This window comes from Drosophila arizonae, chromosome 2 (assembly GCF_054131065.1).
Source record: "Drosophila arizonae isolate 15081-1271.41 chromosome 2, UAZ_ARI_1.0, whole genome shotgun sequence".
Classification (NCBI taxonomy): domain Eukaryota; kingdom Metazoa; phylum Arthropoda; class Insecta; order Diptera; family Drosophilidae; genus Drosophila; species Drosophila arizonae.
The window spans coordinates 25715617-25920889 of record NC_142922.1 but is presented as its reverse complement, the minus strand read 5'-3'; the positions used below and the strand labels follow the sequence as shown (position 1 = coordinate 25920889).

General features: G+C 39.1%; 18 protein-coding genes and 2 long non-coding RNA genes across 24 annotated transcripts; 13 read left to right on the top strand and 7 right to left on the bottom strand.

Annotated features, from left to right (window-relative positions):
• Positions 1 to 11852: 11852 nt before the first annotated feature.
• Dfd (homeotic protein deformed) lies at positions 11853 to 25898 on the top strand. The gene is made up of 5 exons (XM_018000605.2): positions 11853 to 13267; positions 14386 to 14477; positions 14539 to 14713; positions 23491 to 23876; positions 24889 to 25898. Exons 1-5 carry the CDS (start codon positions 12499 to 12501, stop codon positions 25234 to 25236), a joined length of 1770 nt encoding a protein of 589 aa, XP_017856094.1. The 5' UTR covers positions 11853 to 12498; the 3' UTR covers positions 25237 to 25898.
• A 26518-nt stretch (positions 25899 to 52416) lies between these two features.
• On the bottom strand, positions 52417 to 53929 carry Ama (Amalgam). Its single transcript, XM_018000606.2, has one exon. The coding sequence runs from the start codon at positions 53698 to 53700 to the stop codon at positions 52717 to 52719; it is 984 nt and encodes a 327-aa protein (XP_017856095.1). The 5' UTR covers positions 53701 to 53929; the 3' UTR covers positions 52417 to 52716.
• A 2744-nt stretch (positions 53930 to 56673) lies between these two features.
• On the top strand, positions 56674 to 60101 carry bcd (bicoid). The gene is made up of 4 exons (XM_018001130.2): positions 56674 to 57042; positions 57128 to 57203; positions 57688 to 58775; positions 58828 to 60101. Exons 1-4 carry the CDS (start codon positions 56878 to 56880, stop codon positions 59146 to 59148), a joined length of 1650 nt encoding a protein of 549 aa, XP_017856619.1. The 5' UTR covers positions 56674 to 56877; the 3' UTR covers positions 59149 to 60101.
• Positions 60102 to 62284: 2183 nt separating this feature from the next.
• On the top strand, positions 62285 to 64017 carry zen (zerknullt). The gene is made up of 2 exons (XM_018001916.2): positions 62285 to 62743; positions 62814 to 64017. The coding sequence occupies exons 1-2, from the start codon at positions 62663 to 62665 to the stop codon at positions 63741 to 63743; spliced, it is 1011 nt and encodes a 336-aa protein (XP_017857405.1). The 5' UTR covers positions 62285 to 62662; the 3' UTR covers positions 63744 to 64017.
• Positions 64018 to 71160: 7143 nt separating this feature from the next.
• LOC108617908 (tetratricopeptide repeat protein 12) lies at positions 71161 to 72281 on the top strand. The gene is made up of 4 exons (XM_018013812.2): positions 71161 to 71439; positions 71498 to 71692; positions 71757 to 71879; positions 71940 to 72281. The coding sequence occupies exons 1-4, from the start codon at positions 71336 to 71338 to the stop codon at positions 72154 to 72156; spliced, it is 639 nt and encodes a 212-aa protein (XP_017869301.1). The 5' UTR covers positions 71161 to 71335; the 3' UTR covers positions 72157 to 72281.
• A 1921-nt stretch (positions 72282 to 74202) lies between these two features.
• zen2 (zerknullt-related) lies at positions 74203 to 75849 on the bottom strand. Its single transcript, XM_018001833.2, has 2 exons — positions 75387 to 75849; positions 74203 to 75317 (listed from the first exon to the last, which is right to left on the bottom strand). Exons 1-2 carry the CDS (start codon positions 75477 to 75479, stop codon positions 74484 to 74486), a joined length of 927 nt encoding a protein of 308 aa, XP_017857322.2. The 5' UTR covers positions 75480 to 75849; the 3' UTR covers positions 74203 to 74483.
• Positions 75850 to 77884: 2035 nt separating this feature from the next.
• On the top strand, positions 77885 to 119106 carry pb (homeobox proposcipedia). 3 transcript variants are annotated; one of them, XM_089465580.1, is made up of 9 exons: positions 77885 to 79013; positions 79947 to 80538; positions 94834 to 94848; positions 113363 to 113520; positions 113863 to 113953; positions 115985 to 116116; positions 116181 to 116356; positions 116424 to 117187; positions 117867 to 119106. In XM_089465580.1, the coding sequence occupies exons 2-9, from the start codon at positions 80049 to 80051 to the stop codon at positions 118342 to 118344; spliced, it is 2304 nt and encodes a 767-aa protein (XP_089321706.1). In that variant the 5' UTR covers positions 77885 to 79013; positions 79947 to 80048; the 3' UTR covers positions 118345 to 119106. The 3 variants fall into 3 exon arrangements, with proteins under 3 accessions (XP_089321706.1, XP_017874514.1, XP_017874515.1); XM_018019025.2 differs by having other exon boundaries at positions 113863 to 113977; XM_018019026.2 differs by having other exon boundaries at positions 77886 to 79013; positions 113378 to 113520; positions 113863 to 113977.
• LOC149270629 (uncharacterized) lies at positions 84768 to 87739 on the bottom strand. The gene is made up of 4 exons (XR_016269461.1): positions 86330 to 87739; positions 86023 to 86193; positions 85344 to 85943; positions 84768 to 85248 (listed from the first exon to the last, which is right to left on the bottom strand). It is a non-coding gene; the product is annotated as an uncharacterized LOC149270629 (long non-coding RNA).
• A 1268-nt stretch (positions 119107 to 120374) lies between the features above and the next one.
• Xrp1 (transcription factor Xrp1) lies at positions 120375 to 133300 on the top strand. 2 transcript variants are annotated; one of them, XM_089463041.1, is made up of 5 exons: positions 120375 to 121329; positions 125178 to 125267; positions 126195 to 127080; positions 131287 to 132011; positions 132076 to 133300. In XM_089463041.1, exons 3-5 carry the CDS (start codon positions 126390 to 126392, stop codon positions 132652 to 132654), a joined length of 1995 nt encoding a protein of 664 aa, XP_089319167.1. In that variant the 5' UTR covers positions 120375 to 121329; positions 125178 to 125267; positions 126195 to 126389; the 3' UTR covers positions 132655 to 133300. The 2 variants fall into 2 exon arrangements, with proteins under 2 accessions (XP_089319167.1, XP_017874516.1); XM_018019027.2 differs by lacking the exon at positions 120375 to 121329 and adding an exon at positions 123436 to 123887.
• A 200-nt stretch (positions 133301 to 133500) lies between these two features.
• Mpc1 (mitochondrial pyruvate carrier) lies at positions 133501 to 134785 on the bottom strand. The gene is made up of 3 exons (XM_018019031.2): positions 134550 to 134785; positions 134272 to 134471; positions 133501 to 134012 (listed from the first exon to the last, which is right to left on the bottom strand). Exons 2-3 carry the CDS (start codon positions 134438 to 134440, stop codon positions 133855 to 133857), a joined length of 327 nt encoding a protein of 108 aa, XP_017874520.2. The 5' UTR covers positions 134441 to 134471; positions 134550 to 134785; the 3' UTR covers positions 133501 to 133854.
• Positions 134786 to 135453: 668 nt separating this feature from the next.
• Positions 135454 to 135881, top strand: LOC108621616 (uncharacterized). Its single transcript, XM_018019033.2, has one exon. The coding sequence runs from the start codon at positions 135489 to 135491 to the stop codon at positions 135780 to 135782; it is 294 nt and encodes a 97-aa protein (XP_017874522.1). The 5' UTR covers positions 135454 to 135488; the 3' UTR covers positions 135783 to 135881.
• On the bottom strand, positions 135800 to 138268 carry Skp2 (S-phase kinase-associated protein 2). Its single transcript, XM_018019028.2, has 5 exons — positions 138093 to 138268; positions 136874 to 137831; positions 136408 to 136813; positions 136183 to 136342; positions 135800 to 136108 (listed from the first exon to the last, which is right to left on the bottom strand). Exons 1-5 carry the CDS (start codon positions 138149 to 138151, stop codon positions 135922 to 135924), a joined length of 1770 nt encoding a protein of 589 aa, XP_017874517.1. The 5' UTR covers positions 138152 to 138268; the 3' UTR covers positions 135800 to 135921.
• A 35-nt stretch (positions 138269 to 138303) lies between these two features.
• On the top strand, positions 138304 to 139975 carry LOC108621614 (uncharacterized). Its single transcript, XM_018019030.2, has 3 exons — positions 138304 to 138543; positions 138728 to 138954; positions 139015 to 139975. Exons 1-3 carry the CDS (start codon positions 138458 to 138460, stop codon positions 139473 to 139475), a joined length of 774 nt encoding a protein of 257 aa, XP_017874519.1. The 5' UTR covers positions 138304 to 138457; the 3' UTR covers positions 139476 to 139975.
• Positions 139976 to 145003: 5028 nt separating this feature from the next.
• On the bottom strand, positions 145004 to 147622 carry hkb (zinc finger transcription factor huckebein). The gene is made up of 2 exons (XM_018019029.2): positions 145928 to 147622; positions 145004 to 145853 (listed from the first exon to the last, which is right to left on the bottom strand). The coding sequence occupies exons 1-2, from the start codon at positions 146565 to 146567 to the stop codon at positions 145615 to 145617; spliced, it is 879 nt and encodes a 292-aa protein (XP_017874518.1). The 5' UTR covers positions 146568 to 147622; the 3' UTR covers positions 145004 to 145614.
• A 3737-nt stretch (positions 147623 to 151359) lies between these two features.
• On the top strand, positions 151360 to 154612 carry Cyp9f2 (Cytochrome P450 9f2). Its single transcript, XM_018000624.2, has 4 exons — positions 151360 to 151903; positions 153042 to 153558; positions 153627 to 154284; positions 154351 to 154612. Exons 1-4 carry the CDS (start codon positions 151701 to 151703, stop codon positions 154515 to 154517), a joined length of 1545 nt encoding a protein of 514 aa, XP_017856113.1. The 5' UTR covers positions 151360 to 151700; the 3' UTR covers positions 154518 to 154612.
• Positions 154613 to 159583: 4971 nt separating this feature from the next.
• Positions 159584 to 161859, bottom strand: LOC149270628 (uncharacterized). Its single transcript, XR_016268522.1, has 2 exons — positions 161726 to 161859; positions 159584 to 160658 (listed from the first exon to the last, which is right to left on the bottom strand). It is a non-coding gene; the product is annotated as an uncharacterized LOC149270628 (long non-coding RNA).
• A 307-nt stretch (positions 161860 to 162166) lies between these two features.
• LOC108608636 (putative sodium/potassium/calcium exchanger CG1090) lies at positions 162167 to 173947 on the top strand. Its single transcript, XM_018000102.2, has 7 exons — positions 162167 to 162308; positions 167279 to 167488; positions 167550 to 167796; positions 167851 to 168140; positions 168681 to 169665; positions 169826 to 170014; positions 170075 to 173947. Exons 1-7 carry the CDS (start codon positions 162306 to 162308, stop codon positions 170083 to 170085), a joined length of 1935 nt encoding a protein of 644 aa, XP_017855591.1. The 5' UTR covers positions 162167 to 162305; the 3' UTR covers positions 170086 to 173947.
• A 1071-nt stretch (positions 173948 to 175018) lies between these two features.
• Positions 175019 to 177396, top strand: Sfxn1-3 (Sideroflexin-1-3). Of its 2 annotated transcripts, none has more exons than XM_089461925.1 (6): positions 175019 to 175234; positions 175867 to 176244; positions 176416 to 176533; positions 176602 to 176763; positions 176835 to 176962; positions 177025 to 177396. In XM_089461925.1, exons 2-6 carry the CDS (start codon positions 175932 to 175934, stop codon positions 177267 to 177269), a joined length of 966 nt encoding a protein of 321 aa, XP_089318051.1. In that variant the 5' UTR covers positions 175019 to 175234; positions 175867 to 175931; the 3' UTR covers positions 177270 to 177396. The 2 variants fall into 2 exon arrangements, with proteins under 2 accessions (XP_089318051.1, XP_017855593.1); XM_018000104.2 differs by lacking the exon at positions 175019 to 175234 and adding an exon at positions 175241 to 175390.
• A 418-nt stretch (positions 177397 to 177814) lies between these two features.
• On the top strand, positions 177815 to 179447 carry LOC108608637 (uncharacterized). Its single transcript, XM_018000103.2, has 3 exons — positions 177815 to 178131; positions 178193 to 179137; positions 179205 to 179447. The coding sequence occupies exons 1-3, from the start codon at positions 178056 to 178058 to the stop codon at positions 179234 to 179236; spliced, it is 1053 nt and encodes a 350-aa protein (XP_017855592.1). The 5' UTR covers positions 177815 to 178055; the 3' UTR covers positions 179237 to 179447.
• A 1330-nt stretch (positions 179448 to 180777) lies between these two features.
• amon (prohormone processing protease amontillado) lies at positions 180778 to 200514 on the top strand. The gene is made up of 12 exons (XM_018000101.2): positions 180778 to 181500; positions 193923 to 194030; positions 194604 to 194874; positions 194944 to 194981; positions 196928 to 197004; positions 197578 to 197666; positions 198182 to 198357; positions 198436 to 198749; positions 198822 to 199055; positions 199130 to 199294; positions 199352 to 199469; positions 199536 to 200514. Exons 1-12 carry the CDS (start codon positions 181255 to 181257, stop codon positions 199695 to 199697), a joined length of 1998 nt encoding a protein of 665 aa, XP_017855590.1. The 5' UTR covers positions 180778 to 181254; the 3' UTR covers positions 199698 to 200514.
• The last annotated feature ends 4759 nt before the right edge of the window (positions 200515 to 205273 follow it).

The window sequence follows — 205273 nt, the reverse complement described above, 5'->3', positions numbered from 1 at the left end:
ATATTGTTAAGATATTCTAAAAAATATATACTTTACATATTACGTATGTATATTTCCTTCTTATATCATACTACACCATTTCATAATATAACTCAAGAAATTAGCTAATGGCATGCGGAGGTGCGCATGCAAAATGGCAGTCAATTTGGTCAAACTGGCTGCTGACAATGGATTGGCATGGAAACTCGGCGAGGCATTGTTTTCTCTTGAAAACTTATTTTACGTAAAACTCGACTAGGTCGGCTGTGTGTGTGCGAGTGTGCGTGTGTGTGTGTGTGTGTGTGGTGATGTGCGGTGCCTGCTGGCGCAGAAATGGAATAGAGGCGCTGGAGACGAGGCGGATTATGTGCCCAAGTGTAACTAAAGAGAATAAGGGCGAAAATCAACGAATCATTAATCAATCCTTTCATGATGTGACGCGGTGCGTGTCCTTTTATGTGTCAAAAAAAGAAAGAAAGAAAAACCCCGAGCGAAAATGTGGGGAAAACGAAAACATGCTCGCACTCACACTTTCCAAAGAAAGCGAAAAGCAGCATAAAAATAAAAACAAAAATGCAGATAAAGAAAAAAATAAAATAAAATAAGAAGAAAAGTATCTTTTTGCAAGAGTTTGACAGACAGAGCGACAGATACGCTGGGAGAAGGAGAGGGAGAGAGAGGAAGTGAGGGCAGAGCAGACGAGGGATAAAAGTGGATGAACTGGCATGGGGGTTGAGCCGCGTGGCAGACAGAAAATGGCGACAATATTTGCTGTAGGATGCGCCTGTTTACATTTTGAGGCCGCGTTGATTAGCTGAGTGCGCGTGCAGCTCCCAGAGCCCCACGGCCTCTCCTGGCCCACCCACTCCCACTCCAGCAAGCACTCAAAACCCCAAACAGCATCTCGGCCACACGCAGGCGACAGCGCGGGCGGTCGATAAGAAATGGAATTATGCTAAGGAGAGAGAGCAAGAGAGAGAGTGAGTAGAGAGAGAGAGAGATTGAGAGAGAGGGTAATCGAGGGGCAAAACGTGGCCTGTCAACTTGCTGTCTGTCAACTTGGTGGCTTAAGGTGGTTCAGCGGTGGCAGCCCAGGCGAGCATGAGTTATGGTGTTTACGCTGGCTAAGCAGATGCAACTACTCCCCCCACTACGCTGCGCGCTGCAGCTCACATATCGCTGGCAGCGCGCTTATCGCAGTGCTCAGCGTCTGTCCAGGAAAGTCTTTCTTCAGCGTCTCGCACGCACATCACGTGGCCCAGAGATAGAAAAGTGACAGTTGCCGGAACACAAGAAATTGTAAATCCCAAATCTAAACTCGGGCTCAGCCAGCCCACGGATACGCAGAGATGCAGGCGCATAGGCACTGCAACGGCCGGACAAACGCAGTCAGAGACAGGGACAGAGACAGGGACAGGGACTGAGACGTAGACGTAGACCTACACCAATGCGTGAATATGGAGCAGATCATTAATTATGCGCCAGACGAGAAGACAACGGGCCGGTCCAGTCAACCAGGCCAGGCCAGTCAGCCAGTCAGCCGACAAAATAAGAGAAGAAAAACAAAAATACATGGCATGCATTTTTGAGACCGATTTATCTGACAGTTTCGTATTGAAAAGTTTTTGCTCTTCCTGTGGATTTCTTGAAAAGTGAAAGAAATGCTGCTCTCGCTCTCTCACGTTTCTTCGTTTACTTTGATTCCCTCGAACTGATCATTAGTTATCTTCGCTCCCATATGTAAAGGCATGTATGTATATATAATATACATGCAGACAAGCCAACACCTCCCAACGTGAGCTCAATTGACAGAAAGAGTCGCAATTCGATTTGGTATTAGGCCTCTGCTTTATCTATTTTTTTTGGTAATTGTAACAATTTTCTATAATTGAGCTGTAGCATTGAAGAGTTTCATTTACAGTTGAGTTCACTTTGATGGGATTTGATTGTCTCGCATTCGCCTTACGCTTTGCCTTTTAGTTGAGCTGTTAAAGCGATCCAGATGTTTTAGTGAACTGAAAAGTATCATAGACTATGGATTGATAGATTCAATATAGTTGATATACATTTTGTTAATATAGGAATGATATTTTCAATCTATTCAAATATATATTGAATTTTACTTACAAATAAAATGTAAAGACGAATTTAATATTAACTTGATTCAGTTGTTCGTAAATCAAAAAATAACTAGCATAAAAAAAATAGTTTTTAAACAACAAAAATATTTTAAAATATTAAATATGTAATATTTGAAATATTTCTAAAAAGCTATAAGCTCTTATATGTAGAGCTATATAAGTGCAATAGCATTTTAGACATTAAAAAAAAAAAAAAATCAACATGTAGCTTAACATTTTAATATAATATTAAATACTAAAGCATTTGAACATTTCTACAATATTTCTTAATAACTATGTTATATTAATAAAAATAATAATAATATAATGCTGACTACTTAAATACCGAATAAACAATGATTTACAATTCATATGAAAATTAATAATTTATTTATTTATTTACTTCAGATCAAATATTCAGACGGTTCTCTGAAATATCTCTAAACTTCATATACTTATTATTTTTATTTTTTATTTTATTCATTTATTTATTTTTTTAATTTGCATCGGTCTTATACTAAACAATAAGCAAATCTTTAAATAATAACTATCAATAACCGGATGGTTTGAACTCCAACGAGATCAATCCATATATTTACATATTTACATATTAATAACTAAGCCCACTCTCTAGTACTTATTATTAACAAAGTTTTCGAAATTAATAATAAAGTCTAAGAAATTTGATATGGAAGTACGAATGAAAAGAACATAAAATATCATATTCCAGAGTAAAATTAGAATTACAAATGTCTAGTAGTAGGGAGCATATGCACGACATCCGATATCCGGTATCCGATATCCATTATGCTATGCTTTCTATATTTAATGATAGATAGACGAGCTTGACACTTTGTGAATTCTCATTAGTTGATAGCTTTGCTCCGGTTATATAAGGTATTTTTGCTCAAGTCAACAGGTGATAGTTAAGAGTCGTACAACTAGAAACAACAAAAACAACAAGAAGACAAAAAGGAATAACAAAACCCCCGAGTTAATTTGTGTGTCTGTCTAGTCTCGAATCCATTTAGTTGGCTTAGACAATGAATCATCAGGTGCAAAACTCAAATGAAAAACTTGCGAATCATGGCAAATGCTCAAGTTCGTGACTTGTCAAAGCGCGCAAGTGCTATTAGATTTTCGATTCATTAGGCGAATTGTGAACTGCAACATCTACAACTCGAATCGCATCATTATGACAGCAGCGAGCACCAACTTAATTGATCAATTGCGTTGCCTAATGATAATTGCAGGGAAGCTCAAAGCAAAGCAACGGCTTATGCAACCGATAGTCGAGTCGAGTGGGGGCTGTAACAGAAAACTGAACTTGGAACCTGGACTCGATGCCAGGAATACAGAGTGCGTGAGCGAGAGAGTGAGAGAGGTGTCACCTTGCACACTTGCAGTCAATTAAAAAGGCATTTATTAGCCAGAGCCACTGCACAAAGCTGTTAACAAAGCCATTTGGCCAAAATGGAAACGGTCTCGTTCTGCTGCGCCCAAAAGGTAGGTGTCTAGGTCCCAGATGTGATGCGAGAGCCTCTTCGACTTGTTGTTGGCTACGAAAAGCTATAATTGATGGTAGGTTCAGGACACACACACACACACACAGTCGCACACCCATGTGTGTGTGGACAGCATGGAGCCCATATGCAACTCGATTTGGTCTCTGTGCTCTAACTGCTCTCCGTTGTTGTTCGATTTCACGCATGGAACTCAGTCGGCGGCCAGTCGGTCTGGCTGTCCGTCCAAATCCAGAGGCCCACTCACAGTCGCAGTCGCAGTCGCAGTCGCAGTCACAGTTTTTTAGTTCCCAGTTTCGAGTTCCTCCCGGGCTATACATAGTATATTCGAATTGAATTTTGGCGCTGGCTTCATTAATCATTATTTCAATCATGATCACGAAACAAATGTGCTCTTGGTGCTGATGGTTGTTGTTGTTGTTGTTGCAGTTGTTGTCGTTGTTGTTGTTGGCAACGTTCTTGTTGGCTTTGTTTTGCGTCTTGTGAAATGTTGTGTCGAAGCGTATCGATACTCTTGCCCCGCCCCTTGCCCATGCCGGACCCGGTCTGTAGCAGACTCAGCCGGCGTTGGCGATGGCGATGCGCTTCAAAGATTGATAATCTCTTGGATATCTTTAAATTTAATTAGTCACATTCATAACAGACCGCCAGCAAGCTATATGCCCGCTACTCGCTGCTCGCTGCTCGATGCTGGATGCTGGATGCTCGATGCTGGGTGCGGGCCGCGCCGTATCCGATGCCATCCCAAATTACATGTTACAACAAACTGTGCGTCGCTCTTGGCCATCTCCGTCTCCATCTCCATCTCCATATCCATCTGTTCCTTTTCCACATGGCCCGACATGTTCCATCTCTCTCTTGCATTGCCTGGGTTGGCTGTGGCTTTAGCTTCGGCTGCGGCTCGTTACAAGCGCTGTGCAATATACTCTTTCAGTGAGTTAGGGTATCATGATACGAGTACTACTTGAATATTAGAATAATTCGAAATGTTCTAATATTACATTATAAATTGACATAAACTCTTCTATAATAATGAAAATCAACACAAACTAAAATAGTCCATTAGTTTATGGTTTTTATTTATTTTAGTATTATTATATATATATTTTTTGTCTACATAAAATATTCAAGTATCGCTGAATTTTGTGTTTTTTTTTTTTTGGCTTATGTATAAATTTCTTAGTTATGTTAAATATACCGTTTTGATATATACCTCGTTGAAAATATAATTTCTCCATCCATATTTTAACATTTACATTTTTTTTTTGGTTCTATGACTATTACAAATTTTACTTGCGTTTAAAGTTGCCAAAAAAATAAAGAAACAGAAACTTAATATGTTATCTATAATGATCATTAATTAATACAATAGTCCTCAACACAGTTATGGAATTTGTTTCTTCAGAGAATCGATTATAATTTCATATTATTAAACCTATGTTTGGTATTAAGAAATATTTATGATCTGGCTTTTATCCTTTACCATTTATTGTTTTATAATTTCTTGTAAGCATATATATAATTTCTCCATATATTAGTTATCTATTATTTCTTACTATTTATACTAATTTATATAATTTTTATTCCAATTATTCTTATATATCTTTCTATAAATATATATTTTCCTTTCCTTTTCTTTGTAAGTGTATCTATCATTCGTGTTAATATTAATAATATTTATGAATTTTCGAGGTTTGTTGTAAAACTGGTAAGAAAACTTGTTGTTTTTATTTTTTTTTTGTTTTTTTGTTTTTCTTGTTTTTTTTTTTTTTTTTTTTGTGGATGGCAAGTGGAGCTCCCGAGCCACGCACATGTGTGAGAAAGTTGATTCTGTGGGCATTCCAATGCGGCTCTTGTTGTTGTTGTTGTTACCGTTTATGTTACGTTTAGGTTCAGTTTTAGAGGCCCTTCAATGAAAAATCGACTAATTATGATTGACATAGACGTAATTGGAAATTTGAGCAGAGCTTTGGGCCGATTGGCATCAACATTGGCGCAGAGAGAGAAAGAGAGAAACAAAGAGAGAAAGAAAGACAGTGAGACAGACGAGCGGTCGGCATCGGCGGTCTTCAAAAGTTTCACTAAATTAAAGGGTTAGCTTAAATACCTTACCTAACTTTCTTTGATGGATAAGCGCAAGAGGCGTGGGGCACTCAGATTCTCCCCAAGCGTCAATCTCGACTGAGGTTACATTTGGTGTGAAAATTTGAAAGAAAGTTTCATCAAATCAAATAGGTTTTTAAACTCTGAGAGCCAAGGCAGATTTTATTTTCATAATATGAATAAGAAACTTCTTAGGTGTATTAATAAATATTAGGGTATTATTAGAAGACAAAATGATGTTATTTGTGGATAAGTCAGGGGAAAACAGCGGAAATGTTGTACATTAGGAAGAAGTTCTTTAATTTCCATAGCAGACTACAAAGGTTTATGTATAATTGATGCACTTGAAGTATGTGGAATTGTAAACATTTAAAAGTATACATACATAAGATATTCTTTTAATGTATTCGATATTTGAAACATTCATTTCCAAACTCTTGCTCTCCTTAATAAATAAAATGAAAATGTTAATACATATTTAGTATATGTATGTATTTCATTTCATTACTGAGTCACAAAAATATATTCAAAGGTCCATGGAAATACCTTAGCCACAAAGCAGATTTTTTTTTTATTCAAAGCCTGTGAAATTTTTGGTAGTTCGTTGCGTTCGCAGGCAAAAAAAAAAGAAAAAGAAGGTAAACTGCGGCCATCATTAAACATAATTTTAACAGTTTTCCTAAATTTCGGCTAATGTGAGGCAATTACGAACCCATCTTTCAAAACGCGCGCGCATTTAACATTTAACCAATTGGCGGCAAAGGCAATCGTATCGTCGTAGTCGATGTCGAAGAGGTCCAAAAACGAAGCATTTTGGCCCCGAGCCAAGTTGTTGGTCCATATGTGCAGCCGCAGCCTTCATTATGGCCTGTGCAGGGGCTAAAATGAAATCAATCAGAGATAATCTGTCATGGATAATGGGTACCTGTGCCATGTCCCCATCCAGTCGCGGTTCCCTCTCGCCTCCCTCCCTCCACTCCGCTCCGCTCCGCTCCACCGCTGGCCATTTAAGCTGTTCGTGTAATTATTTTAAACAGCCGCAGTGTAAATTTTGGTTAAACACTCTTCTCGCTCCCAATTGGGGTCTCAGTCGAATCTCTATACATGTGACTTGTAAATGTATCTGTAGCTGAGTCTGAGTCTGAGTCTGAGTCTGGGTCGCCGATTTGAGCATAATATGACAGCAAACAGTTGAGACAGTTGATAAATGGACAAGCGTTTCTCCCAATGGCATCCAAATGAGATACACACACACACACACACACACACACACATGGAGACACGCTTAATTGGCCCTCACACATGTCGTCCACAAAATGGACGATCCGTTAGTCGAGCACTTGTCCAATTTGCCAACTTTCAAATCATGTTCGAATCCTCAATTTAAAGCCCATAAAAGTCACATTTCGAGCTTTAATTGCGTTGCCAGTGATTGACGCAAGCTGCACAGTCAATCATTAATCACTCAATCAATCATTGCAATGCCTCCTGTTCCGTCTCCTGCCCAGCCATAAGCTCATCGCCTAGCACTGGGTAGCTGACTGCGATAAGGCCTATCCAGCTAATCAGCATTCGGTTCCCACACTTGTCGCCGCTCTCAATCTCACTTGTCAACATGTCGTTAAACCAATTTACATGCTAAGCAGAGCACGGGGAGTGCGGACTTTCAACTGAAGCCAGTCGAGCTTTACAATCAATAAATACTTTTATAAATTCCTGAGCAGGCACTGCTTGTGACTTCCTTTTCATCATAACTATGCGAATTAATATGATTTGTTGAAAACTGATTTGGGAATGCGTTTCTCGAGAGTCTATGGAATACTTATGATTATTGTTTTGCATTCCGATTTAAGTGAATATTTTACATCGTGCTCAAATTATTTTGAAGCATCATTTTAAGTTAGTTTAAATTCTGTGCTCAAAGCACCACTTGAAGTCATAAGAGATATCTTTAGTGAATCGCATTGTTAGTAGAATTTCTAATAGGAATAATAATACTTATAATCTTTTCTAGCTCTTGAAACTAATGTTTCTTTGAGTTCGTAGAAGATATGGCACAAAATGATTCTAAATCTAATTATAAATAAAGCTGAACATGATTTAAAAGAGCTCTGACACAATCATGTTGATTGAAATAAATTCGATTTTGAGCTTAAACTTTAAAACTATAATCTATTCTGTTCATATTCACTTTTATATTTTATTACTAAAATTATATAATATTTATTTTTGGATTTTTCTCATATATTGCTGATGCAAAAAAAAAAAAAAAAAAAAAAAAAAAAAAAAAAAAAATGCTTATATGTACTTATATATACAATTTATTCTGCTTTTCTATAAACTCACCACTATATTCAATAAAGTTTACATATATCATAATCGAAATTAAAAAGCAAACTGTGTATATAAAAGAAGTCAGTATATAAGAAGAATGTAAATGGATTTATGTAGATAAAACTCATATACATAACGATGCCATACAATGTAGCAGGAAACAGTTCTCAGGTTGCTTAATTTGATATAAAAATCTATTTGATGGGTAGCTTAAAGGAGAAAGGGATAGACTGAAAGAAAGAGAGAAAGAAAGAGAGAGAGAGCTAGAGCGAGAGGAGATGAAAAAGACAATAAAGAAGAAGAGCAATACGAGTGAGCAAACGAATGCGAATGCGACCCAAGTCGAACTGCGCCACACGACAGGGCACACATAATGTGGCTCGCATAGAACCATTAATCACATTTGCCTTGTGCAGCAAGTGAACTTCCTTTGCCGCCTGACAGTCGCAACTGATTGCTGGCTCTGAATTGGGATTTGGAACTCAAATGCTGTGCAAACAGCCACAGCGGCCACAGCACCCACTGCCGTCGCCCTTCCCCCACCTCAGCCACGACTCATGCCAGACACAAAGCTCTTTCGGTGAGCCACCCCGTCCGCCTTTCAGCGCTCTTTCGATTTGGGCAGCCAGCCCCATAAAGGAAATTCAGTGGAGCAGCCACTAATGCGGTTACTCCTTGAAAACATCAAAAGCAGCTCCACATCACATATCACATGAGAATAGACGCACTTAAGGCTGTATCAACCCAAAGAGTTCTTGAATTCCTTTTAACTTTCGCACAAATTTGCATAAATGTTGACAAGTTTTAAGAGACCTGAGCTAATGCTTTCTCATGATGTGGGGGATATAAGCTTAAGTATTAAGTAAGAAGTGTTAATCCCAGGGGATATTTATTATAATAGATAGCCATTTGCTATCTCAATATATTAGCAAAATTGGGCTCGAATTGGATAGCAACTATTTTATAAGATAAAGTATTATAATATAGTTTTTATATAACCATAGAGCTCTTAACCAACTAAAGGCTTAGATGTGTTACTTAATGCTCTTGCATTACGAGATTAGCTAGCTAGCTAGCTAGTTAGATTCTCAATATATTACCAATATTTGTATATAAATTATTTTATAAGATAAATTATTATAATATAGTTTTTATATAACCATAGAGCTCTTTACCAACTTTACCAACTAAAGGTATTACTTAATGCTCTTGCATTACAAGATTAGCTTAAGAAACAAATTTCACTTCCAATTTCGAAAATGTCGCACAAAGAGCTTTTGTACTACGAAATAATATCTAGAAAAATTAACGACTTATGAAATTGATAAATGTAGAGTTTTTCTTAAATATCGACAAAAAATATTAAAAAAAAGAATATCTTTAATAAATATGCAAAATGGAATATTGAATATCGAAAGTCCGATACTGGCACATTATAATACCTCATATTCGAGTATTAATAAAAACCTTATACCTTGATATCCCATTTTCAATGGGTCAAGGATATAAAAACCGTAAATATAGCTAGTAAATATGCAAAATTAATTAACGGGTATCGAGAGTCGTGCACTCGTATATTTTAATATTTCATATTGAATCTTAAAAAAAGCCTTAAATATCGCTAATAAATATGCATAATGGAAAATCGGATATCAAAAATCTATATATAAAGCGACTTAATAGTAACTTGCGAAGGGTATTCCAATAGTTATCCATTTTATCTTTTTGCTTTCAGTAATTTTAAAGGGAAAATAAATTTAAATTTCACAGCGAGTTGAGTTTATTTTGTATTTCTTTCCATTGCTCCATTAGTTATATAATTGTTTGTTCACACAGGCAACATATCAAAGTAAATTTCCATTACATTCAATATAATTTTTAAATATGTCAATTGACCAACATTAGTTGTTCAAAAATGTTAATTGTTAACAACTGTATATCAGTTGTGGGACATTCATTCAGTAAGCTAATAAATTTAGAGTTGTATGCGCTTAATGGTCCTAATTAACTTTTGATAGCCACCATCAAATTCGAATCAGTTGGAAGTCGATTAATTAGTAGTCACCCACCCACGCTCACACACATATATACTAACACACAGACAGGTTGGGCATAGCACGTGTGCTACTCTGGAGTGGGTTCAATTATTCGGCAATTAGACGATCCAAACACTCACCCACATTTATACACGGGCATTTGTACATATATAGTGGGCACATGGCAGAAGTGTGACTCACATATTCGGATTATGGAAGAATAGAGAATCTCAGTGGATTAAATATGTTGAAGATGCGCCTGTTGTTGAACGATAGAGTCTAAATATTTAGGTGTAAGAATATTAAAGCGTTTAATGTTCGACCTTCTTTATGTGCATTATACAACAATCATTCTATCGATTTTTCATGTGTGTGACCGCCTCATTTGAATATTTGCCAGTCATGCTCATCATTTCATCAACATTTTCAGCAACAATACAAATCACGGTAGTAATGATAACAACAAATACAACAACAGCCGCTGCAGCAGCACTAATAAACAACAACAGCATCCTCCTGCCTCCCCCACTCACTCACTCAGAGACTAGCCACAATAAAAATGAAACATTGCGCCAAGTGCGGTGATATTCATTCAACATTCAATGGCAATGGAAATATTGCAAGTCAGCCCGGGCCTATCGAGCTCTATGTGTGTGTGATTGGACTGGTGTATATGTTTTTAAGTAGAGCCTCTCGAATCGGAATCGAAATCGGTAGCCAAAAGACGAGCAATTCATATCAACACCTCGTAAACAGTCCCGTCCATCGCATTGCCGCGATCGATACGACTGTAGTTCGCAGACAAAACAGTCTCGGGTTGCATCCGTTTTTGGTCTATGGAAAATAAATGGTCTGGTCTGCCATATTCACATGCGGGATCGATGAAAGGCACAGTGAAAAGTGGGCGGTGCTTGCTGGCCACGCACGCTGTGAGATGGCGAGGGCAGTTTTTCGGTTTTTGAGCGTGCGCCATGACCGAAGACTACAAAAGCAACATTCATACTCACGCTCACGCTCGCACTCATACTATTCACACTCACAAGCGCTCACACAACAGCAGACTGTGTTTTCTGGTTGTGGCATCAACAGTAAACACTCGACTCTAATAAAGAGTGCACGTCGTTAAATAACAGTAGACTCCAATGATTACAGATACATATATAAAATCATTAATTGACATTAACTGTGGATACTAAATCTTTTATTAAATCATTAAATAACAAAACTTAATTTATTAAAAAATAAAACAGAATCTTTACGGGAATATAAGAATTATCTGCTTATAATCATTTTCAAAATATATATAATTTTATTTATTTATTTAGAATTTTATTTATTTAGTTATTTTTATTTTATTATTTTTTTTTTTTAAATCCAATTATATATGTAAATATGTGCCTTAATTGAAGTTTGATATAAATGACTTGTCTGTCTATATAATGTATCTGTTGTTTCAAATTAAAATATTTATTTGATATTTGATCCATTGCTGGGCTGAAATATATACATTTTTTTAATTTATCATGGCATACCCAATATTATAGCCATGCCTGTAGAGCTCGCACGGCAAGCATCAGCATCGTCGAATGGGTGTGACTAAACGTCGTGTCATCTCGCTTGCACTTTATTATTCTCCACTCTACCAACTAGTACGACGCTCGGTGGTTGAAAATGGCGTGCAGACATGGCTACGAAGTTCTCACTGCGTGTGGGCTGTCCTTTGGCCACTATTGTTGTTGTTCGTATTGAAACAAAAACAAAAACCAGTAAATCGAGTTTCGAAACTCGTCGACGTCATCGCTGCCTGTCAATGGCAATGGCGATTTGCACGCTGTGTTTCGGTAAGAGAGACAGAGAGAGAGGGAGAGAGAGAGAGTGAGCGAGTGCTTAAATGAGGAGAGAGAGAGAGAGAGAGGCGAAAAGCAGTTAAAGCGAACGTGGACAAGGAAAACAGAAAACAGGTTCGCTCGCGCTCAGAGCGTTCGTTCGTATTCATAACAAAAGAACGGCTCGAATTGAACGGTTCGCTTTCGCACTCGTGAATCGGACGATTCGTTTTTTTTCGGTATTTTTGAATGTTTTCTGAACGCCGCTGAAAAATTGTTTGGAATTTTTATTATTTACGACGCCGCTTGGTTTCTACGTTTTTTACGCGCCGGTTGCGCGACTTTCGCGCTGTGTTCAATAAACAGAGCCCTCGTATTAAAGCAATGCTGGCCACACACCAAATATCGTGATCACACACAAATAAAAATAAATGCAAAAATTGAAAAAGGGCAAAGAGTGCAACAGAAATTGAGTGCCAATAAGTGAATATTCAAGTGAAATATGAGCTCAACGACTAGCTGAGCTGAGTCTAGCCAGAGTTTAAGTTTTATCCACGATACAAACACAGAAACTACAATGAGCTCATTCCTCATGGGCTATCCACATGCGCCACATCATGTCCAGAGCCCCATGTCCATGGGCAATGGACTAGAACCGAAGTTCCCGCCGGTTGCCGATGACTATCATCACTACAATGGCCACTACTCCATGACCGCCTCGACGGGTCACATGGGTGGCGTTGGCGTCGGTGTTGGTGTCGGCGGTGGTGGTGGTGGTGTCGGTGGTGGGGGCGTTGGGCTTAGTGGCGGCGGCCCTGGTATGTCTGGGCACCCGCACGCTACGCATCCGGCGGAAATGGTCAATGATTATATGGCCGCCGCAGCGCATCACCACAACCATAACCCGCTCCCGCACTCGCACCATCACAGCAACAGCGCGCTCTCTGGCCACCATCACCAGAACACGGGCTACACCACAAACTATGCCACAACGCCGCCCACGCATCATCCGCATTCGCATCCGCACCAGAGTCTGGGCTATTATGGCCACCATGCCGCGGCGGCGGCCGCTGCAGCCGTGCACCACGCACCCGAGTATATATCGGCCGGAGTGGTGCACTCTGAAGCCGGTTACGGGCCGCCGCCGTCGGTAAACGTGCCAAACAGCAACAGTGCAAACGGCTCGAATGGATACTACGGCGGCTACTATGGCACCACAAACGGCAGCGTGGGCAGCACCCACTCCCAAGGTCATTCGCCCCTCTCCTCTCAGATGATGGACCTGCCACTGCAATGCTCCTCAACGGAGCCACCAACGAACACCTCGCTGGGTCTGCAAGAACTAGGTGAGTCTATTTGCATTTAAGTTGAAATTTACCAAAGAATTTCATCTAGAATAAATGAAAAAGCTATTATTCATATAAAAGACAAACTGCTTTTTTTAATTCACTAGTTAATTTTTAAACTACCACATACATAATATTGCTTATGTTTTATAATTTATATATATTAAAATATACAATATACAAAATTATTGAAGCTTCACAATTATATTATTATTTTGGTGTTATTAACTCAAAAAAATATTTGGATATATGTCGGAAAAATGTAGATCATTAAAGTAGTATAAATTGAAGTTTTTTCATAAATGAATAAATATATCAGAAGCTATCTTTGTTAGACTTAAATCAATTATTAACAACAGCTGTAACTTCCTGAGAAAAATGATATATAGAGCACTTATTTATATAGATCAAAGGTATATAGATATTTATATATTAAACAAAATAAATATAAGCAATGGGTTGAGGGTATAAGAATAGAAACAGCTCATGACATAAAATATATATATATATAATAGGATAAAATAGTAAATTAACCTAATGATATTTTTGTAGCTCTAGATTATTTGTTTAAAAAATTGCCGTAGTATAATATATATATATATATATATAAAATATTATACTACGGCAATGTTTTAAACAAATAATCTAGCACTACAAAAATATCATTAAGTTAATTTACTATTTTATCCAATATTTTTTATTCAAATTATTTCTTTAGTATTTAGTTTAATGAACCAAATAGAAAATTGTAGCCACACAGCGACAATCAGTGTATGATTCAATATTTAAAATCGAATTTATCTATTTTACCTAATCAACGCTAAATTTGTCCACAAGTTTGTAAATAAAACAAAGCTTTCTATAAATTCCACACATTTCATAAAACATCTTGCCTAGTTATATCTATATAAAACAATAACTTATAATAGCATAATTCTTAAATATATTTGTACTATATGCTAGAAATTATAAACTTTTGAAATGAAATCAGAATCTTTATTTTCAACATCAGTTTTTTTTAACAATAGATAATTTAGTTTTTTAGACAAGTTTCCAATACTCTAATTCTGTTTAAACAATGAGTTCGATGTTCAATAATTTCCAAACTCTGTCAACAGGTTTAAAGCTAGAGAAGCGACTCGAAGAAGCCGCGCCCACTGGTCAGCAACTGCAGGAAGTGCTACACTGTGATGATATGGGATCGGAAAATGTAATTGAAAACGGAAATAGTTTAACCAAGTGAATAGACTAATGTGCTTTGATTTGTGCAGGATATGTCGGAAGAGGATCGCCTGATGCTCGATCGATCCCCAGACGAGTTGGCGTCCAACGACAACGATGATGATCTGGGTGATTCAGACAGCGAAGACGATCTGATGGCGGAGACAACCGACGGGGAGCGCATCATTTATCCCTGGATGAAGAAGATTCACGTAGCAGGCGTTGGTAAGTCGAGCTCCCACCATCGCAATCCCAATCCCAATACCTAAAGATGCACCCATCACAGACAACGTGCCCCATTTTCGTATGCTAATTAAATTACTTAGCTGCCAACACCCACATGATCCACTGACAGACTTTGTAATGCTCGAATGCTCGACTTTGGCAAAATTAAAATGAAAACTAAAAGACCCCAAAAACGAAAAAAAAACCAACTCTGTGCGCTCATTAATCAAAATCAAGAATGGCGCGCCTTCTGCTGAGGGCAAAAATGTATATGGCGAGTGACATATTCATACTATAGGATTCATAATATACAATATACGTACATATGTATCTATGTTTCTGTATGCAACTGCCAGTCGACTAAATAAGGCCTCTTTGGTGCTCTTTCAACACATGAAGTGTCTTTAAGTGGATTCGTCAATGTTTTCTTGTATGGGTAACAATTGGGCGGATGAAATGAGTTTTTGCCTAGCTGAAAACTGATTTAAGACCTAATTAGTGCACAGCAAAAGCTTCTGTATATGAAATGAAAATTTTCGGATTACATTTATAAACTTTTAACAATAATGAAGTGATTCCTCGAATTATCTTTTCTTATTTTTAACGAACTTTTAATTTATTATCAAATATTTTTGGAGAAGTGATTCTTTGACCTAAAAATATAATTTGTTGAAAACGTTAGTATTGAAAGCTGAATCATGAGCGGTCCGTAAATGATGAAGTTGAAAAGAGTAGAGTTTTTATAGTGAATATCTTAGAGACAATCTCGAAAATTTATCGTACTCAGAATAATGAAGTTTACATATATCAGAATTGTATATAATTGTATTATATATTTATGGATTAAATTTAAATTTAAATATTATATTGAAACTTTGAGTGTAAACATTAAGGTATTAAAAGTAAGCCTGCATTTCTTCTTGTTTTAACAATACATATTCACGAAATGAATTTTAAATGGTTTGAATGATGATGATTTGCACCTTTTACTCTTTTTACTCTCTTTTTTTTTATAAATACTTAAGCTTTTGCTCATTTGCTTTTAAAGCATAATCATAATTCAGATTGATTTAAGAACTCAAAAATGCTAGCCCATTTCCAATATACATTTATTAAAGACCTTGTGCACAGGCTTCACTGTACCATGTATGTTGATAAATATCCAATACATACAAATACCTACAATTTTTCTACCACACACATAACATTCATACCGACTTTTATTCTAATTACATATTTCAAAGCCCGTTCGATATCGTTTCTCAAATTTTCACACACCAAACAACGATTCGAATGTGGGCTGCAGAAACAGGTTTCCATTCACTGATCGATGAACGAATGAACTTGGCTACCAACATCCATATGGCAATACGCACACATAGAGAGAAACACATACATATGCATACATGTTAATACATGCCTGTGTGTGTGTATATTTCTGTATGTGTGCGGTCGAATTCGAATGTCAGCTTCGATAGATAATTACCATTAATTGTCGCGCCGGTACATTAACGCGCCTAAAACCAAATTCATTGAGCCATGTGTTGAGTTCCATTATCAAAACGCGTCGCAACGTTTGTCAGCGCTTATTGTTTTAATTCTTCTAGAGGAAATTGGCTACCGCATATCGAACTGTATTGGGCCCTGGGGCAATGTCAGTCGAACAGCTGACAATTGGCTGACAGGCTCAGGTGGCGACTGCATAAACACAATCATAATCATCCACGTAATCATCATGCAGGTCGTGTTCGGGCCGGGCTCTCGGCCTCAGCTGATGGATGACTTTTTAATTAGTATTATACTTGTTTAGTTGAAGCGACTATGCAGCTAGACCGAGAGCTAGGCGCTGCACTCCAATTAAACACAACCTTGACCCTAATGGGCAATTATAACATTAGGTTTCGCCACGCGCTTCAAAACTCACTCCAGAGACAATCTCGACACCGACTCAACTCGACTCGAGGGGATTAGCTATGCTGATGAGCATCAAATCGAAGTAGTTCGGCAGGCAGGCAGGCAGACAGTCAAACGAACGGACGGACGGGCGGACGCTTGAGAGATCGCTCAGGGGCAAACGTAAAACTCCGACTGAGTGACGGATGGTCCGTGTCATTTGATGTTAATGTTGTGACATTTATCATGAGCGCACGACTACGAAAACAAGACGAAACTTGATTATCGCCAGTGCATCATCTCTCGTTATGCGGAATGTGGCTGTCCCCAGCCCCAGCCCCAGCCCCAGTCGCAGTCGCAGTTGTAGTGGCAGTCGCAGTACCAGGTTCTCAGGCAACAGTACCAATCCGTTTGCCTGTTGAGCTGCTGCTCCGCTGTTGCTGCTGTTGTTGTTGTTGTTGTTGTTGTTGTTCTCAGCTCTTTTACAAATGACTTACACTCGGTTAGCGCTTGCCTAGACCCAAAATACATATAGCTACACGGCTTGGCGTGCGTATCAGGTGGCGTGTGGTCCGAGAACTGCGCCCATCCAATTTGTTTAATACGCCTTTCGGTCACAACAACAACAACAAATACAGCCAAAGGCACAACAATAATAACAGCTAGAAGCAGCACTATAATTTGCGAAAGTTGAAGTATTTAAGAAAACATTTGACATTCCTACACTTTGCTTAATAGTTGCAAAGTGTTGACAATTTTTCTGAAGGTGTAGAAAACATTCATGTTAAATTATAGCATGAGGCTATAATAAACGATTAAGAAACTGCTTATAAATATTTCTAGTATACAATATATAATTCGTAGTAGATAATAATCTTTCTTAATTTTCTGCTAATTATTATTGTCAATAAGTTGATAAATTTCAGTATTTATTATTATTTTATTATAGCTATTATTTTTCTCAATATTAGATAAATATTATATTTAATACGAGCCCCACAATTATATTATTTTTAGTATATACTTTAATATTTTACTAAACATATTTTACCTTCGCCTTATTCAAGAATCGAGAATGAACTGCATAATAAATTATGCTAATCAAATGAATGCACTCGTGTACTCATAAAAGCACTCACTTATATCTATGAGCATAAGTAGCATGAATATGCGATGCACATTGATTTTATGCACGAGAGCTCAGCTAATACGTCGAGTGCTGAGATGATCGCCGCCTTCACGTTCCACATAAAAACATTCAATAACAGCAGCAAGCTAGTATTCAAGCACACACACACACACACACACGCAGATAGTCGCTCTCGCATTCGCACTAGTATTCATATTTATGCTCATAGTAAAACAAGCACACTGGAAACGTGGCCAGCCTTGTAACTGAATTTCAATGGCAAGTCCACGATTAAGTTTCCAATATGCCGCAGAGGCCAGACCAGGCTCACGGCTCACTGCTGGCAGTCACAGTTACCCGATGACTTGCGAAAAACCTTATCAGCATCTCTCACCTCCGTTGAGGCGGCGAAAAAAAGTGCAAGCCCATACCCAGACCCAGACCCAGACCCAGACTCAGACTCAGATTCAGACTCAGGCCGAGATGCTGTAAACTCAATTCAGCACTGAAACTGAGCAGCCTTTGCGAAATGCTACCCAGAGACCAGACCTGACCAGGCCAGACCAGTCCCCCAGCGCGGCGGCCCAAGCCCAGGGCATGACAATGATGAAAATGACGCAGTAAAAATTAAGAAGTTCGCCTTTTATGACAGATGAGGCACGAACAGCTGAAGCTGCCTCGCCATCTGGATGTGCACAGCGTATGGGCATACGTATGTATTCCCTCCAATCTGCGACTGTATCAATATCTGTATTTGTATCTGCACATGTCCAATTTCTGTTTGTATCTGCTCGAGAACAAAGCGTAATTAGCGTCCCAATGCAAAAACAACAAAATTCACAAAAATGTGAATGGAGCCGAGCATTGGCAGAGTATTCGCAGTTGGCTCCCAGCCCAACTCCCTGCGGCTTGCGCTCAATTTGCGCCAATAAAACTCTAGAGCTCGCAACTTGCGTGGAATTATATTGAAATTGGCATTAATTAGCGATGCTTTTATTGGTCCGACTCGCCAGACCAGAATAATTCCATTCTGCAGCAGTCAAACGTTTGGGTATTTTTTTCTCTCTGAGTTTTATATTTCTCTTCTTTTTTCTCGAAACGTTTCTTCAAGGTCGCGTCTATTGTTAAAGTCTTTAAAGTCGTGAGCTTCTTAACTTGTTACTGTTTGTCTTTCGGCTTTTGGTCAGAGCATTGTTGTTTTTTCCCCCTTTTTTCACTTTTGGTTTATTTGCAACTCCAAAAATATCTTTTAAAATGGATTTAAGACAAGTGCTAGATTCAGTTTCTTTGAAAAGCCCGTTTTTTGCTCATTAGCTTCGCTTCTGGTTGTGCCTCCATGGAAAGTGAAAATCAATTGTGAACGCACTGCGATTGTTGTTGCCCATACAAAACAAAACAATAACAACTGCCATAGTGAACTGTAGAGTCGAGTCTAAAGGCCAGCTATTTACTATTTGCTAACTTGGCTAACTAAACAGAATATATATTCTAATTTATATTATATTTAAGAAATAGTTAATTTTTTTATATTCATTAAAGTATTCTATGACTATAAAAACAATCTCTATTTATATTAATAACAATTTTTTTTTTAATCTCAAAAATCCTTAAGAATTGCTAAAGTAAATTCAGTAAAATTTCCTTCGATTAAAGTCCTTTTTATTAATATATTAATATAATATAATATAATATATACCATAATGAAAGTATTTTTTACAATTGCTTCAAAATTCGATAAATCTATTGCACATTTCTTAAAAAAATACAACAAAATAAAAACATGTAGACAGTAATAATATTCCTATAATAATGAAATATTTAACATTTAATATGAGCTCTAAAAATATTCAATGTATTACTAAATTCAATTTATTAGAGAGATTTAAGCAGTTTTATATTCTCCTGGTATCCGCTTCATAGCTTGTTTAAAAATTTAAAATCTTAGTATCGCATTGCTGGCTTATTAATCAACAACTTTTGTTTCGGTTGACATCAATCATTTTGGTGTCTTCCCTGCAATTTGTTGCTGTTGTCGTTGTTGTTGTTATTGTTTGGCAGTCGCGTTTGATTGAGTGCCTTCTAGCATTGGGATTCATTTGGAAATCTCGCAATTAACATATTGTCTTTAGTCTATTTTTGGAGTACAGTAAAAAACATAATGTATTAACTGAACAATTCGAGTTGTGTTGCAGTCTCCCAGCCACAAGTTCAATTGCTTTGGGTGCTTCACTTTGTATCTATATGGCATATACATCTGTGTGAGTGTGTGTGCAATTGTTTTGTAAGTACATGAGATTTGTGTTACGCATTAGTGTGTGTGTGTGTTTGTGTGCGTGTGTGTGTAAGTAGCATGAGCTCATGTTTATTTTTATTTGCCTGCCACAAATTGCAAGTCACTTGACAAGCTGCTGATGCAGCTCCCGCTGTTGTTGAAATGCTGATGTTGACTTGCCTTTTTCCATGAGCTCATGAAGCACACACACTAATACAAAATAAAAACCTTACCCACACACCAGCTGCCGACAACATCAGTATTCAACTTTAAGAGAAAAAATCCAAACCTGAAACAGAATTTAGCTTAGAATTTAAGTGAATGCTGGTCAACGTGTCGTATGCGCAATGGTTGGCGCTTGAGGTTTGCACCCGCCTGCAGCTGTGCATTTATTAGGGCGGCACTGAGCGTTGAAAAAATATAATTGTTTGCCATTTGTTAAAGCCCATGTACAATAAGAGTTTTCACATAGTTTCTAATAAATATAGCGCCGGCTGAGATGAGATTTTTGGGTCTCAGAAACGGGTTTGGCACTCGCTTTGATGAATGAGCAGTCGAATCAAAGTTGACAGACGTAAAAATTATTTTGTGCTTGGCACGAGTCAAATTTCTCGATCGCAGGTCGTGGCCCGGCCACACTTCCAAAATATTTACACACTCTCGCCGCACTGGGGCAATTAATCAACTACTAGGGAGCAGTTGGCCGCCGCTACGCGAGGACTGCGCATGAATGAAAGTGGAGCTAAAGCCCGGAAGTCCTCGGATGACCGCACCTCAAAGGCAGCGATCAGTTTAGTGGATTAAGCCGATATGGAGCAGATCGCTGGGCGGGGTCGAGCCAGAGCTGGCTCTGTGGCTGAGACACAATTGTAGCCGCCACCGACACAGCAGATTATGATTATTAAGTAACGTCTGACATAGTTTTCAGCCTCGATATGTTCTCTTTATTCATATTTATATCTTTAATTTTTTTTTTTTTTTTTTTGTGTATGGAACTAACGTCCCGTGTCTGTGTATGAATGAAACTGTAGAGTCACAAATGCATGATAAATCATGCGATGGTACAAACATGCCGACAGCCGTGCATGAGCCAGGGCCAATTATAACCTTCACATGAGTGACATGGAGAGAGGAGATAGTAAAAGAGAGAGTGAGAGAGATAGAGAGAGTTAACCTACCTACGCACTAATATGCTTAGGCAATGCCGCCAATTCCCCAGAGAGCGCCAATTTTCCCAAAAAAAAAAAAACTCTAGAAACATGCAGCTCGCTCTTTAGCAGTTTCACGCTATGTTCCTGCAGTGCCCTGTTTGCTCCGCTCCCCTCCTGCTTGGCCGCTTGTGCAATCTTGATTTCCTTGGCCTTGTATGATTTGGCGTTTTCATAAATTGGCTGCCAGGCAATTGCAATTGGCACTCTTTTGGCTGCAGTGACTCGACGCTTTTGCAGCCGGCGAGACTTTGACTCGAGCTTGGAACTCACCCGGCCGCAACTCGAAGGCCGCTTCCTGGACTCTCCGCGCTCTCTCATACCCCCTCTCTCACCCCCGCCGCCCCCTCCACACTTGGCCAGTTCGTTGAAATGTTGAAATGAAATGATACGCACTTATTAAAAACGAATTAACGCAGCATGCTGCCAACGCTGACGTCGACGTCGACATCTACGCCGACGCAGCAGCTGACGTTGCGTTGTTTTGCGGCCATTGCTTTGGCTGGTTTCGTTTTCATTGTTCTTCTTCCTTGTCTCCTTGTCCGTTCGCACTGCCTCTGTCCTTTGGGCTTTGTAATTGATATTGTTTAATTTTTATGTTTTTGTTGAGGTATTGTGCGCTGTTGTTATTGTTATTGCTTTTTTTTTATAACTTTATCAAATCAATAGCTCATTTATGAATTTGTGTGTAGTCTGTAAAGATGCCTTGACGAATCGTAAAGGAATTCTGAAAGAATTTGTGATTATGGTAAGGAGGGAGCCGTAGTGAAGTAGTAATATTTTATTTGACAAGAATTGAAATTCAAATGCGATTATAATTGTTTTTGAATATATTAGCATAAAATTCGTCTGTTGGATTTAATGGGATTTTGTGATTTAGACTTATTTTTATAAAAATTGTAAGGATGTTGTTAATAAATATATATATATCACTTTAAAACCCGTAAATAATATTTTAATATGGTCTTAGACGAATAAAGATAAGAACCAAATTTCAGTTTAGCTTCTGCTTAAAAGATTTTGGATATCAAATAGATAATGTTTGTTAGAGTGATATTGATTTGAAACAACAAATTTCGGATTATTGCCAAGACTTTTTGAGAAATCTATTATAATTATGTTCTAGAAGCTTGAATTAAAAATAGATGTTATTGAAAAAGAAATGTGATTAACCTTTTTAATGCCAGAACAATGATAGAGAAGTCTATTCTTATAAAAGTACTCACAAAGCTTGTCAACAGCTCTGTAAGGGCAAGCTTTTTAGCACAGTCTCGAGAGATGGTGGGGAGAGAAGGGGAGCGAAACCCTTGCCCGTCCGTCCCATTTCATTTCCCCCTGCAGCTGTCAGCAGCCAACAGTGCACGACATCATTAATCTAGCGACTGAGGAACGGCAGCGCAGCAGCAGTTGGGATTGAAATATTTATATCAAATCGAAAGCTGTCTGTCACAGTGCAATGAAATTTTTATAAATTACAACTTGATGTGCGCCGGATATGATTGGTCAAGGCAGGACCCAGCAGCAGGGCAGCCATAGCGATAGAAACATCAACTCCAAGCCCCAAGCCCCAAACTTCTCGATGGTATTGCGAACTGGCCAAATTGAAATTGATGGAGCGAATATAAATTTGATGGGCTGTCCGTTGGCTCTGTTTGATGGAGTCGTAGGCCCGAAACGAATCGAGTGCGGCGGGGCAGCAGGTGTAGCGCATAAAAAACGGAACAGGAAAAGGATAAAGCGAGGGCAGCTGCGGCGAGAAATGTTGTTTTAGCGCTCGAGGAAAAACTAAATGCGAACGTTGCGCGCTGTTGTCCTTTTTCCCGAGTAGCGGCCGCGCCGTTCGATAGGCGGACAGCCGGACAGACGGACTGGCAGTTGTTTTACTTGATTTTGATTAATTATCCTGGACTGGCGCTGTGCGAGTGCAGCTCTTTCATCTACCCGCTGTCACTGCTGCTGCTGCTTCTTCTTCTTCCTCAACATCTACAACATCTACCCTTCGCGTCTCAAGGTGTTGTCAAAAGTTTTTGGCGCGCTTTTTAGGGTTGTCAACTTATCTGGCGAGATTTATTGAGCCGCCCGCTTGCTGCTTATTATGAAACTAAATTTGAAGTGTATTAATTGTGGCACGTTGCGACTTAATCGGCATGCCACTGCCCTTCAGTTGCTGCCCCAACCCCAGTCCCCTGTTATTGCGACTGCCCCTCCTCTAATTCTCAATCATTAATTATGCATCTCTTCATGCTCTCGCGCACTCTTTTCTTATGTTTTGCAGCGAATGGCTCATATCAGCCAGGCATGGAGCCGAAACGCCAACGCACCGCCTACACACGCCACCAGATACTCGAGCTCGAGAAGGAGTTCCATTACAATCGCTACCTGACCCGACGGCGGCGCATCGAAATTGCGCACACGCTGGTGCTGTCGGAGCGCCAGATCAAGATCTGGTTCCAGAACCGCCGCATGAAGTGGAAAAAGGACAACAAGCTGCCCAACACCAAGAATGTGCGCAAGAAAACGGTCGATGCCAATGGCAATCCAACACCGGTAGCCAAGAAGCCCACAAAGCGCGCCACTGCCAAGAAGCAGGCCCAACAGCAACAGCAACAACAACAGCAACAGCCACCCCAACAACAACAACAAACGCCGGTGATGAATGAGGTGAGTTGAATGCGCTGCATAACAATCAGCGGCGTAGGCACTTAAGGCACGAATGACACCAGCTGAAACTTGCATTTGCAATATGAGATTAATCCACAAGGAAAATTGTAAAATTGAAGCTCTTAAAAATTGCAGTATGGTTAATTCAAACCTATCAATACGGAGGTCATTCGAGAAAATGACACAGCGAGAGTGAAGGAGCGAGAGAGTTAAAGAGAGAGAGGAAATATATAGAGGGAAAGAGCGAGAGGAAGAGAAAGAGAGACAGATAGATTTAGAGAGCAAAAGAAAGGGTGCGAGTGCGCATGCGAGAGGGAAAGAGCGAAAGAGAGAGAGAGAGAGAGAGGTAGAAAGAGAACCCAAAAAACACAGAGCGTTAGACAGAGAGAGAGAGAGAGACAAAGAGGGAGAAAAAAATATGAGATGGATAGAGATAAAGAAAGAAGTCTGGAGATATTATATCAAATATGTTAACAATAGAAAACTTGATTGGAATTAAATTAATTGTGCTGAGTAAATGCTCTCAATCCACTCACTTCAATCACGGGCAGCTTCATGTATTATATTCTAAGGATTTTATATTCAAGCTTTCAAATACTATACTATCAGTACATCCGCTTCAACAAACTTGTGAATTCAGATTTAACTCAACAAATAATCCCAAGATTCATAAAATTTAGTATCCTGGACTCATGCCAGTTATCTTAGGGAAAATATATGTATGTTTATTGGATATGTTATATGTCATATGTCATTCTATCAGTTTTTAGCATATATTAAAGAGCCAATATACAAGTTTATTCTACTTTTTGATTGAAATATCGTGGAAAGAGGGAGTTAGTTAATAGAGAGGAGTTCCAGCTCAGCAGCTCTTATGCAGCACGTCAAAACGCTTCGCTGATCCGCAGTTGCTTGAGTCTGCGTAGCTATGCTATTTAGGCATTGTAAACTAATAAACTACTATTTTTACTTTTTTACTTATCCTCATTACTTCTCTTTCATTTAATTATAGTGCTTACGCTCTGATAGTCTTGAGAGCATTGGAGATGTCAGTTCCTCGCTGGGCAATACGCCGTATATACCCGCTGCCACGGACTCGGTGAATCTGACGTCCTGCGGCAATGGCAACGGCAATGACAATGGCTATGTTGGATCTCAGCAGCATCAAGTGCATCTCAACAGCAATAACAACAACAATAACAACAACAACAATAACAATAACAGCAGCAACCTCAACAACAACAACAATCAAATGCATGCAGGTCTGCACAGCCACCATCAACAGCAGCAACAGCAATCCGATCTCATGAACAATCTGCAGCAGCACATCAAACAGGATTACGATCTGACGGCGCTTTAGGAGATCCTTGGTGCGCCCACAGTTCAGCTAGTACATTGAGTCCTTTAGTTTGAATCCTTTAGTTAGCCCCGCAATACTTTCTGGCACCAACTTCTTTAAATTTTAAGTCGTAATCATCTTGCAATCCCCCATTTTTGTACACCCGTCGAATCATCGACCGGGAAAATTCGGAGTATACAGTGAAAGAAAAGTATATCTAGTTAGTTAGTTAAGCACCAAACCAACGACCACTGGGCCACAGCTTTGGCGCTACCCAATCCTAGCCGACCTTGGCAGGAATACCCCCTGTAAATTAGCGGTACTTAATTAGAGGTACATTTTGTATAAAGCATAGCAAATTAACTGTAAGCGAAAGCCCAATTTGTCATAGTTGTAAGAGGAAAGAAATATATGAGTAAATGTATAATTATCATTATTATTATTACATAATTATTATTATTATTCTAATTATTATTATTATTACTATTATTATTATTATTATATCCAACTAGTTGCATCTGTTGTGCGTAGATATTAATATAAGTTCGAACGTATATTTTATGGATACAACCAACAAACAAACAGACAGACAAACAGAGAAACAAACATGCATAAGTATATAAATATACCTAGACAATATGAAAACCAAATAAACCGAACAAATTTTACTTGGAATTTACAAATGTATGTGTGTGTGTTCTTTTTTTCAGGGTAAGAGATACAGACTATTTAAAAATATTTTTTAAAATAGGTTATTGAAGTCAGGGTCCCCTAAAGATTTTCTTTTTCTAGATAATTTCAATAACTACAGTAGAATCTGGTTATAACGACGGTACCTTGAGCGAAGACGCTAAAACCATATATTGCTCATATAGGTTTGTCTGGAGCCCAGAATTTTCGTCACAATAACCGTACGGACGCCTTAAGCGGAGTCGTTATAATTGGATTCTACTGTATTTATTAAGTTTTGCATAAAAAATTGAATATAGATTTTCTAAAACTTTGTGTAGACGTCAAACAGGAAGTTCTGTTGAAGCGTGGAGCGAGCTTTAAAGATTTACAGCAGAGGATGCTCGCTGAACATTTGAGCTTAACGCTGATTCATCGTTCATTGTCATCTAATTAGGACAAATTTAAACATCATGGAATCGCGCTGCTGGGCATGGGCGCTGCCAGACGGACAGACATCCTGTTGGCGGCCTTTGTTGCGCTGCCCAGGAGAATTCAGCAAGCCTTTGTTGCCCATCAGCGTCGCTCATGTGGAATGGCAGAGGGGTTCGAGCTGTGGGGAGTGGCGAGACTTAAGGCTGGGGAATTGGGGCTCAGACTCAATGAGGCACGAGATGCGCTGGCAGCGATAGTTGGCAAATGCTAACAAGAGTACTTATTTAAACATCGATTCGCAATGATTGATCACAGCCCATTGGCACCTGTTGGCTTCTGGAAATATGTTAAACAAGGCATCATCTTTCAAAGTGGCAGCAGAGCAAACTCTGCCTGACTGCTAGAGCGAGATCGAGAGTGTCAAAAACTGGTCTTGGCCAGCGCTGCGTCTGCGTCATATGCAACTTCCCTGAAAACGGAGCTGGGCTCCTATTGCAAATTGTCGGTGCTCAGTGAGGCAGACATCGCGTTGACAGTGTGCCCACAAAGCCAAAAGGTAAACAGCACACATGTGACAAGCTGGACCCGAGTTCGAGTGCGAGTCCCAGTCTTAGCCTGGCCAGAAGCTCGCCACAATCAATCTCCCTCGCCTGACAGTGGATTGTCTTGCAGGAACATGGAAACACTCTTAGCGCTTAATTTATCATTGCAAAATGATCTACGCGCATTCAGCTCTTAGCCAACAACTCCAGTCCAAGCTCGAGAGTCCAGTCCTGCCCCGCATTGCCCTGGGCAGGGGCGCAACTGAACTGAACTGAAAATTGTGCGCACTCGCCGAACGCGATAAAAAAGGATTAAGACCTACTTACGGCGACGGCAACTGCGACTGCCGACCGGAACGGGGAGCGAAAGAGGGTGGAAATTAGCAGCTCGAAATGATTACGAGAGCAGCAGCACGTGTTAAGGAAGCAACGCGACCCTAGAGACGAGCAAACTGTCACGAAGCTCCCCTTACCCTAATTAGCGGCAACGGTAGCCCCGCTTGTCACTACCTTTCGACTGCGTCGGCCACTGCAGTGAGGAGGAGCCACCCTGAACCAGTATCGACTTGATCTTCAAATCATGTAGATCGAGTGTTATAACATTACTTGTAAGATAGCATACATGGAAGAAATTAATAAAAAGAAAAAATTAAGAAAATAACCAAATAATGTTACTATGTATTTTTTTGTTTAACTAATTAATTTAGTAAGTAATTTTATTTCAAATACAAAAGCTTACAGTACTAATTTATAAAATTTGGATTGAAATGAATTATTAAAATAGAAAAAAATAATTCTGTAAAAAAAAAAACATTAAAAAAAAATCAAAATACAATTAACTACTAATTTCTTGATATTTCTCATTATCATAGGTAGAGCATATTGACCTTGTATACGTTCTTAGTAAAAGTAAGGATCTAGGACATTTCTTCGACAGATAGATAGTTAGAGTTTTAATTAACAATTTTAGTAATTTAAATTTAGTATACGATGCACAAAAGTTGGTGATACTTTTAGGAATAGATTAATTCTATTAAGATAAAATCCATTTTAAATAAAACAATTAAAAAATATTAATGAAAAGATAACTCTACATAATGTACTCTATCAAGGTAATTCTTTTATCATTAATTAATTCCGGTGAGTATTCAGCATTGCATTTGTTTTATCACATGAAGTGAATGTAAATAAAAAACCTTAAGTTGTATGCAGCAAACCCTTGTTTAGTGGAATTCCCTAGCAAAATGATTCTTTACAAAACATTCTTTAAAAATTCTATTCTATTCATCATTTTGAAATGACTTTTGACTCTGTGATTTAGCCGACTGAGACGCAGACCGTAACCGCCCTATTTGAAGTCGGCGTTTTGGGCATGCCTAAAGGCCGTGCTTTAATCCCGTCTCATCCTCTTTCATCCCGGCTAATCCCAACAGAAGTCACCGGACATGGCGCGGCCCACGGAGCTGCAGTCAACCCTTTTGTCCGGCGAGAAACAAAGAAAACAATTAACCCGTCTACTGTTGCTAATTTCAGAGGTGCCTCAGGTTGACTTTACTGGACGGCACTTTGCATATGCAGCAGAGGCACAGCGAAACGCCCCCGACACGCCCACGCGCCCGACTCTGCGGCGATGGCGGCACCAGCAAAGGCTGTGCACCCAAAGGGCTTCAGCTGAAGTCGCAGTCGAGCTGCCAGGATTGCCGCACGCTGAGCGCCGCACGCCGTCCATTTCCCTACTCCTTTCCATCGGCCATGTTTGACTGCTTTGGCTTTGACTTTGCTGATGCACTTCCCTTTGTTGCCGCTCGGCTACCGTTTTGCACGGCCCAGTTTTTCCAGGGAATTGCATTGGGCAGCGTTTACCTGCTAATTAGCTGGCGATATTAATGGCAAGCACACACACAGACACACATAGCTCTGATGTTTGTCAAAACACTCGCCAGCAATCAATTCTCATTAGGCATGAATTGGAAACAAATTTACTCGGCCCACGGCATAAATCAAAGTGCAGCCAAGGCCAACGCCTCGGCTCTCGAGCTGTGCTCTCAGCTCTGTGCCCACTTTCAATTGTGCCAACAATGCGGACTCTCAAGTGTGGCCGCAGGAATCAATCAAGGCTCATCACTCACAGCCACTCGAAAAGCATCGACAAGCCCTTCGAGTCCGAAGTTCTCGCGTGTGCATGTGCATGTGTGAGTGTGTGTGCGTGTGTTGTTTTAATTAATGTGTGGCCATTTATTAAATTGGCAGTTTAGTCTTGACGTCACTTTTGGCCAGTGTTGGTTGAGAGAGAGAGAGAGAAAGAGAGAGAGTGGGTCTCTTGCTTGCGGTTAGCCATTTATATACTTGGCTCCCTCTTGCCCCTGTCTCAGCTCCCTTTATCCATGTGTGTGTCTGTGTGTGTGTGTGTGAGTGCGTGCGTGCGGCCGATCAGCCTAATTTGTAACCATTAACCGAGGTATTATGTTTGGTCAGGCGAATGCATGCTGTTACCCATGTTATGAGGCATGGATGCTTGCAAGGATGGCTGCATGGATGGTTGGATGGATGGATAGATGGATGGAGGACAGCACTGATTTCTGTCTATTAAAATCCATTTAAACAAATGGCCGTTCCTTTGTGCTTCTCAAGTGCCCGCACATCGAGCCAAGTGTGAAAAGTTAGAAATCATTTAAGTCTATTTGCAGGTGCATCTCGCTCGTTATAATTAATGATCGCTGAGCTCTTCTCTAAAGTATTGTAGAATTATTTATTTATTATACATCGATTGTCGAAACAACTCTCTATATATTCACATATACATATATATTTACTATTTTGACTAAAACTTCGATTTAATTAAAAGGCATAGACAAAAATGGAATGAAATATAGAGACTCTTTTGTCTCGTGTTGTTCAGAAAATTTCTTCCAACACTTTATTAATATCACTATATCATAAATGACGATTTCTTATGCCTCGTATACATACAATATGCAAGCATATTTAAATATTTGTAGTCAAATTATTTGCTAAGTAACACTTTAGAACTTTTCAAGAGACTAACTTCAGTTATATTCTACTGATTGTTGAATAATATAACAATTTGTTAACATATCAGAATTATAGATAACCATTTCAAAATAGTTCTAAATTTCAAATGATCTCTCTGAAAAATCAATCATAATTGATATAGATTTATCCTGGCAATAAGTTTCCAACGAATTATTGTTTTTTTGGCAAAAGTTTAAATAGCAATAGAAAATAAAATAAATATATAAATTATTTTAACTTTTATCAGTTATAGATTTTCCGATAATCTGAAATCTGATATTAACAGTTGCATTCACAAGTTTGCAGTCGTATTAGAAACCGTTCTTTGGCCTCACATAAAATATGAAATAGATGAGTCTATGAAAATATTCATTGGCATTCCTGATAGCCAGAGATGGGGAATTTCGCATTTCTAGTTCAGCTGCTGTTCATTGGGAGCTGACTGCATTGCATTTTCTTTGATTATTGTCGCGAATTCCAGCTTGATGCCAGTACGCGGACCAACAGCTCCGCCTGCAGCTTCTCCAGCATTTGGTTTGAGTTCGCCACGGGAATTGCGCGTCTCTGTGTTTGCGCGACTGTGTGTGTGTGTGTGTGTGCGTGTGTGTGTAGATGGATAGATGTGTACATGTGTGTGTAATGAGAAGTATATGCAGTAATTGACATTCGATCATTAATCAAAGTGCACAATGCAGACATTTCGTTTCGAATTGTATTTAGTTTTGTATTCGTGTTCGTTGCCTTTTTTTTTCGATTGCGATTTTAGCTCAGCCGCCGAGCTGCCCGCTGCGCCAGCGCAAGCAAAGAGCCTCAGACTGCTCCGACTCTGATACGGGCCGGCGTAAGCCGCCATGTTCCCGATGCAGACAAGGGCTGGACATTAACAAATTTTGTTGCAATTGCGAACAAGTGGAACGGCCTTCAACACCTACGCGACGGCGGGTCGCTTGCCGGGAAGGTGAACTCAAGGGGCTTCTGGCTGCCACCACTGCTCACAGTGCTCGCAGCACTACTTCTCTTCAGCTGCGCATCATGGCCGCCCGTCCGTCTGTCCGTCAGTCCGCCTGGCGCTACTGAGTGCTTTGTTCTTTGGCTGACAGCTCTTGACATGGTGCGTCAGTTGTCCGGGCTGAAGAGCTCGCAAATCCTCATATATGATATAAATGTGTGCTATGTTTCAGTTACTCACCCACCCTCTCTGTCTCTCTCCGTCTCTCTCACTCACTCTCTGTGAACCACCCCGGGTCGTGGCACACGAGCAGTGAAAGTTCTCCATGCGTGCAAAGGGCCAAGATGAAAGTAGCAATTTCTTCCATTTGCAATACATTTTCCCCATTTCCACCCACCCCAAGGCATGTATATGTATATATGTATGTGTGTGTGTCTGTCTCTGACAGTCGCATTTTGATGAAATTTTATTCTGTTCACATACCCGTCAATGTCATTTCTGCCGCTCGCTTAGTCCTACTGCTCTCCGTTTTTTATGCCATGTCCTTTTGTTGATTATTTCGTTGACGTGCCTCAAAAGAAAAAGAAGGAGAAATAACAGAAAAATAAAAAGAAACGAAAAACAAACACATTTTTCTTTCTTCTCATTTTTTTTTTTTTTTTTTTTTTTTTTTTTTTTTTGTGGACAAAAGCGCGTTAGATGATTTGTGGTGCAAGTCCAAGTAAAGTTCGTCAAGAATAAATACGATTCACAGTTAAACATTGTTCAACACTCTCTCAAAAGTGGTTTGGGCAAATGCATGTCTGCATAATAAGAAATAAATAAATATAAAGACTTTTGTATAAAGACTTTGTATATGAGAAATTTATTGTAGTTTATGTACATACATAAAAACCAAAACATATAAACCAAGTCACATCGATTCTAATTTTAGTTAGAAACATAGTTATGATTTTCACTAAATTTAAGTATATTTAAATTTAAGTATACTTGCCTAAATTAACACGAAATTAATATTTCTAAAACTGTTTATATTCAATATCCCAATAAATGGACATAATTCAAATATAATTTCCACTATGTTATACATCTCGAACAATTAAATCATAATTTTTTTCTCAGTACCACCATATTTGTAATTGTGTTAATTTACTGTTCGTTTCTGTTAGTACAAATTAGTACAAATAGATTCCACTATTTCATAGCCGCCCTCTAGCGGCGGGTAGCATGTGCGTCCTGTTTCTCAAACACATATTTGGTTGAAGTCTATGCTTATAGACTGAATATCTTCTCTCTCGCTTCTGTTTGAACAGGATGACAATAATATGCCTAGTTGAGAAACTCACCTATTGGTTGATGTCATTGCTGATGTAACATGCATTTTATCGATAGACTAAAATGCTGTAAAATTTAAAACGAGTTTTGGAACTAAAAGTCCAAAATATACGTCGCTTTACCAAAATGTAACATATCCACACCTACTCAGAGAACAGTCATCTTTTGAGATGAGCTTTAATATAATATACAATAATTAGCCTTATCAAGCATATACATATATATTCTGGAACAGCGTAATGAGGTAATCCGATTTAACTACGCATAGTTTGCCTATGTATTTGTTTGTATGTCTAACTGTATTTCTCTCTATCCGTTATCTCTCAGTCTAACTGCCTACTAAAAGCAACGGAACTACATATGCAGCAGTAGTTTATTAAGTAAAACGAAACTAGAATGCTTTGAGCAGAAGAGAGTTCTCTCATTTGAGTGCGACTTAGGCCTTGAGTGAAAGTTGCCCTATATAAAGGGCAACAGGTGCAGCATTTCTTCAGTCGTCCAGGCCTAGTGGGGGTCAGTCGTGGAGTGCAGTAGAGTGAAGATAAGTGTGTGTACATATTTAATGATCGTTCAGCTAAGCATTAAAGACTTAGAGGAAATACTGATAGAAAATACTAAGAGGAAATACTAAGAGGAAATACTAAGAGGAAATAATAAGAGGAACTACTAAGCGGAGCTACTAAGAGGAAATACTTATTGGAAATACTTAAAGGAAATACTATGATAAAGGAAATAGATAAAATACTATGAGGAAACACCTAGGGGAAATACTAAGTGAAAATATTTGTAGGAAATACTAAGAAGATAAACATAGAAGAATGGCTTAGAGTATATACTTTATAAATACTTTTTTCTGCTTACACAAAAAACAGCATACATCTCATGCATTAGGTTGGAGCATGGGCTTACTTTATGAACTAATAGTTTATTTGTTTTTTTTTTTTTTTTTTTTTTTTTTTGGATCAGATAATAGTAAAATGCCTGACTTAATTTTGATTTATATGTTATTCATTTATTTCTCGAAAACTGATCTACGTAATTTGTATTAAAACTGTTTTACATTTCGAGGTATGACATAAAGTATTTTGTTTTTATTTTTCAATTCAAAAGTTCAAATGTGGATTATTTATAGCTGAGATTACGAAATCCTACATTTTGTTATATCTTATCCAATTTATTAATTGCAATTGAATTTAATTTGGTGAATCTCCCCGGCAAAATTGTGAAATTGATCGTGAATTAACAATTCAATTTGTTGGAAATGATTGATTCTGTTTCGCGTCAATTTATTTGTCTTGGCACTGACCTTAACAATTAGCAAGGGAAGAGTAGAAGGAGGGGAGTGAAGAGTGGAGAGTGCGGAGTGAACGTGCGGGGGAGGAGAGTGGAAGATGCCATTCAGTTTATGTTAATCCAATAAATATTATTCGTCTGATGTGCTGCACAGTGGGCAATCAATTTTGTTTGGAAAACAATTTGTATTTGTTGTTTGCCGGTTATCGCAATCGTCGTGGCGCGTCCTCGTCCTCGTCCTCGTCTTGGCTCTGGTTCTGCTCCTGGCCTTGGTCCTGCTGCCGTTTGTCGGGCTTCTGTTGCCAGGACAGCGTGCAACAAATTTAAAAGCTCAATTTGTCCATTTATGTCAACTTGTCACGCGAAGTAAAATAAAACGAATTAATAAAATGTGCCCGGGGGCAAGGACTTGGGCAGGAGACAACAGGAAAGGATATGGAGCAACGGGAAGGCGCAACTAAACGCGTAAAATATATTCAGCAATTGTTGCCGCTGCTGCGGCTGTCGCTGTTGGCTCTGTTGTTGTTGTTGTTGCTGCTGTTGCTGTTACTGTTGCTGTTGCCACAGATACAAAGATACTTTAGTGGCAAGATACGGATACACCATCATTCATCGCTTATGCTTCGCCACATCCGTTCGTCCTGTCCTACAGTTTCTATTGCTCCCACTTGCCCCGCCTCCGTGCTCCGCGTCCTTGTTGGCGGCGTCGTTGCAAACAAATGGCAAAAACTGTCGCTCATTCGCATAAATCCTGACGAATGATTTCAACGCGCGGCCAAAACAGTGCCACGAGCAGCAGAAGGGAGGAGGCAGGAGGCAGGAGGCGGAAGGCACATGGAGGCAATGAGGAATGTAGTATGAATGAGGGCGTGCCAGAGGGAGAGTGTGTGTGTGTGTGTGTGTGTGAGGGGCGCACAACAAAAGCAATTATATGTGCGAATCATTTTACGAGCGGAGCGAGCGGAAAAAGAAAAGCAGAAAACAGACAACAGGAACTGCGCTGCGCTGAGCTGTGCTGTGCTGCGGCGACTGCTGCTGGCATCCTTTACCGGCAGAGAGGCGCTCCCCTCCTTCTAAGAAATAAAAAATAGCTGTGAGTAGAAGTAAAACAAAGGCCACTGCAGCAGCAGCAGCAACAACAGCAGCAGCAGCAACAACAGCAGCAGCAGCAACAACAGCAGCAGCAGCAGCAGAAGTAGCAGCAGTCAACAAACAAGCGACGACAAGCAACAGCAATTCAAATGACAAAGAAATTGCCAACTCAATGAAAGGGACAGCAGCCCCACCCACTTGGCCACCATTCCCCACCACTGCCAATATGCCGCACACTGAAGCACAGCACCACATCACCACTCTGGTGCCCCGCCATAAAATCAGCAGTAGAGAAAAACGCGCACGACCAAAATCAAACGATTGTCAATGCGAAAATAAATCGCATTCCTTCGTTTCAGCTGCGTGGCATGGGAAATACCAAGAGCCCCGACTTCAGCTTCTCTTTCCGCTTGCCTATAATCCGATGGCCCGCCTTCTCGGTCCCAAGTCCCCAATGACGACAGCTGCCATAAAAAGTTTAGTTCGGCATCGTTTGATAAAACGTGCGCCAATTTTTTATCCCAGCATTCAGACTGAGCAGAGCTTCACGTAAGTTGAAGCGAACCGAGCCAAAATCGAACTCAATTTGCACTTTGCTGAGCTATTAAATTGATCAAGAAATATTTGAAGATATTATTAAAAATCGAATCAGGTACAATATATCAACTCACTTGAAGAAGAGCGGCTGGAAGACCAAAACTGTCGACTGAAAGAGAAGCGTATATACTTTTAAGGAGTCAAGGATAATGCAAATAGATGCAACAAGAAAAAGGCGAGTATATTATATTTTGATTTCAATTATTTTTATTCGGATATTGGATGCATAAATAAATCTAATATTGTTTACATTTTGTATTTTATTAAATCTTGTAATTTATTTCATTTCATACTATTCATTTAATAGAAATACTTTTAGGCTAATCTAATGAGTCTTATAATTTCAATCACCTTGCCTTTCTCAAGCTAACAGTATGATACATGGTATACCTAATTAGCTAAGCTCTTTTTTAAAAATAATATTTAATATTGGTAATATTTATATATATTTTTCATATTTTAATTATACACTTAAGCAATATTATTTAGATATATTGAAAAAATGGAATGCAGAAAAAATAATTTTATATAATTTTCAATGGGGTCAAATTAAAGTTGGTCACAGCTATTAATAAAAACACATATTATAAATGTCAATAAATATTTTTGCAGCTTATTTTCTAGCTTGCCCACAAATCAGAGTTTAATGCACATTAAATAATGGGAAAAAAAGCCAATAGCTATCTCGAACAGAATCACGCCAGAAGTGCCAAGCTTTATTTTTGTGCATTTAATGATAAATTTACATATAATTTATGAATCAGATCAACATCATAAATTCCCCAAAGTGAATTCATAATAAAGTGTTTGGCCAGAGACAAATGTGGAATACTAATGATCTGCCTCGTAAAGGCCAACAGAAGATACCGATTTCGCTGGCCTGTTTTATATTTTGTTTTCTTATATTATTTGCTTTTTCTGTTATTCTCAGTTCTTTTCTTTTTGCGAACGGGGCAGTAGACATCAAATTTGCCATTTGAGTAACATATTTTTTATCTGGGCGCAGACAAGTTGAGGCTGCTGCATGCGGCGTATACTTAATGTCAGGCATAAAGAAACACAAACACACAAAGACAGTGAACGAAAGAGAGAATGAGAATGAGAATGAGAGCAAGATATAAACGTCATCATAACAGGCCTGAAGCCTCCGGCAGCAACAGCCAACGGCCTTCCAAATCGTTATTTATGTATGGGAACGTGCCAAGCCGCTTTTTGTTTCGTTTCGCATACCTTAGAGCCTTAACCTGAGCCTCGACAGCCTCCCAGCAAGGATGTGCCCCAGCTTGCTTTCGTTTACCAGCTGATTCGCGTCTGCAGACAACGACAGCCATTGCTTTGCTGCCCAGGATTCACATTGAGCTCTGTTTATGTACGTTGCCTCCCGTTGTTGTTGTTGTTGTTGTTGCTGTTGTTTCTGTTGACTGTTGTGATTTTCGCCAGATTTCCTCAAAGCCATTGTTGTTTGTTTTCGTGCACCTTGTTGTTGTTTTCTTGCACTTTACTTTGCCTGGCGCCAAGTAGCCCACACACACACACACACACACACTCTCTCTCTCTCTCTCTCTCTCTCTCACTTCCTTCCTTTCTCTTTCGCCTGGAGCTGTTCGTTAAGTGACGCCAACTTCTACGTGAGCCTGAATTATTAATACACGTTAAAAGGCACCGCCAATTGTTGACGCCTGGACAAGCCATCGTCTAGTTTCTACTTTTGCTCCTGCTCTTTCCCTTGCTCCCTTGCTGGTTGCTCTGTTCCTTCCCACCTTCACCTGCATCATAGTTGAGTTGATGTTTTATGTGCTAAGTAGTTGGTAAGTCACCTGCGACAAGTTGGATGCAAACATATTTTCCTGCCCTCCTCCGGCTCTGTGTCTCATTCCTGAGCTAAACTCAAGCTGAAGCAGACGCATAAAATACAGCTGAAAGTCTTAAATATTATAGAGAGCTTATAGAATACTGTTGGTATAATTAAATCATAATTTAGAAGGAGAAAATTTCTCCTCAAACTCACTTTATATGCTAAACTGATAGAATAATAATTAGTGGCATACGTTATCTGAACTTATTCTGTTTTTCTTCAAGCTATTTTCTATCAATAATATATAATATAAAATATATAATAATCAAAACATAATAATTATACTATTAATAAAATGTTTATATAATATTGAGCTGTAGAATCGTGTTAAAATTGTTTTTTATTTTTAATATTTATAAAATATGGTTTTATATAATATTTATATAATATTTATATATAATTTTTTAAATATTATTAATTTATCTTCTAATATTTTCATTTTTTTCCTTATATGTACTTCCCTTAAATACGAGGATGTATGTATGTATATATCCTTTTCAGCTAGCTCATACTTTAAAAATTTTTAAAAATATATTTTCGCTTATGCATAAACTTAAAATATTTGTGCTTGTTTCTTATCAGAGTTAAAAAGTTTAAAAATTAACTTAGGTAACCCTAACAGAGTTAGTTTGTATGTCTTAAGCTTTGTCTCAAGACAAAGAAGGATGTCTGCCATGTAAGCAATACAAATTTTGTATGTAAATTGTAAACATATTACGAGACCTTGTAAAATTTACTTTTTAGTCACTTTAAGCAAGTTTAATCACTTTACACGTTTTATTTGCGATTCGCGTATTCATTAAGCTGAGTTTGAGTTGTTTCTTTCTACCCTGTGAGATACCTGTAGAGACGAGCTTCTGATAATTGACAATGGCATTCGCATGCGCTATAAACAAAAGCCCGGAACTACAGGGTAGGTCACGGGAGCGTTTCTGTTTAGCACTGACCACAAAGTACTTGTATTTTTTATTACCTTGCTTTAAGGACCTAAGACAAAGTAATCTGGTAAATGTCGAGGAATGCAATATCGCAGCCATTCATTGAAACCAAATTTCGGTTTTGGTTTCTTGTTTTTTCGTGCTTCTGGGAAGTTTATAAATGCCACGCACCTTGCGGCTTGGCTGGGCACAGAAAAACAGCAGCAACATCGGAATCAGCCTCAGCAGCAGCAGCAACTGTAGATAGAACAATAACAAGTGCCATAAATACAGGGCAAAGTTTTTGCAGTCCGTATCTGCCTAGAGCGCTGAAAATTTTCCAGAAGTAAAATAACAATTTGAGAAACAAGGCAAACAAAAACGCATCGAATACTTGACGCCAAACTTTGCCCATTGCCAAACGAAATTGCGACAAGCGAGCAGATGTCCTGCTGGGCAGCATAGAATCCTGCCCCTGCCGAAAGTATCCCTTCACCTGAGTAACCAACATACCTTTGCTTCTGCTTCTGCTTCTGCTCCTGCCATCGCCTGCTCTGTCCGTTCGCATCGCATTTAATATTAAAATTGTGTGCATCCTTAACGCAGCCACAGGAAATGGCTGCTCGACTGCTGCTGGCTCTGCTCCTGGAATATCCGTAATGCTTCTAAGCTGCAAATACGTAATGCCACAACATAATACTTAATATAATACTTATTTGCACTCGGCCCAACAAATTGCATTCACAAATGTGCAATTAAATCAGAATGAACTTGTAATTTATATATGTGCCCAACCCAACTATCGGCATTCGCTCGAAACGTTTTGCTAGTTTGCCAGCCATTCGCATCTGTATTCACATCCACATCCGCATCCGCATCCACAGCCGTATCCGTGTCCGTGTCCGTACACGAGCTCACATCTGTCCGCATCCGTGTCCTTGCCACATGCTGCGTCCAGCTGCATTTTAGTTTTCATTATAATCTGTAATTTACAGCAGAACTGTGTTTATTTATGACGCTCGCAAATGTGCGTAATGAGATTTTCTTTACACAACGCTCAACTAGATAAATACACAAACTAACAAACAAACAGCCTCATTATCAATTCACAAATTAATAATTTTGCCAACTTCATGGTTTATATATGCAATTTATAGTCTTTGTGCTTAAAAGCTAACCAATTTCATGTTTGAATCAGCTCTGGCATGCATATCCTGGGGCTATGACAGAATAATGCTTTAATTTAAATTCTTCTCATTCAACTATTTAATTATCACAAATTAAGCTTGGGATAATTTATAATTGGTTCACTAATATAATAAAATGCCTATATCTATATATAGAATAATCGTAGTATGGGAGTAATTTTCCGTAAACCTAAAAGTATGCTACAATATTTTGCTACAATTTATTTGTAATATCTGTATTCTAATTCTGATTCTCATTCTAAATAAAATTCTTTTTTGATCAGCAGACATTTTCTAATTAAAAATAATGTGGACTGTCTAAAATTCTAGGCTCTTTAGATTTTCTAATCGACTCAATAATTAAATCGCTACAAAGATCAACTAATGCTAACAAGTTGATGTGAAACTAAACGCTACCTAGAGATCTTGAGATTTCCACAGTCCATAAACTGGCGTCATTAGCACCAGGCGAGGACTAAAATGAAAATTAAATTAACATACTGTTTATATACTATATAATAGAATAGAATAAGAAAAGTTTAAATGTGAGGCATACATATACATGGTATACGTATACATATACACTGACATACACGCCTACTCAAACACAATTGAATATAAAAACATTATTTCAGCATACTCAATTAGCATATACTATATATTACGACTAAATAATAGAATATATTTAATAATTTATTACCAAGCAGCAATATTTTGTACTTAAGCCACTTGTTCAAAAGCTCTTAAATTTATTCACTAATATATAAATATAATTTTTTGTGCAATAAACCTACTTTGCCTACATTCTCTTTGTAAAACTAGCCCTTAAAGTTTTATATATTCCATGTAACATTACATAGAGAACTTATCATAAGCTAACTTGATTTATTCATAATATTTGCTATTAGTTAGCTATTAATATATTTACTTAATATATTTATCTATTTATTTATATGTATTTACCACCTTACTTGCAAATTCCTCCACCTCCTTGTCCACACATCTCTTCACAGCTTCAGTTTGGCCTTTTAGCAGTTTGTCCACAGTCGTACAGCTTTGGGCTGACCATCGATTTAAAAGATTATTTCCACACGAGCATCCAATTTATTCCTTCGTTATGTATAATGACTGGCTTTAAATGAAAAACATTAAGTTCCTCAGATATATATAGGTATAATTTTAATTTCAGCCTGGCAACTTTGGCTGCCTTTATGCAGCCGGCAAGCTCTGCATTCATAATAATTTGTATAAACTTAATTGGATCCTTTATCTGTGCAGGTATGTGACTGTCATACTGATGCTGCTGCTGCTGCTGCAGTTGCTGCTGCTGTTGCAATTCGCTTCCGGCTCACGAGTCCGGAGACTCTTTTTGGCCGAGTGCTGGGCGAGCACATAAATTGGGCAAGTCATGTGGACAAGGATAAGAAAATGGAACAGTGCAGCAGTTGGGCAGGAATTCGCATTTTGTGCGCTGCCGTAAAGTTTAATTAAATTAGTCCAGCGATTTATCATGGCTTGGCAATCGCTTAAAAAGCTCAGACGCAAAACGAGGCGAATGCTTAAAAGTCAGCCAGTTGCCGTGTCCTGGCCCATGTACTGGCCCGTGTTGCAGCCTTGTCGAGGAATTAAAAGGTCTGCCAGCCACAGTTTTTCTGCCAGCTCTCGTTCGGACTGCGCCGGCCAGAAGGTCAGTCGCTGTGAGTTATGGGGGCCAGAGGCATGGCCGGCTGCCACAGGACTTGGCCACGTACCCTAATGGGCTGCATAAAACGCCAGGCGGCGGGAGGGCCAACGGCGGGAGCGCCATGCTGCCAAAATCTAAATGAAAGGCCAGTCGAGTAAAATTGCAAAAATTATTTTAGCCTTTTTTCTTTGGAGCTCTACCTCTGCCTCTCCCTCTCTCTCTTTCCGCCTCTGCTTTTAAGCCAAAAAGGCCTGCTCGTCATTTGTTTTCAATTTGTGCTGAGCATTCCATTTGAAATTTTCTGCCACGCCCACAACAGTGCGCCAGTAGCTGAAGTGCGAAGATGGGGGATTGGGGAAATCTAGTTGGCTTCCGCACGCTCATATTTTCACTTAGCCAGCGCTGGCGAAATGGCTTCATCGGGAGTGGAAGACGACTGTAAAAGACGCCATGAAACTCACGCCTGGAGCCTTTTGGCTAAGAGGACCACGCGGAGCGATTCACACGGAGCTAGATGCGCCGGATGCACAAGTAATTTTCAGCTGCCACAGCCGCTCGCTGTGCCATGTCCTGGCTGAGAGTTTTTGAAGCATTTTTATGTTGCCTGTTAAACTAACTGAATGCGAGAGTGGGTATGTGTGTGTGTGTGTGTGTGTGCGCATAAATTCAGAGTGGCCATGGCCAACTTTATTTTATCCGCTGCTGCTGCTGTCGCAGCGTGTTGCACATAAATTTGCTTTAAATTAAACAAGCATAATTGCGTGGCCGTCTGAATGCAGTTTCAGGCAACACACACACACACACGCACAGACACACAGATACAGATGCAGATACAGCTATAGATACAGATGCAGCAGCTGCAGCTGCGCTCGTTGCACTCACATACTCAATTATGAATTAGCATTCATTCAAAGTGTAATTAAAGTCCCAAAGCCCCGTCTAACTGCCCACCAAGCGACCAGATAATGCCAGCCCCAATACAGAGATGGCCAGCCCCATCGCTTGATTCACCCATTAGCCATATCTATAAGTGTATCTGGGGGGCACTTCTGCTGCATTTCTCACTGAATTTATGTAAATGGCCCCAGCGAATATCCACTGCGAGCTGCGAGCTGCGAGCATAGCAGGCGAGCTACATTAATGCAAACGACACATTCGAAGTGCATTAAAGAATTAATTAGTTGCAATACTATATGCGAGTGCATAAAAATTCAGCATGGCAACTGCATACAAGTTCCCACAGATCGAATAAGGCAGATCCACTGATTGAGCTGTTGCTAGATGTGCAGCAATAAGAGATGAATCTCTGAATTGTATATCCACAAATCTCTCTTGAATTCAGCTGCAAGCGGCAACTGGACGAAGAACTTAATTCATGATTCTATAAGTCTAACTCATTACTTATATGAATTGTTTTTTATGTCAACTTAATTCATGATTCTATAAGTCTAACTCTTTACTTATATGAATTGTTTTTTATGTCAACTTTAATATTGGCCTATACTAAACATCAATACGAATTTTATTTCCTGTAATCTTTGAGAGTTTTAAGAATAAATATTTTTTATTTTGAGAGTATATGAATAAAAAAAAATATTATATAATTCTCATTAATACATCTATATTATACAGCTTGAAAAGTAGACCATAAATGAATAACAATTTATTTCTTGAGTCAAGCCAGTCGCTTTGGACGTCCCCCATAAGACCTAGCATCAAAGCTCGACTCATGCCGAAATTTGGTTAGGTATATGCAGTGCTATGAATAGTAAAAACGAACAATTGTAAATTGTATAAAAAATTGTAATAGAAGAGTAAATGACATACTGGGAAATGAACCAATAGAATATTATTAAAATAAATGGCATACTGGGAAATCAACGAATAGCTAGCTAGAAATCTAATCCTAAACAATCAAGCAATAGTCTAAGCCTCCGATAACTTGATATTTGGACTTGCTTTGTAATACCCCAAACTCTTATTCAAACTAAAACATCAATCATTGGACTGTTCAATTTCTTCTGCTAAAACAGCTCAGCTTCTATTGACCCCTATTGTTCAAAGGATCGCCTTCTGAGGCACAGCTTCCCTTAAAACTGATAAAGCTATAATACATAGTTATGCCGTGCTCTACGTATAATTGGGGGCGTCAATCTGAGAACGACTTGTTCGGGCTTAAATAACTAGCATGATTCGAGCGTTATATTGAGCTATCAATAAAGTGGCTCAAAGAGCGGCGTGTAGGCGCTGCCACGCCCACCAGACAAGTTAAGTGCAATGCATACAGAGAGACGGAGAGAGAAAGAGAAAGAGAGAGAGAGTGTGTGTGTGTGTGTGTGTGTGTGTGTGTGAGAGAGAGAGTGAGTAGGATGCGGCAGCTCGCCGGGTGAAATAAAATAAAATGAACGCAAATTATATGCAAATTGTATGCTCCGGCCTGTGGGGTTTAGCGGAACGACTAGGACGACAAGAAGCAAAAGTGGAAAGTCCAGACACACCTCTAGCCCCATGTCCAGGCAGACAGCCAGCCAGCCAGGCAGCCAGCCACATCGGCATTAGCATCAGACACAAACATAAATACACAAACATAAAAACAGACGCAGACAGCTCTACCTACTCCCACGCAACTCCCACTCCCAACTCCCGTGGCTCGTGCTTCGTACTTTAAGGACTGGCGCAGCAATACGCAATTGCAGATGCGACGACGAGGCCGGCGATTGCGCCAGTATATTTATATGTACGGGTGCACAGGAGCAAGGTTTAGATTGGGATTGAGATGGGGACTGAAACTGGGAGGGAGATGAGGTTGGAGATGGAGATGGAGATGGAGATTGGCATTGGCCGCCCACGCACACAGCATTGGCAACGTTTTAATGTGGCCCAGCACATGGCCATGAATCTGCTGGCATGATGCGGGCTAACCATGAGCCAAGTGGCATTTCGCTCTACGCAGCACGCAGGACACAAGGACATGGCGCACTTTGATGTTGATAGATACAGCAGCAGCAGCAGTAGCAGCAGCTCCTGCTCAAGCTCTTACTCCTGCTCCTGCTCCAGTTCTAGCGCAACCTTGCGCAGTGATAAAGAAGAGCGTGCGATGCATGTTATAATGAAACTCTTAAAGCAAATGATGTCCTCGCCATTTCAACCCACTTTGGGTGCTGCGCGGGCTTATGCACGCGCATAAGGATATTACAGGGACATTCATTACACAGCAGATTTCGCTAGATTTTCGGTAGATAAATTGCATATCATTTGGCATCGGATTTTTGCTTCTGGCTTCCGAAAACTAAAAGCTGTAAGCTGTAAGCTAAAAGCTGAATCTATGCTTCGCTCGGCTATGCAGCAAATTTTGATCATAATGGACATTTATTTGATTTATGTTCCCCAGGAAATTGTCGGACACGTTGAAAAACATGCTCCACATTTAATTTAGCTAAGTGCGAACCCAGTCACTGCCTCCAGATGGAGTTCTATAGTTACTTTGAGGCTTCTTACTTATCAATTTATATTATATTCGAAGTATATGGTTAGCCAAAAACCTACATACGTACACATGTGTAACAGACATGGATATAGATATATATACATGTATAATATATGTAAGCACAAAGACATAGATTTACTTTATAAGCATATATACAATACGATCAACATTTAATAAAAAAGTTGAGCTAAAGTGTTACATGTAAGACTAGCCTAAGTGTGTGACTCGAGACTCGATAATTCGTACCCCGTTAAATCAAAAATCGCGATAATTCGAAAAAATTCCCCTTGAAAGAAATACATTTCTCAATAATTAAAATATCAGTGTAAATCGAAAAAAACGGACAGCCTTTCCGTTTAGAACTACCAGGAATCTACTGTATATCTCAACTGAGCGATTTTTAAGAATATTTGTTTTTGAAAGTATTGGAAAGTTCAATACTCCTTAGTAACATTTGATTTGGGCTTTGCCATACAAATGTAAGCAAACACAAATACAAATGTATAATACAGATATACAACATATGCATATATACGAACAAAAATAATATAAGATTGCTAAAAAAAAATTACCTATAGGCAAAGCAAGATAAACCTGTGAATCAAATTTATAATTTTGTGATGATTTTTTAAATATTATTATTTGTGATATTATTGGGTATCAAGAAATCCGTATTTATAATTTATTATATATTAAATAAAAAATGCATAAGATTTGTTATAGTAATCATTTCGAGAATTCGAATAGTTATCTCAATTGCATATATATATATTTTTGTTAATAGATCAGTTACCTTAAATTGCACATATTTTAGGAAAATCTTAGAAGTTCTTCCCTTATCAAATTCACCATTTCAGCGAGAAACTAGTCAAAACTACAACCGGGCAACTGCTAAAATTTATCAACTTCGCTCATGTGACTTTCAAACAAATTCGTAGCTCATTAAGAGCCCATTTCAAAAGGGAATTTTTCCCCATTTTTTTGTTCGTGGCTGTGAAAATCTTTCAAATGTCAAGTGAGTGGTAAATTGTACTTAACGCAAATGTTGTAAGTAGCTCATTCATATTTGTGTTTATTTGTTAAATGTTTCGTACGAAATGCTTCTTCGCCTTTTCACTTCCTTTGGCTGGCAAGCCGAAGTCCTTCTGCATCCTGCGTCCTTCGTCCGTCGTTCGTCGTTCTGGCCAAACGCAATGCGCAGTACACAAAAATGGCGGTTGCACAAAACTTCCGCCACGAAACAACAACAACAACAACAACAGCAACAGCAACAACAACTACAAAGAGAAGTAAAGAAATGGGCAGCACCGCAGCATGAAGCTGGAGTCCCGCAACCGAAACCAACTTCCGCTGCACGTCAGTAAGAGGCGTGGCGTGGCGGGGCGTGGCAGCAGGCGTGGGCGGCAGTGGGGCTCTTTGTAGGTTGCGGCTGTTAAAATAAAATGCGCACAGTGCGAAACTCTTAACATGCAAATGTGTTGGCAACGCGGCATTTGCACTGCCGTACATCCCTCCCTCCCCCTCCACAAAATTTTATGTCTTTTTTAATTTGACGCAAAACGAAAAAATCATGTAATGGGGAAAGGGGAAGGGAAGGGAAAGTTGGAATGGGAAGAGGACGCGGAGCGAGCGAACGTGATATCGAGGCGTGCAATGCAGATAAGTGCGTCCCAGCTGCGCTGACGATTGCCACGCCCACTGGCCGTCAAGGAAAAGTTTTAATTTGAGTTGGTTACAGTTGGAAAATCGCAGCCATCGCAGCCATCCAAACCAGCCCAACCAGCCCCGCCTACAGCGAACGCATCTGCATTTTAATTGCAAATGGAAACAGTTATCTAAATTGGTTAAAATATTAAAACAATACACGACGCAGCTTTTTTATCCCTGACCAAATTGCGACTGCCGGGTATTGGCCAAAAATGTTGGCGCCACATGTGGCCCAGCAAAAAGAGCCAAACCAAAGAAAACAAAAAACATTGCAAACATTTATAAAAAAAAAACTCTATATATCTCTCTGACTGTGTGTGTGTGTTTGTGGCTGACTAATAGATACGCTGTAGCAAGCGCCAGTGTCTCATAAATCTATTTGGCCAACACGCATTTGCATAGAAACGAAATAGTTTCCCTTGTATTTATTCATTTTGCTTGTAGCCTGGCATTTAGTTTGATTCTATTTCAGTTTTTGGATAAAGCTTGTTCCACAATCTAGATTTGCAGCGTTAGCTTATGACTGCATATTAATCTCAGGAACAGGTGCTCAAAGAGAGAAGCGTTGAATGGGACTGTAGCAGCACTGAAGAAGCGTTTCTGACTATAATCATATATTACTTTAAGCTAACGAACTAAACTAAATAATTATATTATTTCATTCTGCGAGCTATAATGGAAGCAAGAAATTCGCAAAATAAAATTCTGTTATGATTCGAAATTTATTCAGAATCCAAGTAATTAAATTAAATTAAATTTGTACCGACTTCAAGCGAAGACTTAAGTTATTCTGCATTTATATTAAGTTAGGTTTAAGCACATATATATAAAATACAAGGCACATTATATATCTCAGCTAAAATTGAAGACCAAGTTGATTCGCACAAAACATTTGACTTTTTTATTTTTGGTACATAGATTCTAAAAAATATTTTATACTTTAATCAAGCTGCTAGAATATGTCAGTGCTCCTAGGATTGCCATATATGAGCCAAATACTTTACATTCACTCCTATTATATCTTCAGCAATAATAAATAGCTCAACTAATTTGTCTTGTTTTGCAGGTCAATCGATTCATAAAAATAAAATTTAAATTCTCTGCAATTTATATAATTAATAAGTTCGTCTGAAGGCAAACATTTGTTACCCAATCTTATATAATTCCCATTTCGTATCCTTATACCCTTTGCGTACCTATAAATTTTTTTAAATTTTCATTCCCATTCTTTAGTTTGTTCTGGCTCTTTTTCGCTGTAGCTGAAAAATGCATTGCGAATTCTTGGTGGGTTGCCAAAAATGTTCCATTCGCGTGCGCATTCACATTTCTGTTCGAGTGCATTCAGAGTCGCATTTCATGTCCAACTGCTGCAAATGGCAGCGCAACGCCCCTTTAAGATTTCAGAGTCAGCTGCTGAGGCAGCCGCAGATGCCTGGCCAAGCGCCTGGATAAAGTTCTCGTTTTAATGAAAGAGACAAGTTCTGCATGCAAATCACAATTTGCTGTTCATGTTATGCGAGAGCTGCTGCTTGTTGTCTTTGTTAGCCAATCGCCAAGGCAATTAGTTAAATTTATTATTTGAGCGGGCACCGCAACCGCAGCAGAGCAGCAGCAGCAGTAGGCGACCAAGTCCAAAATTCAAAACCAAATTCAAACCCAACCAGAAATCCCAGCCAGAAGCCATGTGTCAGCGGCAAAGCAGCTTCCATTTGTCTCCAAGCGCTGGGATTAATGACAAGCAGCGAGCCGAGCGACCCACGAGACATCTTTAACTTGCTAGGACATGCATGAAAATTGTCATCCGACCATCCAACCCTAAGCCCCACACTCCACCCGTACCCATTCGCCAACCCCAGCGCAGCTTCGTAAATATTTGGCTTTAAGCATAAGCGTGCCGCAGCGGCCCAGGCTAATTCCATTTTATGCTTTTCGCATAAAATAAAATATTTAAATTATTATTTATTGATGCACTTTTTCATGCAACGCAATTTGTTTGGTAATTTCATTTTTTCTCTCAGTTTTGCAACGCTTTTTAACGGAACTTTTCATTTGGCGCTCTCTATATACGTGTGTGTGTTTGTGTGTGTGTGTGTCGGATGCTGGCGAATGCATTCATCTATAAATTGCGCATCATAAATCAAAGGCGAGACTTCAATTAATGCTCCACTAGCCCCATCGATAATTCATTACTAATTTATCTTCTTAAACACAAACAGATATCTACATTAATTACAATGCAATTACTTATACCCACGCACCGTTATGCATACATACATACATACATACATATATATATATATATATATATGACCATAATTAGCTACAATTCGGAATGTGTGCAAGTGGGTGGTGGGCATGACAATTAACATTTACATATGCTACTTATCAAATGCCAAAGAAAAGAGCGCAAAATATATGAAACTTAATTCTATGCTAAAAGTCAATAAGAAGGGGAAACACTAGCAATTAAAATGCTAGACCTTAAGCACTTTTGAGTAATAGTTTAGCTGACTAGAATCTAGTTAGCTGAACAGTTAGTTGCTCAAATGTTAAATCCCTCAATTACTCGGACAATTAAACAACGGGAATCGTAGTTCGTAATCTCTTTTGATAATTAATAGCTGTGACATTCAATGCTATAAGAGCATAATAATAGTAATAATTATGCAAAAGAGTTAATTAAAATGAACTACGAAGAATAATAGTTCCAAAAAAAATTAATTGTGTGGATTAATATTAAAATTTATAATATATATGCTTTAATAATATTGTATAAATTATATATTTTGTGTTTTACTTTAAAAACTATAATCTTAATTTTATAAAAATCTACAAATTGATTAATATATAATTATATATATAATTATAACTTAATATTAATATTCGTAATGATAATTATTATCATTAATTTTTAAAACTAAAAGCAATGAATAATAATATTATTTAAAATAAAACTTTCAAATTGAATTAAAATACATTTCAATTGGAATATATCCCATTGAATAAAAAAAAAAGTCGAGCATTAAAAAATATTTGAGCGAAAATAATAATAATAAAAGCTGTCAAATGTAATAAAAATAAAATTTTAATATTAGTCACAAAATATGATATTTTTTTATTTTAATCATTTTAATTTAAGTACATATCAGATATTTATTAACTTAAATTCGGTGGATATTTTAAATAAACATTTATATAAAAATAATTATAATAAAAGTAAAGCTAATAATTATATATTAATTTACTTATCACTTATATTAAAGTAAAGCATCCAACAAAAATTTGTAAGTTAATAAAAAAAAGCTTATCAATGTAGATTAGTTTATTAGATCATAACTCATAACTAGAAAACAGTACATAGAAGCATCATGCTAAATTTAATCTTAATAAATTATTCACAGCTTGTGATAACTAAATGGAATTTTAAATTTCTACTAAGCTATAAGATATTAATGTAACTACAATTTATTAGATGAAAATTCACTTGAAGCTCTTTATCAGATTGTCTTGAATAATGTAGTTACTAGATATTTGTGATTGTAAACCAAATATGAGCTTAATCATTATTTAATATCTTTGGGCACTCTTTCCTTGAGTTAGGTTAAATAGCTATAGATTCCAATCAAGTGTAAAAAGCGCATTTAAAACTGCGTGCGTTTTTCAAGCTGTTTAACTTGATCACTCGCTCAAGCAATGCGCACTCAAGTATTTTTATTGGCACTCAAGTTTTGGAAATGGCTTTCTTTTCGTTGTCTCCTTTTTGTTGAACGTCTTTAAACGAGCTACTCACCCAATGAAGTTGATCCATTTGGTTGCAGGACGTTGTCGGATTTTATTGTGATGACATCTTGGTGGCAACTGCAGCTGACAACGGGAGTCGGACATCGGACATCGGCCATCGAGCATTGAGCATTGAGCATTGAGCAGCGGACAGTGGGCAGTGGTGAGCGGGCATCGTAAAAGTCAAAAACACGCCTTTTGTTTACAACTAGAAATGGGCGCCCATAGACGCTGGGCAGTCGCTGCGTTGCTGGGTATTAACACAGGCACATCGTAAAAGGCGAGAGCACAATGTAAAAACAAAGCCCGGAGTCGTGGACAGCACAATGGGCAACGATAAGTTTGGCGCGGCACACACGGCAGCTGCAGCTGCCGCGCCAGGTCCAAGTCGAATGAACCTGCATGTGGAGGCGTGCGAGCCGTAACCAAAGCAACGCGTTTCGTTCCGGGCTGGAAGACCGTTTGGATTACGTTCCACGTTCGCCCAAGTGGAAGCCAGAGAGCGCGCTCAGCATCCCAAAAAGGTAAACAACGAGACGAGATGCGCAAGCGCCTGAACACTGAACGCTGGACAGGCTGCACTGCTCCCAGTTGAGCTACAGTTGAATCGAGAGCTGAGAGCAGGCATCGCCTGCGGCTGCAGCACATACGGGTTTCACTTTTGCCATTTTCTACGGCGGGGTTGAAAGCTAAAACTACCCCCAGAACGAGAGAAATCACGAGGCAGCGAGAGAGTGAGCGAGAGAGAGGGGGCGAAGGAGGGAGGGAGAGAGTGCAAATGATGCTAAACTCTGGTTTCACTTGCGTTCCAATCGACTTTTTGCGGATGGTTGGACAAAAAATCAATAACGCCGACATCCATGTTGGCCAGCCACCTCCTCCCTCTCCCTCTCCCGCTCCCAGAGACTAGGCAGACAATGAAATGATGAAGCCGACGGCGTCAACGCTTGTAACAGCGCACGTGTTGTCTCTGTTCCTGTGTCCTGTGTCCAGGCAGCCAGCCAGTTCCGAATCCCTGCTCCAACTCCAACTGGGGTGCATGTGCGTATGCATTTGTGTGTAGGTGTGTGTGTGTGTTGTTAATGGCAACAACACCAATTACAATATAGACAGACATTTAGTGTAGGATTGCATTTAGGAATTGCTCCCGCTGCTGCTGCTGCTGCTGCGACCCCAAAGGATAATACACATGTGCAAAAAATGACTATGAAAAATGTTGTCTAAATGTATTTAGCAACGAGTTTCTAATGGAAACAATTAAGTCATTAGCAAGTGTTGATTTTCATGACTGGCCACGAGAGGCAACCAGAGGCTGCCAGAGGCTGCGAGGCGGGAAGGCGAGTGGCTGGTAAACTAATGCGCCCGCTCATAATGGAGTTGGCATCCACAGAGACATCGCTCATGTGGTTAACTGTCCGCCGCATGGCACCCTCATGGGCCACGTGCTTAGTAGGCAACATATAGTATGTATGTACGTATATATGTATATACATACATATATACTACTATGGTATATATTATATTTATTCTTATGGCTTTTGGCAAGTTTTTGGGCCAAAAAGGCGGCAACAGAGACGACGACGACGACGACTCTTTGGGTCTGGCTTTACAAATGCCTCGCATTTTTCTCAATTACAATGAACAACTCACTTGTGTGAGTGTGTGTGCGTTTGGGTATCAAGAGGTGAACTAAAGTCCATTTTTAACCATGATTGAAGAGTTAAATGTTGTGGCAGTTTGAACAGCTCCAGTCAGCTCAACATAAATGCCAACTCTCGTGTCCGCCTCTATGTCTGTCCCTCTCTCTCTCTCTCTCTCTCTCACTCTCTCTCGCTCTCTCCTACATGTTGATGTACTTAGTAGTTTGAGCGTAGTTAGAAATTTTAGTTATTATTTAAATTAATTACAACTGATATGCCCTCACAAGTGTCCGAATAACGGTAAGACGATAAAATATATTTAAATAAAATATATAAATATTATTATAGATATCTGGGCTAAAAGCTTTTCATCCCCTAAAAGTAATCTGGCTTCCTATTCTCATAATATATCAGTTCATTCTGTTTCCTCCAATTGATCAATTATTGTCTAAATAAATTCCTCGTTTTGCCCAAAAAAGATTCATAAGAAGTGTAGCTCTCGATCATCTAGATTATATAGATCAATCAGTCCATTGTAAATCCTTTAACTTAAAACATATAATATATAAATTATTAAAGTCTATAATCTTATCTCCACTCTCCTTCTCAATTAATCAACCATATTCAAGAGTTATTCCTTATCTACCATATCAAGTATTACAAACACCTTTTTCAACAAATATGATTTTCAATTTTCAAAGAACCATTATGAAACCACATAGACAAATAAATAAATACAAACACCTTTTTCAACAAATATGATTTTCAATTTTCAAAGAACCATTATGAAACCACATAGACAAATAAATACGTGATAACAGTCTAAGTCTATACTTAATCTCAACTCCCTTCAATATCGAAGTGCAAGCTCGCTTATCTTTACGACAACAGAGCAAACATCCCTCCAAGACAGGCGACACGACGATATAGAAATAAGAAACAACAACAACAAGTGAGCGCATAATCTCGATTCGAACAGGAAAGAAGTACATATATGTGTTTATATATATTATTTATGAATTTATGTTTATTTGTATGTGGAAGCGCGACCCAGGCCTGAGAGGCAGATAGGCAGCGAGTTCTCAAGGCACAAACATTCAAACGGAATCAGAGTTAATTGAAAGAATCATTAATAATACGACTGGAAGCTCTTGCCAGACAATTACGTATATATACTCTATATGCATGTGTATATCGTATATAAGACATAATACCAAACAATTGCCGAAAAAATTAAAGTAGCAATTCAAGTCTTTTGTGTGCGTGTATGCGTGTGTGTGTGGGAATCTCCGGATGGACCTACGACGCGGGCATGGGCACGACGACCTGGAAGAGATGCAGTCGGGCATCGGCATGGCCCAGCTTGTTGGTGGCATTGCAGTAGAAGTCGCCGTAGTCCTCCTCGGAGACGCTGTCAATGCGGAGCACCGAGGTGGTGGTCTCCGACGAGGAGGCGGTGTTGGAGATCTCGTAGTTCCGGCTGGACTGCAGCTGTACGCCCTTCCTGAACCACACCACAGTCGGTGCCGGGTAGCCCTGAACGCTGCACTCCAAGTTCGCCGTGTGGTAGAGCATCTGCGCCACCTTGGGCCGGTGCACGGCTATCTGAGGCCGGAACTCCACCTCGACGCGGATCAAGCGCTTGTCCGGTTGACCCTCTCCATTTTGGGCAATGCAAAAGTAGCCCCCGCGATCCATACGATTCACCTCCTTTATCCTGAGTGTGGGCTCGTTCAGCACATGGCCACCGCCGGGCAATAAGGCGTGTTGCTCGCGTGCCCACGAAATGGTGGGCTTGGGGAAGCCATCGGCATGGCAGGTCACCTCTAGGTTCTGTCCCTCAGTCACCGTAGTGCTCTTGGGCGTTGACTCAGCGATAACGGCCGGCGTTTTGATTAGCAAATTGAGCTTCTTCGTTACCTTTGCAGTCGACGAGACGATCACCTGGCACTCGTACGGACCTTTATCGTTCGCCTCGATCTGGCGTATGCGAAAGCTGTAGACGGCGCTATCCTGGTCGGGATTCTCGTGCACGGTGATATTGTAGCGCTGATCCGGCAGGCTGAGCATATTGCGCATGCTGAGCACCACGGCCGAGTTGGGCTCCGACTTGGCCCAGCTGACGGTCATTTGGCCCACGTGCTCCACGGTGCAGTTGAACTCAACGGTGTCGCCCACCCGGGCCACCACATCCGGACTGATGTGGCTGATAACTGGCTGAGCGCTTGCGTCGGCCCACAAGATGCACCACAGCCATGCGAATAGATAAAAGCGGTTCAGCATTTCGGCTGCTGATAATGTGCCAAAAGGTTCGATTTGCTCGAGAGTTCAATGCGCTGCTTGCCGATTGCCGATTGCCGATTGCTGACTGCGCCGTCGTTGTGTAACAGTTGTTTGCTTCACGTTCGCCGAGCGACTGACTCGTCTTCGGCTCGGGCTTCGGCTGCGAGCTCTGAGCGCCGCTCAAAACTGCAGGCGCTGCCTGCGTCAATGTCGACGTCAGCGGTTGACGTTGACGTTGACGTTGACCGATCGCTTGTTATTGTTATCTCCGCTTAAAGAACACACCAAATCGCAGCAAGAGCTCTCGATCCTATCTCCGCTTTGCTTTTATTTACTTTCACGCTATGTTTTCGTTGTTATGCTTGCATGTATGTGTTGGTGCATATTTGTTGTGTTTATTAGCTGAGTTGTTGTTATTGCTGGGCAGCTCACTTATCAATGACTTTAACTTTGCCTCTGCACTCTTCACCATAAATTGATTTGTTTTGCTCGACTGCTGGCGGCAGCGACGTCGACAGCGTCGACAGCGACGTCAGCGGCAACGGCGAAAACGAAAACGAAAACGTGCCGAAATCGCCTCGAAGAATCGCGGTTCGCGAGCAACTGGATAAAACTGACGGCAAATTTTGAATTTGTGACGCCATTTGCCCCTGAAAAACGTTTAGAAGTTCGTGGAAAGGTGCTGCACGCACGCACACAAACACAAACACACACACAGACACACACACACGCATACGCTTATATGATGATTTATGACATGGCGCAGGGAACAAAGGAAGCGACATGCTGGCAGCGGCAACGACAGAGCCAGCAACAACAACGTCGTCTGCTGGAAAGACCTTTCGCCCGTGGAAATGCCAATGCTAGGTCGCGATCCTGCATGGCCACCATATGCATGCCATCTCTTTTGCGCTGACGCTGCTGGCCATGCTCAAGAGCAGAGGCGCGTGCGTGAAAACAAGTTTGAAAAGGGGGTGGAAACGCAGTGACTGTCGAAAATTTTGCATGAATATCCTTAACTTATTTCTGAATTTCTGTGTATTAATACGGATGACTCTAAGGCAATGAATAAATGTTGCTTTTTCATAATCATTTACATTTGCATAAATATAAATTATTACTAGAATTTGAATATTGTATACTATTCAAAAAATACAATGATAAACTATTAATCATTTTGTGTAACTTGTAAAGTCTATAGATTAACCTTTCAAGCATTCAAGCAATCCAGCCATTAGCCATATTTGTGTAGGGATTTCTAATATCTATTTTATTTTAATCCAAAATATACTATAATAGCCACGTCTGTGGGATTTTCTATCAGACGTAAAATAACTAAATTGATTTTTTTTTTTTTTTCATAAACTGTAAAATATTTTGTAATATTCTTCCGGTAGAGTTTTGCCAATATTTTACAGATTTCGCAGTTCAAATAAAACTGTTGAAGCATTTGCAAGTATGATAATTCCGAGAGAGATAGTTCGCTCCTCTGGCCACAGCAAATTAAATCAGACCTTAAAACGTGACTGTGACTTCTGTCGAAATGCGGCGGATGTGGCAAAGGCGGCAACGAAGGCGGAATACGACTCAGAATCCGATTCACAGTCAGAGTCGGAGGCGGAGTCAGAGTCAGAGGCAGCGTCAGCGTCAGCTTCAGAGTCTGTGGCAGGGAGCAGATGAAAGTGCATCCTTTGCTCTCGGTGCACATTTGAATCAGATAATTGTAAATTGTGTAAAATAATAAATTTCAAGTTAACTATCTGTGGACCGCATAGGGCGCTTCTATTCATTTCCATTGCTGCGTATGAGTTTCCCGCCAGTTTCCACTGTTTTCCCGCTGTTTCCCTCTAACAGTTGTTGCTGCCGTTGCACTTGCAGTCTGCAGTTCTGCAGTCCTGCAGTTCGCATCATCATCGATGCTCGTTCTGCTATGCAGCGACTGGACATGGTTTTTCTATATGAGTACATATATATAGACACATATATTGAATTTATGTGCATGTATGTACATACATATGTATGTGTGTGTGTGCGTATATTTGTGCACTGGAACGGCTGGCTGTGTGCACGTTCACGGATCTGAAACAGAAAATGTCAAATTTTGTAATTTATTACCCGAATCCTGTTTCTGTCAGTGAATCTTTTGGGTGTCTCGATTCGGTAGGGGTCGAGGCTTTGCCATAGTCCTTTGTCCACATATTGCGTGTGAATTTGTGGCCCAGTGTGCGAGTGTGAATGTGTGTGTGTGTGTGTGTGTGTGTGTTGTGCCTGTTTTGTTTGCTTTTGGCTGGCTGCCTGGCTGAACTGTGAATTGACTCTGGCTGCCAGTTGACACAACAGCAACAGCAACAACAATAACAACAGCAACAGACAGCTTTTCCCATGCAAAGTCAACATGAACAATGATCGGGTACATATGTATATATATGTATATGTATATTAGGTTAACGGTACTTTGTACATTTCAGAGCTGCCCCATAAACTATTGCCAATTTGACAATTTTATCACTTTCAACTGAACATCGACTAAAATTGTAAACACAAATGAACATATACATGTCAAAAATAAGGAACCAATTTAAAATTACTGCATATTGGCTAATAAAAACAAATGCCCTAAATCAAACGAAACATATTTTTCTTAAATAAATCAGTTTGACCTAAAGCTAAAATTTAAATACTTATTTATTATGTAACACTTTATACTTGCAAGATTTGTATACAACAAAATTAAAAACTTTAATTATGCTATATATATAAAATTAAAAGTTCCATTTAAATGACTTTTAAATACTTGCGCCATTTACAGCTTACATATAAGCGCCATCTACCTGCTACAAGATACACTAGCGGCAACTCCTATCTGGCAGCACTAAATTTTGCAAAGCGACACCTAGTGTTTGCCTCTTATTTCATTCGCAGCACATCGTTGCCACTAGCTATTTAAAACTATATGGCAACATTTCGCGTATTCTGTTTTGAATTGTTCTTTCGCTCGAAATAACGGCAGTTAGCGGATGCGATGTAATGAAAGAAAAATGTGGGAATAATAAATTAGCGATTTTCAAATGTAACCGGTTACAATTCACATGCAAATGAAAAGTTAATTGAATTCATTCGAAGTGAAACGCGCCAAAAGAATACAAAAAACTACTTTGAGTGCTGGGTGGAAGGAAAATGGCGCAACCGCCGCCGGATCAAAATTTTTACCATCACACTTTGCCGCATCCGCACCCACACACACACCCACACCCGCACCCTCATCCACATCCGCACTCTCACTCACATTCGCAGCATCCACAGCTGCAGTTGCCGCCACAGTTTCGCAATCCATTCGACTTAGTAAGTTTACAGTGCAACTACAACTGCAACTGCAACAACAACAACAACACCTGCAACAACAACATTTCTTATCTTCTAATCCAAGCTGTTCGATGAACGCACGGGCGCCATCAACTACAACTACATACGTCCCTATTTGCCGAATCAAATGACCAAGCCAGGCAAGTACACACATACATGCAAACAAATATATTTATTTATATAAAATGCTTATATTATCATCATTATCCTAAGCCAAAAACTAAAAAAAAAATGTTAATACGATTCAATATGTTGGATTTATTGACACAGAAAACTCTCAGTATGTATGTATGTATGTATGTATTTAGCTAACATATGTATGTATGTTACTGACATATGTATGCATGTAACTAACATATAAATAACAGATGCATGTATGTAATTAATATATTTATGTATTTAGTTAACATATTTGTGAAGAAACTAAGTGAAATGCTGCAGCATTAAGATATTGTAAATTCGACTAAACTTAAAAAATGTGTGTATATAATATAATACAAAAAAGATACCATTTATAAAAGTGCAAAATTAACCTACGAATTTCATATTTTTTATCAAAATACATTTTTTAACTTTGAAAATATTATTCAACTGCTTTTTCCCCGTCTCTATCCCCACACACAGATGAGTTGTCCGACTCGTTGGTTATGCGACGACCTCGTCGCACTCGCACCACATTCACCAGCTCGCAGATAGCGGAGCTGGAACAGCACTTTCTGCAGGGACGCTATCTAACCGCCCCCCGTCTGGCAGATTTGTCGGCCAAGCTGGCGTTGGGCACAGCCCAAGTGAAGATTTGGTTCAAGAATCGCCGACGTCGTCATAAGATCCAATCGGACCAGCACAAGGATCAGTCCTACGATGGCATGCCGCTCTCTCCATCCATGCCCAATGTACCACAAAAAGGAGCCGATCCAGATCCACCGAGTCTGCAGGCATTAACCCTGAGTGGTGGCGCTGCCACACCCAATGCTCTAACGCCGTCGCCCACGCCGTCGACGCCCACAGCGCAGCTCGTTGAGCATTACAGCGAGTCCTTTGGCGCCTACTACAATTACAACCAGCAACAGCAGCCGCGTCATGTGGCGCAGTTGCACGGCGGACAGCATGGCGGGCAGTATGGAGTCTCGTCAGCGTCAAGTGCAACTGCTCAATTCTTTCAGCACGGCAATCTTCATACACAGCAGCAGCAGCTCCACCAGCATCCCCAGCAACTGCATCATCATCACTTGATTGCCCAGCAACAGCAACAACAACAGCAGCAGCAGCAACAACAACAGCAACAGCACCAACAACAGCAGCATCAGCAGCAACAATATCACCATTTCGATTTTCAACAGAAATCAGGAAATGCCTGTCGAGTGCCCTTGATCAAGTGCGAGAACGAGGAAGAGTACAACTACAATGGATCGTATTATATGCGAACGACGCAAACGTCGGCGCTGGCTATGTCCGGCAGTAGCAGCAGTGGCAGCGGCAGCGGCAGTGGTAGCATGCCGGCCGTCGAGTCGGGCGTGACGTCTGCCATGTCGCCCGGCTCCGAGGTCTACGAGCCATTAACACCAAAGAACGATGAAAGTCACAGTTTGTGTGGCGTTGGTCCGGCTGGCGGCGGCGTCAGCGTTGGCGGCCCATCTGCCATACCTGTCGGCGCCGCCGATGTCAATGACGACATGGACAATGGACCAAATAAGAAGACGACGACGCTACAAGTAAGTATATATAAATCGTTCTCGTTCAGCCTAACAACTCTGACTTAAATAGAACTTGGAGCCACTCAAGACCACCAGCAATGTGGTCGCAGACAAATCCTGTGACAATGGCAGCGATGTCCTGGCCGCCGGACTACTCACTGTGGCACGCAACACTCTGATCGGGTGTGGCAGCAACGGCAGCAGCGCCTTTGGCAAGTTCGGCAAACTAACAGCTCCACTGGCTACGCAGACGCCGCCGCCTCCGAATGCTGCATTGGAGGCCATGCACGAGGCAAATCAATATCAATGCACGATGGATACGATAATGCAAGCGTATAATCCGCATCGTAACGCTGGAGGCAACACGCAGTTCGCCTACTGCTTCAATTAAGAGCAAACTCAATAATAGCATCTAGAATACTTTTATATATTATACAAATTGTAAAAACACAAATTTGAATGTTTGTGGTGTTTCTATAGCTTTAGAGGATACACGTTAATTCCTGATTGTACAAAGACTTACTGATTTGTAGATACCTGTAGTATTTTAAGCTAACTAACATTGTTTTAAATGCATTTAGCTTAGTTAAGTTATAGCTGTTAATGCATCTTCAATTCGTCAATACTTTATTGGAAGCTTCCTTTGCAAAATGTTCCTTTATCTCGTGTTCGTCTGGCAGGGCCTTTCCAAAAGCCCAGCAATGCCCATCCAGATCTACTTGAGATAATATGGGCTTAATTGAAGGTTTTGCAGATGAAGCTTCCACAAAAAATTGCCAAGTAGAGTTCGAATTTATTTTTATAACTTTGATCAAGTGGCATGGCTAACAAAAACTGTACTGATCTAAATGAAAAATGTTTCTCTTGCTGATAATCGCAGGGCCGTCTGTAATAATTCGGCCTGCCATTATCATCCAAAGATCGAACGTTTAAACAATAATAATTCATCAGAATATTTTCAAATCTCACTATGCCACAGTTTTCATGTGACAATCAAACATTCTACACGTGAGAATTGTTAACAAATTGTTAAAAATTACATGAAAAACATCGATCACGGTTATTAAAGCCAAACCTAGAATTTACTTGGAAATTTTTTAGATTCATGATGAATTGAAAATGTATTGAAGAATGTAAGCAGCTGCGGTTTGAATGGTGCACTATTGAGCAGATATTTTAAGCCTTAACTTTATGTTTAACTGTTAAAACATAGAACATTTTGGAATATATATTTAATATTCAACTCAATGGCTCTCCTATAGTACATTTTGAATTATACATTTTATATTCAACTGAATGGCTCTCACTATTAATTTCTGAATAAATTTTATTAACCAAGCAAAATTATGTTTCAAAGATATTACGATAAAAGAACTGAACTAATTCTTTCTTTGATAGTAAATATATTTAATATTTTCAGATACCATACCAGAGAGAGTTAGGCCAAAAAAAAGTATATAACCGTTATTTAGAAATGGCTAAAAATTATAAATTTAAATTTATAGAAATATAAAATTTATAATATTATTAGGAATATAGAAAATAGTTTAATAATTAAGGAAAAATCTCACAAAATAGTTCTGACAGAATTATTTGGAGGACTACATATATACATATCCTACTTCACAATTTGAGCCAGATTTAAAAACCATTTATATCAATTTAATAACTTGTGAAAATCAAATTGTTTTGATTTATTTCATACTTAATTTTCGAATTTAAAAAAATGGTTTTATGTATATATATTATAAGTAATATACACAATCTTACTATATATGTATTTACTTAAACATCGTCTTGTAAATATGCAAGTAGGCAAATTTGACACGTTCAAAAACATTGCGATGAAAGAAAACTGTAGCTGGTTTTCCCGAAAATCTTATGAATTTAAAAAGAGAATCTTTTATGAGGCACAGGCACATGTGTGCAATAAAATCCGATCCGCGAATATTCTACGAATCGCGCATAATAAAATTCGCGCTTAATTTAAGTCCACAACGACCAGGTGCCTCCGTTTACCTCTACCTGCCCTGAACTACTTAGGTAGGCTGGCTCCCGGCCGGGTGTGCTCGACTCGCTGGCTCCGAGGCGCCGTGCTTGAGGACGCGAACGTAGACTCGGCTCTTGCCAAGCAGGCAACTTGTTGCAGCATATTTCTTTGATATAAAATATGGAAAATCCAACATTTGCATGAAAGAATGAAACATGGGTTTCTCCCATATGCAATTTTATTGACTCGTTCCCTAATCATTTGTTGTTAACTGGAGGAACCAGAAAGGGGGCGCGCATAATGACAGATTATTGTATGATTGGTATTGACTCAGAAGGAAAACTTATTATAAATAAAAAATAATATGCTATATTTCTCAACTAAAGCGATATTAATAAAATCTTCAAATATACTTATATGTATATCCTTTAGAATAAATAAAATTAATTGATAAGCGGACCTAAATAAATAATGGTACATTATCTCTTATATGTATTATTATTATATAAATACCTATTAAACATGGAACTCATTATTATTATTTGTTTTTGTATACTAGAAAATAAATGTTTCTATTTAGTTGAAATTAATTACAATATGAATTATAAAATATTCTTGAGAAATGTCCATGTATTTGTGTTTCTCATTTTAATATTTTATGTATTATTTTATCGATTTTTTTTTGTTTTAATTCCAAATTATTTATTATGAAAGTAAAGATAGCTATTATTTTTTACTGGAAATATACATCTCCAAGTATACATGTAGAGATATTTTAGCTCATATTATATTAATATGCATGTTCATTTAAAAGGTTTATTTTGACAGACAATTATATTTAATTTCACAATAACGAGACAGAAGCCACATCTTAGGGAGGATATTCTTAGGAATACAATTACCTATGTAAACGTACGCATATGTATGTATATGATCACGTGTCTCGTCTATGCAAAACTGTACAGAAAATATGTGTTATGACTTTGCCTTTGTTCTGGAATATTTTTAGCGTATTCTCAGAAACAGCAAATCCCATAGCGCCAGCCATAAAGTTTTGCGAACGCGTTGAATTCGCATGTGATGGCCGTAGAGACGGCGACAGGGGCAGGGACTGAGACCAGACACAGACTAAGGCAGAGCTATATAGAGAGAGACAGAGAGAAAGCGAGAGAGAGGGAGGACAGACAGTGACAGAGATAGCAGAGGGCAGGTTGTATTGTGAGTGTGACACACAAATAAAGTCATAAACTGTTAAATCAAGCATAAAACCCTCGAATATCCTTTCGCGCAGCGCTGCTTTCATTGCATTACGCAGGATAATTGTGGACGAGGCTAGCGACCAAAAGCCGCGTCGCACAGAATGCCGAGCGCCGAATATCGAATGTCGTATGTCGCCGCATGTCCTTGGGATTCACTTTCGTGGACGTCTCGTCCAAACAGGTGCTACAAGTTGAACAACAGATCAGATCATCATCAACTATGGCCAGCCGACAGTCTAGCTATTGGCCAGCCAGCTTTATAGGCCTACAGGGCTACCTGGGCAGCCAGATTCGGTTAGATCTGAACGGGAACAAACTCACGTAACGTCAAATCCCAGGCTAGCCGGATTTCGATCAAAACAAGCCTCTAGATTGGCCCTGGACTTGGAATTGGCTAGTCTGGCCGGTGCCAGACGCACATTCCGCAGTCACCAAGACAGAGACAGCGACTGCTATAGGCGGGCAGTCGGACAGTCGAGCAGTCGGGTCGGCCGGCAGCGTCAACCATATACAAAAGGATTTATGGCCCGTGCGCGAGTTTAGGCAAATTTTGGCAAGCCCACCGACTGGCTACCTAGCCGACCTATATATTGCGCGAGTGCAGTCGGCCAGGACATCACTAGCAATTTGAACAGCCAAGCAGCAGCACACGCAAGATGTCATCCGTCATGCATTACTACCCAGTGCACCAGCCCAAGATGAACGCCTATTCAGCGCCCGCGGTCAAGTACAGCAATGTAAGGAGGAAGCAACTCCTAAGCCAAACTACAGGTTGACTAATCTCTCTGCTCTCTCCCTCAACATTAGCTCCTGTATGGCCACCATCACAGCACGCAGCCAGTGACAATGCAGCAACTGCAGCCAGCTCCAGTCGTGCATACAATGCCCACCTACCAGCCGCCCACGACGCTGCCTCAGTCTGTGGGAGAGCAGCCCGGTCAGCAGCTCTCGTCCGACGAGAATATGCCGCTGCAGCCGGCGCAGGAGCAGCGCGTCAAGCTGAAGCGATCGCGCACCGCCTTCACCAGTGTCCAGCTGGTGGAGCTGGAAAACGAGTTCAAGAGCAACATGTATCTGTATAGGACGCGCCGCATCGAGATCGCGCAACGGCTGTCGCTGTGCGAGCGGCAGGTGAAGATCTGGTTCCAGAATCGTCGCATGAAGTTCAAGAAGGACATTCAGGGCCATCGGCAGCGCGATGCCAAGCCCAATGCCAAGCTGTCGCAGCCACAAACGGAGCAGAGTGCTCATCGCGGCATTGTGCAGCGTCTCATGTCCTACTCCCAAGATCCAAGTGCTGAGAAACGGTCAGCGAACTTGACTCCGCCCGGTATTCCGGCCACGCTGCCAAATCCCGTACAGAACTACTACGCGCCGGCAAAGCCCAAGCCCCAAACAGTGGCCAGTGGCACATCTGACCTCAGCGAAATTCTGGAACATCTTGCCCAGACGACAACGACAACGACGCCCGCTTCGAATGCGCCAGCTACGAGCTCAGTCTCCAGCGGACACTATTCCTACAATGTGGACCTGGTACTGCAGAGCATCAAGCAGGATCTGGAAGCAGCGGCGCAGGCATGGTCCATATCCAATCCATCACAGAGTAGACAGCATTCCAACGAATCCCATGTCAACTCCTCGATCTCCATGAATCTGTCATGGGGCGAGCCCGTGGCCAAGTCCAGAAAATTGAGCGTCTCCCACATGAATCCCTGCACATACGATTATCACAATTGATGCGATATTTGATAATGTAAAATTGATAATTGATATTTGATAGGTTTTATTTTATTTTTATTTTTATTTTTTTCTGTTAAGTAATCGTCCCTGGTAAGATAACGCCCTCGCCGACGCAAAAGGCCCAACTCAGTGAAACATTTAAGTACAGTCAACAATTAAGAAGCTTCTACTACTAAGTAACCCAAAGAAAGTTTTAAAATTATTATAGAAATAATATTAGTAATAACAAATAATGATAATAATATTATTAATAATAAAGCAAGCATTGCAACAAAAACTATTTCTTTTGATTCAATAGATATTTTTTTACTAAAAATTTATTTATTTAATTATTTATTTTCTGTGTACATTTTCTACAGAATCGCCCAATATTTAAAATGTTTCATATTTTTGATCTCTAATATTTTCATACAATTTTTTTCATATCTTTTAGCTTTAGATATTTTCAGTATCCCTAAAACAAACTGTTTTGTTTTTCTGAAAATTTTAATACAATTTTAGATCAATATGATTGTCCTTTTTAACAATGAATCAGTAAACTTAATTTAAGCAAACAAGTTATATGATAGATCAGTTTTTGAGATTATTATTATTTTATATAAGACCTTTTAACACCTTTCCAGATAATGATAAACAGAATTATTTATTTTCAGTAGGTTTTCTATATATATTGTGATACAAACAAAAGTTATCACTTAAAGCGAGAACTTTATTCTATATTAACCCTTAAACAGACTTGTTTTCCCCAAGAGAGTCTCATTTTTGAAATGGAGCTGCAGCATATCCATCATTCCTAATGTCAAAGCGTTTAAATGAGCAAAGAGTTCATTTTTGTGGCATACTTAAACAGTGGAAAAAGCCGATCCACTGGCCACGCCCGCCGCACTGGGCAGGCTTTTCACTTTTGCATTTAATGTCCTCTTGCGGCTTGAGGGTCAAGTCGAGGAATTCCAGAGGCAACGGCAGAGCCAAATGCTGGCTCGTCTGACCATCTATTAAGGCAAGAGCAAAGTGTCAACCGCATTTGCCTTAAACGCAAGCCGAGGCTCAGGCCCAGTGGTCATCTTGAACAATTTGCCATAGAGAGAGAGAGAGAGTGCGGATGGGTCTACGGAGAGGTACGAAGTGCTACGATTTGATTTATGGATATTTAACCGCACGCATTACTAGTACTCGTGTCGAGTTGTTGGGACACTTGTTTTTGGGCGACATCTTTGTGGAAATACGACTCGACTGCTGTTGCTGTTGCTGTTGCCGTTGCTGCTGCTGCGGATGCTGGTCTAAGGAATGTCCTCGAGAAGAGGCACAAACACACACATGCCACAAAACACGCTTAGTTACTCCGGCTTGAAGTGACTTTTGGGGTTTGGCCTGGGGTTGGGTCTGGGCCGTGGCAAATCGCTTCCCCTGGGAGTAGGAAATTCGTCAGTGCGTAAATAGTGCCAAGGCGCTGGCCCAACAAAAAGGGGTGGGACCTTGGAATTTTCATGCGCATTGTTGACATTTGCGAGCATGTGTCAGACGCGTTTGCGGTAGCCACAGGCAATGGCAAGTCCTTGACATCACATGTCCTTCGCCTTGCTCTCACACACACACACCCAACCACACATTTCACTGCCATAATGAATATAGATGTGATTTCGGCTTGGAGGCGTACTGGGGCGTGGCTAATCGTCTGGCCAGTTGAACGCTGCTAATCAAAGCCGCATAAAACGCCAGCTGCAATTACGCGAAATACCATTGTAATAAACATGTCCAACAGATTGTTTCAATTGTCGTTTCCCTATGCCTTATGCCATCCCTATCCATCCATTCCGCAACTCAATCATTCCCAACTCAGCGAGGCACTTGCTCCACTTTAACTGTAAGCAAAATATTGTCATTTTATTGGATTGCGGTCGCTGATGAGCTGCCTCAAGATGGCAGGCAGCTGAGGCAGATGAGGTCCTGCCTCTGCCTTGGCCTGGTCATAACAATAAATTCCGAACCGCAATCGCTGACTCGAACAGCCCTGCCACGCCCCCATCCCTTCAGTACCAAATGGTTTCTTGTTAATTAAATTAAATATTCACTCGGCTTCTGCAATTGGAGCTGTAGCTTCAGCTGTAGCTGTAGCTAGTGCAAGGCCCGCCAGAGCAGCCGCGACAATTTCTAATTAGATTGAATCTATAATTTTTATGGCTAATCGCAGCGCGCGTTTTCAGCTCTGAATTTTGAATTTGCGGCTTTCGTGGCTCTTGCCAATTATTTCTTAAACACTTCGCCAAACAGCCACAAAGCTAGAAAATGTATTTTGTGTGCTAATTAAACGGGCTCTTGGCTAACCACGATTCGCCGCTGCCTCATAAATTAATTGAAATTGCAAGCGAAAGAGTGGAAATATTTGTGTAGGAATTTTCTGCCAACAGAATTTTATAGTGAGCTAAAAAGTTTACCATTAGCATATATATAATATTTTCCTTGTTTTGTTTTTAATGTAAACTTAAAACAAAATTATATATAATATAATCAAAACCTAAATATTATTTATTTTTAATTGACTGTAATCATTAACCTAAAAAAAAAACTCTCTGAGCTATTATTATAATTGTAAAATTTTTGTATATGCTTGAAAAAGTGTCAATATATGAATCTATAACATTTTTGTTGATCTCTATCTATATAAATTTGTTGTTGTTGTAAATTGAGTCAATAAACTGCAAGGCTTCAATGGAGCTCTCTTGATCTAAAGATTTAACTAATAATACCCTGTTTTTATAGACATATATACATACATATATCCCAAATTTTTGCGTATATTTATTACATTCATATATTTATTTAATTTATTTAAATCCAGACAAAGTCTTCTTAATAGTTTCGACATAATTATAACTTTCATATTCCTAATTACATTCTATTTTATTATAAATTAATTGTAGTTGTTGTTTCAAGAGAACTTTGCTTCATGCAATAAATTGAATTTAAATCAATTGACTTGAATAAATATAAAACATGACATAACATAAAAATCGTATGGTTGAGACACACAGCCACAAAACATTTTTCATTCAAGTTTTGTATTTGCATATTCTAAATATGATTTAGGTTTAAGTCACATTGTATATACCGCTGATAATATTTATATTTATCTACATACTTATAATTTGATGATTTATAGATTCATTAACACCTTGAATTCATTAAGATATTCTTAAGTTATTAATGATCAAAGCTAACCGAAACTCTAGACAGAAAATCTAGATTTGAGCTGCTAAATGAATTCGTTTTGTTTGCCACGTGGGCAATACTTTAATATCGTATCTCTATAAAATAATAATTCATTCAGGTAATTTCAGCATGTACCTCAAATTTGAAATGGGATTTAACTTGCTCCTAGTTCACTGAGCCCACTCTCTGCTTTTAGCATTTGTTACGCTATTCGGCTGCTTTCAGTATTTTTGGCACGTTTAAACGTTATGACATTTCACAGACGTGTTAGTCCCTCAACGCTGCCAATATGGCAACACCTGTCGTATAAACAGGCCAAATGTATGCCCCGCTCCCAGTTAACCAAAAAAACAAAAATATATGAAAGTTTTTTCAGCTCACAAAATTTGCACATGGCAATGGAAGCGAATGGCGAATGGCAGGGGATGCGAGTGTGTAGGCAGACCCAAGTTGCATGGTTAGCCTCAGCCTCAGCTACAGACTCAGCCTCTGCCCTGCTTGCCACGCCGTGAAAAATAGTGGGCAAGGCCTTTCCATATGTCTCTGTGCGAAGAAGAATCAAGTGGGCTCAACTGCTGTTGCTCTGTATTCCACGGCAGGAATTGCGAGTGAAAAAAATCACTTTAACATTTGAATGCCAATTGCGCACCTTTGGTCCTTCTGCACAGGATTGTCGCTGCCACACACCGCATCCGCACATCCTGTGCGCAATACAACGGTAATATTCTTTGTTGTACCCAACATAGCTTGAATCATGGGCCAAAGTCGTGAGGCTGTTGCCAGCATCTGTTGCTGCTCGCATTTCGGACTTTGCTCGGGGGGCTAAAACAATGTGCGACAAAATTTGAATATTTGATTATTTCCTCAAAATACGCACGCGCTTCTATATACCAAATAGCAACTGATTGCAGAGGCCCTATAGATAATATATTTAAATATAATGTAAATTTAAACGATTGTAACATTTGAATATTTATGATTGAAATGTTGAGGCTCTCCGACTACAAAGTTGATTGCTTTGTGCACTCATAACCAAGGCTACAAGTAGAGCTTGAAACAAATCGGTTTGATAGATAGTGTGAATCGAACCTTGAACTGTTTTAGGTAAAACAAGCAGCAGCTGAGTTTTCATTTTTATTTATTTAGTGTATATTTATATTTATTAAAATTAAGTAAAATGCCTTTTCCCTAAAATTATTTGGTATTAAATTATATTAGATGTATATATTATATTTTAGTATATAATATATACTAACTATATATATTTATAACTTATTTTATAATAATTATAGTAAAAATTTATAAAAAATACAAATAATAAAAAAAATTATAATAAAAATGAATAAATTCTCTATTCGAGTTAAAAATGTTTAAATCAGTATATATTTCTATTTATGAAAATTAAGTAAAATGCCCTTTCCTTAAAATTATTTGGTATTAAATTATATCAGATGTTATATTGATATATAAAAGAACTATATAATACTTTAGTATATAACGTATACTAAATATATATCATTTTAACTTATTTTATAATTCCCTTACGGTTTCGAAGATGAAAACAACTTTTAGCTATAATCCTCCCCTTTTTATACCCTGAACCCATTGAAAATGGGAAATCAGGGTATAATGGTTTTGTGAAAAGTATGTAACAGGCAGAAGGAATCATCGCAGACCCCATAAAGTATATATATTCTTGATCAGGACGACGAGCTGAGTCGATATAGCCCTGTCCGTCTGTCCGTCCGTCCGTCCGTCCGTCCGTCCGTCCGTATGAGCAAAAGGATCTCAGAAGATATAAGAGCTAGAGAGCTGAAATTTGGCAAGCATACTCGTGTATACCATAGGCAGTACAAGTTTGCTTTATTTTTTCGATAACTCATCCGATAACTTTTTTATCGAGAATAATCGAAAAATCGACAATGTTTTTTCAGCTTATTTTGAACACTTTTAGACCTGGAGACTTCAAATTTGCGTTGTATATAAAGTTAATGGATACAAAGATTTTGTAATTTACAGATTTTGGATACCACGCCCCCTTCGCCCCCAATTTGTAAAAAACGCATTTCAAGTACTAGAGACTTGTGCTTTGAAATGTACACACATTTAAGCCATATGATTACGCTCTAAAAGTTTCATTAAGATCGTATGTCTACAAAAGAAATTATTCAACAAATAAATTCTCGTTATATTGCCCACACTGCAGTGCAGCCCAAGCGCAGCCGCTGCTAGCTGCGCAGTTTGCAAAGCGCGTGCTTATACGTGCATGTGTATGTATGTGTGCATAAAAGAAGTCCAGAATGATTAGAATATCAGTTTGGAGGGTTCAGGGTATCTCCTAGTCGAGCAGTCTCGACTGGAGCCTTCTTACTTGTTATGTATTGAATAAATTAATTTAACTAAAAATTCTTAAAGGTGTTTAGCATAATAGGCAGTTTTACTCAACTTTTATCAATTCATGCACCACATCTTCAACTTTAATTAACATAAAAATATAATAATAATTGTATAATAATATTCAAGTGTCATCAGAATGAAAGGCGTTGATTCTAATAAATCATTCTTGTCAAGTCACATTCAGCAGCTACTTTTTGCTGCATGCCACAATGGGATGCACACAGTTGTTGACCTCCCAATAAGGATATCTATAACTTTATACACATATGCACATATATGTGTATATATATAAGGATGTGCCGTCTCAGTTGGCATATTTATGAGCCAATGGCCGGTATATTTTTCATGATGTAAAACCCACAATTAAATTACATGAAATCCATTCGTAACAATTACGCCGAATGGCAATCTATGCTGATGACGCCGGAACGCTCGTCATATTGACACACACACACATACACTCACACACACGACGACAACAACAGCAGCTGAATGCAGGGAAGAAAAAAGGAAAACAACTTTTGAGCATTTTGCCTAAACGCAATTCGTATAAAAATGCGATGCGTCATGTGAGCCATTTGGTCGGTCTGCAGGTCTGCTGGTTAGCGCGGCCAAAGGGGTTGCACGGAGGGATGTGCCGCAATGGTGCCACAACCAGTTCACCGGCTCGCTTTGAGCTGCAATTATTTATTCCTGCATGTTGCCACTTGCGTGAACGGAACGAGCAAACGGCCACAGTCGAACTTTGCAACGAGCGTCGCTGGCGCTTAAGCATGTCCATGTCCGGCCTGCCAGCCAAGCCAAAGCCAGAGCAAGAGAAAGAGCCATGCTCAACCTCAACTCCATCTCCGTCTCCATCTGCATAGCCATCGCCATCGCCATTGCTGTTGCTGTTGCTGTTGCGCTCCTAAATGCTATGTGCACACGAGACACATATCCGCCGCCAGCTCTCAAAGTGCCAACACACAGGACGAGGTAATGTCGGCCGACATGCACAACCAGAGCCAGAGCCAGAGCCAGGCCAGAGCCAGTTCCAGTTGCAGTTTCCATTGCCATGAAAGTGCATGACTGCAAGTTTGTTTGGGTCTTTGGCTTGGCGTTCAGATTGCGGCTCTATTATTAGATGCCATTATGTTTTATAGTCTATAATTGATCCTCTGAGCTTGGCATGCGTGCATTTCTTTATCTTACAAATTGTCTGAGATTAAATGAAAAGTAATATGGACACATTGTACAATCCACTTAAATGCTACGGAGCATATGGTAAAAACCTTTCGCAGATAGTCGCCATCTCGGTTAATATAGCGAAATCGCTTTAGACAATCTAATGAAATATTAATACAAGTACTAGTACTTTCGAGCAAGTCTTTAAGGGCATGTCTTACATTTAAGCTGTCAGTTAGACCTCCCAAAAGCTGACGATTCTCTCGAAATTAGTCAAGAAACTACTGAATGTCATCTAATTTAATTATTTATTTATTGCGCGATTTATCACAATAATGAATGCTAGTCTAGTGCAAAAATTCAGATATTCATATAAAGGAAAAAGAGAAAAAAAAGCTTTATATAGACTCTTGATTTTCACTATTGTTTCAGTATTTGAAAAATATAGTAATGTATTTGTACATGTATTTACATGTATATTTATAATACTAAATACAAGTAATTTGAAAACTAGATTCAAACTTGATTAATAATAATTGGGTAGAAAAGAATCTTAAATATTTTACTTGGTAGATTATATTTAAAATTGTTGTCAAATTTAAATTAACTTTTAGATATACTCCGATATACAAATATACCCATATTTATTTATACTTGCGTGTTGCTAAGCACTCAATGGGTATCCATGGCGCGCGATTGCCGTGGTTGCCATGCCATGGCTCCTTTTCTGATTGTTCTCTCAACAAACAATTCAAATGTGAACGCAAATATTTACGAAAATTATCTTTAATATTAAATAAATTATAAGTTGTTTAAATATGTATTCACTGGAACATCCACAAATGGACGAGAGTTTTCTGAAACTCGATTCAACCGTGGACGATGTTATGAATTTGCTGCGAAGTATTATGAAGCCAACTGAGTAAATTACCCAACTCTAAGAGTGTTAAAAATTAAACTTTAATAAACTAATTTTATAGAACGGAACCTTCAACTGAGCCAGAAGAGTCCTGCGTTACGGATGACAATTTCATGGTCACTGTGAGGCAAAATCCGGGAAATGCCCCAATTAAGGACAAGGATCGCTTTACATTTATGAGACAGGTGGAGGTGGACCAGGCAGAGCGCACCAAAGCACGACTGGAACGAGAGAGAGTTGCACAGATATTTAGAAAGTATAAAATATATTAAAAGAAAACACTATGTAAAATATTTTAAACATCGAAATTCCTTTTTTAGGCTTGGTAACGCCGACTATCGCCAAGGTAACTACGAGAATGCTGTGCGCATGTACAGTCAGGCCCTTGAGAATATTAAGGATAGTCCCGTATTGTACATAAATCGTTCTCTGAGCTATATCAAGTAAGTAAATTCATATCTTCTAAGACAATCTCATATAAATCTCTATTGAACTTACCATAGACTGTCGCAATTCAAGCGCGCCATCATCGACTGCGACTTCGTGTTGAATAAGCTGGATGAGAAGAATATGCGAGCTTGGCTCTATCGCGCCATGGCCTACAAAGGCCTCAACGACGAGGCCAGCTACGAGAACTGCATTAAATATGTGCGCAAATATCATTCTAAGCAATTGGAGTTTATAGACTCATTTATTGAAAAAATGAACAACATGCAGTGATTATTGACATCAAATAAATAGAATAATTATTGATAGTTTATACAAAATTATATATATTTTTTAAGGTATATATATTTATAGAAAATCAAATATCTACATGAAATCCTGGAATTAAAAAATTGAAATTGTGCTCAACATATTTAAATATAATATTATATATAATATGAATTTAAATAAGTATTAGAGTATGTGAAATACTCGAATACTCTAAATTACATTTCGGCAAGTCCTGACATTATTTATTATTAAAGAGTCTAGACGTTTACGTTTGAGTTTGACAAGTTCGGATTGATATTAATATTAATTTTATTGTTTGCAGAAACCTCTTACATTTACAGCCTTATATGTTAGCTGTGTGCATTGGCCATATTTAAAAGTTTATTTGAAGTTTCGAGCCGCAAATAGAAACCGAAAACCCGCGAGCGAGGTAAATGCTAACTCAAGTGTTGTTTACATATGACATCAGGAATTTTCATGTTGGTGTCAACGTTGTCAGTGTCTGACTGCAGAGGGGAGCTGTGGAAGCGTGAACCGGCGAATAACTCTTTCGATTCTAATGCCATTCAATGGCAACTTGCAACCCCCGCCCCATGGCCCACAGCCCATTCTCACCCCGTTAAGGCAAACAATTCGATGGCAGTAATCAATCTTCCTCCACACTGTGCGAGCTGACAGCTCCGTGGTGTAGAGTCAAATTGCGATCTTTGTTTGTCCCGGTCTCGGTCCCGGTCCCGGTCCCGGCCAGAATCGAGTGCACAGGCCCCCCAAGTACCCATGCGTCACACAGGCTGGGGGAGGGAGAGAGAGAGAGAGAGAGTGGGTGGTGGAGGCTCGCTTGTTCCTGTTCCATTTATGCGTGTCAAAGGTTGCGCCAGAGGGCGACAGATTGAAGCGAGGCGAAGGCAGCCGACACAAATGTTGTACTTGTCACGGTTGTTGCGGTAGTTGCATCTTTTGCTTCAAGTCCCACAAGAGCGAAAGAGAGTGAGCGACAGAAAGAGAGGGAGAGAGTTGGGGTACATACATGTGACAGGCTAGCTAAAATCTCACATGATAAATAGTCAATAAATACTTTTATATCTATATAAGCACTAAATATATATATAATATATATGTGTGTACATATGTATGTCTGTGTGTGTGTCGCTGCAAATGAGTCGTAAAATTTTTTCTATTCTTGTTTGATTTAATTGATTTCACTTGTCATTTAACCTTTTGACTAAATACTAAACAAAAGAGTTCATAATTAACGCGATTATTGCGGCCATGGATATCGTATGGCAACTAGATAGCTAATAGTTATACGAATAGTTCATTCATCAATAGAAAATGTTATTTATATAGAATCATGCGAGAATCAATCAATTCTTAATTGCGATTCTAATGTCATGAAATATTTGAAGCCAATATCGACCAAGAGTTACTAAATTTATTAAATATGGACTTCAGAGTTTTGGCTAGAGTTATATATGTATATATACATACAATTATGCATGTATAGACATATGTATATACTTATACACCAATGCAAAACTTTTCTAATCAATATTGGCAAAGTTTATCGATAATGAAATGCAATGCATTAATGTTATTGAAATAATAAAACTAATATCTGCCACAACAGCTGCTGATGAAATATTGTCCACAAAACAATCTGCTTCAAAGCGGAAGCAATATTCAAACTGAAGACACACTCACTCACATACACACACGCACACACAAACATACACGCATACTTCTTACGTAAATGTGAGTGCGTTTTCTTTGCCGTTCGAGCAAAATTTCAATATGTGGAAATTACATTATGATATGATGACACCGATTTATCTAAGTGAACAGCCGGCAAAAGGGCGGATGTGAAACAACATTTGGCTACGATTTGTAATACAATTGAGGCTTGTAGCAAATTTACTTTTGGCAAAATATTTTAAAATATATATAAGAAATATGTAAACAGGCCTCAATATATATTTTGAAATATCTAAATTGTTATCAATAAGTCCAAAAACAGTTTCTTTGACAAATATAATAAATTACAAAAAATAAAAATATTCATATATATTTTACTTCTATTTATTTCTTAAAATAAAAATCAAAATATCGTTAAATTTTAATATTTGGTAATTTAAATAGTTTAGATATATAGTCAACAATTTTATTTAATATTATTAAATAATATATATATTTTTAAAGCGTTAAATAGAACATACAATTAAATTATAAATAAGTTTAAAATATCGATATATGATTATTTGTTTAACATAATATTAATTCAAATTTTTTTACGTTAAATAGGAAAATAAATTATTAAAAATTAATTTTAATCATTAATCATTCAATAAATGTTGTAGAAAGTCAAAATCAACCTCAAAAGATTCATAAGAAGCTTCAGATATCGTTGGAGAGCTCGAACTGGAAGCCCAGTCAAGTTGTTGGGCGCCAATTGGAGCAGAATTTAATTGATCGAAATTGTGGAAGGATTCAAGTGATTCAAAGGAATCATATGAGGCGGTGGATGAACAGGCAGATGTAGTCATCGAGCTAGCCGAATTCCAAGCCGCTTGCTGATCTGTCGTCGTAGCACTTATGAACTGATCGATAGGTGGAATATATTGTGTTTCTTTCAGATCTCCACTACCTTGCCATAAGTCGGCGCTGGGCCAATCATTTTGCCACATGCTCAGATCAGTCAGACCAGGAGTTGGAAGTCGATCAGGAAACTGATCTACATTAAAATCGAATTGTTGCTCCATGGGGGCGTAGTTATGTGGCTGCTCGGGCAGCTGAAATGTCTCAGGATGAGGACCCCCGCTCACATATTGCAATAGACGTTCGACAATCAGTTCATGCTCACTGAGTGGCGGCTGTAGAGGATCAGGGGATTGAATTGGAGCCGAATTTAGGAACAATTTGGAGCTCAGTTGTCTGTTGGCCTGTTTCTTGCTTTTCATGCGACGATTCTGGAACCAAATTTTCACTTGTCTTTCAGTAAGCTGTAGACGTTGAGCGATGCCGATGCGACGAGGTCTACCCAGATATTTGTTCTCATTGAACTCGCGCTCCAGCTCGAGCAGCTGGTGACTTGTGAAGGCGGTGCGAGAGCGCTTGCACTTGGAGGCGGCTGGAGGGCAGTGGATTTCGGAGGATTGAGGTAAGTTTGTCTGGGAGTAGAGAAGGAGAAGTATATATTATAGAATTATTTTTATAATTCCAGAAAAGGTCAAACTTACGAAGTCGTCGAACATCATATACGATTCACTTGTATTGCAGTTGTTGTACATTTCGCTGAGAGAGCTGAGCTGAGCTTCTGTTCGGTGACACATTTGTTTTTTAACTAGTTGTCATTCCGTGTTGTCGCTTTACTTTTATACTGTACAGGTAAATCCAGCCACAGATCGGAAAACTCTTCCCGGCTGCTACCTGTGAGCGCACGGCGTCACGACTCTGCCCAGCCGGCTGTTGTAATATGTCGCGTCCAGATTCTGTCTCCGCAAGGTCCTCGACACATTTGGTAAGTGGCGTGAGTCCTGATTGCGAAACGACTGCCGACGACGTCGTATGAGTCTAATTATAATGCATAATTCAATTGACTCCTAAGAGACATTAGCAAACCAATCGAAAGTCAGACATGTACAAAAAATGTAAGTGTACTGAGATTTTCACCAGAGTACAAAATATAATATGAATTCGTTGGAGAACTGGAGCAAAAAAGATTATAAGTGTATTATATTAGTAATACACTTATAATCTTCTTTATTATTTATTATTATTTTATATGGTTATATCATCCAGATTTTATATACTAACCATACTTTTATCGATTGATATTATTTTATATTATATACGTATTATAGATATGATATGTCTTATTCCAACTCTAGCCAAAAATGTGCCTGATCGACAACTGTTAAAGCTAAGCTAAACATGGAAAGTTTTGCTTGTAGACCTCTGCTATAAAGAGGCATCAGGTAAATTTTCGCCTTTAGCTCAGATATGAAAGAGAAATAAATTGGTTTTCCCGCGGGTTTTCCAAAAGAACAGTGAATACTTCACCCTCAGCTACCTGTCTTACCTGAACAAAATCACGAGCTAAACTTAATCCCCGCCAATAAAAATGAGCTCTCGCCCGGTGCATGTGTTACCACCTCACATATATAAAATTTTATGGCAAGAGGCTAAAAGAAAAGGGAATCGCGCGAAGGATTATGCAAAATAACGAAAGATCAGAACAGCTAACCAATCTTTAAGATTATACTAAATAACCTACACACAAGATTATTTCTTATATGAGTTCGCAAATCCATTCCAATAATCACTAGAATTTTAAATACGATATTATCGAGTCATAACCCCGATTTTTGCTCGAATTACTCTGACATATATTTACAAGTAAGAATTTTGTAAATCCAAATTTAAGCAAAATAATAATCATAATAAAAGGTAGAAGAAAATAATGAAAAAACAATTCAATAATTATATATTATCTTAAATACTTCAATAAAGCTTAGCTATTGTAGAAAAATATTTGTCATTATTCTATAAGTTCTTAAATTGTTAACAGTGTATTTAGTCTACTCGTTCGTAAACTTTTAGCGACTACTGTGCAGCATAAATGAAACAAACAACGAACGCAGCTAGCGATTGCCAATAAAAACAGAATGTGAAAAAGTGAGGGAGCAGAAAAACGAATGCCACCAAGATTGACAACATGATGGTTAGACAGACAAGAAGAGGCGCTCAAAACAAAAGAAAGACGCGCAGCGTGCAAAGCGAAATGTCAAAAATACGCAGTGCCGGAGACAACAAAAATAAAAAGCAACAAAAACGAGTGATAGATAGAGAGAGAAAAAAGAAATGGAAGCTCGTCACTGCTGCGACGGAATGTGTAAATAACAAAAAGCAAATAAATTCCGTCACACGCAACACGTTTACCGTAAAAACAGCGCTGCAGCTGCTGAACAGACAGACAGCGCCGGCGACAAAGCCACAAAGCGACAGAGCAACGCAAACATACACATGCGCTGCGACCAATCAGCGATGCGGAGACTTTGCAGCCGCTGACTGTGTGCGCGTGTGTGAGTGAGTGCGGAGAGTGTGAACGAGTGTATGAGTGGCTCTATCGTCTACCTGAGTGCGACTGGCCCGGCAACTACTTTTGCCATATCCATTGCGCATGCACCTCTCCGCTCTCCGCTTATCATTGCACGAGCCGTGGAGATCTAGCGATAACAGCTACAACAACAATGTGCAGTAGAAGTAAACAAGAAATGAAATGAAATAAGTTATTAAGATATTATTGTTTTATAAAGTACTGATATGTTGATATAAGTTTGATTTCATTAAGAAAGCTCTAATGTGTGTTAAAATGAAAAGTGATAAAAGCTTTTATTATTATTTTATAATATAATTTATGTACAAGTTTAAGAATTTTTAATATTATTATTATTTTATTTTTAATATAATATTCATAGTCTTCACAATTTTTACTAAGAGACTGAAGTCCAATTCACAGCATTACGTTTTGAGCATGACTTCAGCGCTCACGAGCACATCTCTCCGCTCTATTCAAACCACCCCAACTTTCATTGTGCTCTGCTGCTAGCTCTGCCACAGCAACAGAACCAACACAACCAACACAGCCAACACACGCATGCACCACACAAGCCGCTTTGGACACGCCCCTCTGATTGGTGGTTGTGGCGCTCATCTTTGAATACACAGTCGTCCAATATGCTCATTCTTGGCCACTCCTTGCGACAAGTGCGGACAAGTTTCAGTGCGTTCGGTGCTATTGGATGAAATGGTTGGCTAAGTGTCGTGCCGCACGAAGCAGCGTCGTATTGCCCAAACCGGAGGGAGAGTTGCGATTCTGAGTCTGAATAGTCTTGACGTGAATAACTGATATATTGGCGAAACATTTAGCTAAAACCCAAAAACTGCCTGTGCGAATTGTGCAATAAAATAGTGTATATTATTTAGTTGAAATAAATAACAAATATTAACGGCAAAAGCCAGCCATCGCGGCCGCAACAAAAACAACTGAAACCGGTTCTGCGCACCGATACGCGAGACCAGAGCCTACGCCGCAGGCCAGAGAGAGACAGCTATACAGGCAGCACATAGTTGGCGCGAATGTGTAGAAAAGTGTAACTTGTAACTACAAATTGCAGTGCAACTGTATATATGTGTGTGTGTGTGTGAGTGTGCGCGCATGTGTGCGTGTGTGTATGTACGCTGGCCATTGCAAGATCAGCTTCGGTGTGTTTTTTGTCGCTTTGCCAGGCCCTTAGCTCAGCTCACAAGCAAAACTTTAGCTGAAATTGTCGTTACGCATACGCACCGTTGTGCCGCGTAGCTAACTATTGCATTATCGTGCGTCCGTCGTGCTGTGCACTGTTCCCATTGTTGTTTTGGCACTCGCGTCGCCATGGGTGCCAAGGTGTGTAAAACTGTAGCTGTAGCTGGCAACTCGACATGATGGAACAACTGCCACAGTCTCGCTTGGCTAAGCACCAGCGTCCGCCATCGCCATCGCCATCACCAACGCTATCGAAATAGTCGGAGCAACGCGTCGCGCTTCTCGCTGACAACTTTGTGCCTGCTTGGCGGTCTTATCTGACCCTGTTCGTAAATATCTCTCGAAAACACACATAATAATATATACAGTACTCAATGAGATAGTACTCGATTCGCATAGTTTAAATGTGCTGCTCTACACGCAGAAATATGTCAAAAACCCGCATTGTGTCAAAGTGCTAAAAAAAAATGTGAGAAAAACACGAAAACATCGCGCACAAAATGGAAACTTATGAAAACTAACGCTGCACACGGAACTGTCACAGCGGTCTTTAGAAATGGTGCGTGGTAGCTCTATGATTAACAATAATAACTTTATTTTCCTTTTTTTTTTAAGATTTAATTTGTATTATTAATTTAATTTTTACTTGTAATGTAATAATAATAATGCATGTAATAATAATTTTATTTTATTTTCTTCTTTTTTTTTTTTTTTTTTTTTTGCTTCAAGCCTTGCAGAACGCTGCAAAAATATTCTCTTCCTTTTATTAATGGAATTATTCAGCTCTTATTTTTTATATCACTTAAAATTTCAATATTTATTGTGGTGATTTTTGTCTACTGTACATACATTTCCACTAAGCCTATATTTTTATAAATAATGATAGCTTAGCATGCAAACCAAAGTAAATTTTAAATTTTATTTCATTTCATGCCGCATCGCCTTTGGCAGAATGGCTTGTAGCTTTTCCGTAGAATTTAAATTTATATTTGTTTTTCCGTCGGTTATTTTGTTTAGGCTAACTATAAACAAAACTGGAAATGAAAAGTGAACAATAAATTATCAATATAATTTTTCATAAGAATTTAGAAAACAATTTTATTAATAGCGTCTAATAATCAATTACACAAAATATTTTTTATAACATTCTTTCTTCTTTGATAACATTTTTTATTTGCTATTATTTAATACCGTTTATTAAAAATAAAATAGCCAATTTGTGGAATTTTCATGGAGTTTATTATTAAATTGAATTTATTATTTAAAAAAAATTGGAATTTTTATATACTGTAGTAATTGATTATATTGATTATCTTTAATTATCTCCTACTACTACCACTACTAATGCTACAATAATTCATTAATAAACTATCTTTAATAATCTATAACGAAAATTGGAGAAATGTGAATATTTGATCAATTTCATAAGTGATTTGTTACAATAATAATATAATTACTTTATTGAAACTATATTTGAAATTTTTCTTTTCAGATGCATAAATAAAAGAACATAAATTGAAAAAAAAAAAATAAATAAATAAAATAAAATAAAAATAAATAGACAACAAAAATCCATAAGAAAATCTAGTTTACAATGCAAGAGGTGTGCAGCACATTGGACACCAACCCGATGGGCGCTCAGATCAAATCCGAGTCGCCCCTGAATCCCCTACAGGTGCAAACGGGCCAGACGACGGTGTCAGTGCCAATTGTGCCCGGAGCAGGCGGCCAAGGACCGCAGGGACCGCCGCCAGCGGTGATGCTTGTCAACAAAATGGCACCGAACTGTGATAAACGAGCCGCCGACACCGCCTACTGGATGGCCACCGAGGGGGGCTTCATCAACTCTCAGCCCTCGATGGCCGAGTTTCTCAATCACCTGAGTCCGGAGAGCCCGAAAATTGGCACACCTGTTGGCGTTGGTGTTGGTGTTGGTGTCGGTGTTGGAGGCGGTGTCGGTGGCGGATATCCGGTTAATGTCGGCGGTGTGCCACAGACACCGGATGGGATGGACTCGGTGCCCGAGTATCCCTGGATGAAGGAGAAGAAGACATCGCGCAAGAGCAGCAACAACAACAACCAGGGTGAGTGCCAAGCCATCAATAGCTACAATCAAGTCTTCACTTAGGGTAGCAGTAGCTGCAATCAACTCTCCATTTGCCACTTGCCACTTGCAACTGGTGTACTTGCAACGGCGAGATGAAAAGCCGCAATCAGCAGCGGGCTTAACTGGAAAATGCAAAGCTCTCATTAATCAAGAAATCAGTGCAATTTAGCCTAGCATCGAACGGCGCCGCTGCCACAGCTTCCTCCCGTCCCCAAGTCCAGTTCCCCTGTATAAAGATTCCATGTCCCAATCACTCCAATCCCAACCCAATCCCAATCCCAGCTGGCCAATCTCATTTGTAGCTCACTCGATCAGCCGGGCACACGCAATGCGACTTCGTCTTCGTTTCTGTTTCTGGGTTCGGCTCCTTTGATGGGCAACGCGCCCTGAACCAGGCCCAAAGACCGGCAAAGATCTGTTATTTGCGATCATTTGTAACAATTTTCGAGAGTGGCCCGACGTCGATTCGTCAGTGCGACTGATGAATACAGCTCAACGTCTTCGAGCTGGGCGCGTTTAGTTCTTCTTTTATTTCTCTTTTAGTTTTCTGTTTTTTTTTTTCTCTTCTTCTTTTTTTACCCCGATGTGTCGATTTCATTTGTGCAGCAGAAACTGCGGCCAGCCTGCGACTCTGGCCGCAACGTTTTAAAATAAATGAGGTATCAAGGTTGTCTGGCCATACGTTTTCCTGTCCAGACACAGGCACAGGCACAGGTACAGGTCCACTCTATCCAGAGAACAGGGTCGGTCCAGGGCCACGCATATGCTCAGTCTCCCTATCCTCTGCTGCTGCCTCTGCTGCAACTACTCCCTCTCCTCTCTGAGCGATTGCAACCTGTTATTTAGGTTCATTTGTCAAAATATTTTTCCTGTCCCCTGTCTCGATAAAGGGGGCAGGAAAACAGCCGAAAGCTGGCCAATGTATATAAGTATGGGCATGGGTATGGGTATGGGAAGGGGAATGAGAATGGGAACGAGCAGACAGCGCACAACAGTTGCAACAGTTGCAAGTTGCAGTTACAACTGTTGTTGCTGCTGCGCATACGTAAAAGTATATCCCCGGGAAATTTGTAGCGCATTTTGCATTTGTTGCCACATTTCGGGCATTATCAACATTTACTCCATGCCAATGCCATTCACTTGCCCCAACTTTCAATTAATCACAACTGGACACAAGTCGAGCGCTTATGTGCGATACCTAAGGCAATTGCAGCGAATCAAATTTGAAAGAGTTGAATAAGATATGGACTATGGAAAGAAATGAATGGATCATATATATTTATATATGTCTATGTATATAAAAAATATATTTCTATACATTCTTCTAACAACTTGCAAAAATAACACAGATCTAAAAATTCTTTAATTATGTCCAACATTTCATTATAATTTCCCATCCTATATAATTAACTGGTTTTAGTTTGAAAAGCTTGTTTTAATTAGATTCCAAATTTCAAGCTGAAAACATTTTTTTTTTGCAAATTTTCTAAAATGGCAAATATACATTATACAAACAATTATTAGCCATTAACTAGCTAAAGCTGCGATTAAATATTGTAATGAAGCAAAATCAGCTTAAGATGGCAGCAACATTGAAACAACTTCATAAAAACAAATGATATGCTCTTAAAGCGCACTTACTACAAGGTTGCTTAGGTGTAATAAATATCTACTGGGTGTGTGTGTGTAACAGTGTATATGTGTGAGTTTGTGTGTGGCCAACATAGACTTCGACTAATACAATGCCAATTAATATCAACCACACCAGCATGTTGACAAATGGCAACCACTAATCGGAGAGACGCTTCAAGTGTAACCTGAAATCCAAACACGTGGCCAGCGACATCTCCGATTCCCCAGCGAGCGTGAGGGCGGGTTCTGTAGCAAATCCTGAGCATTGCCAACTAGAGGAAGCTAAGCCCAACTGAGTTCCTCGACTGTGCCACGTCCGAGTGAAAGTGAGCCAATAAATAGCGTGAAGCATTCCAAGCGCCGACACCACTCGCACAGAATCTGTTGAAGGGTCAATACATCTTAGCTCCCACACACACACACACACACAAGCACATACAGATTCATGTAGGGCGGCATTCGACTGGGACTGTGGGACTACATGCTGAGCGATATGGATTACAAATGATGTTGTAAATGTCTGTCCGTTTGCCAAGCGGGCGGCAAGTCGGACAAATGGACAGAAGGAGAGAAAACTGAGCACGTTGTTACGGCTTTCAGTTGACTCGACAAATGCTTGTGAATGTGTGTGTGTGTGCGTTGGTTTAACAGTTTAATTTGTTAATGTTGTCAAATTAATTCCATGTCAGGCTGTATCCGCTTAGAAGTGTTGGCAGTATCCCACAGAGTCCGAGGATCATTACAAGTGAAACTCAGGCGGAGGGCTAAGCTTACCTTTTGCTAAGTATGTAGAGCTATTAACTGGGCACTTAAATTAGTTTATCAACTGTTAAATAGCTATTATTGAACGAAAACACAAACCTGTATTTTGAAGAATCTCTCATATATAGTTTTTGATCTAAAAGTTCAATATGTTCCTTTGAAAAGGGTTAAATGAAAATGTATATGAAAATATATATCTTAATACAAGAATATTCCCGACATAATGGGGTCATCCAGATGTATATTAAGTAAGCATTCCAGACTCCAACTTTTATTTAACTCGAACAACTTTTCTCTATTCTTTCCTCTTCTCATTACCTCTCTGATAATATTTCTCTGCTTTCTCTGGCTACACTTGGTCGAAGTCTCTCGCTGTCAGACCTTGTTCCTTACACGAGTTTTACAACACTAGAGCTTCCGATCTATTTCTTCTTTCTTCTACTTTCATAATGTAATGCTACTTGGGAGTTGTTCAATTTAACGTTATACGAACATTTAAAATGAATCAAATAATTCAAATAAATTACCTACAAATATATACAAGTACGATATATACATAGATATATTTCAGTCGTCTCTCTCTCTCTATTCCTCTCTTCTTCTCTTCCTTCAGGCTTTAACCCGCTTGTTGCGCTCACCGCAAATCGTTTGCTTCACATCCTGAATTTTAATGTGTTCGCGAGAAGAGTGTATGAGTGTGAGTGTGAGTGCGAGTGTATGTGTGGCTGGGTGTGTGCTAAATGGGTGTTTTGGGCTTGAAGTACATACCCCGATGGGCTGCTCTGTCTATGTCTGTGTGTATGTGTGTTGCTCATGTGTGCGTACTCGAATACAAATTGTTTTGTCAATTTGCTGCTGCTGCTACTGCTGCCTCGGGCGCTTATTCACTCACATAATTGAAACAATAAAATTTCGACTTGAATAAAGTGTTTATTAGGCGTAAAGCTTCCTCATTTAATGCACTGTAGGCGAAGTTGAGATACGAAGCGTTTATGGCCCAGCAAGATGCTCAGTTCACAAAGTATCTGTGAGATACGAGCAAGTATCTCAATCTTCAAGCTCCATGGCTGCGCGGCTGTGTATGCAAAAGCGTGCTCTGCTTTTAATCCCAGTGCGACCATCAGTTAGCAAAACCAATAAAAAAAGAACAGCACCACTCGACGCCACTCGGCTTGACTTGTTGTTGTTGTTCGCCCCTGTTGGACGCGGCTATCGAATCGCAATCCAAATCCATTCGTGCGCCATCTGTATAATCCACCCACCGACCATATGTTGCGCCAGTTCATTCAGCTCCGGCTTCAATATCCTTGCCAGCTCCAGTTCCAGTGCCCTGTCGTGCTCGCTCTGGCTGTCTCTGGCTCGGGTTCGGGGGCGTCGCTGCATAAAAAATGCGTATCGCACGACTCGAAACTTACCCCCTGCGGATTATGATTATAACAAACCATTTATCATAATATTTATGTTGATGCGTTGTACTTTTTCTCAATGAAGGCTTCGCTGTCTCAATGCCCCTGTCCAGGTTCTTTTGACTTTCGGCTTTTGACTGCGTGCCTTTTATTAATTTTATTTATGATGAGTCATTTGCACATTTATAATTTTAACCTTTACAGTTGAATTCATTCAAAACAAACCGCAGTTAAATATGAACAAAAGAGCCAATGGAGTCGCTCTCAAAGAGCAACTCAATTCACCAGATGTAATTACATCTGTATTTGGTAATATACATATATGTAAATCAATCTGAAATTCAAACACATTTGTTCACAGAAAATTGTGTTTAAATTTAAAAGAATTTATTTTATTAAATGCATAATGAAGAGAGAGAGAGAGAGAGGGTCAAATTCATTTAATTTACATGTGACATATGCTAGAAATTTAGAATCATTTAGAAACATTATCTAAGCTCGCATCAAGCTCACTCAGAGGCCCAACTTGAAAATGGAAAATTACATTAAATTAATTGCAGGCTCGTCAAATAAATTTTAAGCACTAATTATGCGTCAAACCACGCGAAAGGTGCTCAAAATAAAACGGCTGGCCTGCTGTCTGAGGGGTATCTTTAAGAAGGAGCCTCAGATTGGGTTAAGTCGCAGCCATTGAAAAGGTCGCGCAATTAATTGTTACGACTTTATTATGGAGATAAGTGCGTCGAGATAGAGACTGGGCGCCGTCTTGTGGAGGAGATCCAGGCACACAAAGGGTTCTAATTGGCAGGCCGCAGGATATGGCCAGGCAGACGTCTCCGCCCAAGGGTGTCCCTTTTCTTGCTCATTTTTTATCGCTCCCATCATGACTGTGAAAAAAATCTGTTACGATTAGTTAAGCTCAGGAAAAGTGTGCTGGCGGCTGCCCAAAAGAAAAAAAAACCTAAAATATATATATATTTACATTTTTTACTCTTTTTTCCATTTTTTTCTACTGTCGCGGGTTTATCTGCGAACTGATTTGTCATTATTTTAAAACGTAATTTTTTTTCGAGAATTATGAAAAATTAATGTTTATGCCACGCCCGCAAATACTTCTGACCAACTGACGTAGCTTTTCCAATAAAAATTTAGCTGTGAGAAATTGTGCGGCTAATGCTTGGGCTCAACTTTGACTTCTTATTGGAGTCGAGCAATAACAATGCGGGACACTGAGGAGTCAGATTAAGTAAATTTGAATGGGAAACATTAGAATAAACAAAAATGCCTAAAACTTGCTCCGATATTTAATTTAGAATAAGGCAGAGTTTTTGTTCTTATGAATTGAACATTTTTTTATTGATGGGTTGACAGGTCGATTAAAACAGTTTAACAAATCAATCATTATGAGTTTTTGACAGGCAAACAAACTGCGACGTGGACATATGCATATTGTGGTTCGGTGAGCACTCAGAAAAACTCAGATTGTCCAAATTTAACAAGTAGTTAAAATATAGTTGTTTTTTTTTTTTTTTTTTTTAATAGACAGTTAAAATCCATATTTAAAGTAGTACCAAATGTTAAGCTAGATATAGAGATATGAGATTTTTATTACACTAAATAAATCTAATATATTTTCTAATAATAATAAACAGATAACTTACCATCCATCCAGCTATTTCCTTAAATTATAGCAAAACTTTCCATACTTGACCCACTGTGCGTCTTGCTCATTTGCCGCCAGTGAATTAGGAAAACAACGAGAGTAAAAAAAGCGTTGACTATAGAATTAAACCGCGTCCAGTATCGATTTAATTTTATTTCCGCTCATTTAGCTAAAAGCCAAAGGAGAAGGAAAATAAAAAAAAAAAGGAATGAAAATATTTGTCCACGATTAAATTTTAAAAAAGCATTTTATGAAATGACTGCACACTGACACTGGCCTCGCCTTAGAAAATTTGAATACATTACGCGTGTGGGCGGCAAGTGCTGCGGTGCGCTGTGGTTGGGGCTGCCTGACTGTGGCTCTGTGGCTGTGTGGTTGTGTGGTTGCGGTGGTGGGTTTGGCCCGCTGAGCAAATAAAAGTGAGCAGCAGCAGCAGTAACTGGAACCACATCCCCATTGACAATTCCAATGCCCATCAGCAACAGCCCCTGCTCCTGGTCTTGTTCCTGATTCTGCTCCTGCTCCTGCTCCTGCTCCTACTCCTGCTCCTGTTTGGCTTGACAATGACACACAAAAGCCGCACACTTAATCGCCGCGGATCACATTCCGTAAAAAGCGCGACGATAAAAATTTTTTACGCTCTATTCTTGTGTACTTAGTGAAATGGAGGGCAGAGTCCGCGCGCAGTGGGACTGCGTCGCTTTACTCACTTAGTTTGACCCGCGCTTGTCCACAATTTGAATGTCTCTGTCCACTTTCCTCAGCTGGCTTCGTCGTAGTGGCCGTGGCGGTCGTTGCTGAGCTAACCATCATCGTAAAGAACAAAATCAAATCCGAAATTATTTTCAATTTGTACGCGATTTATTTTTATGTCTTTCTCTCCTCTCGCCCAGTTTAAACGATTTGTAAACATTTGAATTGGATTTTCGGCCATAAAAATTGCTTGTTAGCAGCGGCATTGTTGAGCGCTTTATCAAAATACCCGCTCTTCCCATTCTGAACCACTTAAGTTGCCGGCATTAGTGGGAGCGAGTACAAGAAGAACATTCAAGTGCTCAAGTATGCGTACACCACCTATTTATAACCGCATATCAGACCGTTAATCGCATTACCCACACTCGATTGCATGCGAATACAATTGCAGCTCAGTGGATAGCCGCCTCTGAGTCAACATCTTTCAGCAGCTGGAGCTGCACTAACTAGCAATAATAAGTTCATAAATTATCGGATTTACATAAAACGACGCTTAGTTATCAATGAGCCACTGAACTACCGTAATTAGTGCAGGTGAGCGTAGACTGAGGCGCCCGCCTCAAGACAAATGACAGCGAAAAAACTGCCATAAATTAGTTGTATCACAGCTCCCAGTCGCAGACTGCAGACACCGTTTTGGTTTCGTCTGGATTCATGCTGTAACGCTCCGCTGATTTGAATCGACTCAGCCCTCGAAAACTAATTAGTTTAAAGACTCGTATCACACTAAAGCGAGCGAAATCACAAGTGAGAATTCATCATGAGCAGAACATGCGCGATTCACACGTGTCTGATAGCCCGCTGAGCTGAAAGTAGAGCCGGAACAAGATTTACTATTACGATAATCAAGAGAAACAAATAGGTTAAAGAAAGATATATTTAATATGAGTGCGGCTCTAGGCAGCAGTTCTCATTTCCTCTCTCTATTCGTTTCGGCCTGCTGAAATATCCTCACAAAACAAAACAAGTAACAGTGCTCTAGTCGAGACTGCTGCACTTTTTTTTGCACACATACAAAAACACATACACATATACATACACACGCATACACACGCACTTATAAGCATATATGTATATAAACACATATTTATCAAATAAACACAGTAAATCTGAAGTCTCTAGGTCTAATAGTGTTCAAATTACGCTGAAAAAGATCTAAGTAAATTTATCGATTACTCTCGGTAAAAAAGATTATTCTCGATAAGTAGAGTTATCAAAAAATTATGATAAACTCGTACTGCGTATGGTATACACGCACATGCATGTAAAATTTCGAGTCTCTAGCTCATATCTTCTGAGATCTCGGCGCTAATACGGATTTCCTGATTTCCCAGTTTCGATGGGTTAAGCTTATAAAAATAAATAATCCTGCATACAGTTCATCATGCATATTAAATTTTGCCTATTTATCATCATGCAGCATTGATTAGTTCTCGACTTGTTTTTTTTTTTTTTTTTTATTGAACTTCAGTTATTCATTGCCCCAAATTTAATTTCCATTTAGTGTTTTAAATGTGATAAATGTAAACCGAAGCCAAAGGGCTGTATGCACAGACAAACAAACGGAGTCAGCGTTGAAACATTTAACGGCGTTTAAAAGAGCGTGAAAAGTCAACAAGGATAACAGCCACAAAAGCCGCACAAGTATGGGCTCGAACACATGCTCCTTTAGCCTGGGCACAAAGGTCGCAGTCGTGTGTGCCCTGTGCCAGTGTGCGTGTGTGTGTGTGTGTGAGTCTGTGATTTAAATAAAACTAATGTTTGTGTGAAATGGATTTTCTGTTTGTCATCGACTGGCACTGAGGGGTGTCTATGTGTGAGTGTGCGTGTGTGTGTGTGTGGATTTCCCACTGCTTGATATTCAAATAGCGAGCCGCATGCAAAAAAGGCTTCATGGATTCCGTATTCAAATGCACACCAACAAACAGATTTCAGATCGCATACGCTTAGCACGTGAATCCTGGAGCGTAACTCGAATCCTTGAGACCGCCTTCCGCCGAGTCATGCATCATATCTGCGACAGGCAGCATGGGACAGGGAGCTAGAGGCAGGGGGCAAGGGTAGGTGGTATGCAGCGCGTGGATGACACGTGATTCCGTTGGTCGTAAATTTTGCGAGCACGAATTTTTAGTGCTTTGTAGTTTTAATTTGTGGCTTATTGAAAATGTTAACAGAATTATTTATGCGATGAATGGTGCGATAAAAATTATGATACTGCAGCTACCAAAGAAAATAACACAGCAAAACTTTGCAGCGGATATTGCCAGAAAGGTAGTCAAACAGAACACGTACTACCTGTGCGAGCGATAAGAATAAGTGTTTAAGCGCGCTGAGCTCGTATTTGCAACCACCCCGATATTTTAATAGACCTTTAACGGTAACGCAGCAGCCGTAGCAGCAGCAGCAGAAAATGTCACTCAGCCATTTCATTCATCTCCATGTCGAAGATTTTTGGGGTGTGTGTGTGTGAGAGTGTCATGGCATCATCCATCATTTTGGACTTGACCTTTTTTTTGGCTAAGCTTGTGTTTAGCGAGAGCATCTTTAATTTTGTACACATTTATCTGGGCGAGAGATGAGGTGCGTGCCACACATGCTGCAGCTACAGCTACAGCTACAAGATACAAGATACAAATACACACGTTGCGACTTTTGAGTTATTTTGGGGGCCCTGCTGACAGCCAAACGTCACTTGGCAGACAACACACACAGTGAGAGGGACGGGGACAGAATGTGAGAGAGAGAGAGGGAGGGAGAGAGCCACTGTCAGACAGTCGGCCAGACATGCCACCCCATAAGCGAGGCGAAATCTGCACTGCAATGGCTCATTGTTGATGTGGCGTTGATTATATGGTTGTTGGTCCACCATGTCGAGGTTTCACTCTGGTCGCCGTGTTAAAAATGAATTTGTCATCTCTTAACTGTAAACTGTGTGACATGTTTGCGAAAATCGCCAGGCAGACTGTTAGCCAGCCAGTCCGTCAGTCAGTTCGTCAGCCCAATCGGCAATCAACAGAAATCAGAGAAACACAAAGCCCGGCCAATACATCAACGTTGCCCTTTCGTTCAATTCCAAGTCTGATTGATTTGCATCGGCGCTTTTTCTTTTTTCGTTGCTTTATTTAAACTGACATTTTTATTTCGGACGTCTTGTTATTGGTATTTCGCGTTCGCCTTTCTGCCAAGCTGCAATAATTATGTCAGCCACATTTATCGATGTGATCGATGGGATACAACGGATGCAGTTCATTTGGAATTGAAATTGGGCTGTTGATTACGAGCTGCACACTTGACACAAAGCATTCTAATAAATAAAATATGTTGACTGACAAGATTGTTGTTGTTTGCTTAGCTTTTCGTGTTGCTGTATTTGAGATTAAGTTTATATGTCTAAGAATATTGTGCGAAAAAGTTAGGATTTTTTCTGTGTAAATGGTTTTCCCTATACATTTTGAATTTTTTGCAAAATGAGCAGAGTCTTATTTTTTGATAAATTGATAAAAATGTTAATATTGAATAAAACAGAAAATAATTACAATATATAATATAAATATTCACTAAATGGAAGTAATTCTATTGTCTTTCTTTCTGTGAGTATTAAAATATTAGCTAATTTCACTCCATCTAGTCAAAAATAATGAAAGCTAAGGATAATTGTAGATATATAGTAGCGTGAAAAATGAGTGGGTGCTCACTTTCATTACGCATACAAATTAAATCATACAAACAAATCAAGATATTTCTCATTTTTTCGTAAGTGTCTTTTGAGGAAATAAAAATTGGCTATGAGAACAAAGAAAACCCAAAAGTCCATAATTTGTATATTTTTCCATAAACCCTTACCATTCGGCTTCTTTGCCCGATAGAAGATAATTTTGATAATATTTCTTAAGGCAGTATTTACTATGAAATATTAAATTTCATATAAGTAAATAAATTCAAATAAGACAACAAATAAATAAAAATTAAAATAACATAAAATCCAATCGACAAAAAGGGTTTGCTGCACGCAATATTTATTTATTTATTTTATAAACGGGATTAGTTTTAATTGGTATAGTTTTAGTAGTAGCAGAGTGTCTGTTGAAAATTCTTTTATAAAAACGATTTAATTTCTAGTTTATATGCCTATGAATGTCTCGTAATTAAAACCAATGCAGACAGCTGCAACAAATTTCGCTTATAAATGCAACGTGTTGCATTTGAATTTTATGGATTATGTTTTATAATTGAGGCGAGCGCAAATAAATTAATAACTGAAAACACAGGTAGAAATTCAATTAAACACACATTCAGTTGAGTCGAGAGTGTAATTACAAGAGTACAGTTATTAATTGATATTCCTACACGAGCAGCCATATAAATATTGTAATAAGTGGGCCATTTATGAACCAGCAAAATAGTTCCAATTGGAGTTACATTAGCCATAAGCCAAACCCCCAGGCAAATGCTGGCAATCACCTCCATGGTTACATGCTTCCGTGCTCTGGGTAATTGGAGAACGTTTAGCTCTAATTTTGAATGTCAATTGGCATCAAAATGGTATCCAGGTGGGTGGGTATCTCTATCTCTATCTGTATCGGTATCTGTCTGGCTGGCTGTCTGACAATGTGTGTGTGTGTGTGTGTAAACGATTCGTTCAGATGATTGGTCAAATTGCCTTGCGTTGCTTTTGTTAAAGAGCGTGAAATTGATATGCAATTAAAATAATGTTTTTCCACGTGAGTTGCTGTATTTATTGTATAATAATTTCGGCAGCAATATTTATCGATGGCACGTTCCAATGGCGTATTGAAAATAAAAATTAAAAACAAAATAATATATATATAAATAAAACGCCATTAGCAGCTGCCACTGATTTTGCCGAATGTGCGTGAAATATTAATTTTTTAGCGCGAATTTTAAATACAGCGAAAATCCACGAATTGAGAAGCTTCGATATTAAAGCTGCGAGTCAGGCAAGCAGAGCTCTCGTATCCTGCTTAATTTGTGGATGCAAGGACAACGTCTGTCAGCAACAACAACAGCAGCAACAACAACAACTGCGACTGCTGCGGTTAATGGCTTTTGAATGCAAATTCAATTTTATCGCACTGTTCACTTTTTAATAAGATTTGCCAGGCAAAAGGTGCACCGTGCTGGAAATGAAAATTAGTTGCAAGCGCAGCCTAAAAGAAAACCCCAAAATGAAAAGCCAAGAAAAACCAGAATTCAAATACGCAGCGAGACACGCGACTGGCAACTGCAAAAACCAAAAAAGAAACGAAAAAAAAAAAAAAATTACAAGAAAAAAAATGCTGTTTGTGGCGCCACAAGCAACCCACCCAACTACCCCCCGCCCAGTCGAAGCCAGAGCGGGCTGTAGGCAAAGCCGCAGCGGTGGTGGTTCACACACACTCTTACACACTGATATACGTTGAGGCATACACACACACACACACACACACATATATATTTCGATATGGCCGGCACTTTTACCTTTCGTGCTTAGAGGGCGCAACCTACAATCCAACAAATTGCGTTTTGTGCAAGAGTGGGTGGGAAAACTGTCAGAATGAATGAGTAGACTGGTCACACCTACTGTCAGTCAGCTACGGGGCAACAGCAACAGCAACAACAACAACATAAACAACAAGCGCAATGCTATCATTTTGAACTGACCAAGGCGTTGCCATTGCTCTGCGTCTGCGTCTGCGTTTGGCTTTGCCTTCGACTGTTGTTGCCTGTGCAGAGCCCACAACAAAACAACTTTAAACTTCACTTACATTTTAATATGTTCCTACACATTAGCTGTCCATTTTGCGTTTTTCAATTACGCAAATGGCCTTTAAACATGCTTCAGAAACTGATTATATATTTTAAATTGAATTTAGACATTAACCCAGCATTTTGAACAAATATGTGAATATTATATCAGCTTAGACTATAATATAATTTCTATATATGTAGGAATACAAAAATGTGTGAAAACAGTATTTATAAATATAAGCATCATATATATTCTATTCGTATCAGAATTTAAAAAATAAAAATTATCTCAATCCAGTAAATTATATATATTTGATAAATAAATATTTTTAATATTCAATTAGACGGTAACATAAATATACAGTATAATTTATTAATATTATTATTGTTATTAAATTATTAAATATGTTTAATTATTATTAATTCTCTTTTAACACTTATTAATATTATTTAATTATTATTATTAATTAAATAACCATGAAATGATCATGAGAATATTAAAATCAATTTCTTTATATTGAGAACAATTTTGATTTCTAGGTGTAATATAATCTTCTTCTTCGTCACTTAACAATCACCTTACTATACAAAATATAATAATAAATACAATAATCTACGCTACTCTAACTTACAAAATTTCTAACTTCAACTGATATTCCAACTCCGCCATAATTTAGTAGTCGAGCTATGGATCGATTGCATCTTTAAAGCTAATGAGCAATTTACTGTTAAAGCATCTCTTAGGCTATTCCTAGGAAAATGCCAGTCACATTTGATGGGCTTCAGGCCAGCTGCAATAAATAGAAATACTCATATTTACTTATTATCTATTCGAATACTTGCTAATCACGCAGCTGCCGCCCTTTGCTGGCAAAAATATCTCAATTCATATATTTGACTGTTGCTCATGATGCTGCCATAGACTTGGCTCCACGCCCAGCCAGAAATTATTGCCAGCCCAGACGCTATTATTTCCAAGCGCATGATTTTATTTTGCGAGGCACTCAAACTCCGAGCGGATTACTCCTTTGATATTTCGGTTGGGCGCTCGCTTCATTTTTGTGCAAATAATGTACTGGCAGACAAGGCACGATGCCCGCCTTAAGACATCTTCGCTATTTAGTTTGAGTCGGGTTTCTCCCTCAGCTATCGAAGCATGGAAAACTTCTCAATTACTTTGGCTTGCAAGTTGTTTAATATTTTGCTGATGTCGCTGACTCCGGAAGCGGCCAGTCCCGGCCCGGCCCGGCCTGGTCACTCTGGCCATTTGCTTGACCGCTCGTTACGTGCTGCATGTGTTGCCCTATCAGCTTCAACTATGGCCCGGCTCACATGCAGCATCAGTGGCTACACAACTTGAAACTTCCGCTCTCAAGTTTGGGGTTAATTATTTTCCACTTTTGTGCTCAATTTCAAAATACTTACTTGCCAGCGAGTAAGTAGCCACAAACTTCGCTCCAAGTGTACAAGAAAGTTTCTTATGAGCTACGGATTGTCTTAGTATAAAGTGGCTCAGCAAGACAGTAAATCGATTGAAGTCGATTGAAGTTGCATATTCTCTCTTAACAGCTGGAAAAGTTAGTACTAAGCACAGGTTTTGAATACAGATATATCTTGAAAGAGATATAGCTGAAATCTTCAATATTCAATCAAAACACTTAGTTATTGATATTAAATAATAATATTAATGTATTTCAAAAACTTTAAAATATATTTTTGTTATGAATAAAATCGCAAAAACAGTTAATAATAATAAAAATAAATTTATAATAAATACTTAAAAAAGTTTGATTACTCTAAAGATTTTCTCAAATTAAAGATTATCCTGTCTTATATAAAAATAAATTATATCCAAAGAGAAAGTATTTCCTAAGTTTTATTTGCTTAAGAAAATCTCTTCCGAAAAGAGGACTTTCGACTTCAAAACTTTATTTATGAGCAATGAATAATAATATGATAAAGAATAGAATTTGGAAGAATGTATAATTTTTTCGGATTTACAAACTATTTGTCCCTTGAAAGTTGATTGATGATCGAATTTAATTTGGGATCTTTGAGTACACTTTAAATGTCATTTAAATGAAAATACTCTGGAATATCCCTTAGACAACCTATTCATAACTCATTCAAAAAAAAAAAAAAACAGCTGATTCTATGTAAATATAAATGTTTGCCATTAAAAATACGCCAGTTTTCACATTAATAATTTCTCTATGATATATTTATAGTAATTAATTTAAAATTAATATTTAATAAGCTCATCACAATATTGATAGAAAAATAATAATTTTTCTTTTTTATTTTTCAGGTGATAGCTCCATAAGTAAGTTGAAACTGTTTCTTACCATTGTGCAACATCAAAACCACAACATTTTAAATTGGCTAGATAAGTACAGCAAATTGCATTCGTGGAGGCTCGGAATGTTCCAATAACCAACCTCAAAACAAAGCAGAATACAAACAAAATACGTATTTATACATACATATATCAAATGCAATGAAGTCTGGAACCGCAAAACATATTTAAATGCCATTATAATATACGTATTTATTTACGGCCGGGCTGAAAAGTGTGCGAAGGTTGAAGGCTGAAAGCCGCAAATGGAACAGCTAGCTATTTAAGCCATTTCGTTTTGGCCATTTCAATTTTCCATTGAATTTTTGTTAGCTACTTTGGTTGGCCACATTTTTTCTCAGCCTTGTTTTCGACTCTTTTTGAATGGGCACGAAAACAAGCTGCAAAAGCAGAGATAAAAGCATTACGAGTGAAATTATAAACATAATTACATTTTCTATTATTTTATGTATTTCGTTTTGGTTTTTTATTTATTTTTTTTTTCCTTTTGCTAGTTGCGGTTTTCCTTTCATATTTTGGCCCTACGAACTAAATCACTCGCACTCATATTCATATTTAGTATTCACTATTCAAACTTAGTTTGGCTGCCATTTTGAATCGAGACTCGATTCGTCTAGACATTGGCCTCTACCTGAGGCCTCTGACCAAAAACTGAACCAATCAACCGTCAACCATTTTCGAGCAATTCGACGGAAACGACGCTTTTTCATGTTCGTGACCAAAGTTTAAGAGCGCTGCGGGCCTGGACGAAAAAAAATATATATATATGTATATATGTATATTTTACCTGAATTAAATTGAGTAACACAAAAACACGAAACACAGTTTTTTATGTATCGCAAAGATACACACATACTACATATATGCAGACTGTTCTGTTTTTTTTTTGCGTCTTTTTTTGTTGTACTTTTTATGCTCTTACCAAGGTGAGACTTAGGGTAAGACAGCTCTGCCATTGGGAATGTAACGCGTATACTTGGAGAATAGCTTTCAGACAGAATTTAAATGAAAATAAATATAAATATATTTTAAATAGAATATATGTATAGCAGATAATATAAATCAAAAGTAGACCATTTTTGAAATATAAAAAATTCTTTAACTGTAATTCTCTAACTTTAATAGTCATAAATTTTTCAAATTCAATCAGCTCTACCACTAATTTCACTAATTTATTAAATATGCCCTTCAATATTCTGTCAGGGTATTAGGAATTCGATGTTCTGGCTCTAGCAGTTCTTTCTTGATTCCCTAGTTGTTCTCTTTCTGTTCTGTTGTTTGCTTAGCGTAAAAAATGTACAAAGAGAGAACAAAACTCAAAGCGAAACACGCTACCAGTTTCGACTGTTTTTTTTTTCTTTTTTGTATTTTTTTTCATTGCCTGCCAGGTTGGCCCCACTTGTAATATCATTTGTCGACGCCGATTCCTGTGTGTGTGTGTGTGCATGGATGTGTTGGTCACTTTGCTGCCCGGACGCATTGGTATTGGTAAAGTGGTTGCGGAGGAAATAATTACATGATTGAGGCACTCACACACACACAAACACACATACACACGTGTGTATACCCAATGACAACAACAGCGGTCACCTTCTTGGTGTTGGTGGTGGTGCAAGTGGTGTTGGTGGTGCCAGCGTTGTTGTCTGATCGAACAGAACACGTTCGCTTGGTCAGCTCCAGGTCCGACTCCCGCTCGTGCTCTGAAGCCCTGTGACCATTGCATGACAGGGTCGTGTGTGTAAACACATTGCTGTGTGTGTGCGTGTGTGTGTGTGTGTTTGCAAACGCCGGCTATGAAATGAATGGCGGCTTTGTATGCCCAGTTCTTGTTTTGTTGTACTCGCTCTTTGTTGTTGTTTGCTATTTCTTTTCTTTATTCCTTTTTTCGTGGCTCTTGTTGTGGGTCTTTTTTTTTGTAATTCATGCCAAACCCGCAACAATGACGGCAACGACGGCCCAGAGCAATTATTGTATCGCTTGCACAGTGCCACACCGAGCAACAGAAGCAGAGGCATATGTCCCTTTTGCCCCTTGACCCCCTTACCCACCGTAGCACCTACCCTAAAGCCGCATTGGCCAACATAGCTTTTACCTTATTGGCTAGCGGGCCACTTAGAACAAGGGAAGTGTATAAATGTCATAAAAAATATTTTCGTTCTATATACATATACGTAACATAATAATGAAATAAGTAGAAACATGATTTTTAAGTTTACGGAAACATAAAACAAATTTTTAATTTTTTTAAGTTACTATTTATTTCTTTTTTTGCAATATTGATATGTTTTCTTATACTTATTCTTTGTAAATATAATATATATATATATTTGGATAATTTTTAAATTTTTAATATTTTTATAATACCTAAATAATTTATATTCACTTTTGCTCCAGTCAAAAAGTATACAAAAATAATTCAATATTTATTCAAAAATCGCATTGGAAATTAAGAAAACTTAACTGCATTTAAGTATATTTATTGTTTTATACTTGATAAGACTCCATGCTATTCAATAAAAAATAATGAGCTTGCTATTAATAAAATAAAAATTCAATAATTATTATTTATTATTTTATTTACTTATTTTGAACAAGGAAAAGTTGTTAATCATATTTTAGTATTCATGTACTCATTAACAATGTTAAACAGCCCTTAAAACTACTTCACTGACTTTGACTGACTTTGGCAATTGCTTTAAGGTAATTCCTGTCATCAGATTCAATTTTGACTGCCTTCTGAACTACAATTAGCCTGCTCCTAACTGTGGCTAATAGTTCGTTAATAGTTGGCCAATATTTACATGCGGCTTGTGTTGTGGTCGCATTATGAAAATATTTGCCTACAAATTGCTCATCTCGGGACTTTCATTGTCTATTGACGTGTCGTCGTCCTCCTCGCTCCCGCTGTGCGAACGACTCGCCGTCTTGACGAGGGCTTCCAAAACGTTTTCATTACAATAGTGCGTAGCCGCCGCCGCTGCCGCGCTGCTGCTGTTGCCGCCGCTGCTGCTGCTGCTGCTGCTGCCGATCGGACAAATGTGTCAGAGCTGAAACGTCATGATTAATGATGGTGGCAAGCATGTGGGCCCGAAGGCCGGGCTGCAGTTAAAGGCCCATACCGAGACAGCCTGGGGGTAGGGCAGTGCGGCCTGCCAACTGGGCCATGGGAAGGGACGCACAGACACTGAGAATGGGTTTGGGTTTGAGAATGGAAATGGAAATGGGAATGGGACCACAACTGGCCCTGGCACTGTCTGTAGCTGTGCCATCATTCTATCAAGGTAATTTAGACAAAAACCCAAGAACACGACACCCGAAATGTAAACAACGCACCGAACACTAACCGAAACACTTGGCGAGGCATTAGCCGAAATTAGGAATTAATCCTTGGCTGCACTCGCGGCGACTCGTTGGGCATTGTTGTGTCTTGACCATGGCAACAACTGTCGAAAGGGCGGCCAACACAACGAAAGCGAGAGACAGACAGACATAAAGAGAGGGGTGGCATATGTGTGGAAGCATATGCTTAAAGAGCTGCAACACACATTGATGAATATGAGAATAATATTGCCACACATCGTGCAGAGCTTAAGCTCAGCCATAATCAACAAAAAGCTTACAGGTCTTTAAGATTGAGAGAGATATTATCTATTGTTTATTATTGTAGGTTGTTCAGCTGAAACCATCTTAGAAATTTAACAATTTATTTATTTTATTTTGTAATTTATTTTATTATTATTTATTTTATTTAATATTTATCTGAGCTGTCGATAGTCAACTTTTTTTTTTATTGAAAATTGTTTTAATTTAATATTAAATTATGGTAATTTCTCAATATTTTCATATAATTCACATAACATATATTTCACATAACAATGAAATCTAGACTCAACTCTGTTCAGCTTTCTTAAATTAACTTAACATCTAATTCTTACTAAAGCCATATTTGTACATATGTATATACATAAATCAATAACTTTTAACTCTACAATGTTAGTCTAAAACTTTTCCAAACAAAAAGTATTGTTTTTGAATTAAATACAATATAAATTATTATTTTATATATATTTATATAGTGATTCAATATATATATTTAAATATTTTATTATATGACTAAATATTTTTTATGCGTTGTTTCTATAATTGAATGAATACATATAATCATATTTATAACTATAAATTATATACATATTTATTTAATATATGCATAATACATATATTTCAATATTTTATTATTTGACTATATATTTTTTGTACGTTGCTTGATAATTGAATATACAAATATGTTTTTTCATTAGTTAATCACATACAAAATTTCACTATTTTACAACTTTTCGATATGCATCACATATTACATAATCAACTATGCAAAATGAATTTAGAGCGCAGTGCAGGTGATTCATGTTATAAAATTATTTTGAAATGTTTGAGACCGTATTACCTGTTATTAAAGTGCACTTCCCCTCGATTTGAAACGGCGCAAAAATTTCCATAGAAAATCACTCATTAATTTTCTGAAAGAAAAACAAAAAAACAAAAAAATTATCCACGCAACGAATATACATATCTGGAGACAGCACCAGCTGCAGCGTTGTCTGTCAATGCCATCAAATCAATTCAATTGATATTACGTTTAGGAGCAAAAACAAAAAAGAGAACAAAATTGTTTGCGCTTGTTTTTGGTCTCTGGGCCGCTGTGCAGCAGAAAGATGCGCCATTGCCTTAATTGAAACCGTTTAAATTGCAATTAATCAAACGGCAGAGCCACCGAATGTTGCACAGTTGTTGCCGAGTGGCGCAACGAATTCCCTCCACGGGAGTGGGAAGTTCCTCTGCGCTGTGAAAACTTCCTGCATTAAACTGCAAAGCCACTGGCACACATAGAGAGAGAAGAAGAGAGAGAGGGATAGAGAGAAGGAGAGAGACAAGGTGGTGTCTGAATTACTGTCACTGCGGTGACTAATTTTATCCTTTGGATGCTTTTGTTTTAATTCTGAACAAATGAAGAAGCAGCCAACAGCCAACAGCCAGCAGTCAGCGGCTAAGAGCCAACAGTTCCAGCTCCAGCTCATTCAGGACACAACCACACGGTAACTGTTTAATCGCTTTCGACATGCGGATTTAAGTTTTTTGGGCCGCCAGGAGTGGGATCTGTGATAAGTGAAAATATGGAGGACACCCCTCGCAGGCGTTCAGCAGGCAATGGGCGGCGGATGAGGATATTGCCACTGTGGTGTGTACGGCGACAACCCACACGAACCACCCGATAACGCCGCCATCCACAACCAAGTACCCAAAGCTCGAACTCAACGCCGACCCGCGCTCCACCGGACGCACGCACAGGATGCGAGCAGCGGATGCTGCCGATGAGAGACACGCAGAGAGCAGAGAGGAGGAGGAGGCAGATGTGTGAGTGGGATTGGAACTCGGAAGCTGAGCCTATGCCCGTGGCCTTCTTTTCTAGCGTTCGCGTCGTGCACTTCGTTTTTTAAGTGGAAATAAATTAAAAATGGGTGGCAAGACTCTAGAGCAGGGGGCGGAGGAGAGCACAGCAGAAGCTGGGGCGCGTCGGCAGCGGCTGAAGGTAAAAGTTTTGGATAAAACAGTTGAACTTCAAAATGTGAATTTGATTAGGATATTTGCATAAAATTCTGTTTCTACGCCCAGCACTCAGCACGGGCCCAAGCAGAAGGCAAAAGCCAGAATAATACCGCCATAAAATACGGAAAACACACAAAACGAGAGCCGGAGTGGAGTTGGAACGTATGTTCTCTTGCCGGAAGCGGAAGTATATAAGTCAACCTAGATTCTGTAGTGGCGTTTACTCTGATACCAAGGACAAATGGGCTTTCAGCTTGTGCTGTGCTCGCATCTCATGTGCCAACTTGTCGAAAGGGACGACTTTAAAGAGATTCACGAGGAACCGACTTAAAAAACTGGGCTAAGTATTGTTGTGGGATTTTCAGTTTAAAGAGAAATGGAATTTTCTCTGATTAATACTAGCTAAATTAGTGTACGAATCAGCTTATCTATAGAATATCTCAGAATATATAGAAAACTATTTTCAATTAATCCATTAATATGTTTTCTAATTATTTATGTTGCACAAAGCATACAAGTAACCCAATTGTTCTCTAAAAATAGTGCTCTTTGTTTGCAATATATGAAGTGTTATTCAATTACAGTTCAATTCAATTATTGCTCTAGATCAATCTATCTGGGTGACTAAAATAGCAAACAATCGACGTGTGCTGCCCAGCCCGGCTGGCATATCATAAATTATACATGTGCGCAGGACATGAATATGCTTGCTCCAATCGAGCTTAAACTATGTGACATTTAGCATATGTCGCCACCTGTGCGTAATGTACGATACACATGCACTTGACATGGCCCTGCGCAAGGAGCACTCCAACCAAAGCCCCGCAACAAACTCCACTGAATGCCAAAGGGAGCTCGCCAGAGCTCTGGGTCTAGTTCGAGCTGTAGCTGTAGCTGTAGCTGGCATAAAATGCAAAACTTTTTGCCAAGCTGAGTTGCTTAGGCAAATCGTATGTGAAACATTTGGCAGGCAGCGATTTATTTAATGTCTTTGGCTCGCTGAGGCACAGACTGAGCCAGTGGCAGCTGCATGTTCGAGTGATTTAGATGATTTATGTCTCAAGACGAACACTGCAGGGTGGAGATTGGCCAGCTGAAGCTACAGCAACAGCAACAACGAGGAGTACAACAACAACAAAAGCAACACCAACTACCAAACTACCAACTACCGCAGCCTGTTTTTCGGGGACAAAATTTACGCATGGCTCAAACATGTTCATATGAATATACATATACATACATATACATATGTATAGATATATCATACATACGCACTTCGACTCGTTGGCTGCCATAACTCAAATTTAAAGGCGGCGCCTGTGGCAAATTGGAGGCAACATTGCAGCCAGCTACAGCTGTGCTTTACGCATGCGGACACGGGCACCAACAGCCGAGCAAATTCAATTATCGGGCCGTGCTCGTCTCTCTCTCTCTCTCTCTCTCTCTCTCTCTCTCTCTTGTTTGCTGCATGCAACACGCATACGTCGTGTGGACGCCGCAACGTTTGGCAAGTTTACTCCGGTTGCAATTAAAGCAGCCACAGCACAGCTCACTAATTAATTTGCATTTGCGCCGCAAACTTGTTGATTACCAAACACACACACATACACACACACACACACATATTACATACTCGCATATCTGCTGTCAATTAGCCAATCGAGTTAAGATTTATCACATTTTTAAATAGTTTCTGTCCGCTTATCTGAGCACTGAGCCCCATCGTGCTGATAGCTTTATTGATGGCCTATCGCCTGGACAAGTAAACGAGGCAATCTAATGCTTAGCCATAAACAAATTGATTTACACTGAGCAACGGCAATTTGTTGAGCTATTAGACTCCCATATCAATATCAAGAGCAGGTCAATTATGCATGCAAAGTATGCGGATGTCATTTATCTAGTCTAATGATTTTAATATAACTCTACTAAATATACAGATAGTGAAGTAAAAAAAAATAAGATAATAAAGTTTATAAAGTAAAATACACCGTATTGGGGTAAGAAAAGTATGTACAGAGAGCTCTCTCTTTCTCTTTCTGTAGCACTCTCTATCCTCTCACTCTTTTTATCTCTCTTTCCTTGTCTCTCTCTCTCTCTCTCTCTTTATCTCTTTCTCTTTCCCTATCTTTCTGTCTATATTTATATTGAGAGAAGAAGAGAGAGAGAGAGAGAGAATTGAGAAATACTAGTTAATCATTAGAGATGTGTGAACAGTGGAATATATATAGATCAAGTACTTAACATTTTACAATATAATCTATTAAAATAAGAATACTTACAGCCCGGAAATCAATGAATCTCATATAAACTACTAATAATAGAATAGTTCGACGTTTTTCAAGTTTTTAATTTCCGGAGGAGTTAACAAAAAGTATGCATGAGGGATAAAATGTAAATCTGAACATTTATGTATATGTAACAGTTATGTACGTATTAGAGGGCATACATAGAAATTTGTTTTAATTATTGTAAATTATTGTACATGTGAAATTAATCCAAGAAGTGATGGAAGTTTTGTCTACATTTATTAAGCTTGTTTATTATAGAGTTTTCTGATACTTTAAAAACAAATTTTTGCTCGAATTTTTAATATGGGCACCAATTATGCTAATTAAAGAAGTCTTTGACGAATCACATATAGATTACTATTAAATTAAAATTACATTAAACATTGGCTGCTCTATATGATAAAAACTTATTTAATGAACTTGTCAACTGGCAATGCTCTGCCAGCGCTTAATTTGTCTTAGCCCAAATCCAAATTTACGAACATTTTTAATAAGCGTAATCTTGTGCGATTTCTCTTCCGCATGTACTTTATAAGAAAGCATATAATATACCCATAGTGTGTGCTTAAGCTTTTTAAGCTTACTCCAATACTTTTGCCGTCGATATATACAACTGGTTTTTTTTTTTTTTTCAACTAATTAGAAGAACTCTACATCTAGTCCTAAGTCGATGGGGCCACTGCCCACAGACGTCGTCTGCAGACTTTTCGCGTTTTCCTTTTGGCGCAACGGAAGTGACTTTTGTTTTTTTATTTACCGTGAATATTGTGCCGCCGGTTGTTGCTGTTGTTATTGCTGTTGTTGTTGTTGGTGTGTTTAAATAAGCAAAACTTACGGGCGATAAAAATGCTGCAACAACAGCAACAGCCACAGCCACAGCAACAGCGACAGCGAGCTGATGGCTTACAAGAAATGACGAAACAGAGAACAGGGCAAAATTGCAAGAAACAGCAGTAGAAGAAAAAGAAAGAAAGCAAGAAACTTGAGCTTGGCGTGTAAACGGTTTTTTTTCTTTAGTCTTACTTCGGTAAAGCTTCTGATGTGGACAGCCGGCGTCGCCGACTGGGTGGCCACCATGTATCCCCCCTTCCACTACCCCTCCAGTCAAGCTGACCCTCTCTCTCTCTCACTCTGTCGCTCTCTCGCTTGCTCTCTCTATCTGCTGTCTCTTCGGGCGAGTGACGTTGCGTCTCTGCTGAGGGCTGGGGGCGATTCAGTTGCGAGACAAATGGAAATGAAGCGTTTATGCTGCTTTATTGCTGCGATAAGAAAAAATGAGGCATTATTTTGTTGTTGTTTCAAGTAAAGTTTCTGCCTCAACATTTGCCAGCCTCGACCCCCCACCCCCTTTCGCCGCTGAGAACCCCGCGTGCCATCCGGCTTACCAGTCGCAATCTTATTTATACGTATTTCTCTATATTTTCATTTATGCCCGCGGCCACGGAAACGCCGTGATGCGAACTGGCCACAGGTTGAGCTTTGCCCTAGCCGTCCGTCGTCCTCGGCTTGGGGAATGCGGCAATTTCCTCGGCGGTCTCCGGCCTCAGAAATATTTGCACTGGCCATGAGTGCGCGCTTTTCTTATCCCAGCTGGATATCTGATTCCTGTGGCTGCAGCCCAAAATGATTGCGGCATTTCATTTCCAGCTACCAGCTCCCACTTCAGCTCCAGTTCCAGCGTTGAGGGCGCCAGAATTACTTGCGTTTTAACAGCTTATTTAATGTGAATCAAATCGGGCAGAAAAATAAATTTTATATTTTTCAAACAAAAGCAATGACCAAGGCAAACTGAATTTTTTCGGCGACTATTTAATTTCGACTGATATAAAATAATTTAAAGCGATTTTAGCTATGGTATGGCAAACCAATGTTTTATTTATTTATTTATTTATTTTTTTCATTTTTAAGAGATGAGGTCTGGAAACCGGAAAATACTAAAGTACTCAATACTAAAATACTAAATAGCCTAAGCCTAATGTATTGCGATTAAGCTGAAATTCAATGTTAGCCCCATTCGAAATTATTTAGCTTTAATTCTTAACTTCCAAAGAAAATTCAGATGCTAATCAGAAAAATCAGAAACTCCAATTGTTAAACTAATTGTTAATAAAGTTAACAATTAAAAATAAATAATTTCGGTAGAAGTTTTATGATAAGACAAGGCTTATATCAGGGGCTAAGATGTGTTTCTGGAACTGAATAATTTATAATCTTTATTATAATTCAATATATCCTCCTTCAAATCATAGCTTATACTGTTTCTATGTTCCAGTGCTAGATAAGAAATATAAAAATAAGGATTGTTTTTCAATTTCCAATCGGTATATTATACGCTTAGTTAACGAATAATCAATATTCCGTCGAGGGCACAATTCTAATTAGAGGCCTTCCACATTGTAATTGCCAGCCCTCGGTTGGCCGAACAGGTTTGTTTATTTGGTTTTTGTTTTTTTCTTTACACCACTCATGGCTATCATCAGCAATAAACCGTGAACATAAACAGTAGCCGATGCGATCAGACAACTGAAATTCGCTTCTATTCGCCCAATGATCGATCACAAAAGCCCCCACAAAATGTGAGATGTGAGATATACATTGAGCGTAGCGTGAAGCCAAATGCGATCAAGAAACCCCCATCGAAAAAAAAAAAAAAAAAAAATATGCTACAATATATATGAAATACTAATACACATACAAAATACGAAATTCAAAAGCCAAAGCCGCATCATCAATTATGCTCAACATTGCTCAATGGCAACCCGGCAACAGCAACAACAACAACAACAGCAACAATGAACACAAAGCTGTCAGCGCGCGTTGATCTGTCAAATGCCGCAACCGAAACTGAAAAACCTGGCCCAAAAGAAATGCGGCAGCCGCAGCCGCATCTGTAGCTGTAGCTTTAGCTGGTGGCAACTGCTGCCCGCCACTTGGCGACGCTTTTGTTGCATTTCCACACAAAAATATTGATTAATCACGGAAAGGCAGCCATTGCTGTTGCTGCTGCTGTTGCTGCTGCTGCTGCCATTCATGCCACACACTCTAACTATGCGTGTATTCAATGAGTCGCGTCCAGGCGGACTTTTTCAACGATCTTAAGCTGATTTTTGGCCTTCAGCTGAGTTTGTCTTTGTCTGCCAAGTACACAATACAAGCACAAGCAGCACTGATAATTCTTCACTCGCTTTTTTATGAGCTGGCGGCACTTTTTTAACAGCGATCGCCATTGTTACTCGCTCTCCACCTACAACTGCGAAAAGCTGGACAGTTTCTCTTCACATTTTTGCCACACTCCCAACACGAAAGGAGTGAGAGGGAGAGAGAGAGGGAGATTTGAAAACAGGGGCAATTACTGCTTCTGGTTGTTGTTAGTTTTTTTTCTGTTTGGTAATCGCATTTGCTAGAGTCTCATCAGAGAGTCTCAGGCCAGCGTGCAGAATTGTTGTCATTTTCGACCATTAGGAATTAAAACGCAAAGCCTTTGGCAACGTTTTTAAATTGACATCAATTTTGCATGGATGCCTGCATCGGGGCATGCTTTAAATTTCATTTTTAATTCGCTTTCAATCTGGCAAACATGCTGAGCATAATCCAGAGCTACCCCGCACAGGGCAGGACCGAGGGCAAGAGCAAGAGCAAGAGCGAGAGCGAGAGAGATAGAGAGAAGAGGGAAATGTAAATTTTTGCTGAAAAAGTTTCCCTCGCTGATTTTGATTGACAGCTCTTAGCATCCCTGATGGATTTCATATTTGAGCCATGGCTGAGGCAATACACGCAGCGGGCCAAAATGACAGACCGGAGACACAGCCAAAGGCCTGGGCGGAGATGAAGTTGTAGACGAGGAAGGGGTATGGGGTATGGGGCATGGCTATGAAGCACGGGCTTAGGCGCTGCATAAAGTTTACCAACAGCTTTCATATTTCCCTGACGAGACGAAACGAAATGTTTCTTTCTTTCTTTTTTAGACACATGCGCATCTGTATAAAAAATATATGAAAATAAAATACATAAGCTTTACGTTTATACATATATATATACATGTATATAGCAATACGTAGTTGGGCTGGCCATGTTGAAAGTTTTTCAATTTGAGCCGCTTTAAAGTATTCAACTTGAATCAATGACGATCTGCCATGAGTTATTTATTTTTTTCCCTGTATTGTATGTATTAAAAAATATGTGAGAAGCATTTTTTTTTTGTCATAAAAAGTTGTACAAAATTTTGTGACCATATTTAAACGGATAACAGTTTTTTATTGTGGCTTTGCCTGGGTTTCCAAATGCTTCCTAATGGTTTTTTGATTTTAACGTTTGAGAAAACAATAAATGGGCTAATTTTTTTTTTTTTTTTTTTTTTTTTTTTTTTTTTTGTGGACATAAAATCAATTTAGTTTATTGCACTAAGACTGATAATGTTTTTATTTTTAGTTTCAATAGGCAAAAATAGCAAATTAATTTTTCAAAATATATTTATCGTTTTTATTTTTTAGGTCAATCTTGAACGAAATTCATTCCAAAGCATTTTAATGTTAAATAAATAATATTAAAGATCTTTTATTCAAACTTATTCGTTTTGTCTAATACTTATGATTAAGATAAGTATTACAAAATTATAATCAAACTATGACTTTCAAAATTTCATTTGAATGACTTAACGCAAAAAAAAAAAAAAAAAAAAAAAAAAATGTACAAAATTAATTTTAAGTTTTAAATTCAATTATTTTTTAATTTCCATAAAATTGGAAAACGAAATATTTATTTCAATTGGCATACAGAGCTTTCTAACATATGGATTTCCATTCACAGCTAAAAATAAAATATTTTTATATATCTCAAAAGATGTTTTTAAAAATATTCAGCCAAATTTACTTTACAGTTTTGAATATGCAATTTTAGCAATGACAATTCAAAAACTAAACATTAATCAACAATTTTCACACCTACTGCGCACTGCAGTCAACAGCAACAACAACAACAACAACCAGAATAGCTAGGAGGAGGGTCCTACAGTTTAGATAAACAATCCACCATTCACATAGTTTTGTTATCATTGTCGTTGTTGTTGTTGTTGTGACTGCTCTGTAAATGTTCTGTTTGTTGACATTTGCTGGTCATGAAAAGTCATTAAATATATTTCTCTAATTTATCTTTGAGACTGGCAGCTCGGTAAAAGCATTCGAGTTAAGAAACGCCCCGTAAACTGTATATACTTGATAATCGTTATACTTTTCAAATCCTGTTGTTGTTGTTGTTGTTGCTGTTGTTGCTGTTGCTTTGTTACTTTTGCTGTTTGCAACAACCCTTTCATCGAGGCTAATTAAATCTAAGCCAGGCTGAAATGCTTGGCCAGCAGGAAGCGCTGCACACTTTTCGCATGAATGTCAATCAAGCCCACAATTAAATGATTGAAGACATTCATCTGGGCCCGAGCTTGGCCTTTGTCTCCTCCTGCCAGGCAGCTAATCAGCAGCCACTCAAGAGTCGAACACCCCGTAGTGAACCACTCAACCACTCATTCAACTGGGGATTGGGCAGCAACAAGCTTCAAGCCACGTTAAACTTGAATAGCCAATAAAATAGATAAGCGCTACTGTGGCTCCAGTTTAAAATGCCACGTAAATTCGTCTTCTTCTTCTTTCTTGTGTTTTATTCTTCTTTTTTTTTTTGTAGTTTTGCAGACGCATAGCAAATAGATACAGATACAAAATATTTTCATGAGAAATTGACTTTTTCTACTGCCATCTTCGTCGTCGTCGTCGTCGTCGTCGTCATCGTCATCGCCTTCTTTTCCGTCTCGTCTCTGTCGTTGTCTTCCTTGGCTAGAAATGATTAATGATGCAGCTCTGCGCATTCGTACGTTTGTCGTCCCACACCAGACCTCCAATTCCAGCTCCAGCTCCAGCTCTGCTTTACTGCAAATGTATCTGTATCTGTATCTCTCTCCCTCTCTCTCTCTCTCTCCCTATCTCTCTGTCGCTGTGTGTCTTTTTGTTGTCAGCCTGAGCATTTTTACTGCATTGCATTGCAGCATTTGGCATTCGAGGTAGCTCAAGCTGAAACTCAAGCCAAGAAGCCGTCCATATAAGCTGCACATCCGTACGCCTCCTCCGTCGCGTCATCAGTTGCTCTTTTGATTGAATTTGTCATGGCCCCGGCCTTACCCACACATTCTCTCGTAAGTACTTTCAGCCTGGCCCTTTAAAGTTTTGCAACCACAAACTTGAACATAACTCAAGCCACAGAATGTTGCTTCGCCTGCGACTATGCTATGCTCCCCTTGCTCTCGCAGCTAGCCAGAATATTTTACAAGATAAATTGAGGTCATTTTTTTGGTGTCCACCTTTGGTCGTCTTGTTTGTTCTTTGCTGGCGACTTGCAAAGGTCCTGCCACAAATTGTGTCCACCTTGTTGACCGCTGTCCCATTCATGTGTCCACAAATGTTCGTAATGTGCATCCTTATGGACTAACACGTGTAAAGTGGTCAAAAGCCCAAACCCGGAGCCCAAGACCCAGCGTACTTGGCCACAAGTTGCCAAGCGCAAAGGCAAAGGCTGTGGAGGTTTACCTCGTAAAAAAGACACATTCTTTGCCATGCCTTGGGCGTGGAACATGATTTAAATGAGATAAATACACTGAGCATAACAGAAAGGCCTCAATTTTCTTATTTTATTTTGTATTATTGATCAAATTTAATTGCATTTATATTATTGGTGTGAAGACGCAATCCATTAACCCAAGCCTAAGATATAAACTTATATAACTGTCAATAAATATGTAATATACATTATTATCAAGTTGACAGATTATAATATAATATATAAATAAATAAATAAACGAAAAATGTGTTTTATTTCTTAATGACAACAAATAATAATTTATGACAAAATAATATAATAAAATAATATATAAAGATAACGGCCTAAACCTCAAAAATCTAATTAATTTCTCTAGTCTAAAACTTGTTATTCTTTTATTTAATTTTGCTTAATTTTTATTTATATTTAATTTTATTTTGTATTATTTTATTTATATTTATTTATAGCAAAAAAATTAATAAATAAAATAAAAGAATGACAAATTTTAGACTAATAAAATTAATTAAATTTTTTTTATTATTATTTTTATTGTATTCTTTTTATTTATATTTAATTTAATTTATATTATTTTATTTCATTTATATATTATTTTGTATTGTTTTATTTTATTTTATTTATATTTTAATTTTAATTTTAATTTTATTTTATTTATATGCGTCTTAGCTCTCAGCTAACGCTTCAAGGTTTAGAGAACGGCAAGGTCTAACAGATCACTAAGACTCATAAAACTACAGGAAGACATAGAGTACATATTTTTTTTTAAATATTTAAATGTACATATATTTTTTAAATATTTTATGCATATTTTTTAAATATTTATGTATATACAAGGTTTTTATATTTTTATGTATATTAAAAGTGCTTCTTTAACCATGTTATCTACTATAATTAAAATCCAGGGCAGAGCTATCAAATACTTACCCAACTTTTGTGAGCAGTTCAGTCTGCTCACAGCATCAACAATATTGAATTTCGCGCAGTGTATAAATTTTAATAAGCAGTGAACAAGTCGCAAGTTTCGTCAGCTACCTTTCGCTTCGGTTGCAAACATTTTGCAATTGTTGGCAAAATTTACGCTCATTTTAATTTGGGGCTGCACTTGGGGCAGCAGATGCGTTGAGTGTGGCCATTTCTATTTTTTTTTTACTGTTTGCCTAACCAAAATGCAGACATAAATTTTCACATAGTTGACTGCAGCAGGCGGGTGCGAGCAAAGAAAAAAACTGCGAAAAGGTCAAAGCAGAGAGAGAGAGAGAGAGAGAGAGAGAGAGAGAGAGAGAGAGCAAGTGCGTTTAAGTGTTAACATGTAAATTATGCTCGGGGCGATGTTAATAAGTGTATTTCAAGTGCTGTAAATCACGAGTAGCACTTCCGAATTGCAAATTAATATTTCGCAGTCATATACGCATACATATACATACATACGTATATGTGTATATATTGCCAAAGACAAGCTCTGCTTTAAAACCGAAATCTTTGGCTAGGCCCAGCTGCCAAGTGTGGCCAAGTGCTGCTGCTGCTGCTGCTGCTGCTGCTGCTGCTGCTGCTGCACAAAGTATCCGACGTAGTTGCTGATAAGTTTCGTTACGTTTTGACTTTTCCGGCATTTCATCCATGCTGATGACATTTCCAATGCAACGATCCCCAATTCGCACCACGCCCACGCCCACGCCAAAAATTCATTTTGTAATTTTCAGATACCTTGAACGCCCTAGCCAGCTGTCGTCGAGCTGGTTCGCCTGCTGGGTTTTCATTTTGACCAGGCTGCAGAAATTGCAACCAACTTGCTTTCCATTTGCTACCAACTCCTTCTCCTCTTGGCTGTGCGTGTGTATGTGTGCCGTATTCTCTCTCTGTTTGTGTGTGTGTGTGTGTGTGCATGGTTCGGTTTAGAAAATTATCTTTCTGCTCGTCGTCGCCAAAAAGGAAATCATATTTTCTGCTTTTGTGCACTTTACTTTTCAGTTTCGTCGGTCGCCCGCCTGCCAGCCTGCCGTTCGCCCCATCTCTATCACACCCTCTCGCTTGGCCTCTCTTTCTCGCCGCCTGTTTGCCTTTGGCTCGTAAACAGTTTGGTTGCAACTTTTGTGCGAAATTTATGCTTCTCGCACCGAATACCCTCTCATTTCTGGGCACTTTTCGCAAGTACTCGTAGCATGCGACTTGCTGCCACACCCACACCCACACCCACACCCACAGCCACGGCCACCCGCCTGCCCTTCCATGCGAGGAAATGGGTTGTGTGTGTCTGTGTGTGTGTGTGTGTGTGCGGCATCCAGGTGGTGTTTATGGCATCCGCTTTCGGCAGTATTGATGAAGGAACTCGCATCTGTAATTCAATCAGTGTCTATGTCTGGCTGCTGCTGCCATTTGGCTGGCTATTGCGACCGAGCTTCGTTCGGCTGGAAATTCACGTGCGAACATTTTCCATTTTCCATTTTCATCGCATCAATGCAAATAAGGCGCACAAATATCAAAATGCTCATTTTACCCATCATATCATATGCGAATATTTGATTTTTCTTGCACCTTTTTATCGTAGGTATACGAAATAGAAGAATTTCACAGTTGGCCATGACTTTTGACATTTGTTTTTAACTTTTGGCATTTCAAGTTGAATTCCCATTTTGCACTATTATATTAGATTAGATTGAACTTTTTTCAAGTGATGGGATATAAGATATAAAATATATATTCAAATTGTCGCAGCTTTTCGCTATCAACTGACCATGGATCAATCCAATTTAGAAGAAAAACAGATTTGAAAAGTTTATTTGAATAATCTAGCTAAGCTCGGCCTCTTCCGTTTGTCATTTATTTCCAACTTATAACTTATAACTTATAACTTAATTTAAATAAGAAAATAATACCCACATATATTTGATTGATCCAGTCAATCTTCTAGTTATTAAATATTATGGAATATTATTATATTATATTATTTCCTTCTTTTTGTCCATTTATATATTAATTAACTCACAGTTTGTATAAGAATAATAAGTAGAATCCGGTTATAAGGACACTCAAGGGACCGTCGTTATACCCGGAAGGCGCTGTAACCGTATAAGTTTTCTCACAAAAGTTTGTCTGGGGACCAGAATATACAGACGCTATAAGCGGAGTCATTATAACGGGATTCTACTGTACTTAAATTAAATGCAACTAAAGCTTTATCTTAATACGAAACCAAGCAGATATTGAGAAGAGTAAACTTCTTATTATTTCCAAGCATCTTCACATACAACACCTAGCCAGATATTTTAATGAATCTAACGCAGAGCTGAGCAAGCTGGGTGAGATGAAAGAAGATGCTGTAGAAACAGTAGCCAAACTACTTGAAGTGTCGCTACGTGCCGCCTTGTGGCCATGCCTCATGCGCCTCGCGGATTGATTGATTAGATTTTTGTTAATTACTTAACGCTTGAGATTGAGCTAGAGAGCTGGGCATTGTGAGAGTGGAAGCTGCTCGCGTCGCGCGACTACAAAACTTTGCTGCCGAGCTGCGTTACCCGCATTTCGTGGCAGCCACATTAACATCAGCTGCAGCCGCACCGAGGGCGAGGCGGCAGACAGGAAGCGCTTGCCGCTTAGTTGCCACAGCTTCGAATTAGTTATGGCCGGTGACGAGCTGATGGATTGATCACACACAATCGCAATTGCAATCGCAATCACAGTCATCTAGGAGCAGGAGCAAAAACAGGAGCAGGAGCAGGAGCAGCAGCAGGATAAGTTCCTGCAGTTGCAGTGAATCGTCAATGCTTCAAGTTGTCGCACTCGATTCCTGTCAGTCCTTGTTGTTGTCGTTGTAGTTGTAGTTGTAGTTGTTGTTGTTGTTGTTGTTGTTGTTGTTGTTGGTTACGCCCCGAACTTGTACGCCAAGTCGAAGCGTTTGCAATTTGCTAGCAGAAGACGCTCCGCTATCCACGTAGAGCCACGTTCAAATTCACATTTACCCACGGACTCAAACCAGAATATGCAATTTTCAATTGCAGCTGAATTCGTTCCAGAAAACGGCCTGCCCCGACGTCTGCGCACCGCGTACACGAACACGCAGCTGCTGGAGCTGGAGAAGGAATTCCATTTCAATAAATATTTATGCCGCCCAAGAAGAATTGAAATAGCTGCCAGCCTGGATCTGACCGAGCGACAGGTGAGTGCCAACTCTCTGCCTTCCTCCACCCCAGCCCCAAATGCAGCGCGATGGCTCTGCCCTCTTCCGTCTGCCATTTCTTACTCAATTTATTTCATTGCTCAGCTTGACGGTCTGGCACTCAGTCCGTCCGTCTGTCAGCCCTCCACCTGCTCTTTAAAAGGTGCAAAAATTCCATTATTTGTGATGAATTACACTACGCCAGGGTTGACAGTGGCTGAGTTCCGCACATGCTCGTCTCGGCTGAAGTCTTTTCTTCGTTTTAATTGCCCTCTTTCACACCTCGCTTCAACTGCTCTGATGTAACGCAATGCACTTCGCGTGGCCATTTGTCTATTCCAGGTCAAAGTTTGGTTTCAAAATCGTCGCATGAAGCACAAGAGGCAAACGCTGTCGAAGACCGACGATGAGGACAACAAGGACAGCCTCAAAGGTGACGATGATCAGTCCGATAGCAGTGAGTGCAAAGTTTATTTCAAATTTAGATTTTCAAATATCTGCTTTAATTAACCAAAACTGAGTTAATAGAGACTTAAAAAACTTTAATTTTTATTACAAAAAAAAAAAGATTTTCAAATATCTGCTTTAATTTACCAAAACTGAGTTAATAGAGCCTTAATAAACTTTAATTTGTATTAAAAAAAATATATTTTTATTTCTATCTACTCGAAACTAATTTGAATTAGAAGAGACTTAAGTGAGAGAAATATTATTTGAGAGTAACCATTGAGAGTAGTAAATAAAAGTACATACTTGTTTTAATGCCATATCTGTCTGATCTATCTGAACTCTTAAGTCCTCCCAATTCTGTTCTATAAGTTTTCATATTTTTAGTCTAAATACTCAGTTAGGATATGGTAGCTCAGGGCAAATCCTGAAACTGGAACAAAAATGGAAAATAATTTATTGAAATAGTTACGTTGTCCCAGTTTTCACTGAAGTTTTCCTAAGATATTGAAATTCCATCTGAATCCCAATTAACGCCCATATACGTAAAATTTAAATAAAAACAAACATATTTGGCATGCTTATCATGATAATCTTCTGATGATATCGAAAATTGCTTCATATTTGGGCCACCTTAAAGACCTGATCAACTGACATAGAAAACTTATTGTATTCCCAACTTAACCGAAACACTAACAACTCTGCCATGAAGCACTCGGTTGGGTTTAGCGGGTCACTTTTACTTTTTGAGGCTGATTACGCAAAGAGGAAGAGTAGAATATGCTGTAGCTTATCAACCACTGTCAGCTGGAGGAGGGCTCAACTTTAGCGAGAGTTGAGAGAGTTTCCCCGTCGCCTCACGCGACTTTGAGCTAACCCTTTTGCGGATATCGCTTTAGTGGTTCAGGTTGGCGGGTTCTTTCGATTCATATTCTTATTCTTATTCTTATTTTTAGTTTTTTTTTTTTTTTTTTTATACCCTGAACCCATTTTCAATGGGAAATCAGGGTATAATGGTTTTGTTGAAATGTATGTAACAGGGAGAAGGAGGCGTGGCAGACCCCACAAAGTATATATATTCTTGATCAGGATGACGAGCTGAGTTGATTTGGCCCTGTCCGTCTGTCTGTCCGTCTGTCCGTCTGTCCGTCTGTCCGTCTGTCCGTCTGTCCGTATGTATGAACGCGTCGATTTCAGAAGATATAAGAACTAGAGACTTCAAATTTTTTTTAAAATGTCCGTAATTACAGCGCGCATATCAAGTTTATCATTAAAATTCGATAACTCATCCCGATCTTTTTTTATCGATAAAAAACCTTATCGAAAACCAGTTATAAAATTATATCTTCTACACCTTTATTGCTAGAGTCTCCAAATTTTTAATGTATGCTTATATGCAATTTATACAATTTCGGTTTTTGTTAAAATTTACCCCCCACCCTTAAATTCACCCCCTCACCCTCACTTTTGTAAAAAGCGTATTTCAAATACTAGAGACTTGTGCTTTGGCAATTACATGCATATCCATGTTATAATCATAATCTAAAAGTTTCATGAAGATCGTACGTCCACAAAAAAAGTTATTAAGCAATTAAATTCTCATAGTAAGCGCTCGCTGCCACCCATGCGTGTTTATGCTTGTGTGTGTATATGTATGTAAATGTTTGTGTATGTGTGTGTATGTGTTTGTGTATGTGTGTGTGTATGTGTGTGTGTGTATGCGTTTGTGTGTGTATGCGTGTGTGTGTGTATGTGTGTCTGTATGCGTGTGTGTATGCCTGTGTGTGCGTACGTGCGTGTGTGTGTGCGTGTTTCTTGTGTAAGCTGAAAGACGCGAAAAGTTATTGAAATATCTATTGCTCCAAGGGTTCAGGGGATCTCGTAGTCGAGCAGTCTCGACTAGAGCTTTCTTACTTGTTTTATTTTATTTTGGTTTGGTTTTCTTTATAAAAACATATCATCAATTTGCGCACTTCAAACTAAAACTGATTTACTTATTGGTTCACACGAAACGCAGATTCCAATTCGAAGAAGTCGTGTCAAGGCTGCGAGCTGCCCTCCGACGATATACCCGACTCCACGTCCAATTCCCGAGGACACAACAACAATACGCCCAGCGCCACGAACAATAATCCGAGCGCAGGCAGTCGTAAGTAGTTTGCAGCGCTGCTGGGGGAATCCTAGACTAAAACTTAATTGATGCTTAAATACAGTTACTCCCAATTCATCGCTGGAAACAGGCATTTCGTCCAATCTGCTGGGCAGCAGCACCGTCTCCGCTTCGAACGTCATCAGCGCCGACTCCAGCGTAGCGTCCAGCGTTAGCCTGGACGAGGACATCGATGAAAGTCCCATTAAGGTTAAGAAAAAAGACGACGGTCACAGCCAGGTAAGTGTTTAACCCGATCCGCATCTTAAGTTTATCCATGTGTATGTATGCATATCCTATGTATCAGGTTATCAAGAAAGAGGCCGTTTCCACCTCATCGAAGGCGTCGCCATTTGGCTATGATGCGGGCCCTAGTTTGGCCAGTTTTCGCCGTGATCCAGATGCCGCCGCCGCCGTCGCTTCCAACACGCCGGCAGTCAAGGCAGGCGGCAAGAAACGATATCAGAGCGCCAATGCAAATGCCATTTCAATTGCCGTTGCCTCTCCGCTGGGCGAGAACAGCGGCGCATCTGTGCCGACGGCTTATTTCCCTAACGCTGGATACTATGCCAGCCCCAATCCGAATGCAAATACGAAAAATTTGCCGGCGCCGCAGCAGATGCCGCAGGACTATTATGGCAAATACGATATTGAATTCGCCGCCTCGCCGCATCACAACCCGCACAAGCAGCCACAGCAACAGCAGCAGCAGCAACCGCTTCACGGCGAATATCTAAGTCCAAAACCAAACAGCAATGCGGCCAATGTCAATTTCCATCAGAATAATCAACAACAACACCAACACGAACAGTTCTACTACAACTATAACGACACCAATGGCGGCAGCGCGTACATGAACCACCAACAACACCAACAGCAGCATCATCCCATTGGTGACTTTGAGGCGCCACCTATTAACGGACCAAGCAACTTTTATGATCCTAAGTCGCAGGCGAGTGGCGCTTACTACGACAACATGAATTTCCAACACCAACATCAGTCGGTGGTCTTTCAACAACAGCCGCAGCAGCAGCAGCAACACCCACAGCAAGGCCCTCTTAATCAGCAGCAGTAAGTCGCCATTAAATGTTACATCTAAATAGACCTCTAAGCGACAGGCTATCAGCTTGTGAGGTACACAATCACTTGCGGTTCGATTACCAGTTATCTTGCTTCTAAACTGTCCATTTAGTGAGCACTTTACGAATGAATCCATTCCGACAGTACCACTTAGTGAAGTTGAGAACCACCCAGCCAACTTTATTTAAGCGGCGAGCTAGTGAAGTACGCAACCACTGAACAACGTTCAACGTTGCACATGTAAAGACTTGACGCCATCTAGTGCTCAATAAATTTCCAAAGCTATCGCTAGCCACCACAAATATCGCCATAATATGGCATCGATAGTGCAGACAATAGTAGTACGATAAATTTGGCCGAGCTCAATATAAATAAACAATAATAATTAGCAATAGATAAAGGGGGTGACTGTTTGTGAAATGCAAAGCAATTTAGGGAAGCTTATTTAAAACCCCTCCACACTTGAAGAAATTCAAGAGGATTGTGAAACAAGTCCCACATTGAACGATACCGAATAAAAAGCGAATTTGAATTACACTATAATTGCTAAATAAGCCAACAAATTCGAACCGTTTGATGCACATTGGACGTAGCCTAGCTTCGTGCTTCGTTCCGCATTTAATGAAACATGTCTGCAATAATGTTGAAATTAATTAATTGTTTCTTTCAGACACATGCACCACATTGGAGCTGGCGAAACGTACAGCGCGCTTGGCCTGCAAATGGAGAACTGCGACGGATACAACAATTTTGCCGGTGGCTACTATGACCCAGCTGCGGGTCAGCAACAACCACCAGTTCCGCCCACACACAGCCACCCAGTGCCGCATCCGCACGCTAATCCACACCATCCGCATCACCAGATGCAGACACAGGCTCACCCACATATACATGCGCACCACAATCCAGCAACTGCAGCTGCTGCTGTTCACGTAGTCGGTGCTCCGCCTCTGCCCGCCAATCATCTCCACAATTCAAACACAAATTTCGGCGGACAACTGCAGGCATTTGCCAACACTGGCGGCGGCTCAGGGGTTGGTGGTGCAGCCGTCATCAGCGGGCTAGAGAACTCGAACAGCTCGTCGGACTTTAATTTTCTGAGCAATCTGGCGAATGATTTTGCTCCAGAGTACTATCAGTTAAGTTAGTTCTGATAATCCGGATTGTAAATACTAAACTGCAATCGATGTAGTCGAATTTTTACTTTGTAATCTCCAAGCTCTCAGCTCTCACTTTGTCGTAGCTCACATACATATCTGTAAATATGTTCGTATGTCTGTGTCAATGCTAGATCTATATATGTATATGTGTATGTAAGTAGCTAGAGTGATATATATATGGATATGCCTATGTGTACATATATATATATTTATATGTATACATATATATAAATATGTTCCAGGCTCGGTAATCTAGTTCACTGCAGTTCTCATTGAAATAAAAGTGCGGCTTAAAGTCCGCGTTAAAGAAAAATTCTCTCCGTTCAACCAGAAATTAAAAAAAAAAAAAAAATAAATAAAGAAAACTTAAAACAAAATTGTAAATAGCTAGTAAAAATTAAATGTAACTTTCCACCAACCCTAATCAAAAATAATTCAGATATACTATATAAGCATATACTTATAAATCCTATCTACAAAATCATTCACAAATTGTGTTTTGTAAATAGATATTGGAAAGTAGCTCAAATCGAATATTGTGAAATTTTTCAATTGAATTAACATCTGAATTTGTGATTCAAATAAAAATTTCCAATGGTATTCGAATGAATATTAATTTTAATTAAATGTGAGTAATGTTTGTATGTTGTTCCCCGATTCCCAAATACAATTTAACTTGAAAGACATTTTAGACACTAAATGAATAAAGAATGAATGAATGAAATAAATAAATAAATATTATCGAAAAAATCGATGTATTTTTTTGTCATTTATGCTCAAAATATTTCAGAAATGGTAAGACAAACGTTGCACCAATAAAAATTATGCAGATATGTTTGTAAATTGGTTTCCCCACTTTTAAAATTTTGAAAATAAAAATACGAACAATGTTATGCATTCTTTGAACCTAAAAGACACCCGATTTTGTATATGATATACGATTCAGAGTCACATGAGGCTATATGTATGTATGTATGTATGTACATATGTAAGGGCGGCTGATGACTATGTTTCTCTATTTCGGTCTGAGATTATTGTAAACATTTCACTTGTATCTAAGCCAAAGTTCCTAGTACCCATAGCAACATGCTGCACTAGTTTAGCAACAAGCTACTCATCAGCTGTTAAACGAGCCTCGCGAGTAGCGACGAACAGCTGCTGTTGTAATGTGTAGCAATTGTTGCATCAGCCAAACCGGTAAAGCGAACTTACTCTCTCTCTCTCTTTCTCTCTCTGCTCTCACGCATGCTGCAAGCCAACATCTCACGATTGTGCACCCTACAAACATTTTACGCATCATAGGTGAATGAACAGAACAATTTTCAGATTAATTTAACCCAACACAACTCATTTATCAAATGAGTGTTCTGCCTTAAATGTCTGCTGATAAGCTCTCATATATGTTTGCGTATTCAGTAAACTTTTATGAATGCATGTACTTTTATATATGTATGTATGTATGTATGTATGTATGTATGTAGTGTACTATTTACGTATTTCTATATTACATATGTACATACAGATGTATTTGCGCTCTTGTGTGCAGCCTGTTGTATGTTCATACATACATATGGGTGTGTGTGAATGTGTATACAGACTTAAGCAAATATATTTTGATAACAAGATTACGCCGAAATTTTACAATTCAATGGCAATTTAAAGTTGTTAAGGTCTCTCTAACATTTGCAAAAATTTCTAGCAGTATACTTACACGTCGGTTATTCAATGGAAAAGACAATCCACTCAATTAACAACCGCGTTAAGTAGGAGCTGCAGTAGTTGCTAAGGCTAAAAATAAAAGTTATGTGCGAAAGCATCTTAGCATAAATAGAAATGAATTTTGGGGGCACGGCAATCGAACAGCCAGCTGAGAGCCAACACATAGATGCCTGGGTGTATGGCATAGGATAGCATGGGATGCGATTCAACGACAGCCGGCAGCGCAAATTTTATCAGCAGCAGAGTTGCTTACGTACATGCATAGGTAGGTTGAATGAGTCCAGCGACTGGCATCCGTTAGTAACAAAACTTTAGCCGCCGTGAACAGAGCAAATTTTATATCGTATCGCAAGTCGAGTCGTGAATTCAGTGAGCTTTTAGCAGAAACAACAACGAGCGTATTAAAAAGCTTTGCAAATCTGCGAAAATTCGTGAAATTGTTTTAAAAGTGTTTCAAACACGGATTTATGGAAAACTAGTTTCATTTCAATTGATACTTCGGTTACGGTCTTAATGGCATCAGCAAGTGAACTTTTATATAAAGATATTTTATTCATAGAACAATAATTTATTTCCAATTTGTTAATAAAAGTGACCCAAGAGCAAAAAGTGTTGAAAAACAAAGAATAAACAAACTAAAAACTACTTTAATATTATTTGATTTTAATAGTTGTACACGAGGGGTGTATATAAACATACATATATAGATAAGAGAATATCTCTTTGATAAGTTCTACGTGAGATTGAATTAACTGATTTCAATTTATCGGCGGATCGCCAAAGTATTATGTTGGTCGTTCCTACTATTGTTAACACAAAAATAACGACCAGAACAACAACAACAACAACAACAAGAGGCGTCAACGCGAGAATCAACCACAACAAGGGACGCAACAACGTCATGCAACATTCGCCTGTCGTTGTCTTTATGTCTATGCAACATTCGTGGCAGCAAGTTCCCATGCTCAACAATCTGAAGTGTATGCGTATGCGTATGCGTGGCTGGCATCATTGCATTAACTACAATAAGTATCTATTGGCTAAGACCATCACGGGCAATACCACGCCTAATAAGACTCTACTAAAGCGTTCTAAGGGATTGCGAAAGAAGCGTGACAATATTAATCGTCGCAGCATTTGTTGCCGAGGTTTTCGGTTTTGAGCCACACTTAGAGAAATCAATTCAACACTCAAGTACAGGAAAATTGTTGCATCGGAACTTGCTTGCCACACGCGGCGGCATCGGAATGAGCGGTAAGTAGTTTGACGATCCTCCGTCCTAGAGACGAGCCCACTTATGATAATGTTGCTGACATTCGATGACCTTAAACATAGTTTATTATGTACATATACCATACCTAAACTTGTTTACTCAATGATATGGAGGCACCCACATATCACACAATCAGTCATCAATGTTCACACACGCGTATGCTACACACATACATACATATGCTACACGTGCCTCTATGTTGAGTTTCTTCAACCGCACACACTACGCGTTTGCAGCATATGTGAACTGCCGCTCAGTTGAACACCCTACATTTTAGTACTTGAATAGGCTTAGTGAACTTTTAGATTTACATATGGCGATCGCAAGCTACTTGGATATGTAAGGATGCAAGTACATACATACATACATACCTATGTAATACATGTAGACTATGTATTCATGTGCGTATAAATATATCAAAATAAATACATACATAATGCTACAAAGATAAGTTCACACAATTTAAAATGACCCTATCTATGATAGATTCTTTCAAATGTATTTACATACATATGTATGTGTGTATGTACACAGAGACTAAGTGTTACGTGAAAGTTTTTTATTGACGTGGCTCTTGGCACAGAAAAGTGTGCAATCATGGTGGCTAGCAAATTTTCAAAACTGATTTCAGCAACAAGTTTGGTCATTGTTAATTATTTGATTGCTTCTTCTTGACATTTACGTTTGTATTCCGATCTCGTGCCACTCAGTGCCACTCTGAGTTCAGTGCCAAAAGCGACGTCAGGTACACACATACATACATGTACAACTACATATATCTGTATATGTCATGTACATACATTTATAATATAATATTAGGTGTTTAACCATTTCTACGAATTCTGCGCACTTTTTGGCAAAGCTTTTAATACCATTCCCCTCACTAACCTATCCCTAAAAGTCAATATTACATACATCACATGCACTCAGGAGCTTTTCGGTTTCTGCGTCGGCAGCATGACTCATGTGTTTTTGAATTGTCGCCACAATTCAATACAATACATTCATACGCGCACGCTTTCACGTCTGTGAAGCATGTGTAGGTGTGTGAGTTAAGAAAGCTCTGAAATTCTGAGAACTGGTGAACGAGCTTTTATCTTTACACCGACATGCACACACACCGAAAGAGTTGCTGACTAATGCCAGCTTACAAAAGCTGTGCTGGCATATGCAAGAGTAAACCCCCCAAAATTTAAAAACCCTAACGAATTTTTAAACTATGAAATCATAACTTTATGGGTATATAGTATACAATTAAACCACTTTAAGTTAGCGGGATTCAATTTTGAGGTGTTTTTTAACATACTTAGTGAAAAGTCTTTGTATGAACCTATCTTTCTTATTAAAACTTGAACATTTTATGGGCTCTAATGCATCAATATTTTATTATTACAGTAGACGCTTAAATAAAAATGTAAATTTTATTTATGCAATAATTTAACCTAATATAGATACCCTATCATATGGGCCATATGTATAATTATATATGTATGTGCATTATGTTTAAATAAATAAGTTCTTATATGTACATTACTATTTACATATGCATAATCAAAGCAATTGCTCGCCGGCCGGTGCACTTGTTTATATTTACATACATGCACAAAAATAGGTACATATGTATATGTACATATCCATACATTAATACACACATGTTGCGACACTGTGGAATAGTCAACAGGTTGATGTTCGCAAGTGAGAGTCAAAGTAGCGCTGTGACGTCACTCAAGAGAAACACGTTTTTTTTTTGTACTCATTTTTTATTTATTTATGGTATTAAACTGGTAAAGTGGAATATGAGTTATTTAATTTGACCTTACAATATTCAGAATATCTACAATTATGTATTTAATTTACATACATATGTATTAAAATTTGCAACACCTAATTTAACCATTTTTTTAATGACGTAACAATACCTCCACTCGAGGTAGAACCTTATGCGGCCTTTGAAAGAGAAAGAGCACAAAGCTTACGCTTTGGCGCTCTCAAGAGTATCTGTGTAAAAAGCTTTTTCGCACACACTCTCAGCAAGTTATCTGCCTATGGCAAACTGGTTTATTGCTGAGCTTTTTGAATTTCACAACGAAACTAAATTCGTCAGATTACAGTTCGTGCATTTTGTAGGTCTTTTCTGCCTCGACTGGCTGTTTTCGTGGCGATCTGTCCGTTCAATACCAAGTGAATACTACAAGCAAGCAGTTGAGTCACACTCAGCTCTGTTTTCAATTGGATGTGAAGTGCAAAATATAAATAAAGCGCATATACATCTAGCATTTCGGTGTATATTCCTAGCAAAGGATAGAAGTGAATCGTTAACAGATTTTGTAAAAGAATTGTTGCTGTTCTACGTAGAACAACAACTGCGTATTTGTTAAAGAACATTTATAAAAGCAACGGCAACGCGAGTTGAGACAATCAGGTGGTGGTTCGAAAAACCACCCAATAAACTGCGTCGTTAAAAAAAACCAAGTGAATTTTTCGGTCAGGTCTTTAACAGCCGGCCAACAGTCCTTGAAGACACAAATTATAAATTTATGTAAGTATTCGTCGCACATACTGGGTTTTTCAGCTTACGTACATACATATGTATGTACATATATGAATACTATATATCGAAAGCTCTTAGTGTTTAATTTTTTTTTTGCCGGCCGCCATATTGAATTAAATGCTAGCAACAATTACAGACAGCGCATATGTATGCATGTTTGTATGTACACACATACATACATATGTACAAATGTGCTCTGCAATTTACATACATACATCCATATGCATATGTTTACATATATATTTACATAAAAATATATGTGTACAAACACACACATACAAACAAACATACCAGTAAATACTTAATAAAAATACAAATATATCCATACATGTACATATATACATATCTACATAAATACTGTTGATAGAAATGTATGTTTATGTATGTACATAGTTATTTTACATACATACCAATGGATATAGTGGCTATAGCGTAGGCAGGAGCTGATGGTGACACACACTTAGATAAGCACACACCCACGTATTTCAGGCGGGGGTTTTTTTTTTTACTACTGTAGCTCTTTTTCGTGCTCACATATAATTGGTTATACGCTGATATTTGACAAAGGGTTAGAAGAGGAATAATTTAGTAAAGCACACGCTATAAATGTCTATATGTGTATAAGTACGTGGTGTTTTTCCAGCAATTAGTAATTGTTTTTCGTTGTTGCCTGGGCGCACGATTTGATATGGCAACGAGATTGCGATATGGCCCATTATCTGAAGCACGCAAGTCTTACAAAGAGTTTGCATATGTGTGCGCGCATATATCTATCTAAATGTCGCCCGCTATATAATTGTCTTTACATCGCCAGCAAAACTCGATCGCGGGTAACCAACAACTGATTAGGCGTCAGGCCCCACTGCGAACTGGTTTCTGTTGTTGTTCTTGCTGCCGGTGGCGACCATTTTTGTTTTTGTTTTTTTTTTTTTTTGCTGGTGCAAAGCACTGTTGTGAAATTAAATTTGCAGCTTTTGCTTTTAGCTATCTTCTGGCGCAACAAAAAAGCTTTGCTGCCTATTATGCCCTTGTAGGGCGTATTGAATAGAAAAGACTTTCATATCTGGTGCCTACTTCATGTTCTATAAATTAGTTTTTGGCTACATAGCACATACGCAATGATTGTCAAGTGTTATCATTACATACATATGTACATATATTCCACATGAAGATGTAGAAAATGTTATACATACATATATGTACATAGATTTATATGCACTTGTTGATATTCATTGAACCTTTAAAATAATACAAATTTTTCTTAATTTTTCCTTTCAGTCTAAAAGGAAGTTGTGTTGACGACTCTTTTAGAGCTTGTTTAGAGCTTCCCTAACAATTTCATTGTTCCTCTCCAACGGTCAATTAAAAGTGAGTATACAAAGTCTTTTTATCTTCTAGTTGTAAGCATCATTCCTGCTTGATTGAAATAACAATCGCTCAATAGTTTGTAAGATTGTTTTATGAAAAGAGGAGAAATCCCAACAAAAAAGGAGTAAATCCAAAAAAAGGAGTAATTCCAAAAAAAGAAGTAATTCCAAAAAAAAAGAGAAATTCCAAAAAAAAAAATAAATTTAAAAAATAAATAAAAGATAAAAAAAAAATACAAAATAAAAAAAGGAGTAATTCCAAAAAAAAAAAAAAAAAAAAAAAAAAAAAAAAAAATGTAAAAAAGTGTATAAAAAAATATGTATATAAAAAGGAAATTATGGAAAAAAGGCAAAGGAAAAAAGGAAAATATCACTAACGAGCATGAACCAAAAAAGAAATTAAAAAAAAAAAAAACCATGCACTCACACATCTCATTCATTCACTGTATGAATCCTGCTAAAAAAAAATTGATCTGTTATAAAACTCAATAGTTGGAGATATCAAGACAAAAATTATTTTTGTTTATATATTGATGTCTCTGACCTATTGATAATATACCCATGATTTGGGGTAACATACAAACCTACACAACATTTCGCATAATCCACAAAAGATGTGGCGCGAACCCTAACAAAGGATCGTGCTTCACAACGTCGTCGTTCTGTGTAATAACAAAATCTTTTCTTTTGTCTACTTTCTTTCACATAAAAACAAAAAAAACCAAACCAAAACTCTAAAATGTGCTTGCTCCACTCATCGCCATATCCTGAAATATATATAAAAATTTTTACAAATTCTGAAATTTGTATAAATTTTGAAATCCTGTCGAACCGAAACCTGAAATACGAACCGTTCACCAAAAAAAAAAAAAAAAAAAAAAACGAAATCACCAAATTGTATTGAAATTGTGGCAATTGCATCGAGCAGCCCCGTTCAAAATGGCATTCAGCGTCGAAATCCAAGCCAGCCAAAATAGGCCACAGAGCGAATCAAACAACAGCATCGAACATACCAAGAACATCACCAACAACGACTGTCAAAACAACTTATCCGATTGTACTTACGGCACCAACTCAAGCAGCAACCAAACGGAATACCGAAAATCCCAAAGATATAATATTGATGATCCAGGAGCCAGCACGAGTACAGGCAACAACATACGAGGCACAGGAACAGCATCAAAACTTAGTAGCAACTGGCGAGAGAATCTACTCATCCAATTGCAACTGCTCGCAGAAGAGAACCGATCGTATAGTGCCTACGAGGGATTCGCCTATATTGACGACAACAAACTCAACAACGATACCAATCGTTATAAACACACAGCCCAATCCAAGAATCATACTGATCAAGGTGCCCACGCACAGCAGCAGCAGCAACAGGACAGAGCAGAGCGCGCCTCGAACTCGTCTTATCAGAATACCCTTTTTACCAGGGTCGGTACCAACAACGGATTCTCTGAAAGCTGCATTGCCTACGGCGAGCTCTTCAGTAAACTTTACATCTTCGGCGACAGCATCCCGTATCGTGAAGCCAATATCCCGTATCCCGTTGACTGGGACAATATACCCACAAGAACCGAGCTCGAGTTGCTCAGTTTCGCAAGTAAACCAGGTCGCGAACGACCAAGTGGTAAATCCACCGACTGTGGAAACGGTGACGCAAACGGTCCCGGTTTCGAGCACGCCCCAGACTCTGGCGTCAATGGCTGGTATACAGCTGACAGGTGCAGACATGCAGTCCCGCCAGGATATGAGTGGAGCAATGCCTACTGCTACAGTTGAAGAGATAGACGTACCGGTGTTCATAGATGGTGAGTACTGTGTTTGTGTGTGTAATTTGTACCAGCACTCTCTCGTTACTGTTCGAAATCAAAACAAGTAGCCAACAGTCATGCGTGGCCAAACAATCAGTTAGAGAAAGAGTCAGATAGCAGGCATCGAAAGGCACCCGTCTGACCGCTGGCTCTTCCGAAACAGCTGGCAGACGGACGCTGTTTCGGCCTATGACATCGAGGTACATTACCACCTGATGAATGAGAAGAAGATCACAGTGCAATGACCCATTGCGACCACAAAGCAGTCAACAGAGTCATGAGTAATGTGTGTAATGCCAAGTCGGATGGGGACGGACAAGTGTCTTGTTTTCCATCAAATTGGCTTCAAAGAGGGTTATGTGAATCACATTCACTTTAGACTTTTTACTGTTATTTATTATTATATATAAAGTATAACTTTTACATTTCAAACAATAGCTATTATGAGTTATACCTTAAGGGGGCTCTGGCCATTTAATATGGCTAAATGCACGTTCTGATCCATATAGAGTAACTTCTTAGAATATTCGAATTTTTAGATCTCTTAGTTTCAGAAATATTCAGGTGTTAACTTACACTATAAACATTTGTTAGTATTAGGTACTGATATGCAACAGTAATCATTTTCAATGTATATAGATGATGATATTTATCTCTATTTGCTGTTGCTATGCACGACAAACAAAGTATGTAAAAGCTAATTGGACTTGGCCACTGCTAATAAACGATTATACATGCCAACCTGAATTGCTTCAAGAGAGTCAAACCATACCCATAGCCGAAGGCCTTAAATACGATGAATCAGGTTTAAAGCATTTTTTTTTTATACTTGAACTAAAAGGTTTAATAATTGCCTTTTACGGCTACACTTTTCTCAACTTTTTTATAAATAGGTTTCATTCATGTTCATATGTGTGTACTTAAATAAATACACGTAACAAGAAGTTAGTTTCTTATTGTTTAACGTCCAATACGAACAATTTAATATGGTTAAATTTTCTATTATGATTTGTAAGATAAAGAAACGCTCAATTTATATATTTATTGTATGAATTGGTCATTATATACTGAGAATTTACATATATGAAAGATATATGTAGATATTGGCAATTCTTTTAATTGATAGGAGAGTATAAAGTCTGCATTAGGTGCTAATTTAGAAGGCATCATTTTTATTTGACAGAATGAGCGAATTACGATTTCATCTATTAATTTCCATCGAATTTACACAAAGTTCTTATCAGCAAACAGACCTCTTCTGCCACTTTGCTTCCGTACGACGTACGTCCCTTCGCAGTTTTAGTTTTTGTTTTTGCAACTCTGAGTCATGCTGTCACTTTTTTTAACACCAACGAATCAATTGCGCATTTTGTTATAAACGCATTCCAGAGTAACAGAAAAATTACATACATAACGTATTATTATAATTGTATTACAAATATTTTATATTTTTAATTAAATTGATGTATGACAGGGCCTGTTAATTTGTTAATTTTTCATTCTATTCTGGCCTGAGAACAACATACCAATTTTTATATTGAAAACCCTATAGAACATTATATGCATAATTATTTGCACTCTATTGAAGTTTTGTTAATTAAATAATCAAGATGTTTCTCATTATGAATTAATTTCATTTACTTCAAAATAAAATTTAGAAATCATATGGTTTATCAGAAGCCTCACTAAAGGCGTCGACTCTCGCGCCACCCAGCTATCCCATTGGGCCTTACTATCGTCTTTGTTTGAAACGATGACCGTGTCCATAAATGGGCATAGAGTATGTAGAGTTAGGCGCGTTCTGCAGCGCTGGAAAATCAGGCAATTTTAAAGCTTTATATATGTACATATGTATGTATAGATATGTTATTGATATTAAAGACAGCTGTATATGAATATGCATTCATGCAAATATGTACATATGTATGTATGTATATCTGTACATACATATGTCAACTTATGACCTAGATTCAATTTTACTGTCAATACAAGTGCCGATCTTTGTATACATCAAGTATACATCAATATTTCCACATTATTTAAATTATTTCCAAATTACATAGATATGCATGTACATTTTTATTTAAAAGTTAATTGCTTAATGCCCGATTTAGAGACATTGACATTGGTTTCTTAAGATTTAATGCTTCCCCCAATTGTTGTGAAATTCGATTAGCATGATGCGCAAAATTTGAGAGAGGCAAGCGAGAGTATCCAGTTTGCACTATTTGTAGGAGTATGTGTGTCGCTCTCACGGGCGACGCGTCGATCAAACGCAGTCATGCTGTCTCTTTCGCTCTAGCTCGCTCTAAATACGAGACAGCTGATTTTTGCCGGCCGGTTGTTGGATTCTCACATACACATACATAAATACGAAGGTGTATATATGTATGTGTTCACAGTCTGCACATCATCGCGTATACGCTAGATAGTACAACAACAACCGGCAGTGCATATTCTGGCTATTAAAATATTAGTTATATATTTTTTCTGCATTTATTAAGTGTTTCAAGTAACACAGTATGATTTGTCTTTCAATAGACTCCATAATAAATAAGCACAAGGCTAATAAATAGATACATACATATGTATGTATGCATGTACGATGACACTCTTTGTTCAGAATCCAAGTCGAAGTTATAAGGAATATTTCTCTGCTCTGGTGAAATTCCAGCTGCAATTGTATTGGTGCATCGAAAAGCCAAAAACTTCTGTTAATTATACATATGAATACATTGGTAAGATGTCGGCCATAGGCCAATATCTAATACATTTAAATCATATGTAATTGTCCAATAAGAAGCTCCTGTAAAGCACGCATGCGGCAGAGCGAGACAACAGTATACGCACAACACTTGTTGGTGTAAGGCAGGTTGCGCACACATATATATATATATGTGTATGTATGCATGTGTAGGCTTGCGCTCGATCGCTCTCGATAAAAGGTTTGTTTTTGCAACTCGCAGTCAGTTATTGTCAGACCTTTCGTACGTGAAGAACGTTAAGCGAAGTAGCGCGCAGAGCAGATTCAGAATACGTTCGAAAGGTGAATATTTATGAAAATAATATAAATATATAATTATTTAAATTAATTTCTTGAAAATGTAAACATTTTTAGATGAAAATTAGTTTATTTTTCCGACAGGAATCTTAATGCCCTCTAGTAGGTATATCTGCAAGAACTGTTTCTTTTTGTTGTGTGCATTTGAACTCACATAACTTAAATTGGCAAATATATTATGCTCCTGATTAAAAAAGACGAATATGATTTAAATAAATTGGCAATAAATATTATTATTTTTATTAGCCCTAAATTACCGCTATAGGGTTTACTTTAGTGTAATGTATAATATGTTGCAAACACAATCAAATTTCATCCCCTTAACAGTTCGTCGTCAACATTTTAAAAGCGTGCATGCACGATCATGTTTGCTTCGAGTTAGGCTAATGAGTGTTCGGTCCCGCTCTCTTGTGCTGTCTCTTTCATTGCGCGCAAAACAGACTAGATACTTATTGGAAATTAAGAATATTTTTGTTTTTAATTCACTTATTTCATTTACTACATTTTTTATATATTATTTCTACCGTCTGCCATAAATTTTGTTGTATTTACAGTTTGTATTATTTTCGTTTGTGTTATTCGGTTTCGTTTTGTGAATTTCACAACAAACTGTGTGAGCGAGATAGCGATCAAATACATTTACAGCAGCTAGCTGTCTCTTTCCAAATTAGCTGACAGCTTAAAAGTATGCAACATATTTGAATTCAACGCATTGGAAGTATAACAAATATGTTGTATGACATTCAGTTCATTCTGCTCAGCGAAGTTAGTTCTTTTTACTTTTGAATATCTGATTGGGAATTTATTATAGCCATCAACATTGGGAATTCCATTTTACGTACTTCTTTCAACCAAAATATATAGAAATAATTAGTTTGAAGAATTACGTGAAATATTTTTGTGTTGTTTCTAGGTCGAAGTACTCAATAGGAATGCAATTTTACATTATTATTAGAGTATTGCGTACTTAAGTGAATATGAAACAATATGATGAATATGAAATTAATTAAAAGTGGTCATTGCAAGGGCAACTGAAAAAGTTATAGTATATAACGATTTAATAATTTGGCACACGCACAAATTCTAAAATGCATGCGAATTTTGTTTTTTTTTGTATTAATAATCTTTTGTATCTTCCATAGAATTCCTGCAAAATATAGAAGCTACGTCGACGACGAGCAGCAACGGTAAAAGCGAGGAGTTTGAGAAAGAGATTTATAGTGAGACGGATATATTTGACTTTGACTTTGACATAAACCTGATTGCTGAGGATCACATTGAGAGCAAGGAAATGGATCAGTGCAATCTGGAATTGGATAGCAATTACAGCGACAACTTTAACAGCGACTTAACATTAATGGATGAATTTCAAGTTCAACAATTAGATAATGCAGAGGAGGCAGAAGACATGGCCTCCATTTGCAATGGCATCGATTTCGGAAGTGATCCACATTCAGATTTGGATCTAGACAACATACTGAACAGCGATCCTATGCTGTCAACTTTCTCACAAGGTTCCACCCTGTGGTCATCTAGCCAAACTAAGTACTTCAACGAGCTACCCATACCAGCTGACGAGAACAGCATGGAAAACTACAGCTTCAGCCAGCAGTCGTTGGGCTTCGGTCTTGGCCCGCTTGGTGGCTTTAGCGAAGATGTTTGCACTGCTACGGCTGTGCAGGAAGCCCCATGCACTCAGCGTTTGGGCGTGAAGCGCACAGCCTCTGCAGTGTCTCTCGTCCCTACAGTTGAGACACTGCCACAGAAGCGTAGTAAGCTCGTTCTTCACATCAACAAATCACAGATCACCCATCCAGATGTCATGAACACCCCTGACATTATTGATCAGGTGATCAAGCTTTGTGAAGTAAGTTACTCTAGCGTTTCATTAAATACGCAGGCAACTAATTCACTACTTTTATCGCTTATAGGTCAATTCACCAAGTAACGTGTCCAACCACCATCAAATTTATGAGGAGCTCCGCAGCGTAGAGGATAGTACAACATCCTCCCAACTACCAGAGATTTCAGCGCCGGGCACGCCCAATAGCACATACTCAATTAGTACCTCTACCTCGTATGCAACAACTTGCCTGACGGGATTCGCTGGCTTGATCACAGCACCCGTATCGCCCGCTGCATCCACCGCCAGTACATCAGCGTTCAGTGCCACAACATCGACCAATGGTAACACCAAGCGCAAGCGAGGACGTCCTGCCAAAGAGCACGCTGATGGACCCGATCCGGAGCTGATGGCCCAAATGACGGAGGAAGAGGCGAAGGTATACCGAGATCGTCTTAAGAACAACGAGGCTAGCCGCGTGTCGCGTCAGAAGACCAGACTGCGTGAGGAGGAGGAAAAACGTGAAGAAGAAGACCTGCAAGCGACCAACAACAAACTCAAATGCAAGGTGCAGCGACTTCACCTCCGAGCAAAACGCTTTGAGAACTTCCTTAGGGAAAACTTCATTAAAAATAGCACCTATGTCAAGCCCGAACCGGCGTCTTAAGATTCTCATAGCCATGCCATAGTCAAACTTTCGTACCTCTCGATTGTCGCATATTGCGATGCAAAGCTGTAGTTGTAACAAGATAATTTCAATTATTCCATTAAGTTAAGGTTGTCGCTGAAGAAGTCGCTTTACAATATGGAATCCACTTGAGGAACCATAACAAAAAACAAATGATCAGAACAGTTCATCAATTGCAAAAGCAATTGATGAAAAACTTTTATTATGTTATTAGAACCTAAGAACTTGTATATACTTAACGCGCCATATAAAATGCGTATGATTATACAAATTTTTTAATTAGTGCATAATTATGTTTGAAATTATGAAATTTTATCCACATGTTTTATATACTTATGTTTTATGTACTAAATGTAATCAACAACAAAACTCGTTTGCAAGCTCAATGAAGCAAAAAAAAAAAAAAAAAAAGAAGAAAAAGAAAAAAAAAAATTGAGTAGCGATTAATTACACTTACATTGATTATATTGCCTTTAGTTGTGAAAACAAAAAATGTTACAAAAATATGTATACAAAAATGTGTAAAATGTTATTAATGAAAATACACTATTTACCCATATATATTTTAGATTTATACACAAATATAATATAAAGTGCATGTGCTGAAGGCCATGCCAAAATCAAATTTTGTTTTATTTATATTTCTTACATAATTACGTCTTTAAAGTGCATTATAAAAACGTGCCTATTCTAAATAGTTGGAAATAGTGAACTTGGGAGTTTTCATTAGATTTCTTGAAATTTTTATTTGCAAACTACAGCTTTACATTTTTCATTTCATATAGCCTCATAAAATATATTTATTCAATACAGATTTTAGGCAGATTTACACATAAAATTGTTAGCCGAACCTTTAATTTGTCTATTGCACATTAAATTTTAAATGTTAAAATCATATACATTATATCTACAACCAGAACCGTTTGGAAACCACTAACTGAAGAGCATTTAGCGCACGACGCACTCTCAGAGGCTGTGGAGCACACGTGAACAATAAATCGGCAGCATTCCTCAATGAGATTCAACCAATTTGACGGGGGCTGGGATGGGGTCGAGCGATTACGTCGGTCGGTCAGTTGCGTGTTTGCGATAAATTGCAATCGTTGGTGTCATCATTGTTGTTCAAATATTTAGAGAGTGACATCGGGCGCTCGCTGGAACAGGTGGTTACTGAACAACCTACGTGGATGATTCCTCGGAGTACGTGTATTTGAGATAGCGTAAGCCCTGGAAAGCCTGCGCCGAAGCATTCGTGGCATGGCAAGCGAAGAGCAGCCAATTACGAGGTTGCACTTTGTAGGCGAAACGCATGAAAATACACGAGTACAGGGTCAGGGCTGTTAGGAAGAAAAAAAGAAGCAAAATTAAATTTAAGTACGACCGAGTTGCTGCCAGACATATCAGCCGCAGCCCGGCGGCTGGCGCATGGCCAAGTATCTGTATCTGGCTTATCAGTGTCGAGCAATTTGATTAGCGGAATCAGAAACGAGTATCATAAACAAATGTGTCTACCGAAGAGCTCCGATTGCGATTATATGGAATCTTTTGCAGCTGACGGATGATAAGGTTTAATAACACAATCTAATTAACTCTTACCGAAGGTCATTCTGCCAGAGATGAATTTTGGATGTTTGGACGTGTCCGCAATGGCAGCTATCGGGATGCCCCAATTGGCAACCGGTCCCCAAAAGTGGGTGCTCAGAAAGTAATTGCGCCATTCGGCGGCGCTTGAGCTTGAGCTTGACATTGTCCGTCTAATCGACATCTTGCTGCTGTTGAATATTCCACTTGAGCTCCTAGAAAGGCAATTTAGATTAGCGCTCTCCTTGAACACATATGCGTGGCTCTAGATTTTTAATTTTTCAAGGTCTTACAGGTTGTTGTTTGTTTACTGCGTAGGTGCTTGTTGGCAGTCGCCAATTTTATTTATTACCTATGAATAATTTTGGAATGCAACCAAAAAAATTTTTTACTGAGAATAGTTATGTAAAATTTAAATTTTGTGAGAGTACAATACAAAGCCTACGCGAAACCAACAGTTTCACAGCACTAATATAAACTAATGGCAAATAGCACTGTTAAAAGACTCACAAAATCGTGGGTAAATAGTGCATTGCTGTCATTTTTAGGCATTTTTTTTTTTTGTACAAGCATCGATTTTTTATTAGTCTGGCAGCTCAATAGTGGCAACGCTGAGTTTATTTCATAACATTTTTAAATCGGAGCAGGCAAAAAATAATTGTATATTAAATGCAGTTCTATTGAATGCAATTTGTAAGAATGACTATGCACATCACAGGCTTATTCCATAAGTTTGTAGGTATTTATTGACTGCATCAGCTGTTACACATAGCATTAGGGTGACCAGCACATTCAATATTCACTATAAAAATAAAACGGCGCCATGTTTTGAATTAAATATAATAATTATTATAGCAATACATTACAATTATATATTGATATCTGTTATATAATGCGTAATTAATATTTATAGAATATCTGTATAAGATAATATTGAGACAAAAATGCACATATGCATGGCTATTTGTATTATCAACATTTTCTTTCAATAGTTATAATAGATAGATAGACCTGCTATTAATTTGTAATTCATATATTTCTGTAAAAACTTCCGACTCTAAAGGAAATTGTACAATTGTGAGTCATATAGACGTTGTTGTCAAATGTTTGCATAGCAGCCAATATCTAAAAGCATTTTCTGGTAAAGATTGCACTTCATTTGGCTTATCAATGTGCCAAGGTAACTATAAAAGGTGTTAGTCGAGCACTGGTCGAGCATCATTTGCAGTAAAATGAAACTTCAGCTTACTATCTGTTTGGTTCTATTGGCTGCATGCAGTTTGGCTAACGCCTACAACAGCGATGGGCAGCCGGGCTGCAAGACGCAGGAGGAGTTGGACATTGCGATCTTCCGTGATAACTGGGATCCCACGTCCTACTGGAAGTGCGAGGCACTCAATGAGCCCGCAAGCAAAATGCGTTGTCCAGATGAGATGGGCTATCTCGATAGCCTGAAGGACTGCGTTAACTGGGAGGACTGGAAATGGGAGAAACCAGCTGCTCCACTCAGCGAGGTCGACGAGTGATTGAAAGATGATTGAAATTGATTGCTAAACGTGACATTTAATTATTGTCATTGAATTGAATATAAATACTGCGCTAAGCGGCATTGAAACGCAACAAAAGTAGAATTCATGAAAATTTCAAGTCTGATTTGGTGACGCCTCAGTCGCGCGTTCGCAGGCCCCAAATGGAGGTGCGACGCGTGCCCACAGTTGGGCGTCCCACCGAGCTGTGTATAAACTTGTTGATTCCAATTTTGGGCATTTGCTTCTCCAGCACCTCCATGGCGGCATCCGAAAGCATGCCGAAAATGTCCAGATAAGTAAGTGACGTCATGTTCTTTAGTTCTCTAAATTTGAGGGATACAGAGAAAATGTTTAGAATGAATCCTATGACCTTCGCGGTGAACTTGGATTAGCTTACATAAAACTAGCAGCGGGTATGAGATAGCAGCGCGAAACAGACAAGTATTCCAGACTGTTGAATTTCATGATTGAAGTGAGGGCCGCAGGCGTCAGGCTATTGCAGTCTGAAAGATCGAGTTCAAGCAGTTGGGGGCAGCGCTTCTGCAGTGTGGCCACATCTGAAAGCCGAAAAAGATTAATGTCAAATCGGTCCGAGTCTATTCAATATTTGTGGGATACTAACGTATATCGAAGAGCACACGCCTGCAGCCGGCCACGTTCAATCTGATCACATTGGACGGTATGTGAGTAACCAGTGCGGTTACAGCATCAGCGCTCAAATCAGTCCACGATATGTTTAGGCTGTTCAGTTTGGTTAGCGACTCCATCATTTGGCCAACGCTGTTGGCGTTCAGGCCACTGGCCATCGACAGATTCAGTGTCTCCAGTGAGCTGTTCTGCGCAATTTCACTACAGATTTCATCATTCAGCTCGGCGTGCTCCAGGCTAAGTTTCTTCAGTTGCCGACAATGCGCCAGTAATGTGCGCAACGAGCTGAGTGAAATGGAAGCAAGACTCAAGTCCAGATATTGTAGACGCGACTGAAAGTCTATAGACGATGCCTCGTATGTAAACGCCGGATCTTGTATCTGGTGTAAAGATGGTTGAGAATAAATAAAATATATAGAGCAGATTTTTCAATTTCCTACTTCTGCTTGAGCTAGACGAAGTATTGGCACACCGCGCTTCACCACCTGCTCCAGGGCAGTGGGACGGAGCGTCCGTAGTCCCAAATCCAGACGCGTCCACAGAGTCTCGTCACGTGCACAACGATTGAATCGACGGCAAACGGTGGCTATGCGCAGCAGCGTCTTCTTTGGCAACCATTTGAAAATGTCCAGCAAAATCTCGTCGGACAATTTGTCAAAGTAGTTGATGCCGCTGCTAATGTGGGCGCTCATCGCGGGCGTTCGGTAGACAAAGAAGTTTTCTGTGGCCGCCAGTCGGCTTGTCAGCGTTTGCGGTGGCGGTGGTGCTCCTTGTGCTGCTGTTGGTGCTTGCGTGGGTTTCTTTTGCCTCAGCGCCTGCTTGCTGGTCGAGGGCAGTAGGCTGAGGGGCGTCTGTTGCTGTTGCGGCGGCGGCTGCTGCTGCGGTGCAGGTGGCAGCAAGGGCTCAATTTGATTATTGCATGTGACTGTGGCAAGGGGATTTCTGGTCCGCTTGCTGGGTGAGTTGGAGTTGCTGCTGCATTCGCTGTTGGCCAGCGCCGTTCGCTTCGCCTGGGCCAGAGCGTGCAGCTTCTCAGCCGACTGCTGCAGCGAACGTTCCTGAGTATCTTCGCTGAACACCTCAATAATAGTGTTGTCGAGCGTAGATGCAGTCGAGTTTAGACTCAAGCGCGCCTGCTGGTGTGCCATACGCGCCACATTGGTGCAGGGCGTAGTCTCATTGGAGTTCTCATCGCTGGTTGTGCTCACTGCGAGTGCAATTGCTGACAGAGCAGATGAGCTGCTCTCCTCAGAGTCCAACATCCCGATGCCCATTTCTTCCAGCGCCTCAAAGGTCAGCACTGACGGGGAGGAGGTGTGCTCGTAAACCGACGTCGTTTTGGTTGGGGGCACAGCGGCTGCAGCGCCGATTGAGCCGTTCTTACTTGTCGAGCGTTTTCTGCAACATGTTGGAAATAGTGTTTGAGGGGCATTTAATGAAAAGTGCTCGGCGCGCAACTACGGGACAGTTGCCTGGTCAGCACGGGTCAAGCACCTTTCAATTATATGCTGGCCCCGTTTCGCTGCTGCTCTTGCTTTTTATTTAGCAATACATTCATGTGACGTCACTGGAATAGTTCGCGCCATTTGATGACCCGCCTTTGCATGCACACTTGATTTGTGGGCTATCGTGCATGTACATTATTATGGTTATATTTACCTGGCTACGGGACACAGATTTTCAATGTTTTCGGCTCCTTTGTGCTTGCGGCCACTCATATTTATTAAAGATTTTCTCTTTTTGTCACGCACAAATTACGCGCAATTTTTGTATGCAGCGTTGCCATATGTTCCATTCAATACATTTTGCTGTAGTGCTGCCAGACAGTGCGTAAATGAAATGTTTTCCAGTACCGAACACATTATCCAACACTAAGAAATCATAGGGAAAACACAACAACAGAGTTCACAAAACGGCTGGAAAAATCATACATTAACTTAACAAAGAATCAAACACTAATTTAATAACAAATCGCAAACATACGCATAAATTGCACAAGATATGAGAGGAGAATTTCGAGGCTAATGATACAAAGGTATATTGAGGAATACGGAGGTGATAATTACAACGACGACACTCGCGTTCCTTCCCGCAAAGCCACTTTCGCAAGGTGAGTGAATTTCACAGCAGGCTCTGCTTTTGTTGCTGTTTTGTGCTGCGTTTTCTTTGTTTTAGCCAGTGAAATTGTGGCTAGAATGAAAACGCTTACGCATAAGCAGCAAAATATTTTCAATTATCTAAGCAAAAACAAGAAATATTTGTTTGATAACTTTCCATTTTATGCACATTCGTAGATCTGTAAAGATGAGTCTACGCACGCGCGCCCTTGTGTTCTCTACATTCTTTGGCAGTTGCCTGGCCATCGGATTGCTGTTGACCAGTATGACAACTAATCACTGGGTGCGCGCCTATCCGCGGCGCACCAATACTACAGAAGCTAAGGGCGACGTCAATTTTGGTTTGTTTTATGGTAACCAGAACTTGAATCCTGGTTTTGGAGTACGGAACAATCAGGTCGATGGTGAGGCTCTTGTTAATATCAATAGAAGCGTAATTATGAACCAATCTTAATTTTCCACAGTTTACTCCTTCATTCGCACCGAGCATGGCGACACTAGCTTCTGGCTGTGGTTACTTACGACACTTGGCACAGGCTTTGGACTGTTGGCGTGCACCATAGCAGCCATAGCCGCTGTGCTGAAGTCAGCGTCAGCAGCTAAGAAAGGCGGCACCATGCTGCTCCTGTTGGCTTCAAACATTTCAGCGGCAGGTGCACAGATGGTTGCATTCTTGGCATGGCTGGTGCAGTTCTATCAGTATCTTATTCACAATGTTCTCTTAACGGAGCACCAGCAACAGCATTGGTACAGCACCGGACTGGCCCATCTGGGCTACAGCTTCTATCTGGTTGTTATTTCGACCATTGTGGTCTTCATAAATATAACGATTCTGCTCTATGCTAGACGGCGCGAACGTCGTGATCGTCATCGTTCGGAGCCGCTGAGCAAAGACAAGAATCAGGCGGCCATAATGCTCTACTAGGCAGAAAGCTGCAGCAAGTATAATCCAAATATAACCTCAAATGGAAATGTTCGATCAAGCGATGCAGAAACGCGCACCACGTAATCTCAGCGGCTCAATTGTTTGTGCCTTACTTAAAGATGCCCCTTGCATGCCACAATATATATTTCATTTACACATATCCAGATATATGTATAATATATAAATACATATATGTATTTATCGTAGTCTATAAGCCAACATACATATGTACATATGTTAAGTCTGATTAGCACTTTGATTGCACAACAAATGTTGAAGAAACAAACAAGCTATACAACTTAAACATATACTTTTACACATATTTATATCTACATATACATACAGATACTTAAAATTTGATACTCGATGCATTTTATACTCGAATGTACTTTATATACTCGTACTCCTTTTATATAAACTTTTTGGTTTACGAATTATCGGTCGATTCCGTTTTATCAGTATACAAATAAAACAACAGTCATTGTTAAGATATACATATATCTCATTTAAGTGTTTTGTTTTACACATTGTCAATTTGTACGAAGACCCCACGGGACGAAGGCAGCAACTGCAGTAGCACACGCTACGCCGCGGGACGACTTCCGTGGTGGCAAAACAGCAGATAATAATAAAAAGATCTTGGAGAAAATGGAACTTAAAAAGAAAATCAGTCCGTGTGGCATTTGGTTGATGAATTGCTCAACACTTTTGACTTTTACCAACTGTCACAACAATTTCCTCAATGTAATTAAACTGTTCCAGCTAATTGCTGAACAGGACCACACCACAGGCATCAAAATCCAAGTGTCATCGCATTGCATTTCGCAAACAAATCAATTATCTTTTTTTCTATTTTCTATTTTCGATTTTTTTTTTTTAACTTGTGCAAACTGTTTTGTCGTATTTCTGAGGACCCCTGACTGATGGCTGATGGCTGTTTCCTTGCAAGGACAATTTGTGTGTGGCTTTGTCTTGTGCTGCGAGAAACACTTCCTATTTCTATTCGATTTCATGCCCATGACAAAACAGCACAGGATCGGGCTGCTTCCTTTGGCCCAATCGAGCCAATTATGTCATCATTAGTTTTGATTAGTTTGTTGGCTCACTGCGATGGGAAAACAGCGCAGACAAAGCCGTTTGTTTTGAACTTTGTGGCACTTCCGGCACCACCTACTGTTTACCTTTTTGGCCTGTTGTCCAGCTGGGCGCTGTATGTTGTTGTTTTGGTCGATTTTCGGTTTGAATTGACTGCAATTGCATAATAATGATGAACGTGTTTCTAATTAAGGGTGCATCAGGGCTAGGCATTGGGCCCACAATACCCCTGCAAGCCGGCATGCTGATATCAATGCTGACTTGCATATCTGTCTCTGCTATTTGCTCGGGCCGACTATCTCTTAGTGAGTGACTGTGGTTTATCTGGGCAAACAGATTAGGGCTCACCTTGTGCCATGTGCGTGGAATAACCATATGAGTATTTCGGTCCTATGTACCACATACATACATATACATATATGTACATACATATGACATGTGTGAATGCATATGCATATGCATGTGTATGCAGCTATCTCTATTCATGCATTGCGCAGAGTTGTGCAAGTCCCGGCGTTAGGATTACGTTCCAAATTGCGTACATTTGCAGTGTAAGATAATGAGGAGATATGGTCATTAGCTGCGGTGAGTCCTCAGCAAGAGATTAGACAGCAGACAATCGACTTATTAAGAGTGTTTATGCAGATAAACTCATCGTTTAGCGCTTGTCGGGACATACCCACTTTTCCGCCTAGGATTAGCCTAAACACTTGGAAAATACGATTGGAAATCGCCAATGCCAGCCGTTGATAAGTAGCTGGAAATGTTGGGCAATGTCTGGCTGGCTCTGGAAGCGTGGCCTGTACAAATATAATTAGCGGGAAAGTCTTATAATCGGAACGAACACAAAATAGAATAGAATTGAATAGAATAGAATTACCAACATGCCAGCCACAGCTACAGTCGCAGCTACAGCCACAGCCACACACGTTGAGCTCCGTGGCATATTCTAGGCAACAGCGTCGATTGTGGCACTTTACTCGTGTATTCGATACAAATCCATTTCTTTACAAGAATTTGTCTTTGCTTTATTTTTATTCTACTTTTTATGGGTTAGTCTGTCTTCCCCTATTTGGATTTGTGAAAGTATTTCCAGCAACCGCAAACATGCGAGCCAAAGAAAGCCAACAAGAGGGCCAGACAGGCTGTCTCCTATTCCTATGCGCCTTGCTGCTGCTGCTGCTGCTGCTGCCCAATAAATTTTCCAATTAAATGGATCCTCTGACACTTTGTACAAAACGTCAGCGCACAGGCACCACGGCTACTACTACTGTCTGTACCCCCTGCCAGCCCCTGGGTGTGTGTGAGTGTGTGTGTCCCTGTGCTTGTGTGTGTGTGTGTGTGCGTGTGCTTATGCATATAGGGGATGAGGGTTGTTCCTTGAGGGGTTGAAACCCATCAACGCACTCTGCTTGGCCAAGAACTGGCGCTGTGAAAGGTAGCAATCGCATTTCTACGCTGTTATACCCATCGGGCCGAGGACTCCATTTTATTTTTTTTTTTTATGCACTGCTCTCTCTTTTTTTTGCACTGCCCATTCAATTGCTGTGCTATTGTTGCATTGCGAAATTATGGCCCGTATATTTCTCTATTAGGGCACAAAATACATTTCAATTTCTCAGTCTGACGCGCTGTGTGGCCTGGCTAGAAAGTATGTTAGAAGACAACGTCTTATGGTCCACGTAGCTGGCAATTATACGAGCATAGTTGCGGAATTTGTGGACCACCCGATGACTTTTGTTTGGCCTTTTTGTGGTCATGAATGGCTAGTGCCTCCTACATGGCAATTGTCCTCAAGACGTCAGTGGGTTATTGATAGCCAAACTACTTTCTTGTTAGGAAGTGACTCTGTCTGATATTGTTGTGGAACAATACTATCTTGTTTACGTTTATAGTTGAGCAATTATATTTCTTACCTCGATTTTATTTCCTGGGAAATGCTGGAGGGATTGCAGAGTTCCTTAACGTCTCTATGGACACAAAAATATTACGAAGTGAAGTACGACAGTTCAGTCAATTTGAGAGACCTGCTTGAAAGTTACTCTAACTTGAGGGGAAATTTTTAAATATAATTATTTGAGATTATTAAAATAATGACTTGAAATTGTACATGGGATGTTGTATATTATAATTTAAAAGCAATAGAAGAGCTTGGACTCTTACTCAGTATCAAGATATATATAGTTATGTATACATATTTTAAAATTTTAAAATTTTAGTTTTATTTCTGTGTAAATTATTGCATCTTAAATGCACGATTCTAGTATATATATAAGTATTTTAAATGCAATGAAAAAATAAATAATATAAATAAATAATTCTTCGAAGCTAAAGTTGCGAGAACTTTCAAGTAAAAAGCTTATTAATTGAAGCCAATAAGTTTAGTTAACAATTAATTTAAATAAGCTATTGATGATATTTTAAAATTCATTCAGTTTTGGTTAATGTTATGATGGCATGCTTTCAGCATAAAATGGCTGTTTTTTAGACTTCTGTTGGTACCTTTTTATAGCGGCACATTAAGAAAATGTAAAATTTATAAAAATCAATTTTATGATGATATTTATGCAAATGTAATTTTTCTAACCAAAAAGTAGGTAGGAATGAAGAATATTGTTGCAATTTATTTAAGTCATGATAGGTAAATTCAATCCTTTTATGCATTTCTTTTTGGCCTTAGAACACTTTTTGCTTAAATAAAGAGTGAAAAAATTGGTACTTGAAAAGTTCAAATTGATCTAAATTTTTCGTAGCGTTGGCTTGTTTATATATATTTTATACTATTATTCATAATTATTAATTCTTTGCCTTTTTGGGCTAATAGCTCATCTATGATTAGCTAGTCAATAGAAACATATATATATTAATTTACCGCATATTGGTAGTTATCATGTAGCCATATGTATTTGTATCTAACTTTAAATTATTTTTAGTACAAATGAATAATGCTTATATTGTTCATGTTTAGATAACAAATAAATTCAATTTGCTTTTGTTATGCCTATATATATGTATGTATGTCTCCTATATACATATGTACATCATCATTTCAAAGTTGCCTATTATTCAACGTTTGAGAATGTGATTGACATCGATAAATGATATGTATTTATGGATTTTATACAAATTTAAAGCATCTTCCCACACTTCAGAGTAAAGAACTCTACTCCTGCTCTAATTAATTGGCAGCAATTAAAGGACAATACTTAGCAAACATCGCTGTCAATATCGAAAGAGATCCATTCGAAATGCTGACGAAAAGCGTATCATCTTGAGAAATGGGTATTTGAACTAGTTGCCGTCCGCTGGGTTTGGCCAAGTGCTCAAAGTGTGGCCGGTGTGTCTGCTGTGTCTGCTGCAAACAGAATTACAGAAATCAATGGGACATATTATTAGTTAGATCATTGTGCCACTTGTGTTGCAGCAGCAGCAGCAGCAACAACAACAACAACGACGACGAAGACGTCGCACTGTCTGGCAGAAAATCTTCTCAGGACTGACCAGGAGGGACAGGTAGATGTAGATGCGATGCGGGACCTGCACGCCTCTATCAAGCGACCGTATTGCCATTGTCTGGCTGTCTGTGGAAAAGGTTGAGAGGCAGTGCCCACCGGTCTGCTACGGTTAACAAAATTGCATCTATTGTGCACACGTAGAAGTCACATTGATATTGTGGACCCGGGGTACATATAAATTCCAAATTGTTGTCAGAGCAGACTTTGTGTCTATCGCACTTACTTGCTCAGGTGGGCCACTCGCCATTGTCCTTATGAATGACGCAAGCTGTCGTGTGAGTAATGGCAAGGATACGTGAACAATTGCAACAGACTCCTCCACAGACTGTGAGAAAACTGTGTGAATCGCTTGTAGTTCGATCTGAAATCAAGTCAGCTCTAATATATCTACACAGATAGATGGAACATTACTACAACAGATGGATTGGTTATGGCTGAAAAGTTAGAATTGCTTGTCTAAAGGCTTTCTGGGCCTGGGCGTTTGACTTGACCTAAATTAATGGTTATTTTTCTCTAGTTTTCTTTTTGTGATTTTTGTGAATGAATTTTCGCAGATTTTGCCCAAATGACTTGGGAGTTTCAACCCTTTGATGAGGATGCATCAAATGTGCCGACGAATGCAAACTGCAAATTTGGCTTTGAATTTGCCGGCATGATTCGGACAATTTGCAAAATGATCTGGTTAGTGGGAAGTGACAGTCATTAGGACATTGCCAAAATGGCCGTGAAATTGTAAATAGTTATATAGGTTATATATGTATATGTATGTATGTATATTCATAGTTATATGGGTATTAATGAATGAAAAAAAATTCCATTTACTATTTTCACTCAAGAGAATTTCTCTTCTGCTTTGAATTCCAAGATTCTAAATGAAAAGATAAAGAAGTAATTGTTATTTTTTTTTTCAAATGTTTTATATATTCTTTTTTTCATTTTTTTTTTTTTTTTTTTTTTTGTAAACATAAATCGTATATTATAGCTCTGAATATTTAACTAGGCATTTAAATGTAAATCGTATATTGCTATTAACCGCATTCAGCATATAAAAATGTGAAAAATATTCTTATATATGTATATATAAATGTAGATGTCTCTTAAAACTCTTAATCGCTTAGCATAGGAGAAAGGATCACTTAAGGATTTATTTACACAAGTGTGGGTTTTTTACGACGCTTCTACCTCACGTCACGTAGTGGAAATGTAAATATTCATTATAAAATAAATAGCTCAATATTTGCATATATCGTCATGGATATCTATCTGTATCGTCTTTATGATTGTTAGCATAGATTGGTGCTGAGGTAGTTGGTTTAAGTGCGCCTTGATGCGCCAGGTACGCCTGAGGTAGATACACAGAGCTAGAGTATTGGCCGGCATTGAGTTATTTGTGGTTGTTGTTGTTTTTGCTTGGTTGGTTTGTTGGTAAATGGTTGTTGCGTTTTTAATGCGTGCAAGCGCTTCACAGATCGCTGAAGCTGTAGCTGTAGTTGTAGCTGAGGCTGAGGCTGGGGGTCGGGGTCAGCTGTTTAGTAGCCATAGAGATATGGATACATGGGCATAAATATGGCCGGTCCCAGCTGACGCTCTTGCGGCATATGCGTCTTCATGTGCTTCTTGAGGTGGTCACGCCGTCCGAACTTCTTGCCACAGGCGCTGCACGGATACGGACGCAGACCCGAATGAATGCGCTTGTGCCGGGTCAGCTCCTCGTTGCGTGTGAAGGTTTTGCCGCAGGTTTCTACGTCGCATTTGAATGGTCGTTCGCCTGTAAGCAGAGGAAATAGGGAAAATAGAAGTTAGTAAAGCAGGCGGAGGATTTTTCAGCTTAATGAAACTTACCGGTATGAATGCGGATGTGTCCCTTCAGCTGGCCATTGTTTGAGAAGGCCACGTCGCAGTGGGGGCACTTGAATTTCTTTGGGCGCTGCTTGCGGGCATTCAGTGCCTTCAGCTGGGCATCCTCGGCCATGACACGAGCGTACTCCTGCTCCATCAGGCCCAGCGTGAACGGGTCCATGCCAAAGGCAGCAGCGGCTGGGGTATTGGCGGCGGCAGCGGCCGCAGCTGCTGCGGCGGCATAGTACAAGTCGTTGGCGGGCATGAACGGCGCTGGCTGAGGTGACAGTTGCTGTGGCGCCACAGCTGAGGAGGCTGGGAATGCTGGCTGGGGCGTGGCATCTAGCAGAGGAGTCGATGTGCGAGTGTAGCTGTTGTTTAGGCCATCCTCATAGCTGGATTTACTGCTGCTGCTGCTGCTCCTGCAGCTGCTGCTCGACGAGGATGAGGAGGACTCGCGGTCGCTATCCTGTCCATAGCAGCAGCTACTGCTGCTGGGCAGCTCCGTTTTGATGGTCACGGTTTCGGGCTCACGTTCACGTTTCACGGCCCTGGCGGGCGCTGCTGGACTCTGGCGTTGCGTATCCCAGGGACGGAACAGACGCGAGTACGTTTGCGGTGGATGCATGTTAATTGTCGACATAATCGTTGTTTCTTATTCTTATATGAGAAAAGTCACTGTTTCACTTGGGCGGAGGAACACTTGGCGTGCAATTGCGTAGGCGGAGCGGTGTGTGTGCGTTGCAAGATCTCAACTCGAACTGAGCTCTCTCCGTCGAGCGGCACACAATTTAAAGAGATTTTTTTCATTGAACGTTAAGGTCCTGCCTGTATAGGCCTACCTAGCGGCCTACCTACGCACGCACACGCACACACACACACACACACACATGCACACATTGAGAGCATCCGTTGCCTGCTTCATTCATTGATTTGCTGCCTATCTGTCTGTGTGAGCGAGAGGCACGCTTCAGGGTTGTTTTTTCGCACCGCACAACAATGGCCGCTCACGCAGACTCAAATACATAGCTACACACACACACACACACGCACAGAGAGAGACACACGCTGGCTTGTATATAATGTACTCACGTATTCTCGCGTTCGCTTTGCTTAGTTTTCATGCCAGCAAATCTAATCGGCTCTCGCAATGGCAGCTTCCTTGACTTTCGCTTTTAATGTGTATATTCCCAGCGATGCGCTACTATTTATTAAGGACATACGTACGCACATATATATAAAATATATATATCTGTATGTATGTGTATGAAAAGAAGTATCTGTTTGCCTCTCTCCTTATTTTTTGTTGTTTTGTAACTCCCAACGGGGTGGAAGTTTAAGCGAAGCATTCATGATTATGAATTTTACGCTTACCTCCCGACAAACCCCCTTATACGCAATTTGATAAAAGTTGTTGTCTTTGAGGCACAAACTGGGCTGGGCTCTGGCCCCCCGGCCCGCCGTGAGCTGAACAAAGCTGAGCTGTAACTTGGTTATCTGTGGGCTCTGGCTGGGTTGATTCGGGCTTGCCCGAAAAATCAAGGGGCTTGCTTTTGCTGCTACTGCTGCCCTTTTGTGGTGGCAATTTATTATTGAATTAAGTGCTTCTTTCTGGGGGTTGGTCCCGTCTTCTGCTTTGCGCTTTGTGGCAACTGTTGTGCTTTAAATATGCAAAATGTGTATCGGGCGCGGTGCGCGTCTATATGTTATATGCTCAGATTTGTAAACGGAGCAAATTGTGGCTTCAATATTCACAGCACATTCTTGGGGGTTTGACTTAAGGTTTGAGCATGTAAAATGGTACAGTTGCTTTAAGTTTATCTCTATGGCTTGTGGGCTTGTGGCTCCAAGGGATGACATGGATATATTGTGGGGCACTTTATGGCCACTGATGGGCGTTTGCTCCCAGCCCCAAGGAGATAAGGACGAAAGTAGATATATTAAGAGATATCGGGTGTTGGTAAGAATAATGTTTCGCAATAGTTTTCAAGAATGGACGGGATAATTGTATGGACTTATGTATCTTATATGAGAATATGTACAGCTGGGAGCTTGAAGTCCTTAGCAAAATGAAAAATAAGAGAGAAAAATATTTATTTTCTGAGTAAAATTTAAATGTCAACCACCCTCGGAGAATGTATAGGAAATTTTGTGTATATATTGGAATTATAATTGAGGTTTAAAGGTATTTCATAAAATTATTAAATAAATTTTCTTAGCAGAAAAAAAATGGAATTATTTGTTGGCTCTTTATCATTAAGATTCTTAAGCAGAAAAGTTTTGTTGCGTTTTCTTAGAGAATCAGAAGTAAAAATTGATGCTGTCATTAATCGATAGTCCAGTTGCTCTATCCGCGATTCTTATGAACATTGGCTTCATAGTTGAAGCCGCGTCTTCACTTGTCCCACATAAGCCTACCGCTGCGTCATTAGAAACAAAAGGGAAATCATTAGGATTAAGTGCAACTGCTTTGTTCCTCTCAACGCTAATGAATGCAACGGGTGCATTTTGGCTGGGCTGCGCTGCATTGCATCGGGTTAGGTAGGGTTTTAGGGCTGGCTGCATAGGTGATTTTTAGTACCTGCAATAAACTTGCAATGCGCCATGCAGATTCATTCACGAGTCGCGTTAGCAGTGCCATGCCGGAGATCGGACTCATTCATAAATGCGCTGTGGCAGGAAACTGAACCGGGCGATCCTGGGTCAGGTAGCTGTAGGTGGGCTGCCGGGCGCGGTGCGGCAGGATCATAAAAAATCCACGAGCTTATTTGTGTAGGCTGGCACTTAGGCAAGCAGCCGCCTTGGATTGGCAACGGGCTTTGGACTTTCCCAGCATGTTTGTCAAATAACGAGCGCGGGATTTTCCACGCATTCGTCTTTCGCATCGGCATCGGCGTCGGCGTCGCCATTGGCGTCATAAAGTAGCACCTACCTAGAACAATGCAATGCTCATAAATGTGCATTGAAGATTTTTATAGTGTAATTAAATATGGCACATTTCCAGCCAGGAGCTGTTTCATTCATGGAATATATCGGCGACGCTCTCTTATCGCTACCTGGCCGTAATTAGAGCAAACAATAAGGATATGGCGTCATATTCAAATTTTGATTAATGAGGAAATTTCAGCAGCAGCATATGGATATGTGCTAGGCGCCTCATTAGACGGCGACGCTGTGTTGTGGTCAGGGGAAAACACATCCTAACCAAACTGCAAATGCAACTTATGCTAACGTGCTTATCGTCGCATTCCGCCAAACGCAGATAAGCCAAGCATAGATCTAGCTCTGGCCCCGATGGATCGTGCATTTCGCTTAAGATTTAGTTTCGTAATCACAATCCGCTCATAGATCAGACTACATCCGGCTCTGTTGGATTAGGGACGAGTGCCATAGGTATTTGAGCGCCTAGAACAGCTTGAATTGATCGCCTCAAGTAATGGACTAGGTGTGATCTTGATACATAGATCAATCTTAATCGGGCTCAACAAGTGATTAGCGTGTGATTCATGTGAGTGTATTAGAGCATATTAGGGGGTTTGGGTTTCTACAAGCCAGAGACTATGCTAAATAGCTAACAACTAAAGTAGTTTTTCATATGGAAACTAGATTTACACAGCTTGTCGTTAGCGGTTATATTTAAATTCTACCCAGTACGTCTTTAATTTATCAATTGAGTACAGCAAAGTATTGGTATAGATCTATATGTATATACATAGCTTATAGCTGTATAGCTGTTCAATTCTTTTAATGTTGGTTTAAACTTTTCATATTTTTACATAGCAAATGTAAATATATGAAAATCTGTAGTTCAAGAGCTTATCAAAATCATATGTATAAAATTCTGTTTCAAAAATATTGGCATTTAACTCGCCTTACATATTTTATAGGGTATTTACTTCTTGAGCACTTTGATTAATAACATCATTGTTTACTCTCATGCACTCAGCAAGAGTCAAGTTCACAGTCAGTGTAACTGGTTTATTAATAGATAAAATTTATTTATTCATCTATATACACATGGACACACATACATACATATTTGTTGATAGCCGACTCGCACTTTAACCACATGTAAACAAGTGCATTTGTGTATGTATATGAGCTTTCGCAATGTTTGAGAAATTTTTAAATGTTGACCGGCGATATGCCAAAGCTTAATCAAAAGCTTTCATGCAATAATACGCAATGCTTGATTGAGCAGCTCTTTTCTGTAAAACACGATCCATAGAGCGGAGTCGTTTCGGTTTGCATCGTCGATGAACAAGGATGTATTAGTTATCAGATATCAATATTAACTGGTATTGGAAAATTATGATTTTGTATAAGAAAATGAATTCTTCATCCATTCAGCCCAGTGTTAAATCTCTTAAACTTGTTGCTGAACTATTTGAGTTGTTGCCAGAGTTACTTGGGCAATAATACAATATCACACCTTTACACCTAAATGAATTTCGTGTTGCATCAACTTCTGGCAGTTTGAGCTCTGATTGTTAGCTAGTCTGTTCCCGCTTATGTTTGAGGTATTTTCATTTCAGAGACGAAAGTTTTTTATTTGAGCCTTAATAGAAGTCTCAGTAATTCGAACTAAAAATCATTGCTAAGACGCGGTAATTCGTACTCATATGGTTAAACACTCGACAATTCGAAATATTTTAAGAGTCCCTTGAATTTCGAAATAACGAGAGTCGACTGTATATTATATATTACACACTTCAAATTGAGGAGCTTGTAGTCCTGGTTGGAGTAATCCTGTATAACAATATAAATATATAATCTTAAATTATATTGGATTTAATTTTTCTATCATCATCTAATTAAATCCACAAAAGCTAAAGATATCTACTAGTCAGGTGGTTTAGTAGCTCGATTATCGACTTCTCATGTAATAATGCGAAAAATTATATTTATATGTAAAGGTGTTACATGGGACCTAGTAGCCGTGTGTGGGGACACTGTAACGTAAGCATCTCGGAAAGCTGATCTAAGATGGGCATAAAATATTTCTATATATGAGTAATAGAAAATATTCACTGTATATGGGTTTTGCTAAACTGAGTGGGAACAAATTCTATAATATTTGAATCATATACATTAATTATATAAAGCTGTTCCACCAAGTTTGTAGCTGATTGCATCAATAATGGCAACCGTTTCGCATATAGTCTTTCGTCAGGCATTTTGAAGTACATACACTTCATATTTGCTATAATTAGGTGAGCAACGGGCTGATCGTAAACAAGTAATTTTTTGATAATGGTAAGTGGTATAAAAATGAATCATATTTAAATCAAAATAATAAATAAGTCACAAAAAAAAAAAAAATGTTTAGAGGTATATTTAAAATAGGGTATCTAACAGCTAAGCATCCTCATCTGAAGCGGCATCATCTATTTGATTACTCTCGTTAACCGCACCTACGCTCAGTGTTGTTTGAATGACGGTCAAGTTCACAGTGAAAATAACAGCAACCAAGCTTTGTTTCCGTTAATTGTGAATACACACAAATATGAGTTTTCCTCATATGTATGCTCAGCAAGCGTATGCATGTATGTACTCGCACATACATACATCTGCACACATATTTAATTAATTCAAGTGCCAAAGCAATTTCATCATTCGCACGGCTGTAAGCCAAAGCTTGGAGCAAAAGCTCCCACTTGACTCGCCCATTCGAGTGAAACTAAATAAGGTAATTTCAGTGCGCTTCGCGTTGCGTTGTTTAGTTTTAAATTTGATGTTCGCTCGATCAGATGGTGTAGATCAGTAGCTTGTCAAGATGTTAGTAGAACTGTTGGCGCTCGTTGTTGTCATCCTGCTGGTGGCCTACCACTGGGCCACGCTGCACTATAATTTCTTCAAGGATCGTGGCATTCAATATGATAAGCCATATCCATTTTTTGGCAGCATGATCAAAATGTTTTTGCGCCAGCAATCAATGTTTGATATAGTTGTCGATCTGTACAACAAAGGGGATGAAAAGTAAGTACATGGAACATTTTTAAATGATCTTAACTGCGTATTACATTTAAAAGTTTAGTGCGCAAAAACCGATCGATAGATATGTATTTTTATATGGATATAAGTGAGCATCATTTTCATATCATGCATATATATGGTATTATAAGATTGCCTGATACACAGCTGTATCAAAAATATGAACATATATGCTTTATTAACTTGAGTTCAGTTATGGATAAAAAATCAATACACAAAATTTGAAAAAATATGAAATATAAAAATATATTTATTGGATACTAATGCCCCGCAGGGTCTCAATAATGTACATATATAATATACATATATGCAGCTGTGCTTAGATAAATGAAAAAAGCTGTTGATATCCAAAATGCGTCAGTGCGAATATCTATTGTAAATTGCAAAAGCTGCATTCCGGCTGGAATGATATAATGTATTTCTATCCACATTCTGTATAGTGCTTACCATATGTATGCAGATGGATATAGATTGAATGCGCTGCATTATGATTACAAATTATTTGATTGAATGCAATTAGAATTTACAAACATCGTTTTGCTTTTGATATTTAGTCAGTGGCGAAGCGAAGGGGTAACGGGTGTGGCACACACCTGAGGGGGGAAAATAAAGTACCATCAGTGCATTTGCAAAACAAACTATTGATTAATGCAATTATATAAATTAATTTATTTATACAGTTTACATTCCCCCTCGTCAAACGCCTCGGCGCGCTTCTGTGTTTACTAAAATATTTGTAGGCTAATAAAATATATAGAAGCCATTTGTTAGGTACTTAAGATAGCTCCCAAAATCTTATCTATAGAGCTGTAAATATACTCACTATATACACAGACAACAATAACTCTTGACCATATCATGAATTACTTTTATCGCAATTATGATAGCTGATATACAAATACAAGTATAGGTGAAAGACATGTTTGATAGCTTTTATCAGATAACCAAGAACGATTGAAAATTCCTATAGAAGGTAAAATGGTTTTATGCGTGCTCTGACTCATTTAGAATAATATATTTGCGGCACTTGACTATATAGATAAGCGTTTTTGCCTTGCAAATTGTCAGCTCACTTATCGGTCAATGCTCCCTCGAATAATTCGTAATTTATTTCTATTTATAGGGTTTTTGGAATATTTGAGCAGCGCAAGCCGCTGTTGATGATACGCGACCCGGAGCTAGTTAAGCAGATCACAATCAAGGATTTCGATCACTTTATCAATCATCGGAATATCTTTGGAGTAGACAGTGAAGATCCTCATGACATGGACAATCTCTTTGGCAGCTCCTTGTTCTCCATGCGCGATGCGCGCTGGAAGGACATGCGCAGCACTCTGAGTCCTGCCTTTACAGGCAGCAAAATGCGTCAAATGTTCCAGTTGATGGATATCGTGGCCAAAGAGGCAGTTGACTGCCTGAAGCGTGATGATATTCCAGAGGATGGAATCGAGCTGGACATGAAGGACTACTGTACCCGATTCACAAACGATGTCATTGCCTCAACAGCATTTGGCTTGCAGGTGAACTCATTCAAAGAACGCGAGAACCAGTTCTATTTGATGGGAAAGAAGCTGACCACCTTCACGGCGCTGATGAACCTTAAGTTTTTGCTATTTCAAACTGCACAGAAACTGTTTAAGGTAGAGGATCTTTAATTCCATTTATTGCTGATTTGGCCTACAAATTATGTTTATACTTTCCCTTGCAGGCTTTGAAAATCTCACTCTTTGATAAGAAAAGCACAAACTATTTTGTGCGTCTGGTGCTGGACGCCATGAAGTACCGTCAGGAGAATAACATTATACGGCCGGATATGATCAACATGCTGATGGAGGCGCGAGGCTTACTCAACTCAGATAAGCCTAAATCGGGCGCAGTTCGAGACTGGAGCGATCGTGATATCGTTGCTCAATGTTTTGTTTTCTTCTTTGCGGGCTTTGAGACGTCGGCGGTACTCATGTGCTTCACTGCCCATGAGCTGTTGGAGAACGAGGATGTGCAGGAGAAGCTCTACGAGGAGGTGGCCCAGGTCGACAGTGATCTGGAGGGCGGACAGCTTACATACGAGGCTATAATGGGCATGAAGTATATGGATCAGGTGGTCTCGGAGGTTCTGCGAAAGTGGCCAGCGGCCATCGCCATTGATCGCGAGTGCAACAAGGACATTACTTACGAGGTCGATGGCAAAAGTATTGAGATCAAAAAAGGAGAAGCTATTTGGTTGCCCACCTGCGGCTTTCATCGAGATCCCAAGTATTTTGAGAATCCGAATAAATTTGACCCAGATCGTTTCAGCGAGGCGAACAAGGACAAAATTCTGCCATTTACGTATTATCCTTTCGGCGTAGGGCCACGCAACTGCATAGGTGAGTGGCAGGCTCTGATATCTAAGGTATTTGTTAATATTTATTTGTTAATTATGATTTCTCTAGGCTCCCGATTCGCATTACTTGAGGCCAAAGCTGTGATCTACTATCTGCTGCGTGAGTTCCGTATTGTGCCAGCCAAGAAAACCTGCATTCCGCTGGTCCTTAGCACTTCCGGATTTCAATTGACGCCCAAAACTGGATTTTGGGTGAAACTTATTCCGCGTAAATAAAAAAATTGTAATTTAAATAATTAAATAATTGTAAATTTAAATAATTGTAAAAATTAAAAATTTTTATAATGCTGTTTTCATGTTGGAATTGTTAACTGAATTTAGTTTTGTTATTTATACTAAAAGGAACGAAAAGAAGATATTATAATAGATTGCCAAATTATTTTTATACAGAAAAAAAGATACAACTCTCTAAAGTCAATGGTTAATAAAATAAAATGACTTCATTCGTTGATTAGTTATTTCTTTTAATCAAAGAATGTTTTAAGTTGTGCTAAAGATAGCTAATTAATTGTTTTCGCATTTACTGTAACTCGAGATTTAATCTAACAACTGGTATAAAGTACCGTTTGGCCCGAAAATTCGCAACGCACCGACATTAATTATACAAAGCCCTCGACTGAAATTGGCCATTGAGGCATCGAGAGGCGCTTGGCGGGGCGTTGCGAAAGCAGCTGGATACTTGGTTGAGCTGGCCAAGTTATGGGTGTGAATGGCGGCTGGAAGAGGCAGCGCTCACGGAACGGACGGAAAACCGCACTTTAACGCGAGGACATAAATCAAATTAGTTTTTCAAACGAATGCACTCGACTAATTCGAGCGGTGAGCGCGCCAAGGTACAGCGCGCGGATGCTGTTCATTTTAGTACACAATGGTCGTGCGGTTCTGTGCCAGCCAACAAAAGGATACTACACCCCAAGTCACACATACACACTATAGAAACGCACACGCGCACGCACACACACACACATGCACACTATACACAGATATCGATTAATATTTATCCCGTGACACAACGCCACAAAAACCGCGGCGGCCGTTGGTCCATTAAAGGACGTATAGAAAGAGCAACCAACCCCAGGCCGAGGGCAACGCAGCGAGCATTCCTCCTGCGCCCTTGGACAATGGCAGGCGACAGCCAACACGCGCGTTTAACTCGCATCCACTTCAAATATGATCAATGCTGGTTAGTTTTCCTACTAAAAACGAGCGTCTGCCTCGATATCCTTGGCGCACGACCCTTCTCTCTGTTTGGGGCATGCCACAGGCAGCAGTCAGCTGTGAGCGCACTCTCTCTCTCTCTCGCTCGCGCGCACACACAACTCTGCTTGTATGACGAATGTGTATATGTGTGTGTGTGTGTATGAGCAGCTGCCTTGTGCGAGCAATGGCGTTTGTGCTCGCCCCGCCTACCGCGCGCGTTTTCTGCGCGATTTTTTCATCTTTTTTGTCGTAGTCGGCTTTGCGGGCCCAGCTTAGGGCGAAAACATTTCCAAAGTCAAAACAGTTGTGAAAGTCGTCGAGCAAAATTTCATTTTCGTTACAGTTGCAATCGTTGAAAATGCACTTAACCTCAAATCCAATAATCCGCTTGTAATTCAGTTCATTCAAATGCTCTTCGACTGCCGATGCCCAATGCCCAGTGATCGCATCGCATTGTGTCCGCATGTCCTGTAGCGTTTTTCAATTTGAATACCTATGCGGGTTAGAATACATCTACATTGTATATGTATGTATATGTATATATGTGTGTCTGGCTGGGTGTGTAAAGTGTTGACCCCGGCGGGTAATCGTTCCATTATTAATGAACATTTGCCTTCAAACAATGTCACAGTGGCATGTCGACTACTGACTAGACTTACCTGCCCAAAATAAGTTCAATGTCACTGCGAGGCATATGCAAATCAAGCGGGTTAATGGAATATATATATTTTGAATTGAATATATAAATGAATATACTTACAGTAAGAATATATATATATATATATATATATATATATATATATATATGTGAATTATTAGTTATTTATTTCTTATTTAATAGAACGAAAATGAACTCTATTTTAGGCATAGATAAGATATTAGCACGAGCTCGAAATAATATTTAAAATATAAATTTATTTGTTTTAAGGTATATGCGCTTTTCATTTTTAAGGAAATAAATTAATTTATATATGCATATTACCAGTAGAAATATAGCTCGTAAATATCATATAAATTAATATTTAATTTAAATATATATTTGATGCCACATTTTTAAATATTTATTTCTATTTTCTTGATTAGTGGCGTTTCTCTTGATTTTAATATTTTTTGTGTAGATTAGTTATTACCATGAAATATATTTTAAATGTAATTTAATTTGCTTTTACTTTTGAAGGAAATAAATTAAATGGCATATATAAATTATTTTTATTTTTACTTACTTGATTATCTCTTGATTTAAACATTTTAAGCATAGATTAGGTATTAGCATGAGAAATACTATATTTTAAACATAATTTTATTTTAATATTGAATGAATTAATTAAATGGCATATACACATGAAAATCTTTTTTTTTTAATAAAAATTTGGCTCATAAATTCATGTAAATTTAAATAAGTTTTATTCAAAATTGGACATCAAATATTTATCCATTCGTAAATAAATGGGATAGTTGCAGTAGCGTTTCTCTTATATCTATATATTTAGATCGAACATCTCTCTCTGTCTCTTACAATATATTCCATTTTGGGCCAACTTTCTTCAATTTGCCGTGTGACACGCTTTAAGGCTTATAACAGATTTGGAAGAGGAAATCGTCTTAGGATTCGTAAGATTTGTGCAAGCGAGCGCAAATAATGCGTGAAAATCTGTAACAATCGTCAGCAGTGAGCGGCACGCTCCCTTGGCCCAAAAGCCTACCCATTGACCGGGCCGTTCCTTGATCCGCCTAGCACAAGCGGCGGCAGTGTCTCGCCGCATTCCTGTTGTGAGACGGACCAAAGACATAAGTGGCTCGGCTCGCCCATGGCTAGTACCAAAGTCAAATGCAAATTGAAATGTTGAAAAATGGGACAATGCTCTGGCAGAATTCTGCAGAATGCTCACAATGCGTGCTACCGAGGATTGGCAAATGTTGCTGGCAAAAGCCTTTTCACACTTATCAATGCAATGCGGCCGGACTTTGTTGGCCAAGGCAATGAATGCTGCTGTTTGAGGCAACCGGTAGGAGATTGCAATTGGCCCGAGCTCAATTGAGTCTGGGTTCCTGACTCCTATGGTGCAATTATGATGGAAAGGTGCTAATAATAACCGATAAATTCATGTTTACCTAACAGCCCAGGGTTCTGGTCAGCTGTCAAGTGTCTGTTTCTATGTATGCGTGTGCATGTGCGTGTGATGAATGAATGAATGCATGAATCGTCAACTGGCATGAATGATGATGAGCTGCATCTGAGAGCTGCTGCTGCCGTTGTAGTAGGTGTCTGAGTTAGGTACATGCAACCTCAATGCCGCAACCTTGCCAATCTCTCTGCCCACGGGCAGCAAGGGCACTGCAATTGTTGAGTTCACTAAATATTGCGGGGGGAAATTGCAACAGACTTGATTGATCGCCGATATTTTCCACTCGTGCTATTTTCTATAACAATAATACGCATCGAATTTTCACAAAAAATCTCTGAGTTTTTTAATAAAAAAAAAAGCAATAATACGCAGCAATCGTAATGGGTGCATGCCAATTCTTTGATTGATGACTATCAAACAATTGTGCCACGATAAAAATTTAATACATATGTGATTATAGAATTCTATATAAATATATGTGTATATATATAGTTATCTACATACATATATGTATATACATACATATGTGTATATGCTTATGTCTGTATCGCTGAAATGACACACGATCGCATCACACTTGGCTGTATCTCTGGTCTTATGTAAAATGTTGTGAAACCGCAAAAACTACTATAAATTGACATCATAAATTAAAATTACTTCCACCCTTCTTCACATAGGCGCTCCACCAGGCCAAACCCAGTCACAGCCCTCGTTGCGGTATTGGACCGTCAGAGGGTTGGCCCTCTGGGGTTGGTGTGTGAATAAACCCAAAAGCCAGAGGCCCAAAACGTAAACGTCAAGCGGCTGAAAAAAAGGGGCGAGCACGCAGCCATCAACACGATTATTTCGCATAAAATAAATTGATTCCTGTTAAAAGTCAAGCATGTCCTTTGAAGCTGGAAATGGAACTGCACACACACACACACTGAGAAAAGGAGACGCTACTACATAGAGACAAGCCGAAAACATCGCTTGAAAAATGTCGAAATTTGTCCACAATAAGTTCTTTATTGAGTCGCCTGAGACAAAGGATTACCTCGCCGCCGCAGCCATCGCCACCGCGGCTATAAACCACGGCCAAGCCACTCAAGTCGCTCGGCACTCGACCCAGCGAAACAGCAAACAATGAAACAATAGCCAAAAGACAGGGAAAACTGTGCCACGTCTTCGCCTTGAATTGCGCCAGGCAGCCGTATCTGTCGCTGGGCTGTCCCGACACCTTGGAATCGACACCTTCCCTTCGAGCGCTTTGTCCTGCCATCTATTCAATTCGATAGAAAGTGGCATATAAATAATGATGAGCGAGCCAATTTGGGCAGTTGCGTCAAGAGTGAAGTCGAGCTGCTCTATTGTTAGCCCGGTCCGCTTTGTATGCCCGAGACAAACGGGCAACGTGGCTCTGACAATCCTGAACGTCATGTCCTTAAATGCGGTCGCCAAGGTGGCTGGCTGGTGCTCGTCCTGCCGCAGACGCTCGGTCGCCGCTCAAATTGAGCGTATGAAATTGATTAGCTAACGCATTTTAGTTACAATATTTGTATTTAGTTTATAAACTAATTTGAAATTCAGTTGCCCATTAACAAAGTGGCGTGCGTGAAGCATGTGCGATGCCACCAACAGAGCTCAAGGATTCATTGAGAAATACCCTTCGGCAGGGGTGTACCCATAATTTAGACATGCTGAATGATCATGTATTAGGATAGGATCCTATACGGTTAAGGGAAACTTACATACATTTCAATTTATAAATTACGGAGTGAAAAAATATTTAATATTTAGAAAGATTTTTATCGAGTATGGGTTTCGCGCCATTAGACTTATATTCAAATAAAATCTTTTCATATGATCGAATTGAATATATTTTGATCAGTATCTAAATTAGTTAGTTAAATTTGCAGATTAGCTTTTAAGCGTAAATAACAGTAGCTCTTAGAATTTCTTTAAAACACAAGAGAATAAATTTATAAGATAATATAATCTGATTTACACATCGGATACTCTCACAGGATAATCAGCTTTGATTTAGGACCCATTTATAAAACCAATCGACTTTTCCCATGGCCCACTATATAGAATTCACAATAGACGGCTAAGCCGCTCATTTACTTTGCTGATTGGTGAATCAAAGTCATAATTCCACTTTACTGGACTGTCAATTCAAAGCAATACAGCCGCTGCAATTCCTTGGAATTTTCTTTAAATTTTGCACCTTCCACTCTTCCAGCTACCAGTTTTGTTTTTTTGTGTAATTGAGCCATATAACACTGTAACCTGTTACAATTGAATGGCAGGCCAGCGTCAGATCTGTGAGTGCGTTGAGGACCAGGGCTCCCATTATTAATTAGCCGAATTGTCTATTTGGGAAGGTGTCAACAGGTAAATTCGTCATTGTGTGAGCAATTTTTTATACTCGCCAAGTGTCCTGCATTGTTTTTGCATGGCCTCGAGGCGGCAAGATCTGACACGGATGCATGTAGCAATGTCACGTTGCACTTCAGAGGTGCCGGCTCGTTTGGTCGGCCGCAATGTAAAGGATAATGTGGCAAAATCCTGACAATTGATGTCCTTTGCCGGCACTTCAAATGCTGCGACTCCGCCAACTGAGACATCGAACGCAAACGTTTGTTTGTTGTTTGCACAGGCAACACAGGCGACGACACTTGACGTTGCGGCCGGGGGAGGGCGCATATAAATAATAATCAAACAAATAGATTTATCTATGTATGTATGTATGTATTTATATGTGCCTCATGGCTCATTGTTTGTCCCTAATGTAATTATAGAGTCAGGGCTTCAAGTAAGCAGCAGACTCACAATCGTATGTAGCACTGCCGATGCTGTTAAATCAATTTCAATCAGCTTTCGTGTGTGGCTTCATAAGCTGCCCATAGATGGCGCTGCCTCGCCCAGAAGCGCGCACGCACACTCATCAGCTTCCTGAGCGCAAGACTTTCACATTTCCTGGCACTCGCGACTCGTGTCTGTGGGACGCTCGGCTATGGTGAATTTTCCGCCGACACTTTTTCCTACACTGAAAAAAAATGTAGTTGAAAAGAGCGTTGTTTTAAATTTATTTTAATTTGTTAAATAAAATATAAATAAAACAAGTAAGAAGGCTCCAGTCGAGACTGCTCGACTAGGAGATACCCTGAACCCTCCAAGCTGATATTCTAATCAGTCTGGACTTCTTTTATGCACACATACATACACATGCACTTATAAGCACGTGCTCTGCTGACTGCGCAGTTAGCAGCGACTGCGCTTGGGCTGCGCTGCAATGTGGGCAATAATATGAGAATTTATTTGTTGAATAATTTCTTTTGTAGACATACGATCTTAATGAAACTTTCAGAGCGTAATCATATGGTTAAAATATGTGTACATTCCAAAGCACAAGTCTCTAGTACTTGAAAAGTACTAGTACTAGTACTTTTACAAATTGGGGGAGAAGGGGGCGTGGTATCCAAAATCTGCAAATTACAAAATCTTTGTATCCACTAACTTTATATACAACCCAAATATGAAGTCTCCAGGTCTAAAAGTGTTAAAATTATGCTGAAAAAACCAAGTCGATTTTTCGATTATTCTCGATAAAAAAGTTATCGGACGAGTTATCGAAAAAATAAAGCAAACTTGTACTGCCTATGGTATACACGAGTATGCATGCCAAATTTCAGCTCTCTAGCTCTTATATCTTCTGAGATTCTTTTGCTCATACGGACGGACGGACGGACGGACGGACGGACGGACGGACGGACGGACGGACGGACGGACGGAGGGACAGACGGACAGGGCTATATCGACTCAGCTCGTCGTGCTGATCAAGAATATATATACTTTATGGGGTCTGCGATGATTCCTTCTGCCTGTTACATACTTTTCACAAAACCATTATACCCTGATTTCCCATTTTCAATGGGTTCAGGGTATAATAAAATGTATTTTTATTATTTTTTATTCTAATCATTTTTTACAAATACCAATATATAGTTAAAATTTTCTTTTTTGATATATATATTTTTTTTATCAATAATAATAATTTATTTAATAAGTAGGGAAATTAGTTCTACTTAGCGTGCAGAATTGATTATAATTTACCGCTTTGATATTGTAAGAATTTTTGTTATTTTTTCAAATGTTGCACTAGTTTCTTTCAGTGCAGTTGATGTACCAAACTTTGGTGCAGACTTTGCGACGTTGCTGCTGCTGTTAGTTTGCGTTTAACCGTCTCGCCAGGCGAAAGCAAAGCTTTGCTTGTTCGTGCGCGTTTCGAATCACATACACCACCCACTCATACACATACACACACAGTACACTCCGTGACATCCAAGCCACACACACACACGCACGCCAAAGTTTTCTGTAGTGCGCGAGCAAAATAAATTCATATGAGTGAATGGTTCTTAAATAAACGTGTTAATCCAAATGCCAGCAAGCCAATAATGAAATATAACTAATGTGATTGGATGGTGTTTGGCAGTGCGTGTGGGCCAAAAAGTCGTCTTTGCCAATATCGTCGGATGTTTTCCAATGCAACGGTTTTCTTCTGTATCTGTTTTCCGCAACACCCACATTGCAAGCTATTAATAACTAACTAAGAGTGAATTTTCACATAATCTGACTATATATTCAACTTACTGCTGAACGTTTTACACTGAGCGACAAAACTACTTTCAAAATGGTAATTACAAATTGAATTGAAGGGATTATGAAATTTGTGTTACGCATGTGTATGTGTGCGCTTTTCCATGGATATTTGAGTGTGTGTGTGTGTGTACAAACGCCAAACTGCCTTGTGCAAATTGTTTACAATATCAAGTCCAAGTCAATTGCATTTTTGCCACATCTTTCAATTGTTTGTCGCTTTTCACGTTTCTGGTTCAACCGCAGGCCAGTAGCCTTCATCACTTTTGCTTTCGAGCCAGAGCGTCGGCGGGGTGGGCTGCCATCTCTATTGTTTTGAGACGTTAAGAAAAATATGATGTAAGCCCGAACACCCGACGGCAACCACAATGCCAGTCAGCCGCTGGATGCTGGATTCCTGCCACCATCTACAGACATCCACATACACACACATTCACACACAGCCACACACATCCACATCTGCATAAGTATTTAGTTAGCAGTGTCATTTATTTTTATAAAATGTTGCAGCAGCATCCACGCCAGCTATAACTGTAACTGTAGCTGTAACTAACAAGCTCGCATACTCACACACACACACACATACACACCGACAGCATTTGCAACCTTAGCCAACGGCGCGTATGAGTTAACGCTTGTTGGGGCCGCAGGGGCGACGGCGACGTCAGCGGGTCGGCCAGCAAATCGATATTGTGCGGCATGACCGAGTGGCCCACAAGGCGCTGTATGTTTTGCCTGTGGAGCTGGGCCGCCCAGCCACCGTAACTCGTAGTGTGGTGGCTTTGTAAGCCAGCAGCCAGCCAGACGCCGCAGCTGACGGAGCCGCCGACAACGCAACGCTGTTCCTTTAGCTACTCTCACCCCGGCGGTTGAATTCGAGCTCGTCTTTTCGTTTGTGGTGAAAACTTTCATTTGCTCTCTCGCACTCTGTGCCGTGCCTTTGCCATTTGCGTCAAATTTGCGCTGTTATCAGGCCAGCAGCAGCAGCAGCAGCAACAATAACAATAACAACAGCAACAACAACAACAACATCGGTTGTCAATAGCTAACAAATGGCTGTAATACTACACAAATTTATTCAATGACATTTATTGTTGTTGTCGCTCATGTAGTTTGTGTCACGATTTGCGCATTTTGTCAAGGGAGTCTGAAGGAAAGCACATGATGTCATATATACGAGTATGGCTATATATATAATATATATGTATATGTGCGTGTGCGTGTTGAGTGATGTCTTGAAAGTATGCAGCATTTGTTGGCAGTGCAAAGTGTCTTCCCCATGCTCCATGCTCCATGCTCCATTTCTAAGCAGCGTCTGCTTTTGGCTTTGTTTACTCGACGCTTATCGGCGCACAGATTGTGAAAGTGCGCATATACATATATACATATATATAGAGAAATACATATAGATTTATGTGCATATAGTATGTCTATGTGGTCGCCTAATTGCCTGGGTAAACAAATCGAAGTCTAAAGTAGCTGGCGTGACAATCAGGCCGCATACTAGCTTAGCACAGCTGAAGTTGTGTCTTTGCCTTAATTAAAATTTATATTTATTGTTACATTTTCCATTTTGTGATCGATAAGTCGGGCAGGCATTTGTGTATTTGCCAGACAGCCGTCATTATTCACATGACGAACTGCTGAAACTTATTCAGAACTTGCTGTTGCGCTCGCCAGCAAATGCAACAGCTGCTGGGGTTAGATATTAGATTTCATGCCAGTTAAAAACTAGCTGCGATATAAGCCATGGCTACGAGCTCTCGCATTGTATTGTATTGGACTCCGTGACAGCGAACAGAACTAGCCAATATGTTAGCCACAAAAGCCGGCTGCAGTCGTTGCACTTATTATTATTGTTTTCCATTCGCCTTTACCCCACCATGGCCCAGGCCCAGGCCCAGCTCTAGCTCTGGCGTAGTATGTATTAAATTTCAAGTTAGTTGACGCCCTTTACAAAACTATCTTGAGGCAGACGTTGTGGTAATAAACCTCATAAGCTGGCCACGAGCGCAAACCAACGGTAAACATACAGACATACACATATATAGACATATATTAGGTATTCTGGCACGGAAGCTCTTTCCTAACAAGATTCAAGATTGGGTAGCTCTGTTCAGTTGGTATCATTAAAAAATTATTATAATTTCAGCATGTGGTCTTCATAACGATATGATAGGCATTGTAATTCCCATTTCAAGTTCTTGTAATATATTATTATTTTAATTATTATTAACATTATATATTATTAACAAGTAATAAAGCTCTAGTCGAGATTGCTCGACTACGAGATCCCCTAAACCCTTGGAGTGCTATCTATTTCAATAATTTTTCGCGTCTTTCAGCTTACACAAGAAACACACACACATACACAAACACATACACATACAAGCACCCACGCATAAACACGCATGGGCTGCAGTGTGCGCTTACTATGAGAACTTAATTGTTTAATAACTTTTTTTATGGACGTACGATCTTCATGAAACTTTCAGATTATGATTATAACATGAATATGCATGTAATTGCCAAAGCACAAGTCTCTAGTATTTGAAATACGCGTTTTACAAAAGTGAGGGTGAGGGGGTGAATTTAGAGGTGGGGGGTAAATTTTAACAAAAACCGAAATTGTATAAATTGCATATAAGCATACATTCAAAATTTGGAGACTCTAGCAATAAAGGTGTAGAAGATATAATTTTATAACTAGTTTTCGATAAGGTTTTTCATCGATAAAAAAAGATCGGGATGAGTTATCGAATTTTAATGATAAACTCGATATCCGCGCTGTAATTACGAACATTTTACAAAAAATTTGAAGTCTCTAGCTCTTATATCTTCGGAAATCGACGCGTTCAAACATACGGACAGACGGACAGACGGACAGACGGACAGACGGACAGACAGACAGACGGACAGGGCCAAATCAACTCAGCTCGTCACCCTGATCAAGAATATATATACTTTGTGGGGTCTGCCACGCCTCCTTCTGCCTGTTACATACATTTCAACAAAACCATTATACCCTGATTTCCCATTTTCAATGGGTTCAGGGTATAATAGTGATATTATTATAATATTTTAAAATTATATTATATTCTTTCAAAAATTCAAAAGCCATTTCTTCTTGAGTAGTAAAATATAAATTAATAGGAATATTATGAGTGTGGAGGTATTTAAGATAATATAACATTTTGAAATTAAGTTTAACTAAAAAGGTAAATATACCCAAATAATATTTATATTTTTTCTTTTTGTGTGAGCAATTGTCAAACAAATCTTACAAATATTAAAATATCAAATGCTTCTAAATCTCAGATTTTAAATAAACATTTGTTAGCTTTTATTGAGTATATATTAATACTAATATTATTCGTTTACTTACATATTTCTTGCTGCCTAGATGAGGCTTTAGGGGCTTTAAATGACTGAAACTTGTTTACTTCTACATATATATCTTTCTAGCGAGTTGAGTTTTTGGTTGTTGATCTATATTTTGATATTTTTATACCCTGAACCCATTTTCAATGGGAAATCAGGGTATAATGGTTTTGTTGAAATGTATGTAACAGGGAGAAGGAGGCGTGGCAGACCCCACAAAGTATATATATTCTTGATCAGGGTGACGAGCTGAGTTGATTTGGCCCTGTCCGTCTGTCTGTCCGTCTGTCCGTCTGTCCGTCTGTCCGTCTGTCCGTCTGTCCGTCTGTCCGTCTGTCCGTATGTATGAACGCGTCGATTTCAGAAGATATAAGAGCTAGAGACTTCAAATTTTTTTTAAAATGTCCGTAATTACAGCGCGCATATCAAGTTTATCATTAAAATTCGATAACTCATCCCGATCTTTTTTTATCGATAAAAAACCTTATCGAAAACCAGTTATAAAATTATATCTTCTACACCTTTATTGCTAGAGTCTCCAAATTTTTAATATATGCTTATATGCAATTTATACAATTTCGGTTTTTGTTAAAATTTACCCCCCACCCTTAAATTCACCCCCTCACCCTCACTTTTGTAAAAAGCGTATTTCAAATACTAGAGACTTGTGCTTTGGCAATTACATGCATATCCATGTTATAATCATAATCTGAAAGTTTCATGAAGATCGTACGTCCATAAAAAAAGTTATTAAACAATTAAGTTCTCATAGTAAGCGCACACTGCAGCCCATGCGTGTTTATGCGTGGGTGCTTGTGTGTGTATGTGTTTGTGTATGTGTGTGTGTATGTGTTTGTGTATGTGTGTGTGTATGTGTATGTGTGTGTATGCGTTTGTGTATGTATGCGTGTGTGTGTGTCTGTATGCGTGTGTGTATATGTATGCCTGTGTGTGTGTGCGTGTTTCTTGTGTAAGCTGAAAGACGCGAAAAATTATTGAAATATCTATTGCTCCAAGGGTTCAGGGGATCTCGTAGTCGAGCAGTCTCGACTAGAGCTTTCTTACTTGTTCTTTTTATATTAAGTTACCTATAATTACTAAAAAGTATATGTATTTTTATATAAAATACAAATAATATTATTTTTATTTGTGTATATGCATATATTATTATGTATTTAATATAAATCCAAATTCATAATTAATAATTATTTATTATGTACTCAATAAATTTATTAATTAAGATAATGCCATGGATAGGGTATTTTATAGTTGAGCAGTTGGCAGCGCAGTGTGTTTACTTCTTGTTAACCTAGCATTAAGTACATGCATTAGTCTTTCTACAGTATTATGTCCCTCTCTTTCTCTCTCTCTCTCTCTCTCTCTTTGTGTGCGTGTGTGTGTGTGCCTACGTTAAACCATTTCAGAGAACACCTGCAGGCGTTGAGACATCTATGTGGAGCACATAAGCTTCATTGTCTCTGCAGTTTTGTCTTTGTCGCGATTTGTGTGCTTAGTGGGGCGCTTAAGCTGCCTGCAGTACTAAGCAACAACAATAACAAAAACAACAACAATTTGGCTGACAACTGAATGTACATCTAATGCATTTGTTTAACACTTTCCATTCAGATCGTACGTCATCGCTCCCGCCGCGCGCGCATGTGGAACATGGGATTATTATTCCTAATCTACTACTGCGTGAGCGTCTACTCGGCGAAAGGCGAGGACAAGGATACTCCGGATATTCCACTTGACGTGGGCAGCCTGCCCGAGGCGGCCGATGCTGATTTTGAGACTGACAATGAGATTACCTCGCCCAATCCTCTCCAGACTAGCGAAGTGAGCAGAGCGGATGATTCCATTAAGTTGAAATACTTAATCGCATTTTGCTTTCTAACAGACGAATGCTCCATTGCCGGGAACAACCATGGCCACGCCCATACACAGCGCTGTGCCCACTTGGAGAGCAAAGCGGGAGAATTGCACGCCGCCGGCTATTGAGCAGTTTCCCCAACCGCTGATGAACAAATGGGCGCGCCAGCATGGTGGACTCATCCTGCACATTATCGTGGCCATCTATACCTTCTTTGGCCTGGCCATTGTGTGCGACGAGTACTTTGTGGCCAGTCTGGACCGGCTGTGCGAGGGTGAGCTCTACGCAAATATCGCTTTAAGTCCTTCATCAGTCTGAGTCGTTGCAGAGCTTAAGCTGTCACCGGATGTGGCGGGCGCCACATTTATGGCCGCCGGCAGCTCAGCTCCAGAGCTGGCCACCGTTGTCATTGGCGTGTTCTTCGCCAAGGACGACATCGGCATCAGCGGTGTCATTGGCTCGGCGGTGTTCAACATCATGTTTGTCATTTCGGTTTGTGCCCTCTGCTCTGGCACCGTTTGCCAGCTGAACTGGTGGCCGCTCGTCCGCGATTGCTTCTTCTACTGCGTGTCCATATTGGTCATGCTGATAATAATCTTTAATGATGTCATCTCTTGCGTAAGTATACATATAATGTAATAAAAGCGTGAAGCATGAAGAAAAAGGCCATGCTAGCAGTTCATACAGTATGAAATGTTGATTATATGTAATACATATAAATTCGTCTGTCTGCCTATATAAATAGGCCTTTCTGGAGAAAAAAAAATATGCATCATAGTATAGTTTACCTTCCTTTTAATCTAACTTAATTTACTAAATCAAACAGATGTTCTATTTTAAATCATTTTATCAGAATAGAATAGAATTTAAATTTTTAGTAACGTGGCCTGAAAATATTTACAAATGTTATCCTCCTCCACAGATAGATCTTCAGTATATATAGGTTGCCCATTGGGCATGGCAAAGCGCTAAACATTAAACGCATTATTTATCTTAATATATGAAATTTTAATATTATATATTATTTTAAATATACGTATAATAATTTGAGTATATATATAAAATATTATTATATATATAATATTATAAAATATTATTTATTATCATATACTACATATTATATCTATATATGTGTGCTCTAATTTTCATATTTTACAGTTTGAATCTATTTTTATGCTACTGTGTTATGTGGGCTACTGCATTGCCTTGCATTTCAATACGGAACTGGAACGCTGGGCCTTGGGCCTCAATCTGCCCTTTAAGCTGCCTAGCAAGGAGGAGCAATCGGCATTGGTCACTTATAAGAATGTGCCTGAAAGTTCCTATACACAGGGCACCCAGCCAAAGGAGGCCGAGACAAGTGCTCAGCAGCAGCCGCAGCCATCGACCCAGGGCGACTATCAGAGCTACAACGATCCCAATGCCAGCTGGGACCCGAATGCAGCTTGGGGAGACGAGAGTCAGAGTCAGCCGCAGGCCATGACCATCAGTGCTAAGCCAAGTCAGCCGCCGGTGGACGATTGGGGCATGAGTCAGTTTACGCAGGGCCAAGGTCAAGAGAATATGGCCTACAATGCCGATCAGCCGGAGTCTGTGGTCACCGGCGAGGCAGCAGCCACATCGGCCAAAGTGGCTCAAGTGGCGGCCAATCCGGCCGGAGTTGAGTACTACAAGTCGACAGACAAGCAACGCGAACCACGCCCCGATCCATTGGTGCGACCCACTGAGGGGGGCCAGCCAGCCCTGATTGCCTGGTATGTGGTCTATCCCATACATTATCTGTGCAAGAAGACCATGCCGGATTGCCGACAGCCGCAGTATCGCAACTGGTATCCGTTCACGTTTCTGCTGTCGATGATTTGGATCTCGTTTTACTCGTACTTTATGGTCTGGATGATAACAGTGATTGGATCCACGCTGGCCATACCAGACACAGTGATGGGTCTGACGTTCGTAGCTGCTGGCGTTTCTGTGCCTGATGCCCTAAGCTCAATAGCCGTTATCAAAGAGGGCTACGGCGACATGGCCGTTTCGAATGCGATTGGCTCAAATGTCTTTGATATACTAGTGTGCTTAGGTCTTCCATGGTTCATACAAACGGCCATTATCAAACCCGGCTCGCACGTCAATGTTATATCCAAGGGTATGTATGATAGCGCCTCTCTCTCCCTCTCTCTCTGTGTTAGTGCTTGAAATCGTCGTGTGTTTTGTGGTATGCCTGGCATGTGTCTTTAGCTGTTTTGTAGCCAACGTTAGATGGCGTGGCTCGTTGATATTAATGCACTGAGAACTCTTACTTGTAGGTCTGGCCTATTCCACCCTCTCGCTCTTCTCCACCGTTGTCTTCTTGATACTCTCAACGCATTTGAATGGCTGGAAGTTGGACAAGCGTCTGGGCATAATACTCATGCTCTGGTATCTATTTTTCATAACGCTGGCGTCGCTCTATGAGCTGAACGTCTTTGGTTACATGAACCCACCAGAGTGTCCCAGTAAGTCTCACATCGAATAAAACGTTTAATTTGAATGCTTACACTCCTCTCCCTTTGCAGGCACGTACTAAATAACTGATTGCCATACGATCATATTACCATAAATAGCAGACGCACTTAGACTCGCATCACCAGCACCAATTACGAGTACCATATACAAAGACATACCTATATATAAATATATACATACATATATACAATTGGTATATACAAAGCCATCAATTCAATAATCATAACTATATATAAACAGCAAGGTGTCCCAGTAAGAACATGAATACATATATATGTATACATATACATGCATATGTATTTCAAGTAAATATTACTCAAACGTGTGTTTTACATGGATTTTTACATGCACCAAAATGAAGAAAAAAAAAAAAAAATAATAATAATAATAATAATTATATCTACGATATATATTAAAAAGATGCATATTTATTTAGGTAAAAGATAAAACAGAAAAAAAAAAACTCCATATACAACAATTATATGCATATAGCACTGTAGATAGGGAGAATTGTATAATATTTAGTACAAGTAAAATGCAAAAACAGCAAATGATATTTGTTGCCACGGTTTAATGGAACAACAACTAAGGAATAGAAAAGGAACAACGCAAAATTTCAAATGGAATAGCCACTCAAACAAGGATTAGAAGAAAAACAAAAACAAACAAAAATGTTAAGAACTAGGCATCGATTCTTAAGTTATTATTACAAAATGAAAATGTTGTTTGGTTCGTAAGTTTTTTAGAATTTGTTAATTATTGAATTTCTTTTTAAACTATTTTTTTTTTGGCTGCTGCTGCTGCTTAGCTCAAAAAACGAGTCCTAAATCTACGTTAGAGTAAGCCACAAAATGTCAACGAATTTTAATGGGTTTGTTGTAGAGTCAACTTAGGGGTCGTTATAGCCAATACGATCGAGTTGTAGGCTCAACAGACTCGTTGCACTTTAGAAAAACGTCTACTAGATGATATTCCGTCATTTTAACTTTGTATAGGGCATTTCCTAGTCGAGCATTCTCTATCAGCGCTTTTGCCGATGTTTTATCTGTTTCTACTCGGTTTGTTATACTTTTACGCATATATCTGAAATGAAGATAGATGAAAAAGGCGATCTTGTATTTATGTAGATATTTTTTTTAAGCATTAACACAAACGAAAATAAGAACATATTTTTTACGAGTAAATTTACAATATTGATGAATAAACGTCCTGAGTTTCGGCACATACGACCACAATGTTAAAAATAAAAAAAATAAAAATAATGATGTCAATAGTAAACACATAAAAATATTAACAAATATATGTATTTGACATTTCAAAAGTATTCAACTTCATAGCAATTAATGGCGTCAATTTTTTACTGTAAATATATGAATTCTATATGTATACAAAATTTATAATTCTAATAATGTAAATTTATAGTCAATTTTTGGTGCAAATTACGTACACGCGCATATTTATACACATTTGTGGGATTTTTACCGATATAGGAAACATTCGTATTATTATTATTTGTAACTTCAAATTGTTGGTTTAATGAAAATATATCAGCGGGAGAAAAATAAAATAAATTACATATAAGCAAGCAAAAACTAAAATATATACAAAAATCAAAAATTGTATAATAATTAACCAAACAACGCACTCAATAAAGAGATAATAATATATTTTAGCCTTCTGTGTACAAATTGTTAAATTTCGTACTCAACTCGAATATAACTATATAATTTAAAACTAAAAACTAAAAACCACCGCTCGACAGCGAAAAGTCTTGACAAAAAAAGCGTTAGCAAAAGAACGGGATTCGTATCTCTTATATGATTTTAAGGATTTGAATGAATTTATTTATATTAAAGGATTGTCAGAATTTCTTATGTTTATTTATATATTTGTAAACTTTACTTTAGTTTTATTTTAAAGTAAAAGAATATGAAAAATATTTATACAATACAAAACAATTTTATTTATTGTTTTCTTTCAGTTACTGAAATAATTCAAATCGAACATCATTTAAAAGCTTATTTTGGTTTTTTGAAATTTTAATTAAAAAATGTCGCTCCTGAACGCTGTTAAGCGGTGGTGCATTTAATGGTATTCAACCATATACGTTAATGTATTTAATAATATTGTTAAATATTTTTATATTTGATTATAAAATATTGTTTTCATTTGAAAGGTATTTTATGAAAAACTATTTAAAACGATTTGCTAGTTACCAGACCATGTTTAGGTGCTGGTTAAACATTTAGGTTTATGCTTTGGTAGAATTCTTAGCACACGTAAGCAGTGGCAGTCGTATTAATCCCTGGTAATGGTAGGCATGATATGACACTGAATCAGTATGATAATTTAGCTGCAAGCAAAATAAAAGACATACATACACAATACACATGCAATATACATATATACACACACTCACATATTTATATATATAGCATAAAGATACAAAACGAACTTACATAGTGAGCAACGCACTGCTATATTAAATGGACGCGCTCAAAACATGCATACATACATATATGTAGTTACATAAACATAAAGAAACAAACAGTATATACATATATGGATATAGTATATACTACATAGAGTATATGTAATTAATATACATACATATGTATACAAACATTAACGACACGGAGAGCGCTTAGTTGTCTAAATTTGTTGATGGCGCCGATATGAAATACGAGTAACTAAAATCCTCAAAACAAATATTTAAAACAAAAAAATAACTTCCTTGAAACTATTTGCAAAGATAAAACGAACTAAAGTTTAACCAAAACAATAAATGTACGAACAATCGCCTATTGTAAACTCCCACAAACATATGCATACATAACTGTTATACATACATACATACCTTCTCCTATTTAAACCAGAAACAATATACATATACATATATCTACATATACATAGTTATATAAAATGCTTCTATGGGCATTTCTCAAGTACAATGTTCTTCCCCACTCAATGAAATATGCCAGATACAAAAATATACATATGTATGCCATACATAAAGACATGCAAACATACTTAAACTATACCTACATATACTAAAAGCATATTGGCAAACGTAAAACATTGTTAATTGTTTAATGTGTTACCAGTAAATAGAACAATCCGAGTTTCGAATCGACATTTGATTGATATGCTAGAAAACCTATGCATACATAGCTAATATGTCATACATCAAAATAACATAACCTATACAAAGAACTAAACCTTAATTGTTGACAAGATCGTTAAGTATTTCAATTAGAAGCTCAATTTAAATTTAACAAAAACTAAACAACAACAAAATATCGAAATGAAAAAATACAGTTGAAATATAGTTATTAAACGTATTTACCCAGATATGAAATATTTTATTAATTTTACTTTTAAATGTCTTCAAACTAAATCAAATCAAATCGAATCAATTATATATTTCGTGTTACTTTGTGCAAATACTGTATATGAATGATGTATGCATATAAATAGTTATACATATGTAACTAAATATATTGAAGTGGAAAAGTTAATGGACTTAAATGAAAGACAAATACACAAACACACACACACACACGCTTTAAACACACACACACACACATACACACCTATATATATATACCTAGATGTAGTATATATGTACATACAAACATATATACATACCTACAATAATGTACAATAAATGTCATCTATGCTATTATATACAACTATCATTTGTGTTAACTATGACTATAATTGTTTGCAAACACTTAAGAGTTTCTTCAAACATATGCATAAATATTTATTTATTGATATGACAAATATTTAATAATGACAAACAAATAATTACATTTATTTGTGAAAGAAGAAACATAATAACTATTGCTAATATACACAACTGTTGATGTTATGTTTAGTCTATTAATGGATTTCAAAAATAAATGAATATACACACGCAAGTGCATAAATGAGTTTCGAGTTGTCAGGTCAGTCAATCATAATAATCAAATTACTCATAAAAAAATTAATTATTAACAAGTAGAAAAGTTACGGTCGTGTGGAGCCGATGGATTAATTTCCGACTAACAAAAATGGTGAATCTAAATATATATGTTTATATTTATTATTTCCTAAATCAATTCCGATTTTCCAAGTGGTATATCAGATACCTGATTTAAAAAACCTGTTGATACCGTTTTTCCGATTTTTACGATTCCAAATTGGGTTTCGTTGTTAAAAAATATTTATAATATTTTCAATCAACATAACATATTCTTCAATTATAAAATCTTTATCAAACCATTATGTATAACATACGAGTATGTGGATGGAAAGCGGACGGACATTTGGAGGGTTGTAAAAACCCAATACACACGTTTTAATTTGTAAAACAAGTGTACGTATTTATTTGAAATATAACAATAAATATTATTATAGCCACATCTATATGTATACATATGTAGCAGAAGTTAGGATACACATGGATATTGTATTAAGTTACACTTGTATATCTACTCCCACATACATACATTAATGAAGGTGATGTGTAAGTCAACTTGCATTCAACATTTCAGTAAGAGCCCAACAGGCTATATTAAAAGCTTTCGCAGCGTACAAGCCCAACTGTTAATAAGCTGCGCAGACCAAGAAAGCTCTCTCTCGCACTCACTTTGACGGCAGCGCCGTTCACGCAATGGAAAGGTAAACAAAAAGCAGAAGAAAGAATTCATGTCGAGAAAGTTATGTCAGCAATGCTGATTGTTGAATGCGCTATATTTTATTTCCATTAATATACATAGTGTATTGCTTAAATGCATTGGGCACGATTCAGATTAATTTGATTTAATATCGGAATATAGATTAGAGTAATAAGTATAGCTCCAAAATTATATTATGCAATATGCATTTCATTTTCCCATTGAATTTTTCCCCAATGTTTCCCTAATTAAATGAAGGAATCTTATATTATTTGGCATAAGATTGTTCTAAAACACAAATAATTAAATTATCATTTAAATACACATCCATAATGCCTACGCTCTAACAAGTAGGCTTACATTTTTTTTTTTTTTATACAGTTTTTAAATTTATTTATTTTATTGTCGGTCAGTACTTTGGCGAATAGCTTGGCACAGCTATTAGGCTCAACCGGAGGGTATAGAAAGCTTTCTGGAGCTGCAGCTTATTGAAGGCAGCTTTCTGCGGCAGCCACCACGGTGCTGAAGTTTGCGCTCTGCGTTTCAGTCGTAAGTTCACTGCCAAAGTGCTAGGAAGTGGCCCTTCTGGATACGTATGACTGTGTGTGTGTGTGTGTCGTAGGCGCTCGTGTGTAAAAGTTGAAGAACCGCAATCTCCAAGCACTCACGTACTCTTTCTCTCGTTAACATTCAGTCGGCGTATGTGTAAGTGTTGCCGTCGCAACCTGTTCTCCAGCTGGTTGGGTGGAGAAAAGAATTTGTTAATACTGAACTCAGCTGTGTGCCCGGCACACAGCGATAAGAATTTATGTATTTTTCAATATTGCACCTATTTATGATGGCCTAGAGTAATTATGTAACGCAGTTAATATTTTGATTTGTATTTACTGCATAATCGCTGACGAGTAATTCTAGTAGTATACTATACATAAATACATACATATAAATACCTACATATGCGCATACATATTGATATACATACATACATTAAGTTGACGCTTGTTTGCGGGAGATTAGCAATGGGTCAGCCGAACTGTTGATAAGCGTATAGCCGTTGTGTTTATTTAATTTCTTAGCGTGCTTGGGGGATGGAGATAAGTGTATTAATTATGTTATCAGTTCTTTTCAATTGTGGCGAGTGTATTTAATGTGATTTGGATATCAATTGCCTATCTCCGCAGCACTGTGCATACATATCTTAACAACAACTCAATAAGCATAAGGCAGTACCAGTTGGCCGATCACAATGTCGAATTTACCGCGTGTGGACATTGACCAGCCGAAATTCGATCAGAGCACCTATTTCGGGCGTGCCAAGCATTTCTTTTTGGTCACCAATCCTCTGAACTTATTCGCCTCCAATGAGGAACTGGAGAGGGCCCGTGATATCGTCACCAAGTACCGTGCCAACCAGCCATTGCCTGATGTCAAGTCTATCGACGAGGTGTGGAGGGCGAAGTATCTATACGACTCGGCTCACCACCCGGAGACCGGCGAGAAACAGATAATCGTAGGCCGAATGTCCGCTCAGATGCCAATGAACACATTCATCACTGCCGGTAAGTAAGCGCCACCCTCTCGGCTCTCGACTCTCTGCCCACTGCCCACGGCCCTCGTTCCGCTCTGTCCATCATATTGGCTATATTTCGTGTTTATTTGAGACCTTCAACTATTCGTTTCCGCGCTTTGATTAATAAATAACTGTTACTGTTGTTGTTGCTTCCATTTAGGGATGATGACCTTCTACAAAACCACGCGGGCGGTTGTCTTCTGGCAGTGGTTCAATCAAACGTTCAACGCCATTGTCAACTATACAAACCGTTCGGGCACCTCACCAATTAGTCAATCGTAGGTTTCCTTAGGGAAGATTGCTTATTTATTTCGGTGCCCAATTTGTATTATTGTTATGCACACAGACAACTGATTACCTCCTACTGCCTGGCAACGGGCGGCGCCCTAGCCACAGCGCTCTCCCTCAACCGTGCCGTAAAGAATATGAGTCCAATCTTTGGGCGCCTGGTGCCTCTTGTGGCGGTAGCAGCCGCTAATTGCATCAATATTCCTTGCATGCGCATGCAGTAAGTGAACTATAGAAATAGAATGGATATATCATTTTTATATTATAATAAAAATCTTCTACTTTCGCCAGGGAGCTACGCAATGGAGTTGCACTTCTGGATGCAAAGAATAAGGAGGTGGGTATTTCAAAGAAGGCCGCCTTCGTGGGCATTTCAGCCGTTGTGATTAGTCGAATCTCCATGGCTATTCCTGGAATGAGTAAGTTTCTGATTTGCCTAACTTTTATATAAATATCTGTCTAAACAATGATTGTTTGCCAGCTTTGACTCCTCTGCTGATGAATAAACTGGAGAAGAATGGCTTTCTGAAGAAATACCCCAGATCCAATGCTCCCATTCAAACGCTCTTCTGCGGCTTTATTCTGATCTTCTCCACGCCCATGGGCTGCGCGTTCTTCAGCCAGCGTGCTGCTATCAAAGTGAACGACCTGGAGCCAGAAGTGCGCGACCATCTAAAGAAGGAGCGTCCCGACTTGGATACGGTTTGGTATAACAAGGGCTTGTAAGTCAGAACAAATTAAGGTAAAAAAGAAGAGAAAATTAATAATGTAAAAGTTGAGCAAACATTTATATTGGCTAGATTTAGGCAATGTTTTCTCTGGACAATAAATATGTGTAAGTTTAAAATAGTTATCCACTCCAATTGCATTTAAATTTTTGTTAAGGTCATAAAAGGAAATTATTATTAAGTTGCGAACCTCAAATATTGTGTTGTTTATTTGAAATTTGTAAATGAGTGCGAATTTATGCAAAGTTACATTCTACTGATTTGTATCAATTTAACGAATATTAATGTGTCTCGATATTTATAAATCACAGATTTACCACATATAAAATATTGTTAATTAAATGTGTGAATATAAAAAGAAAGGTATTTTTATTATAAATTTAAATAATTTTATTGGCGGTAGTTTTTTAATGGTGATATAGCAATCAGCTTTCTAGCAGCTCATAAGCGTTAGGTTTAAAAATACTAAGCGGCATTACAATACTACAAATACCATTAAAATAGATTTGGTTACACTGCAGTGTGAAACAAGCAAACGAGTAGGCTTTTCTCTTGCTAGTATATTTTATTAAATGTGAATAGATAGTTAGTTTAGAATTTTGTAACATATCTGCAAATGGTATTTCAGTTTTAAAAAGCGCTATGTATCGATAAGTATTTCAAACTAACCGTCCCTATCGATATATCATTACTGCTAAGCGCTAAAAAATACCAAACAATGAATGGAGCGCATTTTTTAATGCAGTCAGCCGATGTTTTAAATTAATGAACTAATTACATTAAAATGGATAACGCAACGACTGTAAATAAAAGGCGCTCCCTGACGCTCAGCAGCAGATTACTGCAAAAGCGACACAGTGGTAAGTGTAAAATATTTATTTGTGTAAAAACTGTGTGAATCGCTCAACGACGCATCATCAGCTTCTCCACAGAGTCGCGTTTGCGCCAGCGCAACTCAGGAAGGTGCAAATGATGGAGGTTCTCCTTGTTCACCGAATGTGAGCATTTCCGAAAATGTGGAGAGCACTCCGCCCCACAAAAGAATGCAGATGCTAGACGACAGTCTAGATTTCTCGCAATACAGCAGCCTCTCGCCTAGCTGCTTGTTCTCACAGACTCTGGTCACCGGCAGTCCGGAAGTCAGCTGGCGGTGGCAGTGCGATAACAATGGGCGTCGAGATAAAGCGAATACTACTTCTGACAGCGGCTTCGATTCGGAAGAGTTTGGAGCAGATGCGTACAAGCGGAGGGAAAGGCGGAAACAGGTTCGTGCAGATGCCGCCAATGAGCACAGACGCAAACAGCTGGACAACCGAGAGTGGCGGGCACAGCAAATACGTGATCACGAGCTGCTCAGGGAGCGTTGCGACAAACTGCACAGACAGCTGGATCAACAAATAGCGGCGCCAGAAGCAACGGAAACAAATAGTACAAAATCAGCTGCAATTGAAGCTGTTGCGGATCCTGCATTGGCCGATTTCCTCAATGACTCGGACACTGATTGTTTTTTGCTAGAGGCCTCACAGCAACTGGAGTCAAAGGTGCAGAAGGCAGAACAAACGCCTGCTGCGACCACGCCCACCAGCCACACCAAGAAAAAGAATGAGAAACAGTGTTCCTTCTACATGAAGTTCTTGGAGGATGAGAGCGAAACTGAAGATTGGTTTGTCGCCCTCGACGAGGCCATGCTGGAGGCAACGCAGCCCAAGAAGCCGCGCACTTCATTGCAGCGTTATAAATCAATGCCCAGCAAGGCTGCTGATAATGTGGTTTCCACAAACCCAATGTGCTCCACATCCTCGAGCGACACACCCCGTATTAAGCGCCATGCCAGCAGCCATGTCCTCTCCCCGGCGACATCGAATGGTAAATGCTGCAGCTTATAACAAATCTAAACCATTTCTAATGTGTCTATATATGTTTGTATTTTTAGCAAGGAGCAATCTTTTTGGCAGACGGCAGTAAAGCCTTAGACAATGTGCTTACGCCCACAATAAACTGTTCCAACGGCTTCCCATTTTCGAATACCAAATGTGATGCGCAAAAGTTTCGCCCGCCTTCCTATTTCTCAGATATTGTTGTCATTGAACATGTATACGTTAACTTAATCCATATAGTCTTAAGATAAATATGTAATTAGAATTGCAGCTCAATTAAAAGATAATTTTAATTCAAAGTGCCTCTCAATGGCTATCGCACTAATTGCATCCTTTAAAGCGCGCTGACAGGATGCTAACCATATGCTTGCGAAAAGGGATTTGTGCAGCTGGTTCAATTGCACCTGATAGAGCAATCACTGATACCCTTTACCGGATTAGTTTCCAGTGGCTCAATGGCAGTGTGAAAGCAGCTTAGAAGCGGAATGCAGCTTAAAATGAATCAATTTTATCCGAAATATAAAAGGCAACACAATTAGAGCTTAATTTAAATAAATTTAAATTAGATTTACTTTTTTACTAAAACTTTAGATATACAAATTATGAAAATTCAAATATCATTCAATTTTAATGGTTGTTTTATAACCTATATTAAAGATTTTGTAAATGTTTAACATAAATTTAATTTCGCTGAAAATAGTTATAAAGTAATTTTTAAAAACAAATTCTACTCATGCAGTCTGTTCGTAGATGAGCTCTATATTGTATTTATGTTGTATTTACATGTTAAAAACCATATAAATGCTTCAAATGTTGCAAGGAGATACCACAGAAACATGTTTGTTTCATCATTGGCGTTGATGGATATTTAAAAGTTTTAAATGTTTTGTACATTTGCTGTTATTAAATGTGACTTACCTGGAAATGCATGTTAATTACTGGCCTTTGAGGGGCACTGTAAGCTGCAGTTTAAGTTGACTGAAGCTGGAACGTTTCTCATTTGAGCGTCTTAATGCATGCTTTCGGCCATACGCCACTAGATTGGGGCGAAGGTCAAAGTTGAAGCTCTTTTCAGCTATTATTCGCGTAAGAAGCAATTCACAAACACAGCCACAAACATATACGCGCACATGTACGCACACACATACATATATATGAGTGCGTATGTACTGAGTTTTGTAAAATGCAATGAATCTAGAACATAAAGTATGCTGCCATATGTTGGCAATGCGCAGCATAAGCCAATCGCAGCCGAGCAACAAGCCGAGCAATCGAAAAAAACAAGACAGAATAGGCAACAATAGTCATCTTGGAGCGAGGGGAATATGGTATTCAGGGGGGATGCAAAATATGGTAGGAGGCATTAGCAGCGGGTCAACCAAATTGGTGACGTCTACAAAGCGCAAACCGAGCTGCAAAAGTAACAACAAAGTCGAAGTGAACACGGAGAGCTTGAGCCCAAACTGAAGGAGCAGCTGGGCGTGCGAGCAGCATAGCACTAGTGACAAATGAAATGCACTGTGTGGGCGCCAACTGTCAAGGGGTGTGAGCGAGAGCTTGTCGCAGAGCTTTCGGTGAGCTTTTCGCGAAATGCTTTTGTATGGTGCGTAGCCTTACGTATATTCATAATGGCGTCCACAGCCGAGACTGGCAAACAGTTTTCTGCGCGCAACGCCAAAGCAAAGTTCGTGGCAGCGCATAACAAGGCACAACTCACAGCAGCAACGCAGCGCAGACAACAACAAATTGTATAGAGAACCAGTATAATAAGGGACAAAATATTAACTCAACGACGTGGAGCTAATTGCCCAAGCAGTTACGCAGCGCATAAGTTTCAAGTGCTGCCGGCTCTTGAACGATTTGTCAATAACAAAGAATTTACGAATTCTAATTGTGTGTTTAGTGAAGCGCGGTCTTTATTTTTGCTATTCACCTCCCAAAAACTCCCGCTACTGCTTCAGTCAGTCAAAATCGTGTGCACGAATTTGTGGCGCCAGCGTTGCCCCATCGTCGCAATTATTAACTGAGCCGCAAATAGAGTCCAAAGGAAAAGAGCCGAAAAAAAACTAGGAGCACGAGCAACGACTGCGAGGCGAAACGCGTGAAATGTTTATTGTGGCAGCTGCATGGAGCTTTGCTGCTTCATGGCGACTGCTATGCATCGGGATGCTGGCGCTGGCGACGCTCCTGCCGTTGGCTATCGCCGAATCGGAGTCAGCTGCCCGTGGCCACGGCGGTCAACCTAATCATGCCGTCTTCACCAGCTCATTTCTGGTGCGCTTCCGTCGGGGCGTTGACAATGATTTTGCCCACAAGTTGGCCGACAAGTATGGCTTCGAGAATCTGGGACCGGTGAGTAATCAGTGGCCACAACACAGTACAGTGAATACTATATAGAGACACTCACACATATGTCAAATAAGTGTCGAGAACGTAAATATATCTAATTCAAATAATTGCATGTTAATGGAATATACCAAAATATTGATAACGAATGTGAGCTCTGTTCACACTCTATGCTTGTCCTTAGACAAGCTGATCAGAGTTCATCATAGGCAGAGTTTTTACGGAAATTAACAAAAACTGTATAGCATTCAGCATTCGTCTATTTCCGTCAACCAAGTCGAAGGGATCTATGCCCAAGGGAGCTGTGCGCTCGTCGAGCTTTCACTGTACTCTTTACTTATTACAAAAGCCAGTCAAGTCAGTTGGTCGTTTGCTGTGAAAAATCAATTATTTTATGTTCCGACGGCGTCGGCATGTTTTGCAGCCCAAAAGAGACAACCAGCAGCTAAAACAAGCTGCAATCGTCAAGGGCTGTTAATTATTGTGACTGCTTAAGTGGGTGTTCATGTGAGTGTGTCTGCGTATGTGTGAACGTGTATGTGTGTGTGGGTGAGTGTGGGACGCGTGCTTGGTATACAAAGCATTATAAATTCAGCTACAACTGTGGCGACCATCACCCGGCTGGCGCTCAAAAAAAATTCCATTGCATACTGTCCGGGCGCTATATTTCAAGCATTTTGTGTTGCATGTGGCAAACGGGCACAAGGCCAACAACTACGGGCAACAACTTTTCTTTAGAAGTATAACAAACCTAACATGCTGATATGTCGAACATAGCATTCACTAACAACAACAACAGCAACAACAACAATGGAAGCCATCAGAAGAATTGTGACGCGAATTGGGTAATATTTCGCCAGTCGTCTGGGATTGACAGCTATTATGTCTCTGTATGTAGTAGTTCTACTTGTTGCTTAACCTTCTGCGCTGTTATCACTGGCATCAATTGTTCGTTGCTCAAGCAGCTGCTATTTTATGTCCGAAACGCTTGCAATTATGCGGCAGGACTAGGTGCTGTAATTAGGTAGCTAACGCTTAATAACCCGATGTCAGGGTCAACAATTGCGTCAATAAAGAAATGCGAAGCAGGCGCCAAATCCAATTAGTTTATACACTCAACTTTATTTATGTAATGCTGATTTATGGGTAAATTGATATGCCGGCCTTAGCCACTTCGCGTTGCCTTTACTGTGCCCAGTTAGTTACCTGAGACACGCCCTCGTCCTGAACCTTGGCTCCGCGAGTGCTAGTTACGCTTACATTTATTACGCCGCAGGCATAGCTACAACCCGGCGATATACGAGGGCTGCCGCCATGACAACGTTAATATATTGCACAATGCAATCAGGGGGAGCACAGTATGGCACTGCATCCACGCACAGATTCCTCTCTTGATATGCGTCAATTATCAGATATTTTTAGTTAACAACAACATATATTGCGCAGCACAAGCATACATCATGATAACGTTCTAGGTAAAGTCTCATACTTCTCACATTCTCATAGTTTCTCACATTTGCAATGATGTTACTCATGATAACATTTGCCAGTTCTCAAAACTTTGCTTACAGACAGTTGTACAAAAATAGTCTTTTATTGCATTTGTATTCTAGGAAAACCTAATAGACCCAAGTGAATATTAGCAAATCAAGATTGACATTTTAAGTTATGATTTATTTATTTACCCACAATGGGCTCAATTCATCTTAAGGCACGTTGCAAATACGTCGACTTTAAATGATTTTAAACAATCCCACAGGGAATGGGAGTTCTTGAAAAAAAAAAAAATCAGAATCTAAAATTTCTGTATGTAGGCATGAACGCAATTCGTGTTCCTTATCGTTTTTTTCCCTTATCATTAATAAGATGTTCGATTTTCATGGAATTATTTATATTATAATTTATTTATTTATTTTCTTTTTTAAATATGTTTTTTTCTTATTTAGGTAGGTTCAGCTAAGTGTAACAAAATATTTAATATAGTGCGCCAAGGGAGAATCTTCCGACTAGACAATTCTAATTTTTCATTTTTTAGCTATTTTTTTATTTTTTTTAATTAAAGACTATAAATTGATTAATTTTAGAGTAGAGTAGAACCATAAATTAAAATTACATTTCATTATAACTAGTATTTCATTTAGATTATTCTCATATTTTATTTGATATTATTAAACTCTTCGAGATGGTTTTTCGGACTAAGGTTAGGCACGCTTCTTATTTTCAGCTTAATATATTTTTATACATTTAATTAATTCCGCTAGAAGCTTACATTTTCTTGATATTTTTAGCAACAGGCAGTTTCGTTGCCCATTGGATAAGGCGCTTATAATTTTCTTAGCTTCTTAGTATTAATAATTAAGAATGCATAAATGCTAGATTCGATATTTCTGAAAATGTATTTTTAGTGTTAAATGAAAGGATATAAATATTGCAAAATACGTAACAGCACGTTGCTATTATCGTTATCCCTGTGCAGGACAATATTAAATTTCTAACCAAAGTACTCAGAGTACAAAAGGTTTTCTTATTGAGCTCTTTATATGTATATATGGACGACCTTTTCGATGGGCTTAAATGTACACGGAAATTTAATTGGAAATTTGTGCCGACTGGACTTCCGCTTCGTATGCTCATACAATTCGTGCCCAATGCTTTCAGTAGATAAACAGCAAAATTCTTTCACTGTGTTTTTTTTTTTTGGCTGCGGCGAAGGTAATAAAATTGCGGCACATGTTGCCGAAAAAATCTGTTGCTCTTACGTCAAACGCTATCTGCCAACCGAAATCACACAATCTGTTCGACAAAGCAGCAATATACATATATAAAAGTATATATATGTACATTTATATATACAGAAATATATATACGTATAAAAAGGCAACTTTTCAGCGTGGGTTAGCGAGTAGGCACCGGCACACGCCTATACTTAGTCGGTTTGCTCAAATCGATATTGCGTATACGCAGCATGTGAAGTGGCGCTGGATTTTTATCAGCCATATAAGCGCAGACTGCGTTTAGGCTTTATTGCTTTCGATGTAAGAGTTCCTATCAGCAATAGGCTATTAGTTTTGACTATCAGCTATCAGCTATTAGCTACACGCTTACATATGTAAATTTCCATCTGTAATATAACTGAAAATTGAGCTTGCTTTGCGCCTACAATTTAAATATTTTGATTTTAATTAGTCAATTTCGTGCTTTGGTAAACACATATGTCCCGGGATGAGAAAGGAATCTTGACAGGGGACAACCATCGCCCACGTAGCCTGGCTCAACGCAATCATCGTAGTCGACCTTTAATTTTATGCTAGGCTGGATATTTTTGTGCCGTCTTTCGTCTGTGCTCTTTAATGACCAGAAAATTCTCAAAGTGCTGCATGGCTAACGCCTTAAAGGGATTTTTTCTTTTTCATTTTATTAATATTATTATTTTTTTTGCCTTTGTGGTGTTTAAAAGTTCTACTTAATACCTACTTTGTAGCTGCGCTGAGCCTTTGGGCATACACATTCTGCTTGTATGTGTAATAACTTATAAAGCCAACAAACCCACCTGTCGCCACTCTCACGTTCGCTGTGAGGTGCGCGGCATCAGGCGGTGTGTCGCAAATCCTTGCACAAAGCGTTAAGCTAAGATTTCTGTTTGCCAAACCAAAGCCTTGACAACAGAGGCAACAGCAGGCCAGAGGAGGAACGGGGAGTAACAATAACAACTTGCAGAACATATTTTGTTATATATAGCTATTATTTGTGGGTCAAAACATTGAATGGCTATATATGCTATATATGCTATGGGAATATGTACATTTCCTTAATTATAGCCCGAAACTATTTTTTCTCAGTAAAAAGCTGCATAAATTATTTAATATTGTAAGCAAATAATGAAATATATGCATGCAGCATAACAAATAAATTGAAATGGAATATATTATTTATTTTTCATCTCACTACTGTTAAAGGAGAATAGAAGCAATGTAAAATAAATATTTCCAAAGGGTATCATGTTATGCTTGTCTCCCCCTGTGAATATCAATGCATTCTGCTCCTTCTGCTGCTCGAATTCCTTAAACTATATTTTCAATTTAGCTGCTGTAGCTTATGCAAATGATTTGTCGTAGAATTCAATGCTCTAAATTCCACCTTAATTTATGCTTAAAGTGAGCCCTAATTACACAGTTCATTTCAATTTAGTAAAGTTTCAGCCGTAATGAGAGCAACCGCGGAGTTTGCTCGTGCAACTTTTTCCAGCATAAAAAGTTGGCGGAATGTCAGAGCTAATTAAATATGCATAGCTGCACAATGCACTCCATTTTTTATGCTTACAAAATATGCAGTACTCATTAGTTGTTTGCTCTGCATAATCTAGCTGACAAAACGTACATATCTTATGGTTATTGAAGTAGAAAGGCAACCATGGTTAACAAGGGAAATGACGCTAAGTGACGCTGCCGTATGACAGAGGCAATTTTATATAATTTATTTGGACATTTAAAAGGCATTTATCAGTTTCAGCTTGAGGTTCAATTTGTCTACTGTTTTTGTTTCATTTATTATGGAAAATGAGAAATGAGTTAACAAATTTTGCGGTCTCGCTGTCTGTTCGCTAGACTCCGCAAATTAACGGCAGAGGCATTTGCTGGCAATTTGTAACCAAAGGCAAACATATGTTGGCAAATACAAGACAAACAAAGGACTTGCACGTCGGGCAAACAGAGACGAAAGTTGTACATGCCAGGAAAAGGTTATGCTTTTACTATTAAAATGTAAGGGCCGCAGGGACAAAAAACTCTACATGCATAGCCCAAGCACACATACACACACACACACACACACACACACATGGTTCGAGAAGAATATCACGTATATGCCACGCTCATCGCCAAGTCAATATATACATACGTATATGTTTATTTTTAGGAACGCAGGCCAGCCTCAGTTTTGTCTGAGCACGCGCTATGTTCGATGCTTCATATAAATTGGACTCGAACCAGTCGAATATATCGTAGCTGTAGAAATGATATCAATATTTAAATTTGTCTAATAAAATGATAGTTTGTGGCTATATTATAATAGCTCTTTATAACATATTTTTGCAACTGAATTTCAATCATTAGAGTGACACTTACCTGAGCACTCCACACATGCACACACTCACACATACAGACACACACGTTAGAGCTCGATGCTTGTGTGTGTGCTTTGGCCCATTCAGCAGCAGTTGGTAAACTTTGATGGAAAAGCCAACTTTTGGTAAATGTTTGCCATATTCCCGTTAGTATGCCAGGTATCGCATTATTCTTGCTTTTAGTCCGCTCGCTTTACCCGTTTCGTTTCGAATTATATATGCATGGTCCTAAATGAAAACTTAATGCATTCTACTCGGCCCGAAATTAGCACTAATGCTTATTAAAAAGTTTTCGGAACACTATCCGCCAATGGCCAACAAAAGAGCAAACATTTTAAATATATATATTATATTTCAGCAAAATGAAAGCTTTCATTATGTGCAGAACTTTGTGAAAGAGCCAAGCTCTCATAAATTGTGTTATTTGATATGGCGTTGGCGGCGTTATTAATAAAAAATTAATTATAAAACTAAAAGCACTAAAGTCGGGTCTGTGCCACCAGAAGATACCCTGAACCCTTCAAGGAGCTAATACAATTATTTTTAATTTCCTACTATTATTTAATTTAATTCTTTTACAAGTGTCTGCAGTTTAATTGTTTTTGTGTTTTGCAAATTCAAGCAGAGTTCGAAATCCGATATTTTCAAATTTTACGTTCATTGCAGAGTCTTGAACAATTAATCTGAAGTCTCCAGCTCGTGCGGTACTTAAGCTATTTAAGTCTATATATTTAAGTCTATATCTACTTAGAGTCTATATTAATAATTAGTTATGAATAAATTTTGATTTCATTTGTAATTTTCGTCTATTTAAAAAAGAAAAGCGATGTATTTTAATGAATGACAGACGGACGGATGTGCTTAAATTGATCGAGCACGTAGTTGTATATTTTAAGAGGCTTGCCACGCCTCAATCTACCTCTCACATATATTTCTATAAAACACTAGACTAAGCGTGTAAAAAAAAAAAAAAAATAATAATAATTATAATAATAATATGGATTATGTTACGGTTAGAAATATTCCAAAATTAATCAATAGAAAAGTCTTCCCAGAATATTACGAAAGTTGACAGCAGCCGTTTTACTTGCATATCAATTTCGATGCACCCACACAAAGCGGGCAGGTACTAGTTTCTTTTGCTTACACCTGTTGAAGGATTCTTTTAATATTAATTATGTAAGCACTTTGCAGATATCAAAGAGCAGACGAAAAAGTTTTGATTGCCATGCGGTAAGTGAAATGTTCATAAATGAGCTTAGAGTGCTGCTTGGAAGGCCACAGAGGAAGAGAAAGTGTGAGCGAGAGAGAGAGAGTGTGAGAAAAACATTTGAAAATTAGATCAAAATAATTAAACCTAATTACCCAGCTAGAGGATGAGAGCTAGAGTGCTAGAAATAGAGAGAGAGTGAGAGAGAGAGAGAGAGAGAGAGAGAGAGAGGAGGAGTTAGAGAGAGTCAGACGGAGTTCCACTAATGCGTGGAATGCACACTGAATGGTGCGGCCACCGCTCCTGCTGCTATTGGAGGAAATCACGCATACGCAGCATGAGCCAAACAGCATGTCAATGTCAACAGTGAGCTAGATAATTATTTCACTTAATAGCGAACATGTTGTTGCTGTTGTTGCTCTGAATAGCACACGGACTTATACGATTATTATGGCCAGTCTCGACCAACTTATTTTCATGCGCGCTTCGTCACACTGTTTCTTCGAATGTATCAATCGATATCAGCTTGGCTCGGCCCAGCCTAGCTTGGCCTGGCCTTTAGCTTGGCTTCTGACCCACCAAGTGACCCAGTTGGGAAATGAGTTCCTGCTGCCTTATTAAGCAGCTGTCCATTTATTAACACTTTCGACTCGGCAATTTTAATTAAAATTCACTCCGTTGGTGCATCGTTGCTGCTAGGCAATGCCATGACAACCACTTGTTGTGACATTTAGGGCTAATTAAATGTCATGCTCAGTCGCTGTTGCAGAACACCGACTCGCTGACGGCTCATACTAGCCTGAGTGCATCCATTTAGAATTTTTCAATTATTTATAGCCAACAAAGTTTTAATGCAGCTCACGCAAGTCACCCAGTTAGCCAGTTAACTACCTTAAGCTAGGACCAACAAATCATGGCTCTGTTTACCTGGCCAGGCCAGGCCAGGCAAGGCCATGGCACCTGACACAATGACTGCCACATGCCAAAATCCTCAATCAAATCCTATTAGTCCTGACGTCTGTTTGTCTTCGCTTCGCGCGGCGTATCCTGCTGAATAATTCAACAGTTGGTGGAAATCATTTGCATTTCACTCATTTGCCGCCTGTCTATCTGTATACAGCTACATATTTATATATACACCTGTACAGCTTCAACTTTTTCTGCGTAATTTGCATGCCGTTTATTGCCGCCTGAATAGGGCTTACGCAGACGCCAATCAAATATTTTCTTCTTTTGTTTTCCATTATTTGCCACAGTTTCAGCCAAACAATGGAGCTGCTCGAGTCGCATATGCTGAAACATTTGAAATTAAATTTCAGACATTCCTTAGCACAAAAATAGCTGCCTCACACCCGCTTCATATACTTTTTGTTTATATACAATGGAAAATGAAAAGAAAATGCGCACATTGGCTATGATTAACAGAATTCAGTGTGATTTTTTAAATTGTTGAATAATTATTATATATGAAAAATTTTAAAGCCCATATTTTAAAGCCCATATATTTGTGCAATTTTTTTTATTTTTAATTTTTTTTTAACGAGATTTAAATCATCATTTTATTTTCCAGTTATTTATAACATAAGAATTACAAAAACTTTGTTAACTAGTTTTTCTTAGCAAAGCAAAAAAGAAAGATTTCGTATAGTTTTGATTGATTTAAACTTTTGTGTGACATATAAACAAAAAAGCCAAATGAAACTTTTGCATTGAGCACAACTTCTTCAAAACTTGTTAACTTTTTCATAGAACAGCAAAAAAAGTCATGTTCAAGATTTAGATTTCGTTCGATACGCAACTTTATTTAGTTTAATGTTTGAATGTCATGTCCGATCTGAAAGTCCAATAGATAGTATATATATATATACATAGATACATAGTCTATTTACCTCTATTTACATAGAGACATAGAGACATATATACATAGATACATAGATACGTAGATACACAGATACACAGATACACAGATACATAGATACATAGAGACATAGAGACATAGATACATAGATACATAGATACATAGATACATAGATACATAGATACATAGACTAAAACTTCGTTCAGCCGCTCCATAGTTGCTATACGAAGCACTATTATCAGCTTACATGGAACCCGTGCGTATCTATCGATTGTGTATGTATGTATGTGTGTATATGTGTGATGTGTGTGCATCATTATAGCAAACACTTGTTATGTGCATGGCAGTAGTCATTTGCTCAAGTGCTACCAGAAATATAGTTGGCTACTGATAAAGCGACACGAACCGATAAGGCATGGCTAACGATGGCAGTGGAAGAGCCTGTCACACAGTTGAGCCAACGGCATAAATTTGACAAATGGATTTCACTTTAGTTATCACACATAGATGCCTTGAGATAGGGCTTAAGCCTAATGTGCACTGAAAATGAACGAATGATTGCACTGCAGACGAGCTATCAAGAAAATGTGTTGCCTACTTTTCAGCTGAAGTTGTTGAATGCGGAAATTTAAATGGAAATCGAAAATCGAAATGTAAAATCTATTTATGGCAAATATTAGTTTCTTTGTTCCACTCACAATAGAATGGAATTTGGAATTGATTGGAAAACACATTTCATTGCTCACATCGGAACGATGCGCACTGTGAAAACTAATGAACTGTTCTATCAGCTCAAATATATGTACATACAAAAGCCCTTGCATAATGTTGTCGACTTTAAGCCTTTGTTGCTGCGTGGTTTAAGCCCGCAGCTTACCAAAGAACAACCACCTGCCAGGCCTGACTGCCCGCAGGGCAATCAAAAACATACATGAAACGGGATGTATGCACACAAAGATGCGTGTGGGTGTGTGCGGCACTGTTTGCATTCAACAAGAATGCAGCTGTTGCTTATTGCTGCTATTGTCGTTGTTGTTGTCATTGTTGTTTGTTGTTTGTGAACATTCTGTTGTTTTCAGCTCTCTCGTCAGTGCATTCACTTTCCGCGCTGAGCTAAAATCCATAAATTTGTGACGCTGACATAGTTTGAAGGATGATGTGCCACATGCCACATGCCACTCGCCACGTCCACATAGATATCACAGCGCTGCTGTCACCGCCCACACTGCGGCTGTCTTCCGCTTCTCTAGCTCGCCTCAGCCTTTGTCCTTTCCCTGCTAGTGGCATATACAAATAACCACAGTGCAACAAGTGGCGCGAATAATCATATGTATTTCACTCGCATTTTTGTTATGAACTACGATTAACATAAGCTATTACCGACGCCATTTTGGCAATCGACGCGTTTACTTGCCACCACACAATACACAGAAAATAATCACCCACTCGTGGTGCTGGCAGTTTGTCAAATGTTGCTAAATGCGCGTGGGTGTTGTTTCGGCTTAAGTATCTCACACGGCGCTTTGCCTTGGGGTCGATAGCGGGCAAGGAGGTGCCACATGCCACATGCCACAAGTCACATGAAGTGTCTGCTCGCCCAGCCTGACTTTGCTTTGGCCTGTGCTGCTGTCTGCTCGGCTGTTCGGCTGCTCAGCTGCTTGGCTGCTTGGCTGCTGTCCGCGTTATCACCCGCTGTGACACATTATTTTCATAATACGTTGTGTACTACATGTATACACACACACGCACACACTGCTCCATAGAGACAATGACAACACTGAGAGCTAGCTTTGTGTGCTGTGCGCTGTGTGTGGCTATTTTTGTTTTGCTCAATCCACTCAAAGCTCAGGCATCAAGTTTATTTATTTGGTTTATTATATTTTGTTATTTTGCTTTTCCATTTTGTCGCTGCCATATGCTTCATATATTAGGAGTAATGCAAAAATTATACAGACTTTCTAAAAATATGCGCTCAATTTAGCCGCGAATGGCTGCTGGGATTAGTGAGCTGGCCTTATTAATTTATATGGGTCCGCACATCGGGCGCCCCACGCACACTGTATTCATTATTATCTATCGATGGCTCTGGCCAACAGCTCGCCGCCAGTTAATTTCAATGGCAAGCGGGCAACAGTTAACAGCTGGCCAGCTGTTACAGTCTCCTGCGTACTTCGCGCACAAATTATCAGGGCATAAAAATAGACAAGCCCTCATAATCATCAGCCCTTCAACCCTCCATCCGGCCAATGGCTCTCAATGATGATGAACTGATGGCGCACAGTTGGCTCAATTTTCTTCTTCGCAAAAATAAAACTGAATGCCTGTTCCTGCTTCTTTTTGTCTCGAACATCCCTAGATAGCAGCTCTGTTGATAAGGAAAAATTCATGAATAATAATTTATTGCAAAAGCCGTTTAGTTTCTGATAAATATAAACTTCATTTCATGCCTAAATTGTGCTTTGTGTTTAAATAAAAACAAATCGATTTTAATGACGTTCATCGCAATATTTTTGGAATATATTGTAAATTAAAACAGGGTAAGCCTTCGAGCGATTTTCACTGCTTTGATTACATATATATATTGAGGCTTAGTTCGACGAGGATGTATTTTTATCAGAATATCATATTTCTTCCTTGCGCTCACAGCGGGACATGGCCTGGGCATTTTATTGTTGACAGCGGGCGATTTGCATTATGCTCATTGTCTTTAATTCAATTTTATTTTAGTTGAATTCAATAGAAATCTGGGTGGAGTGTATTTATAAACTTTTGTGGGGCTTCTGATGAGTGGGCTGAGCGACGTCAACAGAATGATAGCCTTCGTCAACCACAAGCCTTTTGTAATTTGTATGTAAGGCCGCAGGGTGTTTTGAGGCATTGCCCAGCCTAGGTCCACGTTGCATACACACTGACAGCTGCTCAGGCTGCAAGGCGAGTGTTTCAAACTTTTCTCTTTACAAAGGGAGAAGGCTAAAGATGGCCCAGCTACATCTTTGAGGCAAGCCTATGCATTCTAAGCGTATTATGTGTAAAAATAAACGAAAATCAAAAAATACGCGTGGGCAGTCGCAACAGCTGTTGACTATCAAAGTAATTATTCGTCCGCGCATTAGTTAAGCCGTTTATCAGCCCCAAGGAAGCGAGGATGCGCCCCTCAGGCGGCAGTTAATTATTGGCAATCTGTGGGAGTAAAGGAAACGGACGGACACGAGCTTCCCAACAGCTGGCCAAGTTGTGTGAAACTTATAAAACAGTCGAAAAGTCTAAGCAAGAAAACTTTTACTCTCGAGCTGCGTGACTCAGGGCTGAATCACGAGCAACTGCGTGCCGTGGCATCGCCCAGGGACGTGACTTATGTGAGGTTGTCTATCATATCAGTGCAATAAACCTACTACATACTATTATATCATTTCATATATACTATTTATATATATTCTTAAATTTAAACTCTCTCTTAGACTATGAATATTTGAAATTAAACTGTTTTCAAAACTTTTTTCTACTTGCTCGTTATAATATTTCTGAAGAAAATTAATTCTCAGAATATTCCAGTCTTTTGCAAGCTCATAATAAACTTTTTTGGAGATATTTTTGTATGAAATTTTATACAAGTGAATTGTAGGCTTTTATTACATTGATGCGTGTAAATTGTCGGTTCATCTGGGCGTTGTTATTCAGCAAAGAATACAATTTTGGGGGAGCTGAATCGGTCGCATTGGGGACTTGGGAATAGTTACTGCGAGGGCCGGGCACATGTGAGTAATGCGCGTAACTCGATATGCTGTTTATTGGAATTACATTGAGGGAAAATGGAAAATAACTGCTGGAACTAGAGCAGGCTGCCAGCCAAGGCAAGCCAAGGCGAAGGAAGCCTAGCAGGCGGGCAGGAAGGGAACGCTGTAAACTCTCAATTTACTAAAGCTCGGCCAAGGCCGAGGGCTAATATACGTAATAAAGCTAATGATGTTGTTGTTAATGCTGCTGATGGGGCAGATGAAGATGATGCCCATGACTAGCAATTTCAAACGCAATTATGGGCTCTCGTGCTTGCCAACTTTATGTATGTGCGTGCACCTACATATTGGGATGTCGGCGGCTGGGGAATGGCCAACTGAAGTCAATTATGGCTCAGAACTGGCTGGCGTAGAACAAGAAAGGAATTAATGTGTTAAGCTCAATTAAAGTTGGAGTCTGGCACGCATCCACTAATGAAATAATATTCCTCTCTGATATTGCAGCTGGTCGGCGCTGATGGACATGAGTATCACTTCAAGCACAAGACATTACCGCACGCTCGTTCGCGGCGCAGCCTGATGCACACGCGTGTCCTCAAGAGTCATCCCTCGGTGAGTATAACTGTAAACTTAAAGACAGCTGTAGATGTGGCTGTAGCTGTAGCTGAAGCCAAGTCCCTGGCACCCACTTCCTTGCATAAATGTCAGAGTTCAGTTTGCCGCTTCAGTGCTTCCGCTGGCAAGTTGGCAATCAGTTGGCAAATTGCGTTCTCGACAGTCCAAGTTGCACCACCTCAACCACAATCACGTTGATTGCATTGCAGTCGGGTGAGCGGTGTATCTAGCTGGCCGCTACGTGACAGTGGGCCACTCTCGATAATTACGATTCAAAATGCAACAGGCAGGCAGCCAGCTGCTAAACAATACGCATAATGCCACATAAGAGAATTATGCAGATTCGTTATATTTGTTCAGTTTGCTCGTTGCTCGCCTGTCAGCCCAATCAGCAGTCCACGGCCGGAACCCGAATGCCCAATATGTACGAAATTAGCATTACCGACGGACACGTACACGTACGCTTACACAAGGTCGACCCGTGAATGTGTCCATGTGCGAGGGGCTTATGCAAGCCGTTGACAGCAGGCATCTCGATATTGATACATTCCCCTTGAAATCTTTCCTCAGGTGCTCACGGCCGTTCAACAGGCGGGCTTTAGACGCGAGAAGCGTGGTCTGCGACCGGCAATTCCTGCAATTCATGGACTGCACTACGCAGCTACGCTGGGCGAACCGAATACCGTTGATGTGGAGCCGACGGATCCGTACTTTCCCCTGCAATGGTATCTGAAAAACACCGGACAGAACGGCGGCAAGGTGCGATTGGATCTGAATGTACAGGCTGCCTGGGCTCAGGGCATTACGGGCAAGAACGTGACCACGGCCATCATGGATGACGGTAGGTGGCATGCATGAATAAGCTGTGTCGATATGATTCCAAATTGTTTTATTTTTATCCTCTATACAGGCGTGGACTACATGCATCCGGATCTGAAATTCAATTATGTAAGTAATTGCGAACCGTCGTAAATAACCAACTCAAAAGCCAGCAGCGTCAAACGCATTGCTGTGCGTGTGTATGTGTGAGTGTGTGTGTGTGTATGCGTGTGAGTTGATGGCTTTCAAAATTATATTTGCACAGTGCTATGGTCAAATGAACGCAACGATTGACGTTTATTCAACTGCACACAGCTTCGCAGAATCGAGTTAATCCACAGATGCAATTCAAATCAAGATGCGAACTTTATTGAAATTCCGTTTTGATTGGTTTTTATTTATAGTAAAAGTTTGATTATAAATGAAAATGATTTACCATTTATACGCACCGAAGCAATTTAAATAACATAATCAGTTCCCGCATTTCGTGATTTCCCATTTGCATACTGATGACCTTTTTATATATCAGGTTTTGGTTTTTGATTTTTTTTGTGGAAGCTGTAATATTACAAATGTGATAATCTGGCAGTTATTTTAATTTAATGTTAATATGCTAGTTTATCATTTCTGAATTTAATTATAGTACTCTAATTTGAATTTAAAAAAGCATTTCGCAATTTCCAATTTGCATGTTGATGACTTATTTAAATTGTAGTTTTTGTTGTTTTATTGTTATTATTATTATTATTATTTTTTTTAATGTAATATCCAAAAATTGCTGGACTGACAACCTTAAAATATTACGATTAAAAAAAAATATATATATTATCAACAAAACCAACAAAAACTACAATTTAAATAAGTCACCAAAATTCAGTTATTATTATAATTGATTGTCAGTATGTTATTCCGAATTTAATTAAATACTTTAATTTGTTTTTGAAATGATAAACTAACATATGCATACGCAAATTATTGCTAAAATTTAAAATATATCACGAAATAATTTAAAGCTTAGTGGAGTTAAGATTTCCTCTTTAAATATACAAATATATATCCTATTTAAAAGAGCCTGTCATATCAAATAATTTAATATAAACTTCTTATGACTATGCTATCAGACTTTAGACCTGACTTTAAGATTTCATGTAACTTATTCTCAGCTATACCAAATAGCATCATTTGGGTAATTAACTCACTTTTGCTGTCGTTGCTTTTCAATAAAGGCTTAACTCGATTTAATAGCATCTAAATACAACACCTGTCCTAAAACCCACCTCCCACAGCACTCAGCAAAGCAGCCAATAATTAATTGTGCAGGCCTTTATCCCTTGCTTACGTCACTGCACGGAAAGAGCCATGGTCTAACTAATCCCTTTCCTATTGCTCTCGTTGCTCGGCATAATGATATCAGATTAAAACCCGATAGTGTTGTCTCAACTATCTGGCGTATACAGCAGTTGTTGGTGTCATACTAGCCGCATTGGGTATAATTAAAGCAGAACGGCTCCCAGAATCAAAGTAACAGAACAAGGGTAAAAAAAAAAAAATAAATAAAAATATTTATTCTGTTTACATTATTCTGAGAGTTGGGATTTGAAAAAAAAAAAAAAAAAATGTAATGTGTACTTTATTAGATAATATCGAAGTGCAAAATAAGTGGGCAGTCAAAAAAATAAAGCACTATCTATAATTGTTCTGAAAATATATGAAATGGAATCATCGAAACTAAGTATATTTTTTTTCTGACTATTTTTTACTTATTTGCCATTTTTCATATATAAACGCCCCTATGTACATTACGTATACTTTTGGGACTGCCCTCGCTTGGCATGTGCATGATTGAAGTGCTCTGCAAATATTACTGCAAATTGTTATTAGCATTAATGGGCAGCTTTGGTCGGCAGATTATGCGTGATGAGACACCAAAATGCACTTAAAACTGACGCAATGCCGACTATTTGACGCAGTTACTGCGTATATCTCTCTATTAATGGCTCTACGTGTGGAGCACCACCCAGCCATTTGTTCACCCACTTGCTCACCCACTTTATTCGCTGTACTTTCACTTGCAGAATGCCGAGGCGAGCTACGACTTTAGCAGCAATGATGCATTCCCCTATCCGCGGTACACAGACGACTGGTTTAACAGGTAAGTCGCGGCACAGCCTAAGCGCCTTTGGGGGCTTATGCTCATAAGCATCTCTGGCAGTGGCGAAGTGGAGCGGGCTTAATAGCCCGGCAGTAAGAGCCGATGGGAAAGTACTTTGAGTTACTGCCTTGGCATTTGGAATTTCAATTGTGTAAAGTAAGCAGCTGTGCCGAAGAACGAAATACGAAACAATTCGCAAAGTTTTGCTCTTTCAGTTTTGTAATTTTTTTTAAAGTTTGTTTTCACTTTTACTTTGGAGCCAAAAATAAAAAGGCAATTTGCAAGGTTTCCGTTAATTGCCTGCTTTGTTATGATTTCCTACTGCGCATTTCGTTATTCCTCTGGCTTTCCGGTGTGCGACAGCCGTTGATATTTGAAGGTTCTTCACGGAAGGTCCTATTTGTTTTAGCTGCTTCGTGCTTATCGCATTCATTGTAAGCATCCGAAAGAGGTGCGCAGGCAAATGCCACGTATTTCACAAATATAGTTATAAAATGGTCATTCTGAAGGTCCTCACCCTCTTTCTCTCTCTCTCTCACACTCTCTCTTTTATTCCATCCTTCATTTCTGCAGTCATGGCACTCGGTGTGCTGGCGAAGTGGCTGCTGCCAGAGATAATGGAATTTGCGGCGTGGGTGTTGCTTATGACAGCAAAATCGCAGGTAAGTGGATTTGCCACGTAGTAAATAAGGAGAATGGGAGGGCGACGAGGAGCAGTCATGAATTTGCCAAGTCAAGCCAAGCCAATCCAAATATTCAAGTCAAGTGTTAAAGTATTGCATCACGTATACGCGCTGTGTGACAAATATTCCACTGCATTCTGCATTAATTGCAATATATATATATACATATATATGCTATATCTAATTGAAGCAAAGTATGAGACTCGGGAGACCAGAGCACCACAAGTGGGCACATAAATCGGCTCGAATCTTATCTGTCGTTTTTATAGCACAAGTGGGAAAAATCATGCGAAAAATCGGGAATATTTGATAATCGCACACATTGCGTGCTGTTATTTTTATTTATTTCTTTTTTTTACGATTGCCATAAAGTGTCAAGTGAAAGTAAAAAAGAATAAATAGCGAGCGCTAGCAACAGTTGGGCGGCATTTATATAGATGACCATAAATGTTGATTTATAATTGCGAGCATTAAGATTAATGGATACTCTGCAGGCATACGCATGCTGGACCAGCCCTATATGACGGACCTAATCGAAGCCAACTCAATGGGACATGAGCCGCACAAAATCCACATATACAGTGCCTCCTGGGGTCCCACAGATGATGGCAAGACGGTGGATGGGCCGCGCAATGCCACCATGCGCGCCATTGTCCAGGGTGTGAATGAGGTAATGCAATACGATATACGATATACTCTATTCGCTGCTCGAAATCTTAAGCATCGTTAATTTCTGGCCACCCTGCAGGGCCGAAATGGCCTGGGCAACATCTATGTCTGGGCGTCTGGCGATGGCGGCGAGGAGGATGACTGCAACTGCGATGGCTATGCCGCCTCCATGTGGACAATTTCCATTAACAGCGCCATCAACGATGGCCAGAATGCGCACTACGATGAAAGCTGCAGCTCGACGCTGGCATCGACGTTCAGCAATGGTGCCAAGGATCCAAACACTGGGGTCGCCACCACCGACCTATACGGCAAGTGCACCACGACCCATTCGGGCACCAGCGCCGCGGCACCTGAGGCAGCTGGCGTCTTTGCATTGGCATTGGAAGCGAAGTGAGTATTGGGAGGTGCGGTCGAGTTTCTTACATCAATTTATGCAAATCTCAATTCCCATTTGGCCAACAGCCCTCAGCTCACTTGGCGCGACATACAGCATCTGACTGTGCTGACATCGAAACGCAATTCCCTTTTCGATGCCAAGAACCGATTCTACTGGACAATGAACGGCGTCGGGCTGGAGTTCAATCACCTCTTTGGGTTCGGTGTGCTCGATGCGGGCGCCATGGTGACCCTGGCGAAGCAGTGGCACTCGGTGCCAGCACGCTATCACTGCGAGGCGGGCGAGATTAACAAGCCACAGTAAGTGCACACACATTGTTGTTGTTGTTGTCTGAGTTTTGGGTGTGTGCTAAGCCAAGGCTACTCATATGTAGGCCAATCATAATGGGTCGCTCGCTGTTTTGGGAAATCAAAACTGATGCGTGCAAGGGCACCGATACGGAAGTGAACTACTTGGAGCACGTGCAGGCAGTCATCACGGCAAATGCATCGCGACGCGGCGACCTGGAGCTCTTCCTCACCTCCCCTATGGGCACCAAGTAAGTGTTAGTTGAAAACTCAAATCGAACGAGTTTATCCTTCATTTCGCGTGCTAGATCCATGATTCTGTCGCGACGCGCTAACGATGATGATCATCGCGATGGCTTCACCAAATGGCCCTTCATGACCACCCACTCCTGGGGCGAGTATCCACAAGGCGTATGGAAATTGGAAGTATGTTAACTGCTGTTACAGATAGCTGAAGGTCATTGCCTGTAATTGCTCTCGCTTGCTTTCCAGGCACGCTTCAATTCGGCTCAGACGCGACTTGGCCATCTGGTGGAGTGGTCGCTGGTGCTGCATGGCACGAAGGAGGCCCCTTATCGCACCCTGAAGCCATCCTCGCCGCACTCGAAGCTGGCCATCGTTAAGAAGGCGCACGAAGACAAGAAGATGAAGTAAGCGCTGTACGTGACATCTGCGACGTCGTCCATTAGTCAACCTGGCTTTTATCATTCAGTTTAGTATGAAGTGCAAGAATGTGTAGGCTGTGTTTCTTTTTATTTGAAATGGGATTGATTGAACACAATCTTTGATTTAATAGAGCTGTAAATGCGAGTCTCTACAACTTTTAGTTGAAACATCAACTGAGCTAAAAGTTCAGTTTGGTTGCAATTTTATGAAATTCTGTTTGATGCCCTGAGAATTTCTCCTCTGAGTTTCCAGTAATATGAATTGTAATGGAGTTGTTCAAGCGCACATTTTTTTTTAGTCAACTACAAAGTTTACTTAAATAATAAAAAACACAAATTTTGAAGGAAACCAAGAAACCAAATTAGTTGAATCGTAGCAAAAGATAAAACCGTAGTATCTATCAAACATAAGCAGAAAGAATCATTTGAAACAGGTATAGCATACGTGTATTTCATTAGTTATTTCATTAGTGAGCAACAGAGCGAGGGAATCATTGAACAATACACACAACTATCTTCTTAAATAATGGAAATGTCTTGTAAATGTACTATATCTAACGATGTGTATACATATATACCTTATCTGTAACTGTGTCCTATGCTCTTAGACTCTTAATTACGATATATACAAAATATGAAAGGAAAACTATTCTCATTTCTCTATACAATATGAACATCAAATGTTAATGTTGATCTTGAAAGAAAAGGAAGTCAGTCCAAGCTGCACACCGCTTCCAGTAAAATCTCTCTATAAGAATAATCTATCTATTATTTATGAGTATATATAAATATATCTGTAATTGTAATTTCCAATGTATTTATTGTATGCATATAACTTGCAGACGAAGTTTTTTTCTCAGTTTCTTTCGGGGGCCAAAAAATAATAAAAACGAGCATGCAAATGATTTGAGTTATAATTTTGATAAAACAAAAATAAATATATAAAAGGAGTGTGTTATTTATAAACGAGGAATATAAATATTAATGATAAATAGAAAGTACAATTGCAGAACATTGAATGTGTAACAGCAGAGATTGACGTGTTTAGTGTAAAGCAACTAAATTTATAAATGGCATTGTTAAAGTTCATGGGCTAAAGTGCAAAGGAATGATATATATATATAAATTATATATGTATACCAACATATATACATATATATATATACGTATTTAAATATATGCAGAACATGTGTAATTATTATCCCAGAGCGATGTTAACGCTTGACAAAACGTAAACAGTGACATAAATATTATACATCAATAACAAATATATATACATATATACATATACATGCAACAAGACAGTGTCTATATAGAGAACTAATATATATACATATAAATGTATAAAATAAAATATACACACACCTATATATATATATATAAACCTATATATATATCATCGGATAAATAACTTATATTGATGTGAAGTTATATTGAATGTTGTAGATACTATGAATACACACAGAATAACCACATAAATGAAAATGCAAATCAAAAAAACAAAAAACCGATCTAGTATATATACGACATATGTTTAACTGAACCTAACACAGAACAGATAGATCTTCGAGCAGTATTATTATTTGCCATTGAAAGTTTGTTTGTTACTCATTAAATATCATTATTATTGGCTTTTTCGATTCTCCAGCAACGGTTAAGCAAACCAAATCTATTTAATTTTGTAAATAAAAGTTGGAAAACGGCCAAACCGGATTTTTAATACTTTACATGCCAATAGCCAGAAATTTCAGTTGTGAATGATGTGCATAAGCATATATGGCCAATGTTCAATGCGAGAGAGAAAACTTGAAGCTTTCGACGAGCTTTTTCCAACAGCTGCGACCCAAACCCGCCTGCGAAAATCTACACAAATATTCAAACTGGAAGCTGTCAGCTTTGCTTTTGATGAGTTGTCCAACACTGTCCAGAAAATTCTACAAAAGCTTTTTCATTTGTTGCGCTCGCCACTATTAGGTATACAGTTTTACTATCATAAATCCATATGTATGAGGTATTCACAGTTTTAGCGGGCTACCTTAGCGAGATGCAGCTGCATTTTAATTAATTGGGGTTCAATATTACGAATATATGTATATAAGATGGAATTAGTATTGACATTAAATATGGAATGAAAATTATTTTTATAGTTATACATGTATTGTTGATTGCATGCATACCTATTAATATATGTTTCTTATATTCGGGCAATAATTATTGAGCTAGGATTCGATTTGTAATCATTAGTTATGATCGATAGCTCCAACGAATATGCCTGATAAAAATAGTCAATAATAATTTGCATGCCTTTTATTTCCTTTATTATATCATTCATTGAGTAGGTAGAATAGTATCCATTGTTATTAAATATATTTTAACATGTTTTTCGATGATTGAAGAAGTTGTGATAATAGCATTTCCCGCTAACATTTAATATTACTGTTAAAATTTTCCGTATTTGTTTGCCAAAATATAAGGAAAAAACACTTTATTCGGCATTTCACTATAAAAAAAAAATGCCAGGGGAAGTTAACAAGGAATTTGAAAGCAACAAAAAGTTAGCAAAGGAAAGGAATTCCTTATTAATTATTATCAAAATTCTTGCATAATTCGCGTTAGTTTTGTAGATTAAAATTTAGAGGCACTTTAATGGCTTACAGCTCAATTTATATAATATATGTGTAAATTCGCGTATCGCAAGGGACTAGCAAAAGTTTTCGTTTCAGGAAATGTTTATTAACTATAAATTGCGCAGCGCTAAAGGCGCCGAGCCGCGCATCGGAAGGAAGGAAATGAGCAAACATCGGACGCACCCACAAAAACAAATAAAAATGCGCCATACGCAAAACTCTGAAAATGGTGAGGTAGGCGTTACTGTTGTTGTTGCTATTGTTGTTGTTGTTGTTGTTTTTGGTGCTGTTGCTGATGTATTGAGTATAAGGCAGGCTGCGCGTTCATAAATCATTTGCCTGCGGGCCTATGATAAATTGTCATACTAATTGTTTTTAGCGTTCAAGACAGACAGGCAGCGGCGTCTTGAAGTGAGGGGGCTGGCTTTCGGTTTATGTAGCCCACGTCAATGTCGTTGGCCATGGCAATGGCTAAGCTGATGATGATGACGACGACGATGACGTTCGGCAGCCAAATGCAGCCTGGGGCTGGCATAATTTTAGGCTCTCGCCTTTAAATGCCAAATTAGAAAACAAAACGAATTTGCCACTCATTTACTTTGGACCTGTCAAATTTCGCATATCATCTGAGGCCTCCTATTTTCGGCACTTGCACAATTTGAGTTTTCGGCCAAGGAATTTTCGCTTAGGCCCAAAATAGTGCGCAATATTCGGCCAGTTGCAGTTGCCATCAATCATCAATCACTCTGGGCGAGTTGCTTGTCCATTGCTTATGCAAAATGATTTGCGAGCACTTGAAATGGAGTTACTCGAGCAGTTAGTTTGCTAGTGCAGGCAAACATGTTAATAATTTGGCAAGAAGTAACAAGTTTATGATTTATGACATTTTAATAATGACAGCCAACTCGGGCCGGGTCAGATGGGGCGACAGCAAATGGGAGCAGCAACAGGTTTGTTGTCAAGTTTCTTGTGGCCGGCTCTTCGTTGTTTGTTGTTGCTTTTAAATAAATTTGTGTGTTTTACGCTCATTTGGTGATGACCAGGGAGACAGCGAGAAAGAGAGAGAGAGAGTGAGAGAATGAGAATGAGAGAGAGTGAGAGGGGGGAGCTTGACTTTGGACATTTCTGTAAGCGGCGAGTATTTGACACTTTAATGAACTGCCTGGGGTCGCGTGTGTCGCAGTCGCCCCTGCCGCGACCCCCGCGCGCGGTTCATTAATATTAATGCTTCATTTTGGCCAGTTTTCGCCATGACAAAATTGGGCTAGCGCACTTTAACCTGCGCCATCGACACGGACACACACACACACACACACACACACACACACATGTCAATCGTCGCTGCTCCGTTTGTTTAATTTGTTGATAATTGCAGTTTAATTGAGCAGCGATAGGAGCGAAGCTTGTTGTGTTGCTCACCAGATCGCAAACAATTAGTGGGCCATGCTCAAATACGTCGGCCGATTTGGCCATTTGCCAGCGATTCGGTCGGCTACTAATGCGTACGAGTAATTATGGCACAATTGCATTTGTCTGCTGACCTTTGACCGGGCCAGCTTAGGCCTAATGCCCTTAATGGTTTTGTGTGTTTGGCACCGTAATTGCTATTATTAGCTGCTTGTATTTGGACACACTGGCCCCATGTGTCTCTGTGTGTGTGTGTGTGTGTGTGTGTGTGTGTGTTTTATGCACAATGTCTTTTGTATCTGTTGGCGGCTGCTGATGTCATGATTTATGGGCCAATAGAAATTAAGGCACGCGCAGACTTTGAAATATTTTAATTAAGAACACTCGCGCACACGCCGATATCAATTACCCAGTCCACTTGCCACTGCACCACCGTATCGATGGCCACGAAAATTTGCACGGCAAATGAAATCTGAGCGTAGCTCGGGCAAAATCTTATAATTTACTTTATCGTTTCGGCCAGTTCTGTGGCAACTTTTGACTGCCATTGCGATTTGTTATCGTTTGGGCTTAGTTGTGTTTGCCTTCGGTCTAAAGATAAACAAGCGTCCGCCAGAAAACAAGAAAAACAAGCACCTGACAACCTGACCCTAGGCCATGTTATTTAACTTTGGACACGCAGCTATTGGCGGCTGTCCATATCAGTTATATGACAGCTGCCCAGCAACTGTAGCAACCAAAGTTTTCGGCCCCCATTGCGGGGGTCTTTAAGTTATTTAGTATCTAAGTCGACACCGCCTGAACAAATTTCTATTTTCTTGTATTCATTTTATTTAATTTTTTTTGTGGTTCTATTTCCATTCGCCAGTGGCAAAAGTAATTAAATTAAACGTTGATGGAAAGAAAGAGAGAGAGGATGGGAGGGAGAGAAGGATGAAGAGTGGGAGGGACAATGAGATTCAGAGAGAGGTAGACAGAGAGAGAGGTAAAGACCGTGATATTGAAAGAGAGAGAAAGAGACAGACAGAAAGATAGAAAGACAGAGGGAGACAGAGACAGTTAGAGAGAGAGGATGGGAGAAGAGAGAGGGGGGGAGGCGTGCGTGAAGGAGAGTCAGGAAATAAGAGGGTGAGATCTATAGAGAGAGTGAGAGAGATAGGGATTGAGAGGGAGAGATATACATAAAGAGAGAGAGAGAGAGAGAGAGAGAGAGAGATAGGAAGGTTCTTAATATATTTTAACAAATTGTACGCTTTGAGCTAAATATAAATGCTGCCCCAGTGGGCCCAGTGGGACATTTAGCTCATCGAGTCGACCAGCTAAACCGACATCAACACAAATCTTGGCTGCCCTTTGCTGATGTATGGCGCCTCGTTATGTGCATAAATGAGCATTGCTTAGCAGACCTGTTCAAACAGGCAGAGTTAACGTTAAGGAGGGGGGCAAAGCCTGTTGCTGCGGGCATTGTTGGCCTGTGCTTATGCTTATGTTGGCCTATAAATCTGGTCAGCAGCATCCTTCGGTCAGGCTC

Coding starts and splice junctions, on each gene's coding strand:
- Dfd (XM_018000605.2), top strand. CDS start 12,499: ATGAGCTCATTCCTCATGGGCTATCCACATGCGCCACATCATGTCCAG. Junction 13,268..14,385: donor GCTGGGTCTGCAAGAACTAG/GTGAGTCTATTT, acceptor CTCTGTCAACAG/GTTTAAAGCTAGAGAAGCGA. Junction 14,478..14,538: donor ATGATATGGGATCGGAAAAT/GTAATTGAAAAC, acceptor TGATTTGTGCAG/GATATGTCGGAAGAGGATCG.
- Ama (XM_018000606.2), bottom strand. CDS start 53,700: ATGCTGAACCGCTTTTATCTATTCGCATGGCTGTGGTGCATCTTGTGG.
- bcd (XM_018001130.2), top strand. CDS start 56,878: ATGGCGCAACCGCCGCCGGATCAAAATTTTTACCATCACACTTTGCCG. Junction 57,043..57,127: donor TTCGCAATCCATTCGACTTA/GTAAGTTTACAG, acceptor TTCTAATCCAAG/CTGTTCGATGAACGCACGGG. Junction 57,204..57,687: donor GAATCAAATGACCAAGCCAG/GCAAGTACACAC, acceptor CCCCACACACAG/ATGAGTTGTCCGACTCGTTG.
- zen (XM_018001916.2), top strand. CDS start 62,663: ATGTCATCCGTCATGCATTACTACCCAGTGCACCAGCCCAAGATGAAC. Junction 62,744..62,813: donor CCGCGGTCAAGTACAGCAAT/GTAAGGAGGAAG, acceptor CCTCAACATTAG/CTCCTGTATGGCCACCATCA.
- LOC108617908 (XM_018013812.2), top strand. CDS start 71,336: ATGTATTCACTGGAACATCCACAAATGGACGAGAGTTTTCTGAAACTC. Junction 71,440..71,497: donor AGTATTATGAAGCCAACTGA/GTAAATTACCCA, acceptor CTAATTTTATAG/AACGGAACCTTCAACTGAGC. Junction 71,880..71,939: donor CGTTCTCTGAGCTATATCAA/GTAAGTAAATTC, acceptor AACTTACCATAG/ACTGTCGCAATTCAAGCGCG.
- zen2 (XM_018001833.2), bottom strand. CDS start 75,479: ATGTGTCACCGAACAGAAGCTCAGCTCAGCTCTCTCAGCGAAATGTAC. Junction 75,318..75,386: donor ATATGATGTTCGACGACTTC/GTAAGTTTGACC, acceptor CTCTACTCCCAG/ACAAACTTACCTCAATCCTC.
- pb (XM_018019025.2), top strand. CDS start 80,049: ATGCAAGAGGTGTGCAGCACATTGGACACCAACCCGATGGGCGCTCAG. Junction 113,521..113,862: donor TGGATCTGACCGAGCGACAG/GTGAGTGCCAAC, acceptor TGTCTATTCCAG/GTCAAAGTTTGGTTTCAAAA. Junction 113,978..115,984: donor CGATGATCAGTCCGATAGCA/GTGAGTGCAAAG, acceptor CACGAAACGCAG/ATTCCAATTCGAAGAAGTCG.
- Xrp1 (XM_089463041.1), top strand. CDS start 126,390: ATGATCCAGGAGCCAGCACGAGTACAGGCAACAACATACGAGGCACAG. Junction 127,081..131,286: donor CGTACCGGTGTTCATAGATG/GTGAGTACTGTG, acceptor TATCTTCCATAG/AATTCCTGCAAAATATAGAA. Junction 132,012..132,075: donor AGGTGATCAAGCTTTGTGAA/GTAAGTTACTCT, acceptor TATCGCTTATAG/GTCAATTCACCAAGTAACGT.
- Mpc1 (XM_018019031.2), bottom strand. CDS start 134,440: ATGTCGATTAGACGGACAATGTCAAGCTCAAGCTCAAGCGCCGCCGAA. Junction 134,013..134,271: donor CTCTGGCAGAATGACCTTCG/GTAAGAGTTAAT, acceptor TCTTCCTAACAG/CCCTGACCCTGTACTCGTGT.
- LOC108621616 (XM_018019033.2), top strand. CDS start 135,489: ATGAAACTTCAGCTTACTATCTGTTTGGTTCTATTGGCTGCATGCAGT.
- Skp2 (XM_018019028.2), bottom strand. CDS start 138,151: ATGAGTGGCCGCAAGCACAAAGGAGCCGAAAACATTGAAAATCTGTGT. Junction 137,832..138,092: donor AATCTGTGTCCCGTAGCCAG/GTAAATATAACC, acceptor AACATGTTGCAG/AAAACGCTCGACAAGTAAGA. Junction 136,814..136,873: donor TTCGTCTAGCTCAAGCAGAA/GTAGGAAATTGA, acceptor TCTTTACACCAG/ATACAAGATCCGGCGTTTAC.
- LOC108621614 (XM_018019030.2), top strand. CDS start 138,458: ATGATACAAAGGTATATTGAGGAATACGGAGGTGATAATTACAACGAC. Junction 138,544..138,727: donor CGCAAAGCCACTTTCGCAAG/GTGAGTGAATTT, acceptor GCACATTCGTAG/ATCTGTAAAGATGAGTCTAC. Junction 138,955..139,014: donor ACGGAACAATCAGGTCGATG/GTGAGGCTCTTG, acceptor AATTTTCCACAG/TTTACTCCTTCATTCGCACC.
- hkb (XM_018019029.2), bottom strand. CDS start 146,567: ATGTCGACAATTAACATGCATCCACCGCAAACGTACTCGCGTCTGTTC. Junction 145,854..145,927: donor ACACATCCGCATTCATACCG/GTAAGTTTCATT, acceptor CTCTGCTTACAG/GCGAACGACCATTCAAATGC.
- Cyp9f2 (XM_018000624.2), top strand. CDS start 151,701: ATGTTAGTAGAACTGTTGGCGCTCGTTGTTGTCATCCTGCTGGTGGCC. Junction 153,559..153,626: donor CTGCACAGAAACTGTTTAAG/GTAGAGGATCTT, acceptor TTTCCCTTGCAG/GCTTTGAAAATCTCACTCTT. Junction 154,285..154,350: donor AGGGCCACGCAACTGCATAG/GTGAGTGGCAGG, acceptor TGATTTCTCTAG/GCTCCCGATTCGCATTACTT.
- LOC108608636 (XM_018000102.2), top strand. Junction 167,489..167,549: donor ATCCTCTCCAGACTAGCGAA/GTGAGCAGAGCG, acceptor GCTTTCTAACAG/ACGAATGCTCCATTGCCGGG. Junction 168,141..168,680: donor TTAATGATGTCATCTCTTGC/GTAAGTATACAT, acceptor CATATTTTACAG/TTTGAATCTATTTTTATGCT.
- Sfxn1-3 (XM_089461925.1), top strand. CDS start 175,932: ATGTCGAATTTACCGCGTGTGGACATTGACCAGCCGAAATTCGATCAG. Junction 176,245..176,415: donor GAACACATTCATCACTGCCG/GTAAGTAAGCGC, acceptor GCTTCCATTTAG/GGATGATGACCTTCTACAAA. Junction 176,963..177,024: donor CATGGCTATTCCTGGAATGA/GTAAGTTTCTGA, acceptor ATTGTTTGCCAG/CTTTGACTCCTCTGCTGATG.
- LOC108608637 (XM_018000103.2), top strand. CDS start 178,056: ATGGATAACGCAACGACTGTAAATAAAAGGCGCTCCCTGACGCTCAGC. Junction 178,132..178,192: donor ACTGCAAAAGCGACACAGTG/GTAAGTGTAAAA, acceptor ACGCATCATCAG/CTTCTCCACAGAGTCGCGTT. Junction 179,138..179,204: donor CTCCCCGGCGACATCGAATG/GTAAATGCTGCA, acceptor TTGTATTTTTAG/CAAGGAGCAATCTTTTTGGC.
- amon (XM_018000101.2), top strand. CDS start 181,255: ATGTTTATTGTGGCAGCTGCATGGAGCTTTGCTGCTTCATGGCGACTG. Junction 194,031..194,603: donor TCCTCAAGAGTCATCCCTCG/GTGAGTATAACT, acceptor ATCTTTCCTCAG/GTGCTCACGGCCGTTCAACA. Junction 198,750..198,821: donor GCATTGGCATTGGAAGCGAA/GTGAGTATTGGG, acceptor TTTGGCCAACAG/CCCTCAGCTCACTTGGCGCG.